This window comes from Phodopus roborovskii, unplaced genomic scaffold (genome assembly GCF_943737965.1).
Source record: "Phodopus roborovskii unplaced genomic scaffold, PHOROB, whole genome shotgun sequence".
Classification (NCBI taxonomy): domain Eukaryota; kingdom Metazoa; phylum Chordata; class Mammalia; order Rodentia; family Cricetidae; genus Phodopus; species Phodopus roborovskii.
In genome coordinates this window covers 11,546,544-11,780,311 of record NW_026126567.1, presented here as the reverse complement: position 1 = coordinate 11,780,311, position 233,768 = coordinate 11,546,544, and the positions used below count along the sequence as shown (strand labels likewise).

General features: G+C 45.9%; 1 protein-coding gene across 2 annotated transcripts; it reads left to right on the top strand.

The window, feature by feature from the left end:
* Positions 1-1,971: 1,971 nt before the first annotated feature.
* Nsmce2 (NSE2 (MMS21) homolog, SMC5-SMC6 complex SUMO ligase) lies at positions 1,972-198,628 on the top strand. Of its 2 annotated transcripts, none has more exons than XM_051202553.1 (7): positions 1,972-2,050; positions 6,057-6,227; positions 41,879-41,985; positions 68,532-68,685; positions 189,171-189,271; positions 189,621-189,727; positions 198,272-198,628. In XM_051202553.1, exons 2-7 carry the CDS (start codon positions 6,071-6,073, stop codon positions 198,384-198,386), a joined length of 741 nt encoding a protein of 246 aa, XP_051058510.1. In that variant the 5' UTR covers positions 1,972-2,050; positions 6,057-6,070; the 3' UTR covers positions 198,387-198,628. The 2 variants fall into 2 exon arrangements, with proteins under 2 accessions (XP_051058510.1, XP_051058511.1); XM_051202554.1 differs by lacking the exon at positions 198,272-198,628 and adding an exon at positions 190,598-190,686.
* The last annotated feature ends 35,140 nt before the right edge of the window (positions 198,629-233,768 follow it).

Below are 233,768 nucleotides of genomic sequence, written 5' to 3'. Positions count from 1 at the left end.
GCACCTTCATGTACTCATCCAGGGACGATCAGGCTTGAAATGATGATGTAAATCAAGACTTTGTGTGTCAGTCTCTTGGCCGGTAAGGTTATCATACTTTAAGGCCAGGAATAGTGGGTGGCATACTACTTGAATATCAGTGCTCCAAAGGCAGAAGCAGGTAGATTCCTATTAGTTTGGAGCCAGCCTGGTCTATATAGCAAGTTCCAGGTTAGCTAGAGTTTCATAGTGGGACCATATCTAGACAAACAGTCAAAACATACTGATAACTCTAAAAGGACATAAAATAATCAAGCATATTTAGCAATGGTTCAACAAATGTTTGTGGGCCTTTATTAACTAAGGTGGCTGCCTTATCTACACCTGCATTTAGAATAAGTGTTTTAATAGAATTTAATGTAAAAGGAAAATACCTATTACAATTAATCCATCTTTAGTAAAATATCATAAAGAACACCGAGTTGTTCTTTTAAATGTCTTATTATGAAAGTGTCTTGCTACATTCTTCAGGACTAATGTCGACACAGTATCAAATGAGAGAATAAATCACTAGGTTACATTATCACATCTAGATGAATTAAGACATACTAGAGACATACAAGTAACTTATCTGGTAGGAATACTTTTCTGAACAGCTCAGAGTAGGCCCAGAATAAGAGAATCAAATGGCCATCATTATAGGCGCATAACCATGTAATCATTTACTCTGCAAGCAGTGAGCTTTACAATATGTTGTGTTTTAGTTGGGCCTATCTCGAATGAGGTTGGAGATTGCCTTCATACAAAGGCAGAAGGAAACTCATGTACTCTTACCCAAGGTTGAACTGTACTGTTAACAGCATGGGGTGCAGCCACAGATCCTAATTCTCTTACTAATATTATTTAATGAGTTATAAAGTATGGCAGTTTTCTTTTTAGGTACTTGGCACTGGCCCTTGGTTTTTCTGTATAGTTAGAATCCCTTGTCAAAGGAACATTGCTTTCAAGAACCACATCATTGGCCCGATCCAGAGGGCAAATAATGGATGTATTTTTAATTTTTTTCACAAAACGTCAGTTCCATAAGGAAGAAAGCAATGATCTTAAATGCATAATGGATGCTCTCCCAGAAAAGTTCTCATAGGAGCTGGATCACTCCAGCTTGATTCATGAATGCTAAAGAACACCTAAGGAGAGCATCCCTAGTTGCGGAGGGAGGCAATAAAACTCCTGCACTGCCCCTCATCCATATAGAAATCAGGAGGCCAAATGTTTATTTCTCTTAGAAGAATCAGGACCCAGTGACACCTCTCCCCCATACAAAGGACTTCAGCACCTTATCTTAGGTGAGTGCCATCAGGGTGCGTGAGAAGCGACTTGCCCAAACTCAATGTGCGTGACAGACTGCTTCTTCTTCTTCTTTTTTTAATTCAACCCTCTCGCTCGTGTAGCAGCCTCCAGTTCAGTGACTTCTCGGTTTTCTCGAGAGTCAATGAAAGCTCAACCAACCACATCACCAGGGCACCGCACCGGGAAACTTGCATGGGCCAAGCAGCTGAGCATCCACCCCTACCTAACGCTTCAAAGTCGCGTGCAAGAGGGACATCCACTAAGGCGTAGGCGAATGACAGGGATGCAGCCCCAACCCTGCAGGACCTACGTCTCCCGGCCCTGGTGGCTCCGGGGCGCAGCACCCTGCGCGGCCCACGGGAGGGGAGGGCGTCGGAGCCTCAGGCTCGCCCCCGACTCACCTGTCACGCGCCCGCCCGACGCCGGCCGCGCGCGAGCCCTGGGCACCCGGGTCCCCGTCTCCGGCCCCGGCGACCCCTCCGAGTCTCCACTGCAGCCCGCGGCAGCCTGCTCTCTGCCCTGGCTGCCCCAGCCCGTCACGTGACCCAGGGGCGGAGCCCGGGGCCGGGCGTCACGTGATCCCGCGCGGGCGCCGACTGATGACGCAGGGCGCGCGCGGGGCGTTTCAGTCCCTGGAGAAGCGGGCTGAGAGAAGGGATTGGGGGTGTCCGTGCGTGCCTCGTTCCCGGGGATACACATCCGAGCTAGGCGCGGTGGCCAGGTGAGCCCGGAGCGGAGCCGCGGTCGGGGAGGAGGGCTGGCGGGTGTTGTCGCCGCCCTGTGCGCTCGGGGGACTCGGGCTGTGGCCGTGGGCCCGGCTCTCTTCACCCGCAGGCAGCGAGCGGCCAGACGGAGGCGGGGTAGCTGTCGGCACTGCAGCCTCCCATCCTTCACCCCTGACAGCCTGCATCCTTCATCCCCGTGAGAAAAAAGAAAATCTGGTTTGAACTGACTTTAAAAGCACGAAGAGGTAGTTCCGATGTACTCGGGGCCACAGGTACCATTTCTCTTCTGCAGGCGGAGGTAACGTAGTAGGGAAGATACTGCCTTGATGTGTGTGTGTGTGTGTGTGTGTGTGTGTGTGTGTGTGTGTTCACCCTGCTGGGCACGGGCATCCTGGCGGTGACCTGGTGTGTGTGTGTGTGTGTGTGTGTGTGTGTGTGTGTGTGTGTTCACCCTGCTGGGCACGGGCATCCGGGCGGTGACCTGGAAATGGCAGTAGTTTTTACTGTTACCTTGGTAACTCGGCGAGTCCCGCCTCATCACTTGGCTTTCGTGAGACGCTTTGCATCTAATGCATGCTCCAGTGTAAGGTGGTCCTCGCGTGAGGGAATGGCAGATGTAAGCACGTAGCTGGCTTAGGTTTAGTAGTAGGGAATGTTTGCTAGGATGACATGTGGACGGGACGGAGCCACAGGCAAGGGGAGGCTTGAAGGGTGTGTCCGTGCTGGCATGCTGAAAGAGGAGACGCAACTCTGTTGAGCTTGCCACCTTGGGTTTAAAGGAAGTTAGGGGTCTAACTTCCTGTTTGCTCCGTGTCTACTACAGTGCTGTACAGAAACTTGTAGGAGCAGCGTTTCCCTGTTTACATTAACAACTGGCTTAACTGACAGCAGCTCTTCCAGGAATATGAGGGGAGCAAGGTGGTGTGCTGAGCCTCATGGCCTGGGAGACCCCAGGAAACTCACAACTTTGATGTAGACTGTCTTGGAGGCTATAGGTCCTGGGGACAAGATCGATGCCATTGGAAAGAGGTTCCAAGAAGAAGTCGACTTAAACCAGTGTTTCTTAACCAATGTGGTGGTGACATTGTATTTTCAGATGATTCTTTGTAGTAAGAGACCACCCTACTTGTGAGAATTTTGTCAGTACTCCTGTCCTCAGCTCCTTTGGATGCTAGTCCGTGTCTCCCAACCTAACTAAAAATGTCTCCATATGATGCTAAATGTTCCATGGGGGAGACCCTCCCAAGCCCTAACTTAAACCAAGACTCGAGGAATAGGTTAGAATGTTCAGATGTCTATAATGCAGATACTGTATCCTAGTAGTTTAAAAGCATCAGAAACTACCATCTTTCCACTTTAGAGGCTGAGGATTCCAGGGCCAACTTGCCGTCAGATTTAGTGTCTGGTAAAGACATGTTTTCTGGTTTGTAAATGGCATGTACTTGCTGTTTCCTCGTGTGGCAGAAAGGCAAGGGAACCCACTGGAGCATCCTTTTAAAGGGGGCCGATTGCATTCTGGAGGGTGGCTCTAGTCGCCTCCCCACCACACCTTGTCTCCTAACATCACCACTTTGGACATTGGGGTTTCAACGTATGAACTGGGGATGAGGACCCAGACATTCAGACCTTAGCAGATAGGTGTGTGTGTGTGTGTGTGTGTGTGTGTGTGTGTGTGTGTACCTGAAGAATATGTACGAACCGGGGATGTGGAGAGGATCAGCAGTTGTGGACAGATCGTAGGAACTGTGGACAGGTCGTAGGAACTGTGGACAGATCGTAGGAACTGTGGACAGATCGTAGGAACTGTGGACAGATCGTAGGAACTGTGGACAGAGCGTGGGAACTGTGGACAGAGCGTAGGAACTGTGGACAGAGCGTAGGAACTGTGGACAGAGCGTAGGAACTGTGGACAGAGCGTGGGAACTGTGGACAGAGCGTAGGAACTGTGGACAGGTCGTAGGAACTGTGGACAGAGCGTAGGAACTGTGGACAGGTCGTAGGAACTGTGGACAGAGCGTAGGAACTGTGGGCAGAGCGTAGGAACTGTAGACAGAGCGTAGGAACTGTGGGCAGAGCGTAGGAACTGTGGACAGAGCGTAGGAACTGTGGACAGAGCGTAGGAACTGTAGACAGAGCGTAGGAACTGTGGGCAGAGCGTAGGAACTGTGGACAGAGCGTAGGAACTGTGGGCAGAGCGTAGGAACTGTGGACAGAGCGTAGGAACTGTGGACAGAGCGTAGGAACTGTGGACAGAGCGTAGGAACTGTGGACAGAGCGTAGGAACTGTGGACAGGTCGTAGGAACTGTGGACAGAGCGTAGGAACTGTGGACAGAGCGTGGGAACTGTGGACAGAGCGTAAGAACTGTGGACAGAGCGTGGGAACTGTGGACAGAGCGTAGGAACTGTGGACAGGTTGTAGGAACTGTGGACAGAGCGTAGGAACTGTGGACAGAGCGTGGGAACTGTGGACAGAGCGTAGGAACTGTGGACAGGTTGTAGGAACTGTGGACAGAGCGTGGGAACTGTGGACAGAGCGTAGGAACTGTGGACAGGTTGTAGGAACTGTGGACAGAGCGTAGGAACTGTGGACAGGTTGTAGGAACTGTGGACAGAGCGTAGGAACTGTGGACAGGTTGTAGGAACTGTGGACAGAGCGTAGGAACTGTGGACAGGTTGTAGGAACTGTGGACAGAGCGTAGGAACTGTGGGCAGAGCATGGGAACTGTGGGCAGAGCGTGGGAACTGTGGACAGAGCGTAGGAACTGTGGACAGGTTGTAGGAACTGTGGACAGAGCGTAGGAACTGTGGACAGGTCGTAGGAACTGTGGACAGAGCGTAAGAACTGTGGACAGGTCGTAGGAACTGTGGACAGAGCGTAGGAACTGTGGACAGGTCGTAGGAACTGTGGACAGAGCGTAGGAACTGTGGACAGGTCGTAGGAACTGTGGACAGAGCGTAGGAACTGTGGACAGGTCGTAGGAACTGTGGACAGAGCGTAGGAACTGTGGACAGAGCGTAGGAACTGTGGACAGACCGTAGGAACGAGATGGGCAGGGATGGGAGTCTGAAGGAGCGCAGCAGGAAGTGCTGTTCCCCCAAGGAGGGGATAAGGACTGCAGTGGTGGCCTTGAGAGCAGGGCCATGAAATGGAAGGGGCGAGGAGCTTGGCAGACACCAGACACCGGGTAAGGACAGGAAGAGAGAATTTTGAGACAAACGGAGACCGGCCTATAGGAGATTTTGCTGCCAGGATGAACACAGAAGCGTGGGGAGTAATCAGGGGAAGGTGGGAGGGTGCTTTTCTTTAAAGAGAGAAGGTACCTTTGGTTGGCAGTAGACAGTGGTGTCGTCTGAGAGGAGAAACTCTGTGATGTAGGACAGCAGGAAGGATCGCTGAGGGAAGGAAAGAAGGTCTGAGGCTGGTAGGCGGGGAGGGAAGCAATCAAGATCTTTAACTATGGTCTTTAGTGCAAATGGGTGAGGCAATGTCAGGAGTTTGTAGTGTCAGGTGTCATGGAGTATTCCAAGCCAGGTCTGCGGGTGAGTCATGCCTACTGTGTCAGCATTTGAGTGGCAGGAGGATTGCTGTGAGTTAGAAAATGGTTGGACTACATAGTGAGACCCTGTCAGAAAACCAAAGGCAGAAAAGGGTTCAACAACTCTCTCACAGGGGTTGTCTAAGACCATCAGAAAACAGATACTTACATAACATTCATAATGGTAGCAAAATTACAGTTACGAAGTAGCAACAAAAAGTCCTTTATGGCTGGGGTCAGCACAGCGTGAGGAACTGTATTAAAAGAGCCACAGCATGAGGAAGGGTGAGAACCATTGTTGTAGAGGCTGGGAAGGAGAGGAACAGGAACGGACTCTGCGCCGCCTCCTCCTCCCATGTCTCTGCAGGTAACAGCGTAGCACATGGATGTTGAATACAGTCGCCATTGAATGTTATAGCTGTGTTCTTTTCCCGTACAGTTATTGTTCTGTGTTTGAAATTTTAGGTAACAATTCCAAGATGCCAGGGCGTTCCAGTACAAATTCAGGCTCCACTCGCTACATATCCTTCAGCGGTGTGGAGTCTGCTCTCTCCTCCTTAAAAAACTTCCAAGCCTGCATCAGCTCTGGAATGGACACAGTTTCTAGCGTTGCCTTGGACCTTGTGGAGACTCAGAGTAAGTAATGCTTAAAATTCTGGGTGTGTGTGTGTGTCTGTGTGTGTCTGTCTACTTTGAGGTAACAGTGTGGTTGCTTTCCTTTGGGGATGCCCTTTGATTGTTCTTGAGATAGGTGTTTGATTGATCTTGAGATGGGTGTTTGATCCTTCTGGAGACATTTCTCACCTTTTCCTGTAACATGGCATAGCTACGTAGTACAGTTATCCTCCACTCAGAACTGCCCTAGACATCTACGCACAAGCCTACTAAGGTTTTTGGCTGAGCTCCTGCAGTCTATGTGTGAATGAAGGGATATGTGTGAATGAAGATATGTACTGTGCTGTGACGACAGCGTTTTTCATGCTTGATTACTCTGCTAGGAATAGCAGCAAAGGAAGGCCTCCACCAAAGTAAGGGTTCTGCTTTGGTGGGTTCTTTTCAAGTAGAAGGTTTAGAACAATGTTCTTTGCTTTTTTTGGGGGGGGGGTCTAGAGTTATCATGACTTTTTGATACATTCAGAGCCAGGAGAGTGGCATAGTATCTTTTTTCTTTTTCCTTAAATGGTACTATTTTCCTATTTTTGAACAGTTTTGTGATGTTGCTTTCCTGTTTTTTTTTTTTTTTTCCTTTGCTTATCCTGATTGAATTTTAAGGATCTAAGGACTTAAACTTTATGTCAAGTTGGAAGAACTTCTGTCTCTGTTTCTTCACGTCTCTCTCTCCAGTCTTCTTTCTTTGCACGATTCCTGTTATTAAATGTAGATGACATTGCTTGACATTGTCCCATAAATCACGGGGCTTGGTGTTTTTGCTCCCCCTTCGCTTTAATTTGAGTAGTTTCTGTGCTTCGTTTTTAAGTTAATTTGTCTTATTTTCTGTAGTTTGCTGTCAATCCTATCCAGTGAATTTTAAATTTCTGATGCGTACGCTGTTTCAACAGCACAACAGGATTGAATGGAACTGTTTGATCTGTTTGATTCACGTTTCCATTTCTCTTTTTGTCATGTTCATGTCTTCCTCTTTCCTCCTTTATTTTTATATTTTCCTATTCATTCTTTTTGTTGTTGTTGTTGCTTTGTTTTTCGAGGCAGGGCTTCTCTGTATTGTTTTGAAACCTTTCCTGGAACTTGCTCTGTAGACCTGGCTGGCCTCGAACTCACAGAGATCAGCCTGCCTCTGCCTCCTGAGTGCAGGGACTAAAGGTGTGCACCACTAACCTATTCATTCTTTAAAAGAGTTATATATCATATATATAATATATATTATCAGGCTTGTGTTGTTGCTGAGACATATTGCTGGCCCCTTTTTCATCCTATGATGAAACATGTCTATGAAGCATGTTTCTAGTAGCTGTTTATAAATCATTGTTATTATTCTCCTTTTCCTCAATGTCATTCTAGTCTGATTTTCTTATGCATATTATGTTACCAGTTTAAATTTTGTTTTCTTTTGTCATAGTTGGCTTCCTTAGCTGTCAACTTGAAACAAACTTGGAGCCATCATGGAAGAGATAGCTTCAACTGAAGAATTGTCCAGATCAGATTGGTCTGTGGCCATGTCTGTGAGACATATTCTTAATTGCCAATGGCTGCAGAAGGGCCCAGCCCACTGTGGGCGGTGCCGTCCATAGGCAGGCATGCCTGGGCTATAAAAGAGAAAGCAGTGGAGCAAGCCAGCAAGCAGTGTCCCTGCATAGTTTCTGCTCTTTGCTTTGGCTTCCCTTGATAGACGGACTGCAACCCGAAAGCTGAATAAACCCCTTCCTCCTCTAAGTTGATTTTATCTGTGCTTTTATCACAGCAACAGAAGAAACAAAACAAACATACTTTTAAAGAGAGTTGAAGTTTGTTTTGGTGAGAAGCCAAATCATTTGTGGATTACGTGCTCTGTTTTTAGTATTGATAAGCTTTGTAAGGGTGGGTGTCGGGCAGCTGTGGTGGCTGCACCTGGAATTAACGAAAACTCAAGGGGCTGGCTGGGTATACCTGTGAGACCTTTTTCTTAATCTAATCATTTGAAGTGTGAAGACCTACTTCCGCTCTGGGTCTTTTGAGGTGGGAGGACCCACTCTTCATCTGGCCCCCAAATTCTGCTGGCAGCCTGTATAAAGGACACAGGAGAAGGAAACTTTCGCTCTTTGTCTGCTTACTCTTCCTTTCACTGGCAAATCCCTTCCTTCACTGGCTTCAGAGCCTATTCCTTTGGGATTTCCATGTACACTGAAGGCCAGCTGAGACATCTAGCCTCATAGACTGGACAACTACTTGATTCTTAGACCTTTTGTGAGTAGACTGCTATTGTTGGACTAGCTGGACCACTGCCTGTAAGTCATTCTAATAAAATCCCTTCTCTCTCGCTCTCTCCCTGTCTGTCTGTCTGTCTGTCTGTCTGTCTGTCTGTCTGTCTGTCTCTCTCTCTCTCTCTTCTCTCTATATATAGAGCTATAAATTCTGTTCCTCTAGAGACTCCAGACTAATACAGTAGCCTTTGGTAGGGCTAACATCTTGTTACAAAGTATGGCCCTTCTGGAGCCTCTGCTTGTACTCTGAAGGTTCAGCGACTTGACTTGGCCCTGGATGGATAGAGTTCAAGTGTCTCTTAGTCTTCTAGGAATCATTTGATTTGTAGCTCCCAGTGTCTCAGGAGTGAGCACCAGACTCCAGGGAGTCCCTGGGCTGATTCATAGCTCATTCTCAGCACTCTGTCTTCAAGCTTCTGCTGCCTCAGCCTCCTGGTACTCCAGATCCTTCTCATCCCTTAGGCTGCTGTGCTCTGTGTGGATCCTTCCTCCTTAGTGCTTGCAGAAAAGGAGGGGATTGCAGGACTAATCTCAGGGGTTTCCCTGGCTGCAATCGGAGCCAGCCGAGATGCCCCAAGGCTTGCTATAGATAATAAAGAAAGACAGAGAAACAGAATAAAGGTCAGGAGGGCAGATCAGTCAATACTGAAATGCCACAAGTTTATTTTTCACCATTCTTATATACCATAACGAAAAAGGGGAACACAGTATCATATATATGGAACAGACAGACTTTTCTTCCTCACTTATTCTAAGGGTTCAGTAACCATATCTTAGCTAGATCTACCTTCTTGTTCCCTAGCCTTAAGGTCAGGAGTAGCCACACCTCAGATTCAGGTCTGTTATTTAGACTAAGATGGCTGAAACATCCTTCTGTAGCCACACCTTTGACCTTTAGGTCTTCTGACTTGCTGACAGCTTTGAACTCTCTGCCCTTGTGCCAAGGTGGAGTGCAGCCATCTTTATGGGCACCCACAGCAGTCATATTGTTCTGCTCTGGCTGTTGTCCTGTTGTCTGAAAGCAATCACAGTGTGTATTTCTGACCAGCTTTTGTAATTGTTCTTGATAAGAGCACCATGTCCATCCCAGTTGCTCACTCATGTCTAGCGATTAGTCACCTGTGACCTTTTTAGTGTTGGTCTGTATGTGTCTTGACCCTGCTCCGTCTGCTTTGTATCCTGTTCTCGGAGGTGATGGATAGTTGGCTCTGACTAAAGTCACAATAGAACCTTAAGTCATAGAGAAGAGCTGGAACATAAGCCTGGAGGCTGGGGGAGGGTATCAGATCAATAGTTTCTAGAATTAGGTTAAACATTTCTGAGTGTTTGGCTACAGAATTCTTTATTAATGTCTCTAGTAAGAAGTATGTATTGGTATAAAAAAACACTTTGTGCAGTTTTTGTTTTGTTTTATTTGAGAAAGAGTCTCAGTATTGCCAGGTCTGGCTTCACACGCCATATGTAGAGGAGGCTGGCCATGGACTCTTTCCCTGTCACCCAGCTCCTTCCACATGGCGGGTTAGGTATGCACCACCATGCCCAGCTACTTTGTTGTAATTTGAAAAGAAATGCTAACAGTGTTTCTCAAAAAAGTTCATAATATAATTTGGGGGTTGGTAAATTTTTTTCTATGATGGCCAGATAGCAAATATTTTCAAGTATTTGTGAGCCATGAGCTCTCCTAAACTGGTGAGTCTACTATTGCTGAGTAAAAGCCACCTTAGACAGTAAAGGATGGTGTGGTGGTTTGAGTGAGACTGGCCCCCAGAGACTCATGTTTGAATACTTGCTCCCCAGTTGGAAAAACTGTTTGGAAATCTACCTCCATTCTGTCATCATGGACTATTTATTATCCCTCTAGAACAGTAAGCGCCAAATAAATCCTTCTGTAAGTTGTGTTTTGACACAGTAGAAAATTAACGAGTACAAATGGAAATGGTTTTGTTGTAAAAAACAGGAGATGGACCAGTTTGGCTTATAGCTTGCCAGTCCTTGCTTTAGAGCTATCCTCAGTAAATATTTATTAAACATTATTTGGGCACTAGAGCAATGGCTTAGGGGAGAAGAACGTTTGTTCTTGCATGGGACCCGGATTTGGTTCCCAACACCCACATGGTGGCTCACAACCATCCATACGACCATCCATAAGTCTAGTTCCAGGAGATCTGACCCCCTCCTCTGACCTTCATGGGCACTGGAATTGTTCGTCCTGATTATTTGGGTTAATTTTGCAGCAAATAAAAAGCTAACTTAAGACAAATTTTGACCAAGCTGTATGGAAAAGAAAACATGAGCTGAAGAGTTTCGATAGATGCAGATGCCGAGTGCGGAATAGCCTGGAGGACCAGTTTTGAGTGTGTACATGTGGAAGCACACTTTCGTACTTCAGTTAATAGCAAGGTAGTTGATGAACATATACAGAATAACTATCCTGTGCCTAATTCAGTGCTAGTACTTCACAAGGACACAGATGAGTATTAAATACTTCTATCCTTCACAGGATTTACCATCTTAATTTGAAAACAGATATGTATTAAATGCCAACTCTGTGGGAAATGGATACGATGTTACAAGGATAAAAGTAATTTACTATCACCACTGAACTTATGAGGAAAGTCTCAAGCTTTCATAAGGGTATTCTGTGGAGCTCTGTCATGGTCTCGATCTGTGGACCTGTGGTCTCTATCCAGCCTGTGGAGTTCTGTCGTGGTCTAGTTCTGTGAACCTGTGGTCTCATTTCAGCCAGTGGAACTCTGTTGTCGTCTCAATCTGTGGACCTGTGGTCTCTATCCAGCCTGTGGAGCTCTGTCGTGGTCTTGATCTGTGGACCTGTGGTCTCATTTCAGCCAGTGGAACTCTGTCGTCATCTCAATCTGTGGACCTGTGGTCTCTATCCAGCCTGTGGAGCTCTGTCGTGGTCTTGATCTGTGGACCTGTAGTCTCTATCCAGTCTGTGGAGTGCTGTTGTGGTCTTGATCTGTGGACCTGTGGTCTCTATCCAGCCTGTGGAGCTCTGTCGTGGTCTTGATCTGTGGACCTGTGGTCTCTATCCAGTCTGTGGAGCTCTGTCGTGGTCTTGATCTGTGGACCAGTGGTCTCATTTCAGCCTGTGGAGCTCTGTCTTACGAAACTGAATTTGAATGCTGATGAGCAAGAGGCAGATGCCATGAGAAAGTCTTTTCAGAGACCAAGCCAGGGCAACCCTTCCCCACAAGAACTTGTTAGGAGAGTTCTTTTTTAACCATTGAACATTTTTGCTTAATGTAATTAAATATAAAACATATGTTGTCAATGCTTGTCAATGTCAAGAAATCTTGTTTATATTTATAAATTGTTAATTTACCTTTCCCTTTTCACAGGAATTTCCAAGTATATATAATAGCCCCAAACTCTAATCACAGTCTATTAAATTAGTTCCTCACAGCCTAAATTATATAAAAATAAAATTACAGATTTTTATAGAAGAAAGTAGTCTTTAATTTGAGACTTTTTCTCAGTACCTTTTAAAAACTGGCAGATAAAAGTGCATATTTTGTGGGTACTGTTTGTTTTGATACATACCTACTCTGTACAGTATTCAAACCAGGTTAAGCATACCTTCTTAGACATTGTGATGATTACTTTAACTTGTCAGGTACACACAACGTGGTATCATTGATATATATTGCATTATGTATACATATAAAATATGCATATCATATATTGCAACACATCTATTATACATAATTATAGTAGTATATGTACATATGCTATAGTAATATATGTATGTGTGTGTATATAATATATAATGCAATAATGTATATGTTATATTATGCAGTTCTATTCAGATATTAGAAAGGATAGAATCTTCTTGTCTATGAGAACATGAACATAACTGGAATATACATTATTGAATGAAGTAACCAGGTTGATGAGCACTTGTGGTCTGTTTCCATAGGATTCTGGAGCTCTATGGCAGAAGACCATAGTTACTATAGTCAGACAGTGTGTTTTTTTGGTCTATCTCCAAATATGGTATTGGTGATAATGACCATGATGATAAAAGTAATAAGTGAGTTTATTTCAGGCTTTCATTGTGTTGACTGTGTGATTTTGCTTGGATTCTCACTTACTCCTTTCAGCAATCCTGTGAAGTAGCATAAAGTTATCTTCACTTTCTTCATGACGGAGGGAGATCAGGCTTACAAAAGTTAGACCCCTTTCCCAAGACCCCAGACTTAGCAGTCAGTCCCTGCAGATCTGGAGGCAGAGCTCTCAGTTGCATGTCTGCCTTTGTGCTGCCATGCTCCTCACCATGAAAATAATGGGCCAGCCCCAGTTAAACGCTTCCTTTACAAGCGTCGCCATGGCCATGCAGTCTCTTCACAGCAGTAGAACACTGACTACGGCAACCTGATCGGAAGTTAACACACAGCGACCATTTGTTTAAAACCTAAAAGGACAGGTACTTGATTGTCTAATTCCTGTCCGTGTATGTGCTGTATTTACACATACGCACACACAGAGTAGAGGGCCATTTTTCCTCTAGGAGTTGGCCACAGACACTTTAAAAATTTAGGTGGTTATAATTTGGATTAGGTGCGCTACTGCCCTCTGCTGGCTTCCAGTTGTCTTTTCTGACTAAGGCAGCCAATAGGAAAATACATTACATACCACTTAATGTTCTAGTTCTAAAACTTTCCCGAATGCAGCTGCCAAGAAAAGGACAAAATTATAAGTATTTATGTGAACAAATCTTTTTAAAGTGATTGTAAAATTTAAATCAGGATTATGACATAGATATGCTTGGATGCATACATGCACGCCTACATGCATGTGTACACATATTAATGAACTTGGGGCACGGGCAGTATTAGGGCTTCTCTGGGAAGTAATAATTTGACTTTAATTGTTGTGTCTGTCAGCAGTTAGCACTTTTCTCATATTCAGAAGGTCTCCTTGAGCCTTTCTTTGTGTCTCAGTTATGTAGCTGGCCTGGATTGACGATGCCTTGGGTGTAGGAGTCATGTGTCAGCATGCTTCTTCTGGCTCTGGGGCCTGACCCTGGGCTTGTATGTTTTAGGTCTCTGTAAGAGCTTACTGAGTGAATCATTCAGCCAGGCATGTAAGGCATGTGGGTGTTGTGGTCTAAAGGCCTCGGTTGGAGTACTGACTTCACCTGTGAACACTGGCAGGTGTTGCTGACCAGCCTCTCCCTAGTAAGCTGAGAGCTGGTCGTTGAGCAGCCATCAGCACTGCTGGGTGTATCTGCGCAGCTTTTAACCAGCTTTGACAAAATGCCCCCAAACCAGTGTCTGGAACAGCGTGAGAACTGCCTGCTTCCTTTGCTGGTGAAACTTCCCTGCACCTTGATGTGCCTTTTAGAACTGTGTGAGGCGTGAGCTTAACTGTGTCACTGCCGTTAGTGTCTTTGTTAACCCTACCTGGGATGGGCTTCCTGGTGCAGCCAGCCGTTTTCAGAACTGCCAAGGGGAGAAAAGCAAAGGGAGTTGCCATAGATACGACAGGCCCATCCTGCCAAATGAGGTGCAGGTTGTGAACATCGCTGAGTGAGACAAATATCCTCATCCTCGGTCTGTCAGTAGGAAAATGAGGCTCACTGGTGAAATAACTTAAGCCAGGACACAGATAGGGAATTGGAACTTAAACCCATTACTGGTCCCTGGCTTAGACCCCTTTTTTCTTCCTCCCTGTTGCTGGTGGTGGATGGTGGTAACCCCCAGCTCCTGTGCCAGGCAGCTTTGTGTCTCATTACAGAAAACCTGACTTCAAAAAGAGGTTTTTGCCTCCTTGTTTTGGAGGATCCAGTCCGTGATCTCTCTCTCAGGACCTCTGGAAAGGCAGCATATTATGGAAGGAACTCACGATCCCTGCCAGCAAGCAAGAGAGGAGGAAGAAGGAATCAGTGCCCTTCTAGACCATGCACTAGTGACCTAAGTGAACACTTACCTCAGACTCCTTCCTCTCGAAGGCTCCGTACCCCAGTAACACCTCCCCAGTGTGCCAACTCTGTAGCACAACAGGCCTTTGGGGGACACTCATTATTCAGACTGTAGCAATTGTTGTTAGTGATATGCCCAGCAGAATTTGGTATATTTTCTATAGTTTTTAATGCAGTGTATGGAGCCTGTATTACTATTTTAGATTAAAAATGGGAAAACCTAAGTGGAAGTGCCAGTTGTTTTGACGGGTATAATGGCTAATGAATAGCCAGAGTGTTTGAACTAGCAAAGATGAGGTATGGTGAAGGCCCCTGCACTGAAGGCAGAGTCTGTGCTCAGTGTGAGGGTAGGGACAGTGGGGATGCTGTTAAAGATGCTGTGACAAGGGATGAAAAGGGAAGAGAAAAGCAGTTAGAAATGTCAGTGTGGGGACGGCGGTGCACTGGGGAGGCAGAGGCAGGTGCATCTCTGTGGGTTTGAGGCCAGCCTGGACAGCCAGGGCGACACAGAGACCTGTCTCAAAACAAAAACAGGAAGGAAGGCAGGCAGGGAGGGAGGGGCGGGCTGTCAGCCTGTGCAGTTGTTCCAGGGTTAGATTTACTAGTTGTCCCTGTGTGTCTAGTCTGTGCACTGATAGGACAGGGTGGAAGCAGAGCAGTAAAGCCAGGCTTAGATGCTCCCTTGGGTTTGAGGCACGGGCCATATGTCTTCACACTTCCCTCCTCCCCACTTTTAATTTGAACTCCAGAGCAAGGGATTGCACTGACTTGTGACAGTGGCTACATAAGGGATCTATCTGATTCAGTTTTACAGTTTTAAATGTCGGACTTTTAAAATTCAAAGCCCTGTCGCCCCTCAGGAAGCACATAGTACCAAGCAGAATTAGAAACACTGAGGTACATACACCCTGAGCCTTGTTTTACTGAACTGTGATGTTTTCCAAGTTGATATTTAAGGAGGTGGGCATCTCCTCTAAGAGATGCTAGAAAAGACAGTTAGCCAGACTTCCCAGACTGCCTCAGATCTGCTTGTGTTACAGTGGGCTCAGCTCGGCATCTGCTATCAGGGTAGATGACCCACTTGTCCCCCGGCCTTTCTTTACCTGTTTCTTTAGTCACAGTAATATGTCGTAATCCTTTCATACTGATAGCAATTAGTGTTTGTCTTCGTCCCATATAGTTGCTTGAACTTAAATGGTATTTTGTATGTTGTTTGTTTGAATGGTGGGATCCCCCTTGATATGGGTTGTGTGGGGACACAGCCCTCTGATGCTTATTGGATATCCTGAGAGTTTGGAACCCATGTAATGAATATCAGGTGTTGAATTATAATCTGAGGTAGTAGATGACCTCTGTCTCCCTTTCTGTCTCTGTCTCTCTCTGCTCTCCCTGAATGTGTGTGTGTGTGTGTGTGTGTGTGTGTGTGTGTGTGTGTGTGTGTGGTGTGTGTGTCCTAGAACTCAGTATGTTAAACCAGGCTGGCCTTTCACTCTGCTAGGATTAAAGGTGTGTGCTACCACACCGGGTTTGTAGATGGCTTTTAGGGCTATTCCTAAATTAGATGTGTTGAATCCGAATGAAGCATGAATTTCTGTCTAGAATTTGTTAGTTTATTAAAAACAGTTTAGAGGCTTGCTCATAAGGACCGTCTGTACCAGCGCTCCTGAATTTGAGGGTGAGTCAGAGCCACTAGAGATCTCCTTATAACAGGTCACTGGTCAATGCCCGCATAGTTTTAATAATTATGAGTAGTACCGCGGTTTGCATTTCTAACATTCCCAGGTGCTGCTAATCCTAGCAGAGTAAAAGGCCAGCCTGGTTTAACATACTGAGTTCTAGGACACACACACACACACCACACACACACACACACACACACACACACACACACTCAGGGAGAGCAGAGAGAGACAGAGACAGAAAGAGACAGAGGTCACTTTGAGAACACAGTCCAGTCGTTATGTCCCATGCAGTAGGAGATCTGCCACTAGATGGCATCAGAGCACTTCTTAGAAGGTCGTCATGGACTGAATGGTCCCAGGTTTCTTGATTGGAGTTTAGGTTGTGTAAAAGATTCATCATATTATTAGAGTGTAGCCTTCTGGAGCCGGCTGTGGTTCATATACATAAAAGTAAAGATGTTTTGATCTGTCAAACCTAGGAAACTGTAGGAATATTACCGCTACAGTCTTTCACGGTCCTCTCACTGCTTCTCATTCCAGGACTCCCTTTCAGTTATTCGTGGTTCTCCATTTTGTTTACTGGGGTTGCTGTAGGACTTGTTACGAAATGGAGCTATAGGAGTGGGAGAGATGGCTAAGCAGTTAGGAGCACTGGACGCCCTACAGCCGTCTGCCAGTTCTAGGGACCCTGCCATCTCTGGCCCCCAAGAGCACCAGCCACATGGGTTTTGCATATACATAGATGCAACGAACATTTTATGTCACACAATAAAATAGTCTTTAAAAATAGAGAAACAATTCCTTTGAATATGTAAAAGCAGGGCAAGAGAGATGGCTCCACAGTCAAAGTACATAAACAAATACTTCTCACGAATCCTAAGACAAGTGGGGTTTTGCTTCTTGACTACTGGATTTTGACTTGTGAACTTTTAGAGTCACTTTAAACTGTCTGTTCACATAAAAATATTTATAATTTTGTCCCCGTTACAGTTGCATTTCGAACAGTGGTAGAGGGCTAAAAAAGGTGTGAACCGTTCCCTATTGACGTCTCAAGGCAAAAAGTTTCTACTGCTCTCTGCCCTCTGCCCTCTGCCCTCTGCCCTCTGCCCTCTGCCCTCTGCCCTCCCACCCTGGAATCCCACTCCACACATTTCCACTGTCCCCATACCTCAGATGTTCTTCCTTCAACCACTAGCAACCTAGGAGCTGGCATCACTTTTCCACATGGAGGTATGTGTAGAGCTGATGGCTTGTTCTGTTTGCTAAGCTGTCCTGTGCACATTAGCATGCCTCACTTTTAAACATGTTATGTATAGTGCCTAAATACTGCTTGGGATTTCTGGACCCTTGACAATACTTTTCTATTTGTTCTGTTTTCTTGGATTTTTTTTTTCCCCCTTGGCCTTTGGAGCTGAAGCTTTGGTTAGAGTTCAGTGACTGCACAGGGTAGAGAAAGGACTAATAAAAAACACTAAATAGGAGCCACTCAGTCAGATTCCAAAGCCAGGCCAGCACTGCGGCGTGTCTCTGGCAGGAGCTGAGGATGGGCCCAATGCTGAGCAGCGATGACAGCAGAGGCAGAAGTGTGACAGGCATCAGGAACACTTTTTGAAACACTGTAGTCCTCTTTCAATGACATAAAATTTGAATGTCCTGTGGTCAGCGGAAAGCAGCTTTTATGAGGATGGCACGTCGCCTAGCCGAAACCATCTTGATGCTTCTAGAGGTTATTAGCCAGACTACTCTTTTTCCTGTTTCTCTAGCTACAAATGAAATTAAGTATTTGTGCTGTACATTTCTGTATCACATTACTTACGGGTCAAAGTGTAGTTTGACAAATCTGAATTGTCAGTCATATGCGTCATTGGAAATTTTCTACGGTCCTTGTTTTCAAAAAGTAAGGAGAAAGGAGAGGTTTTATTTCACCTACTGTTTAGGGACCAGAGAGATGGCTCAGTAGTTAAGAGGATTGGCTGCTCTTCCAGAAGACCCAGGCAGTCATACACCTGCTCTAGGCTCTGTGGTTACTAGAAATGTATGTGGTGCCCAGACATACATACTGTCAAAATCTAAAAAGTAAATAAAAATGCTATTTTTACATGTGTTAAATATAACAGGTCCTAAGGAATTATTTTGACATAGAGGGGAGTGAAATCAGAATCCTCCAGTACACTAGACTCCAACTAGCCACAGCCCTTATGCTTATTAGCCACTTTCCGAGATGACGAGTCACATAGGCCGTTTTACTTCTCCGTGACAGAGAAAGGTAACAAATAACAAAGGGTGACCAAATCAACTAGACCTGCATCTTCTTAACAGTTCTGGTGGGTATTGAACTCAGACCATCTGGAAGAGTGAAGCTATCTCATTTTCTCCTGTACTCGTCATGCCTGCTGCTGGCGTGGGCAGCTTCAGATGAAAAGCATGGTGTTTCATTTTCTGGGGATCCTGTTCCATTTGCTTCTGTATGAAATGTGTGTCCATTCAAATCCACATCCACAGTGCTCCGTGTTTTGTAGCTGGTGCGGTAAATCCATTTCATATGGTGTTGTACACGTTGGGAGGCTGAGCCTCTTCACTTCTGCAGCCAGCATATTCTAGTTGCTGTAAACAGTTAAGCCTGTCAGCAGTTGACCTTGGCAGTGCTAATTTGCTGGTCCCTGGGTGCTGCCTCAGGCCCTGGCTTTTGCTCTGTGGGTGGGAGTTAGGAACCTGGTTTGGAGAAGAGCTAGAGGCATTTGAGGCCAGCTCCAAACAGATGTGCCTCTTGCTTCATTTTGCATGTGACCGCAGTTGCAAGAGGCATATTCTTGCATGGTATTTTTTTTAAGGCCTGTGGAATCAGAGACCAAAGTTGAAAGCAGCTTCCTTTACCTTAAGATTCTTCTTGTCCTTCAGTAGAGTCTCGGTCCGTCATGGTGAAGTGAAGGTTGATTTAAAACTGACAGCTTCCCATTGTGAGTTCATCATGTTTCTTAAAATTATTAGAAGAGTTGGAGATCACCTTTTATGGCACACACATTCCCTGCCCAGTGCTTTTTACCGGCAGGGTCTTACCTTGTAGCACAGGCTGACCTCAAACTCTCAATCCTTCTGCCTCTCCTCCAGATTACAGGTCCATACAAGCACATCTGGTCCAGTTTTGTGTCCATTGCAGCTGTTGAGTGCCTGGTTCAGAATAAGCTGAGTAATAGAGAAGAAAGGGGTGCTAGCTGGGGAAGTTGCACTCAGTGAGAAGTCGTGCATGGCCAGTGCTCTCTGTGTGCGCATGCCTGAGAGGGTATCATGTGGATTACTGCCATTGTACACTAGTGACGGCTGCAGTGGTAACTTTTACCCGAAGACGAAGTTTTCACTTTTCTTCTGGACTGTGTGTTAGGCTTCTGGTAGTGAGAAGGGAATGATGTGTTCACAAAAGAGAAGTACTGAGCTCACTTGTCTTTAGGGCAGGGAATGTATTAGCACCACAGCCGGCCCTGTGGTCCAGGCTGATGCCGGAGGCTTTAGTCCTGCCACACAAAGGAAGGTGTCTCCTCATGAAGGTCTCAGAGGGAGGGGGAAGTCTTATACTGTGTAGAAAGAGGCCTGGTTAATATGTGACTTGAGCTTGGTGACCCTGACCACAGTCAGGTTGCTTTAGCTTTTCATTAGCAAGGGGGAGAGGCAGATTTGGCTCTTTGAGAGGGCTGTGTAAGGGAAACAGGTTATAAGGGCGGGGCATGGCCCTTCAGCTCTTAGCAATAGCATCTGCTATTGGCACATATTATACATGCAATAGGAGAGCTATATGGTAGTAGGTGACATTTTTAATTAGTAGGTTTTCGCTCTGTCTGCCCGAAACAAGTCAGGAAGTCCTTTACTTCTTTGTTTACCACAGAAAACCTGATTGTGTGTCAGTTTGCACACATCTTTTGTCCATTCTGTGTAGTAGGTGACTTATGAAAAACAATTATATGTACATGTATGTGGGTGCGTGCATGTGTGAGTGCATGTGCCAAGTCAGAAAAGGAACACTGGATCCTCTGGAGCTCTGTGAGGTGATTGAGTGTTGAGTGCTGGGAACCAAAGTTAGTTCTTCTGCAAGAGCAATGTGTGCTCTTAACCGCCGAGCAGCCCTCTGTGTAGACTGTGTGTATGCATCTTAATGTCAGTAACTGTCTCCATAGATTGTGCACACTTGATCATTTCTCTACCTATGACCACAGCACTGCTAGCTATTAATTTGTCCACCCATGTTAAACTATTGAGCATAGTTTATGGAATGTGTTGACTGGTACATCCCTCCGTATACACTCCAGCCTTAGAGACGTCCTCCAAGTACCGCTGTGTGTGCTCTGTGTACGTGTTGTTTACATCACTTCCTCTCCGTAAGTGCTGGTGGGCACCAGCTCCTCACGCACAGTTGAGGGTCGGTGCCATCTCTTCTCGTTGGCTCCTGGGTGTGTGGTACATTCAGTCATCAGAACAATGGGGCACTTCTTTTCCTCGAGCTGTTTTCACACCACCAGACAGACAGGTGTGAAAAGGTCACTTAGTTACATCCTGTTTGCATGCTGTGGAGCTGTGTTCCCAAGTGTCTTTTGCACTAGAAGCACCTGAGGGGCATCTACAGACCCGTGATGGCATTGGTCAGCACTGGCTCTTTGGTTCCTGTTCTAGGTAAAAGTTATTCTGCGGCAGTCTCTTCCCATATCTGTAATGATTGAAATTTTGTAAACTGAAAATATAAAATAGTATTGTGGAAGGAGAAGACTGCTTCCAACAAGTTGTCCTCTGACCTCCACATTTATGATGTGTGCACACACCCACACAACTTTTTTTTTAAGGAAATGATTCTTGTGTGTGCTATGTGTATGATTTACTAGGCTAATAATTTCTAATAGAAAATCATTTTTAAATTATGTATGAGCCTTAGCAGCTTCCATGCCATAAATTTCTGACAAATCTTTCTTGTGAAGTTGATCTAGAGCCGGGTTTGTCTACGCTGAAGCTTACGTATTTTAATGATGTATTTTGCAGAGTTCCTCTGCATTTTCTCAAGCTGGTTTCACTCTGTTTGTCCATTCCTCTCCATCTGGCAAGCACTTCTGCTAGGAATATAAAGCTGATAAGGTGTCTTCTATCACTTGTAGACCTTATTCCAGACATTTTCTCTCTTACCAGTCTTAGGGAAATGAACTTGACGTTTGACAAATGTGACAGCTAAAGCCAGAGGGGAAGTGACTTGCCTGAGGTCAGAGTGGTTTCATGTCCCGTTAGCTTCTGTTGTGCTGAATGAATGTATGTATTTTAACCACATACACACATGTATGGATATGTCAGCTTGTTCGCTGTTAATCCCAATTGCCTCTGCATGAACAGTTATTCAGTTATTAGGTTAGTGAATAATGAATTTGTAGTTATGGGATACAGGATTTTTTAAAAATAAATTTATTTTATGGGTATAATGTTTATTATCTAAAATTTGTTCCAATGAATTTTTATGTTCTAATCTAGTTTTCTTTTTTAGTCCTTCCTTAAATGCCCTGAAACTCCACTAGCCTTTTAATTGTTTACATTTTGTAATATCTACCCATCTGGCCAGGTATGGCAATACACACTGGTCATTCCAGCCCAAGAGGCTGAGATAGGAGTCTTGTGAGTTCAAGCACTGTGTTGTTAATATTACTGAATTATTGCTGGGATGCTTGTGGTGGTTTGAATGAGAAACGCCCTTCTTCGGCTCCGGCGTTTGAACACTTGGTCCCCAGCAGGTGGCGCTGTTTGGTGGTGCGGCCTTGCTGGGGAAGACTCACTCACTGGGAGCCAGCCCTCAGGTTGTATAGCCTTTCCCTGCTTCCAATCTGCTGTCTCTACTTTGCTCTTGCATTTGAAAATGTGACTCCCAGCTCCCTGCCACCGTGCTTGTTGATCGCTGCCTGGCTGTCATGCCTGGCAGCCTTGATGGGTTCTGGAACCCTAAACAATAAACTGCAAGTTGCTTTTGTTCACATGGTATTTCATCACAACAGCAGAAAAGTGGCTGATATTAATGATGTTGCTAAGCATCTGTCTTCGTGTGAGTTTCTCAGTGTGGTTTTGATTGGCATTTTTATGATTAGCAATGTCATATGTTTTGGGGCCATTTAGAGAAATCGCTGGAGAAGTGCCAATTCCTACCCAGTGCACATTTTTAGTCCAGTCTTTTAAGTTCTTTATATATTCTAGTTTCATGTCACACATATGATCTGCAGGCCCGTTCTACGTTCTTGATAGTGTTTGTAGGACACAAGGTTGTGATCTTGACAGAGCCCAGCTGTCTGGATGTTCTGCTGCTGCTGCTGGTGCAACTTCTCTTGATGGAGCTTAGCATCAACCCTAACCCTGTCCCTTTCCTGTGTACTAGTGTGAGATCTGAGCTGGGCTCCATTGGTGGGTGGCATGGTATACAGATAAGCAAGTGGAGTAGGTCTCCAAAGGTGCTGCCGTGCAGAGGCTCCCCGGAAACAGTGTGGTATCACAGAATCGATGGGACACAAATGAGGGCCTTACATGGGCCTCTTTGCCATTAAAGCTGAGTGAGTAGCTGTTCCCTGCCAAGTGAGAGAAAATATATTTTGAAAATTTTTTGTTTTAATTGTGTGTACGTGTGGGTCTGTGCACATAAATGCAGGTACCTACAGAGGTTAAAGACGTGAGATCCCCTGGAGCTGGGATTACACACAGTTGTGGGCTACCTGATGTGGGTGTTGGGAATTGAACTCAGGTCCTCAGGAAGAACAGTGTGTGCTCTTAACCACTGAGCCATCTCTCCAGACCCGGGAGAAAACATTTCTGAGGAAAATACAGACTAGAAAGACTTGATGAGCTGGGTAGTGGTGGTACACGCCTTTAATGCCAACTTGGGAGGCAGAGGCGGGTAGATTTCCGAGTTCAAGGCCAGCCTGGTCTACAGAGTGAAATTCAGGACAGCCAGGATTACTCAGAGAAACCCTATCAAACCCTATCTCAATAAAATTTAACAAAAGAAAAGAAAAAGAAAAACTCTATGAGAACTTTCTTCATGTTAAAGCTGACAAGTTTGCCTGTGAGTTTCATGGGTGCTAAAGAGGTGAGAGACGTCTGGGTCCAAGAAAAAGTCTTTTATTGTCATACATCAGGTGGTATGAGTTTCCGGGGTCACCTTCCTGTCACCATGCCTCATGGTCTATGGGGGTGACGGGAGGGCCCAGGAGGGTTTCTGTCAACAGCTGAGGGGGCCTCAGGCTCGGGGACCCAGGCTTTGTAGTGGACAGTGAGCATGCTTGACCGTGAAAGCAGACATTAGCTGTGTTATTTTGGGAGCAGATACCATATCAGTCTTGTAAGGCTCTGCTCTTACATCAGCCTCCTTGAAAAGATGATTTGGAACAGAAGGGCAGTTGGTACTTTTGCCCACACGGTGTGCAGAAATGAGTGAGAACCACGGAGCCTTCCCCGTACCTGGCAGGTCCAGGGCACTGCAGCGAGTGGTTCCGATGGAAGACTAGCATCAGCGTGGTTCCAGGCTGATGCCACAGCAGTAGTGAAAGCTTGGGTATTTCTCTTTGGAAGTGAACTTTGTCCAAGATGTAGGAGAGCCACGCCGAGATGAAGATGGTCCTTTGTTTGCCTGGGTGAACGACGTTGGACTTTTCATGACTGCAGACTCATGCACTTGCTTCAGACTAATTTTAGTAGCATTGTGACTTTTAACTTTTCTCTTTTTCATTTATAAAATAGAGGTAATGTGAAATAGCATTCAGTGTCTGCCTGGTCCTCAACCATGTGCTTATGTGCATCTCAAAATGCTGTCTCCTGAGTAAATGCACAGTATTCTCATTTCATTGGTTAGTTATTTTGTTTTTGCTATAATTGTGTGAGCCCTTTGCATTTGAAAAGATGGATCCTTTGGGGCCTCAGGCTCAGAATTGGTTTTGTACAAAATACAGAGTCATGAATTAAAATGCAGTCTTTGTCTACTGACTTGAGATAATTGCTTCATTCCTTTGAGCTTGCCTTTTTTTTTTTTTTTTTTTTTTTCTGCACGTGAAGACAGAGAAGACCAACTTCTTTTTGTGGTTATTCTTGGTTTGAAACAGTTACTCCTTTTGTTGTGCAGGCAGGATTTACTTTGAACTATGGTCTTGCTATGCTACTCAGGTTAGCTTCCAAAGCTCTGTGGGCTCAAGTGACCCTTGTTTCTCATCTCTCAAAGCAGCTGTGGGTGCAGACACATGCTGCTCTGCTGGCCTGGCCTCTTCTCTTACTGGTGGTGCCGGGCAGAGACTTCGGCTATGTTCCTTATGTGTTTCATTAGCATTCTCAACACTAAGGGGAAGTTGCTGGAATATTTTCTCACCGGTGTCTTATTTACATGCAAGTGAAATTCTCTATATTAAAGAACAGTTAAGAATTATAATTACTTTGTAGTCTCTTTTGTCCCATTTTGCTCTCTCTTTAAAAGAGCCTTTTCATTTTGGAATAATGTTGCAGTTATAAAAACTTGAAACAAATATGAGAATTCCCAAATGTCCTTACCTGGTTCTCTTCCTTGTTCAGACCATAGTGCATCATTGATCAAAGCTACACAAAATGAATAAATTCCTGTTACATTAACATGTTATCAGTGTCCCTTTTCAAGGCATTGTGTAGGACCCAGTCTTGGCTGCCACGTTGTGCTTAGTCATTTTTTTGAGTTGTGTGATCTTTTTCTTTTTCTTGTTTGTTTGCTTATTTTGCTTTTTGTTATTGTTGTTTTGGTTCTTTTAATGTTTGAGTGATTTAAGGAACCTTACATAGAATGTCTCAGTTGGAGTTTGATGCTTTTCTTATGAGTTGACTGGGTTATATGCTTTTGGAAGAAGACAAAACCCAAACACCTAATCACATCCTGTGAGGGACCCTACACGTTACCCTCCGCCACTTGGCCCTGGCAGTGTTTGCCAGGGCTCTTTATACACATGTAGTGTGTCGTGTGTCCCCCACACCAGTCTTCTTCATACTGCCTTTTGGAAGCCAGTCAGCCAAGCCTGCCCACACTCAGTTAAGGATAGCCCCACCTCCTGAAAGGGTGAATATCTACAGAATTAGTTGCAATTTTAAAAGTTGTTTTCTTAGGAACTTAGGAACACACAACTGTTTTTTTTTTTTTCTTTCATAGATGAACTATTTATTGACTGTCTCTTCATTCACTGTTCTCCACCGTAGAGTAGAAGTCTGAGAAAACACAGTATGACTCCAACTTACACAGATGTGTAACTGCACATATGTGCTTATGGACATATATAACTTTGTTTTCCTTGCAGAACCAATGGTTTCTGTTTCAGCACCTGTATCATGATACATTAAAAGATAATTTGATAATGCAAATTAGAATGGAAAGTGAATTGGGTACAACCTTTTGGACTCACCAAGATAGGATATATAATGGAGTATTTTCTCAGAATTTGTCAAATGCAAATTGACTAGACATTGTTGATGTACTTATTGTCTGTACATGTTATATATTGTTATTTGTACTTATTGTATATATTTTTTCTTATAACCTTTTTTGTATTATTTAAAAAAACGGGAAATGTGGTGATATTTTTGTTTATGATCTAACAAATAAAGCTTGCCTGGAGATGGGAGTGCAAAACTAGCCACACTAGTCAGCCATACAGGCCAGGCAGTGGTGGTGCACACCTTTAATCCCTGCGTTAGAGAGGACTAGAAGGCGGGTGGAGATGGGAGTGCAGGGTATTCAGTCTGCAGTCACGCCGAGGACAGGATCCCCCTTTAGTCTTAGCCTTGGTAGAGGTGAGGACTAAAAGGGCTTGGCTGCTTTGCTTTTCTGATCTTCAGCTTGAACCCCAGTGTCTGTTTCTGGGTTTTTATTATTCATGCTATACTGTCACCGTGTTGTGTTGGTTCCCGGGGATGCCATTAGGAAGCACTACAATTTATTGTCGCACAGTTTTGAAATCTAAAACCTTGAAGTCAAGGCACAGCAGGTTTTGTCCTCTCTGGAGCCAGAGGGGGCAGTGTTGCAGAATATTTATTTGAGGATGTAAGGATGTTTTGCATTTGTTTAACTATGTAACCTTTACATAAAAATGTTACATTTGTTTATGTTGGGAACACACAGTTCTAAACAAGATGTCTATATCAAATCCCTCCCCTCAGAGCTCAGGGAGCTCCACAGAAGAGGAGGCAGAAGGAATGGGGGGGACAGGAGATGGAGGCCACCAGGAGAACAGGTGCCTCTACAACAACTGAGCAAAGCTCGTGTGCACTCGGGCCTGCACGGGCCTGCACCAGGTCCTCTGCGTGCATACCATAGCTTTCAGCTAGTACTCAATGGGACTCTGAGTGTGTAAACAAGTGGGTCTCTGATTCTTGTGCCTCCTCTTGGGACTCTTATTTTTCTGTTGGCTTGCTTTGTCCAACTACAATATGATTGCTTTTGTTTTAATCTCATTGTATTTTATTTTGCTATATTTTGTTATCTGTTAGAAGCCTGTTTTCTTTTCCATTGAGAGACAGAGAGGGAGTGGATCTGTATGGAAGAGGAGGTGGGGAGGAACTTGAAGGAGTAGAGAGAGGATGAACTATAATCAGATTATATTGTATGGCATAAGAATCCATGTTTAATAAAAGGGGGAAAGAATGGTCTTCTCTCTACCCTGACATTATCAGCGGCATTTCCAAGGATTCTTGGTTCTTCTTACTGGAAATTGGTATTTAGAAACTAAGATCTGGGCCCTGGGTTTGCTTCCCCCCCCCCCCCAGAATACCACTTTCAGCAAAGTTGGTAAGTGCAAGCTAGTAGGCTAATACCCGTGTCTTCATCCACCTTGTCATGCTGTATGCATCTACCTGGATCTGATGTCTTCAACTGTGGTTGGTTAATTTCTAGGTGTTTTCCTCCCCTGGTGGTCTATCACATCACTCTCTCAACATTAAGAAACATGGCTCCCACCACCCACCACCCCTTATTTGTTTAGATCCATTATAAATTAAATCATTTTTCAGAGTCATTAACATCCTTCAGTGACAGATAAATTGAACTTGTTCACAGGGTTGTGTATGGTTCCATTTGCCTTTAGTCTCACAGTTCTCAAACACTGTTGTCCATGCTTATGTAGGTCAGTTCCTTCCTCCCAACTTTTCAGGCCAGTTTGTATAGTGATATATTATTTATGATATGTTAAAGCTTGCCTGAGGATTCAGAAAGCAAAGTCAGCCACAAGTCATTGAAGCCAGGCACACACCTTTAATCCCCGAAGCTGGGAGGTGGTGGTGGTACACACCTTTAATCCTCGGACTCAGGATTAAGAGATAGACGGATCTCTATGAGTCCAAGGCCACCTAGATCTACACAAGAGTGAATCAGTCTAAAAGAGAAATATAGCTCACACCTTTAATCCCAACATTAGGGAAATATATAAGACAGGAACAAGGTCTCAGAGAGGCTTTCATTCTCCAGCCATGCTGAGGCTTGGTAAGAGCTCATGGAGACAGGATCAGCCCATTCAGCTTGAGGTAGTGGTAAGAGGCTAAAGGCCAGCTGCTTTGCTTTTCTGATATTCAGCTTGGCGTTTGACCCCCATATTAGTCTCTGGGTCTTTTGTTTTCCATGGTACAGGTTTGTCGTGTTGTGGTGATTTTTGTTTGTTTACTTCCTTTTGGTTTTTGCAGTTCTGGTGACTAAACCCAGGGTCTCCCCCATTAGTTAGGCAGGGGCTGAGCTATACCCTTGGCCTCGTGTGTTTGTGAAATGGTTAAAAGCTTTTGCCATAGTCTAGTCTCTCCAGGGATACTCTCATGGCTGACTGTTGGCATCCTGTTGTTGTTCATACTTTATATGCCCTGTGATGGTTGTTGCTGACTGCCAACTTGACTATATCTGGAACTAACTAAAACCCAAATAGCTGGGCACACCTTGGAGGGATTTTTCCTTAATGAAACCATTTGAAGTGGGGAGACACACTTCTCATCTAGGTCTTTTGGAATGGGAGGACCCACCTTTAATCTGGGCCACACGTTCTGCTGGCAGCCTATATAAAGGACATAGAAAGATGCTGGCTGGCTCTTGCTCTCCCTAGCAAGTCCATTACTTCACTGATGTTAGAGCCTACCTCTTTGGGATTCCCACATGTGCTGAAGACCAGCTGAGACATCCGGCCTTGTGTACTAAACAACTATTGATAATTGGACCTTCATTGGCAGACAGCTATTGTTGGACTAGCTGGACCACAGCCTGTAAGCCATTGTAATAACTCCACATGTATTTTCATTCTCTAAGTTGTGTTCCTCTAGAGAACCCTGAGTCATACATGAACTAAAGTTCTTCATGGGGGAAATCTCTATGCCTTTGGACAGATTGCAGATTTTGATGGTGCATCTGCTAATGATATGCTGTTTGCCCGTAGCAGGGGCAGTAGGTGTAAAGCTGAGACTAGGCCTGTCACTAAGGCTATGGCCAGCTTTCCTGGTCAGCGCTCAGTGGAAAGGGCTCAATTAGTCCTTATGCTAAGTGCCTTCAGTAATCAAGAGATCAGAGGTGCTCAGGGCTCTGAAATGTAACAAAGAGCCATGGCATGGCATTGGGATGCCCTCCGAGCCCAGTCCTGGCAAACAGGAACCTAGTGCTGGCAAATGGAGTCAGACGTAAGGACTGTGTAACATATGCATGGTGTTCAGCCAGTGTGGTCAACACTGACAGCTACAGTGAGCTCTGACATGAAAAGAACAAGCAAAAACTTAGAGATTTCTGTTTAAGTACCCCAGGGGAGAGAGTCTCTTTGAAATAGCTATAGAAAAGTGCCTCCAACTGTGTTAGCAGCTTGTGCTGAAAGCACTTGGGATACTTACTGTAAGTAGAGCTCCGAAGTACGAATTTGAAACCAGTGTCCCAAGTAATTCTGATCCATCCTGAAGTTTAAGAACCTTAGCCCCTTTAATCCTAGCACACAGAAGGGTGGGAGTGGGGGGTGGGGGAAGAGGCAGGCAATCTCTGAGTTCAAAGCCAGCCTGGTCTACAGAGCAAGTTCCAGGAGAGCTAGGGCTATACAGAGAAACCCTGCCAACAAACAAACAGATCATCCAAAGACCCCTATCCCCTGACTTTGGGTGTGTAGCCTACCAAAATTAGTTTACTAAATCAAATTGCAGATCACTTCTGATGACATTCTGGTCAAAGGACCAGTACTGTATGTAGTTAATATTAGTAAGCTATCTAATGCTTACTCTTTATTCTATTCTGGGTTCTGTGTGCTAAATGCTTTTCTTTGATAGTTTAACTTATAAGAACTTCCTGAAAAGGAAATAGATAAGATTTAAAGTTTACATTACAACTTGAGCTTGCAGAAATGTCTTTGGTGATGGAGTTCAAATGCAGGCAGTCTTTATCTGAAGTATGGGTTGTTAGCAACAGTGGGAAAGCATAGCTTCTGGGGACAGACTCATGACCGTATCCCCATAGTTTCACAGATAACTTGATCCAAGAAAAAAATAAGAAGCTTAAAATTTCTAATGCCACTTTGGTACTATATTAACCAAGAATAAGTATGTTCATTTTCTTCAGTGTCCTACACTCTACGAAATAGTGAGACGAGGTTCTTGGACTCCCAGAAGATGCATGTATCTTAAAATAAGTTTAAAACTTTAAATATAGAGACTTAAGGAACACAAGTTAGTGATACCACACCAATGTAAAGTGTAATATTCACAGAACATTAGCATAAGACTACAGATGTATCAGTCTTTAAGCCTTTGATGGACTTTTTAAATGCACGTATTTCAAACTCCCTTTTAAAAAATGAGGGTGCTGAGCCCCAGAGCAAATCACTGATAGTCCCAGTTGTCCTGATTTAGCCTCTTATTTTTCTCCCTTTTCATTGTTTCTATCCTGTCTTTATGAAAAGCTTCAGAAATTAGATTTTTAAAATGTATCCATTCGGGTGAGCCTAATTAAAAGCCTCACAGATAGATGTTCACTAGAAAGTGACAATTTGTAGCTAAAACTAGAAGCAAATCTAGAGACTTGTAGAAGGAATGCTGGATGTGGCTTCAAAAATAGCTGTTCGTGAATAGCAGCGAGGATATTTAGAAGCAAAGCTTATTTTAAAGCAAACACTTTTGTAGAAAGCTGTATTTATGGGATTTCACACCCAGTTTTAGTTTTCTAGTTCGATAAAGGCCTGAAATAATTTGGGAAGATAAAAATAGAGAAACAGCTGGTTAAGTTCTAGATTTGTTGAAAACAATGATTTGGTCTTTTTTTTTTTTTTTTTTTTTTTTTTTTTTTTGTCTTAAAATTCTGTGAATTAAGAAAAGATTTTAAGACAAAGGCGGCCCCTGACCCTGACTTTAAGTGACACATTAGAACAGTGACCTCACACCACCCCACTCATTAGGGCAGGTCACCTACAGGACTCTTAAAGATGCGGGTTGCTTTTTGTCATGGGACTGTACCCTAGGATTCCTTCCAGTCTGTGTTCTCAACAGACTATTTAGAGAGCAGAGTGTTGATTTTGATGGCAGCAGTATATGAATTTGTCCGCGTATGGATTGTGCTTTGAGTAACATATGGAAGTCTTTTGCTGAACTCAAGTTTCCAAAGGTTTTCTTTTCTTCTGTACGTTTTTTTTTTTTTCACCAAAAACTTTTGTTTTGCCCTTCATATGCGGCATAAGGCATGCGGTATGCTTCTGTATCGCCCTTTCCATCCTCCGTTTGCCCTCTCTTTTCCTACTCTTTCTTTTCTGTCCTTTCTCCCTCCCCCTCTTTGTGCTTCTCTTTTCCTGAGGTTCCAGCGCCACTCGCAGACAGGGTTCCTCTAGTGAACTGAGCGCGTACCTTCGTTAGGTCAGTTGTGCACGTATGTGAATGTCTGCTTCTACACTCTCTTCTGTTAATCTCTGATGGTGTTTATGGCAGCACCACATTACCTTGGCAATGGATCCTAGTAATGTGTCTTCAGATCAGGTAGTATGGGCCCCAAGGTTTACTCTTTCAAGATTGTTTTGTTCATTCTGGGTTCTCTGCATAGCCTATGTATTTTATAATGGACTTAACACTTTATGTAAAAGTCAGCCGAGATTTTGGGTTGTCTTGTGTTACTGCAGCCTGGAAGTTTCCCCGAGAGGCTGAGGACTATTAGCCTAGCTTGCTTCTAGCCACTCCCCTCCCTTTCTCTTTGTACATGGCTAGTGTCTCATGTGCCCTTAAAACTTTTTCTTGCACCTTTACTTTACATTTGGTTGCTTCAGATTTTAGAACAAACTGTTCACCCATCTTGGTCAGAGTAGAAGTATTATAGCACACTTTTGTTAAACAAGCATGTAACATCAAAGAAAGAGAATTGGTTACTTGGGAAAAGGATTAGAAAGAAAAGATATTGGCAGTTACACAGGAAGTACACAGTACTGTAGGAGAAACAGTCAAGATCGAAACAAGGCAACTCTTGGTGGAGAGTCGGAGAGGAGATGCTCACTGAGTGGTGGGCAGGGTTGAAGGAACTGCTCAACTAGGGAGATGTGGAGGATGCAGAGAAGGAACAGCCCACAGTGACATCGGGGTGTAGTCTCGAATTTTCTCTCCTTCTGTTAGGCTGCTGTATGAGGGTTGTGATCTACCAGATCTCTCCCATCTTATAAATACTACTACAGTTTAGTTTTGTTTGTTTGTTTTTTGTTTGTTTTCATTGCAAGGCTAAAGCACCATTGACATAGTGATGTAAGTGTGATCGATAATGGTACCACAGCCATGTTTGACCCTCGCTTATAATTCTTATTTTCCATCCTGGAATCCATCTTTAAAATGACAAACGAAGGCAAGCCAGCTTTTTGGTGGTTGTTATTTGTGAAAGATTGCAGGAAGCGAAGCTTAACTGTCCTCTTCCAATCGTTAAGGGACTGGGATGACTAAGAAAATGGAGACTTGGTTTGACCCAGGAGGAAGTTCGCCTGAGCTCTGGAGCTGAGGTGTGAGGTTCCGGTCTTGCTTCTGATACTGAGGTAGAGTGAAATTATTCTGTCGTACTTTCACAAACCACATAAAGCAAGAAGTAAATCACTGTCCAAGGGCTGTGAGGTGTGCACAAGTTAACGTGTAGAGAGAGCAGTGGAGGGTTATTGTTACCTCTGCCTGGTGCTGAACCCACCATTTCTGTGTGGAGGACTCTACAAATTGGAACAGTTCAGCTGTGGACAAACTCTCATCACACCAGGTCAAGCAGAGTCCAAGTGGGCTACCCGTGTTTCTGAGGACATTCTGGATGGGGAAGAACTTGTCTCCGCTGTTGTAAGCAAACACGCTGCTGCCACATTGCTCGCTCTGCAGGAGTGGGCAGGTGCTGGGCGCAGAGACTGCTCTCAGTGGTGATCCCTGCTGGGTGACCGGCGGGGGCCTTCGCCTGCACTCCAGTTCTGCTCTGTGCTTTTCATGTGGAACTTGTTTTTGTTTGCTTTTTGCTGTTACTTTGGAGCAGATACCCTGGAGTTAAAGAGGCCATGTTCTCATTCTTTCTGTTCCTGTACTGATTTCACTGGGAGACCTGGGAGTCGTTTCTCGAATGTGTCATGTTTTGAGTACTTATTTCCATTCTGTCTGTCACTGTCGTGATGCCTGCATTCATTTTCCGAAGGTGCCATGTCATGCATGGAACAGCTTCCATGAGAAGAAGTACACTGTCAGGAAGCTCGTAGCAGTGTTGACTGGGCAGAGAGCTCGAGGGCTGGGGACACCACACTCACGTGCCATGTCAGGTCTCAACCGTACTTTATTAACCTTAAAACAGTGTCTTTAAATACGCGGAGAATCACCACAATTCTTTGTTTACTAGCGTAAGCGAGAATATTAGAGAGTATGATTAATACAGGAAAATATTTTGCTTTTCACGGGTCTTCTGCGTGTAGGTGTGGTGTTGGATGATTTATCAATGTCCTCTTTAAGTTTCTCAGTCCACATTGTAGGCTTACTCAGAAGAGACTCCTCTTGTCGTTACTGCCTGAAAGTCATGTAGGAGCTTTGGTGTTGGACCAGAGTCAAAGCCCAAGTCTATTCGCTAAGCCTCTTTCCTGGGACTCCAAGTCTTGGCACTGTAGATAAACCGTGGCCCAGACGGAATGATGCTAGCTGGGAAATGCTCCTGTGAATATTGCTTCCTGCGTTGAACTCACTGCCTTTTCCAGGCTAGTAGGGAGAAATGGGTGGTTTGGGATGTAGGGGAAGGAAAGGGTTATGGTCAGGTGAAAAACCTGACCCTGAAGAATTTGGGGACCAAAGAGAGCCTGGGGTGAGTTGTAAGATGAGAGGAGCCCGTGGCAGACTCTTTTCTGTGGTTTTGTGACCCCTTTGCCAGCAGATGTTTCATTTGCGTGTGTGATGTCTGCCGGATGAAGGGAGATGGAGCGGCGCTCTTTCCGCTCTCCCTTGCTCTCAGAGGAAGGGACTGAACAGGAAGCCTTTAGATGAGGAGCAGCACAGTCACCTCTCCATGGCTCTGTGTGTCCCTCTGCCACTGCAGACACTGTGTCTTGTGCCTCCGGTGCTAACTTCGAGTCATAGCTCTACTATTTATAACTCCATGACCTGGCCAGATGATTTCACCTCTCTGAGAGTTAGTTCCCTTATCTCCATTGTGTGCTTGATAATACCAATTTATGCTGGATCAGGAGGCAGTGTGTTCACACCGCCTACTACACAGTGCCTGTGTTCACCCCCTACTACACAGTGCCTGCGTTCACACCCTACTACACAGTGCCTGTGTTCACACCCCCTACTACACAGTACCTGTGTTCACACCCTACTACACAGTGCCTGTGTTCACACCCTACTACACAGTGCCTGTGTTCACACCCTACTACACGGTGCCTGTGTTCACACCCTACTACACGGTGCCTGTGTTCACACAGCCTACTACACAGTGCCTGTGTTCACACCCTACTACACGGTGCCTGTGTTCACACCCTACTACACAGTGCCTGTGTTCACACCCTACTACACGGTGCCTGTGTTCACACCCCCTACTACACAGTACCTGTGTTCACACCCTACTACACAGTGCCTGTGTTCACACCCTACTACACAGTGCCTGTGTTCACACCCTACTACACGGTGCCTGTGTTCACACCCTACTACACGGTGCCTGTGTTCACACCCCCTACTACACAGTACCTGTGTTCACACCCTACTACACAGTGCCTGTGTTCACACCCTACTACACGGTGCCTGTGTTCACACCCTACTACACAGTGCCTGTGTTCACACAGCCTACTACACGGTGCCTGTGTTCACACCCTACTACACAGTGCCTGTGTTCACACCCTTCTACACGGTGCCTGTGTTCACACCGCCTACTACACAGTGCCTGTGTTCACACCCTACTACACAGTGCCTGTGTTCACACCCTACTACACGGTGCCTGTGTTCACACCCTACTACACAGTGCCTGTGTTCACACCCTACTACACGGTGCCTGTGTTCACACAGCCTACTACACGGTGCCTGTGTTCACACCACCTACTACACAGTGCCTGTGTTCACACCCTACTACACAGTGCCTGTGTTCACACAGCCTACTACACGGTGCCTGTGTTCACACAGCCTACTACACAGTACCTGTGTTCACACCCTACTACACGGTACCTGTGTTCACACCCTACTACACAGTGCCTGTGTTCACACCACCTACTACACAGTGCCTGTGTTCACACAGCCTACTACACAGTGCCTGTGTTCACACCCTACTACACGGTGCCTGCGTTCACACCCCCTACTACACAGTGCCTGTGTTCACACCCCCTACTACACGGTGCCTGTGTTCACACAGCCTACTACACAGTGCCTGCGTTCACACACCCTACTACACAGTGCCTGTGTTCACACCGCCTACTACACAGTGCCTGTGTTCACACCCTACTACACGGTGCCTGTGTTCACACAGCCTACTACACGGTGCCTGTGTTCACACCCCCTACTACACGGTGCCTGTGTTCACACCCTACTACACGGTGCCTGTGTTCACACAGCCTACTACACAGTACCTGTGTTCACACCCTACTACACAGTGCCTGTGTTCACACCCCCTACTACACAGTGCCTGTGTTCACACAGCCTACTACACAGTGCCTGTGTTCACACCCCCTACTACACGGTGCCTGTGTTCACACCCTACTACACAGTGCCTGTGTTCACACCCCCTACTACACAGTGCCTGTGTTCACACAGCCTACTACACAGTGCCTGTGTTCACACACCCTACTACACGGTGCCTGTGTTCACACAGCCTACTACACGGTGCCTGTGTTCACACCCTACTACACGGTGCCTGTGTTCACACCCTACTACACAGTGCCTGTGTTCACACCCTACTACACGGTGCCTGTGTTCACACACCCTACTACACAGTGCCTATTGAAGTCTGCTCAGTTTTTCAGCTCATGGCTTTCTTTGTTCATCATCAGCGTTTTCAATTCTGAATCAGTCTCCATGGGGAGCAGTGAAATCGTTTGTTTAGCCTCTACCCCAGTCTGGTGAGCAGCCATGGCCTTTTACTAAACCATCTCTGCCTCCTGTGGCAGTGGTAGCTGCTTTCTCCCTTTAAGGCATTTCCCTGCCTGATGGGTGCTAAGTGCTCAGTAAGCATTTGTGAGGCAGAGGGTTCGCAGCACCTCTCACTGAACATTGAACATTGAAGTCTGTGAGTTCATCTTTGTCCTTTGCAAGTTAGTACAGACTTGATACGTTTTAGTTCTGAGGGAAGATGCTCCAGGATTTGGATGAATTACATTTGCAGATAGATCAGCCACCTTCTCTGCAGTGGCTTTGGTGACGGGTGTGTTTGGTTAGTGCTCACTCTGAGCTAGGCTCTGCGCTGAGGACGGGACCTACGTGTGTTATGAATTTAGTGATATGCTTTATCTTTTTATTGTTTTACAAGATTTTAAAAAAAGTTTTATGTGTATGAGTGTCTTCCTACATGTATGAGTGTTCACCATGTGCATACCTGGTACTGTCAGAGGCCAGAGAAGATATTAACTCTAATGGATTTGTAGTTACAGGTTCTTGTGAGCTGTCATACTCGTGTTGGGAATTGAACCCTGGTTCTCTGCAAGAGAAACAAGTGCTCTTAACCATCCCCATCTCCCCAGCCCCCAGTACTGTTGTGGCACCCATTATAGAGCTGTGGAAAGCATCTTTCCACAGACTATACAGCCTGTAGCACGGTAATTGAGCTTGGCTTACACATGGATTCCAGAGCTGCCTCTTCAGTTATGTAGTAGGCAGCCACCCGCTTTTGTGTTTATCACATGATGGGAGAGCTGTAGGTGGGCAGATGGCAGACAGGGTGAAGAACCCTCCAGAATGTCTCCTAGAGTTTGGGAAGAAACCAGCTGCTGTCTAGCTTATGTCATACACCTGATACTCCACTCTTACCTCCAGTGGGAGGCAGTTGTAACATGGGGATTCAGTTTTAATTTTACCACACTAATATCTGTGTGGAGGAATAATTACAACTTTGAAGTGCAGTGTTGTGAGAAGTAACCAAGTTTCTATTAAAGATTGCTCAAGCAGTGAGTAAGTCATTAAATCCAACTCCTGATGAATGTTGATTGCTTAATATCTGTCTGCCAGGAGACACACACAGATATATGTCACCAGAGATAGATGATTGGAGCTGAGTTTTAACAGAGAAGTCGAGTTTTGATTTGTATTTTGACAGGGAGAGTTCAGGGCATGGTTTATATTGTCATCTGTTTGCATTTCTCAAAAAAAAAAAAAAAAAAGAGTTAATGCCTTTTGACTAAAATATTGAAGAGTCAAGTTCTCATTTGAAGAGATCCAGAAGGACTTATTCCCAATTTTTAGAAAAATAAAGTCTTCTGACTACATGTGCCATTTATTCTAAGAAATTTTAAATGAAGTCAGGCGACCCCTTGCTGCCTTCCTTCTTTCTTTCCATAATGGTATATGTGCTTTATGACATTTAATGTTTATCAGATTCTTCTGAGAGTATGAGTCATGTTGACTCATGGTAGCAATCCTTAGCAACACTAAATGTCTGCTTTGTTTTAGCTTGGTAATTCACTAATAAAATGCATGGTGTTGAATTTAAACTACGACATGTAATTGGTTGTGTTTCTGTTCAGACATGCTTATGTGTAGCTTTGTAGAATAGGAAGATGAACCTGATCCCACAGTTTTCATTTTATTTGTTTAGGACAAAATTTCAGAGAATAGCGTGGCCATGGACAAAGCTGTTGGAGCGAATCAGATATGCAGGTGGAAAGGATAAGTAGGTGACATTTGTTTTGAGGGCGTGCCTCCCTAGTGTGTGTGCACATATGTCCTACTTGTAAAGGTAAAGAGGTTTTATTGATTGATAAGGGATGGCGTGTTTGAACCTGTGCTGGACAGTGGAAAAGACCTTCTAGCTGAATGCGCTGGGCACATCAAAAAGGCACAAGAGGCTAGTGAGGTGCAGTGATCCCTGTGTGTGGTTTGCTCAGAGAGACAGGCGGGCAAGCCTAGACTTTGATGTTTGCTTCACCGAAGGCAATTCTAGCGAAGACTTAGATATCATGAATGACTGTGGACTCTACTTCCCAAACCTCAGAGCTAGGCCTCAGGCAAGTATATTCCTCTCCAGTGCATGCCTTGGGCTGCAGCCACAGCACACCCATGGTTAGGGCAGGCCCTGTTTAGAATAGTTGGTCCAGAACTGTGTCACTTGTCATCTACCGTCACTGACTTGCTTGCTGGCCTGGAACGGCAGTTGGGTGGGTCTGTTGAGACCCCGGAGGACCCAGACACGTCACGGTAAAGGAGTGCTCCCCCCTCTGCTGCTGCCTTTACTACACTGAGCAAACAGCTGTGAATCAACCCTAGACAGTGTTGGAACTGAGTGGGAAAAGACTCTCATGCTCCCACGCCGTGCCACATAAGGGCACCGTGGTGCCAGGCTCACCACCTACAGGTGATAGGCACGGCCTGCAGTTGTCCCCTACTTGAGAGAAAGGAGAGTCGTCTCCTCTCTCCTTTCTCCATCTGTCTCCCTTTGCCCCGTCTCTCACATTCAGGATGGCAGGCATGGGTGGCTTCTGTCTAGCCATTGCACTTTGATATTTGGTCCTGCCTCAGCCGTCATCTTGCTCTCACTGAAGCCTGCTGAGTTTCATTCTAGCACCAAGTCGCTCGCCCCTTTCTGCTTCAGTGCCTTCCCAGCGCCTCAGCAGAGAACAGTAAGAGTTACTGCTGTTGATGCATTTTAGCATTGAGTAACAGATGACGTGTCTAATGAACAGCGTGGCTGCTGAGATTGCATAATTATAGGTTTGACTGACTTCAGAAAAACCATGAGCAGGCCAGCTTCATCCAGTTAGAGACTTCTCCAATTAAGTAAGTTTCAGAGTATTTCAATCTAAAATGGAGCCCTCTTCCAGTGATTATACTATACTGCCCTTTGTTTTCCTGGCGTTTGCCCCTGAGTAGGGGGAAAAAGAGAGAGACGAAATGAAACAGCCACACTTGTACGTTAGGAAGTACAGGTTCTGCATAGTGTTAGAAAGAGCACCGCTCAGCATTGTGGGGTAAATTCAAAGAACAGCCTGATGCTGGCATGCTTACAGACAGCTAGAATTTTTAATGCAAAGCAGGAATTATCTGTGCCCTCTGGACTTGGCGTGCTGGGGTAGAGGTGGGGGACGTATTTCAGCTAGTTATTGTACTAACTTCTTGGAACAGTTTCTTAATCAGTGTGCCAGGTGACAGGTCTCCCAGAGGCCTTGAGGTCTCCCCACCGGGCTTTTCAATGTGCATATTGGCTTGGAAGTCAATGTTCATGTATTTGATGTAGGTTCCTGAAAGAAAGGGCTGAGTGTAATAAGTAATTGTTGATAGGATGGCATATTGAAGAAATTTCAATATTTCCAGCCTTCCTAGGCCACATTTGGTCAGGAAAGAGCAATTAGATATATGGGTAATGAAAACAATTTCTAACTGTGAATGCTGCTAAGAAGGAAGTGTCTCTGCACTTGGATTCTTTGCAGAACTCTGGTTTGTAACATGAGTTCTAATAGGTCCTAATAATAAATGCCTGGAGTCTGATAATAGGGGGTGAAAGCTGAAGACCAGAGAAGCAGAGCACTAGAGCTCTTACCTCAACTGAATCCTCAGACTGAAAAGAGTGAGCGCCTGTCTCCCCCTGCCTATTTTCCTCTCTCCTCCTAGCCTGATCACTGCCTCTCTGTCGGTACAGACCTCCAGACCTCTATGGTTAACTAGTGGCTAGCTCTGCCCTCTGATCTTCAGGCAAGCTTTATTTGTCAGAATATAAATGAGATATCACTCACTACCCTGGTTCCCTCCAACCATTTCTCTGTATTCTCTTTGTTGCCTACAGGCGGTTTTAGCAGCTGCTATCTGTGTGCTTGGCTGCAATTACTCTTGGAGTGTGCATCCTTGACTTTGGAGTGGCTGGACTTGGGCTGTTGTTCTCTTTGTAGTGGGTGACTTGTTCATTGTCATAGCACTCCAAACGACCTGTGAGGATGGGAAAAGATACTTTCCCCATGTAAAACTTAGTGTGCTTCTAACCCCGGGGGAAGGTTTTCTTTTTCTTACCCATTTCTTCTGTTTGAGGAATTTAGAAAGAGTCTTCCAGGATCAGGGCCACTAAGCCTCTGACCTACTTGCTGTTCTCAGGGACTGGCTGGGTGCTGAATTGAAGCTCTCAGGCTGTCTGAAATCCTTGCAAAGTAGTTGGAGCCTCTCATTTTAAAATTGCTTTATTCAAGAAAGTGGCATCTGTGTTTTGCCATTAGAGAGCCAGAGTTAGAAGTTTGGTTCTTCTTCTGCTTGGTACCATTGTTACTTTGAACAAGTTACTTTAGCTTTCTTCTGTGTGAAGGCAAGAAAAACTGGTAGTGTGGGTTTGTAATATCAGCTGTGCTGGAGGCCAAGGCAGGAAGATCCCTAATTCAAGGCCTTTTGGTTTAATTCCTGGTAATGAAAGAAAACGAAACAACCAACCACCTGTCTCAACGTTGCTGAGCAGTGAAACACAAATACAGTGTGCTGGCAGGCGCGTACCCACGGGTTGGTTAATAGTTACAACTGTTTCTCTCACTGTACACGTGTGTTCTGTCTCTTCATGGCCATTGCTGTTACACTTTGCATCTGTACCAGCCTCATAGTGGCAGTCTTGCCGAGATGGGTATGCCTTCTAAGAATTTTGTCGTCTTTGTGTGACTCTGCCTTTCATTTTTTCTGATGGGAAAAAAAAAAATCACAGTGAAAATAGAGCAGACAAATGAGTATATATCCCATATGTTTTCTTTATTTTAATCACTGGAATTTCAGGTAGGACATTTCCAAATTTAGGAAATAATGGTCCCAGGAGAATATAGGAGAAAGATTAATTCTGCAACATTTTGTTAGGTCTCAGGAACACTACATACCATTCTTGTCCATGGAGAGACGATAAAATGGGGATAAGAAAGGCTTGATTGTGTATGTTGCCAGAGTACAAAGTGTAGGTGTTAAAATAAATTAAACAAGTAGTTTCTTCTAGGTTGGTATAATTTCAGAACAGACAGGATTTGAGCTCAACTCTTGAAGGATGTGCAGATTAAATCTGATGGAGAGTCTTAGGAAGGGCTTTGAGAAAGTGTGTGGATGTGTGTGTGTGTGTGTTGAGATGAGGTATATGCACACTAGGCTGACCTTGAACTCCTACCTCTCCTCAGCCTCATGAGTGCCACCACACCTGGAACTGGGACATTTTTAAAAGATTGTATTTTTGTATTTTGTGTTTAATTATGTATGTGTGGGGTTAGGTGTGGTGGGGAGAGGGAGAGCTTATTTGCATGTGACTGCAAGTACCCCGGAAGCTGGAAGAGGTTATTAGATGAAGCTGGAGTTACAGACAGTGTGAGAGCTGGGCACTGAACTCAGGTCCACTGTAAGAGCTGTGTGTACTTTGAATGTCTGAGCCATCTCTCTAGCCCCTAGGTGGGGTAATTTTGATGGTGGAAATACATGTTGTTGAATCCAGTGACTATCCAGATCCTCTAGGTAATGGGTCTTCTCCTTCTCTGGTCTACTCCCAGCCAAGTTGTAGTAGCAAACATCAAAGCCAAGGAAGGAAGTGTGACCTACAGGTGGCTTCATCTAAGGCTCCAGAGCCCAGAGAATGTCTGGAGGAGCTGGTAACCACAGGAGAAGAGCAGTGTAGCCTGAGGGCCAGGGGTTAGGGGGTCTTGGTCTGAGACCAAGAATGGTGGAGATGCAGTAGAGTGGTCTTTTCTCCTGTGTTGTAGAAGGGGGGCGGGGAGGTCAGAGACCAGAGCTTGGTGTTCCTGAGGTTCACTTTGTTTTTTTAATCCTTTGTCCTCTTTTGTAGTAGTAGCACAACTCCCTCCCTCCCTCCCTCCCTCCCTCCCTCCCTCCCTCCCTCCCTCTCTCTCTCTCTCTCTCTCAGCTAGCTAGGGAAGGCATAGAGATTTGTCCTCTTCTACAAGAGGACAAAGGTGAGGAATGATGGACAAGATGTTACATGAAAAAGGCAAATGCCCTCACATCCAACTCTCTCCTAGGAAAGGACATACAAATAGACAAGTTTGATTGTTGAAGGGATTTTGGTGAAAAATGTAGTACTTTTACAAATTAGCCCTTTGGATGATTGTGTTGTCTGAATTTTTTTCCAGATGCGGCATTTGAAGTGGAAAATAGTAATCACAACTTCTTTTTCTCTTTCAGCTGAAGTGAGTAGTGAATACAGCATGGACAGGGCCATGGTTGAATTTGCTAAAATGGATCGAGAACTAAGCCATTACGTTAAGGCTGTCCAGTCTACCATAAACCATGTAAGTCTATTCCACTTCCCTGAGTGTTTGCCTACAACTCTCTGATCTAGAAATGGAAACAAAATTAAAATCTTTTCTGTCCTTAATGTCTCCTTGTCCTTACTATTGATCAGTACTGTCATGGAGCAGGAATCTGAGATATTTTCCAGCTAGTTACATAGGCTAATTAATTAGCACAGGAAATGCATTTTAGATTTTAGATTGTCTTGCATTTTTGTCTGAAAAGTTTTAGCATAAGCCCTTTCAAATGTGAACAGATTTTCATTAAAATGTGGGAAGTGTGTGTGTGGCTTGTTTCTGTTGTCAGATTTGCTTAAGCATATAACTTAGACCAGGCTTAGTTACTTATTCTCTACCTTTAACTAGTGTTCATCTCTTGCAAAATTGTTAGGATCAGATAGCATGGAAGCATTTCGAGAAAGTTTAAAAATAAAAAGAGTTGGCATTTCGGTTATTCCAGAGGCCAAGCTTATCTCTGTTGACTCCAGCTGTCACAGGAACAACACACACAGCAGTTGAGGTGGGAAGGTAGCAACATCCTCTTTGGTAGTGCTGTGTTGAGTAAGAAGTGAGCAATAAGATTGCATTAATGCTTCTGAGAAACCCTTTGTCTCTGAGCCATGGAAACTCCCTGTCCAAGTGATTTCTGATACCTGTGTAATAGGGTGGCTTGTTCTGGTTTCTCTATTTGCCTTTTCTTCTTATGGCTATGGGAAAATTCCAAAGAGCAAGTATTTAACAAGACCAGCTGCTGTTCAGGTGAAGATAAAGTTTTATATGTTGTCCAATACTTAAGCCACTGAAATGAGCATTAAACACAGATTTTCCTGTTTTTGTATGGCTAGTCTCTGGTTTAAGAGATTAAGACTAGTTACTTATGGCTAAATAACTCATTCAAATTGTAAAAGTTCAGTGCTTTTGGCTATTGTGACTTAGGTCTAATCCTCTGGATAAGTTTTTTGTCTCTGCTTTACTTACTTACTTACTTACTTACTTACTTATTTATTTTGTTTGTTTTTTTGAAGCAGGATTTCTCTGTGTAGCCCTGATTGTCCTGGAACTCGGGCTATAAACCAGACTGGCCTCAAACTCACGGAGATCTGCTTGCTTCTGCCTCCTGAGTGTTGGCCACCACCACTGGCCAAAGATTGATTGATTGATTGATTGATTGATTTAACATGTTTACCTGCTTGCCAGAAGAGGGCATTGGATCCCATTTTAGATGTCCGTGAGCTACCATGTGGCTGTTAGGAAAGTGAACTCAAGACCCCTGCAAGAGCAAGCAGAACTCTTAACCACTGAGCCATCTCTAGCTTTCTGAATATTTTTTTTGTTATGAAAATGCACTTTGGTGACATATTTGAAAATAGGTAATAAAGCAGTAGGCCAGAGAGCACTAGACCAGGGCATGCATGCATGCATTCATTCATTCATTCATTCTGCTTCTTCTTCCTCCTGCCCCTCCTTCCCTTCCTCCTCTTGCTCCCTCCTCTCCTCCTTTCTTCTCCTTTACTTTCTTTCCCCTTGAGATAGGGTTTCCCTACATCAGTCTCACTGCTCAGTCCTCAGCTGGGATGATAGGCATTTGCTAACACACTCAGCTAGACCAAAAGTTTTTAAATTCTGGTTGACTTCTAGAATCAGCCAGTTAGTTCCTCCTCTTCCCCCTTCCCCCATATCTGGAGCTGCCCTGGAACACTAGGGATGTTTTTTTGTTTTGTTTTGTATGATTCTGTTACCAATATGTATCCACAGTTGAAAACTACTGATGTGAGCTCAATTGACTTTAAAGAATGTGGCATGTTTGGTACTAAAGATCAGAGTCAGGCCTCTCTCTCTCTCTCTCTCTCTCTCTCTCTCTCTCTCTCCTCTCTCTCTCTCTCTCTCTCTCTCTCTCTCTCTCTGTGTGTGTGTGTGTGTGTGTGTTGTTTTGTTGAGACAGGATTTGTCTGTGTAGCAGCCCTGGTTGTCCTAGAACTTGCTGGCCTCAAACTCACAAAGATTTGCCTGACTCTGCCTCCCTAGTACTTGGATTAAAGACATAAGCCACCACTGCCCAGCGACCTGTATTTTTTATGGTGTTATTTGATAACTACCTTTAGCTTTTGTATATGCAAGCAATATGTATATGTCCTATACTACTGACCACAAAAACAAAACAAAAAAAACCAAGATTTTGGAGTCAAATAATTTACACCCCCCCAACTTTAGGATTCACAGGTACTTGATATACTGTTAAAAGAAAAATATACCTCTTCAAGTTCTCTCGGCCCTTTCAAGTTCCCCTTTGTTGTTGTTATTTTAAGGCAGAGTCTCACTAAATATCACTGCCCGGCATGGAACTCAGTGCCTCTGCCTCTTGAGTGCTGGGAATAAAGGCATTGCCACCACCCCTGGCCTCAAGTGCTCTTAAAGAAGAAGCTAAACGGTCTTTCTGTTTATGGACTTTTACATAGTCACAGAAAGAGTTTAGAAAGACATTACTTCACTCATTAAAGTACTTATCATCTGAACAGACAACTTTCTCTTCTACTCTGCCCTTGAATTTAGAACTTATACATCTTCTTAAATGTTTGGGAAGTTCACTGTGGAACCTTAGCTGTCTGTGTTAATTTTCCAATAATTCCCTGGGAAGTCCTGTTAGCAGTTAGTAGGCGCTCTCAAATTGTCTCCTTCTGTCCTTGAAGAAAACGGGGCTACTGTACCCCTAAGTCTGAGGGTTAATTGGGAATCAGTATTCATTTCAGTGCTCTAAAACCTAAAGGGAAAAAGGACCTTGTCTTAGCAAGTTTGTTTGTAGAGGGAATAGTATGTAGTGAGGACTGTAAAAATTACCACTTTCTAAAAAAACATTTACAGAAACTTTCAGGATGAGTGGGTTTTACAACTGTGATTTATTTGGATGGAGACTTTTCAGTCATGAGAGCACTCGTGTTATACAGGTGTTGTGGAAAGTATGAAGTGGTACAGATAGAGACACCTAAATGGTATAGGTACTTCCTTTATTACAGTTTACTGCCCTGGGAAACCTACCTATCTCCCATCTTGTGTGGCGACAGAGTGATGTCCTTAGCCCTGCCATCCCTCCCTAGCTTTCTGAGGTAGTGCACTGAGTGAACTCTGTTGCCTGCCTCTTCCCCCAAATGTGTAATGAATAAACACACACCTGTATGCCAAGCACTTGTTGTTGGTGCAGGACATCCAGAAGTCAACAAACAAGAACCATGTGATCTGTGGCTGTTGTGGAGTATCCCTTTACACTGCGAACATATATCACTGTGACTAAATGGCCAATAGCTAGGCAGGATTTTCAGGGCAGAGAGGATGCTGGGAAGAAGGAGGAGATGCCAGAAATTGCAAAGCAAGCAGGATGGGCAGGAAGTAATTTAATAGAAATGGGTTAATTTAAGCTGTAAGAGCTGGTTAGAAACAAGCCTAAGATACTTTACCTCTATGTCCGAAGTCTGGGGCAGAATACAAACATTTAATGAAGAACAATAGTTGTTTAAATGCTATCACTGTGTGTGCTACAAAGGGGGAAATAAGGCATTGTGGGTAATTTAGTGACTCCACACATCTTTGATGGTTAGAAGCCTCCTTCCTGAAAAAGGGATGTTTCTGGTAAGAGTCAAATGACTCAGTGTGGAGAGTGAGTTAACTTCTGAATGTGCCTTTTGTCACAGGTGGGGGCACCTTAGTTGTGATGGTCTTTAATTTTTCACTTCCTTATTCAATTGGGACAGTATCATGTAACCCCAGACATTTGACCTCTCAGCTTGTGGGATTACCAGTGTGTACCTCTGTACCCAGATTTATGGGATTGTGGGGATCGAACTCATCAGGACTCGATCATGAGTGCTAGGCTAGCTCTCTGCTGATCAAGCTACATACCCCAGCCCACATTTCTGATAGTCTTTATTTATGTATTCACCTTTTTAAGATATATGTACCTTTTATTTGTGTGTTTATGTGTGAGCCTGTATGAGTTTATGTGTCGGTGTTCATGTAAGCTAAATGAAGGCATCACATCCCTTGGAACAGGCCAGTGTGGGTTCTGGGACCAGAACCCGGTTTCTCTGCAAGAACATTCAGTACTCTTGGCCATCACTGGGCCATCTCTTCAGTTCCTTCTGTGGGCTTCATGTCAAAGATTAGAGTGCCTTGATCATTCCATATTCTTAATTTCAGAAAAGCAGATGAAAATACCTGTCTGCGTAGGTTAGAACCTCAGGTACAGTGGCGGCCTAACCTGCAGGGGTCAGTCAATGACTGAGTTGCTGGCGGAGTTTTGAGTGTGAGCTCACGGAGGTGTGCCCGGTGAGTGTGAGCCATGGAGGTGTACCTGATGAGTGAGTGTGAGCCATGGAGGCGTGCCCGGTGAGTGGGAGGTGAGTGGGAGCCATGGAGGCTTGTGCTGGCTGGTGCGCAGCAGGGCAGTAGCAGAGGTAAGAGCAGCTTCACTGCTGGCGATTCTGGTTTTCAGGCAGAGGCTACTCCTGAAATTAGACTACTTGAATAAAACAGTGGTAGTCCTGCTTCACATTGTGTTGCCAGCGTCTGCACCTCCACCTGGAGTTTGGCCCTTAGGTTAGTGACGGTGGATGGGAACCATTCAAGGGATCCCCCACTGTCTTTCAAGTAAGAGAGGCTGCTGTGTCTGGGTGAGGTCAGAGGACAGCCTGCAGTTGCCTCTTCTTCCACCATGTGGGTCCCGGGGACTGAGCTCAAGCACCTTCACCCTCAGCCATCTTGATGGCCCTTACAACTTTGTAATGATCTTAATTGTGATGTTGAAGATGAACGGGAACCTTCAGGCTAAATGACAGATGATGCAGCTGGTTCTATTGGTCCCATAATGCGTCAGTCATCAATGATAAAGTGTCTTATGTCAGACATCCATAGAGCTAATGGAAAGTGATGGGGTTTAGGGTTGGCTTGGACGTACACTTTTAGAGCAAGCTCCAGCTCTTGGAGGAGGCGCCAGACTCACTTGTGGGGTTTGTTTTGCTGTGCTAAGTGATTGGAAGCCTGTGCATTGTCTCCACAAAACTCTGTTTTGTCCTCCGTACATTGTTGAGATTATGTAAGACTTAAGCATCTAAATCGGATTGCGGGCACATAGCTGTTTTTGTTTTTAAGGCAGTGTTACAGCGTTTTTTACTGAAAGCCAGAGGAGAGCCACTGCTTTACTTCTCCGCTGGACCAGTAGGTGCTGCACTGGCTCTTCCCTGTCACTCTTGCTGTGGTTTTCATCTGATATGCTAACCCGAAATGCTATCTGCCTGTTAGAGTTAAGAGTAGAATTTACTTCACGGACGGTGTTGAAAACCAGCTATGATAAAAGTACAAGCTGGGTCAAAGTATAGTTTACCTCAGTCCTGTCGTTATGCAATGAGTTTTGGCCATTTCTGACGTGTCACTTCCCTGTGCCCTCTCACCCTTCACCCTTCACCCTTCATCAGCTGGCAAGCTTAGGGTCTTTTGTTTGCTCATTTTGTTTTTTTGTTGTTGCTTCTTGTTTTCTTTTTCTTTCTTTCTTTTTGTCCTGGAACTCGCTCTGCAGACCAAGCTGGCCTTGAGCCCAAAGATCTGCTTGCCTCTGCCTCCCTGGTGCTGATATTAGAGGCATGGGCCATAATGCCCAGCCTCTTTTTTTTTTTTTCCTAAAGTCAGCTTAATATCTACTACCTTGACATGCAGCCCTATATATAGGCCATCCTCTGGCCTCACTGTATAAACTTGGCTGGCCTGGAACTCACTATGTACACCAGACTGGCCTTGAACTCACAGTTGTACCTGATTCTGCCTCCCAACTGCTAGGATTAAAGGCATTCACCACGGTGCCCAGCCCCTGTAGGTGATCTTACCATTTTGGTGAAAGCAAATTTGAACAAAATTGCTAATTTAGAATGCTAGTACCTTATTTTCCAGTATCTGAAGGAAGTTCTAGGACAGAGGGTGTGACTGCTGGATATGGTTATCCACTGAGTGCATTCCAAACACACCTCACTCTTGCAGATATCCTGAGCCATCCACCAAAGGAAGGGAAAGCATCTTGGTGTCATAAAACCTAGGGACAAAAGATTCCTAAGCGTGGGAGAGACTGGGTGGTGAACTATTGAGGCTAGATGACAGGAGGGAGAGAGAGCAGGTAAGAAGCCTTGGACCCCCATGGCCAAGCCCCGGGGTCATCGTCCCTCCTCCATCTCCTTCCTGTGACCCACACGGAGCACCCCAGAACCATCAGCCTCTTAATAGTTGACAGACACGCATGGGTGAGTCAGAGTGTGAGGACTCCCCCTGTGGAACACTGCTGTGAAGAGGGGGTTCCCCGGCGGGGGGATGGGGGAGAAGGCACCAGCTTTGCGAGTTTACTTGTCAGCCACTCGGCCTTGGGATGTGTCTGTTTCTGTGCTCACTGGTTTTCATTTTTGTCCCTTGGCGCTCTCTCTACAGTATCTCACAGCTGCGCCTGTGTTTGTACTTTTTTCCTATGTGTGGAGTCAGGGTTGGATCTACAGTTCACCAATGAGAGGCTCTGGGTAATCTCTTAGCAAGTAGTGTGGCTGCTAGAGGCGGACATTCTTACACTGAGGTTCATTTTCACACTTTACGAAAATCCGCCTTAGTGTTTGTTAGGTATTAAGTGTTGAATTTTAATCGGAATTATAAAAGGCCTTGTTTCTCCAGTGCAGTGTTTTCAAAAGTTTGCAGCACAATACACATTAATCAGGTGTGGATAAGTATAATAGGAGAATAGGATTTTGTGGTCAAGTGAGCTTGGGGAATGCTTGATAAATGAATTCCCTTAAATTCTCCCAAGCCTCTAATGTACTTTTATGCAGTGTGATTCTCCAGAGGAAAGAGTATTCAGAAATTTCCTAAACTGAGCTAACTAGAAAACATCTCCGGGAAGGGCTGGCCCCTGCCACAGAATCTTCTGTATTAAATGCTGCTGTGGTCACCGCCTCCTAATGTTTTATAAGATTTGAAGGAAGCGCAGGAGTGTTTTGCTGAGTTTATGTGTGTGACCACAAGCATACATGTGCAGTGTCCGCAGAGTCAGAAGAGGGCATTGGGTCCTCTGGAACTGGAGTTGCAGATGCTTGTGGACTCTCCCCACCATGTGGATGCTGGGAACTGAACCCATATCCTCTGGAAAGCATCTCTCCACCCCCAGTAGCCTCTTATTCTCATGAAAGAAGTTAGGGCTGGATCCAGCGTGATTACTGAAAACCTAGAGGAAAACCTAGAGGTTCTGTTCTGTATTGTGTAGGGAACTGAGAGGTGGCCCTTAGTGAGTGTTCTGTGAAGTGAGAAAAGAAGGCCGGGCTTTGGGGGGAAATGGCACATCGTTCCACCAATGGAGAGGGAGGAACGTTCCTTGGGTGTCCTAGAGCTGCCTGTGTAGACCAGGCTGGCCTTGAACTCAAAGAGGACCTTTCTAAGGCCATCCAGTTTGTGGCCTCTGGGTTGATGCTGGGGACAATGAGGAGAGGGAAGGATGACAGAGGAAAGGAAGACTGAGGATGGGGATGAGGACTGTGACTCAGGCTCATGGATTCTTGGCCCTCACATGCTAGTGCAGTTCTGGGAGAACCTTAAGAGGTGCGGCCTGGGTGGTGAGTGTGGGTCATAGGGAGGAGGCCAGGATGTAACAGCAGCCTCATGCTCCCCCTGCAGAGCTGGACCACTTCCACTCCGCCTTGCCTTCCCCACCATGATGGACTGTATCTCCGGAACTAAAGACTGGAATATATCATTTCTCCCCTCACTTCACTGTGACAAGAAAGGGTCTAATTAGGGATTATCAAATAGGCAGACAGGACAGTGGAAGCAGACAGACCTTTGGACAGTGACAACCTTAGCCTCAGTAGCAGTGGGTAACCCTACCGATAATAACACGACCTACGTAAAAAGCAGGAGTCTTCTTTAAGTTAGCAATCTCTTTGTTGCTTTGACATTGGATGCAGTCTGTCTGGCATATCTAACTTTTGACAGTGTAGCATAAAATTCACATTTGAGGCCTACATGATTAAGTTACAAGAAAAAAAAAATGTCCACAGAAGAATCTCTTGTTTTAAGTAAGTTTACAAGTGTAGTGTTGGGTTGCGTTCATAGCTGTCCTGGGATGCATGCAGCCTGTGGACCACAGGTTGGATACACCTGGATCTCCATGTAGCACAGACAGCCTCTAAATCTCTTTCCAGTGTCATCGTTTCTCTGTAGTTGACAAGATTCAGGTTTCCCCCCACCATCTGGCAGTGGTCGTGAGCGGGTAGCAGGGGAGAGGCAGGCAAAGAGATGGACCTGGGAGTCGCCAAGTGTTCAGGTTCACTGTGAAATTAACTCACACTGACCTGGGGGGCTGAAAGCAATTGTTTATTGGTCTCATAATTAAATTGTTCAGTTAGTGATCATAGCATACTTCAACTAGTAAAGACACGAAAGCCTATTTATTTGTCCCCAAGGTAGCTACAGGGTTGTTTTACCAGTGATGTAGTGTGAGAAGTGACAAAAAAATACACCTAGGGAGTTTGGCCTCAGCTTCCACTGAGTGTGGGGATGGCAGTGTAGGTCCCAGTTCTGGGAAGGGTGAGAGGTGACCCCTGAAAGCACCTGAAATACTCCGTCCATCACACCGCTGTCAGGTTGTGCAGGAAGTTCCATGGGGAGGAGTCATCATCTCTCTTGGCCATCCTGACAGCAGCCTGAGGGGAATTTCAGCTCCCATGTGGAGACTGGAGTGGGCGGCGGGAAACGATTCTTTCCCCTCTCTGTGGAAGGGATTTCTCCAGAAACTGGAGTGGAGAGCTGCCTGGGGTAGAACATAGTGCCCATGTCAGTGTTGTGACCTGGAAGGATTCAGTAGGAACCAGGGTCAGTGAGCAGAAGGGCAGTGAACAGCGTGGCGTCTGGCCAGGAGAAGCCGAGGTTACCTGCTGGTAACTGCACTTACTTTTGTTCATAACAGTCAGGCTCAGCCAGTGTATGGCGATGGGATTCTAATAAAATAAGCCCCAGGTAATTAAGTAAACAAGATTTCTAGTTCAAGAATAATGTGCAGCATTTTCTTCGGTATTTTATGTAAGTATCAGAAATGTGAAACCCTACATATGTTTCTGTGTATATAATAGATTATTGAATTTCCTCTTTATTGATCTGTTTGTCACATCCTTAAATCTTATTTGCTTCATTCATCATCATCAATAGGACCTATTGAAAAGCTGTGGGAATCTTTGTAGTGGTATTGTCTTGGCCAGGACAATGTGTAGGATTGATTATGTGCTTATTTATTATTTGTGTCAAGTGTACTTGTGTATCATGTGTCAGTTGTATTTCAGACAGAATAACCACCACCCATTAACCAGCAAGAAAGCATAGTAGGGAGAGTATGATGTCACATTCCCAGGCCCTGGTGAGTTTGCAGTTACCATGGTGCAGCAAAGCTTGCTGAGCAAACTCATCGCAATCCAGAGAGGGCTTCTCTCTGCTGCTCACTCAACATGGAGCTTCTGGCAAAGATGGCCCTTCCTTCTTTTGTTTCATGGCCAACCTGGTAATTTAAAGCACTAGGTGTTTTTGCATTTCATTCCTAATGGTTTTAAAAATTATTTCTGTCTTCCTTTCTTTTCATCTTAAAATAATCATTTAATTATGTTTGACAAGAAAGGTCTAGTTAGTTAGAAAGTCCTGACCAGTGTTTTTGCGATCGGAAACAGTAACCAGAAACAGTTGAATGTGGCCGCACACACACATGATTCCAGAGTCTGGACACTTGCCTTTTACCTTGCCCTCAGCTGGCCTCAGGCCTGCCCTCCAGTCGTCTCCATCACTTGTAGTTCTAGGAATGCTGTTGATAGCGAGAAGAAGCCCTACTGACCTTATGGGTCACCCCCGTCACCCTAAGGTGGGTTTAGCCCCCGATGGGAAACAGAAGTCTAAAGTGTCCCATGAAATACTAAATGGGGCCTCGGCGTGGACTGAACCCTCAGAGGAGCCTCTTCTTACAAAGTCAGAAGTGAGTGGGACGCTGAAGTGCCCCAAACATCATCTGTTATTTCTTTCTTGGCAGAGACTCTTGGTTCACTGCTTGTAACACCTATAAATATTATGACAGGATATGACATGCTGAAATAATACAATATAACATGTGGAATTAGAATATGTTATGCAGTACTTTCTTTAACAACAGTGAAATTACTCAATCAGAACATGAAATTGAAGTGGTTACCTCTCTAGAGATTGGCTCTTACACGATGCTGTTACAGTAGTAATCTTTGTCTCCATGGTCAGTGTAATTGTAGTGATCCCCCTGCACATGCCCACTAGATAGCTGTGTGACCTGAAGCAAGTTTCTCAGACTTCATGCTGACTTGCAAACTCAGCCTAGCAGTACCTTCCTCCCCTATCTAATGGTAGTATCTTGATGTCAGTGATGAGATACGCTTGTGAAAGTCCTTGGAGGTGAAAGTGTGTCTGACTTCCCTGGCCTGTCAACTCGCACCCCACCCCCTCCTTTCTTTAATTTCTATTGTGTGAGCCAAGCGCATCCTGCACACTGGGCAGGCACTGAACTTCGTGCTTAAGTCCCTTCTCTTGCTGGGAAAGTGTCTGCCGAGCGATTTCAGGTGGTGCTTGCTCTTCCTCTCCCAAGCCATCTGAGCCGGAATTAGTGGCGGCAGACAGTTCTCTCGTGCCTGGTTCCTACCTCACAGCTTCGGCTGAAAGAAAGACGTGTGTGAGATCCACATTCGCTTTTGCCTTCGGTGCCGTGGTCTTTTGAAGGCTTGTTTCTGTGCACCTGCCTCCCGTGAGGAGTTTGGAGAGAAGCTCTAGCAGTTAACACGTGACTATGAAGACCAGCTTGCTCAGACACTGAGTCACTGTATTGTGAGACTCTTGAAGTGAACATCTATGCATGACAAGAAGTAGTGATTAAGTTAAAACAATTTATACTCCGGCAGATGGTTTTAGTGGCTAGCTCACTGTGAAACAGCCAGAACCGGAGTCAGTGAAATTCATAAGCCACATATGATTAGTCTAAAAACGAGGTCTGAATAAACCGGTCAGTCAGTCAGTCACCTTTCTGCCCCTTGCCCCCTTTTGCTGACTAGTTGCTATCTGACTGATAAGGGAGATTGGGCTGGGGAATAAAAACCTGGTTTCATACCCTGGCCCTGCCAGGCTGTGACTTTGGGCGCATCTTGCAACTTCTGCACTTTGGTCTTCTTATTGCTAAGATGGGGCAGCAATAGTATTTGTCCTGTGTACCTCGTGAGGTACTGTACATAAAGCAAAATGTAGACAGGCATATTTTGACACCACCCCATCCCCACACCCTTACCCCTGCCAAAAAGAAGTGAAAGGTGATTGAATATGTTTTAGCTGTTGGAGACTAACGGAGCATCTGTGTAACAGTGCATATATAAGTAAACGGGCACATTGCTAAAGAGTAAAAGGCTCTGCTTCTTCTTCAGAGGAGAGGAAGGGAATTTCTGAGCTCTCGGAGCTGGGAAGAGAAGACACATTTTTAAATGATTCATGGAACACTAGATCTCACAGAAATAAATTCAGTAGCTGAGTTTCCAGTCTAGTCACTTAAGAAACAGTGACACATAAGTAGTTTATTTCCATCCAGTTTCTATTATGCAGTGAAAAAGCCCATTGGTTGCATGGACGTTTGTCTGTGCAAAGAGATTTGGAGGACTTAGCTGAAATCCAGGCGAGAGGTACTGAAGTCACTTTCTCTTTCCTGTGTGCCCAAGGCTAGCTTAAGCCAGGGCTGTAAATACCAGCTCAAACTTCAGTCCCCCGCCCCACGAGTAAGAGTTGAAATTGGGGTTCTTTTCCAGGAGTGAGAAGCCGTTTTGGCTAAAGGAAGGACTTACCCAGGTCACCTTGCTGCTCAGGGAGTGCCAGTCGAGCTTCACCTTCCCTGCTACCTATGACTCAAGGCTTTTCGTCATAACGTTGCTGCATTCAAGATGGAAGCAGTTTGTCACATTCACTTAGGATGTATCTGTCAGCTGAGAGAGAATAATTTTTATTTCATCTTAGTTATAAAGTGTATTTAGAATCTTGCTTATATCTTATGAAACTCTCAAAAGTGGAGGCTTGAGGAGTTTAATCTAGACAAAACATGTCTCTCCACACTGCTCTGTCATGTGTAATGGAGGAATCCCATTAGTGTTATCTGTTTGGGGGAAAGAATATTGTTATATATGCGCAAATTTTATACTACAATAAACTAGAGCATCTATAATGGGCTCCTCTAAAACCACTAGTGCTTTATTTTGAAGGGGGCAGTGTTGTGGGTGCGAAGGGATTTTAGGGACTTAGAGTGAAATTGAACTGACACCGACCTTCTTTACTCTGAGATGGGTTATGTCTGAGTTTATTAAAGCAGCCTGTCCTTTCCTTTCCATATAACAGGCAGCCCACGTCACTCTCTGACATCTCTTACCCCACGTCACTCTCTGACATCTCTTACCCCACCTCACTCTCTGACATCTTACCCCACCTCACTCTCTGACATCTTACCCCACGTCATACTCTGACATCTTACCCCACCTCACTCTCTGACATCTTACCCCACCTCACTCTCTGACATCTCTTACCCCACGTCACTCTCTGACATCTTACCCCACCTCACTCTCTGACATCTTACCCCACCTCACTCTCTGACATCTTACCCCACGTCACTCTCTGTCATCTCTTACCCCACCTCACTCTCTGACATCTTACCCCACGTCACTCTCTGTCATCTTACCCCACGTCACTCTCTGTCATCTCTTACCCCACCTCACTCTCTGACATCTTACCCCACGTCACTCTCTGACATCTTACCCCACCTCACTCTCTGACATCTTACCCCACGTCACTCTCTGTCATCTCTTACCCCACCTCACTCTCTGACATCTTACCCCACCTCACTCTCTGACATCTTACCCCACCTCACTCTCTGACATCTCTTACCCCACGTCACTCTCTGACATCTCTTACCCCATGTCATACTCTGACATCTTACCCCACGTCATACTCTGACATATCTTACCCCACGTCACTGTCTGACATCTTACCCCACGTCATACTCTGGCATCTTACCCCGTGTGCACACTCTGATATCCCTTACCCCGTGTCCTCCATGTGCACACTGACATATTTTACTCCATGGCCTCCATACTTTCCATGCACACTCAGCTGTTTCTCATTCCACACCCACCCCATACACTATTACATCATTCACCTCATGCCCCTTTGTGCACAAAGACTGGAGCAAGACATGTTTGTTTGTTTGGTTTTCTTTTCCTTTTCTTTATTTCTTCCATTTATTTATTTATTTATTTGTTTATTTTCTTTTTGCGAGACAAGGATTCTCTGTGGCTTTGGAGCCTGGCCTGGAACTCACTCTGTAGACCAGGCTGGCCTGGAACTCACAGAGATCCGCCTGCCTCTGCCTCCCGAGTGCTGGGCTGACAGGCGTGAGCCTAAGAACACGCCCTCCCTTCATCGTGCTTCCAGTACTTTATTCTTAGATTTGAATAGGAGGTGATTGTTCACCACCAGGTCAGCGTCAGCATCACAGCCTCTGCTGAGTTATGGAGACAAGAAAAGCTTATCTAAATATGTATGCATTTGAGGTGCCCTAAGCTAGAACTCTGTTTGCTCAGGACTCTAAATTTGATGTAATATAGTGTAATATACTTATGATCTATGTGTATGGAGAGTATAATGGCGAAGAGTTAGGAAGTTGATCTTAAAACAGTGCTCTAAAAGAAATTATTCTAAAGGGATAGGAAAATACCAGATATGGTAAAACCAACAAACAAACAAAACCCTTTTTTTGGGAAATACATTATTATTTTTCTCTTTATTGTATCTGTATGTCTCTGTGGTAGTTTGAAGGAACATGTCCCCTAAGGGAAGGGCACTATTAGGAGCTGTGGTCTCACTGGAGGAATCATGTCACTGTGGGGGCGGGTGGACTTTGAAGTCTTTTTTCTCAAGTTTCCCTCAGTGTGACAGACAGGTGACCTCTGTAGACTGCAGAATGGAGCACTCTGAGCTCCAGCACAGAGCAGCCTGCAACAGCCCTGCTCCCCATCATGACCACAGTGGACTGAACCTCTGAAAATGTAAGCCGCCACCCCGATTAAATGTTTTCTTTGTAAGAGTTGTCCTGGTCCTGGTCTCTTCACAGCAATAGAAACTGCAACTAAGACAGCCTGACAGGAAGCAGCTTCACGGGGGAGGGCTTCATTTTGGCTCACAGCTTAAGGGATAGAGGTGCCATGGCAAGGAAGGCATGGGAACAAGAGCCTGAGGCAGGGGGCTGGGCACCAGTGTCAGCAGTCAGGAGGCAGAACAGGCAGGAAGTGAGGTCAGGCTGTTAAGCCTCAAGGCCTGCCCTCAGTGCCCCCCCATCTCCTACCCCCCCCCCCCCGCCAAACAGCCCCAGTATCTGGGAACCGCTTGCTCACACACAAGCCTCTGGAGAATGTATTCTCTAACTTCATCTCTGCAGTAGAAACGGAAGCACTGGAGGAAGTATCTGGCCCGATTCCACATCATTACATCATGGAGGAGCCGAGAGCAGGGACTTCAGTCCTTGATAGAAGTGTGCATGCACCGAGTGCTGCCCAGGCAAGGTCTGTCGAAACTAAGCCGAAAGTCAGTGTGGTTGTTCAGAGGTCTGCTTAGTCATATAGTTAGAATATCTCATTTGATAACCAGTACCCGGCTTACATTTTAAGACTTAGAAGTATAGCATGTTTGACTGCCCACCTTGTGGGTTTAAAGCTGCCTTTAAGAATGCCACAATATCTATCTACACCAGAAGCTCATGACACCAGTGGAGTGTGGTGGTGAAGTACCTGTGTAAATGCTGGAGTATCCTAAGTAAATCCCCTTGAACAGGCTCTCAGGAATGTCTGCAGTTTAGGCTGCACTAAGAGCAGTGGTTCTCAGCCCACGGGTTCAACAACTCTTTCACAGGGGTTGTCTAAGACCATCAGAAAACAGATACTTACATAACATTCATAATGGTAGCAAAATTACAGTTACGAAGTAGCAACAAAAAGTCCTTTATGGCTGGGGTCAGCACAGCGTGAGGAACTGTATTAAAAGAGCCACAGCATGAGGAAGGGTGAGAACCATTGTTGTAGAGGCTGGGAAGGAGAGGAACAGGAACGGACTCCGCGCCGCCTCCTCCTCCCATGTCTCTGTCCATTTGAGATGCTCTAACAAGTGCCATGAGTCGCTTGTGGACAGCAGATGTGTGCATTGTAGGAGGCTGGGAGGACGAAGCTCAGACACCAGCAGTTCAGGGTCTGCTGAGAGGTCCCTTTGTCCAGTGAGGTTAAATGGGACAATCGCTGGGAAATGCCTGTGTATCTCAATACAGTGAAGATAAAAAGTGATTATTTGAAAGCAGCTGCAATTACTGTTACAGATTTTTATCCTGTTGAATTATAACTGCTTTGTCCTTGTCTACCTACCTTCTCTACCGTGGTTGAAGTTGGCTCTGTCTTAAACTAGCTATTATAATAATGGCAGCAATGTGATCCTGAGAATATTGTAATAGTCAGTAATGGAGCAGGGTACCATTTAAGTACCAAGGAAGCACGAGGGAGTATCTCTCAGCCACTGTTTTCCAAAAGAACTTTGGGCAGTAATGCAGCCATTTTGCACTGTGAAGAATGTCCACTGCTATCTGTGTGGCAATGCACTGAAAAAGTCCAAATGTAAACGGCTTCATGAGCCCAGCGACTGCACTACTGGACTTCGAAATCTCTGCATGTCCTCTGTGCCCTGACTCCTGAATTGAGTAGAGTTCTGTGTGAGGAAATGGTCTTCCGAGAGATTCATTTGCCCACCAGCTTGTGTGAGACCTAAGGAATTTGAAGGCTAAAAGTCTAGGGAACCTAGTTCCAGGGCCTATACTAGCACCTTCTATGTGCACTGTCCTTGTGTTCTTTCTCAAGAATTGGAGCGTCACCAGCAAAGGCCAAGGTGACATCTGTATTCTTGCCGCAAAGAATGGTTGTCCTCAAGCAAAGTGTCACTACCAATATAAGAAGTTTCCCTAACCTAAATGCGTTACTGACTTAGACAGGTAAGTTCAGCTGTCCGCCTCTTCCGCCCTCTTTATGGCTACACCTTCCTTTGAGGCTTAAGTTTGCAACAGCAGCAGCAACATGCTACCTCTCAACACACACCTGCCTTCTTTTGTGAAAAGGTCTGCTCTGCTATTTCCCCAATAAGGGAAGAGAGGAGAAGAAAATGGGAACTACCCCACACCCCTACCTTAGCCTAAGATCTAGGTCACTCTGCCTGTATGTAGTGGTTTCTGCCATCCGTTGTCTTTTACCACTAGTTATGGCAAAGCTAAGAGATATTCCAGAGTCAGCCACATTTGTCTTTCCCTGCTCTATAGTAGCAGTCCCGATTACCCTTGACAGTCGCAGCCCATTGCCTCAACCTGTTTTTAGCCTGCCCTTCTCTGATAGTGGCAGAAGGGGCTTACATTTACCAGGCTCCTGTTTGAACTTCCAAATCAATAGAGACGTTGTTGAGCCCTTGGACAGTCGTTCTTTGCTTGGGTTCTGAGACTGTCCAACCAGTAAAACCAGAGTTGCCATAAAGTAGGGTGGGGTGGGGTGTAAGCCTCATCAGTTGTGACTGGTTCCTTTGCCCCCAGCCTGTCCACTCTGGCTCTAGGAGAAACAATGTCTGATGGTTTCTGGGTCTCAGTATTAATAGAATGCCACCTTAGCTAACCCAATGAGGTGCTAGAACCGAGCCTTTCAGCAATGACTTTAGCATCTTTCTGGATAATAAGATACAGGGTAAGAGCCATACATCTTATTAGTTAGTGTCAGCCTGCATGGATGCACTGCTTCATTGTAAGCTCTCAGGTGAGACCCACGGCAGCTAACAAGGTATTGGCTCATTCCATGGATGGTGGGAGCATGGTGGATGGCAAAGGCAGAGCTCGCACATGACCGGGATTGGTTGGGAAGGTTGCCTGGAGTCCTCCATGTCTTCACGGTGTTGATGGTGTGAAAGAGATACTTGAATGACTTGTTCCTCTCTGTCCCTGCCCCACTTTGACCTTGTGTAAAATATTTAATACTGTGAGCTGTCTACTCCTTGTGCCAGTGAAACTGAGATAAAGATGCTTTTGAACTTGGGGCTTGGAGCCTCTTGGAGTTAAAGTGTACTGTTAGCAACAGCCACAACCCTCATCCCACCCGCCTTAGGTTTGGACTTCCTTAGACCGAGCACTTCAGAGCATCTGGAATGGTGAGTCAGTGTTATCTCAGGAGCTGCTTCCCTAGTGCCTGATAAGCTTTCTTGTGAGTGCTCACCGTAGTGTCACAATCTCTTTAACTAGTTAAAGAGTGTTTGTTTCCCCCTCTAGGTCTCAAACCAAAGACAGTACCAGGGACTAATTACTTTGATATTCCGTATATCTTCTGATGCCTAGCACAGTGCCATGTATAAATTATTGAGTGGATAAACAGAGCATACATTTTCTTTAAATGCCGTCAAAAGACTATTCCTCGAAAATGATCAAGCAAACGCTGAGAGGCAAGATCAGTATTCTGGTTTATTCTCTCAGGGAAACCAGAAGCCTCAAGCTGTAATTGGAGTACACCAGTTGTTCCTGTTGGCCCCAGGCTTAGGGTGGGCATATGAGGTGCAATGAGCAACCTCCTGGGTGATTTTCAGCAGTGTAAGTCCTTAGTAACAGATACCCGAAGATGACAAGCTGCTTTATTCGACCGCCGTCCTTTGATTGCATTCTAACAGGCCTGGTCATTAGAACCAGGTCAATAGCATCCATAAATGTTTGACCTTGCTCCTTTCCGATCTTTATCTGAGCAGCTTGAAGGAAGAAAGGTGTTCCATGTCTGATTGGGACTGCTCAGTGGTTGTGTTACAACACCTTGGCAAATTGTAAAGTCCACTCGATGTGTCATAATGAACCACAAGGAAGTATTTTCTCTCAAGTGTCTAGTTAGCAATCAGAATCTTGCTAAATAATGCTGCTAGGAAACATAGCGAACTACAAATAATTTGGCCCAGTAGAGGTTAGTGTACCTTGTACAGTCACAAAAGAAGCTGGCATAAGATGAAGGGACAGTCCCATGCCAGTTTTCATTAAAGATAGATCCATGAATATTTCTTAAGTATGGAAAGAATAAAATATGCAGAGTGTAGTGTGTCTCTGTGCGTACGTGCAATAAGGGCATCTGTCTACAGTGAAAGCGCGGTGATCCTCCTTTGAGACACACCTTTTAATAAAACTTTCACCGACCCTTCTTGCTACGTATAGGTGGAGACAGTGTTGCCTACGCTAATGTACTCTGTGTGTGACCAGTTGGATTGCTGGTGTGTCATAAGTGTGGGCCAGCATCCATAAATGCTTCAGTGCTTAGCATAATGCCTAACACTCCATTGGGACTCAGTAAATATTTGTTGAATGAGAATTCTGAGAACAATTGAGCCAATTCTCTGTGCATTTCTAGATGAACCAGGCCCCATAGCTTTAGATCCAGCTAACAAGAAATTAGAATACTGAATGTTCTCACTAAGCAGAATAAAAGCAAATTTTGTCCCACTGATGCATGCTGTAGTGAACCCTGTGAGTGAGACTGGGAAGAAAGTGTTGGAAGCCAGGCCTCTAAGTGGCCGTTTGAAAGTTAGTCAGTCCATCTGAGACTGTCAGTCCAGTTAACAGGAATGACTAATTTATACTAGATTCTCACATGACTCAAGAAGTGACCGAATGACTCAGACCATTAATATCTCACACTCCTGTGAGCTCCCCTCCCAGTGAAATGATGCCTGCAAGGCAATAATGGTAATTGCAGCAGGAGGAGGAGATCTGGATTTTGCCCCATGGCAATAAAACGACACACTTTTGAGTAATCGCACATGCATACAGTATTGTACAGAAGAAATGGGGTATATTATCATTTTATACTGCTGTTAATGCTTCTACTTGAGCAGAGTCGAAGTAGCATGCAGTTTCAGTATGGGTTACAATTGAGTTCCACCTTTTGTTTCTACCGGTACCTCTCCCCAAACCAGCCGGCAAAAGCCTGCTTTCTGTGTAGAGGAGGGACTAGCCACCAGAATCATGAAGTCAGCTTCGTACCTGCTCCTGGCTGACATGGAGGAAATGGGCTGTCACTGTCAGCCAGGAGTGCATTTTAGTTACGGTATAGCTAAGGGGCCAGAGAGCTGGCTCAGCAGGTAAGGGTCCTTGCTACCATGGTAACCTGAGTTCAGTCCCCCAGACCCACATGGTGGAAGGACAGAAACAATGCTGAGAAGTTGTCCTCTGGCCTCTCTCATGTGCAATGTAGCATGCGCATACATATAAATAAACGATTAAACATTTCAGCTGAATATTCACAAATGTTCTTTGAGCTAAAACTAAGCAGTTCATTGAAGAGTGATTGGTGATTTGCATTTTTTTTTTTCCTTCATTACTGCCTATCTTTTTGAAATGATTCATTGAACAAGGTCTGGGTGTTTGGCATGAGCTTTTGTGCCTTGCTCGACTCTTGCCAGAGTCCCAGATGACTCAGATGAGTCGCATGGTACTTCTCAATCTTTGCTTTACTCAGCCTCTCTGAGACATTTGACACATCTTAAAATTCCTCCCCAAACTTCGGGGTACTTTCTTTGCTTGTCTTGTTAACTCTTACCAGGTTTCTTGTTTTAAACTCTTCTAGCTGCCTGTTAAATGTGGTATTCTCCAAAGTTCTATCTTGGTCCTTGTATTCCCATGTATTCAGTTTCCTTGGTGATCTCTTTCATTTCCATGGTTCCCATGAAAATTTGTTCTGGAGGCCTCCATGTGGATGTCTCCAGGCATAACTGAGTGCAGATCTGCAGATCCAGCCACTCACAGATCTGTCTCCATAACGTTAATCCCAATAGCAATCATAGTATACAGGCAGTAATAACAGCCCCTCATTATAGCATACTCTGTCAGTGCCTGAAGGCTTTATCACTTTGTTCTGTGATGTGAATACTGTTATTTCTGCTGGGTATGAGAGGAAATCAGAGTTGGATGCATACAGTGGCTTTTCTAAGGTCCTTCAATGAGTAGCAGAGTCTCATTTCTAACTCTAGAGCCCAAATATTTTTTTTTTTAAAGTGTGTGTGTGTGCGCGTGCGTGTGTGTGTTTTGAGACACGGTTTCTCTGTGGCCCTGGCTGTCCTGGAACTTGCTCTGTAGACCAGGCTGGCCTCAAACTCACAGAGATTCACCTGCCTCTGCTAGGATCAAAGGCATATGCCACCACTGCCTGGCTGAGCCCAAATTTTTAACCTTAACACCTTAGATTAGTATGTCTAGGTGGATTCCATTGTTGCCCTCTCCTACACACACCTTCATTTGCTTCTGCCCACATGAGGGGACATTTGAGGATCTGGAAATGGAGCTTGGTGGTACAGCTCTTACCTAGCGTGAGACCAGCCCTGGATTTTATCCCAAGCACTAGATGGCCACATACTGTAGGTACAGAAGGACTTATGTATTTATTGTTGCTTGGCTGTTTTTTCCTTTTTGAGATAGGATCTTGAGTAGCTTACGTTGGCCTTAAACTATGTGGTCAAGGATGCCCTTGGACTCCTTGATCTTCCTGCTTCTACTTCTTCATGCTGGGATTTACAATAGCATACCATCATGCCCTGTTTCAAAACTACTTTCATATATACGAAGGAATCAGACTTGTAGTCTTGAAGCTGATCTATCATTTGACTCCTATGTTGATTTAAACCTGAACTTCCAATTTAAAGTCCAGATCCTGCAGCAGCAGCCATGTGGGTTGGAATAGCTGTTCTCTGCTAATCCAGCCTTCACAGTCCTTGATTTCCCCTAAGTGAGATACATCACTTGCTTGCCCTTGGTGTTTTTCATTTATGCTTCCCCATTGCTTCCATTTCAGTCTTCGAACATGTGGAAGTATCTGTGCTGATGTTGGAAGGAAAGGGATGCAACTTTTGACCATCCACCATATGCCAGAGTTTAAACATTAGTAGAATTTTGTTGTCTCAGCATTATCAAAGTGTATACTCCTGGTTCCTAATAAAGAAATGACAAAAATCAAAGGGTTTCCAGAGGATTGTTTGACACCACACCCGGAAGTGGAATTGGGCTGTCCCGGGGTCCATGCTGACCTCACCCATCTCACTTGAAGCTGCTGTCACCCTCTGCACAAGGGATGCATGCGCCCCTTCTTCCCATGACTTGGTTCCTGCTGCTTTGCCCTTCCTTGCCACTAAAATATCAGAACTCTCTCAGTTCTCTCTGGCTTGGAAAAGGAAGAAAGGGAGAAAGAGAGAATCAGGAGGGAGGAATGCCACAGAAGAAGGGAACATTTTTTCTTAAGACACAGCTTGTTTTGGCCAAAGGGAAACAATAAAGCTCAAGTTAGAAATCCCTAAAGCCAAGTTAGACTCTTACACACCACAGAGCAGCTACTGACTACCTAACCTGCTGGCGAGGGTCATTTCCCTGCAGGCCCACAGGTGCTCAACCAGTGCTGGAGATGAATGGATTGTAAGAAGGCCAAGGAGAGATACAAAAAGGAAGTAATCTTTGCCAAGCCAGCCATAACTATTTATCAAGACCTTGTTTCAGAAAGTGGGGGGTGGAGGGAGATGTTATGATGCAGGCATGTAACCTCTGCTGCTGGGGAAGCGGAAGCAAGAGGATTCCAAGTTCAAGGTCTGCCTGGACCATTTAGTGAGGGTCTGCTTTAAAATAAAAACAAGGAAGAAGGCTTACAGCTCCGTTGTGGTGTGTTTGTCCAGCATGTGTGAGACCCTGTGTTCACCTGGTATCCCAAATGAAAAAAAGTAAGAGAAAGGAAACGTAAATAAATAGATTGTTCTACTGCCTTATATATATATATATTTTTTTTTATTGTAATTTATATATCTTATGTAATGTTTTAGAATAGATGGATATGGATGAGTAGATGAAAATGTGTGTGCTTGTGCTTTGAATATTTGACAGGTTTCACAAATACCAATAAAATGAATATTATCTGCTTACTCCTGAAAGGGTGGAACAGTTCATTATACAAAATAGTCATTCATTCATTCATTCATTCATTCATTCATTCATTCATTGTTTTTAAATCAGTCTTCCTTTCACCCAAGCTGGCCTTCGGCTTACTGTGGACCCTAAAGCCATCTTCAAACTCAAGGGTTCTCCTTCTGCCTTAGTCTCCTAAGGGCTGGGGTTTCACATGTGTGCTACCCAGTGAAGAAGAAACATGACTTTGCTTTTGTGTAGTGTTGTGGATTTGCACTTAGGACCTTACACAGTCTAGTCTACTTACAGCTCGGGTCCATACCTCAGGGTTTTAAAAGGCATCCTGCCAGGTGGTGGTGGGAAGAGGCAGGTGGATCTCTATGATTCTGAGGCCAGCCTGGTCTACAGAATGAGTTTCAGGACAGCCAGGGCTGTTAACACTAAGAAACCCTGTCCTTCACTAAACACATTATTCTACCACCAAATATTTAATTTTGTCTGATTTCAGTTACAGTTTAACTTTAACCTGAGTATTTGTTACTGTGGAAGGGCCAATTGATATGTCATATTATAGAATCCGATCATGAGGCTGAAGACATGGTCCGCAGTTAAGAGTACTTGCTGCCCTTTCAGAGGACCCGAGTTCTATTCCCAGCACCCACAGCAGGCAGTTTAAAAACCATGTTATTGGACCTCCAAGGCAGATCCAGCACCCTCTTCTGGCTCTCTGAGATCATTAAGTAGCCCTTAATCCAACATGACTAATAACAGAAGAAGAAATGAAGACATGGGCATATCCAGTGAGAGGGCCATGTGTTGGTGTGGGAAAAGACAGCCTTATAATTGAGAGACCATGTTGTAACACAGAAAAAATAGCCTTCTACAGCAGGAAGAAAATGTGGGCATGGGAGGTGACCCCCTCATGTAGTGGGAGGACCAAATGATAGCACCACAGAAGATGGCCATATGTGGAGACAAGTCCACATAATGGCATGGACAAAGATGGACTACAAGCCCAGAACAGAAACGAACGCCTTTGACCCCCTGATCTTGTATTTCTGGACTTCAGAACTGTAAAAGTGAATTCTTGTTGCTTAAACCACCTAGTAAATCTTGGTGCTTTATCTTAGCCGCTTGTTGAATTGACACTCCCAGTGGGGCTTACACATTCTGTCTGGACATGTTTTCTTTGGTAAGTCAGTGGATGGGATAACCTCTCATGTCAGGTCCCTTTCAAGTATTCCAGCTTTGTCCTAAAGAACAAAGACCATCTTTATCTTCTTACCCTAGAGTAACACACGTGATCATTTACTAAAAAAATAAAAAAGGAAAAATAGAAAAAATAAAGAAAAGAAAAGCTGTTTTCCCTTATTTCTCTTTAAAATACAGGTAAAACAAGAAACATAAGAAAGGGGGGGGGGGAAACACCAACAAACATGGTACCCGATTGATGCAGTGATTGACACATGATAAGCTGTTATCGTTTTGATTCCTTGGGTAGACATCCTGTTTGCACTGGAAATGTGCCCCAGATACTACAGTGAACTTCCGTAAAAGATGTTTGCTATGGTAAAATATTGTGCTTTACAACTTCCTGGAAGTTCTGGCCACGACAAAAACACGTTTACATCAGTAAATTGAGTTTATTCTGGTGTTTCTAATCATGTTTCATATTGCAGTCCTGTTGACTTCAAATGGTGACTCCTGTCTTCTATCACCGCTTTCCACACAGCCCAGCTCCCACCCCGTCCTCTGTTTAGTGCTGCGGTAGCTCTTGTCATCCAATCATAGCAATTACAGGAGTTACATTTGCTGAATGAATTCATTATGTTTTTTTGTCTTTTTGTTTATTCTTCTCTCATACGACACATCCCAATGCAGTTTCCTCGCCCTCACTCTCCCCAGCCCAGCCCACCTCCCCTCTCCCCAGATGCACTGCTCCTCTGTTCCCCTTCACAAAAGAGCAGGCCTCCCAGGGACGTCACCCCAACACGGCATAGCAAGAAGCTGACGTTAAGACTGGGCACAGACGCTCCCGCCAAGGCTGGACAAGTGTTCTGTATCATCTGCTCATGCTAGATATTTGCTCATCATCCCAGTTTATGTCCTAGTTTCAGTTTGGTCAGACACCTTAAGAGAGCTCATCTGATTGGCTCCCTGCAGCACCGCCACCAACGCCTTAGACTAATGGGAGCCTGCTTTCTTTTGTAAACCTAGAAAGAGCCTGTATTAAGGCTGGGCAAGGCACCCCAGTATGAGGAATAGGTTTCCATAAAGCCAACCCACGCATTAGGGACAGCTCCTGCTCCACTGTTAGGAGTCCCACAAGTAGACCAAGCTACACAACACTCGCATGTATGTAGAGGGCCTAGGTCAGTCCAGAGATTGTGGGAGTGGCCAACCAGTGACTGGTCCAGCTGCAGACCCCTACTGTGAAAGTGAGTCCACCCTGACACCGCCTGGAGGGCCGGGACCAGAGGGCAGATGGCCCAGAGACCTAGGATAGAATCAAACGTGACTAGAGGGGGAAATACCAATGAAATGATGCCTAACGTATTTCTTAACTTTTTTAACTGATTAAAAAAGACCAACTTTAGATGCTCTGTAAATTGTCTTCTAGCCCAGAAATGATATATTCCAGTAATACTAATAACAAGTTGATAATTTTGGCTGTTACTAGATTAAGCCCTATTATGGTCAGTTTGAAATACTTAGAGTACTACCTCCTGCTATGTGCCTACCAGGGACTGGCAGTGTAGCGATAAGCCAGATGTCTGTCACAGAGTCTCTGTTTTATTAGGAGTAAAAGACGAGAGGGACATGTTCAATGGTGGTCAACACAATGGTGAGCGAAGAGGAGGAGTAGAGATGTGCTGAGGAAGTAGCTAGAACCCAAGAGCCAGGAAGGAGACACAGGCTCTTCTCCACCAGGCAGGATAGAAATAGAGGTGGCCGCTCTTCCAGATGACCTGAGTTTGATTCCCAGCACCCATGTTAGGTGGCTCACAGTTAGGTGCAGCAGGGTGGGCTGTCCGAAACTTCTAGCCTCTTTGTAGGCACTTGCACTCACATGCCCCTACCCACACAGAGACACGTGCACATACACATAATTTAAAATAATAAGTAAAAATCTGAAAAAGGAATTAGAAAGTAACCGATTCTCTGGGTGTCACCGATAGGCCACAAGACAAATCTCAGAGGCAATTAAGATTTTCTAGCAGAGGCTGGGTATAGCTAGTGATAGAGCATGTGCTTATCTTGCAACAGGTACAGTCCCCACACAACACAAAACCAGAGCTAATGCCGCAGTACAAGACCTGCTATGTCTTATTCTCATTTCCTGGTCTGTAATACGAGGTTACGTCATCTCTGATGGGTTCCGAGAAGATGAAGGGCTAGCTCGCTCCTGGCAACAGCTCCTTGAGTTTGCCATCAGTGAGCCTACAAGTCTACTCAAGACCCAGATAGTTGCAGTGGCAGCCACCCTCCCTGTCTTTTGTCCTATAATTGTCCCCAGGGGCCTGGGTACTAAAGGCTAAGTTGATTATTATTTTTCCTCACTGCAGAACTTGCCGTTTGGATGGGAGTGCTTGGCCTTGCAAGGCCGTGCAGTCAGAAATTGTTGAGGGATGAAGGGTAGTGGGGTGTGAGTAGTGAAAACACCCAAGACACCAGCATTCATATTACTTCATAGAAAAGGAGGTGGCTTTCCCAAGCCAAACCCTGGAAGACAGGTTTCTGTCTCTACTGCTGATGTGGGACAGCCAAGGCCCTGTCAGCCATTCCGTGAAAACAAACAAACCATGGTGGTATGGGCAGCACTGGGAAAGAAAGAAGGACTGGGGGCTCCGATAAAGTGGTGCGGCGGCTGCTGCTGAGGGTTTGTTCTAAAGGAGATGAAGATCTAGTTAATTACGAAGAACGAGATAGATGGGTAGAGATGTGATGATGTGATGTGCACACAGGCAAATGTAATTGGGGCAGTGAGTAAGAATATAATGTTCACAGTCGGGTACGTGTGATAGTTCTGCATGGCTGAAAGTTTTATAATATTTAGGGAGAAGAACACATCCTGAGAGTTTGGCTTTGAACACAACAAGCGGGACCCTTGCTCCTTGTTAGGCCAGGAAGCTGTGGAAGGTCAAGGTGGTGGTTAGTGTGCGGAGTCACTGGGCAGCTGGTCAGGGCCTCGAAGAGCACTGAGACAGACAGTAGAGTGACCGCTGATGCACACAGGGCTAGCCGAGCAGACAGATGTGAAGGACCAGCAGTGATGCCCGGGGCTGGACGGAAGTCAGGGAAAGTGTAGCCGGCAGGTGGGGGAATGGGTCCCAGCACCTTTTCTGAGTAGTTCTCTGAGTAGTCTTGTCTCTTGGGAGAATCCTTTTGTCTCTCATACCAACTTTTGAACTAAATGAGATCTGTAATCCTTGCTGCTAACTCTGGTCTCTAACTGACATGGATTTGTTGTCTCCCTCAGGTAAAAGAAGAACGCCCAGAAAAGGTGCCAGACTTGAAGCTCCTGGTGGAGAAGAAGTTTGTGGCTTTACAGGATAAGAACTCTGACGCTGACTTTAAAGACAGCGAGAAGTTTGTGCAATACAAGCAGCAGCTGAGGGAGCTGAAGAAGCAATGTAAGTGGCTGCTTGGCTTTGGCGCCTTGAAGTGCGGGGCTGGCCTGTGAGCCGCCCCGGACGCCGGCTCTGTAGCTCGCTGCCCTGCTTGCCCATCCTCTTCCCCACCCAGTGCCTTGTCTTGTTGCAGTTTTGTGTTTGTCTGATTTTGGTTGCAGTCGCCTCTCTCTCCATTTCTGAACGCCCACAGTTCCCCCGAATTGTCTCACTGCTGGGGAGGGGATTGGGAAAACAAAACGGGGGACCATTTTATTCGGATAACCTGGTAATTCTTCCCAGATACATTGAGCTGCTGTGCCGGGCTCTAACGTGTTTGTTCCTATTTGCTGCCGCGGAGCAGCACTGGTGAAGCCTCCTCAGAGGGTTCTCCTCAGTACTGTCAATCCCTCGGACACCGAACCCGGGCGCGGTTAATTCCGTGCCGTTTCCCAGTTGGCTTCTACTTTAGACGACTATCATAGGGTTTTAACAGATATAACTTTGACTTGAAAATGGAAGTGAGGAAAAGAATTCACCGCACGCATGCACATGCGCTCGCGCACGCGCACACACACACACAGAGTACCATAAGTAAAATGTCTTCTCCGTACAGTGGAGAACCAGTGTTCCATGCTTTCCTGGTTTTCCACGTGATCCTCAAAACAAAGTCGAGTGAATTGCATCTGTTTTGGTCTTGGCATCTATTTTGTGGTATAGGGTTTTGTGTAGAATTTGTTTGTTTTTTTCATTTTTGTTTTAAGATTAAGCCTCATTTATTTCTTAAAGAATTTTAGAGAAGAGCAAATAACTTTTTTCCTCTTTAGTTAGCCTTCTTTCACACTCCTTTGTACACGGACAGAGAAGGAATGTTGTATATGACATGAATTCATTTTGTGCCCTTATAGGTCCTCAGTGTATCGATTTGTTTTAAAGTAGGCCTTCTTCTAAATATGAGTGTTTTCTTTAAATTGGTGCTGAGATCTCAAAAATAACTGAGGAAGCTGCTTCAGTTTTGTCTATTTTACAAATAACTCAAGTTTCACAATTTAGAGTGTTTTGCAACTCTGATGAGATTATTGCTGTTCTGTAAATTTAAACAGTAAGCATTTTCCCTCTATTTGGTTCTTCATTGAATATTGCCACTACCAAAATCTTTCTAAAGTAATTTGTACTGTTCCCCAAAATAGAGAATAACCCCCAGGAGAGAGGTGATGGGACTTTGAGTTTTCATGTTTGTCATAACAGACAAATATTTTTAAGTTTAGTGTACATGGATCTACAGATTATGACAGATATAACATTGAATCAGAATCTCTTACTTTAATAGTATTTCATAATACAAACTGAGGAGTGAATATAAAAGTATCTTTCTTGTTACTCACAAAGTTATTGTTCTATAAATGAAATTATAATGACTTTTAGATTAATAGGTCTCTAACAGCATGAGATGCAACAAAATAAGTACTGAAGTTGTGATTGTTTTTTCTTTACTATGGGGAGAGAGGAAAAGAGAGGAGAGAGAGAGAAGATAGATGTATTTCCCCAGATGCAGCCATACACATCATTTGGATAGTTAAATCTAATGACAAAGTGAATTTATATTGAAAGGAACGCTTCCTTATATAAGAGTTCCCCATGCATTGCAACACTGGGATTAACAGAACTTTCCCTTTAATTTCCCCTAAAATGTTACTTTTAAAGGTCTAGATCTTGAATACAGAGCAAACAGAGTATCAGTATTCTTTTGAAGTGCTGTATAAGATGGATGGATGGTGCTTAGGAAACAAAATGCGAAATTCCTTGCTAGTGTTTTGAGCATTGCTAGTTAAATTTGCACCATATCTGAAAGAGTTAGCTTTTTGATTCCATTCTGCTGTGAGTCTTGATTAGGACCAGGCTCCCACACTGCCTGGGAGTCCAGATTGGAGGTTCGCTGTGACATTAAATGGGCTCATGGATCTGTTTTTGAGATATGTTCTGGAGTTTTTAAAGACTGGGAAATAGAAGCGAGAGACAGACCCTTGCTGAAGTGAGATCCAGGCATAGTGGTGTGGTCCTGTAATCCCTGCACTGAGGAGGTAGAGATGACAGAGTCACAAGTGTGAGGCCAGCCTGGGCTACCTCATGAGTACCAGGCCAGCCAAGGCTATCCGGCGAGACTCCATCTTAAAAGATAAAACAACTGATGTATGGAAAAGTTGTTTGAAAGTAGAAACATTCATATTTTCTCCATCTTCATTATGGGAGGTGTAGTTTGCAGGGGATTTAATTTATCAAATCATAATTTAATCAAAGACATGTCAAGTAGGGTTACATCAGGGTGGGGGACGAAGGTGGTTGGGTCTGGTGGGCAGGACTAGGCACACTCTACTGCAGTCACAGTTCCCCTGCTAGAGCTAAGCAGCTGCTTCTCAGACATGGTGATCCCACGTCTCTTTAACACACTGAAAGTACAATTTTGGGGTCCCAGGGCTTCAGTTCACACCTGTTTGTGTGTGTGTGTGTGTGTGTGTGTGTGTGTGAGAGAGAGAGAGAGAGAGAGAGAGAATATATCTTAGTATTTATCCTATTGGAAATCAGAACCGAGGATTAAAAAAAATTAATCTATTTTAAGAAATATGCCCATTACATGTTAAGTATAAATAACATTTGACATGAAAAGTTAACTATTCCCCAAATATCAGGAATTTTTACTGAGGCAGGTGGTATTGTTTCTCATTTTTGCAAACTCAGCTTGTGGCCCACAAAGCAGCTGGGCCCTTTTTCTTGCTTTTGCTTTGCTGGGTATACCTTGTTCTGGTTGAAAGCAAGTAAGATCTCACACATTGGTATAGTAGTTGCATTTCCGACCATCAGAAATTCCCATTTTGAAAATACCCGGTCTGGGCTGTCTGTGGTATAAATTCAGCCGGAAAACTGGGAATAGTTTTTATAATTGGGGGGGGGGGGTCCACTTGTTGCAGGGATCAAAACAGGAATAATACTCAGTGATGTGAAAATCTGCTTTCCGTCTTTATAACTATGTTGATTAGAACCCAGACATGCTTTCTTGTTTATGTATAGTCTGTGGCAGCTTTCACAATGTCATTTCAGATTCCATGTTGCATCACAAACCACTGGCCACAAAGCTTATAACACGAACTATCTGGTTCTTTACAGAAAAAAATTACTGATTCCTGATCTAGACTACATCCAGAAATAAGAGTTTCTTGTTATACCATACATTTATCTTAGTATGTTCAGGACACTTGAATGTAGAACACATGCTCCATATTAATCTATATAGTTGATAGTCTCAAGTGAATACAAGTTGGGAACTCAGTTCTTAGAAAAAGACAATGTATACAAACAACATGAGAACCATTAACATAGTAAATCTAAAGCAAAGGAAATGTCAGAAACAAGTATTTTGTGAGGGAAGTCAGAACATTGTATCTGGCCTGCTCATACTGCCTGTCATGGTAGGGCTCTGTAGAACAATATATTCAGAAACTTTCTGAGGTTGGACTTAGGCTCAGTAGGGAAAAAGATACTGATGGATTACAGCGGGAGAGAGCAGGCAATGCAAATGTAAACCTAGTGGACCAGCCACACTTGTTTAAGGATAGGATTACTCCAAAGATAGCACGTTTTATTTGCATATAATAATGCCATAGTGATTATGTCTTGTACATAAACTAAGTATCAAATCCAGCTTCTTTGAACACATCATTTTATCCCTTGGATACCTGGTGGCCTATTGTGGTTACTTCCCTCATTGTTGTGGTAATAGCGTCTGGCAGAAGCAACCTCAGGGAGGAAGACTATGGTTGACAGTTTCTGGGATTTCAGTCCCAGTTCTTGTGATTGGAAATCACAACAGCAGTAGCATGCGGATAAGGCCCTTCACTTCTTGGCTGATAGGAAAGGGCCAGGAACAAGGTAACCCCCAGATCTGTGACTGGTGACCTCCTTCGTCAAGGTCCTACCTCCTAAGGTTTCCAGAACCTCACAAAAAAGATGGGGATATTAGTATTCAACACATGAGCATCTTGGAGAGATTTCATACTTTGTCCATAGTGCCTGTATGTTACATAGAGAAAATAATGTACACTCCAGTTTATTTCTCAAGGCTGTCACCTAGACTGTGTGAGGTACTGCTTCCTTGCAAACCCTCAAACTTGCTTATGTTCATTATTGAAAGAGCCTATTTTATAGCATAGTAGAAAGGATATATTCTTAGTAGCTAGAAAAGCTGCATCCCAGCCTAACAAATTAACTTTTATATGAGTCCTTTTTGTTGGCCTATGCATTCTGTACTCATCTGAGCTTTGTCATGGTCAGGTTCTGTATTGTACCCAGTATATGAGATTCTTAGCCCTTGTGAATTAATGAATGTCAGCTACCATTGTTTGAATGCCTGCTTATATAGGAATACTGTGTATATGCATTGCTATTTACTTCTCATCACTCTTCAAGATGATTGGAGAGAGGTAATACAGCATGCTTTTGACCCTTAGTGCTGAAGTCCAGGTACCATTTGGGGGAAATCAAAGCCTGTGAGAGTGTTTTGGTTTATATTTCTTTTTGTTTACCTCAATGATCCTGACTCTTGGAAAAGACTCTCCTTTTAACTTTTGTGCTCATTCCTGAGAGATGGACTGTCCAGTACTAATTCATGTGGGTCACCAGGCCATGGGACAGAAAGAACTATGTGTGCTAGTGCCCCTGGGTAGAGTGTTTGTCTAGCTGGTCAGAAACTGTTCCTGGCAGTGGTGTTTAGAAAGCAGGGAGTTGAGATGCAACAAACATTGTTCTTCTCTAGCTCATGACCCTGACAGTACATTTAATACACAGTACCTAAGATTGACATTTCCCTTGTAAGCACTTGCTGTGTTCTAGCAGATGAATGGTGTAGTCATTACATCACATGTTTACAGCAAGTTCTGTGCGATTTATTTCAAGCCTAACCAACAGTAAACTGGCCCGTGCACCATCATTTCGGTCTTGGCAGTACCCACACAGGGAAAGGGATGGACAAACACCGCAGGTTCTGTTTTCAGCAGACCTAATACTATATAATGGGAATCATGGAGGTGACACGAAGCTGGCAGATACATTCACAAGAGAAGTTTTAGAATGAGAGGTGGCTATAATTAAAGTTGGTAAAGGAAGGCGCCCTTGTCACGGTACAAATGAGTCAGAGCAAGTAGGAACAACGGAACTGTGGGTGTCTCTCTCATTGTGACTTATGTGAGGGTGCTGTTCTTCGTTCTAGGAGACCAGAGCCTCAGAGCTAGGGAGCTGACAGATGCTATACTGAAGAAAATAATTATATTGTCAAGTTGTATTTCCAGAAATTAGAAAGATTTCAGTTTTGCAATTTATATATAATCGGAATGTCAGACATATTATTAAGTATTTCTGGTACATCAGGTTTTGTTTTGTTTTGTTTTAAGACATATATTTGTGTTTCAGAAAGTTTTTTTTTTTTAAATAGAAGCTGGCAGCTCAGCGTTACCGTGTTTACATATCACAAGTGGACAAGACTCAGTTAATGTTCCCGAGACTTTAAAACACAATGTGTCAAGTTAATAATTTGTCTCTGACAAGCCCCTCTACTTGAGTGTTATCCATGCACATGGAAGCAGTTACACGAGTCAGGGCAGAGGAAGACGTGAGAGCAGCAGACCCATGTGCTATGCAGAGCTCTGCACCCAGTGCAGTGCTAAAAGACAGTGTTGGAATGAAGCCAGCTGGTGTAATCCTGCACATGGAGAACAATAGTGACTTTCTGTATGTATTTTCAATTTGAAAGTTTTAGAAGCATCCATTCATGTGATACAGTGAAGTCATGGTATCGGGAGTAGAAAGCTGCAGGGTCATCTCTGGCCTCCGTTTCTATGTCTGGATGTCATGCACTCCCTTCCTGAGGGCTTCCTTCTTCAAGGTGATGGAGTGTGGCGTCCTCACTTGTCAACATACACACTGCCTCTGTGCTACCATCTGAATAAATTTCCTTAGAAATTCCGTGTCTGAGAATCTTCCTCAGACAGGTGTTCACAAAGGGTGGAGCAAAATTGATTTCGTGCAGTAGTGTCCCTTACAATACCGTTTATAATTAATACATAAGTAATAACATGAATGGCTGTCAGTGGAAGGTTAGTTAAATAAAATGCACTGCACTGATAATGCAAAATATTTACTTTAGGAATTAAATGTTTATGCTACTAAGACTTTTTAGAAGTAGCATACAAAGTTTAATACTGGCTCCGAGCCTGGTAGCTCGTGCCTGTATGTCTATTTTCAGAAGACAGAGGCAGGACATTTTAACCAGCTTGGGCTGCAGAGTGAGTTCCAGGCTAGCAAGCACTGCATGTAGCGTGAGACCTACCTCAGGAAAAAAAAGTAAATAATAAATGAGAGTTAAAGTGTTTAGTGTGAGTATATGTAAAGTGGACTTTATCTGGATGTAGTGGCGTATGCCTGTAATCCCAGCACTCTGGAAACCTAGAAAAGAGAATTGATACAGGATTGAAACCAGTTTGAGCTAGATGATGACACCCTGTCTCAAAAAATAAAAACCCAAGTAGACTTCGTCAAATTTGAAAACATTCAACTCATGAAAAGACAAACTGTTCAGAAAATAAGTTAGCAAATTATAAATGGGAACAGAACTCTGACAAACCATGTGTCTTGCAAAGGCTGGAGGGTATCCAGGCTGTATGGGGGGCAATAGCATAATAGAAAGAAAGCCTTCACTGCAGAGTTCAGAAGAGACCTGGAGACGTCAAAAAGGAATGCACAGAAACAAGCAGGTAGCGTGTGCTAAAGATACCGCCCTCACAGAGAGCGCTGCTGGGTGGTGTCATGATCTACCCCATCTCTATCCTCAGTCCAGAAAGCGTGCTTACACCTGTACTGCACCTTCTAAACGAGTCTGTATAACGCCAATAAAAAACAAACCCTTCCATCACTAAACACTGCTACAAGCTGGGAACGACCGGAATGCTTGGGAGGTTGTTTCCTTAGAAAAGATGAATCAAGTCTGGGGCTGTAGCTTAGGACTAGGCATGTACAGGCCCTGAGCACCACACTCTGCCTGCAGAGGGTGCAGGGATACAAGCATAATGTGAGACAAGGTTTCAAAGGCGTTAAAAGAAGCAAGGTCCCCTCTTACTTCAGCCTGGCCCGGAAACTCATGTGAGCATGCTTCTACGGTGCAGTCCTGTCTCACCAGGCCAGTCTTCATCCTTTGCTGCTGTCTTTCTCAGTGCCTTGTAATGTCACTCTGGAAGTAGCAGAAGAGCAAATGGCTTCTAAGCCAGCATTAACACTTGGTGTATGTTGGAAGCAGGGCTGTAAGGCATGTTTTATCTTAAAAACACATGTATTACTTAACAGCAGTGTAAACGATCAATTTAACCTCTAGTCCCATTTAACAGATGAGATTCTGCAAAGCCCAGTTTCTTGCTCAGTTTTGTCACCTCCCAGAGTTCTTTTTGACCATTATAATTGACACCTCCCAACATCTCCAGCCACTGGCCACTACTGTTGATTTTAACTCTTTCACAATGATGTATGAACAGTAGTCTGCAGCCCTTTGAGTGAGGTATTTCATTTATCAGAATGCAAGGAAGTCTGCTGTTGGTGCTGTTGGCATCAGCAGCTTGTTGGTTATTTCTCCATAGTCTTCTGCCATGTGGGTAGCGCATTTGTCCACTAGAGAGCATTTCTGTGGCTATCACTTGTGGCTTTCGTGAGCACAGTTGCTGTAAGCATCCACCTAGAGGCTCTGATGTGGGTGTGGATGTTTCCCTTGGGTAGGTACCTCTACATGGCGTTGGTGACTTGTATGTTAGGTATATGGTGATTTGCTTACATGACACTGACCAAATATTTTCCAGCATGCAGTACAGAGGATTCTGGTTGCTATGCACCCCCACCAGCACAAGAATTAAATTTAGTCATTCTAATTAGTATGTATGTGATGGTATTTTGTAGTTTTAACTTACCTTTTTGATTTTTTTTTTTTTTTGTATTTCAGTTTTCATGTAATGTTCATATTTCTCTAGTCATCTTTTATATTTACCCTTTTGTTTGTTTTTTTGGGACAGGGTTTCTCTGTGTAACAGTCCTGGCTGTCCTGGAACTTGCTTTGTAGACCAGGCTGGCCTCAAACCCACAGAGAATAGCTGTCTCTGCCTCATGGGTGCTGGGATTAAAGGTGTGCGCCACCATTGCCCTGCTATTACATTTACTCTTAATTTATTCCACAAACATCAACAAAAGTCGGGTGTAGTGGTCTCTACCTCAGCAATGGGAAGTGCAGGCCAAAAGATTGGCAATTCAGGATCATTACCATCTACATAGCACATTTGAGGCCAGCCGGGGCTACTGTGTGATCCTATCTCAACACACACACACACACACACACACACACACACACACACACACACACACGAGAGAGAGAGAGAGAGAGAGAGAGAGAGAGAGAGAGAGAGCTAGCTAGCTACCTGGAAATGTTAAGTCTGAACTGCCATGTTCTACTGCAGACCAGCTGACTCTGAACTTGGGAGAGAGAATGAATTCAAGTATAATTTCCTATATTCTGAGTTTGAGAATCACTGTCTGTAGTAGAGGTACTCGCTGCTTACTAGACATCAGGAGCATCTGTGAACATTAAGCAAAAGCAACATCAAAAATCTGGGCCTCATTTCCCAGCAGGGTTAGATGGTATTAAGTAAGCCTGTAGGCATTAGTTAAAGTTCCCCAGGTGATGTTAATGTACACTCAGGCTGAAAATAACCAGTCCACTCCATCTTGGTATTGTTAGAAGCACATACTGGTTACGCAGCTATCACCTCATGAACAACAGTGTGCTTGGTGTCTTGAATTAGATTATAAACTCTCTTGTCTTAGCCTGTAGCCCTGGCTGCCTTGAACTTGACCGTCTTCCTTCCTGCCTCCTGGGCGCACCTGGCTATTGTCGTATCGGGGAGCCTTGTTTTTATGCTGCATAGTGCACTTAGCTTTCATTCATTTAGCAACTAGTAAGTGTGCTGGGGAACATGAATAAATCAAGTCTCTGTGGTCACAGAACTATGCTTTGGTCTTTAGCATTTAGTAACCTGACTCATCTGATGGTACTTTTCTTTGTAATTCGTGTGTGTTTATTTGTTTATATTGAGGTGTGTGTGCACACTCCTGTTTGGATGACTCGTGGAGGCCAGGGTGGGGCTTGCGGTCCTCATTTGTTACACTCTGCCTTGTTCTTTTGAGGCAGGGTTTCTCACTGAATGTGGAACTGATGACTTTCCAGCTAGACTGGTATCTAGAAGCTTCCTGTCACTCCCTGTCAGGTTTAAGTTTACAGATGTGCATGGTCCACACCTGGCTGCTAGATGGGTGCTGGGATCCAAGGTCCGTTCTTCCTGCATGTACAGTAAGCACTCTTACGCTGAGCCATTTCCTCTAGCTCCTTTTATAGTCTTACGGAATGTATTTCTGTGTTTGTTATGCTCAAGTACTGCTTTTCAGAATTACCTGTTTTTATATTTGTTGAAGTTCATATTACTCATTTCTGGATAATTATTTAACTCATTTCATAGTTTCCATGTTAGTAACATGGTCAAGGTTAGCAACTACCAGAAAGTTTGAAATGAGGATATGTAAGTTGACATTGTGTTCAACTAAGCAATAGTTTGTATTTTTTTTTTATTAACTCAGTGGAATTTTACTCTTTGAAAGTATGAGTTTATGATGATAACACTAATAAGAATGATACTAACTAGCCCACAGAGTTGTAGAAGGATTGAATAAGATACTGTGTATGAAGGGGCTTTATCAATTGTAACAGACTCCCTAAATATTAACTTTCTGCTCCATTTACTTTGATATTTTTTATTTATAGCTAAATGTAGGATAAACATTTTAAGTGGTCTATCATTGACTTGAGTTTGTAAGTACAAAGAAACTCAGATTGGGTTAGTAATTTTGCTAGATTGCTAAGAGATGTTAATTAAGGGTAAAATGTTGCTAGACTGTAAAGCAATGAGGAGTGCTCTGTAACTGGTGTGAACAAAATCACCGATAAGGGGTGAGGTTGTATTTCCAGTTAATGTTGGCTTCGGCAGTATTTTCTTGATAGGGAAGCAGAGGCTGGGTGCTTAATAGTATTATTTAATGGGCATGGTGAACTGTACCTATAATCACAGTATGTGGGAGGCTGAGGCAGGAGGATCTCCACGAGCTCAAGATCAACTGAATATATATAGTGTAGTGAGTTCCAGATCAGCCTGGGCTACAGAATGAGGTCCTGCCCTGTAAAAGACAAGAACAAAAGCAGAGTAATCTTATTCATGTACTGAGGCAGCCTGTGCTCGGGATGAAAACATACTCACTATAAACACATGCTGTAGAGCTGTATTACTGTCGTGTGCCAAATGGGCCTTCAGCATATTCGGGATTGTTTGGTGGGCACCCATCAGATTAACCCGGAGATTTGAACTTCATTTAAGTGTGTGTGTGTGTGTGTGTGTGTGCATTGTCTGTCTGTCTGTTCGTCCCCACACATCAGGCTTTGTTTTGTGCTGGGGATCAGGCCAAGGTCCTAGTTTTTGCTAGACAAGTGCTGTACCCCACTGAGCTGTCTGCAGCCCATATCCTGTTAATCTACTTCCCAGCCTTCATCTCCCCCAAGGATCCTGCATAGTATGATCTTGAGTAGAGAGGGGAAGGAGGCAAAATGGCTTCCTGGAAGAGTGGCTCTTGTTGAGAGCCCACTTACGTGTCCTCCAGTCAGCCTAGCACAGCTTGTAACACATGCATACAGCCCACCCTGCTTCTTCCTTCGGGGAAGATTGAGAGCTGATAACAGGTTTGTAGAAGAATTAACCTGCGCTGTACAGGTGCCCGTATTTCCCTTGGCTCTCACACTCCAGGTGCAGGGCTTCCTTGTTAACTTTTTTTTCAGTGGATAGACAGGGAGCATTGGGCCAGGCTTGAGAAATAGAAGCAAGTAGTTGAGTCCTCTCGTGGGAGAGCAAGGAGCTTGTTGAGATGAGAGGTGGGAGACCTAGAGCATGACCAGTAAGATCTGCTTCCAGTGCTAGCCCCCGGGAGGCCATGGCAGGAGGGTCAGGACTTTGAGGCTAGCCTCAGCTACATAGCCAGTTTGAGGTCAGCCTGAGCTAAAAATCCAGAGAAGATATTTACAATCTGAGGAATTGGATAGATGGAAGATTTTTAATAGAGCTTTCCCAGATTAAATATCACTAGGTTATTTTAAATAAACAATAACATTTCCAGGTTCAGATAAATGTGTCAGTCTTCCCTTGTGTGAGATTCCTTCTTTCATCTTTAATGCGCAATTTCCATTTGGTTGAGATATAGGGTAAGTGCGAGCAGACTGTCCCCCTTGATATTCTGCGCCCCAAGGAACTGCCATGGAGCCGGGAAGGAAGGCATGGGGAGGGTCGTGTGTGCTCATGAGTTCAGGGTGTTCTCCCTCTCCTCTCCCTTCCCTGGCAAATGTTTGGACACACACTAGTCCTGAGCATGAGAAGATAAGACAGTGCCTCGTGTCCCTTTTCACCAAGGTCACCTTGGCAGAGCTGGGCAGCCACCATCTTTTTGTACAGTGTGTGACTGCCAATTGGCTGGAGATGCCAGACTTTCTGGCAACCTTCCTCACCCGATTTGACCACTGAGTCCTTTTTGATGAAAGGTTCTTCCTGCTTTTCTTAGCTAACATTAAACTTTGACTTAATTTCAGTTGCATAAAGCAGGAAACTTATAACGTAGGCTCAAGAACTTTCCATTCCTTCCTTCAGCGTCAGCCTTGACTGAGTGTCTGCTTTTTCTGTTATGTTGTGGCATTGATCCTGTCTCCTCCTCAAAACATCAAATTGACCGTGATTCTTACATTTGGTAGCTTTGCAGTCAAGAATCTATAGTAGCTAATTTACCTATATTTCCTTTGCTTTTAAACACAGTGGTTTTATTTTATATGCACCAAAAGCAAAAAGAAAGAGATGGCTCAGCAGTTAAGAGTGCTGGTGGACTTGAGTTTAGTTTCCAGGGCAGTTCACAACTGGCTATAACTCCAGCTTCATGGGATCTAACACATTCTTCTGAGGGCCTCCATTGACACTGATACACACACACACACACACACACACACACACACACACACACACGGGATCTAACACATTCTTCTGAGGGCCTCCATTGACACTGATACACACACACACACACACACACACACACACACACACACACACACACACACACACACACACACACCCTAAAATACAAAACGCATCTTTAAAGAGGTTGTCAGCCTCTTAACAGACTGTGCTATCTAGTTCCATTCCTAGAAACTTCTCCCAAGGCTCTCTCCTGTTTTTCCTGTTCCTTCTGCTACTAGCCATCTCTACTCTCAGCTCCAGCTTGCTGTCTTGCAGTCTACAAGGATGATTGATGGTTACACAGTGTAGATCTGGTGGTGCTTGCACTTGTGAAACCGTCTGAAATCGAGTGATGTTCTTTTGGTGGCTCCCATCAGCCCTCTGGAGTAGTAAAGGCTCACTCTTTCCTACCTTGCCCTCTGTAGTCTTCTTTCCAGACACCCGTCATCCCCAGAAACTGCACAGTTCTCTTTCACCTCTAGACTTACTGGTCTCTTCATGGTACATTGCACCCCTCTCCTTCCTCCTTTGCTTGAAGGAAGCCCATCCTTCTGTCTTTCCGCAGACATCACAGGCTTCATTAGTCTATCCAGAAGCAGAGGAAATGCGAGTTTGTAGTGTGTGACCCTTAAGGAAGAGAGTCTCAATCTGGAGAGAATTTTCTGACAACAAAGATTGGGAAAACCTGTGCTGGATTGTTTGGGAAGAAGAGGAATGAAAGTAAACTTAGGTAGCTTCAAAATATGCTAATTGCTTTGTTTTAGGCCATGGAGAATGGAGCCTAATATTAAAATATGCAACTTTTAATATCTGAATGACCAGAATTCTGTCCTCTGGCTATATCAGCAAGCCACTCTGTGTCCTCTGCTTTTGGTTGCAGTGTATCCCAGTAGACACAGGAACTGAAATATACCATTTTCTCATCTCGCCTGACTCATTTGATGCAAATAGCAAGTTCCCCCATGACCCAGTCTGTAAAAATAGAAAATGCATTATTACATTTTGAGAAGAAGCTTTGAGAGGTAGTGAGCTGTTCTTTGTCCGCTGACCTGGTTACAGCACGGTCTGGGGGCTGGGCATCATATCGGGAGGAGAGAGGATGTCTTACAGGAACAGAGGGTGGAGAGTTGTGTATTCCAGTTACAGATTATGAATGCCATTCCTGTAGTTAATAAGCTTAATAAAAAGCTGCATCTGGAGGTTAAGCTTAACATAATCCCATGATAATGTAGGATCAACTATTTAGATCCAGACCATATATTTCTAGTGAATGTACTTTTGGGAATCAATGCTAATATGATAGATAGTTCTAAAACAAATACTTTATAGACTGATATTTCTCTGTAGTACTCAATAAGATAATTCAGGAGCAGTCATGACTTTGAGAAAATTATTCTCCTACAAAATGCTTTATCATGTAATGATAATATTTAAATCAGTGTGTCTCTGTGGCCGTGTGTGTGTGTGTGTGTGTGTGTGTGAGATCTGTGAACAGAAATACAAGAAAAAGCATGAGGAACAAGTAATCCACTTAACTGACATTTTGAGTGTAGAATAGAAATGATTACATGGGTAAGTTGGACTGACTAACAGTCAGTTTCTTCCTTAAGTAAGCCAATTTGATTAAATAAGGGAGAATGTCCAGTTTTCCATTAGCTGAGTCACCTAGTTGAATTTGAACTTGCAGAAGGTGAACCTGGTGTAGCACGGAGGACGGACCGGGCTGCTTACAGTGGTCCAGTGAAATGCAGGTGAGGCCCTGACCTGCTGGGGACTAACTGGAAAGGAGGGAATGGATACAAGTGCTGTACTGGTGAAACACCGGCCGAGGAGAATACTAAACTTGAGAAAATAAGGAGTTAAAGGTGGCTCTAAGATCCCCAGCTTGGTCAATTGGGAAAATGATACTAAAAACTATATGGGAGGTTGGAGGGAGGAAAGGGATGAGTAAATGATATGATTATATTATAATTTCAAAAAATAACCCCCTCCCCAGTAAATAAATAAATTTAGAGAAGAACAAAATATAAGTAATGGGATGGCTAGCTGTGGTGACATGTGCCTGTAATCCCAGCCCTTGGGTGGCTGAGGCAGGGAGATCTCAAGTTCGAGGCGGGCTGTGGTTGCATTACAAACTGTAGGTCTTCAGTGTGCCACAACAGCTCCTGTTTACTGGTTCTTTAAAATCTACACAAAATAGCATGTGGCCATGTGTTTGTTTCTTCATCCTGTCCTTGGTATGCTACCCATGCAGAGCCAGGGTATTTGAAGGAATCTTTCTTCAGAATCATCTGTGTAGGCTGGGAAATGGGTACTTATTGAGATATCAAAGCAACTTGAAGAAAGAATATGACACAAGTAGAATTCGGCTACATTAGCTTCGCTTATGCAGTATAGCACAGCACGAATTCTCACTGTTCCTAATAATAAAAACACAGAGACAGATACTGGGGTTCAAGCTGAAGATCAGAGAAGCAAGCAGCCAAGTCACCAGAGTTCTCACCTCTACCAATGCTCAGACCGAAGGGGCGATCCTGTGCTCAGACTGCACTGCTCCTCAGACTGCATCTCTCCGTCTCCTCCTGCCTTTTATTCCTCTCTGCACCCAGCATCCCCCTCCTGTCTCCACCTCCCTAGTGCTGGGATCAAAGGCGTGCCATCCCAAATGCTGGGATCAAAGGTGTGAGCTCTGTTTCTCTTTTAGACTGATTCACTCTCATGTAGCACTATTTGGCCTTGAACTCACAGAGAGCCAAATGCCTCTGTCCCCCTAGTGCTGGGATTAAAGGTGTGTGCCACCACTGCCTGACCTCTATAGCTGACTAGTGTGGCTAGCTTTGCACTTTGATCTTCAGGCAAAGCTTTATTTGTTAGATCATAAACAAAACATCACCACAATACAGCACTTGTTGACCATTCTCTCTCATGCCTGACCACAGACCAGGTATTTAGTAAAATTAAAAGAAACATTAGCAGCTGGGTGTTGGTGGCACACACCTTTAATCCCAGCACTCGGGAGGCAGAGGCAGGCAGCGTTCTGTGAGTTTGAGGTCTACAGAGTGCGTTCCAGGACAGGCTCTAAAGCAACACAGAGAAAAACCCTGTCGTGAAAAACCAAAAGAAAAAAGAAGAAAGAAACATTACCATATTTCCTATTTTCAAGAGGTTTGTATCCTGTCCAGATAGACAAAGTTTAGATCCAGCAAGTGCCTCCTAACGCTTTAATGGAAGACGTTAGGGCATGATGAATCTGCTGTAGTCCTTTAAACAGAACAATGAAGATACTTAATGTAACGCTAAGTGAACACAATCAGTCAGTGCCGAGTGAGAAAGGAGAGTGCAGTGTTACTGAGCTGGAACAGGAGGAGGCAAATGCTGCACCCTGGTGTGTGTGCCCCGTGTAACTACCAAGAGGGGCCAGCTCTGAAAGCAGAGCAATGGCTTCATAGAGAAAATGAGGCTTGAAGGAGAACTAGGGTTTGAGTGGAGAGCTGAGAATCCCACTCAGTTTCCTCAAGAAGGCAATTATTTAATTAGAAAAGGTCTTTTGATTGTCATCTATTCCAGAGCAGCAAGCCTGCAGCAGCAGCAGCAGCACAGTGCTGGGAGCATGCAAGCCTGCAGCAGCAGCACAGTTCTGGAAGCATGCAAGCCTGCAGCAGCAGCACAGTGCTGGGAGCACGCCTACAAGATGCAGCAGGGTTTGAGGGAGATGGGGGAGGGGCTTGGGTGGAACCTCCACCATAACATCCCAGACTCTTTGGGTATAAATAAGGGTGCCAGGGGCTGGGGCAAAGCTTTTACCAGAACTGCCTACATGCCATCTCTCTCCTTTGATATGTGTGCCTATTGGAGACTGTAGGAAAGAGTGCTCGTTTACAAGGGAAGGACCCATCCCACTGTCATGAGCAGTGCTCATTTTACCCATATATTGATGGGGGAAAATAGAAACAAATGTATTTCCCTACTGACTTGGAAATCCAAAATGAACAAAAGTCAGGAAACCCCCATTGAGTAATGGCAGCTGGTACTTTCTAAAAGTATTATCTGGATCTAGGTGAGGTCTAAACTGGTAGGAATAATTGGGGAGTTTCCTCTTCTGAATTTGAAAGACACTTTTGCTTTATAAACTTTCTTTTCAAACTGGTTCTTACTGAGTAAATGTTTTGAAGAAGACTTCCTAAGGATGCATTTTATTTACTGCCAGTCCTTAGGTTATCCACGTAGCTCAGTACAGTCAAAACCACGCGTGGGAGCTCAAGGGCTAGCCATTCTTACTGTGACATCACTGCCCACACCTCTCTGTGCCTAAGCTTCTCTTTAGGTGTTCAGGTAAATGCCCATTTTTAGAGGACGATGCACTTGATACTGTTGTACAGTGGTGCTCACAGAAGGCACTCAGTCTTCTTGCCTATCTCTCTTCCAGCTCTGCATTGTACGGTGACATGTAACACGGAGCTCACACGGCTCAGTGTTTGGCTCACACAGTGATAGTGTTGGTAGTTTCTGAACACACATGAATAGGCGCCGCCTCTCCATTAGCCTCCATTTGAAACATTCCCTTTTGTATCTGTTTCTTTTCATCTTTCCCTATAAACATCCATTTTTACTATTCTCCATATTTAGTATACTTGGCGAACATCAGATTAAGTAAAATAAAGGTCTGCTTCAAGACCTTTACAAAGAAAAAAAAAAAAAAGACCTTTACAAAGAACTAGTTTACATTGAACAAAAACTCTTATTTATGGTAATAAGAAATGTCTGGAATATTATAATTTTGAGCCAATATCATCTGTCTGTTCCTTCTACTTAATTACTGCCAGGATGTGTTGTCCTTACAGCAAGGTAAACATGAGGTTAGAAGACGGATTTAGGGACCTGTGTCTAGGGTTAGAGTACCAAAGGCCAATAAATACTAGGCCAAATAAACATGAGATGGGGTTGAGAGAAGTTGTAGGTCAGACCAAGGTAAACAACCCCAGGGATAGAAGGAGCTTCAAGGGCCCAGGGACACAGGGAAGTCTAGAACCCCAGCCTCCAGGACAAGGGGGTACATGGACATTAGAGATGAAGTCACATTGCAAGAAAGGCAGCTGAAACTAAGCAAGGAGACTGCATTGTGTAAGCTCCATATCCCCAGGATGAATTGGATTAGTGGGAGGCAATGCAAGTCACTGCATAGCAGACGGGAGCTTGACACAAACTAACCCCCTTTGCTTTTCGTTTAACTAGTAGGCTCTAGTTTTTTTCCTCTTTCTTTCTCTTTCTTTCTTTCTTTCTTTCTTTCTTTCTTTCTTCCTGCCTTCCTTCCTTCCTTCCTTCTTTTTTTTTTTTTGAGCAGGCTTAGAATTATAGAATCAAATGGATAGTACGTAGTTCAAGTATCCTACCCCCACGTACTACTAGTTCCCCTGTTCTTAATGGAGAGCATTGACAAGGCCTGCGGTTACAGTAGCTAACCAGTTGTTAGTATATTATTGTTACTAACGTCTGTTTCCACCAGGGCTTTACATTTTGATATGTATATTAAATTTTAGCTATCAAAAAATTCACCATGACACTGTTAAGTATGCAGTTTGCTTGCATTAAGCACATTTTCATTGTGCAGTTGTCACTGCCGCCCACTGCCGGGACTTTTCAGAATCTCAGACAGACATTTTATCCTCGTTAAATAGTAATTCTTCATCTCCTCCTCATTGGTGTCCACTGTGCTACTTCCTGTCTGGTGTGTTTGACTGCTGTGGGTGTGCATACAAGCATGCCTTACCAAGGTTAGGTAACGTTCCCGTCTGTACCACTCTTTGTTCAAGCAGTGACCTATTGGTGGACACTTGGATCTCTCTTTCTCAGTTATCATATTGCTGTGAATATTGGGCTACATCTTTCTGTCTGAATTCCTGCCTCCAGTTGTTCTGTGTGTGTGTGTGTCCAGACCTAAAATTGCTGAGTAGAATGATGTGTAGTATCTTAAAGTATGTTTCCACTTTCTTAAAAAACTCTTCAACTGTTAGCTTTCTCTCACGTATGCCTCTGCTTAGCTTTGATTATGTTCTTTTTGTAGAGATTTAGCTATTTTATATTCCTCTAACTGAAAACTTGGTGTTAGAGTCGAGTTAGTGAGTCAGAAGGTCATTACTTTATAATCACTTCTGTTCCCCAGGAGATCCACTGGTTTCAAGTAAAGGCTTGCGGTTTGGTGCATGCCTTCTGGTCCATATGATGTGTATGACTGTAGCTGTGTCCAGTCTTATCATCATGGCTATGCAGACCCGCTGACTGTTCTCCAGACTTGCCCTACTTGCTTAGTTTCTCTATCTTCTTTGGTGGTGTTCTGACCCAACCTTCTTCACTTTGTTTCCTTTGCAGTAGAGGGCATCTAAGTGTACAAAAGCATTGCACTAGGAAGGAAAAGAAAAGAAACACTCCTCTTGCTTCTTGGGAATTGTGGCCTTGAGCAGGGGTAGGAGAATCCATGCTTATTCTAGTGTTCTCTGCCATAGTCTGTTTACATGCTGCATACAATGTCAGTGTTGACATTGGTATTGAAACATAACCTTTTTTCTCTTTCCTAGATCAAAGTTAATTTTTATAAAAAGAGGCTCTGTGATTTTGTGTATATCCTGAGGTATGTACAGCCTACATAGCGTAGACACCTCTGCCAGGGAAGCTGATTATTTTTGCTGAGTGAAATCCTAGCACCGTGTATGAGATGGTGCTAGGAATTCCAGTAATGTAGATTTAGTTAGGGAAGCGCTCTAGCATCTGTTCCTCCATCTTCTCCATTCACTCTGCTACCCAAGCACAGAAGCCTTGTGTGTGTTTAGATAGAAATAGTATATTCTGAAAATAGGGTTTTTGTTTTTTTTTTAAAGAATCACAAGATGACAAGATGACAGTTACTGAAGATCTGTTTTATAATAATTTGAAGGTAGCTAATACTAACTGTATGAGCTTTCTGTCACTATAACACAATACCTGAGGCAGTAGACTTTTCAGAAGCAAAGCTTATTTTGGTTCATGGGTTCAGAGGCCTCAGTCATGGTCATTTGATGCTATTGCTTTGGTCTGTGCAGCACAGTCTACTGTGACTTGAACGCCCCGAGTGGGAGGCCTGTCTACCTCATGGAAACCAGGAGGCCAGATGTCCTTCAAGGGAACTGTCCTCTGGACTCTACTCTTAGAGGTTACATACACCTCACTGAGACACTGCAAGCTGGGACCAGGCGCTTGTGTTTGCCCTTTGAGGGACACTCAGATTGGAACTACAGCACTGATGAATTGTGTGCTCAACAATGGGTAGGATGGCTCGCTGGTGGCTCTCCTTTGTTGCTACCCAGCCTGCTGCCCCTGTAGTATATATAGTGAGTAAACTGCTTCTGTTGCAAAAAAACATTAACAGGTTTGTGATGATAAATTTTATGTTATGTGGGGTTTTTTCTCCAGCATAAAGACAATGAGATCTTCCTACTCTTTGCCTATTACTAATTTATTTTACACTACCTTTGAGTGTCAGCCACATAAACTGCCACTATTTGTGATCCTGTGTGAAGATTCCATGTAGTATCTGTTCACCAAACTTTCTACTGTTCTTGCTAAGTCGTTTAAGCACACTAGTTTGGTAAACATCTACTGCTAGAGAAGTGTAGTTTGGACTCATAGTGAAAACCAAGTAAAACCCCTGAGCAGCAGCCTGTTTGCTCTGTCTGCTCCTTCAGTGAGCAAGCAGACTTGAGCAGGGGTCTCACCGGTGTGCTCACTGCACGTTTGTCCTTTGGGAGCAGAGGAGGCAGGCAGACGTGTCCCCCACGTATCAGAGCCGGGATGTCGACGGAATATGAGCATTCCCACTGTGTGAATCTGGCTGGGCTCCTGGGCCTAATGGCTGTGCATATACCATACCATAAACACTATGAGGAGGCAACCATGGAAACACTTGTTTTCTTGTTGAGCTAAATTTACTCGGGGTTGAATATTAACACAGCTCCTGGCAGGACTTTAAAAGCAAAAATAGCTTACGCGTGATTCAGTCTGAGTCACTGCTGGTGCTGCTACACCGCCTTGAGCTCGACACCGAGCAAGTTGGCAGCCTGGATTGCTACATTTTTTCTAGGAACTCGGACCACATTTCATTCTTGTGAATTTGCTTGTGCAATGATATTAAATAGAGTAATATGTTTGTTTTGTTTCTAAGTCAAATGAATTCGAGAATGGTGAAACTTCATGAAGTATTTTCCTTGGGCTTTCTGGAAAAGCAAGGTTCTCAGAATTCTGTGGTCACTCTAAGATATGATCTTATAAGGGATTATATGGAAATCTTAGTTTAGATACTGGGGCTTCTGGGAGTTTTGTTAAAAAGAGCCCAGAGGTACTATTAAGCGGGCTTCATTCATCTTCTGACTTTAGCAGACGGGACAATTGGGAGGCAGGCACACACGCTTTGCTGCAGCCACTGTGCTGCCCAGCTGGCTGTTTAACTTGGGAAACGCTTTCCTTCTTGGCAATTATATAATGGGAAGTTTGTGGGTTTTGAAAGGCAGACCAGACCCACCCATGGGATCCCTGTTGGCTTTTCAAAGGCCTCACATGCCTTTCCCAAACCCAAGTGGCTGCAAAGTCATGAATAGCCTGTTGGCTGACTGTGGGAAACCTAGGCAGGATCGGTTAGTTCATCTCATCTGCACTCAGCTGCTGCTGAGTCTAGAACTCTACATGAGGATGATTTTCCCTTGATGTTGCAATTTCTGTTTTAACATGTTTTTGTTTAGCTTTTGGAATTGCCTAACAGTATAATTTCAATTGAGGTTTAGTCTCAGCTCTTCAGTTTATTATTTTTTTCTAATTTAAAGACACTGTCATTTTGTCTTAGAATTTCAGTGACTTATATAGAAAAGAGTTTTAAAACCAAAATGAGCCTAACATAACTTTGATAGTATTTTGAAATTATTTTACCATAAAATCTTACATTAGAAGATGCAACTCTGGTAGAGAATTTCAACAGAGTTGCATAAATTGTGTTTCACATTACAGCTTGACTTCACCGAAATTAGTAAAAGAACCCTTTCAGAAGGGCATGGTGAGTTAGCTGTGGTTGGGGTTTGGGGTTTCTTTCTTTTTTCTTTCTTTTATTTTTTTTCCTTTCTTTTAAGAACTTACTCATAGTGTATCCTGTGTTGCTAAGCTTTCAGAGTCAGCCATCTCAACCACACCCAAAACCCTTTCAGAGGCATGAGATCTATTTATCCCAGTTTCTTCCCAGTGAGGACCAGAGATCCTGTGCATTTCCAGGAGCTGTGTGATGATTGCATAGAAGCTAACCTTTGGAGACTGAGCTGTGCCAAGTCTTGGGTATAATACATAGTTCCTTACAACCGGCTTCCTGACTTCGCCCTAGTGGCTACCAGGAATATCCCTGAGGTATTTTTTCCCAAAAGGATACCATCCCTTGGAGCTAGAGAAGGGAACATGGTCTGGCCTTGGCATTCCCCTGACCCATGGGCATGCACATTCCATGCTGATGGCTGTGTTTTGGAGGCATGTGAATTTTGGTATGTCTTGAGAGTGAGCTCAGCACGGTAATTAAATCTGTAAGGGTTAGCTTAGTTAAGTCTTAGCAAACCCAGAGCACTCTATTAATGCAGATCACGTAGGTGTTTCTCTTCTTCACCTGTGCGTGCGTGCGTGCGTGCGTGTGTGTGTGTGTGTGTGTGTGTGTGTGTGTGTGTGTGTGTGTGTGTGTGTGTTCGTTCGCTCATCCATTGAAAGATGTAGCTTCATATGCTGGCTGTTGCAGACGGGTTGCGTTGGACCTGGGAGAGCACTTGACCCTTTGGCCATTCACACACAGAGACGAGATTGCTGGATCACATGTAGTGTCTGCTTTGGGGCCTGTTTGGTTCTTTTCTGGAGGCTCTGTACTGCTTTCCGCAATGACTGAGCTAACTCTTACTCCTCTTACATCCTCTTGAATGCTGATTACTTTTTCTCTTTGGTAATGCCTCTCTAAGTGAGCGAGGTGCTGTCCTCTTATGGTTTACATTTGTATTTCTCTGGGTTTTTTTCATATATTCCCTGTGAGGAATAGTGGTTTGGATCCTCCATCATAAATGCTTCAGTTGCTGAAGTATATTTGCACAATTTTATTTTAGTTTTATATGTTGTGCGTGTTTTGCCTACATGTATGTCTTTGTAACCCTTGATATCCACAGAGTTCACAGAGGGTGTTGGATTTCATGGCACTAGAGTTTCAGACAGTTGTGAGCTGCCATGTAGTGCAGAGAATCAGATGTCGGTCCCCTGGAAGAGCAGCAAGTGTCTTAGCCACTGGGCCATCTCTTCGGGCCCATTCCTACATAGTTTAGTACTAAAATGATGTAACTAGGGACACACAGACAGGACTCACACCTGCTCTGGCCCCTAGTGACTACCACCTCAACCCTATTCCAACAGATAAACCATTTTAATTTTTTTTCAAAATAATTTTTAACACACAGTGGTTGTTCAGCTTAATGAATTTCCCTGCTGTATATCCAGGCAAAGGTCGTGTCCATTTACCTTCCCTGTACCCTCAGTTCCTTCCACAGTCTGCCCCTCTCTCCATTGGCCTTCCCAGGCCCTCCCTGGAGGTCCTTCTTAATTCTTGTCTTTTTTCTTTCTGTAACTCTAGTGATCACTGAACCATCTGCTACCCTTGTACAAGACTGACTTCCTGGTTTTCATAAGTGAGTCATGAAGTGGTATTTGCCTTTCTGTGCCCTTGTTTCATCCTCCCTAAAGATCTACCCACATTGTGCAAATGGCAGGATTTTATTCGTATGTGGTTAAGAGCGATTCCACTGAAACAACATAGCACTGCTGTTTCATGATGCTAGGAATTGAACAGGGCTTCACCCGTGCCCTGTAAATGCTCTCTGCTAAGCTATACCCTCAGCCCTCCTGCCTTAAAATTTGTGTTCTATTTATTTAGAGACAGGTTCTTTCTACCCAGCACTGGTTATCCTCAAACTCACTATGTAGATCAGGCTGGCCTCGAGCTCTGAGTTCTGCCTAAAGGCAAGCTAAACAAAGTAGCTTCATCTGGAAGGGAAATCACTGTGATTTGCCCCTCCGGCAGCATGACTTTTGTAGACTGTATCTGGTGATCCAGTGATGAGTCTGGGCATTCGATGTTCTCAGAGCCTGAAGTCAGCTGTCACTACACATTGGTTTTTGTCACTTGGAGAGGCTTAGGAGCCAATTTCAGGAAGCAAATTAGCCGAAGTAAGGCTTTCCCTCTGTGGATAGCAGTGGTCCTCTGTTCCTGTTGGGTAAGTTCTCCTCAAGCTTCTACACCCTGTCCCTCATCTCAGCAGTCATCATTCTAATGGCCAGCACTGCTGACTAGCTGAGGAGAGGTGTAGCTTCTGTTTCACTCTAGGCTCTGTCAGAAGTCCCCAGAGCTGCAAAGAGCTGAAGAGGGTGAACATCAGCAGCTCACACATTTTCTTAGCCAACCATTGTGTAGCATTCAGAAGGTCCTGAGAGTACTAAGGACCAAGCATCCCTAGGGCAACCCCCAGCAACTTGTGCTGGGTTTATTTAGCAGGGGATTCCCTTTTGATTTCTCAGTTTGTTTTCCAAGAAAATTTTTACATGGGAGCAAAGTAAATGTATTTGCTAAACAAAGCTGTCAGCAAGGACATTTTATTTTCTACATCAGCGAATGTAGCTTTTGGCAATTGATGGGGTGTAAAATAAAAAACCCTTTTCCAGATAGATCACTAGTGGTATTTGATTTTTCAAGGAATAATATCCAAAAAATGAGTTTGGATAGCCTTTGAATTAACTAGTGTATCCTTTGTTTTTGGTGTTGTCTTGGACATGTTGCACAGCATGCCCAAGTGTATTTGGGTCCCATTCAATTTTATGTCTACTAAAAAAAAAAATGGAATTTTCTTTATAAGTATAAATAATTCAGAATGCAGAATTTTGACTTTTTGGGTTTTTTGTTTTGTTTTGTTTTTGGCATGTTAAGTTGACCTGCTGGAATCTGAGACAGTGTGCTATGGAAACATTCCTGCCCAAAGGCCTCGTATGAGGAGAGCACTTTTGTGGCTTAGTTGTGTTGATTTACTTTCACACAAACCCAGTCCTGGAGCTTTAAAAGAACATCTTAGAAACCCAGCAGGAAAGGAGGATGCCTGTGAGTTCACCCTCATGCGGTGACTTGTTACTAAAGAGAGCGTCCTTTGTAAGGACCACGGTGCAGATACGGACACTGATGGCCAAGTACAGAAAGAAGCAGGAGCAGGTATGCAGCTGCTTCCCTGCCCTGTGACCCCCCGCCCCATGCTGAGATAGATCTCTGTGTGGGTGCTGGGAAGCCAGGCTGGGCATTGTTGACTGCCCTGGATAGGTAACTCCCTTGGCTCTTACCGAGGCCTCAAGCGAGGCATGCACTTTTCCAGAGACTTGGGGTGCATTGTCTTAATGAAGAAGTCAGGGACAAGACTGAGAGAGAGCCATAGAAGCAGAGATAGTGGAGTGAGTTTGAGAGACTGGGCAAGGAGAGATAGAGAGAGAGAGAGAGAGAGAGAGAGAGAGAGAGAGGGAGGGAGGGAGGGAGGGAGGGAGGGAGGGAGGGAGGGAGAGCAATACCTTCTGGTTTGACAGTCTGCTCGTCATTTGTTCTCTCTCAGCTTCCTCTCTTCTCTTGGATGGCACTGTCTCCCAGGCCCGCTCCCCTCCTCCTCCTCCTTCTCCGTGTCCTCCCTAGCCCGGTCCTCATCAGCCCTGAAAGCTTCCTTTGGTGGTCCCACACCATTTACAGAGGCCTCCACCAGCGTGCCTACCACACACAGCCGTGGTCTGTAGAGGCTGGGATACCTGAGGTTACTTGGATGTGTTAGAATCGGCCTTTACTTCCAACAAACAGCTTAACCCGACTCTTAAGTTTTCTTCAAGTTAGAGTGGACCCTTTCCTTTGCTGAGGGAGGGGCGTAGCCTGTACACAGGGAGCGGTCTCCAGATCCATGAGAAGAGGGCCTGACACACCCTTGCCAGCGTGGTAGAGGCTCTCGTTCCGCTTTCTTTGCTGTGCTTTGCTTTGTTATATTGGTGTTGTGAGAGTCTTGCTGTCCATTCTAGACTGCCCTTAAACTAATGACAATTCTCCTGCCTCCACATAGTGCATAGTACCATATACCATGCCTGGCCTGTGGTAGAGATTTGACCAAAGGGTGTTTGCGTTGGTCTCTTGGACAGTAGTGAGAGTGTGGACAGGCTCCCTAATGAATGGGCACAGTATCTGCTGCTCAGAGAGGTCGTCCCAGAGCAAGTAGCAGAGGTGCTGAGCTGGAATCCCAGCAGGCCGGCCGGTGCAGACCTGCCCGTTTGCCCGCCAGTCAGATGCCTGTCTGCACCTCTTTCTGCTCAGAGCGGGGACCATTTGTATCAGTGCTCTTGTCCGTGCGGCAGCTTCAGTTCTGCACTTTTCTATGTCAGCACAGGTGTACGAAAAATAATGGCACGAATCTGGAAGCCTCTGCTTTGCTACCAAACCCAGGTTCAATTAAGCTTTCATCAGATTTTTAGAATGACTTTTATGACTATAAAATGTCTATTATAAAAATCTCAGTAAAATAAAGAAGGGAAAAAAATTGCCTGTGATCTCATTACTTAAAAATAGCAATGTTGCCTACTTGTGTATTTCCATAGTGTTTATTTCTAGGAAGTATTTGGAAGGTCAGAATCAGCGTAGTGTCTGACTATTAATTTGATGGCCGTTTGTGATAGCAATTGATGTCATCGGCTTCTTTAAGTCATTTTGAAAATTTGAAAACAGTATCTTGTCTTATGCATTGAGTCTTAAGCATCAACACTGCACAATTTTAGATCATTCCTTTGTTGTTTTGTGTATTGTTAAAATTAAAATCAGTAGTACTTTCAGATTTTTGTATAAACATTATTTCAAAGCTTTATATAATAACTGGTAGTTTTGTTTTGGTGAAATTCTACTCCTTTTGGAAAATTTTTAAGGATTTGTATATCCAATCAGTGGCCATTAATGATTCCCTTCCAGTGCAGTTACTGAGAATAAAAACAAGGAAAGCATGGCTTGTGCCTTGGCGGTGCCTACAGTTCAGTGCAGGTAATGTGTAAATAAGTACTAACGTAAGGCTGCACGAGACGCACTGGGAAGACAGAAAGGGTACATGGTGGATTTTTGATCAGAGAATGAAGGGAAGGCTTCCTGGAAGCATTGACATTTGAGCTGGGCCTCAAAGCCCAGGTAGAATTTCACTGGAGAAAGCTAGAAAGGGCATCCAAGGCTAAGGAGCAAGGCCTGAGAGCATATGTTATCTTTGTCAGTCATGGGACAGATTGGAGGGGAGCAGGAGGGGTCAGTTGTAGCAGGTGGCCTATAACAGCGTTGCTAATCAGTTCCTACCTGGTTCTATGCTGTGCTTCCTCTTTTGTATAATCTTGGAGGTCACCTAACAGTCTTAGAAACGGTTCACATATCTACTCACCGGTGGAAACAAAAGCTCAGAGATCACAAAGCCTGTAAGAGGCAGCACCAAAAGCCAAGCCTAGATCTGAAGTCTGTGCTTGCTTTGTACTACAAAGGTTGTGGTGAGGTCTGGAAAACACTAGAAACTATGTTAATGTGTTTGGAATGTGTTATCGTATTTTGGTTCCTTGATGAATGCTATTATTTGACTAGTTAGATCCCTATTTTTTACCCTTCGCCAAAGTCAACTGCAAATGGATCAAAGGTCTAAATATAAGACCTGAGATGCTGAAACTTTAGAGGGGGAAGTGGGGGGACACTTTAAGGTTGGAATGAGCAAGGACTTTCTGAATGTGGCCTGAGCCACTCAGGGAGTAAAGCCAGCAGTGGACATTAAAAAGCTTTTGCACAGAAAAAACAAAACAAACAAACAAACAACAAAAAAAAAACAGTTACTCAAGAGACATCCTGCTGAATGGGAGAACAACCTTTGTTAGCTATCCACCTTATAAAGAATTATTGTATTTAGAATATTTTTATAAGTTCAGAAAAAGCCAAACAACAAAAAAATCAAACAGCCCAGTCAACAAACAGGCTAATGAAATTAACAGTTCTCAAAAAAGGAAATACTAATGTCTGCTAAACACAAAGAAAACCCACAACTTCTACTTCAGTAGTGACAAAGTTTAAATCAAACTGCATTGAGATTCTGTCTTACCCCAGTCAGAATGGCTGTCATTAAGAAAAAACAAAAGACAAACAAACAACAGAAAGCAAATGCTGCCAGCAATGATGTAGACAAAGGGGCCCCTAGTCAGGCTGGCGGGGTATGAGCCTGTGCAGCCACTGTAGAAGCCAGTGCTGGCAGGGCATCTCTTCCTCTCCCTTCCCCCTTCTGTCTCTTATAACATATTCAGAGACATCCAGCCCTGGCCTCCAGAGTACAGCGACACCTGTGACCACCATTTCAGCCCAAAGAGTACCATTTTTTAAATTGCAGGCAGTTGAATCTTTTGTCAGTGATGGTGAAGTCCTGTTTGTTCTTGGGGAAGTTGGGTAGGAAGAACTGTAGCTCTTCTGTATCTCATAAAATCCAGTCAGCTGTCTTGCTTTGCACTGTCTTCTGTCCTTATGTGAATATTGGGTGTCTGATGAATAGTGTGACTAGATATTCTAAATTGTCCACTGATGCCTTTTTCCCTTTCTCTTTTATTACATAATGGAGAAAAGACAAAGAAATTGGCAATCTAGGCCAAATTCATAAAATGAATCCTAGTGCAGTAGGGCAAAATGATATGAAAACAAGTACTTAAAACTGGAGACATCCCTCGTGGGAGTAGAGGCAAAGCAGAGTGAAGGCCTTGTGCCTGGTGGGTCTTAATCTGCTGTCTTGGAGAGCAAGTAGGGGTGGGTAGTAGTTCTCCTAGGGGAACCAGCATTTAGTAACTTGTTACTGAACTCATACACAGTAGGACAGCTGACCTGGATGAGTGGCAAAATAGAAGGTTAGGTACTGGGTACTGAGCAGAATCATGTTATAAATTGGTGTTTGGTTACAAATGCAACATTTTAGAGTCTCCAATGTAGCTCATCAGAGGTCCTGGACTCACTTCATAGCACTGAAAAAAAAAAATCTGATTTGCATTTACTACGCCCTGTCCTGGCCCTTGTATTTTAAGGTGTTTTACAGACTCTTTGAGAGGGCAGATTGATGTATAACTGTTTCCATGGCATAAACCTGTTGTAGGGGAAGAGGCTGCATTACAGGATATGTTAGGAAAAGATGCTTGCTGTTTTGTAGGCAGTCCCGAGCAGTCTGATCCTTGGTAAACATCTGGCTGGGGGATGATAGCCAGCATCATCTGTATTGCTGCCATGGGTTTGACCATCATAGCACAAAGCAGAACATTTCAGGCCGTGGTGATTAATATGTAGCCCTTTGTTGTAACTCTGCCCCTTCCATGTGGGGACACTGTCAGAGACCAGCTGTTTACTCAAAACCTGTCCTCCATGGCTAGCCCAGACCCTGTTTCCTTCCTGCTGTTGCAGGGCTCCCGTCAAGCTCCTTGTGTGTCTGCGCACCGAAAGTCAAAGCCCACTCGTAGATAATCAGTGTAAGAAGTTGTGGCCAGTGATTTGTTAAAGGAGAAAAGACGCAGGCTGCATCCTAGCCACAAACCATACCAACCATAGTGTGTGTTATGCATGAGTGTGACTCCATAAAACTCTGCCTCTTTGTTGGAGAGTAAATGTAATTATCAACTGTGACCTCTTTTTCCTCTGTGCTTCTAATACCTAGGACTGATGTTCCTAAGACAGAGTAGGCGTTGAGTAAATGCCAGAGGAATGAATGAATGCCCTGACTCCTTATCCATATGTTTCTGTTTTACAAATCAGTGTTACCCACTGTATCTCTCTGCTTTATCATGAAGATCAATCGAGGCAGTAAGCACGAAAGTGCTTTGTGTAAACACGGCACATATAAAGGGTTAGCGTCTGGTATAAATTTTGTTCTTGTTGTTGAGCAAGTAAGCATCTCAAACTTGACAACTCACTGTTTTGATGACACATTGTGGACAGTACTATTAACAGTACTTTATGTTCCTTTTTAGGTACAAAGCTAGGCATGTACCCATTTTTATTATGGAGGCTTTCAGACACACAGCCAAGGCACAGTAGCATGTGGCCTTTATCTCCAGTGTCAGCGGTTCACAACTCACAGACAGGTCTTACATCTGTGCCTCTCATCTTCCTGCTTTTGCTGCACAGCAGAGATGTGTCCTGCTGCTCTGCCCCTACCTTCTTCTTTAAGCATCATGTGTAGAAAACTCTTCACGTTCTTTAAAGGAGATCGTGGGCTGGGGAAGCGGCTTAGCAGGGAAAAGCATTTGCTGCTAAGCCCGACAAACCGGGTTTGGTCTCCATGACCCATCTGATGGAAGGAAAGAACTGACTCCCACAAGTTGTCCTCTGACCTCCTCACATTCACTGTGATACCCATGCACGATGGCATCCACATCCCCCCAAGCTCCGCAAATAAACACAATACAATTTTTACAAAGTCATTGATAGTTTAGACTAAAGGACTATTTGAGAACAAGTTATTCTCTTACAGAAACTAGCAGGTAAATGAGATTTTGTTTCTCAAGATTCTCACGTGATGGTGACCAGCGACGTTGGAAAGGATGGTAACATTCCAGAGTTGTAACTAATTCTGGAGTCTGAGTGATGCACTTGCCAGCCCTGTCATCTTCTAGAAGAATTTGACCTTACAGAGCCTGCAGTGTGGCTGGTCACTTCTGGGTCATAGTTCTCAAGCTTTTTGACCTAGAATTCTTTGCTACTTTATTGACCTCTGCTTTAAGACTATATCCTGAGCTTGTAGCATATAATTTAAAAGAAAATGGAAAGGCAGTTTGGGTGGACAGCATAGTTCGAAACAACTCTTGCTTGACGTGGGGAGGGGAAGGCCCGGTTTGATCCTGGCACTGTAAACATAAAAGGTGAAAGTAAAAATAAGAGTACGTAACTCAGTGGGAGAGAGCTTGTCCATAGCCAGTCAATAAAGATGAGGCCAGCACATTAGAACCACTAAGTACTCAGTTTTCATTGTGTCTTGTTTGCTTTTTAGTTTTTACCATCATGGCTCTATTATGATATAAATATAAAATAATTGTAAATCCTAAAGCAGTCTCATTCTGTCAAGTGTCTTTTTACTCTTTTTTAAACCATAAAAAGATTTTTGCTTGTTTATGTTTTTTTTACTTTATTGAATCTTTGGGGTTTCTCATCATGTACTCCATTCTGTTCACCTTCTGGTTCCCCGTATTTTCCCCACATCCCTGTTACACCCACCCCATGAAAGAAAACAAAACAAAATAAGAAAGAAAGCAAACAAAAGCAAGAACACAAATGAGAAAAGACCCATTAAACCAAAACAGAACAAAAAGCCACGCACAAAACAGCAAAATCTCTGCTTCTGAGTGCAGGGGCCAGCTCTTTTGTTGCAGTGGCCAATGAGAGTTTCCCAGGGCTGTAAAGGGCCAGACTGGTTCAGTATGATCCTCTGACTTCATCTTAAATAATTCCCAAGGCCTCCTGAGGTGATGCTAGTCACAGACATCAACACAGACCCCAGCTGCAGCTGGACCATGGACCCAGGCATAGCCCTTACCACAGCTTAGGCCTAGATAACACCCTGGCTCTGGGGTGGAGCTAATGACCACTCAGGTGGGAATGGTTCCTCCAGCCTTGTGGTCGCCTCAGGTTGTGACCTCAACCCTGGGCCTCTTTGTGACCATTGGTGGCAGTACAGGACCCAGACTTCAGATCAAACCTCCAGTCATGGTAGGACCCTGGACCCCAGCATGTCTCCATTGACCCAGCGGCAGTGTGGCCCTGAGACACTGACTTGGTTCTTGGTCTTGGGTGTTTGCACAGCCTTCAGTGGTAATCAGAGCACTGGACATCAGCAGAAAGGCCACGGACCCTGCCACAGCCCTCAGTTGCAGCTTGGGCCCAGATGTCACCATATCATTGAACATCAGCGCAGGCCATTCAGACACAGATGCATCCTGGCCCTAGGTCACCCACCCAGACTCAGGTAACTAGTTTGACCCCGGGCTTCTTCATGGCAGTTGGTGGCAGCAATCCAGACCCTGGCTGCTACAGACCCCGATGTGGCCCCTGGTGGCAGCCTGGGCCCGAGGAGTAGCACAGGTCACCCATATCTGTATGGCCCCTGATGTGGCAACCACCTTCCTCCCCTCAACCCAAGCCATAGGCTCCATCCCACAGCCCAGGCCTTTGTATGGGTCCCGGTGGTAACCTGTGCCATAGAGTTCAGCGTAGACCCCAGTTGCAGCTGGGCCATGGACCCAGACATCGCCTTAGGCAGCAGCTCAGCCTGGTGGACATCTTTGTTCCGAGTGGTAGCTACTGGCACTCACACCAGGGTGGCTCTGATGGCAGTGTGGCCCTGGACACCAACAACGCCACAGGATGTGGCCCTGACCCCAGGCTTCATGTGGCCTTTGATGGCACCATAGGGACATGGGTAGCAATGGGACATAGATCTCAGCTGTGGTAGGACCTCAGGCACAGACATGGTCCTCTGCAGCAGCCTAGGCCTGGTTGTTTGTTACCATGGCACTAGATGACAGCAAAAGCCACCCAAATCAATGTAGCCCCAGTGGCCGCTTGGCTCGTGAACCTGATCTCTGCCCAGGAGGCAGCCCAGCCCACTAGAGTAAGCATGTCACCCAGCAGCAACGGGAACCGTGGATATAAACCTAAACCCTGACTACCTAAGGACTAGAGACCCATATATGGCCCTTAGTAGCCACCTGATGCAGACATCGCCATGGTCTAGGTGGCAAGTAGACCTCCCTTCTCAATCTACTCCTCACTACCATCACCATGGACCCAGGTGGCAAGCTGGCCTCCAACATCTGCCTAATCCTCTATATCTACATTTCTTCCTTTATGTGTCTTTCCATGGCATATGAACCATTTCTCTTTAACTCTCCTAATTCCATGCCCTTTTTTTTTTTACTTAAAATGAGGGGGCCCCTGGCTGTCTTCCCAACTAGTCCCCGTCCGCCATGAATTTTTTTCTGTTAATATTTTCCATCTTACATTCCTCTTACAGCAATTATTGCAAACTTTTGCCCAGTACAATAATTGAATTCACTTGATTATGAGTGTCTGTGTGATTTAAAGATTCTTGTTCCGTTCTAACTTTTTAAATGAACTGAGTGTAAGCAACACTTTGATCTCTTAAAATTCCAAGCCATCTTTGTACTGTGCTCCACTCCTGTGTGGAATTGTAGGTAACAGATTGGAGGGATAAAACTCACATGGTAGGATTAGGATGACTATATGCTGTGGTCACAAGTCAGTGTCCGTCTCCCTCCTCTCCTGCATCATCATCTGGGTCCCTTTGGATGATGTATTGGGAAACTCTTGGCTTTGTCTTTTCCATGACCAAGGCATGGATTCTGATCCTTAGGCTACACATTGCTCAGCAGTGGGTGAGAAGTGATCTAAAGCAAATGAATCCCTTTTGAAGTACATTTAATGCTTAACTGTGATCCTGTGAGGCTGTGCTGTTGCATTTTGTGACTGGGAGAGGCAGACAAGCCTTGTCTACTGGTTTATCCTACAACTTTGAGTCTTCTCCAGTGATAACAGTTCCTAGGGAATATCAGGGTGGAGTGGTCTCCCTGAAATGCAACTTTGTATAACCTTTGAATGGAACCTGTAGTTCCCAACATGGCATTCCTATTATATCTTGTTGCTCCCTTGTAATCATCTCTAATTTCTTTTAACTGGTTTTAAAACTCTTAAATTAGTGGGATCCACATTTTATGCTATGACTCTCTGTTAAGTACGCTTTAAGTTCTTTATGCAAATTGGAGTTACCTTGAACCAATGAGCTTCTTCTGTATTGATTGACTGCTTGTGATACTGGAGATGTTTTGATTGCCAAGCAACCACTTTATGTTGCTTTTCAAGTACCATTTCCATTTCTTGCCTAACGTCTGCTCCTTCCTTCTCTCTTCTCATTTCAGTTCTGCTAGTCACACCGTTGTACAGTCCTACTTTTCATCAAAAAGCCTTCCCCAATAATTTCCCTTTTCTGTATTTTTCTTTGAGTTATGTTGTTAATTTTTCTTTTTCCTAGCAGTGAGTGTAGTGCACTTTGGGGGAGTGATGTTTTGAGGCAGGGTCTTACTATGTAACTCAGGCAGTCCTGGAACTCACTATATAAACCAGACTGGCCTCAGACTCAGCGATCTGCCTGCCTCTGCCTCCCAAGAGCTGGGATTTAAGGTGTGCATTACTACACCTGAGAATATACATTTTTAAAATATAGAATATTTGAAAGTTGAATTTCCTAAATTCAGACCAGTAAAGTAGCCACTTCTGTGTGTTCTAAAAGTTATGTCTCTGTGTAAGAACAAGCATATGCATAGGCATGTCTCCATGCAAGCCTGTTTACATACATGCTAGAAAAATGGATGGGTATATAGACAGGCTGATATTTTATATATGTACACCATTCTACAACTTTCTCTTATCACTTGACAGTGTGTTGAAAATTTATGTCAGATAATGTAAGTGATTGCAATAAACTCTATCCTTTTATTACCTCAGACTCCTTCATGTTTTATACATATGGGCACAAAAGGAAATGGAAACTCTTCAAGAACAGGCCCTGATTACACACTCTCCTTGCTTTGTTTTGTGTGCCTTTATTGTGTATTCACTGCTTGTACTGTGGGCAATCAAACTGTGTGAACCTCATAATTCCTTAGGAGATATAATCCCATGGATAAGAACCTCTATTTATAGTGAGGCTCAATCCCTTGGGAGGCAGAGACAGGAGGATCTTTAGTTCAAGGCCAACCTGGTCTACAGAGTGAGTTCCAGAACATCAGGGTGGTTGGTTACACAGAAAAACCCTGTCTGAAACAACAACAGAATCTCCGCATTTGTCCTGAAGGAAGTTCAGAGAAGTGGTAGAGTTCCTTTCCTGGACACACTGCGTGTAGGTTATTTGCGCAACCCTCTTACTGAAATTATTGAATGTATATTTATGAAATTATCCGCAAAACAACAAATCACCTTCATCCTCTCCATCTTCCTGTTGTCTTCAACCTCAGTCCTTCCTGCTGAGGAATAGAGTAACCTTTGTGCAAAGATGACTTGTAGGTTCAAAAATCTCATCACATTCTTATTTTGGAAGAAACAAGATCTTTTCTAAAAGAAAGTGAGCATGAGCATGCAGGCAGGCTCTCAAGAAGGGAAGCTGTTTTCACCCAAGAACATGAAGGCAGATGCTGACTTCCTGTGCCTGGGGATTATAAAAATTCAAAGGAAGCCGGCAAAGCATTACCATAAAATTCAGGTCAATGATTCAGGGTGCTAGAAGCAGGGAATTTCTGCAAGTGCTAGAATTTTCTATGCATTGACCTGAGCATAGCTATATTCAATAATTCTCTTCTAAGCTAAATACTTCTGTGTGCCTTTCTATATATATTTATCACTGTAATTCACAATAAGTAATAAACTATAAAAGAAGTTACCAAAACATATAATGTCAGCTACTTCATGTATTTTATATAAATGGTGCATGTATAGTTCTATAAGTAGAGTGTGTAGTATGTGAATACTGTATATTTTATAAGCATATAAATTTATGTTTATATTTACATAAAAATATGTGTGTTACGTGTACATACATATACAGATATCTAGAAATAATGAACTACTGATGGAAGCCATTCTTGAAAATTATAAAGGATGAAGAAAGAACCTTACTTCTTGCATTATGTTTTAAGTAATCATGAATGTTTACTATCCCTAAATAGAAGGTATTCCCTCCCCACACCATGTGGCATAGAAATATTTTTTTATAACCTCATCTTTCTTCTTTTCTAGACTGTAGGCTCTTAAAAGGACTGAGATAGTGACACATTTAACTTTGTATTTCTTGTACCTAATAAATCCTGGTACATAGTAGAAGAACTGTAAATTCAGTGAAAAAATGAATGAATAAATGTACCTGAAAAGGAACATAGGCTATAGACACCCAAGACATAAAGCATTTTCTTAGAACACTTTGAGATGTTGTATTGCTTTGGCATGGCAGTGGTCATAAAATTGGCACAGTAAATACAATTTGCTTTGAATTTAACCAGCACTTTGAGGAATTGTAGGCAAATGCAGAGTCCACCATGTGGTAACAACATAACCCCAGAGAGCAGCAAAATAACGTACCCACTGGAAATGATTGAACTGAGATGTGAATACCTCATAGCTCGAAGAGAGAGTATGTGGTCTGGTATTGGTTGGTTGGTCTCTGCTGATGCTCATATATGTGGTACAGGCACTGCCAGGGAGCCATGTCACCAGCCATGCAAAGATGGGATCTTGAATGGCAAAATTTGGCTCCACCCTAACTGTAGAAGCTAGTATCTTAAGCACATACATCACACTCACTCACATGTATAAAGAGTGTTCATCAGAGGAGTCCTAGACAAGCAAGTTGTCCTGGCAGGTGGATGCCCGTTTCCCTGAGCCTGGTGCTGCTCATGCACTTAACCCTGTGTAATTCATTGTACTGGCTCTGCTTCCATACATGCCAAGTGAGCTCTTCCCAAGGAGAGAACTCACCACAGCTGATGCGGATGTGCCCAATTGTCCTATTATTCACTATAAACTAATAAAGCCACCGTCATCATTCTTCTAGTGCACCAGTGTCTTTGTGAGTTTTGTTGAAGTAACTCTACATTCCTAGGTCTGGTCAATAATACGGGGAACAGAATCTGCTAGGCTCTTTGAGGCAAGCACTTGCTTATAGGACCCTCTTGATACAGCCTGCTAGATGTTCACAATGATGGCCCTTCCCCACTGTCATGAGCAATGATTCTCTTCCAGAAGTCTATACTTTGTCAGAATAATTCTTCCCAAACACAGCATGTTAGGAACTTCTAAAATTTGGTGTGATGGCACCTAACTGTAATCCAGAAACTTAGGAGGTAGTGGCAAGAGATCAGCCTGGAAAAGTTAGTGAGACTCTTTCAAAATGACAACATAAAACTGTAATCTGTGCATCTGAGGTATCACTAGTCATTGTCTTGGTGACGGTAGCCCTTCTGAGTGAATATTTGTTTGGTTTTGCAAATTCCATGCTTATGCGGTTGATTGATCGATTGTAGGTGCCCCCTTTTGAAGAACTCCAGCAACTTATTCCAGTTCTGATTTCACCACTTCTCTGACTGTCATTACATTGTCAACACTGACCCTGGCGCTATGGTCAAGCTCCTGCAGTAGTGAAACCCAAAGACAATGGCAGACACAATGAAGTCGACCAGGTTAAGGATTCAAGTAGAGCAGGCAATGAATGCGGTTGTAGATTCTTTCTTTCCCTCTCACCTCTCTGTCTTTCCTTACAAGAGCCCCTACAGCTTTGAAAGGAATTCAAGTCCCGTGCACTCTTGTAGAAGAAAATAAATTCCAAGGTCTCTAAAACCTGCTCAGCATGTCTTTGAGTACAGTAGAACTTAAGCCATATTTTGACAGATCTTTAGCACCAATTTCTTGCCAAAATGGCATCAATGTAAACAAAAGAGCAAAGGCTATAGCAGCTCTCAGGTGAATCTTGTGGCTCTTAGAAATGGGTTGTTGTGTTCAGTGACTGCTTTATTACCTAAGATGGTGTCATCTTCCCTGTTGTCCATCTTCTCCCAATGCACAACTGAAATAACTCATCATTACATTTCATGATAAATTCATTGGGAGAACACCCAGAACAGATGTCAGTTTACAAATTTCCAGTATACCAGATGCGCATGAGTATGTGTTACCAGTAGAGTGAGACTTTGCAGCATTTCTGGTAGGGAAGGTAAATGCAGCCTTGCAAGGATTTATTTCTTGCAAATAGGCTCTTCAGAACATACTTGTTCCTGACAATCACAGCATTATTGATACAGTTGGAACCCTGACCCTGTGTGCCTATTAATGAATGTAAGGATCTGGTGGTTATTACAGAGCTATTCTGTAGCATCGAATTGCTGCCAGCTAATTAGGGACCATTCTTGATTACTTAGAAGATAATTAGCCACACTAGGCCCTTTGACCAAATTCCCCATTCTGTAGCTTCCTGTTTCCTTTGAATGAATGATGATGCTAAGGAGCAGGGTCTAGTTTGGGTCCTTTTTAGCTGTGTATTCTTTCAGCAAGACATCTGGACTGTTGAGGACACCAGGCTGGGTGGTGTCCACACACTCCAAGGTCAGCCTGTCAGCACTACATGGAGTATTTAGTGCATTACTTTACAATACAAACTTTAGCACTGTTAAAAAGCAAACCTGGCAGTGAATTGGGTTATGTGCTAATAGGAGGAATGTGACTAATGTCTAAGAAGGAAAATTTTAACCCTTTCAGTAAACGAGAGGGTGGACGCTGTCAGTATCTACACTTACACAGCACTCTCGAGACTACCCGTTCTGCAGACCCTCCATTCCCTCTTTTTATTAGCATGTGTGTGTGTGGTCCAGGTCCTGCAAATAGGAAAGTATGCAAGCTACGATATAAATAAAAACCCAAGGAATAGAACGAGCCAGAGAAATGTCAACTGAGAGGTCACAAGTTTTTGCCACTCTGGTCCCACGGGCCCAGGCAACTGTTTGCATTTTCCTGTTGAAGATTGGGGTCTAAGAAAGAGTAATTCACTAGGCTGAAGACAGCTCAACTGTGGAACAGGACTGCTCTGAAGCTGGGCAGTGTCCAAGCAAACTGAAGAACAATTTCAAAACGGTGCTGCTATCTTTAGTCTGGCATCCTCTGTCCTGAATCCAACCTTGCATGCACTGGCTACATCAGGACCTACACAGTGCCAGAGTAGGCAGCGGATGCCATTTCTCCTCTCAACTGACATCTGTTTTCCTGTAGTCTCCTACAGCTCTCTGTCTCCTCTGATTCCTGCCCCCTTTTGGTATGTTTTACTATAAAGGCTTGAAGATATTAAGAAAATCCCTATGTGCTTGCTTGTGTCGTTTGTATATATATATTATAGTTTAAGTTAGTTTATAACATGCTTTGAAATCTCCCGTTTTAACCAAATACCTCCCAGCAGTAACCTGTTAAGTTTTTAGGATTAGTGACACTTGGCCATCTAAAAATGGTTCTTTAAAAAAAAAAAAAAAAAAAAAAAACTGTATATACACAGAATGTTGAGTACAGTAGACCCCTGCATACCACTTGTGGATCCTAACTTCATTTAGATTCCTGGGCTACAGTGGCCAAAGTTGGGTATGTTCCCATGATCACCAGTGTTTGAAATCAGTCACTTACCAGATATTTATTGAATGTGAACGCTGCCAGGAGCTCCGCACAACACTGAGATACAACCTGGGAAAAGCCCACTAGTTCACCCGTGAAAAATGTCAGTGTAGCAGAGGGAGCACATAAGCATCCAGCTGTTCTGTAGGATAGATTCAGTAAGATGGGAATGCAGAGTGCTTTGAGGAGAATGTCGTGCAAGTCTTCTGTGTGTCTTTTAAGCACAAAGAAATTCTTACAGTGTCGTCTAAACTGTTCTTCCAGGTTAAAGGAGCACTGGATACAAAGTTCCTGTAGATACTGGATATGGTGGTGCATGCTTGTAACTCCAGCATTTAGGAAGTAAAGGCAGGAGGATCAGAAGTTAACCCTTGGCCTCATAGTTTAAAATAACCCTGAGCTATGAGCAACCTTGTCTTAAAATGCATACACATGCACACATGAGAAGATGACTTTACGCTGTGTACCAAAAACTCAGAGTGTGCAGAAATCAGGGGCAGCTTTTGAGAATGTGGTCTTCCTTGCTGCCGTGGAGAACTGAACCATCTCTCAGGCCTTGACTTTATTTCATCTTGAGGACAGCAAGTTGAGGCGTCTTAGGAGTTGATCTCTACCCGAAAATAAAATTCTGACTGCAGCATGGGAAATGGGCTGGAGGAGGTGAGCTTGCTAATAGGCTGGTTAGTCATGTAAACAGTTGTCGTTTAGCAACATATTGAGAAATGTGCATAAAAAAGTAGATGAGTGAAAAGATACAAATTGGAAAGCATAACATTTAGAGCCTAGATGAACTCATTGTTTCCAGACATATTTGTTGTACTGGGGTGGTAGACTCTGTTAAAACTTGTGCTGGTGAACAAGTGACACTCTATCCTTGACACTGATGACAATATATTTCTGAAGTAAATAAATAGCTTAATGGTCGAATAGTGTCAGTCACTTGAGAGATGGATTCAGAAAGTTTCCTGGGCACAGGAAAAACTCCACGAGCTCCAATTGTTCCTTTTGAGACGTGAGGGTATGCCTGTGGTTGAGAAGTGCTGTATCAGGTGAGGGACGTTACTGACAAAGGCGTGTTCTGTATAAACACTGTTGCAGACAAGAATTTTGCAACCCACTGATCCAGGTGACAGTTGTCAAGAGGTGGGTGAGAACGCCCAGGAAATGTGTGCGTATAGAATGAGAACAGGGCACAAGAACCAGGCCCGGCAAACTCAAATAGAAGAGGAACCCATTGGGGAAGCCAGGGGAGTGTGAAGAAGGTAAGTCATGTCCTGAGATGGAGACCACCGCTCACGCATGCGTGAGAGAGAGACAGAGGCAGAGGCAGAGGCAGAGAGAGTGCAGCGAGGCCATGACATTCGGCGGTGGGTAGACTCCTGGTTCAGGGTAGGATTCACGGTAACCTTGATCACCCAGCTCCATGCAATTGCCCTTCTTCTTTACAAACCTTGCTTCTGGCTACCACCTTACAAGTACAACTGGGGACCTCCAGTCTGAGTATACTGCTGCTCCCTTTCCTAACCGCAGGAGCAGACTCAAGGCACTGATGACTTACCGGGCAGTCTTGTGGGGAGGGGAGTGTGGGAGTCACTCAGCTGCTGGAGAAGAGATTTCCCCGTGTCTTATACCACACATGCCTGTGAAGTGGCAAGGTCAGGCCAGCTGGAGGAGGTCACTGCCGGCTCTGTTTGGGACACAGTAGTGCACACAGAGAAGAGATCTTTAAACCACATTCAGCTGTTTTTGTTTTCCCCATTTTCCTAACCCTCAAAGATCGGATGCAGAACCGGCATGTTTTAATGGGACACTCTGAACTCTTGACGTTGACTGCGTGTGGATATTAAGTGAGCAAGCATTCCCAATTTAGGTAGAAAGGGGGACGTAGCGCACACGTGTCTCCAGAGGATTATGGGTACCCTCCTACCCCATCTGTAGCACAAATTCTATTTTAATAAAGCTATTATTAGTAGATAAAAATATTGATGAAATGTCCACCCTTCAACATATTCGGGCAAAATTGTCCCATTTCAAACATAAAGAAACTATAAGCTGGGTGGTGGCTTCACATGCCTTTAATCTTAGCACTCGGGTGGCAGAAGCATGATCCACTGTGAGATCGAGGCCAGCCTGGTCTGCAAAGCGAGTTTCAGGACAGCCAGAGCTGAAGAGATAAGCATATAAGCACACAGGTGTGTGGGAGTGGAATAGGGCAAAGGGAGAGGGGAAATGAGTACTGCAGGGAGAGAGAACAGTGGAAGCTGGTTGCTCACTTTTTACAGCCAGCTGAGACAGCTTTCCTTGAAAGGAAAACAAAAGATTATCTATGACCTTGAGAGCCATACACAGTATCTCACTCGTAATGGAGCAGGCACTGAAAAATGGTACTGGGGTATGTGGGGAACTACCAACGGTGAAACCATTTTGTAGCCAACCAAATAATTAAAATAATGAACTTGATGCAAGTGTCAGAGGACTAACTCGGAATATCAATTGTCAACATAGCAATGAGTGGCAATGCTCGGGGCAAATTGTCTCAGATCTGTTGAAGGAAAGACGGGGTCTTGCCCTGGAACAACTCAGCCAACAGGATAAAGACAGAAGAATGTAACTGTGGTGTGGTACTGACAGGAAACACACTTAGGGTAGGAAGATGTGATGCTCATCTCTAGCGGGGCAGGAAGAGGAGAGACGTGTCCCTTTTGGCTAAAGGGAGAAAAGATGTTTGAATATGAGGATGGAGGAGAGATTCCTAAGAAGCCATTTATAAGCATGAAAAAATAGAATATAGTTTAAATTAAAACCAAACCGCCCCATTACCTTCCAGTGGATACCCTGCTCTGTTGAAGACAAGGGTCCAAAGCTCCTTTCTAGCCAACCATAATCTAATCCAAAGATTTTTTTGTTGTTTGCATCCTTTTAATCACAGACAATAACAGATGGAGAAAGTTGGGATACTATTGTTAGAGAATTTAAAGAGAGATGTATTGTGAGTATAATTCCTTTTTAACTGTTGAAAATGCAGTGAATGCTGGCAAAGTGATGTTCATGAAACTCACTTTTCATCAAAGTATGTTTCAGAAGTAGAAGAATTGGCAAAACCTTTGCGGAAGTCGCAACTTGGAACTCATTCCTCTCAAAGCAAATGGACATCTACAAACAGAAAGAGCATGGAGGTTGGAATAGTCACCAGGCTTAAGTCAATTAGCTATGCAGAATGCTTTGTGTCTACAGAAGTATATAATTTACCATGTCCACACTCTACAGGAGTTATACTGTGTCACGAAGAAAACGATCAGGACCTTTAAACATTGTAGTTATACTTACCAAATTCTCTGACCCTGATGCAAGAAAATCCATTCTTATGTCAAAGTTAGAGGCACTTGAAATTTAAAAAGCAAAAGAAAGTAATAATTTTAAGGAAACAACCAGAATTTACTCGAAATGTCTGTGAATGGCATTAATTAAAATGCAAAGTTGAGACACATTTATCCTTAAATTCTGTTGGAAGTTAGGGAACAGCTACTTCCTGTGCTGCCTATAGTCTGTCTCAAAGCATGGGGAAATAGGGAAAATTTTCTGGCTTATTTTATGTTAAATAGAATGTCTTGGTCCAATTATTCCCCTTCTTCTTTCTTTATTGAGGCAAAATTAATAAGTCATATATATTTAAGATCTACAACTGGAGAGAGGGAGAGAGCATGAAGTAATGACCCCAATCAAGGTCATTAATAATATCCAATACCTTATTTGCCATATTTTCCCATGAAAGAGAGAGAGAGTGTGTGTGTATTGACAGCACTTTTTAAATAAAACTTAGAGCCTGGTAGAGACTTTGATTTTTCTTGGGTGGGTGGGTATGGTTTGTTGTTTTGTTTTGACGTAGTCTCTCCATATAACACAGGCTGGCTGCCAGCCCGTCAGCCTCTGCCTCCCAAACGCTGAGACCAGCAGTGTGTAACACCAAATCTTTCTGAAGCTGTGGCTTCCTAAGCAGTGTGAAGTCGGTTGTTTAAGGAAGCTAAATTCCAGAGCAGGGTTACAACTTTGCCCTTTCCGTCTCAAAGTTAGTCTTCAGCCTCTCTGCACTCTGCTGCCACCAGAAGACATGGGGCCAAGGAAGAGCTTTTTAATGCTCTCCACTTAGAGATTGTCTCCTTGGAGCTGGGGTGGGCGTGACAGAAAGAAGTTCTTTAAGACATACCAAAGGAAGCTCTGGAGAAGATTAAAGCTGCAGCACTAAGAAGAAGGCCCACCCAGTGGTGCGAACACTAGCTTGCAAGAGGCTGGGAAGGAAGCTGAAGCCATCCCCGGAGAAGGAGATAGAAGGAGGAAAGGGAGCAGGCAGGTACCCCCACACACGGAGTCTCATCAGTTGAAAGGTGTATACTTTGGGGGCTGGAGGGGGCTCAGCAAGGAAGGGCACACATCACAGCCACCTGTAACTCCAGCTTCAGGGACACCTAGTGCCTCTGACTTCTGAGAACATTGTACTACAGATAAACACGTAATTAAAACCACGTACACTTTAGCATTTGAGTGTCTCTAAACATGGTGCATGTCTAGGTCGAATAAGTGGCAGCATTGGTCGTGTTAGTTGTACATAAAATGATAGGCTTTTAATTTGGCAGTTGATGATTTAAAGTCATCATGCTTATTACCTTATTAATAGAAGCTTATATTTATAGTCCATGAGAGCAGTGCATAGAGTTAAATGGTGGGCAGGCCAGGAGTTGAGAAATGTATGGAGTACCCAAGAGCCACTGCAAGTGTCCTCACCGCAGTGGTGTTGCTGCGATGAATCTTCTGATTTGGGATAAACCTTAAGCGCAGGTTGACTTCCTGCAGAACATGATAGATGGTACACTGTGTTTTGAGATTGTGTTAAGGGGGACTGGAGACATGGCTCCACAGGTTAAGAGGTGCAAACATGGGAGCCAGAGTTCAAGTCCCAGCATCCAGCCAGATGTAAGCAGATACACACCTAAAACCCCTTAGAGCTGGAGTGGGGGCAGGGACAGAGACAAGAGGATCACTAGAGCTTGCTGTTTGCTGTCCCTGGCCTAACACAGGTTCAGTAAAAGACCCTGTCTCGAGGGACTAGGCAGAGTGATAGCGCTGGATGGCCAGTGTCCTCTGGCCTCTGCATGCATGCACACATACACAAAGACTTGTAAAGAGCAAGTGAGATAATGTATATACATATAAAGTCCTTGCCTCTGTGATTTGCAGATAAGTTATCCCCTCCCCACGGTACTGCCGTGTGTGTGTGTGTGTGTGTGTGTGTGTGTGTGTGTGTGTGTGTGTGTGTTGTGTGACAGACAAGGTCTTGCTGTGTAGTCCCTACCTGCCCTGATACTTGCTGCGTAGCCTAGATTGGCCCCAGTGCCTGACCTGAATTTCTCTTTAAGTAAACCTAGCTTACACACGTGACTACAGTAAGTAAATATGATGGGAGCTCACTTATATCTGTATGGGCTGCATGTTTCCTGATCTTGCCAGATATCAAGCTGCTGTTGTGTGCTAGAGAAATTACATGAGTAGCAGGTAATAGCAGACTCTGAACTTCACATCCTCAAGCACACAGCCTTCCATCCACACCACACACCATATCGTAACAAAAGACAGCTCTATAAGGGACATACGTGTTCTTTCTGTATGGATGGGGACTTGGGAATTCCCTGCGTCTTTGAAGTAGACTGAGAGGCCTCATTTCTGCCCCTTTACTTTACTTTGACTCTGATCTGTGCAGGGATTTTATAAGTTGCTCAGTTGGGCGATGGGCAACAGGAAGCACAAGGCAGGGACTGAAGATAAAAGTCCTCCTTGGTGTGCAAGCTCCTGTGACTTAGCTTTATTATGGACTCGCTAAATTAGCAGTGCATCTTTCCTCTAGAAAGTGCAAAGTGAAGTCGTAGAGGCTGTCTGGTGTGCGGGACAACTGTTATTCCATTTCCTGACTCTGTGCAATGCGAAAGGAGGCCTTTATTTGGGGGAAACTGAGTTTACTTTGTCATGGAAAAATGCTCCTTGAATTCAGTTAGCTGACCATTACTGTCCATCGTTTTCTTCTTGTAGTCAGAGTTGTCACCGCCCCTGTGACTGTCTAGTGTCTGAAAAGCTCCTCAGAAGCCTAGAAGGCAGTAAACGCTTTCCACCTTATGTCCCTCAAGGCAACAGCTAGGCATCATAGCCAGTGCAGTAAGCTGACATGAAGTCTGTGTTCCCTGAGATCTCTCCTTCATCCAGGCATGCTGGTCCTTGCCTTGAGAGGCAGAAGCAGGGGTATCTGGAACTTAAGGCCAGCCTGGCTACATGTTGAAGTTTTATCTCCACAAACAGGGACCCCTTTTACAGATTGGTCTTGTATTTTGCTCTTCTCGGATAGCCTGTTACTGTCTCTTTGACTTTAATATTTACATGGACTGACTAACTGATGTCCGTGCTGCTGCATCTCTGTCCTCAATCTGTCGCACTTGAGGAGGTTTAAAGACAACCGTATGTATCCTAGCGGATTGCGTGTAATGGCTGTGTGATGTCAGTGTGCTGCAGAACATGTCCCCAAGATGTGACTCCCGTCATGTAACTGAAACACAGTGATGGCTATGAATGGGACCCGGTCAATCATACCCCTCCTCCCCCACTAACAGGAAAGAAAAGAAAAACACCCATTTACACTTTGAGGTCTAATTGGTTGTGACTTACTGAAGGAAAGTCAGCAGAAAATGGTGTGTATTCTCCTCTGTATGGCACATCTGGAATCGCTGCCAGCCTTGGATGATGACAGCCACCATTGCCGGTTCCTCTGCTGAATTCTTTTATTGATGCAACTCAGCTGCTCTTGGTAGATTGGGAGATTATCATTTAATTAGCTCGTGAAGTTTTTCCCATCTGTGAAGTGTTATATATTATTTTAAAGCCTGACTTCCTTTGAGACTTTGAGCCTAATTGATGTGGCTACAGTGAGCTACATTGATGCTGACTGGTGTTGGGAAGCCTCTTGGAGGCAAATCATTTTGGTGATGAATCCGTTCATTCAGCAGAGCCGTGTCGTGTCAGCTGAGTCCTAGAAGAGCTCACAGCCTCACAGAAGAAGATGTGGGACATTGAAAATGATGGCAAGTTGCCACCTCCCCTTGAACCTGGGCTCTGTGGCTGAACCAGTAGAATATGGAGTAAGTGGCAGGTGTGGTTCACATGTTGTATCCGTTCCTGGGCCCAGGCCTTAAGAAAGTGTCGCTTGTATCTCCTGTTTGCTGGGATGCCGGTTAGGTCTTTCAACAGGACAGCTCAGACAACACCGTAGCATGGTCAAGAGAGACTTGAGCTGCAAATAGATTTCGTGGCCAAATTCACAGAGGTGGTGATTGGTGTCATTAGCACAAGAGCTCACAGTCAGTGAAAAGAATTGCTGCGGGATGGAATCCTGCAAGCATCCCGGCTGTAAGAAGATGGTTTGAGGCAATGGGCCCACCAAAGAGATGGGGCAGAATGGAGTTCCAGGAGAATGGGGTTGGAGCTTGTCTCCTGCACCAGTGAGGACAGGTGGAGGGCCAGTCTGGTGCTGTTCCTCTGGCAGGACAAAGGAGGAGAAGCGAGACCGATGATAAAACCAAGGGTTGAAGAGTAACTAGGGGACACATGCCCTGAGACGGGTAAGTGGGGAGGTAGGAGGTGAGAAACAGTGAATACTTAGATGACCCAAGGAGCTTGTGCCATTTAAGAAGAAATGATTGAAAGAAAGAAAGAAAAAAAACCCGAAATGAAGAAATGAAGGAACCTCCATCTGAAAACAGAGGAGCAGAGAGTCAAGGGAAATCCTTGGAAGTTAGAGGGCTAGATCAAGGATAGGTAATGCTATAAACCATTTTAGAATGTGGCAGGAAAATGTTGGGCTTAGTTGTTTTCTATGAAAGAGGACCCAAGTTGTCCACCTGGAGGAAAGATCAAAGCAGGACTTTGCGGCTGTGTTGAAGGAAAAGGTGCACTCTACAGTAACCCTTTAAGGAGACAGAAATGACTGCTGACTCTGTAGGCAGAAAGGGCTGTGGCTGACCCAGAAGGCCGGACTGACACTGGAGGTCTCCTTTTGTACAGGCAACACAGTCCAGTTCTCCCACCCCCTGGCCTGACTGGCCTAAGTCCTGGGGAAAATGGGTCATCTTCAGAATTAATGAAGCACAGCTCGTGTAACAACATCTTGTTTAAGGCGGTGTGTGCATAACGTAACTGCAAGATAACCAACTTCATTCATTTTTAAAGTAACTATATATAGGGCTGGAGAGATGGCTCAGTGGTTAAGAGCACTGACTGTTCTTCCAGTGGACCCAGGTTCAGTTCCAAGCACACACACATGGTGGCTCTAACCCGTCTGTGACTCCATTCCGGGAGACCCAGTGTCTTCTTCTGGCCTCCACAGCCACCAGGCTCACCAGCCGTGCACTGACACGTGTGCTTGCAAAATGCCCATACATATAAAATATTTTTATTATTTTAAGAAAGAAGTAATGACATAGAGATTCCAACAGACAAAACAGAACAATTCTAGAAGGCAGTCAAGAATGGAAAAGCCCACAGAAAGCAGATGAGAGGAGTAAGGGGGTGAGGGCGGTAGAGGGAGGCAGGGAGGGGCAGGAAGGGATGAAAGGCTTCCTGAAGAACAGATTTGACCGGAGATGAGTTGATGTTTCTTTGGTGTAACACATTGTGGTATACTGAGCATTGGCCCCCAATTTATCTCTGACTTGTTGGTGGAGCTTTTCAAAGAACAGTCCATGTCAGTCAGGGATCGGCTCCTGGACAAGGCTTGCCCGGGTATACAGAAATACTTGGTTGAGTCTCCCCAACAACTCTGGCACTGCTGCACCCTACCTTGCTGACTTCCTGTACTGTAGCACCCACACATGTGACAGTAATAACCCTGAAAGCACTGGCTCGTGTTTTTACGTGCTTTCTGCCTTGTAGTCCCTGCTCTTAGTCCCTCTGAGAGGAAAGCTCAGGACAGGCGATGGTAACCCATTTATACAACAGGAAATGCAGTGTGGGTCTCGGGATCTCAGGTCACACAGCGTGTAAATGGATGAGATACAAATAGAAGAGAGACCTTCTGCTTCCACCTGTCTTCGGATGTGCCAGACTACAGCTTCGAGCTCAGTGTCCACCACAGTGGACGTCGTGGTTAGCTAGCTACGGGTTTTAGCTCAGGCCAGCATGCTGCCACGTCCCAGCAGCTCAGAAAGTAGTGACGCCAGGTGCCTCTGAGATCCTATGACAGCTAACTGTGGCTTTGCTTTGGTATTTGTAGAACAGGAAGAATAACTATCCTGTCCTTAAGGGTAGAAGATCCTACATGATCATGACGTTACTACAGCGCCTGCCAGTTCCTTAAGAACTCGACATCCCTGTATTGTGTGTAAAGTGTCTTCATTCAGTGCTAGATACTATCGTCCATAAACATTGCTCAACACGTGTTTCTTTAAGATATTTAAATGTTCCAAACACGTTCATTGATATCCTAGAGGCCAGAGTCAGTGTGAGAGCTGGAGCTGCAGTAGCTCTACTGCTGTCCTCAGACTGGGTCTCAGGTCAAGACATCTGGGAGATGTCTCAGTGGTGAATCAGTGCAGCAGAAGGGAGTGGCCCTTAGTGTGACTGCCTGGGAGAGTCTGATACCTTAGGCTAAATCACTGGTGTCAGCCCTTCCTTTGTGACTGTGTTTTTCAGAATGGACCCAGGAGATAAAGATGAAGTCATCGCACTCTACCAAGATAGCACTTAGCTCAAGGGTGACTGCAGTGTAGGCAGGCTTTGGTTCCCAGGCTAAACATGACTGCGCTTCTCCAGTTCTGTGGCTTTCCTTGCTCGCTGAATGCTGAGCCTGACTGACCATTTTCTCATATGAGAGCTTGAGGCTAGCCAGTGATGTTGCTGTTCTGTCCGAGTTAGTTCCGAGAGTTCCCTGCAGCACATGTATTTTCAGGCAGAACATGACCAGTGTGTTGAATGAAGAATACAGAGAAGAGTGCCCAGTAGCTTTCAAAGTATTCCATTACATCTCAACGAGGAAGGGGACACGTTAGCCAAGCACTCCACAGTCACTGACTTGTTACCAGTTTGTGTGTGCAGTGTCCAGAGTTCGTCAGCAGGCAAGGACAGTCACTCTTGTGTGGCTACAGTGTACAGCAAGCTCATGCCAGCTAAACCCAGCTTCGTCCATCTGAGGCAAGAGGTAGGAGGGTGGTGAGTTCAGGTTGGAGATGTTGTCGCGGGTGTTCAGATCTGGTCCAGGTTCACTATGGTAACCACAGAGCTCTCTGTAGAGGCTTCTGGGTGGGTTTCCCTACTGTTGAGTTTTGTTTCTGGGTGCTGCCATTAGCACACAGGTCCCTTTGGGTGGTGCTAGGTGCTAACCGAGGCTGAGGTACAGCCTCCACTGACTAGCCTTTGAATATTGATAACTAACCGCTCTCCCTCAGGATCAGCATACTTCTCAACTCTCTCATTAGTAGCTTGAATCCTGAAATTTAATTAGTTAATGTAGTCACACTTAGGGATTGTTTTTGTTTTTTCCTTGTCTGAGCTATTATATACTTTCAACAGAACCAATATTTAATTCATTAGATTTCATAACCATGAGTTTTAAAGGTTAACTTTGAAAGTAGGGTCAGGAGAAAACATCTGCTTTAGCTTTGAAGCTAGCCAGATAAGGAAGCAGAGAAATTGTAGAAGTGTTGACAGGCACAAAACCGATTTCTTACAGGTTTCTGGAAACTCATGTCCGTATAGCTGAAGTCCGTGAGTCACACCTTCCCTTTGTCCCGCCACTCTCATCCACCCATCCATTCTTACCCATCCGTTCACTGTTCGCTCAGCCAAGAGCTGCTCTAGATGCGAGGTAACAACGGTAAACAAGGCAGTCGGAACTTACTGTGGGCCACTTCTGTGCCGGGCGCTTTGGAACTCAAATGAGCTTTCCGCTCCTTGGTGTGATGTGGCATGGTGAGTATTACACTGGGAGTCAGTTTCCCCCAAAACTCAGTGTGTGGCTGTGTGGCGGTGGGGGGCGGGGTCCCTGTCAGTTCCCTCCTGTCTCACTGTTTACTTCATAGCACTGATGTAAGTGTCAAAGAAGTAGTCGTTTTGAAAGAGCGTTGGGAAGTATCGGGCCTTGCTAGTATGGAGACAGGGTAATCTTGTAACTGGCTGTGTTTGGGTCATTTCATTGCCTCTGTGAAAAGTGCAAAGGCTACGCGCCTGTTACCCGTATAAATGTACAAGTACGCCACTCCCTGCCCGGGGGTGGGGCCTTCAGAGTGAGGAGGTGGGGAATAATAACTGTAGCAAGTGAGGCCCCTGGGAAAGATGACCCAGGCTGCACTGATTCAGCAAATGATGATAGCTATAAAGTGCTCAGATGAAGGGGCAGAGAAAGCACAAAAAGTAAGTTGACCTCTGACCTCAAGAAACAGACTTACAGACTTGGATTTGAAAACCGAGAGTGACCAAATATAAACCCTGAACTTGATTACAGGGATGGAGCTGTTCATTTGCCCTGCAAATGCCTCTAAAGGTCCTTTGCTAGACTTCAGGGTACTGCTGGGATATGATAATAAGACATTGTCTCCAGTTTCATATTTAATTAGCTGTCATGTCTACCTCATTCTAATATTTTAGAATGAGGTAAGAAATGTGATCTGGACAGAGAGGTAACTCATTCAGGGGTTTCATTCCCAGGACCCACATAAAAGGGCCATCGGGCATGGTGGCATATACATGGAATCCCAGAACTGGGAAGGGAGAGCCAAGAAGATCCCAGGGCTCACTGGCCAGCCAGTCTTGCCTAATTGGTGAGCTGTACACCAGTGAGACCTTGCAGTTTTGCTTTGTTATTAAGTGATCTACCCTAAGGTAAACTCCCATCTTATACAAACTCAAGAGTCCCCTCATGGCTGAGAGATATGGCTCACAGCATAATCCCAGCCCTCGGGAGTCCAGGGCTGGCGTGGGCTGTGCATTAAGACCTTCCCTCAAAGAAAACCACCAACTGGCCAGCATGGTGACACACACCTTTAATCCCAGCATCCGGGAGGCAGAGACAGGGAGGGGTCTCTGAGTTCCAGGACAGCATGGGCTACACAGAAAGACCCGCTCTCAAAGAAGAGAAACAAAAACAAAACCACAAACTGATAAGGGTCACTTTCATAGGCCAGTTCTCTATAGTGCTGGGACCACTTAACCCTGGCTTGAATGAGTAGAAGCATTGTGCTCTCATTGAGTTTCTCATTGGTGCTCTGCTGCCAAGGGCTGCACACTGCTCTCCAGATCCTGCATCTAGTGCTTGCCTGGCTTTCAAGTGAATACACATCACTGTGATGCAGGCCAAGGTCAGAGCTCTGCAGGCCCTCCCAGAGCAAGCCCTAAAGCAGTACAAGAAAGAGCTTGCTCCCAAAAGTCTGAGGCGTAGCCCAGATTGGTCTATTGTAAGCAGGGGTGTTTCTGTCTGTCTGTCTGTCTGTCTGTCTGTCTGTCTGTCTGTCTCTCTCTCTCTCTCTCTCTCTCTCTCTCTCTCTCTCCCTCTGTGTGTGTGTGTGTGTGTGTGTGTGTGTGTGTGTGTGTGTGTGTGTGTGTGTGTGTAGTTTTTCGAGACAGGGTTTCTCTATGGCTTTGGGTCCTGTCCTAGAACTTGCTCTGTAGACAAGGCTGACCTCCAACTCACCGAGATCTGCCTGCCTCTGCCTCCCCAGTGCTGGGATTAAAGGAGGTCACCATCAACGCCCAGCTCATTGTTACTATTGTTACAAATGAAAAATCTCAGGCCCAGAGCGGAGTTGGAATTAGGGCGAGGCACTCCCTGCAGATGCAGAATTTAAGGGGGTGTGCCCAAACTCAGTGATCAAGGGAAACAATATTGTGTGCATTGGCAGTTTCAGTTCTGACAGGATCTGACAGTGTCTGGATTAAGGTGAGGTAAATGACTCAGGTATATAGTCAGAACCTGAAATTTACTTCAGATTTCGTATTATTCATCCTAGATACTTTACATTGATTTTTAGACTATTGCATACATTGTTAGTTCCCATGATTAGTTTGGTTATTTTACTTTGTTTTGAATACTCTTCAGTTTTTGCTTCTGAGGCCAGTGCTTCCCTCAGGCCACCCTGGTGCCATCCTGCTTGGAGCCCGTGAGTGACCAAGTCACGTGACCTGAAGTAGCAGAGCCTGCATTTGACTCTAGATCACATGGGCTTCTCATCACTCCACTTAAAATGCCCCATTGTCTTTAAATTCTCTTAGGCCTTTGAGCCCTCTTATTTTTAAAATGTCCTTAACTCCCTATGACCTCTATGCATTTTTGTTCTTCAAATTTAAATCATGTGCCCTCTATTCTCTTACATTGTTTGGTTTGTGATTTTTGTGAGTGTCTCTGCCAAGGGCACTTTTCAAGACAGCTGCTTTGAGTAGGACAAGAGTTTGTGGCCTGAGTTCAGAAGTCTGATGTGGTGTGTATCTGTGGTACCCACACTTGGGAGGGTGGGAGATTTTGAGTTTGAGGCTAGCCTAGCCTACATCAATCAAACAACCCAGACCAAACAGAAAAGAGCAGTTGAATGGGGCCAACTCTGGATGAGCTGGGGAAGGAGAGGCTTGTTCTCTTAATGACTAAGACATTGTAGAACAGGAGGGCAACTAAAGTCAGGGGCATGTTTTATAAAGCTTGGAATCTTTACTCCCTGGGAATAGAGGATCCCTGGTTCTAAAACAACAGACATATAAAGGTAAATAGTTCTAGAGACCGTTCTTTTAGTGAGGGTTTGGGGAAAGGGGCTCTCTGAGAGAGGATCTCACTCTGTAGACCAAGATGGCCCTGAGCTTGAAATAATCCCTCATTGAGATTACAGGTATGAGCTATGGCATCTGGTGGAAATTTCTTGAACAATAAAAATAGTCAAACCTAGTTAACATCGCCATTATTTCTATGGAGGAAATACATCGGAGTGTGTGGAGATGTTTATCTCTCATTGTGATCTTGTTTGCTATAGTGTGTATCAGTTAGTGCTGCAGGACATTGGAAAGAGCAGAAAACTCTCCAATGATCATATATATCCCTTATGTTTGCCTGGGAATTGTCTGTTAGGGAACACTGGAATTATGAGTTAAGAGGAAAGTTGCAGGCAAAGGGACTCTACTTTAGAAGACTGCAGTGTCCATTGCAAAGGAAGGAGGTGTGGAGAGTATCAGTATCCCTGAGAGTAGCACAGGATAGAACTGATCCATGGCTACAAGCTTTGATTTTGTGCGAGAATCAGACACAGAGGGAGAAGGGGGTCTCATTCCTGAGCATGCATTTCCCTATCTTGCTTTAGTGAGACTAGTTTGTATGGGGGCTTTTATTTTGATGGGGTTCTTATAGGAATGGGGAGAATCTCTGGGCCACACTGCTGAGGAGCTGAGACCAGGGCTAGAGGACTTGGTACTTATCTAACAGGTCTCAGCTGTAGAAGACCTCAGTGGGGATGGTGGATGGGGTGGGTGGATGGATGGGGTGGGTGGATGGATGGTGGATGGGTGGATGGATGGATGGATGGGTGGATGGATGGTGGATGGGGTGGATGGATGGGGTGGGTGGATGGATGGATGGTGGATGGATGGATGGATGGATGGATGGGTGGATGGATGGGTGGGTGGATGGATGGATGGATGGATGGGTGGGTGGATGGGTGGGTGGGTGGGTGGGTGGATGGATGGATGGATGGATGGGTGGGTGGGTGGATGGGTGGGTGGGTGGGTGGTTTGGCGGGTGGGTGGGTGGGTGGGTGGGTGGGTTGGCAGGTGGGTGGATGGATGGGGTGGATGGATGGATGGATGGGTGGATGGATGGATGGATGGATGGGTGGGTTGGCAGGTGGGTTGGCAGGTGGGTGGGTAGATGAGGTTGCAAAAAGTTTAACAGGAGAAGAACACGGAGGCGAGAAGAGCACGTGATTGTGTGAATAGTTTTTTTGTTGTTTTGTTGTTGTGCCAGCTAGCATTTGGTTAGTGAGAGTAGAAAGGGAAAGAATGTCCATCTTCTCTTGTTAAATAAATGGCAGAGAAGTTAGCCTTAGCCTCTGTTAGTCTGCTGCTTGTTCGGAAGGAAGAAGGGGGAAAAACAAACAAAAACCTCCTTTGTGCTCAGTCTGCACAGCCCTTAGAGAATGGTGGCTCAGTGACAAACAGCAGAGGAACTGGCAAGTAGAGGGGTAGGTGGTCTTTGCAAGTGTGCTCTTTGACGCAGTTGTGTGTACACTGGCATTGACTTGGAAGAGAAACATCATAAGGAGAGTCTCTGTTGTGTCAGGCGGCAGAGCACACCTTTAATCCCAGCAGTCGGGAGGCAGAGGCAGGCAGATCTCTGAGTTTGAGGCCAGTCTGGTCTACAGAGTGAGTTCTGGACAGCCAGGGCTACACAGAGAAACACTTTCTCAACAAACAAAACAAGACAAAAAAAAAAAAAAAAAAGCAAACAGTCTGTGGTGGAAATGGTGCCAGAGCCCTGGCTAGTGCTGGAGGAGTGAGAGGAAGGAGTTGCAGAAAGAAGGCAAGGTCAGCAGTGGCCCCAAGATCCTGCAGATCCAGTGCCTGAAGACCAGATCTCATGACCAACCCCATGAGTGGGCTTGAGCTCAGAAAATAACAACTGAGGTCTACCAGGAAGAAGGTGAAATAAAGGAGACACTTTACCTTTGTGAGGTGAAGGCTTCTTCCTGGACACCAAGAAGACAAGACCATTAATGATCTCTTGTTACATCAACTTGATTGAAAGGCTGACCATTTGGTTTTTTGTTTGTTGGGTTTTTGAAGACAGGGTTTCTCTGTGTAGCCCTGGCTGTCCTGGAACTCACTCTGTAGACCAGGCTGCCCTTGAACTCACAGAGATCCACCTCCCTCTGTTTCCTCTACCTCTGGGATTAATTGTGTGCACCTTTAATTCACCACCTGGTGAATTTTTATGTTTTATACTTGTCTTTTTTATATTTCCACAGAACATAGCTATCATTGTTGTTACCCAACATGGACTAGTATCTATTGGACTTGGAGGGGAAAGGAGCTGGGTGTGTATGGGTAATTGTTTGTATCTGCCCAGTAGCATCCCAGAGCAAGAAAGTGTAGTGTGCTGCATCTTTCCTTTTCACTTCATCTATGCTGCAATGATGTCCTTCCGCATTCCCTCCCTGCTTGATAGAGGGAGCCACGGAGAGGAGAGGGAGGCATTTGAAAGAATGGAGTGTCAGGGGAGAGGTGCAAGTCGAGGAGCTGACTCCCAAGTGTGAAGAGCTCTGTGTTCCGTGTGACGTCCTGTGCCATCATTGCTCAGTGGCAGAGATGTTGCTTCTGACAGTGTTCTCACAGACGGAACATGCAGCAACCATAGCTCCCTGCAAGACCATCCATCTCGTCTGCTTTCAGCTCTTGCTCCTTGACAAGACTGCATGACGTCTGATAGGCTTCAGAAGCTTAAAAGGTAAACAACAAGCAGCTCAGATCATGGGAGTCTGAGTAGACCTAAAGCCATCGTAATCATCTATAGTTAACACATCAGGAAACCCGAGAGCCCCTTCTGAGCTGACAATGTCACAGGGGGTGTTAGTGTAACTGTTGCCCTGTCCTCAGGAAGGGTCCAACCGTCCGTCTGTCCATCCATCTGTCCGTCCGTCCGTCCGTCCAACACTTACTGGGTGCAGACATATTATATCCCCAGCCGTCACTATCCTGCCTCATGGTTTCTCTAAGCCACACGTATCTCACTGTAGCGAGTAAGTTTTCCCACAGCCTGGTCCCACCGCCACGCCAGCCCCAATTAACACACAGAGACTCTGTATTTGATATAACCCAGTCACTTGTTTTTTTTTTTTTTTTTTTTTTTTATCGACTAGCTCTGTCTTAAGTATTAACCCATTTCTATTAATCTAAGTATTTCCACCTGGTCTCATCTTACGGGAGAGTGGGGCCAGCATCTGCTCTTTCCAGTCTCCATGCTGACGCCTCCTTACTACTTCCTGGAATCCTCCTTGTCTCCTAGTCCCACCTATCTTGCTTTCCTATTGGCCAACAGGGCTTTATTCATTAACCAGTACAAGAAACATATTTACAGAGTGACAGCTGCCATCAGTCTCACATGTAGTAGAGGTCAGCATGGTGTGGTAGTAGGGTGGCTGCAAGAGAAGGGAACAAAGGGGTGGCTACACTATACAGAGAGAGTTTAAACAATAACGGGAGTGTTGGAGCTGAAGAGAACTCCAAGTGTGAAGAACTGAAGAACTGAGTTCTGTCAGCACAAAAAAAAGCTATGTGTGGTGACTCTGTGGCTGGCCAGCCTCACCTAATCTGCCCAGTAGCATCCCAGAGCAAGAAAGTATAGTTCTTCCCAGTAGCATCCCAGAGCAAGAAAGTGTAGTTCCGCCCAGTAGCATCCCAGAGCAAACAAAAATACCTGTCTCCAGAAACAAGGTGGACAGATTGAGGACAGCCAACGCTACATGAAGAGCCCTATCTGGAAAGCAGAGAAAAGAAAGAAGGAAAGAAGGTAGACAGTATAGTATCTCAGAAATAATACCTGTACTGACCTATGGCATTCACCCCCCACACACACATAATATAAAGCTGGAGACAGTATACAATGTAGGCAGGTGAGTTAACAAAATTTTATAGGGCTCACTGAGGAATCTGAATTTTATCCTGAAGACAGTAGCCTATGTCAGACTGACCCCCCTTTTCTTCCCCTGCCCCTGCTGTCCTGTCTCTGGTGCTAGGGCCACAGTGGAACACCTAGCTTTTTCACATAGGTTCTGAGATCCGAACATTCCTACCCTCTGAGCCATCTCTCCAGCACAGTCGAATTGTCTTGAACAGAGACAAGTCATGGTTGGCATTGTGTCATGTTCTGGGAAGCATGAAGAAGAGATTTAAGGGTTAGGGAAAAGTAGAAGCAGGAAATGAGGAAGATCTGAATTGAGGTCTATCCATATGGGCATGGAGAAGAATTGAACCTGAGAGAAGGAACTCAATTGGAGAGCTGTTTAGGAGGCCTTACCTAGTGTAACGGAAGTAGTAAAAGGGAATAAGAAATGAGTAGGGTCGGACAAGTTTCTGGTCTAGACACTGGGGACACCTGTGACTGGTGCCAGCCTTGGGCTCTCTAGTGTGAAGGGTTATAACAGATGAGTGATTCATGGGGCTGATTCAGTACTGACAGAAACCCTCGCTGTTAGTCTCTGAAACTAACAATGAAATGGCTTTGGGCCTCTTCAAGCCAAGACCTCTGTGACAGCACTAAATAGGCTTGACTGAGGTTCCACTAGTGAAACCCTGAGGTCCTCGCCTCGGGGTCCGCAGTGTGCACGCTTGCTTTTGTTACCGTTGGATACCCTTTTGATACTGGCTTTCGAGCCTGCTTTTTAATAGCTCTGTAATCATGCGTATGTTTTGTGTTTCATCTTGATAATGATTGCTGTCCCTAGCGCTTTATATCTTCAAAGATCACAAAGTAATTGATCTGTACAACGTCCCTGGGAGTAAGTAGGTGGGGATTCTTGCCTTTTTTTTTTTTTTTCAAATGGGAAAAACCCAAAGATACTCAGTGACTTGCCCCCAGGCAATACAGCCTTTGAATCAACAGGCTACTTTCGAATGTGTAGTTTCTTTATCTTATCAAACTCAAACTAGAAAGTTACCACTGTCTTCACTTATTATGCCATCTTTTCCATGTCGCTGTTTATAAATCTCAGCATTAAGTTCTGAAACAGGGTGAGCAAGATGTCAGAAGAGTGAAGGTGACCAGAAAACTAAGTCCTGCTGCATGGGACAGAGAGGGGACAGAATGCAACCAGGTCTTAAGTACTCGTGTAGATCAAGGAAAGAGTGTTCATCTCCCAGTGAAGCTGGGACGTCGTGTCAACTCACATGTCATCCAGTCATTTATCACAGTCTCCTTTGATGCTCTAATGTGACTAACCTTAGACAGCCATGGCAACTGTCATATGTGTGCGTGTAGTGTATAGGCTGTTGAGTAGAACAGTCGGAGAACTGACTTCAGAGTGAGACCTTGGCTGAAGTCCCTCCAAGAAGGAACGGGGTGACACTGGGCAGGAGCTCAAGCTTCCAGCATTGTGAGAAGGATTAGACTTTGATAAATGTCAGCTGCCTTGCATTGAGTTTGACAGCACCTGCTTCATAACTTCAGAGACACAGTGTAATCATACTGAAATGGCCATTGATTTTTCTGTTGTGTGATAGGCCCAGGTAAATTCAACTGTTGAAGTGTCACAGCCTATAGAAGAAGCCAGTGAGACATTTCTGTCTTGAGCCAGGTACTGGTCCCCCCCCCCCCCCCCCCCCCCCCCGTCCATGGACAAATATGGGAAGGTGATTTTGGTAGGTCAGCTGTCAGTGTGTGCCTTCCAAAACATTATAGTCATGTTACAGTAAACTTTTTATATTTGTTGCGTCACAAAGATTTATTGAAGTGATAAAAGTTATTATGGAAAACAGTGTGCAGTAACTATGGCAATGGTTATTTGATCTCACAGTAATTAGCTGAGCATGTGGTTGCACAATACTTTTCACAATGCTTTCCTGGTTAGTTCATTAAACAAAATTAGCTTTTGTTTGAACTGTCTTCCTTACAGTATCCTGCATCTGATTTTAGTTCAAAAGAATTAGAAAGTGTATTTTAAACTTACCTTCCAACTTTGGTTTATGGCTAGTATTTGAAGTCACAACCTTTTTAAATTTAGTTCTCTACTTATATACTACAGTGTGATATGATTCATTGGCTTGTCCTCCAAATCGCAGTGTAGCAGAGTGGCCTGGAAGATGACAACAAAGTTGAAGACTAGTGAATTTGGGTGGCCCATGGCCAGATGAAATTGCAGATTGAGATGAGCTAGGGTCCTCCTATGTCTTCATTTCTGTCCTGTGATATTGGGCTACTGTACTGTGGCGTACTGTACTGTGGTGTTGCAGCCCCCAGATCACATGTGTTTCTTTCTTAATGTTCTGTGTCTCCCCATGTTACATGGAGCTGGTCACTGCCTAGCATTGCCAAGACTCCCTGACCTCAACACTTTTGTCTGCCCCTGGCATGTGCAGGTGATACTTGCAGATGGTGATGTCATCCTCAGAGGACTTCCTCTTGAGACGGGGCCCTCAAACTGTTTGCCCTTCCTGTCTCCCTTTACTCCCCTTGCAGAGTTGAAGAGGGACACCAAAAACAAAGTGTCACGCATTCAAGATTTCAAATAAAAAATAATGAAAATGAAATAGGATGAAAAGTTACAGAGTATATTATTCTAACAGTTTTTTTCTTTCTCTGATTCAGCAAATGGGGCTAGGAAGACGGCTCCCTTGTGTAAGGGCGCGGTGGCTCCCCAGCACACATGGGTTGGGTTCGCAGCACACAGGTTGGACTGGGCACAATGCCTGCCACTCCAGCTCCAGGGGACCCAGCATCCCTGGCCTCACATCTGCACATTCAAATTACAAAAGTACGACATTAAATTCAGCAGATGTTCTTTGTATCTCATTTCAATCCCTATCAACTTGGTGCTTTTTAATGTAAGACTATACTAGGTTTTGAAAACTTTCCAAGTGTCCATGCAGGTCCTTTCTCCTTTAACCCCCAGTTGTCTGCAAGCTTTCAGTTGGGGACTTTGTTCTTGCTTAAAGACATAGCTTTCCTAGTTCTGGGAATACTTGTTTGCAGATTCTTGGCGTCTATTAAGGGCAGGCGCATTATCCCTGTCACCCAGCACCAGCAGGTGCTACAGGACTTACTCCTTCCTGCTCTTGCTTGCTCTTTCAGATTTGCAGGGTAATCTGGACATAGTACAAACCGTCTCATTGTCTATCCCCGTTGGATTCGGCACCTGGCTCATGGCTTGCAGCCGTCTTCTCCTTCACTGTTTATATTCTGAGCGCTTTCAGCATCATAACCAGGGTCCAGGGTCCTCAGATCCTCACACGCTCTCACATAACCGGGGTCCTCAGGTCGTCACACACACTCATTTCCTCCCTAGGGAAACATCATTTACAAACTTTGATATAGCCTCCACTGATACAGCCCCACACCCTAGTCAAGCTGCAGCTGTCCTATACCTGATTCTTGGCCACAATTATCACCACACATTACAGTTAAAGGTTAAAACACTCCTGCCTGGTGGGCTGTGAACCCCAGGCAAAGAATACTGCCCTGTTTGTCCTGAGCCATCTCTTGGCATCTACAAGACTGCCCAGGTTACAGCTAAGCAAATCAAGTAAGGGCTAGACTCACCGCACTATCTCCTGAATTCTAATTCCTATTGTCCGTCCTGCAGGAGCCTTTCCTTCTCCTGTGTCCCTCTGCACCTTCCCGTTAGATCCTGCAGAAGGCCTCCCCTTCTCTAGGGGCCTTTCTGTCTCCCCGGTCAAGCACTGATACGGTGACTGAATGATTGTTTAGCCACTTTGCAAAGACCTCAAAACCTAGAACAGGCATAAATGTGTGTTTGCATATAAACATATAAACAAAGATTAGTTATCTTCTTAAATGCTTAACTCAACTGTGATCATGAAGACATCACTGCAGACTATAAATTCAGTGAATAGCAAAATTTCTTTGAAAAATGTTTGACTAGAAAAATATTTTGATTGAATTTTTAGTATAACTTCAATGTTTGATACAGTGTCGGTAGAGGAGTAAAAAAATAAGCATGACTGGGGTTTTAAAGATAAATTGTAGATGGGCACACACCCTTAATCCCAGCATTCGGGAGGCAGAGGAAGGCGGATCTCTGAGTTTGAAGCCAGCCCAGTCTACAGAGCGAGTTCCAAGACAGCCTCCTAAGCCACACAGAGAAGCCCTGTCTCAATAATAAATAAGTTGTCAGGGTCCGCATAGCTCAAGAAGTATCTCCCAGGTTTTAAGTGGTTGTAGTGAAATGATGATTGTTGTGGAGGGGAGAAACCGTGTTTGCATAAGTACCGATAAGGGCATTCTCAAAGCTGTTCTGGAGATCCTACACCATCTTGGGGTTCTCCAGTGGCACCTGAGGGCCGTTCCGGAGCAGTCTCCTGGCCCTCCTCTTGCGTCTGTTCCCACCCTTCTCTAGTTCCTTTGGAGGAGAGGAAGCTGGGGGAGGCCAGGGAAGCCTGAGGGCAGAGCACAAGGGTAGATGGAGCCAAGAGTGGTGTTTGCGTGCCCTGGCAGAAACAGAGCCAAGGCCTGTACGGTGCTGGCTCAAGCTCCCCATCCGTGTTTGCTTTTGTGAAGCATGCCGGAACTGACCTTTCCACTTGCCCTTCATGCTCTGGGTGACTCAAATGCTGAGCCATTGTTTTAGGAACTGATTATGCGTTGACAGTATGGTAGAGGTATTTCCTCAGCGGTGCTGAGGCTGAAAGGTGGGGAGACCTGGGGAGGCTTTTGCTTCGGTCAGAAAGACCTCTTTTTCTTCCTGTGAGTGGGGTTTTGGTATCTCCTTCTCCTTCACAGTCCCAGATGCTGAAACTAACCTGAACCTGTCCCAGCACGGCCAGAGAGCCTGTGGCTTTCACTGGCAGCTCGTGGCATTAGTGTGTCCCTGCTGTTCAAGCCTCACACCATCCTTCTTACACCACATGGGGGCCAGATGGAACTGAGTTTAAACAGTCAGTTGTGGACACGTGAGTGTGTAATGCTACTGGACTTGTAAATCCCCAGGCAGAGCAAGGTAGCCAGCGTAGAGGGAGGTTTTTACTAAGTAGATTCATGGGATCTGCCCTCTCAGAAAGTTTGGAGTTGCCAGTTAAATACATATGTATTTTTCAAAGGAAATCATCAAAAAGGACATTCCACTCTCATTACAAAGCTATTTTAGGGGTAAAGATTTTGATAGATGTGGTTCCTTGCACCTGGGAGCTGAGCCGCAGCTTGAGGCAGTTAGAACAGATGGAGCTCTGAGATAGCTCAAGGCTTGGGTTTTCCCCGTGCGAGGCGAGGCACAAGCGTGGTGGGGCCAGCAGGAGCCTTAACATTCTCTTTGCTGACGTTAGACTAGCAGCTTCCTCTCGAGAAGATCTCATTACTGAAGAGCTCTAGGACCATTGTAGGGCTTCTCTCAAGTCAATGTACAGTGAGGTCTGTTGTGGTAGAAGCATTTTGTTAGGAGAGAGAATGAAGTCTGTAACAGGACTAAATCATATCAAGGCCTCTTAAATTTGCATCCGATGCAAGGTGGAGATGCAGGGTGAGGGCACTTAGAGACTGACGAATAGCAGACATTTAACAAGGTAGAAAAACCGCTGTGAGCTTCCTCCTTTTCCGAAGCTGAGTTGAATTAGTCAGATTGAAATCCTAACATAATTTTTTTAAATAGTCTAGTGTGTCATCCAACCTTGTCAGGAAATACGTGTACATGTGTACAGCGCTGGCTGTTTTCCATGATCACCTGCTACCCCCAATAAATCGCTTGCTTGTTGAGTGACATTTTACAGTTCTGACACTTTTCCTGCTTTGACTAAAATCCTTCCTTTCATCAGCCATAAAAGTATTTATCGTTAGGAAAGCAGCATAGTAGGAGAGAGATGGCTCGGTAAACTCAGTACCGTCGTCTGCCCCATCCCTAAGCCAATGAGCAGGGAAGAGTGAGCATGATTGTTGTTGTTGTGTATCTTTGTCAGGGTTTTGTTTGTCAGGGTGTTGTTTGTGTAGCTGGGCTGGTCTGTAACTCAGCCCAGTCCTGTCCGGTCCCCCAAGGGCTGAGTTTTACAGGTATGGGCTGCCACACCCACTGATTGTCGCTTCTTGTTTCCTGTCCCACGATACGTTAGTTTCCCAAGGGCTGAAACCATCTGTGTCCTCACCTAGTGACTGCTGCCGAGTGTAGCTGCTGTGGGTTAACACATGCCGTGATAGTTTTTAGCAGTTCCCTACTAGTAGCACAAGCAGGAACATGGATACTGCGAGCTAGGCAAGATTAACCCTTCCCACCCTGGGCAAGAGCTCTTGATGAACTTTCTCATTGGCTACTGAGGAGAGAGAACCAGGCTCCCCAGAGACCCAGGTTACAGACTGGGGGACTGGCTTTGATCGCAGGGACTGTTTCTAGGTCAGTGGAGGTGGCCTGTGCTTGCAGCGTCTGCTAAGCCTGTTGTGTACTTTCATTTAGCGTTGTATTCGCCTTTGTGCAGATTATTTGAAACAGTGCAGTTGGGTGACTGCATTCATTCTAACAATCAGGGCTTTCTTTCTAACCGTATGAACCTCACACCCCACAGCACTTTGTGCCTCTCACTGCACACAGTAGTAAGACAACAAAAACCATTTAGGAATGATTGTGCTAACCTCACTTTGAAGTACAAATGAAAGATTCTGTTTAAAGTTCCGCTGATTATAGTTAAACCATTCTGGCCATCCATACTTTTACCCCCTCGTGTGCTTTTGGTTCTTGTTTGGGACCCAGATAGGAGAAAGCCCTTCAATTATGTAGATTGTTTACTTGGGCGCTTGGTTTAGTAGCAACTTGTTGACTAATTGAGTAAACACTTTTTAGTTAGAAATAATTAGAAACAAAATCCAGTTTGGTGAATGACATCTCATTATAGTTATAGTTAATTTGTGACTATTTTTGCATTAAGTAAATGTGTAAATTTAACAATTTCTTGAGAGCATGCTTGCCTCTTGCCTTGCAAACCTGTAGCCTTCCTAACAGTAGTCGAGGTGCAGGGGACCCCAGACATTTTCCGGGAAGAACCCTCCTGGTCAGGGGATAAAGCCTCAGCTTTCTCCCTTGCCTGCAATCTTTGTGGCAATCATAAGCAAATTTAAATGGCTTTAAAGGACTCAGAGCTTTTGGCCAGAGTCAGGTTTTCTTCCTTCAAGCCTGGGGTGTGACCTAGTTAGCTGCTTTTGCTCACTGCCCACGGTGGGTCATTCTCCCAGAAGCCACGAGCAGGGTGGCGCTTCAGTGCTGAAGATAAGATGTTTGAGGCTGAGCTGCCTGCCAGTTTACCAGCTGAAGCAAGGACACAAACACAGCCTAAGGATGGAAGGGTCTATTGTGGCTCATAACTCATAATGGAGAAGCTATGGCAGCTGGTCACATTGTAGCCACAGTCAGGAAGCAGAGAGATCTGACTGCTGGTAGGGCCCATATTCAGGAGCTAGTCTTTCCACCCAAGGACAGTCTTTCTGGAGCTCTCAGAGGTGTGTTTCCATGGTGAATCTAAATCCAGTGAAGACTAAACACCACAGTCACCACAGCAAGGCTGGTGGAGTGTACTGAGAGGATGCTCACACCCTCAGCACCCCGGGGCCAGAAAGCAGAGTGCATGAGGAATCTGGTGCCTCTGCACACACTGTGCTGCAGAACAAAGGCCTTGCCCTGTCTAGTGCTCTCAATGCTAGTTTTTCTAAAGAAAATGAAAATTGGAATGTTGCTTTTAAAATATTCACTACTGATGAAAAATCCTATTTCTAAATTACATGTTATATATGATTGGTAGGTATTATGTGGTGTGTTAATTCCCTTGATTAAAGGGTCAATATTTATCTTTTCAAATTGTTGATTTTGTATTTTAATTTTAAGAGAGCTATGATCTGGAAAAGGTTAAGCCTCCATTCTCCCTGATAAAGACTTGGTCATTTCCAGAGTCCGCTTCAGCATACAGTTCTCCTGCACCATCTGTGTGAGAGCCAGGGTTCAGGCAGCAAGAGTAATACTAACCAGCCCTCGTCTTCAGAGCATCAGCCACTGTGCAAGAGCAGGAGGCCACAGCCTCAGGGACCTGTGTCACACACACGAGTGGAACCTCTTGGGCAGTCCCCAGACCCAGGCTTCTTACAAGTAATTTTGCCTGAGTCGTGGATGGCAGGGAGAGATTTTGATGAGCACAGCTGTGCTATCGTGGAGGTCAGTCTAGCAGAACTGTTTAAAGAACAAGCATAAAGCCAGTGGCTGGATTAGGGCTTGGCATGCCTTGTGATAGCAGTGTTACTGTGGGCATATTACCTTACCTCTCTGTGATCTAGCTTCAGCGTCTCTAAGTGGCAACAGTGCAGGTTAAGGATCCCTCATCCAACAGACTCAAGACCACAGTGTTGGGGGATTTTCAGGTATTATCATTTTTGCATGTATATAATGTGATAAATTAGGGACAGGACCCAGGTTTCAAAATTAAACTCATTAACATTGTGTTAAGCGTATACCCTATACAAGTGGGCTGAAGATAACTGTAATATTTTTAATAATTTGTACATGAAATAGTTTTCATGGTATGTGATATTCCACCCATGGTAATGCATCATAGAGTTACCATGGTTACATCAACTATCCAGTACCTCACATGCGGCAAGTGCATTGCAGTTACTAACTACTGTTGCCGCTACTGGTTTTCATTACAAAAACATTCAACTTAGAAGGCCTGGGTTCAACCACTACTGTGCCTCTTAGTACTTGTGGCCACCTCGCTACTGCTTAGTTGATCTCTGTGAAGACCAATGTGGTTGGGAAAAGCAAAGATAAAATATAATTACGTATGACAGAGCTTAAAGGAAGGACATGGGCTAGCATTCGTTGTTCCGTCTCCATGGTACTGCTCGGTCCCTGAGATAAGTCAGTCAGCTGTCACATCCAGGGCATGCTGTGCAAACAGGCTTCAGTGTCTCTAGTCCTTCCGAAAGAAGACGCTATACTGCACAGTGCCTAGTAAGTATGTATCGCTGGGACTTCATTCCCCAGAAAGGGCCTGATTGGACCATTTCATTCTGTGATAATATTACACCAATAAGCAAGATTGCGGTATCCTACTCGAGGGAGAAGTTGATTTTTATTTTGTGGGGGAGAGAAGGGAATACAACCAAATGAAAATAGATTGACCAAAACAATGAAAAATGCCATTTCCCTCACATCATCTTTACAGCTAGAGTGGTAATTGACTCATAGATAACACCTGTGTCGTTTATTTTTAAAACCTTACTGAAATCTGTATCTTAGTAAGATTCTAGGGAAAAATCACAACAGCCATCCAGGCATCCGTTTAAATGATGAAGTGTGAAGAGAGTTCTAAATATAGTTAGGTCTTAAGACAAATGAACTTCCATGCAGCACTGCAAGTATGAATTGAACTAGATCAGAAGGAATGTGTTGTTAGAAATACCCGGAATCTGGAGTGGATATGGTGTGCTCTGGAAAGCAGCGGGGTTTGCCTGCAGACTCCGACTGTAACTAGCCTACTGCCACTTTCCAGGTGCAGAGAACCAGTAGACCAGAATGTGGGGGAAAAGCAAATGGCAGCAGGTGGACAGTGTGGCTCAGCAGATGCATGGTCCTGGGTTCGGTCCCCGGCACCACGTAACACAGGCATGGTTGTGCACCACTTGAAAGGTGGAGGCAGGAGGATGAAGGCTATCCTAGGCTACAGAAGGAATTCGAGGCCACCCTTGACTGTAGGAGACCCTGTCTCAATAGAAATGTTAAATGGCATCAGCACAGGGGGCTTTTGTGGAAGTTTCATTACCTCAGTACTTTCAGGGTACCCTGTGTCTGTTTTGACTTTCCCAGCACCCTAGCTGGTAACTCTCAGCGCCTGCACAACTGGATAATTGATAAAGGAATTTATTTCTCACAGTTCTGGCTGCTGGGAAATCTGAGACTGAGTAACCCAACGTGCATTTTATTTCAGGTAGCGTGCTGCCTGTGGATATCAGTTAATGACTTCAGTGTGTGAGAACACACATGTATAATTGGTAATAGCTGCCATTTATGGAGCACTTATAATACTCTAGGAAATCTTCATATGCATGCATGCATTCATACATATACAAAGTTGTTTTAATCTTTACAGCATTCTAAGGATATATGTTATTGTTCCAACTAGTCCCAGTTCATAGATGAGCTGAATGAAGTTGAGTGAACTGGAGTTTTCCAAGATTGCATGCATGGCAGGCGTATCTTACTACGTACAACTTGAGTCCCTAACCGTTGGGATGTTCCTCGAAGTCTCATTCCGTAATCCCCATTGCCCATTGCTACACAACTTCCTCCAAGGTCAGTGGTACTTGCAGCATTGTGTCCTGCCATCCAATGCCTGGGAGAACTAATTTTGCTGACTCCACTGTCAACAGGTAACCTCCTAGCCCTTTCCCAGGGTCACAAAATTATCTGAAACCAAAAGAAGCTGTCAGTCAAGCTAAAAGTTGTCATGGTAATCGAGGGTTAATGATAATACAAATGATTAGTAATAACAGGGGGAAGTAAGGGAAGGGGTAGTGTGTGAATCTGTGATAACTGCCCAGTGCGTTTTCAGAGTGTTCAGACACTTATACATCTGAATGGCCCAGGCCTCACTAAGCCTTGCGTAGCGTCAGTAACTCCGGTTGGTAGATGGAGAAACCAAGACCTAAAACAGTTGCCAGATGACATTGCCCAAAGCCAAGAGTCAGTTTGCAGCAAAGCCAGGATTCAGATGCAATTCTGATACAATTCCTTTGTATCCTAAGAAAATCTTGTCTGTGCAGTGATTGTTTATCCCAGAACATCGGGTGTTGGGTGAATTCCCTCTAACCCCACCACGCATGTCCTTCGTCTGTCGGATTTTTCCAGTTGTGTAAGAAACCTTGGGATCTATACAACACACAATTTGCATCCCTGATTTTGCTGGGAGCCCCGTGTCACATTGCCAGTTACCTTTTGCTGCTTACTTCCACAGACTCCTGTCTTGGAATATTCATCTTTCCACATTTCCCACAGCAAGAGCCAGCAGAAGGTAAACTTCGTTCAGATAGATGCCCTAACTCAGAAAACCTTCTCCACGCCCTTACTTCTCACTGAGTCATCGTCTTGCCGCCTTTTCTCTCAGCTTGCACATCTACTCAAGTCTCTCCTGCAGAAAGCAAAGGCAGCAGGGGTTATTCCGTGTGTAGCTGAGCCTGCCCCTCTTTACCCAGAGATAACCCCTACTTTCTTTTTCTCTTGACCTACGGTATTCTGAGCACCTCCATCATCCAGGGAAATATCACACAGAACATGCTCCATGGCTGCAACTGGCCCAAGTTCCTACTCTTTGTTAACTAAGATTCTCTCCATCACCTAGATGTCTTCAGTCATTACTTCTGAGTTTGTTGGTGGTGTTGTTTAGATGGATGTCTAACTCTTGGGCTCAAAATATATTACTTCTTCAGCTTTCTGACTGTTCAAGACTGAAGGTACGCACCACTGCGATGGCTTTTTTGATGGCTTGTCACAAGCCCTTTGTGGTCTCTTAGATTCCTTCTCCAGTCCTGCCCCCATACTTTAAATATGGTTGTTCAGGATTCTCTTTCTTGACATTCATCTTCCTTAGGACTGTCTCTGCCTCTTCATCTCAGTGGCTACCATGGTTAGCTCCCATTCCATCTCCATGCAGCTGAATGAGGTCTCCCCTGTGATCTTTCTGCCCCTTTCTCTCCATTGGGATATCCCAGTGGCATTTCAGGGTCAACATGGCCATTTCCTTCCTGCAGTCCCGTATCAGTTAGTGGCTCATCTTTCACTCCACAGAGCACTGTGGTCATGACTAGTTTAGCCTTTGTCCTCCACTTCCAGTAACTGCAGCTCAATCCTTTTGCTCCGTGGGTATTTCTCAAATCTCCTCTCACACCACGCCATAGCCCTCCCTCGGGGCAGTTTTCTTTTGTGTCTGCAGTGCTTTTCTTTTTTTTTTTTTTTTTTTTTTTTTTTTTTTTTTGTTGCTAAAGTTCTTTACCCGTCAAGACTTGTGAGCTCATTTGCTGGGTATTTCCAGTGCCTAAAATTTACTGTGCCCTCAGTAAATATTTATTGAAAAGGCTAGAACTTTCTAGAATAATCAGAATGCATGAAATGTATTGGCAGTTTGGTGGAGGTACTTGGGGAAAACCTACTTTTCCAACGTCACTTGTTTGGGAGCACTGGGTTTTAACATGTACCCCTCCATCTCTGGGTCCCTTCTCCACCTTTATTCTCACTCTCATCTGCTGCTTATTCTCTCACACTTAGCCCTCTGGCCTGCCAGGTGGGCTTAGATGCCTCCAATCCAAGTAGGTTCCTCAGTATGGCTTCCAGGGTTAACTGCAAGCTCATACAAGACAACAACAACAAAAAAATCCACCCCTATGTTCTTAGTGCCTGACCTACCTCGTACTTCCTGCTTACCATAATGAAGGAATAAATATGGAAAGAACTGCTGAGCTCTCTGTGGACTAGATCTCTTCCCACTCACCTGAATACACAGTTAAAGTTTCTTGAGTCCAAGCTGAGAGCCGTTCTTGTATTTCAGGTGAGTTCAGTTCTGGCTTCTGCAGTTAACAGTTGTTAATCAGACTAACTGCCCAATTACTGTGTCTCAATCAAAGCCTTCTCGTTTATGAGTTCAAATACGCCATTGATGTTTATAATAGAAATTATTTTCTGCCCTGCATGCAAACTAGCCACAGAAACTGAAGTTACAATGTTGGGTTTTGACGTTCTGCCCTTGTGTGAAATGAGACTGTACTATAAAATAAATAGTAAAGAGAGCTGGAAAGTTCTAGGTAAGTAGCTGAGAAGCATAACCAGAAGCCCTGAAAATTAAAACCGACAGATGCAGCATTGTCATGACATTGAGGAAAGTTACACTGTCTGGTGATAGAACTTTTGTCTAAAAATGAGTGAAAAGAGAACTTCAATAGTCAGAACAATTAGGCATGCCTCAAAGTTGTTATTAAAAACAAAAGGATATTAACACAGGTTGGCTTTAGTGAAACAAAATTACAAATTTAAAGAAGCATTGGGGAAAAACAGTGTTTTCTCATTTGAAAGGGACCAAAGCAAGCATTGGCTATAGAGATCACCTCTGTTTAGAACAGGCATATTTTGTCCAGGTGTTGCCTCTCTCTCTCTCTCTCTCTCTCTAAACCAGCCTGCCTTGCCATCTGGCAAGGGATGGCTTCCTCTTAGCACTCAAGGTTCTGTGTGCACTTTCAGTTCAGCTAAAGAATCCATACTGAATTAGAATATCTCAGTTGCAATTTCAGCCTCTCAGAAGGGAAGTTGGTTAGGGTGGCATAGGTCAGGAATCCACTGTGGTCTTGGCAACTATGGCCAAGGAGACATGGCCATGTGATGGAAATGAGATACCCTAGCATCCACCCAGACACAAAACAGGCAATTCTCAGACAGGGTGAGCTTTTATGTGCTAGATCAACCAGCCTCCCACCACAAAACTCCAAGGAAGCATGAAGGGAAAGTATATTGTTGCAGCACTCAGCAAGCATAAGGTTGGTATAGGCTAATTGCCTGCATCTTCCAACCAATGGCTCACCTTAAGGCCAGGTAATATCTAGATGTCTATGCTTCACTCTGTAGTACCTAGAGAAGTGCCCAACCACAGGCAATCGTAGTGCTTTTATTCAATAAGCAGATGGAAATATTAGTTCTGCATTCGTGGGAATTATAGTCTGGTGATACAAATCGGCAGTAAGTGTTTGAATAAATGCAAAGCAGAATTGTGGTGTACAAAGAAAGTTGAAACAGGGAGGGAGGGAAGGAGAGGGAGGAAGACAAAACTAGAACAAAACCTTTCTACAGGTGTGAAAGCTCAAGATAGTTGTATGAACATTACTTGCTCATCCCAAGGGGCTGGCAATGGTAATCATAACTTTCTATTTACATAGTATCTATTCATAACATTCACTGGTTCATTTAAAGTATTAGCTATTAAACAATTATTATAAAAGCAAAATATAAATACATGTCACAAATGTTTGTTGGTAACTTTTAATATTTTTTTATTTTATTCTTACTTTCCAGTTTTAAATAATATACTTCCAGCCCAGAGTTTGTTTAAATATCAAGTGGTTAAGTATACAATAGGTTAAGCTACAATAATTCAGTCAACTCTATAAGGAGATTTGAATTAAAAGTTTACAAATAACAGAATATTTGTAAATAACGGATGTATGATGGGTTGTCTCCAGGGGTAAAAGAATCTAAGAATGGAGAGGGTGGGGTCGGAGCTATACTTATGTATTTGTTGTCAATACCAACCAAGAAAACTACTGTGGAAGTAAACCAGATCTAATTAATTCACAAAGCGTTCACCCAACTTTATTCATAGAGCAACTCCTGTTGGTGCTTGCTTGAAGCTTCTCTATAAGCAACTCTATACCTCAGTGGCTCATTACTATAGATTTCCCCTCCCTAAAGTTTGGTGTAGTTGAGGGGCCATGTCTATTCCATGGGGTTTTTCAAAGGTGTCAAAGGCACCTTCCATCCATAACTCTGTCTGTCATCCTGAATCTCCTCCATTCTAACTGGTCCAAGGGGCAAGAGTGACCAGATCTGTACCAGAAAGCATCCATCAGAGACTGAGTCACACATATCACACCTGCCTCTAAGGAGGCTGGACAATTATATAGTCCAAGCCCCAGAAGGACAATAGCCTTAGCATGGAGATTTGAGAAGCTATGGAAAACATAAAGAAAGGAAAATACTGTATATATTTTTAAAAACTCCTTTTTGTCTTCAAAAAATTTATTGATAAAATTTAAGCTTGTGTCAAAGTTTCTTCGTTAGGAGTAGGCTTTCCTGCAAGCCTGGACCCACCGTGGCGCCAGCCCCAAATAATACACCAAGACTCTGTATTTAATATAATGCTGTTGGCCAGGTACTAGTTTCTTATCGGCTAGCTCTGTCTTAATTATTAACCCATTTCTATTAATCTAAGTATTTCCACGTGGTCTCATCTTACCGGAGAGTAGGCCCGGACCTCTGTTCTCTCTGGTCTCTACATGCTGACTCCTCCCTACTACTTCCTCTTTCCTCCTCGTCTCTTAGTCCCTCCTGTTGTCCTTTCCTATTGGCCAACAGTGCTTTATTCATTAACCAGAAAGAGAAACATATTTACAGAATGACATCTCCCATCATTACTTGTCAAAAAAATAACGATAGTTGAAATTTAGTAGAGGTCACCTTATCTTTCCACTACAACAGGAAGTGTTAATGGCTTCCACAGGCCACCTGTGACTCTAGTTCTATCCACGCAGAGAAAATGAGATTCTACCGAGGCTGAAACATGGTCCGCTATAGTCAGAAGAATGATGGGCAAGCCCCCTCTGCCAAAGCACAGCCCGTTACAAGTCATTCACAGGCGCGTTCTCTGCCACAACACAGTTTAGAAAACTGAAAATCGACACTTGCTGGACACCCCACTTCTGGTACACTGATTACTGTAACAAGTACCCGTTAGGAAAGATACTCATTGGGGACCTTGGCGGATTCCATGGCAGGCGAGGGTGACTGAGGCAGGGGACAAACATGCCAGGCAGACAGAGCTTAGTGAGAAGTTTTTAGAAAGGGGAGGGGGCGAGAGAGAGGAAAGAAGTAAAGAGACCCAGCGTGAGAAGAGGAACAGGAAAAATCCTGTCTGCCCCAGGGGAATGGCAGGAAAGAGAGAGAGAGAGAGCGAGAGAGAGAGAGAGAGAGAGAGAGCGAGAGAGAGAGAGAGAGAGAGAGAGAGAGAGAGAGAGGAGTGTAAGTGGTCAGGAGTCTGTCTTTTAAAGGGGTCCTTTGTATCTGAGTGCAGACAACACAACCATGGAACCCTGGGCTGACCAGGGTGCTGCCTGAGTGCATTCTTCCAGGTGACAGGGGCAGGCCAGCATAATGCCTGAATCCTTACAGTATCTGACCCAGTCACTCACAGAAGAGTCTGAGCTCTGGAGGCCCCAGTCCCTGATGACTCCTGAGCCCTGCTGCTTAGCAACTGTGGCAAGGCAGCATGTTGTAGTGGCAGAACAAACTCCAGCCTATGTCCAGGAGTGAAAGATAAGAACAGAAAAGAACTGATCCCTGCACTGCCCTTTGTGAACATGCCTTCAGTGACCCAGGGGCTTTGAGTCGGGCCCGGCCTCCTCACAGCTCCACCATCCCGGGAAGCAAACCACACATCATCCAAGGTTTTTCTGTGTGTGTAACCTTCAGGGAACACTTGAGATCCAAACAAGAATTTGGGAAGTAGTATAATCCCCTAAATTTGTTTTTGCCCTTTTAGGGGGCCTGGTGTGTTTTCTGGTGTGTTTTCTTCTCTGTGGCAAAAGCTATACTCAGTTCCATTTGGAATGCTGCAAATTTTAATTCTACTTCTATACTAGATTATACCACAGAGCACTTAATTATATTCCATGTGCCATCCCAAGTTTGGTTGCAACTCATACAAACCCCAGGGCATTGCTCTCATTTTATAAATGAAGAAACTGGCGTGTAGAGCAATCACACAACTAGCCCAAAATTGAGCAGCTACTGGACTTTACAGTCCGACTCGGTCCCAGGCAGACAAGCATCATGTACCAAAGAGACAAACATCATAAAGGGTCACAGGGTTTCCTGACCTTAAATACTAGGGAAACAGAATGCTACTTCACCTTGAGCTATCTGGGATCTAGTCCATTAAGCCATCATAACCCCCACCCAGGATGTTTACATGGGGAGATTCTGACTGGGCAATTTAAGAGCATGAATCCTTTGTAAGCAAAATTACCTACATTTGAAGGCCACCATGGAGTTTTCAAGGCCTCAGGCTGGTTCTGACTAGCTCATTCCCACCCCACCACACTCCACCCCATAAAGAGTGCGGCATTACTGACTTGAGTCAGTTAAATGTGGAGTTTTGTTGCATTTAAGCTGGGCATGTAACAAATCACCAAAGACCACCAGGCATCTGCCCTACAGAAAGCTCCAAACAGATTCTTTTAATTAACATAGCCAGGAGAGCATACTTCTCCAGTTTATGCCAGTGAGCAAGAGAAGCAGAATTATCTATTTTCAATATCATAGGTCACCATGATAAGGCCATCCCTCAGGTCCATAGCTGGTGGGCCAGACAGGAGACAATGATGCTGGGACCTTGCAGTACATGTCATCTTTTATCTGTGTCGATGAGTCTATTGTGTCAACTTTATTGATAGAGCCACATAGCATAAAATTCCCCCATTCAGTGTCCTCTGAATTTTAATGTTCACACAGCACAGCTATTTTGACAACAATTGTAGCATGAAACCCTCTATTAGTATTCACTTCCCATTTTCTTCCAAGTTCCCCCAGCTCCAGCAACTGCAAATGGACTTTGGTCTGTGTAGATGCTGTTGGGATGTTGCATACATTATGTTCATGTGGTCTGATTTGTCTGGCTTCTTTTATTCGGCATGACGCTTTCCAGTTTCATCCATGTTGAAGCATGTATCCACACTTACTCCTTTTCCTGCTTTTTTAATCCACTGTATGGACACGTCACATTTACCCACTCATGCCTTGGTGGTCATCTTGCTTGTTTTTCTCTTTGCCTGTGGTGAATAATGCTGCTTGAACATTTGTGTACAAGTGGACGTGAGTTTTCGTTTTCATTTCTTGTGGTGTTTATCTCGGTGTGTAACTCCTGGGTCATATGGTAACTCTATGTTTATCCTTTTTAGGAACCGCCAGGCTGTTTCCCACAGCGACGGCGCCATTTTACAATTCCACCAGCAGTGTATGAGATGAGGGTTCCGCTTGTTCTGCGTCCTCTGCCAGCTCTCGCTACTGCCTGTCCTCTCTCTGTAGCCATTGTAGTGGGTGTGAAATGGTGTCTTGTTGTTTTGGCTTACATATCCCTAATGGATTGAGATTGTGGTGTTTATATTACTAACCTAGGGCAGAAGTTTCAATCTTATTCTCTAATACAGAAACCACCTCATATTACTGGATTGACTCTCTGAAACAAAACCATAGTTCTAGACCAGATACATGTTGTTCATATGTTATACTTGGAGGGGAAAAGCCAAGTAAACTGACTTGAAGATCGCACACTCACCTGTGGACGTCCGTTTTGCAGTTGAATTCATTCACAGCTTTCTTTATATAAGTTCCTCAAGTGCTATTATGTGACATTTACTGGATAATCCAGGCAGCACTTTGGTTAGAGCCACAGTGTGGTGTCACTAGGTAAACACTTGAAAATGGAGATTGGTGTTTCTGGCTTTATAAAGGTGGTTTGTAGCAGAGTGAACCCTTTCCCCCCCTCCACCCTGTGTCTGTCTCAGTGTGGGCCAGTAACCTGTAGGAACTCCTTAAGACAGGGCTTCTCTCGACTGTTGTGGTGGCGCTGTGGTGACAGCAGGTTCCAGCTGCAGAGGGGAGGGAAGAGCCTTTTTGCCACTGGTTTGCCTCCCTGTCCTTTGTTTTCAGTCCAAGCTCTGCCGTCTTCTGTGGTCTTCAGGCCTTGCCTCTGTCTGCTTCTCTGATGTCTTCTACGGCTGTGGTGTCTTCTCTGTCATCAGCCTTTGGAGCTCCTCCTCTGGCCATCCTCTTCTGTCGAGGAAAGAACGCCGTGTGAAACTTGGAAGAGTGTGGCCTCACGGGCTCTAGATGTGTGCAGAGTGAGAAAAGGAGGGAGGACTCTTGAGCCAGCTTCAGAAGAGTGGTCCTCCTTCCCGCACAGACAGCCACACCCAGACTAAGTCTCCTGTATGCTGTGCACCCCCGACTTCATCTGGCAAAGGGGGGAGAGAAAGAGGAGTGGGAAGCCGCCCCTTTCTTAGTGTCACCTCTGCCTTATCTGCTCCTCAACCTGATGTGGGCTTGCGGCCCAGCTGGGGAGTGGTCGGACTGATCGGCGAAACTTGAATTTTGCCACTCCGAAACAAAGGGAGGCGACAACTTTAGACACTTTAGGGACCGGAGTAAGCCTTGGAGAGTCTCCTCTGACACCCTTGTTACTGCTGGAGGTGAATCAGCTGTGACCCGGCTATGGTGTTGCTTTTGCTAAGGTCCTGGACCACCAGATAACCCTGACCTGTAAGCCTCCAGAACCGCCACAGAGGAACCAAGTAATAGTCACAGCTGTGTTAGTAGGAAGTGTGGCTTAGTTCTGATTGTTAATGTGACTAGCCCTGAAGTAATAGAAAAATAAATGATAGCAAGTACCTACTAACCCTTCCTGCGTGCTAAGCACTATGTGAATAGCCGTGCATGGGCCTCCGTTTCTTCTCTGTAACCCTCTGAGGTGACACAGGTCCTTCAAGTGAGGTGTAAAGAAAGTTAGTGCTTGTCGTGTCCAGTTTGCCCCATAGCTCAACCGCCATCTAGCTTTCTGTGGACCAGATCATTAGTGACTGGGATGGCTCCCACTCTCCTATACCCTGTGAGGAATGGGGGACGGGTGGGTGGGTGTATGACGTGCAGAAAGGCTACAAACGCTGAAGGAGAGCTCACCCAAATTAGGAAGCTAACCAACGGGTTTGGCTGTGGTGGAGCTTATTTCTGTTTGGCTGTGGTGAGTTCTGCAGAATGCTCAGGCTCCTTTCCCTCACATGTTTGCCGAGGAGAAGCCAACTCATTTGTTCTGTAAGAAAATGATCAGATGTGTTTCTGTGGAAAGAACATGGATCTGAAACTTTGTTCTTTTCTATTATGAAATGGAAATAAAAAAAAAAGAATGTTACTTGTACCGATTTCCTTCTTTCACATAGAAAGTGTGTTTAGGACCTGAGAGAGTATTTTCTTCCTCAGTGCAAACATTGTTATCCAGTCACTTGCTCAACAAAATTGTCATCACTTCCCTGTACTGTGAGGGCTCTAAAAGTCAGTGAGCGCTTTCTCTCTGTCTCTCTGTCTCTCTCTCTCTTTCTCTCTCTCTCTCACACACACACTTTCAGCCTCCCCTTGCTTCGTTTCCATTTGCGTGTTTTCCAGTTAGGATGAGTGAGTATGCTGTAACTAATGCTGCATTCCTATAAACGAACCCTATCCAGAAGGGAGCTCTTAGACTCAGCCCGAGTCTCTGGAGCTTCCCTCACCCTCTCCTCCCCTACCACACACAAGCAGAAACAATTCCTTGATCTGCTCTCCAAGTGGCCCCCTTTGGGAGTAACTCTGCGAGACAGGTGGCGTATTCCATTTTCTGGTGGAAATTATTTCTCTGAGTCTAAGGAAATTTTATGTTCATTGAGTCTTATTCTTAAAACTATTTGTTCTAGAGTGACACGCAGTGAAAACTAGGGTGGGTTACCTTAATGAGGAAACAGTTGTTGATTGCTTCCAATAAGTAAAGCAATTATGCAATGTATCAGAATATGAATATGTGTGCTTTGTAATGTTAACCCTTGATGTGGAAGCAGCCTGGGCTTTGAAGTGAGGTAATTGCAAAAATAATGCTGACTGGGTGCCAGGCACTGTTGCAAGCATCTTTATAAGTTAGTTAACTTGTCCTTACCTCAGCCCTCTGAGGGAGCACTGTTAATATGCCCATTTCACAGATGAGAAGAAACTCGAGGTGGGATTAAGAAGGCCGCTCCAAGTTTGGGCCCTTTGAGCCAGCAGTTAAAATCAAGTGTCCTGGCTGATTCCCCACTTCTGAGGGAGCACAGTCAAGGCTTCCAATTCTGGTGCTATACTTCAATAGCCAGGTAGTGCTAGGAGCTAAACTGTCCTCACAGTACTTTGCTCACCCATAAAAATGGGCAAGGCTCTTTGAAGAGTTAAAGGGAGGGCCTGGAGAGATGGCTCGGTGGTTAAGAGCAAACACTGCTCTTGAAGAGGGTATGGGTTTGGTTCTCATTGTCACCCAGCTCACAACTGCCTGTAACCCCAGCTTAGGGGGTCCAGTGCAGCCTTCTCAGTCCCATGGCCACCTGCCCTCACGGGCGCCTGCCCACACGCAGGCCGACATTGAAACGAAGATATTCTTTCTTTCAAATGGATTAAATGGAATACTATTGAGCATGAATGACCACGGCTCTTAGTGGTGACTATACCGATTTCATTTGTGGGCTTCTTTTGGTTTTTGTTTTAGTTTAGGCCCCACCCAGAGGCCTTGTGATTCATTACAGTACCCTGTGGTATGTGGTCTCTTATGACCCATTTGAGATCCCTGACAGCATCTCTTCCAAATAAGCAGACTGGCTTTTTAAGTGGCTCTTCTTGATAACCGTATAGCTCGGGCCAGTGTTAGTCAGCCTGGATGGCAGCAGAGAACCCAGCTCAGAGCCCGTAACAGGTGTCCCTGAGATACGGAAGATGGCACCCTCACCCCAGCCCACTGCTGAGGACAGCATATTTTATGAGCAGCAGATGCAACTGAAAAGGGACGTGTTGTTTTCCATCTGTGTGGTAGCTGCTTTGCTGTGGCCCAGTGAACTATCCCTTTAAAACATTTAGCTACAGACATTTTACATTTCTAGGTCTGCACAGTGGAGTCAAGAGGGTTTAAATATTGTGGTGGACACAGGCAAGCCTCTTACCCAAAGGGGAGGAGGTACTTGTCAGCACCCCAAGAAACCAGTTACCCCTGTGGTGCTTCTAATAATGAGAGTTTGGGGTACTGACTAGATTGAGAGTGCAGAGCTTGTGACATACAGCAAGCATTCATTTAAGGAAATGGCGCAGAACTTGAAAACTGTACCCTGGCCATATGATTTTAGCTGTCTTTTGCTGGAACTGACCTGCTTCAAGGCCATTCCATCTAGATCTCGGGGTTAAACCAAATCAAAGGTGACAGAGCAGACTAGGGACCTGAGAGATCGTTCCCAGAGAGGCTGTGCCATCTCAATAGGGTGCCACTGTTCTGCTCAGCAGTCCTTTACTGAGCATTTCTTACGGGACCCTGGAACGCACACGAACAAAGGACAAAGGACGTTGTCTCCACACTTGAACTACATAGGAGAGGGAGGCGGTAAAGTCCAGCAAGGGTTAACAGTGGAGGAAACTGAGTAGACATGGCCGCCCCTGGGTCTAGCAGGGAGAAGAGCAGGGGAGGGAATAGGACTGAGCCTCGCAGCTTCCTGCAGGAGGGCCAGCGATGGAGATTCCTAGAGAATGGGTTACTGAGGGAGTGTGGACGGAAGGACTTTGCAGCTGGTCACTCTTGGACTGTCTATAAACATCCCGCCTTACCAGTGTCGCCTCACCTCCAAGTAATGTCCCATATGACCTACCGCATTCAGGTCTTAACATTGTTTGATCAGTTTTAAGCTTCATTTTTATCTCAGAATGATTAGATGGGCTTGCATGATTTCAATGACATAAGACGTTTGGGGCTTGCCTTCTTGCCTCTGCCCTGTCCCACTTGGGGCTTGCCTTCTTGCCTCTGCCCTGTCCCACTTGGCAGGATTGGGTAGGGAGCATGCTAGACTATCAGCATTTAGGGCCATGGGAAGAGGTACCCGTGGTGCATCACCTTCAAGAGAAGCCCTGCCACCAGCTGCAGTAAGCCATATCTCCAGTGGCATCAGAGTTGATGCCATGCTAGCTGGTGTCATTTCAGTGCCCTTTAGCAGACTCACCTCTCTCCGCTTGGCTTTCTTCACTAGATAAGGAATAATAAATAATAGCGCCTTACTATGCCACACTACCCTGTGGACATGGGGTGGAGGCTGACACTGAGCAAACTCTCTCCTGGTAGCAAAAGCAATGAGTTGTTAGCTGTTAACTATGTGCCAGACCCTGTTCCCAGCGCCTGGGATAAAGTCAGCAGATGCCAGTCCACACAGAGTCTGAGCTGTGCTGTGGGAGTAAGCCTGGCACATTTCACGAGTGGGGGTGAAGTCCCCCTGGGAAGGGAGAGATGAGAACAGAGGACGGGGCCCAGATGGCACAAGCCTACCAAGCCATTGTAAGCAGGGAAGAGTGGAAACGACTACTGGTGATTATTGAGCTCATAGGCTGTACCAGACACCGTGTTAAGTTTCCGACCTGGGTTTTCTGCTTTAATCCAGATAAGCAAAATAAAGCCTTGCTGTGAAGCAGGTGTCTCTAGGGAGGCAACTGAGAGGCCGCTTGCAGAGGCTGCGGGTGAAACCAGGACTCTATGACTGTGTAACGCAGCTTGGCAGGGGGATGCATGTGCTCCAGTATTGGGTGTAGCGGGATCAGTTTTGAACTGCACGTGACTTCTTTGTGAGCCCCTTGCTCAGCGACCAGGGAGCAGTTGTGATACCTTTGCTTCCAGAAGAATCGGAACCAAAGAATATGAGCTCACGGTGCTCACTACTCGGGCTTTTGTTCTGGCACACCAAGCTAGTGCACAGTCCACGCTGAGCTCCCTACCCCACACCTGGTCCCCGGTAGAAGCACTGGATGTCCTTGCTGTGCCCTTCCCCCTTTAAAGACCCAGCACTGCCACGTGCTGGTTGAGGGCAGGTGCAGAGGCCAAAAGACTAAAGATTCCGTTTCCTGTTCCTGGCTATGCTAGACCAGAAACTGGGGCAGCTTTCAGAGCGGCTGTGGCGACCCATGACCCTGCACTTGAGCTGTGACTCCTGGCAGTCTGTGAGAACTGGCAGGCTCCTTGTTCTGCAGGAGGTTACCCTGAGCCTAGTAGACACCCCCAAAGTCAAGTTGCTTGTTCAAGACCAAACCTCAAGGTAGAATGTGAAGGACAGGCAGGCTTATTGAAATAAGTCAGTGTATTTTGCAGGACAAGTAAAGACCTGCCAGATAATCTTCATTCATAATCTATTGACTTGAAATTCATGAGGCCATTGAAGACCACTGAGCTGTTACATAAACAAAAAGGAAGGGAGTATATCAGTCTTACTATTTAGCTGCCAGGGTCATTTATCTGTAGAGCATGCTGGCCACCAATGGTGCAAACACAGGTGGCCACTGACTTCCACCACCACCACTCCCCCCGGCTGTGCAGAAGAGGCAGGTAACTTACAAACTCACGGTTTAGTACTGAGCTCTGTCCTGATTCCATTTGCTGTACATACATACAATCAGTTTGCACCTACCCATAGGAAGGAGAGGCCAGCCTGCTGTTCGCCTGGGTTGACCTCAGCTTCGCATCGCTTTCTCCTGTCCCCCAGTATAAGATCTCATTGCACCTAGTGTCTAGATATACCATGTTTGTATAGCATAGCCCCAGAAGGCTACATCTACTGTGAGCAAAGTAGCGACATTCTTTCCATTGCTGAAAGGAAGTCCGACTGTGTTGGGCCTTTGACTTCTGTGAGCTTTTCACTGTGTTCCTTGATGTCAGAGTTCATACGAATTCATTATACTAGTAGATGCACAAGGCAGCCGACCCTGTTCGTATCTGAGTGATTGAGACTGTGATATTCAAATGAATAATAAAGACCCTAGCATTTAGCACATAAGGAGTGATACTGTCCATGGCTGTCTATCTCCTCTCGTAAGTATGATGTGAACTTTACTTATAGAAGCCAAGGACCATTTTTACATAGAGGGGTGGCATGATCTATGTGGTTTTAAGAAAGATGACTTTGGGGGGGCTAGAGAGGTATCTCAGTTAATAAAATGTAGTGATTACAGTACTTATGATTTATTAAAGCTTGCCTGAGGAGTCAGAAAGCAAAGTCAGCCACAAGCCATAGAAGCCAGGCACATACCTTTAATCCTAGGATTTGGGATTAAGAGGTAGACAGATCTCTTTGAGTTCAAGGCCACCCAGGGCTACACAAGATTGAATTGGTCTAAAAGAGTAACAAAGCTCACACCTTTAGTTCCAGCATTAGGAAAGTATATAAGACAGGAGCAAGGTCTCACTCAGTAGTAGGCATTCATGGCCCAGCCCTGTTAGAGATGAGAGCTCTCTGGTGGCTTGGCTGCTTTGCTTCCCTGATGTTCAGGGTGAACCCCAGTATCTGTCTCTGAATCTTTTATTTCATGTTACAATAAAGTGCTTGCTATGCACTTTGTGTTCAGATCCTTTGCACCCATGTTTTTAAAACATTCAGGCATGGTGGCATGTGTATGTAATCCCAGGGCTGAGGGGGTGCAGGCGGAGCATCTCTCTGCTTGCTGGCCGGCCAGTCTAGCCCAGTTGATTCATGCCTGATTTGATGAGCATTTGATGTAACAGTGGAGAAGGATTGAGGAAGACACCCAGTGCCTATCTCTACCCACCACCCCCCACACACACACGCACACACTCACACGCATGCAAACACACCACACACCACAGACACCCACGAGCACTCAGATACACACAGAGTGCGCGCATGGGCACACACTCAAACACATGCAGGCACCCATATGCACGCACGCACAAAACAGTAAAGATTACGGTGGTGTCCCTTTGGTGTCTGGCCTGAAGTATAGCAACCCTAGATAAGGACATCCTGGCAAAGCTGAGGCCCTGAGTGGGAGAGATTGGCAGTGGTAAGCGTGGACGTCAGAGGACAGCTTTCGAGATTTGCTTCCCCCTCCACCATGCGGACTCCATACATCAAACTCAGGCCATCAGGTTGGAGGGCAAGCACTGTTACCTGCCAAACCATTTGTGCTGGCCAAGGCTTGGTAGTTTTAAAAGCACAGTGGACACCACACGGGGACTACTTGGTTAAGGAGGTGTGGGGAGAGTTGTAAAGCCAGGGAGACTTGGAGTTCTGCAGCTCAGGGGGTGGAATAATAGAAGAGATGAGTTGGCCGGGGCAGAGGATAATAATAGGTACTGCTGTAACACAGGCAGAGACTCTAAGCCTGGCACTGGGCTAAGGGACGTAATATACTACTGATTCAGTCATCATGACTGGTCAGCAGGGTTAAGCAGCGTTACTGCCATTTTAGCATTATAGAAATGTAAACTCCTGGGGGGGTGGGGAGAGACCCAAAGCCACGTGGGAAAACAGCGTCTCCCTAGGACTGGAGCTGGACATTTGTGATAGCAATGCCTGCCTTTAACCCGCTTTAAGTGAGCTCACTCTGTAGTTCAGGCTGTCCTCAAACTCACAGTCAACACAGCTGGGATTGCAAGTGGGAGCCACCACCCTGAGCAGAAGGGAAATCTTCCTTCTGCAAAACCTCAGCTAGAAATGCCTGTCTTGGGCTGAGGTACCCTGAAGACAGCTGGGAAGCCAGACCCGTAGCTCGGGAGAGGGCGGAAGTGGAGTCGGGAGTGATGGGAAGGTGGGGGCCGTGCCTGGGGGATACATGAGGTTACTGAGAAGGGCCTAGGGGTTGGTCGATTAAAAAGAAACAGTTCTTAAGTTGAGTGAAGGGCAGTGCTCACCTAGTTTTGGACTTCAGGAGCATGTGTACTACTTACGGAGCAATGTAATGTCTTTTCTGACCAAGTTTTAGCATTGTGTCTCGGTGTGTAGACTTTTTGTCAGCACAGTATTAAGTGTCCATTGTTCAGTTGTTGTTAGAGCTTAGTTCACCAAACGCTCTCTCCCTCTTCCACACATATCTGAGTCAAATGTGTGCACAGAAATTTCTTCGATCTTCCTGAGTGTATCATCCATGAGACCCGTGTAAACTGGAAAGAGCTCATCTCTTTCCCCGCAAGCGCCGAGACAGAAAAGTCCAGGCCCTCCGTTTAGAGTAGCTAATCTCGGGTCCTACCCTTCACCCTGATAGTACCCTTGTTAACACAGGGACCCGGGGCCTGAAAGATGGCGCACTTAAGGGTGTTGTCATGTGTTTAAAGAGCCATGAAGAGAAGTCACACTATACAAGGACTCACATAGGAGGATTACTGGGAGAGGGAAGGCGCAGGGAGGGGCAGAGAGGAGGGCAGAGACCAGTCCCTGGGGACAAAAGTGGCGGAAGAGAAGGAGGGAGAGAGAAAAACAGAAAAGATGGGAGGCGGGCGGGCCCTTTAAAAGGGAACATGGTGAATGTGCACGGGTGGTGCTCTTAATGGCTGCTGCTGAGGGCATATCCTATCAGGACCCCAAGGACAGGCCAGTACAAATGCCTGAATACTAACACAGAGAGTTTACTGTTCTTGTGAAGGACCTCGGTTCAGTTCCTAGCACCAATGTGAAGGTTCCCATCTGTTAACTCCAGTTTCAGGAGATGTGGAGCTCTCTGCTAGCTACCACGGGCTCCTGCATGCACATGCAAACATACAGAGGCACTGGGACCAGAGTATCCAGGTTTGGGTTCTGGTACTAATCCCTGAATGACCTGGGAACATACTTAACCTCTGTGCATCAGACTCCTTTTCTGTAGGGTCTAGCCAGGACTGATACCATCCTTGGCATACACAGGATCAGGGTCTTAACAAAGCTGCCACTGTGGTGAAGCCCCATTTTCCAGCACAGATCCCTCAGGTCAGCTCTCAGTTCATATACCTACTCTATCCTTCCAAGCCAGAGACAAGGAACTCTGCTTTTTGAAATGGAGGTCTCCAAGCCCAGTGTGGTGACACACACCTGTAATTCCAGCACCCTAGCAGCCAGATCAGGACGGTGGATTATACGCCAGCATGAGCTGTGTGGCAATACCTACACACACACACACACACACACACACACACACACACACACACACACACACACGCCCATGTGAAACGGCTCAGAAACCCCTTTCCTCCCAGGCCCACGCTATGTGTCTGTTTTGAAGCTTGCCAGTCTAGGGGACTGAAGAGCAGTTCAGAGCCTCTACTGCTGTTCTTGCAGAAACCTGAGCTCAGTTTCTAGCACTGACATCAGATGGCTTGCAACTGCCTGCCTGTAACTCCAGCTTCAGGACATGTGACACCGTTTCTGGCCTCTGCAGGCACCTGAATGTACTCTCACAGACACAGACACATAAATAAAAATCATTTCTCCCTAAAAAGGAGAGAAGGCTTTGAAAGCATGGCTGTAGCAAAAAGCCTGGCTCATCACAAGCATGATGGGCAAGCGAGAAGCCAGCCTTGGCCTGGTCTCTGTGTCAGATCATGGGGGAATGCAGTCTTGTCTTGGTAGCTGAATGAGATTTTCCAGCAGATCTGTTGAGCTGCCAGTTGACAGCCCCATGTGACATGTTTTTGGGTTCATTTGGCAGCAAGGAACATAGCCTGCAGTTTGAAATAAGTAGTTGCAGAGCTCTGAGCAGGTGGTCCAACCTCAGTATGAAGCCACCAGACACCTCCCTAAATTCTCCCAAAGATCTCAGAATCTCTTCCTCTCTCAGCAGTTACAGGCTTGACATTGTCAGTGAAAGCCCCGTCACCTTCTCGGAGCGTTACAAAGAGTCTTTTGACTGAACAGTAGTGACTGCAAGGAAGACAAGCCAGCATTTGTTTCCTCTCAGTGCCATAAGGGTTAAGAGCCGTCACTGTGGTCACTGAGGTCAGACACCAGCTCTCAGGATTCTGTCCAGCCACAGATGTGTTTGAGTTGGCCAGGGGAGTTATATACACATGGGTCAGTTGGTTGCAGATACACTAGTTAGAAGATTTCACGTCAGAATCAGCATTTCCAACTTTTCTCGGTGCCATCTGTGACAACACAGGCTAGCCATGTAGAAGCTAGCGGAGAGGCGGAGGCCCCTCATTGGCCTTCACCCTGAGGTAGTTTCAGTCTGGCCCACTTCCTGAACACAGCTTTATCAGGGTTCCTATGGGGCCCTGTGCCATTTCTCTATAATAGAATCTCGAGTGACAAGCAAAAATTGTTCTCGTCACTCCCGTGACCAAGTCCTGAGTCTCAGGCCTTCAGTTCAGTTGATGGTGAAAAATCCTAAGAGAAACACCCTGGACGTTACTTTTATAAAGGCACACAGTTGAAAATGATCCCTACCTGATGGCATTTCTGTGTCCACAGTTGCTTTCCCTTTGACCTTTTCATGGTAGCATTTTATGCTCCTCTGGTTCCTACCAGCTGTACAAGCTAAACAGCAACCCAACTTTGACCCTCTGTCCTTAGTCATCTACTTTTGGCTGCTGATAGATTTGAGGTAATAGGCTAGATGTGGGGAAGGGAGCTGCAGAGGGGAAATGAGATACCTGTTTCGCTTCCACGGGCTTGAGAACTGAGTCATGAGGCCGCCCGGTACAAAGGTAATGTGAACAAGTCTTTGCAAATCACTGGGCCAGTCAGCCGTTTGCGCCCACCCCTTACACCTCTTTCTTACCAGTTGCACAGCCCGTCCCCCTTCTCCTGGTTCCATTCAGGCTACCTAGCCGAAGTGGGCAAAACCTGCCCTTTCCCTAGACTTCTTTATCTGGCCACCTGCCAGCCACTTGAAGGCAATTTGAACACTATTGACAGGAGACCAGCACATGGAGTCCTTGGAGGACAATGCGGTCAGACAGCCATGGCCGTGAGGGAACACCACCAGCCCTAGAAGCTCCTCATGCACTTCTGGGGCTTGGGATCAAGACACTGTTGTCGTATCTCACTTTACCATAGCAAGGGTTTTGTTCCCTCCTCCCAATTCCCATGACTCCAGTTTCACATGAGGTCGTGGACTTCTCAATCACAAAGTTGTTCAGAGCTTTGGTAGGTCTGAATTTCAGAGTATTGAGCAAGGCTCACATTGTGCTAGAACATGATCTAATAAGATTGGACTGTCAAAACAAGAAGCGGCAGTCTGTGGCTCAGGGATTCCTCAGAAGGAGACCTCTCCTGTGAGAACCGCAGAAAGATCATAACCGTGCAGGCCAGGGGCCGATTCCATTTTCATTTCTGCCATGGATTTAAGTAGACTAAAGTGAACGGTCTGTGATTAAACACAAACGGGAGATGGTATCTTTCTGTTGGGAAACTAATCGCTTGTGTAATTGGTAGTGTGAAACATCAGAAAAACAGGCGAACCATTTGGTAGGACCCTGCAGAACGCTTGTGACAGAGCCCCGAAATGTCAAGTAGAGACGATGCGTCACTCAGCTTGCAGTTGGAGAGCAGGGAGTTCCTTTTCCAGCCCACCAACTGTGAGAGACGGCCAGTTATGTAACCTCTTCCGCTCCTCAGTCTTTTTATCCCTGAAATGAGATTCTCATGGGGGCTAACAGAAATAATACGTGGCTAATGTTTGGAGCAGTGCCTGACATATGAGGAGTCCCCAGCAAGTGAGAGCAATGGCTGTTGGGGACAGTGCAAGTGTCCCTGTGTGTTTTGGATACTCAGTACAGTTTTCAAAATAAAGCTGTCACAGTTTTCTGTTCTCTGTGGCTCCACGCTAACGTAACCCTGTAAAAGTTTTGTCTCCTTGTCCTTGCCAGGCTTCTTCTCAAGCGTACATCTCGGTGAAGGTCTCAGGCCGGCTCTGGGAATGGCTCACTTCGGCCTCCTGCAGCCCGCTTCTTAAAATTTCCTGTTTGTTAAGGCACTGGATATCTGCATCATAGCTCCTGGTGGATTGCAATATAACCATTAACCTGGCATGCTTATGCAATGCCTTATTGCAATCACACTTGTAATAAAACACAATAAAGGGTATGGCTTCCCAATGGCTTCATACTGACTACAGGGGAAACCCAGTGCCATCTCTCGCCTTGTTAGATTAACCCTGCAGTAGAAACTGGGCTGATTCTGATGGAGAAGCTGCAGGTCCAGTCCACTGTCCTGCTCACAGTCTCCTTGCTATCTCTGTGTCATGGGGAAAGGTGGGTTCCAGGGACCACAGAGGCGTTTCTTTCTGCCCCCTGGCACAGGACTTTGGTCTGATTCCCAGCCACAGCAGCAGCAGCAGAAGCCAGTTCCTCTCCTCCACTGAGTCATTGCCAGCTAAGGAAATTCCTGTCGTCAGTGCCGGGTGGCATCAGACACCAGAGAACAATTCCTTTAGCTCATGTCATTGGTTTTACTTACAACCCAGGCTGGGGTAGGGGGGAGCTCGGTAAAGGGCTTCCGTTGCAAATGCAGGGGCCAGTGCCTGCTCCCCAGCTCCCTATGAAAGAAGTCAGATGTGCTAGCACAAGCTCGGGGTCCCGGTACTGGAGAGGTGGGGACCTGAGCCTCCAAGGTCGATAGCCTTCACACACATGTACACGTTTTTTTCTCTTTTCTCTTTTTTCTTTTTGTGGGGCAGGGGGATTGGTTTTTAGAGATAGACTTTCTCTGTGCAGCCCTGGCTGTCTTGGAACTTGCTGTGTAGACCAGGCTGGTCTCAAGCTCACAGAGGTCCACCTGCCTCTGCCTCTGCCTCTGCTGGGACTAAAGGTTGTAAGACACCACTGCCTGGCTACCAGTTCACACCTTTAATCCCAACACTGGGAAGGCAGAGGCAGGTAGTCCTCTGTGAGTCTGAGGACAGCCTGATCTACATAGGTAATTCTAGGACAGCCAGAGCTACATGGTGTGAGACCCTGTATATAGAAAGGGAAGGAGGGAGGGAGGAAGGGAGGGAAAAAAGGAAAAAGAAATTAAAATGAAACCCAGAATCTTTACTAAGTATGGAAATAAAAGCCTGAACTGTTTGATGTTTCATTTCTCCTTTAAAAATCTTCAAAGAAAGGGGTCTTACTGTCACACTAGTCTTTGAAAAACCCTTAAAAACATTGGTTTGGGACTAAGGCGATTCAAGTTAAGAGCACATACTGCGCTCACAGAGGACCCGAGTTCAGTTCCCAGCACCCATGTGAGGCAGCTCTCAACCCTGTAACTCCAGTTCCAGGGCATCTGGCACCCTCTTCTGGCCTCCCCTGGCATCAGCACTCAGGCGTGCACATACTCGCACATGTACACATAATTAAAGTTAACTTTTAAAACAGAAGGCGCTCCGCAGAGTTTGTGATGTCACCAGGGATTCTGGATGAAGCTGTCAGCCTGTGTGAGCCATTCCTTTACTGAGCCCTGCCGTAGCCAGGGCAGTTGTGCAACATGCCAGCGCTTCCCCTTTCTTTCCTGTAAACTGCAGCTTTCCTGGTGACTGGCATTCTTCATCTTTTCCTGGTTTAAGGGGTTGTCAGCTACAGTCTTGAGGGAGTTCCCCGCCTGCTTTGGAAACAGTCCGAAGAGCTGAACGGAGCTGAACGTGTTACTTGGAAATTATGAAATTTGGAATCATTCGTGGGAACCCAAGTGGTAAAACAGAATAAAGGAATGGTTATGATCGTGAAAATAAGATGATGGGATCACAGAAGGAATAAAACCCCAGGAATAATCAGCTTTCTAAAATATTCAATAAACACTTGCATCTCTGCCCCATGCTGCTCAAAAGGTGTACTTGTTCCCCTAAAGAGCTGGGCTGAAGTAGAAGCATTGTAAGGTTGATGGCTTCAGTTGTGTTCTCTAGGGAACTCTGACTAATTAACAAGGTCGTTGCAGATGCTCAGGCAGTGGCTTTGAACTGTATGTCTTGCATTACCTGGGGCTAATGGAAAGCCCTTCTAAATCCCTTCTGCAGCCACCAACAGCACCAGAGTGACAGCCTGGGGTGGGAGAGGGTGCACTGGGCAGGGCAAAGGCAAGGAGGTGGTGTTTGGTGTTCAGTGCAAGGCGGGTGTGATAGCGTCCCCCCAGGAGCCACATGGGGTGAGGCAGTGGAGACTGTTGTGTGATGAGGAACGAGGGGCCTGGTAAAGGGTGTGAGAGGCCTGCCCTTGCAGCCGAACCAGAGGAGGGCAGCACAAGGAGAGCGCGGCGAGCTCAGCCAGTGCGGAAGAGAGGGCAAAGCATGTGCAAAGGCCCTGGGGCTGGACTGGCCGTGAGGCTTACGTGGCAGTAAGAAGGCAGTGTGGCCAGGACATGGACAGAAGTGAACCTAAGCCCTGGACGGTTGGGAAAGTGAGCTCTCTGATAAGGAAAAAAGGCAGTACAGAGAATCACAGTCATTGGTTCATTTATGGTAGTTCCTATTTTTCCTCTTTCTTTTTTAGGGAGGGGAAAGGGGTACTGGTGATGGGACCCAGGCCAAGCCAGGCCAGGCTCTATCTACTACTGACCTGTATCTTCAGTTCCAATTGCTTTTCCTTTTTAGGGCATAACAGGGTTTCACTGTGTAGCCCAGAGTGCTGCTTCAAACTCATGATCCCCATGCCTCAGCCTCCTAAATTCTGGGAGTGTAGTCCTCTGTCACCCTAGTAGCTGCATTTGTAAAACCCTGGAGAGAAGTGTGTGTGCCTGATCTGAGCCCTCAGTGACAGCCTAGCCTCACCAGCAACTCCTCTTGTCCAGTCCCCAGTACCACACAAATGAAAGCGTCATCTCTTCATATGCACTCACGTGTGCATGCACATGCGCGCGCGCACGCGCACACACTCGCATGCACACTCAGCTCCTTGTGTCACAGTAGCCTCAAGAGTTCCCCTGTGCTCCACCTTCCTCTGTGGACAAAGCATGGTGACACAGGAGACTGTAAAAGTAAAGCTTTCCTGTGGTCGGTGGGTAGGAGAGTGGCTTTGCAGAGTAAACTGAAGAGTGTGAGGAAGTCACATAGTAGAGGTGAGATGCAGGCCACCATCAAATGGCAGTGGAGAGCTCCTGGTGTATTTGTCCTCTTAGCTTCCAACCCCCCAAGTCCTCCTGGGCCTCCAGAGTAAGCAACCACAGACCATCCAGGGATGGTGACTTGAGATAATGGAGAGTGAAAATATCTTGTGGTCTTCAAAGACTGGTAATCAAATACGTTGGAAACATGCAGAGATGGGAGTTGGGTGGATGAAGGTGATAATTTGTTGAAAATCATTTAGCAACCAGAGACAAAGTCTTTAATGCCTAAGTGGATGTGGGAGCAGCAGGCCAGGTCCTCGCCACCATTAGAAGCTTATGCAAAGCCCTGAAGTCAGGAGTGTGCCCGTTAGGCTTGCAGTCCCCTTCCTAGACTCAGGGCCACCCCTGGAGATAACCAAGGGCAGGTGGTGGCGGTTGCCAGGTCTCTTCTTTCCCCGCCTCTAGAAGCGGGTTGGTGACCCCGGAGTAAGAGTCTGTTTCCATGGCAAATGCTGTGTCTGCCTTGCTCCATAACCGGCCTGCATCTGTTGGGTGCCATTGCTGAGCAACCCTGCCAGCTGCTGCTGGTGACACAACAGGCAACTGCGGCTCTGGGGGTCAGCATGGGGTGGTGGCAAAGGACTAGAGGCCTGTTGTAGCTGAGGTGTGAACAAAGCAGAGTGAATGAAGGACAGGGGAGTGGCTCATTCCAGGGAGGGTAAGGAGGGCCTACAGAAGTAGCTTGCCTCTGATTGGGGGTTCAGGAAGGAGTCATGGGAGGCACAGGCAGCTGCATGAGCTGTGACATCCAGAAGACCTCACCTCAGGCTTTTCTCGTGTGACTAGAGTCTTTCTTCATTCTCTCATTTCCTGTGTTTGTGGGCTGCAGAGGGAAGGAATGTCACATGTCCCATTCAAGGGCTAAGGGATGGATGGCACTGGGGAGGATTAAGGAATGTGAGTTTCCTGGTGGCAGAACTCTAGAATCAGAAGGAGCGTGGTGGCCTCAGGCATTTCCTCTTCCTCTAAGTCCAGTGTCTTGTCACGATGAGACAACGTCCTCTCCACTGCTCAAAGATGAAATGAGCTGGGGTAGCGTAGTCAGGGGCTGGGTTTGAGTCACAGACCAGGGCTGCCTGAGCATTTTCCACTCAAGACTCTTCTCTTGGGAAACTTTACCTCAAAACCAGGTATTCTATCCGTATGTAAAATAGGCATACAAATCACTTACAGGTCGTAAATCAAAACTAGGGTTTTTTTTTTTTTTTTACTCCTTCAGTGCATATATAATTTTACCACTTATTAAAGATCAAGGTGTATTTGCATACTAGCCAGGGGGATGAGCTTGTTTACTGTTACATAAAGAATGAGATCTTGGCTGAGCGTGGAGTACCTTCAGCAGTTTTCAGAGCTGAATCAAACATTCCAGTAAAATATAATCTGAAGAACGCTAACTCGATACTCACATGCAGAGGAATGACAGTGGGAAAATAGGAAAGGCCTTTGTTTTCAGTAACCAAACAGTCATGTTTCTTCCTGTACGAGCAGAAAAACACTGCAAATAGACATCGAGTGCTGCAGGCAGCAACCATTGGCGCAGCACACAGACAGACAGCCTTCACAGCACACAGACAGACAGCCCGCACAGCACAGACATGCTGTGGGTTTAGAACCCAGCCTGCTGTGAAGTCACAGGAAACCCTTTAAACAAACTGGTGGTCACTGGGTGTTCAGATGCTTGTCACTGTTTGCCAGTTGGTTCAGCAGACCCCACACTCAATCGTGTGACCCCGTGTGGGATCTTGACTAGACCTATTTTCATCTTGCTCCCATGCATGAGGTAAGTCATCTCACAGGCCAAAAGACTCAGTGTTCCCATCTGTAAGATGAAGGAATGAAACTTCTTTGTGGACCTGCCAAAACTCAGCTAACTCTTGAGAGGTGCTTGCTAACACAGTGCTAGGCCACACAGTCATAACAAATGATGACTCTCCACCTCCCTTCTCTGTGTGTATTGCAGACCCGGTCTGAATATTCCATAAGCAGCAGCTCTCAATCTGTGGGTCTCAAATGACCCTTTCACAAGGGTCACATAATTGCATATGAGATATTTATAGTTCAGAACAGTAGCAACATTAGAGTTATAAACTAGCAATAGAAATAATCTTATGGTTGGAAGGTCACCACAGCATGAGGAATTGTATTAAAGGTCACAGCATTAGGAAGGCTGAGAACCACTGGCCTAAAGAGGTGTTGAGGTGCACAGGGTGAGGGTCCATGGTAGTTTAGTTATTGTAACTGTGCGAAGGCGCATTTTCTCTGCATCATTCACTCCCCTTTGTTCACCTCCAGGGTTGATGACAAATCCCGTCATCATCTCCAGACAAGCAAGCGAATGGCACGCTTTCCCCTGGGAGTCTAATCTCCTCATTGAGGTTGTTTCTGTACAGGTTTCCTGCCTTCAGTAACACACACTTAGGCTCAGTATAACTTACTTAATAGTGTGGAAAGCAAACAATAAATGTCCCCTCTCACTGCCTTGGGAAAACAGAACTAATCAAAAACAACCAAGCAACAATATGAGGAAAGTATCACTGAGCAGAAGTCTGTTCTTAGGTGTCATCCAAAACACCCAAGTGTTCAGAAACTGTTAGGGACGGCCATCAGGTCTTAATATCAGACTGCAAATCCAAGCCCACCTGAGAAGAAAGGCTGAAGCCAGCGGTCCCCTAGAAGTGCTGGTGTAATGCCCAACCCAATCACACGACGCTGAGATTAAGAGTCTCATGCTCTACCAACTGAGCTAGCCAGGCAGACCAGCTGGTTCCAGTTGCTGCCCCACAAACCCCAGTCTGAGACACCCTATTGGTTCATACACACTGTGGGATGCCCAGAAACCATACAGAAAAGGAAAGGCACTGTGACAGTTATTCAACCCAAAAACCAACACCCTAAAGTCAGAAGACCAGTTGTCGGCTGGAGAGAGTCGGGGGATTAGGATTCATGTGGCAGTGTTAACTTCCTTTGTAACCCTTAAAAACCAGTCCACACATGACAAGCCAATTTTATACAAAGGCAAAGGACATAAATGGATAGTTCCAGAACAGGCAACACCAATCATCAGTAAGCATATGGATGTTAAAACGTTCATAATTAAAATGCGCCATCCTTTAACATGACAATAGCAAGTTAAAGAATCCGTCCAGGTGTGGTAATGTAGGCCTGTAATCCCAGAATTTGGGAAATGAGTGCAAGAAGATCAGGAATTCAAGACCAACCTCAGCTATATCACGAGTCCAAGTCTAATCTGGGTTGTCTCAAAAGTAAACAAACAAAAAAACAAGTGACTGAGTCAACGGATACACACGTATATGTGTATGGAACCCGAGGTGTGTATCCAGTGGTGTTAATTTCAGTGTCCCTTACATCAGCCAGCTAGCTCTGGGATGAAGTGACAGGAACCACAGGCACCAGCTGAAACAGTGGCAAAGATAAGCAGGACAAAATACGTAAACCCAAGTCAGGATGCAATGCAGCGAGTTCAGCAAAATCCCTAGTGAATCACCCAGCAAGTCTGCAGTTGCTGTGAAGACTGGAGGGAGATTTAAGCAGCTCTGATGTTGTCCCTGTGTAGAAAAGGTGTGGAAATAAAGATGGCTAAACTAGGATTAGAGAGATGCCCAAGACAGAAATCTGGATATCCAGAGGGCTCTCCCCCGAGCATTAAGTAAAGGACCGAGAAACACACTCATGTGAGGAAACCTCCCAAAGCCAAGTCAAGCACCGTGTCAAGGACTGGAGAGACCTAGGACAGAGCTCAAGCAGTAGGTCACAGGTTTAGCGTGTTGGGAGCACAGCACTGGGGGGGAGCAGATAGCAAGCAAAGACTTGCTGAGTTAGAGCAGTACCCAGAACTCACAGTGATGGGAATAGTGTGTCCATAACAGCCAGATGGGGGAAGAAATTCATTCTTTAAGTCTTGCCAGAGCTGGTGATGCAGACCTGCAATCCCAGCTGTGCAGGACACTGAAATGGAAAGATTGTAACGGCCACATCAACCTGAGCAATTTAGCAAGATCCTACCTCAAAATTAAAAGTAAGTAAGAATACTGTAGCAGAGGCTGTTCATAGTAATGTGCTCACCGAGCTGCAGGTGCAGTTCAGTGGTGATGAGCTCACCGAGCCAGGCAGTGTAGCAGACAGTGGTCCCAGTGCTCCTGTGGGGAGATGGAGGAAGAGTCCCCAGACAGTCAGCAGCCAGCTTGCCTGCTCTGTGCAGCTGGGAACAACAGAAGAGAAACCATATCCCAAGCAAGGTCAAAGGTCAGGCCCAGCAGCCCAGGACTGTTTTCTGACCTCCACATGTGCCCCCCAAATAAGCATATGTGCACACAAACACTCACACACAAGGCATTCCTATTTTCAATCAGAAAAAAAAGATGGGCTGTATCACATAGAAAAAAACAGGAGCTTGAAAGGTAGACAACCAACCCAATTAACCTAAAAATAAAACCTACAGGACTGTAGTTTAATTATATAATTAAAAATAAAACAGGGGTTGGAGAGAAGCCATGGTGGTTAAAAGCACATACTGTCTCCCAGAGTGCCTGAGTTTGGTTCCCAGCGCCCATATCCACCTGTAACTAAAGCTTCCTCCTCATCTTCTGACCTCAAGTGGTGTGTGCGAGTACACATACATGCACACACCCGTGTGCACACACAGAGAGCTGCACGTACGTGCACAAAGTGAATAAGGCAAACCACTGGGTAAAATTAATGACAGCTTAGACATTAAAGTTTTTTGATCAAAAATGATGTGTGTATAAAAGTAAAATGTTTGCCAGTGCAGGCCTGGGAGATCAAAAGTGAGCTATTGTAAGGGTGCTGCTCTAGACATGCAGTACTATAATAGAACTTGAAAGTAGGGGCTGGAGAGATGGCTAAGAGATTAAAACACTGCTGCTCAATAGAATAATAATAATTTATCATAAATGCTAGCGGACATTTAAAGTATATCATGAATATATTTATTCCAGTAAAGCCAACATTATAGATGAAATGGACAAATATCTTTAAAAGTCAAACTGGCTGGGTGTGGTGGCACACACTTTTAATCCCAGCTCTTGGGAGGCAGAGGCAGGTGGATTTCTGTGAGTTTGAAGCCAGCCTGGTCTACAGAGTTCCAGGACAGCCAGGGATGTTAACACAGAAAAACCTTGTCTTGAACCCCCCCACACACACACACAAACACAAAGTTAATTCTGAAATTGATATGAAAATACAGAAGACCTGAAATGCAAACATAACTGACAGAGAACACAGAGTATTAGCTGACTTGAGACTAATAGAACAGTAATAACCATGACAGTGTAGTAAGAAAAGCAACATTAAGAAGGTCTGTGGATAACTGGTGGAAGCAGACGCAGAGATCCACAGCCACGCACTGGACCGAGCTCTGGCAATCCTGTTGAAGAAAGGGAGGAGGGATTGTACAAACCAGGAGGGCCAAGGTCATCGCAAGGGAAACCAAAGAGACAACTAACCTGGGCTCTTGGGCGCTCACAGACATTTGACTGACAGCAAAGGAGCCTACATGGGACTGACCTATGCCCTCTACATATGTGTGGCAGTTGTATAGCTTGGTCTGCTTGTGGGATTCCTAGCAGTGGGAGCTGGGCCTGCCCCTAAAGCTTTGGCTGGCTTTTGGGAGCCTATTCCTCATACTGGGTTGCCTTACCCAGCCTTAATAGGAGAGGAAGAGCTTAGTTCTACCTCAACTTTATATGCCATGCTTTGTTGACACCCATGGGAGACCTGCCTCTAAACAGGAAGATCAGGGTGTAAAATAAATTAATAAATTTGGTTAATTAAAAACAAAATCAAAAAAGTCTGCAAAACATGATCAAATCCAAAACAGACATTCAGAGGCAGTCAGTTTTCCACAAATGTGTAAGGAGAAATCAAGGATTTTCTACAAGCATGTAGAGATGATAGCTCATTGAGAAAGGAATAGCTCTTTTCAACAAATGATGGTGTGTGTGCCAACTGCATATACATACACAGGAGATAAATTCTGAGAGCTGACAAGATAGCTCAGTGCAAGAAGGCACTTGCTACCAACACTGTCAGCCTGAGTTCAATTCCTGGAACTGACATGATAGAATGACAGAAATGACTCCTGCAAGTTCTCTCTGACCTCCCAGGGTGTGGTGTGCATGCAGGAACACGAACACACACACACACACACACACACACACACACACACACACACTCATATTTCATTTCTTGTACACAGTATCTCATTTACAATGGGTTTTATACCTTAATAATATATAGCCTGCAACTATAGAAGCCCTAGAAGAAAAACTGCCCTTGGTTTAACAGGTGTGAAAGAACCAGTGTCAAACTTGGAAATATCACTTAGTTATTCATTTATTCGTTTGTTCATTTTGGTTTTTCAAAATAGGGTTTCTCTGTGTAGCTTTTGGAGTCTGTCCTAGAACTTATTCTATAGACCAGGCTGGTCTCAAACTCACAGAGATCCACCTGCCTCTGCCTCCTGAGTGCTGGGATTAAAGGCATGTGCCACCACTTCCCGGCTTGGAAATGTTATTTTCAAAACAGAAATATAAGGTTTTTGTACCCACAGTACAGAAGGAACTCTAGAAACTGAATTTTAAAAAAAAATCTAAAATTTTTTTCAGAAGAGTTTCAAAAAGTCTTAAAATACAAAAATATTCAACAGCAACTTCAAAAGCAGATTCAGAGGTGACAAGCCCCTAACTCTCTCGTCCACAGAGAAATACAGATTAAATCCACTTCACACCCAGTAGAGTGGCTGAAGTTTAGAAAACAAAACAATTTAAGCTTTTGACCACGCCAGGTGTTAGCAAAGCTCTGGGGCGGCCTTATTCCCTTTCATACAGAGGAAAATGTTGGGTGATACGAATGCTTTAGGAAACAATTCACCAGTCTCTCAAAATCAGGCCCACTGTAGACCAGCTGAGCAAGGCAGCCCTCTCCTGAATGTTTGGTCAAGAGCGCTTGAAGCATAACACCATGTGAAGACTTCTGCACTAGGGTCCACATCAGCTTTAGTTCAGTTGTTCAGGGTTGGAAACAACCCAGATGTCCCATAACTGATGGCAGTGTACATCTTCTGCGGTATGTCCGTAGATAGAAATGCAGTACTACCCAGAAAAGAAAAATGACCAGACTTGACAGGAGCAGCAAGGGGCCAGACCAGACCAAAGGAGAGCACATGCTGTGTCATTCCACTTTGGTAAAATCCTTTGCCATGCAAGTCGGCCCAGAGTGACTGAAGTCAGTTGCTGCCTGGGGAGGAGATGGGGAGCAGGGGGAAGAGACGAGGTTAATGACAAAGGGCACAAGGAAGCTCTGAGAGGGTGCATGTGTTCCCTGTTTGGGTTGCAGTGATGGTTGGTTGCATGGCTGTGTGCACCTGTCATCCTTACCACGCCAGTCCTTTATGTCCCAGCTATCTATGCCTCATTAAAGCGAGGATGGGGATGCTTAGATGCTCCCCTGGGATTAGCTCAGTGAATTCCAGGTGGCTGTGAAACAGTGTGATGCAACTGAATTTTAAAAGGAAGGTAATCTTTGTGTCCATTATGTAAGGCTCCCACAAATGAATGATGCATTGTGAAATGCAAAGTGCAAAACAATATGTGTTGAGCCAGATGGGATGACCCACGGTTTGAGCGGCTAAAGCAAGAGGATCACAAGTTCCAAGCCATCCTGTGCTCCATAGACTATCTCAAAACAAAACATTATGTTCACCTTTGAGTAAAAAATGAGTATTATGAATGTGTTTGTGTATATACATAACTGTGTGAGCAAGGGATGTATCTTCGACTACCTAAGGGTAAGTTTTTCCTGAAGGTTGAGATTGCTCCGTGCACCTTGTTTTTTGGTTTTTTTTTTTTTTTTTTTTTTTTTTTTTCTTCTTCTATGTTAAGGATCAAGCCCAAGGGCTCACCTGCCAGGCAGGAGCTCTGCCACTAACCTCTGTCCTCAGCACTAGGTACTTGTGCACGCGCACACAGTCGTGTGCACCTGGTGGGGGGTGCATCATCCAATTCTGTACAATTCCCTCTTCCTACTGACTGGTCACAGAGAGAAGTAGGAAGTGTGTCCATCAGTAGCAGGATTCTACCCCTGGTTCATGAGGCTTTGTGTTGTCTCTGTGTTCAGAAGAGATTAACCAGTTTTTCACAAGACCTTGTTGTCAGTGAAAGGTGGGTGGGACTAAGTCTTTGTTTCAGGAGTGATTCCCTGGCCTCATCAGCTTCTGCTGATGCAAACGTGTTGAAGAATGCCAGTGCTCCAAATGTGCAAAGACTGGAGCATCCTGGGAGCCTGGGTGGGGGTTTGCGGCAGCACAGCAAGAATCTCAGGCACACACGTTGTTGAGCTCGAATGCTCAGCTCCGCTGCTTTGGGAACTAGCTACCAGGCCAGAGGTAGGCGGCAAGTAGCAGCCTTCCTGTGAGAACCTGACCCAGGGCTTCCCAAAGATGGTCACAGGCCGGTGCACAGAGTAGCATCTGAACCAGTGACACAGTGTTCATCAGAAGCACCGTCAGCCTGTGCTCTAATCGAGGTCAGCTGGGTTTTCACTCTCGAACTCTTTTATTTCACTGCCACAGAGTGATAGGCTTAAAATGCTACAGCTGGAAATAATCTCCGAGGTCATGTAGTCCCAGTGCACCGGAGGAGACGTCAAGTTACTGCTTCCCTGAGTCTCCGGTTCCCACGTTGTCTCTGGCTTCTCTGCCTATCTGTAGGCTTTCGAACAGGAATGGCTATGTCCAGAACCACTCAGGACCAAGGTGTCACCAAGGTAGCCACTCTTGAATCACTAGCACTAGCAAGGGGAGGCCTGGCAGTGTGGTAAAATCCTGGTCTGAGCCTGGGCAAGGCCCGCTGGCAAATATCCTTTCCTTACAAGTTGTAAGGGGCGTGTTCTGAGAGGCATTAAAGGCCCTGGTGCTGCCTTGCCGGTTCACCTGGAGCTGTTGAGCTTGGTACGGCAGGAGCCTCAGCTGAGACCAATTCAGCTGGGTCTTCCATGAGAGCTGCAGGATTGGAAGTCTGCCATTGGTGTTCATCCCATTTGCATTTTAATTCCCCAGATTTCCTTTTGAATGAATGCCATGGCTTGTTCATATTAAGAGTTAGGTGGCGTTGCTATCCAGTAGAAATCCGCATCTGCCTTGGTGACAGACAGCCTGACCTGACTGTGTTCCTAGCAACGCACCTGTTCAGTGTACTCCAGCAGACAACCAATTTTGAGGATCTGCTAGGCCTGTGTTATAGAGAGTGGTAACAAATGTGGGTGAAACTTACTAGCTGTGTGGCATCAGGCAAGTTCACTTCTCTGTGCCCTTGTCTGTAATGGGAATAGTGTGGTAGCCTATAACATCTCACTGAGGTATGTACACAGCGTTGATTCAACTCAGGGCCTGGCACACAGTCAGCACTCAGTAAAGTAGACGGATGCTGGGCACAACAGTACACATCTGTAATCCCAGGACTAGGGATGCAGAGGCAAAGGACCAGCCTGGTCTACATATGAGCTCCATAGCTCAAGGAGAAACAAACAGCAAAAGTAGATGGTGGTGTTGATGGTGGCAGCATCAGTGGCTATTTCCTCCTTCAGGGTTGATATTAATCCATGGGCCCTCACTCATAGGATACTGTGTGGTGATATATTATTTATGATTTATTAAAGCTTGCCTGAGGAGTCAGAAAGCAAAGTCAGCCTCAAGCTGTATAGATCGGGCAGTGATCTCTAATGCCAGCAGCCAGAAGCTAGTGGGTGGTGGTACACACCTTTAATCCTAGCACTCAGGATTAAGAGGTGAGTTCAAGGCTACATGAGATTGATCCAGTCCTAAAGAGAAACAGCTCACAAAAAGATGGTCGCAGCACCTGAGATCACACACCTTCAATCCCAGCATTAGGGAGGTATGTAAGACAGGAACAGGGTTCCAGAACTAGCTTCTATTCTCCAGCCACGTTGAGGATAGGAAGGCATTGCATTCTCAGGATTCTCTCCAGCCACACGTTTGGTGGAGCCAAGAGTAGTAGTGACCAGCTACTCTGCTTTTCTGATCTTCAGCTTGAGGCTTGAACCCCAATATCAGTCTCTGGTTCTTTTATTTTTCATGCAACAGTACTAGAAAGAGTAGGTAAGAAGAAGATTGTAGAACTCTGTACATGTCAAATGCTGTGCCATAGGACAGCCACACCAGGCAGGAAAGCAGTATGGGAAAGACAGAAAGTGGGCATCCTTACCCACAGTGGTTTAAAAACTATGCTCTAAATTTTAACAGAATCGAATCATCTTGATCTGTGTTTTCCTGTTATTCGGAACTGCTCAACACAGTTTGGGGCAATGCCTTCAATACAAGAGCGTGTTAGTGGAAGTTATTCCACTGTTTTATAACCTAAATCCTTTTTCAAAGAACTTGCGAGGAGCTCATTTCGTTTCCAGTTCTAATCACCGGTCACGTGATTACAGTGAGCAGCATGGAGGAGCCAAGTTTAGAGGGTCATGGAGGAAGTCTGGACTCTGGGCTGCTCTTGGAAACGTTAGTGAGCTACAGCTTTTGCAGGAACAAACCATAGTTGCAGGTTTTATTGGACACTCTCCTATGAGGAAATCAAAGCTACTTTGAGGGTTTAATCTGCTTAATTTTCACAGCAACCCTGCCTTGTCAGTAGCTGCTGCCATCCCCAGCGATATGGAACCACAAACATGAAAACTAACTTCAAGGTCACACACAGGAGCAAATCACCAAGAGCGGGAGCTAGAGTCCACGCTCTCCTAAGGCAAGTGACTGGAAAACTCTGCAAAGAGGATGTTTCTGTGTCCAGCTGCTCTGTGCTTAGAAAATTTCAGATTTGCTAAACCTTCATAGTCACAGATATTCTAGAAATATCAATCATAAATTCACTGGGTATTAAGGTCACAGTAACAGCATTGTATGGTTTGTAGAATGAAATAAGCAGGGAAACTTGCTTCATCCTTGCCTCCATTGAGTGAGCTAATTTGCATAATTTGCATAGCAGAGGGCTGGCCATAGCCCTCAGTGCTTCCTAGCTCTGTTACAAAGCAGGTTCTTGGAGTAGTGACTTTGGTAAGACTCACACTGAGTGTTTAAGTTCTTGGTAAGTGAATCCAGATGTTGCTGTTGTTTGTGTTGGAATTTATTTATTGGGGGAGGCTTGTGCATGTTCTGCTACACCCTGAAGTCAGAAGTGAACATGCAGGGGTTAGTTCTCCCCTTCCTTCTTGTGAGTCCTGGGGTTCAAACGCAGGTAGCCAAGCTTGGTGGCAAGTGCCTTTATCTGCTGAGCCAACCCACTGGCCTCGCACTTACAGCAATCCCCTTGCCTCGGCATGCTTTGAGTGCTGGGGTTACAGGCCCGAGCTGCCATGTGCAGCCGAAGGGGTCATGAGCAGTGGAACAGGCCAGCACCTTGCTTCGTCCCTCCCGTGTTCGTTTGGTAAAGATGCCTGCTCCGTAGGGAGCTGCTGCACTTGAGCCTGTGTGTCCGTCAAAGTGAGATTACTCAGCGTCTTCAGTGGACCCTGGAGCAGCTACTGAGTCCTATGAACCCACTGTCGATTTGGAAAGTCTTTGGGTTCTCATGCATGTGGTGAGCTACACCTCTCTCTCTCTTATGCATGTGGTGAGCTACACGCAGTGTACATAGAAGCTGTCCAGTTTGGTACTAAAGAGGGGGAGGGGTGAAGGGGCAGTGCTTACATGATCTAAGTGGTCTGGGAACTTGGAGGAGACAGGATTTTTTCAGGGGAACACCAAACTGAGAATCCAGTGTCCTACACATTGCTACCAGCAGCACCAGTTCCCAAGTGGGGACCATAGAGAGAGCAGTGCCCTGTGCTCATGCCAGACCAGCAGGGCCAGACCCCTAGGAGTGAGGAACCTGTACTTTGCAGGTTTGGGAGCCATTGCCACAGCCATTTGCCAGATGAGAAGTGATTCCCGACTTCCCCCATGCAGTGGCAGGGCTAGTTGGTGACCAAGGCCAGCCTTAGGTCTAGATCACACACTCAGCTAGTACAGGGTCTTCCCAGGCTGCCTCTGTTCCCTAGTCCCCTACCACCTCAGGAGCAAGGACAAATGAGTCCCTCTGCTACCCAGAGCCTTCTGACCTCAAAGGCCCCTGTGGTGGTAAGCGGGTTAAAAGATGTTCCGTTCACTGTGTCCTTTACTGACAGTCTGTTCTGCAGACAGCTGAAAGGGTGCTAAATTAAGCCGTTTTTCAGAGAGGTCTGAGTCATCTAGTGGCAGCTGTCGGTGCCTCACTGAAGGCACTTTGGGCATTGTCATCTAAATGCACACTATTCCTGTGCAGCAGTGTGTCGGGCTGTGCTCAGGGACTTACCCAGGACATCAAGGAAGGGCAAAGGTTACTCTCGGGGCAGGAGAAGACATGGGAGCCACATATCAGGTACACCAACAGTCCGATCTCCCAGCCGGGAAGAGCTTGGATGTATCCTACCTGCCCAGTTGGAATAGAGAAGGGATGTACCTAGCTCAGGTTACATGGGAACTTGGGAGCAGATGGTGGGACACGGTGGAACAGAATTGCTTTCCTCAAGTGAGTTTCCTCTATGCAGTCAGGAAGGCTGTCATCAGGAGTTGGCATTTCAAGGACGCCTGGAGATGAGGAAACCAAACCATAGAACAGGTGACCATGGGCATATGTTTGAGAAGATCTGTGCCCAGTAAAGATCTCATAGTACCTTGCATTGCCCCAGTGTGAAGCGGTGGATGTAACTGTTTTATTCCATGGACAACAGAGTAGGAACCTGAAGAGGCCAAGAATCGCCAAACTATTACCAATGACAGAGTGTAATGAGTCTGATGGTATTAAGTGGGTGCTGGGAATTGGCTCCGAGGGTTAAAAATCAACCACTACCATGTCCCTGAACAGCTAGTTCATGGCATGCCCCATGTCTAGCATGTTGCATTAAATGTCTTTTCCCTCAAAACAGCTTTTCAGACAAGTGGCTCCTCCACGCCAGTAATGTGTGCCAGCCAGATGAGATGGCTTGCTCAGAAGCACAGTTCCTCCGGGAGGCAATAACCCCGCTCTTGCTGATCCCTTCCTTGAGGCTCCCTCAGAGTATTGAGGGGAATGTTAGAGATAGCCAGGTTAAGAGGTCACTGGAAGTTTCTGGGCCTGCAAACAATGAGAGGAACAAAATGGTGGTTGAGGGTGGAACAAATGGACAGTGACCCATCAAGAAAGAGAAGAGGAAGAAGACTCCTGAAAAAGAGGGAAGATGTCATTTATACTCAGCTTTACCGATGAACCGGGTGTTTTAACATTGAGAATATACAAGGCCCAACCAAAGGGAAAAGGTCAAAGCAAATTAGTAAGTTAATGTGTCATCTCAACAGATGATAGCACAGTATCCAGTGACCTAGAGCCTCACTTAATCTGCCATGAGCCTGTGTGCATCTGGTATTGGAATACATGAATGGATACAAACTAGGAAGGGGAAAATCGCAAACTCAGGGAGGCTGTGTGTTAACATGCCAGGCTTGCAATGGAGAGAGAATGAGGGTAAGGACCCAACCCCCTGTAGTAGTGGATCATGATACGCTTTTTTTTTAAAGATGGGAATGACAGCTTTTAGTCAGGGAGCAAAAATAAACTCATCCAGTGCCCTAGAATCCAAGGGAGGGGAAGGAAGGAAGACATCATCATTTCTGTGCTGACCACAGGCCAGTTATACATTAGGTTAGAAACTAGTTTAAGGCCAGGTGGTGGTGCTCAGGAGGCAGAGGCAGGTGGATCTCTGTGAGTTCAAGGCCAGCCTGGTCTACAGAGAAACCCTGTCTCAAAAAAACAAAAACAAAAAGGGAGATCCAGAAAGAAACTTGTTTAAATCTTTTCAATAGACCTACAATTAAGTGTCCCGTTTACACAGGAAGAGGCACTAAGTAGGCAGGTGGGAGGCAGAGAAGCAGGGGTGAGGTAGGGAGAGGCAGGCTTCCCCGGGCCTGACTCTGAACCGTGGCCTCTGTGTCCCTGATGCCTCAGATGGACATGAAAAGAGCAAGGAAAGACTTAGATGCGTACAGAGCCAGACGTGAAAAGATCAGGGATGGAGTAGAGTTCCGGGAACCCGTGGGAGCCTGGAGGCCTTAGTACTGCAGGGTGAAATGGCTGAAGCTGGCCACAAGGAAATTCTACGCATTGGGTTCACATTTCTATGCCATGTGTGGCATTTTGCTGCCCGGTAGGTGGAGGGTTAAATATTCCCATGTCATCAGGGAATGATGGGACTCGTCCCTCCAAACTAGTACTGGCCACTGTGTCTGGAAATATCTCGCATGTCGCCCTGTGTCCTGTCTGTTTCCCCTTTCAAGTGACGTGGGCTCCCAGCTCTTGATGAACTGTGACTTACTGTGAATCACAAGTAACTGGTGGTCTTTGCAAAAACAATTAAATCTGAGAAAGCTGGCTTACCTGTGTGAGGGCTTCATACATACCCTTTCGGTGATAAGAAACAGATGGGCAAAGGTCTGGCTCCAAGAGTAGGAGAACGTGTGCTTCATCCCCCTGGGAACACACATTCCAGCCCCTGAATTCAACTGTACTCTTGTGGCTGACTTGCAAGCCTGCTCCCCTCCAAGTATGTGACAGGTCTAAACATAATTCCTCTCTATAGTCCACTGACTGTTGTAACACAGCTTCCAGAAGGGTAGTAATAACCACACTGCACCTACATGCTAGACTTGGGTAACCACCTCTGTTGCTCAATTTACTTCATATTGGTCACAGTGAAACGTGTTTTCATCACTTGAAATCCAAATTTTATTTGCCAGGTTACTAATGGCCATTTATTTCTGTAACATAAATTAGGATGTTGTGCAAGTTTGGCTTGCAAACAGGTTGACTCTTGAAGTCCCAGGCGTACCGTGGGTTCAGTGTTGGGAGTTGTTTGGGCTGACTGAGCCACATAGCCATGAAAATTTTTGTCTGCTTGCTTTTTAAAAGATGGTCTGACGGTGATTATAAAGAGGTTTAAAACCAGAGTGGGTTTTGAAGACCCTGGTGTCTGCCCTCCCGTCTGTTCTCATGGTCTAATTTCCTAATCAGAGAAGGAACTGAGGTCTAGGGTACACATGGGCTGCCCTCCCCAGGTCACAGAGCCATTAAGGATGGGGCTTTCGGGCCATTGTGCTTGCCCCTCCAGTGCACTGCTTCTTCTGGTTAGTAAACACCTGACCCAGAGGCTAGCTCTCAATGTTGTTTGGACAGAGAGAGCAGCAGAATCCACCTGTGAAATGAAAACTTTTCTCACATACTGGGCTCACCTGAACACAGGCTTCTTCCTGCAAGATCTCCCAAAGTCTCTCCAACTTGAATTTCTTACTTTTCTTTAGAAAAGCCATGTTCCCTTTCCCCGTAGGAAGAAAGCCTGGCTTGTTCTGACTGCAGCATGCAAACACTCATTGCATGAAAATTCTCAAGTAGAGCAAAAGCCAGGCGATGACCCACTTCCAACTTCATTAGCAGTGGCAGTGAGCATTTCACCGAAACCTTAGAGGTGGTAAGGGAGGAGAAAGCAAGTTAGCAATTACATAGTTACATAGCTAACGTGGTACAAGATGAAAGCCTGCATTATAATATCCTGAGTGCTGCAGACTTCTGAGTCTGTGTTCTTTCTAAATACCGTACCTGTTGTCAGTAGTGGGGTCTTAGATGAACTTTACTCCAGCATTAGTATGTGATGAGAAGTGAGGTATATGGAAATGTTTATGATAAGCCCTGACTCACATGGCTTCAGACACCTTGGTGTCTGCATTCAGAAAAGGGGTTTACAAAGATTCCTACAAAAAGCTAATTATGGCTCTAGACGGAGATTCACGACATGAAGGTCAAGGATGAGCAGGCAGGCTGGGAGAACACAAAGGACCTCATCACAAGATCAGACTGACCCTAGGGAGTTCTGTGTGACTCCCAAGCAGAGGGACATCTTAGACGGCCCCTGATGCCTGGCTTCCCGGGAAAGGCCTTCAGCAGTGTGTGGTCCCTTCTGGTGTGCCTGCCGTCCTATCTGCCCCCTGGCTTGTCTCCCCCAGCCTCACATGTCCCCTTCCAGGAGTCCTGCTAGAGCTCACAGAACACATGCCACATGCTGTCCTGGCACTGCCTGTCCCAGCACAAGGCACTCGTCTGTCTTACCCAAGGATACTCGGGGCTTCCCGAACATGGCAGGAAATTAGCTGTTGCAGGTCAAGCATGTTCCTATGTGCTGACACTCCTCGAGCATTTAAACAGTCAGTTTTGAACGTGTCAAGTGATGCTGAGGGACCCTCCTCCCAGCGCTCGGTTGCTGGTGTAATGACATGAGGGCTTTGTGCGTGCCATGGCCATCCCTGCACCCCCCATGGAAAATGGAAGGGTGGCGGCGCCTGCCTCACAGGTTTTCCTTGGGCGTCACTGTCCCTTCTATAATCATTACACAAGGCCTCCCTGAGTGCTCCCTCATCTCTGTGTGCTCCCCACACTGGGCTGCACCACAGGATGACTTGCCTGCCTCTTCTCAACCCTGCCCTCCATGCCTAGACAGCTGCCCAATGGAAGGTGCATGAATCATGTATGTCAGGCTCTTAAATAAGGAAGAGGAAATCAATTTTCTTTTACTCCTGATCTTACAAATCTAAACCTCTAGCATCTTTTAAAATTATTATGATTGATTGATTGATTGATTGATTGATGGTTTGATTGATTTGGAGACAGGATTTCTCTGTGAAATAGTCCTGGTTGTCCTGGAACTCTGTAGACCAGGCTGACCTTGAACTCACAGAGATCTGCCTGCCTCTATCTCCCGAGTGCTGGGATTAAAGGCCTCTACCACCACTGTCCAACTCCTCCAGTGTCTTTAACGCATGAAACTTGTCTATACATTGGGTTTGAGTCTCAGTTATCCATCCATGGAGATAATACTCCAAGGCTCATCATGAAACTAGACTTAAACTTGAACCAGGCATGATGCCACATGCCTATATTTCCAGTACTGGGGAGACAGAGACAGGAGAATCTCTGTGAGTTCAAGGTCAGCTTCAAATACATGCAGAGTTCACAACCAGCCTCAACAAAACCCTGTCTCAAAGAAAAACAGAAAGAAAGAAAACATATTCTGTACAGCCTCTGACCATAGTTGACTGCGTTTAGTTCTAGCAGGGTATTAATTTTGGAAAATAAAAGCTGTATTTTTAGGATTCCTCTCTCATCTGTCCGTCACTCCCATCCTTGGGAGCACGTTTGACTGTTTCATTCCTTCTGTTTGCACTGGCTTTACTGCTTTGATCGCCTTAGAAGCTGAATCATACTTTTGGAATGAAATAGTCACAGACTTCTTTATCATTAGCTTTTTTTTTTTCTATTTAATTTAGAATAAGAACAAGATGATAAAATTAGATACAAGAGGCCTCTGTGTGTCATCAAGTAACCTAGCCTACTTTGGGTAACAAAAATAAATTCGCTTTAAATACTTGCCAGCTTTTCTGAACCAACTTTGTTGAGATGAATGGCCTTCAGTCTTGTGAGTGTGAGAAGCCCTCTCTCCCTCAGAGTTCTTCCTGACAATTATAATTTCCCTCTTCTTAATTTCATTCCAGTGCTCCTAATTATGACCCTGTAATTAGTGTGCTGATTACATCCCCTGCGCAATTTCTCTGCCCCCTTGATGTTCAGCCTTCATTATTTTTAGTGTCCTCTTCTCTTTGCTCTTGGAGCTCCTGCCTACCTGTCCCCCACAGGGCTCGTAGCTCAGAGTCAGGGAAGCTTCCCACTCCTTCCAGCTGCCTCTCCAGATTTATTTGCTTTTTGCCATGAACAAACACCACACGTTATATAGCAAAGGAAGAGGTCTGTAGCCTGAGGAACTTGAGGGCTATGTCATAGCCTTGTCCTCTGCCCTGTTGAGGGATGTCTCCGTCCACTCACACCAATGCTGTCTTCTGTGGTATAGGACCACAGGAACAGGCACCCAGATCTAAGACTCAGACAGACCACCACAGGTTTGAAAACACAAAGGTGGGCCAGCCACTCAACCTCCTTTGGTTTTCGGAAACCATTCCCAGAGTCCTCATGTTGTTTCTGGCTTTGCTACTACCTTTATCCGTGTGCTGGGGTTCTCCTCCCCCTCTCCCTAATGAGGGTAAGATGTTTTAGTTCGTCTTCACAGTAGCCTAATGACATGGAGAAGAAAGTGCATGCCGGAAATGCCCGTCTGACACTGGTGGCAGAGCCAGCCAGTGATTCTGAGGCCTGGACTCTGCCCAGCCGCTTGTGTGCATGCCTACAGGAAATATAACTCCCTTCTCTGCACAAGAGCTAGAGAGTGAGCAAAGAGCAGCTGGAAGCCAACAAGGCCCCTGGAAGAGTACAGTCCACATCCCTACCCGTGTGCCATTCATGGGAGATGAGGGGGAGCAGTGGCCTATAACGTAATTCTGGTGGTTGTGCTTACTTCCCCACAGTGGACGATGGCCGTCTCCTGGGAACTCCTGAATGAGTTCTCCAGAGAGGGCAGAGCCTTAACAGGATGCCTGCCTGGACCCCTCCTGGTTCCTTCCTTCTGTGTGGCTCGGGCAAGGCTTGTAGACATCACAGCCACAGTCGCTGCTGCTGCCATGTCCGGCGCTGGCCCTGCCATCGTCACCTGCCTGGAATATGTAAGCTTTCAGTGAACAAGAAATCTGCCCTCCCTGATGATTCTGGGAGCGAGTACGGCAAAGACCAAATGTTCCATGCTGAGCAAATTGGGAAGCCCCGTGATGTCATGAAGTCTTAAGTGTGACTTCTTCATGTTTACAAAATGAGCAAATGACTCACATCTGTTGTATACATTGACCAGCGCTGTGTCCTTAGCTGATCCTTACTGTGAAGGCCTGTGTCTTCCTGCACGGGTGAGGAAGGTTTGAAAGAGGCCCGGAAGTGGGGGTGGGACATGGGAAAGTCTTGGGGACAAGGACTTGGTCAGGAAGCATCATCACTGGTCCCTTTGGCCTCGAGTCCATCACCCTCGTGTGCTGTCCTTCCCCTCTACTCTGGCCCCTTCTTCCTCTCTTGCTTTTCTCTCAGTCAGCAGAATTTTCCCTCCGGGAGGGATGTTCTCTGTCGGCCTAACTTCAGACAGAGCTGTACAAACTGAAGGCAGACTCTGTGGATGTTACCTTAGCCCAGGAGGCCCTGCCTGCCCCGATGCCCTGATGACCTGGCAGCTTGGCCATGAGGAGCCAACCTACTCCGTGGGTAGCTTTGCTGACATTTCTGTGACAGGGTTAGAAGAGGCAGGATATGGTGATTTGAATGAGAATGGCCCCTGTAGGCTCCTATAGTTGATTGCTCATTCATCAGGGGCTCTGACTGTCTGATAGGATTAGGAGGATTATGGGGTGTGACTTTGTCACTGGGTCACTGGGGGGTGGGCTTTGGGATTCAAACGCCCATGCCAGAGCCCCATGCTCTCTCTGCCTGTGGGTCAGGATATAGCTCTCAGCTGCTACTCCAGAATCAGGCTTCTGGCATGCTCTCCATCATGAGGATGGGATAAGCTTCTCAACCTGTAAGCAAGTCCCCAGTTAAATGCTTTCTCATGGTGTGTGTCTCCTGACAATGATAGAGCAGTAACTAAGACACACGGGCGAATTGATTGATTCAGTTAATTGGTTAATTTAATGATATGAATAAAATTCCAGTGTTCTAGCTTCTATCTTACAGGATAGACCGTCTAGAAAGTGTCTGGTATTCAAAGAGTGTCATAATCCCATTCGTAAAGTTGAGAGCTTATGAATCTTAGTTCCTTTTTTAAATAGCTTGATCTTTGGACTTTATTTCATCATCTGTTTCAGTTTGACAAATGGAACAAACATGACCGCCAATACAACCTACCAGCCTTATAAATATTACCTGATTTCATGAAGGACGTGAAAAAAAAAACTCAGGAATTGTTTTTGATCCCTCTACTGATGTTCACACTTACAGTAATCATGATGGACCACACATTTGATCATATTTTCTTTATATTTTCTACATATATGCCATTTAATTTTTTTGTATCAGTTTTAGTATTCTTGTGTGTGCTTTGGGAGTGGGAGGGTCACGTGTATCCCACAGCACATACCATGATGTCAGGGGACATCTTGTGGGCTGTAGTTCTCCCCTTCCACCGTGTGGGCTTCTGGGAATTAGCTCAGATCATCAGGCTGGACCACAGGAGACCTGCCTCCAGAAGGGGAAAGAATTTACAAGTAACAATGCTGTGGTTTACTTGCCATCAGTCTGGGGCTGGGTAGGGTTCAGAGTTACAGCTTTTGCCTGGCATCCCAAAGAACAAAAATCTGAAGACTGAAGGGATGCCTTAGTGATTAAGAGTATGAACTTCTCTTACAGGGGGCCCAAGTTTATTTCTCGGTGTCTATGTTGGACAAGTCAGAACCAGCTGAAACTGCAATTCCAGGAGGTCTGATGCCCCCTTCTGGACTCTGCAGGCTCTGCACTCACATGCACAAACCCACATATACACACAATTTAAAATTATATATTGTCTTAATTCTCAGTCTATCAAATATCTGTTTCCTGGTTCTTCTGTAAAAGCTGCTATGATTAAGTGTCTATGACTGCAACTTTCCCTACCTTGGTAGATTCAACAAGGTTAAAGCAGTGGATGTATTTTTTATAACTGCTTGTTGTATGTTCCTCTGGATGTAAGTGCTTTGGGGCAAAGGAAGAGAATCCGGGTTTATATAAAGCCATACCTTGACAGTGTTTACTCCTTGAACTGTGACATCTGGTAGAGTGGCATGGCATGGAGAATGTACAATGATATGTCCCGGATGGTTCCTAGGACTCTGGAGAACTGGGAACACATGAAGACCGAGTTGTTGCCCTTAAAGTAATTGCCTTCAGAACGGTCTTTTTAGCCATTCTCGGTAGCTCACACTTGCGATCCTACCGTTCAAGGATCACACAGAGGGAAGACTTGAACTGAGTCTTGAAGAATGGTCAAGGATTGATGGGGAAAGGCGGCAGAGATAACGGAGAACATGGCAGATTTGGACAAACTCTCGGTAGTTTGGTATGGATGCTGTGCTTGGGCTTGAGGTGAGAAGCCACAGGAGGCCAGGGTTCTCTAGGTACCAGTGAAGTACTTGGCCTGTTGTAGACTACAAGTGTAGAGCTATCTAGCTGGGGTAGAAAGGATAAACTGGGGAAATAGGTGAGTAAAGAACTGGGTATAATAGGGGAAACTGGAAACGCTAGGTAGGGTCTTGGCTTGAAAGAGCAGCACAGAGAATGCAGAGGAGGAGCCAGAGGCGGCGGCGTAAAGACAGAATGGATGGGCCAGGAGTGTGTGTGTCCCCAGTACCTGGCCCTTGGTACTCACTATGCTACTGTTAGAAAAGAAAGGAAGATGAAATGGATGGGGGATGCCTGCAGTCCCAGCCCTCAGGGTCATAGTGGGCCTAAGGCCAGCCTGGGCTACACAGGAGACCCTGGCTCCACTGCACCGAAGGCAAACTTAAAGGGGATTTCTTCCCTTCTTTCATTGCAGTAGACTGCTCTGTAAAGCTATATAATTGAGTTATACCTTCTTGTTGATAGCTGGTCAGTTTTCTTGTTAGGTGGGGTTTGTGTGTTTGTTGATGGCTCAAAACAAGGAATGTGAATGTGTTCATATAATTTCCTACTTTTGCTTTATGACCTGGGGAAGACCACCACACCTCTCTTTAAATTCAAATGACTGGGTGTTGGTAGTGTACACCTTTAATCCCAGTACTTGGGAGGCAAAGACAGATGGTTCTCTGTGAGTTCAAGGCCAGCCTGTTCTACAGAGTGAGTTCCAGGACAGCCAGAGCTACACAGAGAAACCCTGTCTCCAAAAAAGAAGAAGTACAGGTAGAAACACCGTGTTTGGTGATATTTTTCAGTACTTAATGCCAAGTGATAATGTAGCTCAGTCTCACCTAGATGACCCACCAGTTAAGTGCACTGGGTTTTGATGGTTTAAAAGCTGTATTTAATAGGTGGAAGCAGCTTAATATGTGACATCCGCTGAAGACAAAAGACATGTCTAAACCAATAGTGGATAAATTAGTAAATGGAAAACGTGTGTTATTAAAGTGTCGACCCGTTCCTAGGAATGATCTGAAACTCCTTACCCTGCCCCTGTAAGATAATCAGCCATATGTCGAAAGAGCCAGGGAAGAGTAAGCAGGCAACCGACCGAAGACTTGGACGGTGCTATGTCAGCAAATTGCAAGCACGTCAGGCTAATTTAGGCCTGCCTGCTGCCAGGGCACGGAAGGGTTTGTCCCATGCAGAACCCCAGGGCCCATCTCACAGCTTCTTTGGGATGACTTCACAGAGCACGTATGTGATACAGGTGCACACTGGATGCCCACTTCATGAGAATATAAGCAGTAATGTTAACAAGCATTGTAACTCTCTTAACAGCTCCCTTGTTTTTGCCAGGCATCACTCTGAGAACCTCTCCTAGTCGGGCATGATATCCCAGGCCTGTAATCCCCGTGTGTGGGAGATAGAGGCAGGAGGACCGAGAGTTCGAGGAAGGGCCAGGGAGATGGCTCAGCATGTAGGGCTATAGCCACCAAGCCTGATGAGTTCGGTGGCCAGAGCCCACACGATGGAAGAAAGACGAATTCCTACAAGTTGTGCTTTCACCGACACATGCACATTTCACCACACGCGCGCATTTGTGACACACAAACACACACACTCCAAAAACAAAATGTAAGCATTCAAAGCCAGCCAGCCCAGCCCACGCTACCTGAGACTGCCCTGCCTAAAAAACTGCATACCAGCAACACCACCATCCCCCGCGTCCACTCAGTTTAGCCCTCAGATAGCTCCATGAAGTAAACACCACTGTCAGTCCATCTTACTGCTGAGAGGATTGAGGCAAAGAGAGCCGAGATAACCTGCCAAGGAACACCTAGTAGCTGCACAAGGCAGGCCCACGCATGCCGTGTCAGGGCCCCGTGTTCTTAAATACTGTAATCCTTGTGGCCTGGCACCCTTCCCTCTTACCACACCTCCCTGGGGAGTGTGGCTTGGTCACCACCTTCGGCAGGAGGGTCTCCTGTCTGCCTCTCCTCCCCTCATCTCCAGGGACGCTTCAGTACTTTGTAGGAGGCACCGTCTCCCACTCCTCACACTGGAGAGACGAGAGGATCTCGTGTGATTGCATCACACCTGCTTATCCTCACGGAACCTTCAAGGTCCCTGAGGAGCAGTTGCATTCCTATAAAGCCATGTAAAGGAAAGAGGTAAAGCTAAGAGTGAGGCATAGGAGGAAAGAGAGAACCCTGACTACTGAGGGCTGGGTGGGTGGAGTAGGATGGAGTGCACGGGTTGGAGATGGCGTCTCCAAGTACATGGACCAGAGGTGACTGTAGATTATGGCTATGCCAAGAACAGGAGAATGTCAGGCTGCGGCTGTGATGGAGGAAATGGTCACATCCAAGGAGGCAGCAGAGTTGTATTAAAGCCAGGTATAACAGGCATGGTGGTGGGATGTCTGTAATCCTAGCATTTGGAAAGCGGAGTCAGGAGAGTTGTGAATCCATGAATTGGATATATGGAAATGTGCATATGTATATTCTGGTTGGAAGGTCTTCATCATTGATGCTTCTAGGAAAACAGTTTTCCCAATAGACTGGCCCCACTTTCTCCTGGGACCTGCTTTCCAGAGGTCTGTGTGCAGGTGTCGTGAAGTGGCTTGGATTTGTGTGTGTGTCCCCTATGTGTCTGGGCTCCCCCAGGACAGGGATTTTTCAGTATAAGGACAGTACTGGTACATAGTGGTGGTAAAATAGTGATAATGACCAGCTAAGTGTGATGGCTCTGGTTCATGATCCCAGCACTTAGGAAGCTGAGGTAGGAGGATGAAAAGTTTGAGAGAAGTCTGGACTGTTTAGCAAACCCTGCCTTAACAATAGTCATCTTCATTATCATAAAGCAGCAATGGTTCAACATCTCAGTGTTCTAATTCTGTAACAGTTTCATACATACGTACAGCTATCTGTTGTTGGGTCCCTCTTACATTGTAGCTGTTGTTCTGATTACATTGTGTTACCCTCTGTTCACCCAATATCTTTGTTTGGTGACTTTTGCCTTCCTGTGAGAGTTATAACATGTAGCAGATCCTCTGTTCCATAGGCCCTATCTGAATGTGATACTTAACTGTGAAAAACTCTTTACACAGCAAGCACTGTGTTGGCACAGGAAGTGCTGGGAGCCAGGGCTGAGTTCCCTCCTGAAGGGACATGGCAGGTTAGCCAAGAAGCCAGTATTCAGAGCAGACCACCAATCCCAGGAAGAAATACAGAATTAGATGCCCAAAGTCATAGGAAGACCCTCAACACACACACACACACACACACACACACACACACACACACACACACACACACGACCGAGAGGGGGGGGCGGTGAGAGAGAGTGAAAGAGAGCCTGATCTTGCTGCTGTCAAGGCTCTTTCTCATTAGGATCTGAGGCTGAGTGTCCAGGTAGGACCCCTCTAGCCAAGTCATAGCTAGGACAAAAACTTGCTACAACTACAGAGTCTCCGACTTGGAACCAGTGAACTTTAGGAGTCCCTCCATCTTCTGTGCACCAGCTCTTCCTGTCTAAGTGTGCTGTCCCAGGATAGTTCAAATGAAAATCCCAGCAGGCACAAATATTTGTACAGCATTTCCTCCATACACTAGCATTTTTGCGAGAAAAGTGCTTTCAGAAAACGTTCAGGCCTAATTGAAAAAGTACATAGCAATCAACATTTATTCCCCAGTAGCTTGAAACTGTCTAACTAGTAGCCAAATTTGGGATGCCTGAAGACAGACAAGTGACTAATGCTAGGGCTGTGTGTGGCCAGAACCAAATGTATTTTGTGACCACAAGACCATGTCTGGATTCTCCTTTGTAATTACCACACAGCCTACTGTAATTGTAAAACTTATATTTACTTCCTGCCTTTGACATGTAATCCAGGGTCCATGGCTGCACCCAGACCTACAGTGAAGTTCTCTCTTACTTGACTACAGAGTGTAAAATTACTGAGTGGGGGGGGGTGTGTTCACATCTCTTAAATATGCAAGTTTAATCTTGTGAAAAAATAAGCATCTGCCTTATTGGATGAAGCACTTTGCCAATCTAATGTTTATTGAAGAACTACTTCCACCAAGGACTATTTTAGACTCTAGGAACCATAATAAGACCACAAAACCCTCGTCTCCCTGGAAGAGATGAAGGAAGGCGGGAGAGCACAGCGCGTATGGACGTGTGCCCACTGAGCACCACCACACTGCTAGGTGTCAGTGGCTTTTTCAGCTTGGTACCTCAGAAAAGGCCTCTCCACGATGACATTTAAATTGACATTTCAAATGATGAGAAAGAGTAGAACAAGCAAAGGCAAGAAGAATCAATGGAAAGACCCAAAGACAGAAGGAATTTGCCATGCTCCTAAAACATAGAAAAGGCCAGGGTGGCTTGAGTGTGGTGGGTGATGGGTGACAGTGAGGTTGGAGGGCTATGGCCGTGTGTGACTGTGTGCAGTATGTTGTGCGGCATCAGCCTGGAGGAACTGCCGCTGTCTAGGCAGGAGCTGGCCATGGTTTGAACTGAGGGGTAGGAGAGAAACAGGCTGAAGGCCCACACTGGGAACATGGGTCAGACTCAGAGTTATAGCACTTGCCAGTGGACTGGATGCGAGGAGTAAAAGAAACAGCGTTCAGAACTAATCCTACAGGTCAGCTTTGAGCCACTAGATGGTAGTGAAGGGGATGAGAAAGACCAGTGGCCTCAGCATTAGCAGTCAAAGCTAACTGTTCTCAAACCCACATCTTGGTCTACCCCGTGCCCACCCTGACACACTCCAACTGCGTGTGTCACAGGACGTATTAAACTTCGGAAATACTCCTTCAAACACTTGCATAGTTTCTCCTTCCTTTGGTATTTCATTTTATGGCATCAGGAAAGGAAGGAAGGGTACATATTTACTCAGGCATTAACGGTAGTTTATTGATTAAGAGCACTTCTTGTTCTTCCGTACCACCTGAGTTCGGGACCCTATACACGTATCCGGGGACTCACAACTGCCTGTAACTCCGGCCCCAGAGAACCTAATCTCTTCTGACCTCTGAAGGCATATACACGTGGCATACCCTCACACATAACAATAAATAATAAATATATAAATAAAGTTTAGGGCTTAAGGATCTAGCTTGCTGACCTTGCACAAAACCCAGTAGCACAGAAACTAGGCATGGTGGTATACAAGGGTAGTTCCATCACTCAGGAGATAGAAGCAAGAAATCAGAAGCTCACAGTCATCCTTGGCCACATAAGAAATGTGAGCGCATCCTCCAATACACCAGATCCTGTCTTAGAGGTGGGGATGGGGTAAAACACCAATAACCAATCCTATTTGGTTATCCAACTTACCTTGCTGCATCCCTCCGCTATAAACTGAGTTTCTGTCCAGGTTTTCCTCCCCAGCATGTGTTTGGTCACTGAGCCCAGACATCTAGATGCAGGGTGTGGGTTCTGAGACCTGCCCACTGGTTAGAAGTTAACAGCTGGTGTATTTACCTAACAACACAGCTTATACATGCCTGTCCAGCCATCCTCAGTATCGGTGGGGGAAGGGCTCATCTCTACGACCCCTGAATATGTCAAATTTCATGCATGCTCAGGTCCCTTAGAGACAATGTGTTGCATAGAACATACACCCTCTTGTAGTCTTTAAGACATACCCAGTTTAGTGTAAATGCTATGTAAAAAGGAGATATACTATTTAGGGACTCATAACAAGAAGAAAGGGTCTGTGCATGTTCAGTACAGACACAGTTGCCTTTCAAACAGTTTTCACTGATGCCTGGTTTAATGCATGTTGTCTAGAACCCAGGAGTGTGGAAAGCTCAGTATAAAAAAATAAAATAAAATAAAACATCTCATTTGCATATGCATAATCTCATTACCTATGCATAATCGGGAACACTTTGTGATTCCTTAATAAAGATTCATTGACTTAATTCAATTGCTTCTTTATTGTATGTCTGGTCCTTTATTGCATCCCTTAGTAATACCATGGGACTTAAAACTCATTCTTGTCTATACATTAGAAATAACAATACAGTCCTTCATGGGTATTACATGAGTATTAAGTGAAATAATATCAAGTTACTGGAGCCCTGAGCAAGTGAGCTATTATTAGTATTAATGAGACACCTTGGTGATGGAACACTGTAGAACCAGCATGCTGTTTGCAGTGCTCAAAAGGCCCAGCTCGCCTCGTTTTTCAGCAGAATCTGCACTTTGTTTGGCTCTTGGTGTTCTCGGCCGAGTGAGACTTCAGACAGCAGCCAATCCCGCTTTTAAAATGCCTGTGGTTCCAGCAGACCTCTGTCTCTCCCCCCCCCCCCCCCCCCCCCCCGCCTGCCTGCGTTTTACCACACACACCGTACAGTCTTGTCCTGTGGATCAGCTAAGCCACCGTAGAGATACTTATTGTCAGATGCGACCTTCTGTAAGCAGCTTGCAGAACCCCAGCTTTTCTGCCGCCCTCTGTAAGTACAGGTGTAGGGTGAGGAAAAGCTCTGTGGAGAAATGTGCTACTGTGGTCTCTCCCCTTTCAGACTCGCCGTCTGTGGGCTATTGCTCGCTGTTGGGTTGGCCCTCTCTCTTGCCACCTCCCTTTGCGTGACCTCCCTCGCTTACTTCCCCACCCAGCCCTCCCTAGCGGTTGGCATTGCATCTGAGTTGTGCTTTCTTGCTTCCTCTACCTTTTGAAATTTAAAAATAGAAAAGAACCAGCAAGCCCACCCACCGCCTTTCACATGGGCTGAACTCTGTTATACAGCTAACAGATTTCCCGGTGAATTCCACGCTGTGGTATTTATAGTCAGAAATCTGCCATCCGTCCAGAATAAACTGTAAGAAATTCACAAGGAGCCCCTTTTGTTTTGACTGTCAGCAGCAGCCCACAGGAAGCCCCTTTGGAAAGTGGATTCCAGAGGCAGGCGTCTCCAGCTGCCTTCTGCCTCTTTACACTACCTGCCCCTTCTCCTGAGCCGCTAGCTGATAGAGGACCCTTTAAGGTGTCTGACTCTTGTACTCTGAATGCCAAGCCTAGGGCTCACAGGAATCAAAAGTCCCACCTCATGTGACAGCAAACGTACCAAAATGTGGCACCTTCCATATTTAATGCCATTTTATTGCTGACAGTTTTTTTTTTTTTAACTGTTTTTGTGATTTTGCTTTGGGAATAGATTAGCTGCAGATAATTGATTTGTCGCAGGCCATTAGTTTCTCTGAAATCTTCTTTGCATGCTTGGGAATCTTTATTAAGTTACATAATAGATCTAGCCTCATATTGATTCCAAATGAAAAATTGTTAAGTTTTAAATAAGCAATTAATGAGGATGAGCAAATATTATGTCTGTAGACATTTCATGTGACTTGGTTTTAACCTGACAGTTACCTTTGTAGAATAAAGGAGTAAAGATTGCTAGCTGTAACACCTGAGACCAGACTGCTTCCGATTTGGGAGTTGGGGACACTTGGATAGATGAGATCGGTTGAGCATTCTTAATCCAGAGAGCTGAAATCATAAATGTTCCAAACTCTGAACCTTTGGAGGAGAGGCCTTGTCACACAAGCGACTTCAGATTTTAAGGCAGAGATGTCCAGCAGTAAGTGGTTCCCAAGGTCTCATCCTTGAAAAGGTGTGTAAGACCCCTCAATGCTCTGCTTGAGAGATCAGCATCTTCACCCCACCCTCTGTGAGGGCTACCTTAGGGACATGCAGCCGCCCACACAGATAGGGAAAGGGAGCCCCTCTAAAGAGTGCTTTGGGCAGAGTCTTCTAACCATTCTTTCACTAGATAGCCTTGAACAAAAACTCCATACCCTTGTCCTGCAGTGGTAGCATCTTTCCAGACAGACAGGCACTCCACCCGGCCTGAGGGGAGGCCCAAAGTAATTCCATAACAGAAAGATTTATAAAGCCTTGTGGCCCAGAGTCAAGGGTTGCTCTCCCATACCTTGACAGTAAAGTAGTCTTACATCTATATTATTCTACCAAATGGAAGAAGGAAGAGGAGAGAGAGAGAGAGAGAGAAAGGAGGAAGGAATAGATCATTGGCAGACAGCTGATAGGTATAGGTTAAACAGCCCTTCCTTACCCAAAATGCTGGGGACTAGATTGTGTCAGGTTTGGGATTTTAAAAGATTTGCACATACATACTGAGATGTCTTGAGAATAGGATTCAATACAAGTAGGAAATTTACTTATATTCCCTACACAGTTTCTACACATAGCTTGAAGCCAATTTTATATAATATATTAGATAGAAGTCCTCACAGGGGGTGGGGGGCACTTGAGCTAAAACAGACTCTGATTTCCTACAGTATTTTAAATAACTTTATCCATGAAGCAGAGTTTCATAGTGGCATAATCCACGTCAGTATGCAAAAATGTTGTAAGTTTGGGGATATTGTGAATTTCAGACTCAGAGTCAAAGAGTGCCAGCCTGTAGCCCTTCTTCAGAAAGAAATTCACCCGTGGTGCCATTCACAAGTTGCCTGTCACCTGTGTTTTCCTCGGCGAAGGACAAGTGTGACACAGTAAAAAGAAGGGAATGTTGGAAGCAGATGGCTCCATGTGCATAGCCTCACAGCCACTGCTCAGAGGTTCCCAGTGCAGGCCAGGAGCTTCGGGGTGACCTCCAGGTCAGCTGTCTTCATAATAGCAATATGACGCCAGGTCCTCGTCACATTCTTTCGCGAGTGCCCCTTGAGCCTACCCAACGTATAGGGAGGAGGACCAGATGCCAGAAAGACACTGAAGTCTGCCTTCTAGAAGTCGTCTCCTGTGAGGCCAAGCATTGAAGATATTTGCAAAACCAGAAAACAATGCCATTCTCCTCACTCTGGTTTGTTCTGGGAAATACATTTACTTTTAACTTTTAAAATGTTATTTATATGAGCCGGGTGTGGTAGCATACACCTTTAATCCCAGCACTCAGGAGCAGAGGCCAGCCTGGTCTACAGAGTGAGTTCCAGGATAGCCAGGACTGTAACACAGAGAAAAACCCTGTCTTGAAAAAAGAAAAGTTTTTAAAAAGAATTTTTAAAATGTTATTTTTATTGACATGTAATGGGATGGATTGTTGCTATGTCTTTAAATGAAGTAATAAATATGTTTTCTTTTAATTCTTTAGTCTTAATATCTACTATGGTAAATATTAATAAATACAACCATATTTTTAAAAAGTTCCTTGGAGTCCTTAATAATGTCTAAGACCTCGTAGGAGTTCAAATCATTACCCCCCTCCCCAAAGTTTGACTGTTTCTGACAGTCTGTTCTTACTATGTCTTCCGTTTCAGACACAAGTAGGTGCTGTCTACTGATTGTTTCCCTGAGCCGGGAGCCATGTTGTTTATTGTTTTCCCCGTTTGTCTTGGCACCAAAGCTATGAAACAGACTTTCAAACACACCTTGCTGGCCCAAAGCCTGTAACTGGACATGGGAGAGACCAGGTCCTCCAGCTCATGCATCCACACCCTTCGTTACCAAGCAGGGCTCCCTTATAGATTAATTCTCTGAACTATGTAAAGTCTTGTTGTACCGCTCTGGGCCTTGGGTTCCTATCAAAACTGTGCAGAATTGGGGACCCGCAAGGATTCTGTTAAAAGCTGCAGAGTTGGCATGCATCTTCCAAGTGCCTGGTTCAGGGCCTGAGGAACTTCCTGCCCTTCCCGCCTCTCCCTGGCAGGCTGCTGGGCCAAGGAAGCTCACTAACCTCCGTTTCTTCCTGTAGATGGAATGCCTGCGGACAGAGAGAATGACTGGATAGAAGGAGTTGACGAAGATATGATTGTGACCCAGAGCCAGACCAATTTCATCTGCCCCATAACACAGGTATGGCTTCCTCCTTCCCCTCCAAGAGGATGCGGTTAGGTTAGTTTCACAAGGGCAGAAGGGTCCCTGTTTGCCTTGTGATACCCCACTGGGATGGAGGAAGCCAAGAAAGGAGGGATGAGATGGAATTGTGTACGTGGGAGGTTTGTGGCTAACCGCACCTTCGTTCAATCCTGTGCTTGAGGGCCTAGGAGTAAAGCCATGGTGCAAAGTGAAATCAGGGCCAGCGGACCCCTGCGTTTCCTGACCTTACAGCCACGGGGATGGGGAGTCAGCCACTGGGGGACACTGGGAGACTAGGAGGCTGATGGTGAGTATTCCTGAAAGCCTGATGTCTCCTTAATCATAGCTGGAAATGAAGAAGCCAGTGAAAAATAAAGTGTGTGGCCACACCTATGAAGAGGATGCCATTGTCCGCATGATAGACTCCAAGCACAAGAGGAAGAAGAAGGCCTGGTAAGCGGGTGCGGCAGGGAGCAGGCCAGCCTGGCGGTCCTCGCTGCGTGCCAGCGGAAGCTGCCCAGGGGCTCCCTAGGTATGGCTCAGCCGGGGCTGTGCGCAAGGAAGGGGCTTTCTGGGAAGAGCTGTGTTCAGAAGACACTGAAGGCCCCCGCTGCACCATCTACGGGGGGGGGGGGGGGGGCAGCCATCATTAGATAACAGGGCTCTAGTGGGTCTGTGTTGTTTAAAAGGACAGGCTCAGCGAATAGAGCACTCACCTAGCATACAGGAAGCCTTGCTTTCAATCCAAGGCAGCACACAAATCAGGCATGGACGCGCATGCCTGTAACCCCAGCAGTGGGGGGAAGACAGGATGGGACATTAGAGGCCATCCTCAGCCACACAGTCTGAGGCCAGCCTGGGCTACACGGGACTGATACTCTCGTCTCTCTCCCTCCCTCTCTCTCTCTCTCTCTGTTTCTATGTGTATGTGTTTCTCTCCCTTCCCCCACCTCTCTCTCTTGCACACACGTGCGCACAAACACACACACCCAGAGCAACAAACCAGAGTAGTTGAGGAACCATGACACTGTGATCTAATAGAGACCCTCCTTTCCCAGTGTCCACTTAACCAAGAGGAAATCACCTTATTCTTTGCTTTTTGCAATAGCCCTTTGGTTTAAAACACAATAACACAAACATTGTAAGACACGAATGATATCCGGCAGTCTTGCTGAGGAAGGTTGCATTATGAGAGAAATGCTTTCATTTAATCACACAAAGAACTGCACAGATGCTTTCAAGAAACCCATGGCTGAGTCACCAGTGAGAATTTTTTTTAACTCCGAATCTTCCGTCCCTTCTCTCCCTACCTCCCAACCCCAGGACCATGGCCCTGTGCCTGTGACGAGAGTCCTCAGTGGGCCACACTGGAGCTGACTGGGTTTGGCATCTCCTGAGCTCTTATCGCAGGAATGGAATGGCAGGTGTGAGCGTTCCCAGGCCCGATAGCAGCGCCTGTCATGTGTGCTTTGCTTCTGCATCATCCACACCAAGACTGGGAACTCCCTTCCCCTCCCCTCCCCTCCCCTCCCCATGCGGGTGTGGGCTGAGCGATAGCCGCTAGTGACTGGAGACAGCTCCCTGGCCTTGCGGTCAAGTCCTTTACAGTATTTATTCTAGAAGAAAGATAGTTTTGCAGCCTAATGGCTGCCAAATATAAACCATTAGTTCATTTCTATCTGCTTTGCATTTCCTCTTCATACTCCAAATGTCGTATTTCCCTAATGACCTTGACATTTTCCTGTTGCTGGACTTCTGAGCCTTCCCTTCCCTTTCTAGCCATCTGCTCCCTGTGTCCCTTCTCTCCCAAGCCAGAAGGGGCCAGCCTGTCTGCTAAGAGTGCTTCAGCGATGGTGGCGGAGTGTTCCCACTCTTAGATGGCCCTCCTCAAGTACACACTCTGACTTCCCGATGCTCTTTGCCGCTTTGAATTGTACATGGTACCTGCAGGCACTTAACACTTGTCATCTAGGGATGCCTTCTTTACCCACCATGCTTCCATATCTTGGGTGGCAGACAGCCTGCAAATGTTTGTAGTCTAATAGTAACTGTTAAGTCAGTGGAAGAAGGCTAGAGGTTGACAGCAATGGCATTGTCACCTTACAGTCCGAGGAAGGTGGCGGGGACTGATGAGGAGTGCTTGTAGGCCAGTCCTCTTAAGTTTTTCCATTGGTAACCCTCTTTCCTAGGTCAGATTCCCCCTTCTTCCCCTTTCCGTGTGTACATGTGTGTGGTGTGTTTGCATGTGTCGGTGTGTTTTCACACGTATGGGTGTACATGTGGAGGGGGTATGCATGTACATTATGTACACACACATGTAGAAGCCGAATGCTACTGTCAGGGATCTTCCTTGATTTCTCTTCCACCCCAAGCTTAAAGACACGGCTGCTCTTTCTGGCCTCTGTGCCCCTGAGGATCCCTGTCTCTCCCTTCCGAGTCTGGAATTACAGGGAGGGCACCATGGGCTCCAGGGATCTGACCTCGAGTCCTCTTATTTGCACATCAAGCACTCTGACCACTGAGCCATTCCCCCAGCCCACTCACCAGACATTTTTGTGCAGCCCTGAGTCTACAGGTATATAAAACAGGTGCACAAATGAAATATTCACCTATAATAAATGATAAACAAACTTACCCTAAAACAGTTCTTCAGCATATATATTTTACCACTTGTGAAAGATGAAAACAAATTTATATACTACTGAGGTGGATGTGCTTAATTTTACATAAAGAATTAAATTACATAAAGAATTAAATATTGGCTGAACGTTTGATGCTGCAGGATAGAGTATGTTTTTCAGAGTTGATTGAAACTTGATTTTCTAACTGTCAGTGCTGAGAACATCATAAATACATAGTACAGAAGTTGACAGAACTATGTTTACAGCCATTTTAGAAACCGCTGTGAATGTTGTCCTAATCCCAAGCCAAAATTCATTTTACAATTTTTGATGAAGCCTAAGTCAATAGCTCACTAGTTTCTAAAATCAAACATTCTACTGTATTATAATGCAAGGATACAGTGATTTGCTCTAATCAGTGGAATAGTTGTAGAAAAATACTGTCTTTTCTGCCTTTAAATCATTGTCTCTATAAGAGCAGAAAATGTGTACAGAAGAAAACACAGAAATGTATAGCATACAGTTGCCTCAAATCTAAGCCGAGGTGTTTCCATGGCACAGAGTGCTGTGATACGCTCGGTCTCATGTCCATGTGCTCATGGTAAGTGTTCGTAGCCAAAGCTACTACAGTGAAGTTTTATGGTACAACGTGGATGAGCATGGGCAGCAAAGAGACAGATCAGCCATTAAAAACGCTTGCCGGCTCTTCCAGAGGACTCGAGTTCAGTTCTCAGCACCCACCTGAATCTAGCTCTCTGGGATCCAACATTGTCTCCTGGCTTTCATATCAGCACGACATACATGCAGGCTAATCTCATATACATAGAAAATAGTAAAGTATTTTTATTTGATTGTTTGGGGTTTTTTGTTTGTTTGTTTGTTTGTTCTTTTTGGGTTTTTTTGGGTTTTTTTGTTTTGTTTTGTTTTGTTTTGTTTTTGTTTTGTTTTTGTTTTGTTTTTGAGATAGTTTCCCTATGTGGTCCTGGCTGTCCTTGAACTTGCAGAGATCCACCTGCCCCTTCCTACTGAGTGCTTGGATTAAAGGCACCTTTACACCCATCAAAGACGGGGCTCTTGACAAGAGCCCCACCCCACCAGGCCAGCTTTCACTAGGTGGCAGTACCTATGACGGTGGCTACTGCTGGTGGCAGGGAAACAGAAGGACACTGCAGATGACGGAACAGTGAAGAGGCTAGAGACCTGTCATAGAGGCCGTGAATATCAGTTCATTGCTTGCTATCAGTAAACTGATGGGAATCATTGTAGTTTTCCCATCCATCGGTGCATTTGAAATTTGAATAAGGTATTTGTAAAGTAGCTAAAGTACCAAACACAGATACAGTAAGACTTGAACCATGAGCCCTTCATCATTGTCTTCAATCTTCAGCCGGTGTCTACCATCTCAACCGCATAGGCCTGGGAGACCTTGGAGAGAAAGGGAATTGAGAGGAGCCCAACCTGGAGTTGAGAAAGATACTCGGTGCAGGAGGGAGGTGCCAGAGGCTGGTTCTGCTGCTTGTACAGTGGGTTCTCTTGCAGAGAATGAGTGCATACCTGGGCGTGAGGGTGTGTGCAAGTGCCCCAGACAGAATGTGGCAACGGATTGTAAGGGAGAGAAGAGGAGCAGGGACCATGACTGCCATTTCTGTTGAGTGTCCAGAAGCAGTTGCTTGATTTCAAGGTCTAGAGAGAGGGAGAGGGCAAAGTGTCTAGAGGAGGCTCAGTTCAGGTCATCCGGGTCTGAGGTCACAAAGGTACAGCCGCTTGAAGTTAGCGGGTACAGTCATGTGGGCTTTGCACTTAGAAGGTGACGGAGCTGCCCATGAGAATTGTGTGACTCTGAGTAAACAGGTGCGCAACTGCCACTACCTGAGACGCAGCTCTGCAGAGGCAAGCAAGACAGAGCCTTGGCCTGGCAGGAGCCCTCCTCAGCACCGGACTCAGAGCCTGCAGTCAGTTCTGAACAGTTCCTCGTTCATCAGTTACAGTGTCAGAGGTAGAAGACCCTGTGGGAAGCGGCCCAAACCACACCCAAGACAGGTGCTACAGTCACCAGACCAGGACACACATGGCAGCAGATTAGAACTCACGACAGTCTGCGCACGCGGGCTGCACAGGCTTCTGATTCAGCATGAAGTGGTGTCCGTTCCCATGGAGTGGCATTTAAAAAATGTCTGTGACACATCCTGTCGGAGAACTCTCCTTCTCCTGTTCTAGTTATGTTACTGGAGCCCCAGGCACGCTGTGTTACTGGGTACCATCTGAACTTTCCCAGCATGCTTCCGTCCCTGGAGGCCTTTCCACTGGCTTGAGGCGGAATATTCTGGAGGAGCTTTTCACCCTAAGTATACTGTCAGAGTCATTTCCTAAAATAGATCTGTTAATCATAAAGCTATTGTCTCACAATAGAGCTGCCTGCTGATTTTCATGCTAATGGCTACGGCCGATTTTGACCCCAGCCATTTGCTTTGGTTTTCTGGGGTTGAGCGGGATCCCCAACAGTCATTCAGAACATGTCAGATGATGTGAAGTGAATAGAAATGCGTGATTCACCTAAGCAACAAGAATTCACCTAGCAACAAGCCGCTCAACCAGACTCGTTATCTCTAGAGTGGAAATAACCTCTTCAGCTCAAAATTCCAGGGACCCTGGAGCTAACAGGGAATTCCTTCCAGGTCTGTCCTGGCACGTTTCTGAGGTACAGAGAAGACAGGAGCTAGCTCGGTCAGACTCAACTCCAACACCAGAATTCACATGAAAGCGTCAAGTATGATCACGCGTGTGCTGTCCCAGCACACTGGGGCACACTGGCTGGCCAGCCTATTGTGTACTTAGCAAGCTCTAGGCCAGTGAAAGACCCTGTTTCAAAAGTACCTGAGGAGGACTGCTCAGGGTGTCCTCTGACCTCCATGGCATACACATGTACACATGTATACACAGCTGCACATACACACAGGGAGAAGGGCCTTCCTGACAGGAAGCTTGCTGGTGTACCTCGTGATCACACAGCTGTGGGCCCTATGGCTGCCAGTCTTCACTAGACTTGGAGGGCATGGGAAACACGGAATTGCTCCTGCGTGTAGGTATGACAGGAATCCACCCAACTCTTGCTGCCAGAGGCGACTATACACCCACTTCTTCGAGCCTATGGATTGGACGTGAGCATTCTTAGGACCCAAAACTGAGCCTCTCAGGACTCACCATCACGAACTGGGGCCGAGGCCCAGATTCCTACAGCCCCTGGGGAGCCTCTTGGGACCCTCTGCACCCTGAGGCCTTTCCTTAGCAGACTAAGTGTGCCCCATGCTGTTAAGGAATGCTCTGCCCTATGGCTGACCCAGGCTTGTGATCAGCCTCTCCTTCCAGGCCTGTGGGTCTGAGCTCTTCCAGGGGATGATGCCATGATGTGAGAGCTGAAGGTGTTGCCACACCTGACTTGCTCACCAGGATGTCCTGGGGATTATGGCCTAATGCTTGGGCAGTGTTGTTTCTCAGAGCAGGAGTGCCCTGATTCAGGCCCATGGCATCATGGCCTTTTCTTAGCCTTTTTAGTTTAAAAACTTGTTAGTTTCTGTGGGGTGGGGTGGGGTGGGGTGGGGTGGGGTGGGAGACATGGCTGTACCCGGTTCCTGTGCTGGCCTCACCCTCCAGGAAGTCTTCCCAGAGATTCATTCGTGCTGTTCAGAGTTGTTTGCGCCTGTCACTCGTCCAGCCATCTTGTTTGAGGAGACAGGACTGGTAGCTACGGTCTAGAACAGCAACTAGTGTGTGGTGAGGCCTTCGCCCTTGACATTCAGTGGCCACTCGATTCTCACTGTGCCCGAATGCCTTCAGACAGACGAGGAACTCTGCCTCCCTCCGTTTGCAGGAAAAACCTTGTACAGTCGTTTGTACAGTGTCATCACCCGGGGAGCTGACTGCCTGGAGACGGCTCACTGGGTAGCCCAGGCTAGCCTAGAACTTTCAGTCGACCCCCCTCGTCTCAGCCACCCAGGTGCTGGGGTTCTCTCCGCTCTTCCCCCTTGGAAAGACTACTTGATTTATGCCACTGCCCCCATGCATGTCACAGATCTCACTGAGCCCCAGCCACCAGCAGGAGTGTGGACGCCTCCGCGGCAGCCCAGTGGTGTGGTTAATTCCATTAGCCATTCTCAGAATGCCCTCACTTACTGACTAAAGCCGCTGATGTCACCAGGAAGTCCTCCCCCACCCCACACTCCACCGCCTATTCACTGTCTGGCAGCCCGAGGTAGACTTCGTTCTCAGGAGGCTGTGCACCCAAGGCCTGGAAGCCAGAAGCAGGGCTCAGGGCTTGCCCGGCAGGGAAGTGTACCCCAGGAGCCTCCTCTCGAACATTTCCACATCAGGGAAGCCTAGGGGGTGACAGGACGTGTACATGTCTTCATCATCTCATACTCGGAGATTTCACAGTACAGGAGACAAGCTGAGGTGGGCAGCTACAGCTACACAGCAAGACTCCACCAAAACACAGGCCACAAATGAGCAAAAGCCCATGTGCCTGAATGCCCAGGCCACACTCATCATCTCCCGATTCATCCCATCCCCAAGCTGGCCACCAGTGCTCTGGAGACTCCTTGGTGTCAAGGCCAAGAAAACCCCCCCCCCCCCCCCCCCCGCTTCCTACTTTATCCTCGCATTTCCTATGACTTGGTGGACTGTACCCCGGGTCACCTTCCCGTCCCTCTGCCTTTTACCTTTTCTCCTGTGTTTGCTGTGCCTTTAGAAGAGCTGTCTCGGGTCATGGGGCCTAGCCTTGTGGGCCAGAGCCATGCTTGTACTTCAGATATGTAGTTAGAATCTAGCCCAGAGCGGATCACACCAAAGCATGAATGGTACCCATGTGAACCGGATCTCTGCGAGTACAGACAGATCAGATAACCTAAAACTTCCCAAGAGAATAGCCAGCCTAGGGGACAGTAAAGCAGGAGGACTTTGTGGAGTGCTATGGGGCTGTTGCCATGTGGAGTGGGGACCCTGCCCATATTTAAAGCAGGGGGACCCAGGCCCAGAAAGTTTATCTTGGCCACCAGCCACCGGGTGGTTGAGAGAATTCAGGACCTACATGCACTTGACTCCAAACCCTGGGCACTCCACCCTGCCCAGATCTTGTTCATAGCAAAAAGGAACCAGGTGACTCAGTCCAAACTCTGGCTCAAAGGAAATGGCTAGCTGAGCACGGCCTTGCTCTCCACCCTTTTCCAGTGACTCAGGATCTTAATTCTTCCACTTCAGGCTTCAGGCCAGTCCCCAATGCCACTGAGAGGTTTAGTGGCATTCAGAGGGGACATAGTCCAGGCGGGACTGCTGGTCCCGTGCCTATCCTGTATCCATTCCTTCCCAGGGCCCGTCTGTCTTCCCTTTCCTTATGTCCCACTTGCCTTCCACCCATATCTGCAGAGCCCACGTCCCTGTGTGTGCTGGATCCTGTCTCAGCCAGAACACTCAGCCAGACTGCCTCACCCTTGCTGCGCCTCTGTGGAGCACTCTTTTTCTCTGCTCCATTCTTTGCCCTTTAGCCTCTGTCCTCTCTTAGCCAGAGTGACTTTTCTACAAGGAAAGCAAATCTATCCCAAAAAACTCCAGGGGGCTCTTTACATATTTAAAATGAGGTCCAGAGCAAAGGATGTAGTTGAGTTGATGGAGCATTTGTAGTTGAATTGATGGAGCATTTCTGGTTGAGTTGATGGAGCATTTGCCTGTCGTGCGTGCATGAAGCCCTGGGTTTGGCCCCCAACACAGCATATAGCCAAGTCTTGGTGGTACACGCCTATAATCCTAGCACTGGGGAGATGGAGGCAATAGGAAGTTCATTCCCCTCTACAAAGCAGGTTCAAGGACAACCTCGGCTATGGGAGACTATGACTCAAAACAAAACAAAAACTAATAACAAAATAAGATAATAACCCAGCGTGTCACCTTGCCCTTGACCTCAGCTCCCCATTCCTTAGCTTTCACTGCAGAGCACCTGGCCATGCCTCCTGGGCAGCCCAGGCCACACACAAGCCTGTCTCCACCCTTCCTTCCTAACTCCCATCCATGTTCCCTCTGCTCCTCACTGCTTTATTGCTATTGTGGCATGGTTTGTGGCTCCTTGGTGACTGCCTGCCTCCTGCGACAAAGCAAGCTCCTAGATGTAGATGCTGCTCACACATTGCTTGCATCCCCAGCTGCAGACGCGCTGCCGGCCCTTGGAGAAAGAATGGGGACATGTGCATGACTCTTAGGTTTGGAGCGGCTTTGTTTTTTGTCCCTGTTCTTTTGTAAGCTGTCCTCATTTCAGTGCCTGACGATGACATTGATTGATGCGTAAGACAGGGACCTGAGATGGACTGACGGTTTTCTCTCCCCTTCACAGTTGCCCCAAAATCGGCTGTAGTCACACAGACATGAGAATGTCGGACCTCATTCCAGATGAAGCCCTGAGGAGAGCAATAGAGAACCACAAGAAGAAAAAGCGCCACCCGGAGTAGGAGCCAGCCCCCTCTGCCTGCCCCCAGGGGTCACAGCCTACCTCTACCCCCCACCCCCCACCCCGGGAGTGAGGGTACAAACCAGTTAAGGGCTGGCTGAACAGCACACTCTGCTTGGGGTAACGCGTGATGGCTACTTGTAATTGAAGGCCTTTTTCAAGTTATAAAATGAAAACACGAGAACATTATATTCTTCATTTTCAAGTGCTCTGAAATTTTAAATACAACTTTGATAATCCTCAGTGAGTCCTGTGTGTATCTCCCCCGGTGGATAAGGGGTTCCCAAGGTGCAGACTTTCTCTGGCTCCTGCTTCCAAACAGTTTTTATAGTTGTTTCAACTGAAAAGTGGCTTTGGGGAGACAATTAAAATGAAAAGGCAGAGGCTGACAGGAGTTTGTGTCAACAAAGCCAACAGCAGCATCTGGTTATAAATCGAAGCCTCCTGTTTATTTGGTGTGATAGACAGCACTGGATATGGAAATGCTTTCTTTTGTTGTGAGTTTCTGAATAGCATGAAATGTTCCAGGGACATACTCCCCAGGGCAACTGTAAGTACTGCCCATAATGTAAACTTGGCTGCATTCCTAGGAGGGCCTCGGGTGTCACCTGGAAGCCACCACCTCGTCCTTAGCACTCCACTCAACTAACTGCCGGATGCGCCTTGCAGGTGACATCATCCTCTAGGCCCAGTGTCCACAGCACAGGGTACCTTCAGCAACAGGGACTTCCCTTCAGTTTCTGGGGGCAGCCAAGGGCAGTAGCCTGTGTGTTTTGGGAGTCCCTTGGATAATCCTGACTGACAATTCAAAGAGACTTCTGATGCCTGGTGCTGGGATTTCTGTTAGCTAGCTGATGACTCTTGTGAGGGGCATTGTCAGCCCAGATGGAAATCTTTCACTTACACCGTGTGCGTGCGTGCGTGTGTGCGTGCGTGTAGACCTTTACGCATTTTCAGGTAGATAGATAATGATTCCTATGACTTTTTCAGACATGCTTTCTGCCATTTGCCTCTCTCTTTCCTCTGTATTTATCTCCTCCCGTTCCCTATTCCAACTCCCCGCTTCTCTCTCTCCCCTTTTCATCCCTCAAGTCACCCTGTACCCTTTATTCCCCCCCCCCGTTGTTCCCCTCCCCCACTGTGGTCCCTTTTACTCTTTTGGTTTCTGCAATTTCTTCAGGTTGCATACTGACATCTGAAGATTGGGAGCTAGGAGCCTCAACTGAGAGAACATTCTACGTTTGTCTTTCTTGACTAATATCATCCAGTGACCTTCAACTTTCATTTTTTTTCTTGCAACTAAATAATATTGAATAGTGTGTATGTATCACATTTTCATGGTCTACTCCTCAGTTGACAGATAGCTATCATGCTCCATTCCCTAGCTATAGGGGATGGACCGGCAAAGAGAGTGTCTGTGGAGTCAGATGTCAAGACCCCGGGCATATGCTGAGGAGTTGTGTATGGCAGATTTATTTTTAGCTTTTTTAGGGTTCTCCACTCTGACTTCCAGAGTGGCTCTACCAGTTTCAGTCCCAGAAAGTGAGGCTTCCGTCCCCCACATCCTCTCCTGCATTTGCTGTCTGTTGCTTTATGATCGTCCCCATTCTGACTGGATGGAGATGAAAGCCAAAACCTGTTTTGATTTGATATTTCTTTAATTGCGAAGGACAACACCTTCTGAAATATTTCTTAGCCATTGTTTTTCTTCTTTTGAGAACTCTCTGTTCAGATCCAAAGCCCATGTTTTCCAATGATTTCTTCTTATTTTTGTTATTTTAAGATTTATTTTAGCTGTTTAACTTGTGTCTGTCTGTCTGTGTTCAGGTATACCACATGTATAGATGGCCATGGAGGCCAGAAGGGGGTGTCAGAGCCCCTGAAGCTAGAATCATAGATCCTGGTGAGCACCCTAATGTGGTTACTAGGAACCGAACTCAGGTCCTCTGCAAGAGCAGCAAGTACTCTTAACCACTGAGCCATCTCTCCAGCCCTCATTTGTCTTCATTCTTCTCTACATTTATATTTCAGTTTAGGTTGGGTGTTTTTTGGTTTTGTTTTTGACGCTTGCTTTCTTAAAATTCTTTATATATTCTGGATGTTAATGCTCTGTCAGATGCATGGCTGGCAAAGATGCCTCCCATTCCATAAGCTTCCTCTTCACTAGACTGGTTGTGTTTAACTGTGCAGGTGGTACCAGAAGACGCCACGTAAGCTTCCGAAGAAGGGAAGCCAGCAGCTGTCCTACCCACAACTCCAGCATGCCACAATATCCCTAAGGCTGCTAGTGGCACATACACGTTGGCACTGGTAACCAGCCAACTGCCCAGGGTTAGTAAGGTCATGGATCTTGGAGAGAATGTAAACCCGCCACTTTACTGAACCAGGGTACTTGTCCTTATACCCACAGATAGGTAAAAGTCTCACCCCTCATCAAAGAAACTTCTCCTTGCAGCAGATGGAGACCACAACCAATCAAAATGCAGAGAATAAGTATACCCAGCACCAACTGATACCTACAACACAATTCCTGCTAAAGCTCAGGGATCGGAGCAGAAGAGGGGGCAGAGGGAGTTTAAAAGCCAGAGGAATAAGATGCTTGCTGTGATGGCATCGCCTAGAAATGTCAGAGAAGCTACACCCAGGAAGACTCACCAAGATGGCAGCCTAAGGAAGACCTGAACCAGCAATGACACCAGTAGACATGTTAACGAGGAAGGGGAACCCAAGAGGCCTCAACCCTAGACAAAAACTAGTCAACTCGGGCAGTGGTGGCGCACACCTTTAATCCCAACACTCCGGAGGCAGCAGCAGGACGATCTCTGTAAGGTCAAAGCCAGCCTAGTCTACAGAGTGAGTTCCAGAACAGCCAGTGCTATAAAGAGAAACCCTGTCTCAAAAAACAAACAAAACAGTCAACTAAGGAATGAAAGAGTAAGAGAAATAGTCTTCCCCAGGAAAAAGTTTTCCAATTGGTATCATATGCATGGACTGAGCAGGTTGTATTTATATACTTAGGACACACACACACAGAAATATAAATGTAACAAATAGAAGTCATGAATTTGAGAGAGGACAAGGTAGGGGAACATGGAAAGGATTAGAGGGTGGAAAGGAAGGGGGGGAATGATGTAACTATATTTTAATTTTTTTAAAAAAGGAGATTGTCCCACAGAATCAGCTGCCCCGAGCTAGTGAGAGATCACTGACTCAGGTCTGACAGATGGGGAACCTGCATAAGAGTGAACTAGACTCCCTTAAAATAGGTGACAATGGCATGACTGGGACAATGTATGAGGCCACTGGCAGTGGGTCCAAGATCTAACACTAATGCACAGACTGACTTAGTGGATCTCATTCTATATGGAGAGATAACCTTGCCCAGCCTAGACACAGGGGTGTGGGGGTGGAGAGATGCCTTGGTCCGACCTCAACAAGATGATGAACAAACTTAGTAGACTTCCTAGGGGAGGCCTTACTCCCTCTGAGGAGCAGATGGGAAGAGGCAGGGGGGGGGGAGGGAGAGGCGGGGGAGCAGGAGGAAAGGAGGGAGGGGGAACTGGGATTGGATGTAAAAAAGAGATTGACCCAGCCCTGCAGTCTCAGGAGTGACAGGACTAATTTTAGCAGGGACATGCATTTGACAGAGAGCTGGGCCTGGTGATGCATACACACCAGTGATCCCAGTACTCAGAATGCAGGGCTGGAGACCAGCCCAGGCTGCCTAGCAAGCCTCTGCCTTACATGAATAGACGAATGACAGTGGACTCTCCCATTTCATCCTGGTTGTGTCAGGAGTGCCAGTCTGCTGACGCCCACAGCACCTTTTTTTAATCAACTAGATTGCTTAATTAAGGCCTGGGAAACACCCGCTGCACCAGGGAAGCAAGAATGGCTAACAACGGCTGGGCTGACGTTTATTGAGTACTGAGTGCTGTGCATCAACTCCCATAATCCTCCAGCCTACTGAGTGGCCACTTTCCAGCACTGAGATGCAAAGGTTTTGTCAAGAGTGACAGCTCAGGAGGGACTGATTTAAAGTCTGGACTCTTAATCTCATGCTCCCTTCCTCCTTAAATATCTCCTTAGTGTCTGAAAACGTGTTCTGAGGGAGGAGGACTAGGGGAAGACAGTGGGGAGATAAATGGAGAAGTACAGTGACATCATGACGCCGCGGCTTTGCGCTCTGACAAGAAGTTAATAAATAGAAACATCCAAAGCCGCATTTAGAATGAAAACCTTTGTAAATAAGTACTGCACACGTGTGTGAAAACCAGCCTGCTTAAAACACACCCAATAAAGGTCTGGCATCCTCAAGGTCAAGGCCAGGAACTGTAAACACGCTTTGTGCATGTAAAAGCATGCTCTAACTGTTGGGGGGGGGGGCAGAATGTCTAATGCATTTTCTTAGGATTCAAAATAAATAAAGACATTCCATTTCCTGCAAACTGGGAGATTGTGAGTTTCCTAATAGGCTTTATCTGAATCAGGCTTTCCTGAGGAAATGGTGATGTTTAAGCCAGAACAAACACACTTCTCTTGGAATGTGACTCCTTTGTGCAATACTTGGTTTTACAGATAGGACCCGTCACACAAGGCTTGCCCAAGACTCGATTTCCATCTTCCCGGCTCTTTCCGAAAAGAATTCTGTATATTGCTACAGATACTTTATCAGCTGGAAAAATTCCAAAATACCACCGTTCCTCCATGGACAGGCGTGGTAGGCTGTATCCTAGCAAGAGCTCTGCTTGTCAGCTCTCGGATGTGGAGTTTGCACTGGTTGCTCTCTCTCTCTCTCTCTCTCCCTTCCTTTCTCTCTTTTTTTTCTTCCTTTTCCTTTTTTCTTTCTTCCCTTTCTCTCTCCCTCCCCTTTCTCCCTCGTTCCCTCCTTCCTTCCTTTCTATATTTTCTCACTATGTGTGTATCTTTGGTTGGACTTGAACATATAAAGATCCTCCTGCCTCTGCCTTCCAAGCGCTGGGATGAAAGACAAGCCCACCACAACCTTCATTCTCTGAAGGTTTATAACCTGGCTGTCAGTTTCAGTTTGGCACGTTTATTACATTTCTGGTTACAAGAGTTTTCAAAATCACTGGAGCCTTTTCTTCATAATTATTTCATATTTTTCCTGTTGTGGTGGCACCTATTTGTGATATCATTTGAGAAACTGCAGTAGGAGGGTTACTATATGGGAGTTCGAAACCAGCCCGGGCAATGTCCTCTTGAGACCCTGCCAAAAAAAAGAAAGAGGAGGAGAAAGAATCTTGTTTGGAATGGAATGCTTGTCAGTAACCCCATCATTTTGGAGGCTGAGTCCAGAGGATCACAAGTTCAAAGCCATCCTGGCGGTTTATCTAGCCCTTGTTTCACAAGTAAAAAATTGAACTGGATGTGTATCTCTGCAGTAGAGCACGTACTACCCACTGCTTCAGCTCACACCAGGGGTTCAGACTTGGTGTAGCAGCGACACAGTGAAACCCAATACATAAATCCCCCTTAGTGGGAGCTGTTCTTAAAGATGAGATAGGAAAATTTCATCTCTCTCTGAGGACAGCCCCGAGTCCCAGTGATGGAGGAGGCCTGTGATTGGCCCCTCTAGCTGTATCTTCTGAGTATTTCTAAGATGTGGATAAGTGTGTGGATGCGACTTTTTTTTTTTTTTTTTTTTTTTTTTTTTTTTTGCTAGCTCTTTGAAGAACCTTCCAGCTTGGTGAGCCTTAAACATTACCAGAAAACCAACAACCTAGACAATTTCCCATTCACCATAGAAAACTTAAACAGAGGGTCCAGCTAGACACTGCTAGTAAGCAAGTGCTGTCCCAGCTGGGATGCCTGACTGCAGAAAACTGCAGGGCTCGTCCAGTAGCCTCAGAGACAGCCGCTACTAACGCACTTCACATGTAATTAAAGGAGGCTCCGTCTCACCCTTTACCCAAGGTCACAGCCTAGTGTTTGCTTAACCCCACCCTGGAACAGAGCAGCAACAGCTCAAACAATGCTCTGTGCCTCTAGGGCCCCTCGCCTCAGCTGGCCTCCTCCAGACCTGAGCCCTCTACTTAGGCTCCAATTTAATGAAGTTGGGAGTTCTCTATTTCCCATCTCTTTCTGCAAACACCCTCTGCCCTTGCCTCTCACGTGACCTCACCCACCAGCCACCCCAGGTCTCCTGATCCATGGAGTATCTATTATTTATTCTTTTAAATTTCATTTACATTCTAGCCACAGTTCTCCCAACCCCCCTCCTGCTCCTCTTCACCCATCTCCAGTCCCCTCCTCCTCACGGGTTAGGGCTCCCATAAGGAGTCAACATAGTCTGGCACAATAGATTGGGGCAGGGCCAGGCCCCTCTCCCATACCTTAAGACTGAGCATGGCATCCCACCATAGGAAATGGGTACCAGGTTTGTACTGTAATCCCTTCAGATAGTGCAAGCTTCACAACTGTCTCCCAATGGAAGGCCTACTTCAGTCCCCTGGAGTCTCCACAGTTGTAGTCTAGAGTTCATGAGTGTCCATGAGCTTGGTTCAGCTGTCTCTGTAGATTTCTCCATCATGGTCTTGACCTCCCTGTTCCCTCCTCCCTCTCTTTGACTGGATTCCTGGAGCTCAGCCTGATTCTATCCCATCAAATCTTCCTACAGATCTGCTACTGCAGCTTCAGTAGGGAGTTAATCCTCAGTACTGTCTACCCAGTGACATGCACGGGGGACCTAGAGCACGTCACTTCCGCTTGCAAACTTCCGATTATCCATAAACATCGCAGATTTAGACTGTTCCCTAAGTTCTTTTTGACAGCTCTAAGATCTGTGCCATATGCACAATGAATTGGTCTCAGGGGAGCTCCTCGGGCCTTTTGAGAGAAAGCAGGCCAGCAGGGACTTTAGAATAGTACATTTGGAGCAAATGTGTACATTGGATACTTGACTGTTATTCAGTAAACATTTGCAAGGCCTACTTTATGCCGTGTTTTGTGCTAGTCTGGAATGGCACTTAAATTCCCCTTCTGAAGGGCTTTTCTTACTTGGAGCAGACAGACACTAAACAACTCAATCCCAGTGGTGCAGCACTTGCCTGGCATGCTAAGAATCCACATTAGGTCCCCAGCTTTAACAAAGTAATGTAACAAGAAAGGCTGACTGCAGCTTGGCTGAAGGAGCACTTGCCTACTGTCCCAGAGGATCTGGGTTCTGTCTCCAGCCCGCAGGGCATAAACTGGCAGTAATGGTGCCCACTTGTTTTGTTAGGCGTTTTAAAATGCATTCTCTCATATGCTACATCCCATCCGAAGCCTCCTCTCCCTCCTCCACCCACCCCCTCTGTTTCCCCTCAGAAAAGAGCAGGCCTCCCTGGGATGTCAACCCAACAAGAGGCAATAAGGTCGCGTAAACCCTCATATCAAGTCTGGACAGGGCAGCCCAGTACGAGGGAAAAGGTCCCATGAGCAAGCAAAGGAGTCAGAGACACCCCCACTCCCACAGGAGTCCCACAGGACCTCCAAAGCCACAGCTTGTATGCAGAGGACTTAGCACAAACCCGTGCAGGCTCTTGATTGCTGCTTCGGTCTGGGTGAGCCTAAGAGCCCGGCTTAGTAGATTCTGTGGGCCATGTTCTCCTGGTGACCCTCTGGCTCCTATAACCAACCCTTCCTCCTCCTCTTCCGCAGGGTCCCCAAGCTCTGCCTCATGTTTGGCCGTGGGTCCCTGTGTCTGCTGATGGTGTACACTTGTAGTGCACAGCAGCACTCAGCAGAGGGGGGGGTCAAGGTCCTGGTTTTATATCGAGTTTGAGGCCACCTGGTCTACATGAAACCCTGCCTTGAAAAGAAATAGTTATCTTACCTACTGTTTCTTTTATTCTAATTATACCTACTTTTGGGGGGGGTGTTGTTGGTGTGTGTGTGTGTAAACTGTGATAGAGTAACAACCTGACAGCTCTTCTGTGTTCCTAACGTCATTTAGGAAGCTTGAACTCAGACCCAGGGGACAGCGTCATCATTCAGAAGAACTTCAGAAAGGAATGAAAGGAACTACTAGTGGGAACTAATTTTTGGAAGTAAATACAGAATTGGGAGGGAGTCTCACTAGTTGTTTTGTAATGGTGTCTCTAGTAGTTCAGACTGGCCTCAAACTCCTGGAAATGACCTTGAACTTTGCCCTGGAGCCTAGGGATAACCACCGAGCTACATTCTCAGCCCTTGAATTGGCTTTAAAAATCAAAACCAACCAGAGCTGTGGTGGCACACACCTTTAATCCCAGCGCTCGGGAAGCAAAAGCAGGTGAATCTCTGTGAGTTCGAGGCCAGCCTGCTGCTCTACAGAGCGAGTTCCTGGACAGCTAGGGCTGTTACACAGAGACCATGTCAAAAACAAAACTAGTGTACCAGTTACCCAAGAAAGCAAACTCGGGAGTCATCTTATTGTCATAAATAGCACAAGCCTGAAGAGCAGCTCCGTTAGGAAAGAGCCCTGCATGTCTGCATGCCTGTGGCTACCTGAGAATGGCCTTCCTCCAGGCCTCAGAGACTCTGCCATTGGGTCCTTCATGAGGCCCAAGCTGGGCAGCTGGCTGGTTATGGTCCCCAGCTCACACAGAATACAGAGGAACTGATTAGGGGATGATGAAGCATGGATCGTTGTAATCTAGGCACAGCTGCCCCTGCCCGCTGGGTACCTGTCTAAGTGCCCACCCTGCACGCACACTGACTCTGTACACGGGTGCAAATGGCCCTTTAAGAGGCAAGCCCCACCCTGCCTCTCTCTCCCCAGTTTCTCTGAGGAGACAGATCTCTCTCTCTCCGACTCCTCTCTCTCTCTCTTCCCTTTCCTTCTCCCTTCCCCCACTCCCTTCCCTTCCCCAATAAAACTTCCTTCCCATGAAGATCAGCCTGATGCCCTGTTTGTCCCCCACCGTGGGACCCACCACAGTCCCACCTCATGCTGTGTCTTTACACGAACACTAGGGGAAAAGCATGGATACTATTCATTTTTGTTTGTTTTTGCCTGAGGGAGGGGGCATATTTTGTGTGAAATAATAGAGTCCTGAAAGGACCAGGTAAGAGGGCCATTAATGTTCGTAGAGGGAAATGTTGGAGGTTCTCAGGCAGGGGACTTTAGGAACAGTAATAAGATTTAGGGAGTTGCACTGGTGTGGGGAAAAAGTTCTACTTTACTAACCAGGAACTGGTGTGATTTTAGCAATACCTACCATTTTATTAACCACCAAAATTATAAGCATTTTCATATTCCATTCAGTCGCTGTGAAGGCACATTTATGAGGACTTGTTCTTTAAAATGATCAATTGGGGACTCAGTGCTGCCCCTGTGGTAAAGCGCTTGCCTAGCATGCTCGAGGTCGTGGGTTCAGTCCTGGTCGGCGTGAATACACTCACTAATTACAACGCTCGGTTTGCTCTGGCAATCACAGACAAACAATGGGAGCTCCCTCTCCCATCTTTTATTTGTTTGCTTTGCTTTTGCTTTTCCAAACAGGGTTTTTCTGTGTAGCTGTGTCTGTCCTGGAGCTTGCTTAATAGACCAGGCTGCCCTTGAACTCAGAAATCTGCCTGCCTCTGCCTCCCGAGTGCTGGGACTACAGGGGTGTGCCACCACCACACCCATCTCCCTCTCTGGTCTTTTGTGCAAACAACAGAGAACACAAATCTGTGGGCTTGCATGACCACTTATCCTATCATGTGACTATGGTTGCCCAGTTGAGGAGTCACAGGCCGGAACTCCCAGGTTGGGTAACAAGAAGAGAGAGCTCCTTGCAGGAGGGCCAGCCCTGGAGATGCACAGTGAGTGGGTCGATGGCGTTCTGGTGAGTCACACGGCCTGTGAGGAAAGCACCTGAGGCTGGGGGAGAGAGCCACAGGAAGAGGCGGGGACAAAAGCTGGGCTTCGCTCCACGGGACAGTCCCTTTCCCTACTTGTCGGTCATTCGTGGGCCACCTGGAAGAGAGGGCAGAGTGGGCCCTGGAATAAAGGATGCTGCCCGCTCTCGTGTTTATTAACAGCGTTTACAGGTGACGGCAAAGGCAGGAGTATGCACACTGGAGGGCCAGCCTGTTACCAGTCACAGGCGTAGCATAGAGACTCTGCTGCAGCGGCCCCACTGTGCTAGAGTGGGCACACAAACACCCACACACAGTATCTGAACGGATGAGTGTGCCTAGGCCCTAACGCCGGTAATCCCAGAATTCAGAAGCCTGGGGCTGGAGGCGCAGGTCAAGGCTGCCTTCTGCTGCACACCAAGTTCAAGGCTAATCTTGGAGGCATAGTACCATATCTAAAAAGAAAAGAAAAAAGGCAAGGTCTGATATCAAAGCAGAAATTCCAGGTATGCAAAGAAACAGAAAAATACAGTCCATGATGAAGAAAAAAAAATACAATAGAAATAGATCAGGAAGTAACAAACCATGGAATTGGTCAACAAGGAAGGTCATCAAGAAGCAGCTATCGAATGCAGACACCGTATGTCTGTGAATATAAAGAAAAACATGGGAATGTGATAAAATACAATGGAGGAAAAAACCTCAATTCCAAGTTTTAGAAATAAAAAGGATATTGAAAGTGAAAACCCCTCGGATGGATGTATTGGTTAGTTTTAATTGTCAACTTGCCATACTACAGGGAGAGTGTTCGTGAGGGGTTGTCTCGATCCGGTCAGACACATGGAAGAACAGTACCTTGACTTCCCCCTGCCATTGGCGCCATCCCAAGGCAGGAGGTCCTAGATTCTGTGGGACTGCAACAATGTATCCTCTGCTCTCAACTGTGGATGTGACATGACTAGCTGCTTCAAGCTCCTGCCTGCCGCCTTGAATTCCTGGCCACGATGGACTGTGTGCTGGCACTGCGAGCCAATGAACCCTCCTGCCTTGGGTTGCTTTCTGGGGGTGTTTATCACAGCAACAGGAAAGGACACTGGGCAGACAGCAATCAGCTCCCAAGGTAGCAGGGAGACACTGCACACAGTCAGACACTGCACACTGAGATGCAGTGGAGAAGGGGGGGAAGAGTAGGAGCGTGAGGGCAGCATGTCACTGACTCCTGCTGAACCGGGCAGCCTACTGTACCTACATCTGGACTTCCTAGAGGAGGCAGGGAAATGGGAAAAAAAATACATGAAGATATGAAATACAGTATTTATTAAATACAGTATTTATTAAAGTTTCTCGTGAAGCCCAAATAGCTGCTCCCTCATGCTCCTGCTGCCAAAAGACAATGCAAACAAAAAACCGGAAACCTTCCTCCTTTAAATTGCATTTGTGATGGGGGATGTCCTTCTGTATGCTGTGAATACACGTTTCTCCTTTCGGTTGGTGAATAAAGCTGTTTCGGCCGATGGACAGGCAGGATTTAGCCGGGTGGGAAATCCAAACAGGGATAGAGAAAGGTGGTAGGCGGAGTCAAGGAGATGCCGTGTAGCTGCTGAGGAAATGCCAGGACATCAGCGGCAAGCCAAGACCACGTGGGGATACACAGATTAATAGAAAGGGGTTAATAATTAAAAGAGAGCTAGCCAATAAGAGACCCGAGCCATTGGCCAAACAGTGTATAATTAATATAGACCTCTGTGTGTGTATTTGGGACTAAATGGATACAGGACTGGGCGGGACAGAAGCTTCCATCTGCACATTTGTTGGAGTACTTTGTCACAGATGGGGTAGGGGAGATAAATGTTATGTGTATATGTTCTGTAACAGTTTCCTCTGAGATTAAAACATTTCATCCTTCAGGAAAACCCTTATTCAGGAAGGTAAACAACTCAAAATAGCTTCAGGAAGTCCCTGAAACTGACCAGATTCACTAGGCTCCTTCCAGCCAGAGTAAGCAATAAAAGACAGGGTTCCCTCTCCGATGAAAGGAGGCTGAGCTACTAAATTCTTGGGCAAGCAGAGCTGCACAGTTTATGAGAGGAGAAAGCTGCAAAGACAACTCTGAGACCAGGCCTGCTGCCTGGAAGACACTGAGCTGCCTGGTTTAGACCAGAATCACTTGGAAAGGCTGACCTCCAACCTGTTGACCTGTCTGTCTACAAGCTGTGCAGTGTGCTCTAGTCTCCTAACTTTTGTGAGCTGTCGCCCATGCTGGGGTGGGCTTTGGTGATACAGCTGCCTTTGAGTCATTTCTGCTCCTGTAAGTGACCCCCTCACTCATATTCCTGTAAGTGTCCCCAGTAAAACTGGATTGGATTTGGTGATTGGTATGTATACCTGGGTCTGTGTGGGTTCTTTATCTGGGGTGAGCAGAGATGTGTATTGCATCTCCCCAGGAAAATTTTTGTCACACAACAGTATATCCTTGAAACACTATAGCTGGGCAGTGGTGGCACACACCTTTAACACAGCACTGGGGAGACAGAGGCAGTCAGATCTCTATCAGTTTGAGGCCAGCCTGGTCTACAGAGCTAGTTCCAGGACAGCAAACCCTGCCTCAAACCCCCACCAGAATAAATAATAAATAAATAAATAGTAAATAAATAAATAATAAATAAAAATATTATACAGAAGACTATATAACTGACACTGGTAAGATTTCTCCCAGACCTGAAGTATTAAGGCATCAGTGAGAACCCGTCTGTCACATTCTGCATTCATTAGTTCATTCATCCAACTGCCCTGGGTGCTGATGAGGACCCGATGCCAAGACAGTCATCTTAGTCCAGCATTGAGCTAGACACACACACACTCACACAAACACACTAATACATACATTCCCACAGACACACAAACACACACACACACACTCTCATACATACATACTCACACAAATGCACACATTCACACTCACTAACACATATAGTCACTCTCTCTTGTGCACACACACACACAAATACACACACACACACACACACACCTCTAAAGAAGGAACCAGCATATTAAGGATGTAGCAGAAGAAAACCACGCGGGCGGGACACAGAACAAATATGGAAAACCCTTAAGGGAACTCTGTGCCGGGCAGCTCTAGGCTTTTCATAGAGGGGGTCCCCAGCCTCTCTGGACTACTTCCTTTTTTTTTTTTTTTTAAGTGGACTCCGTCCGTGGTGCCTTAGGAAGAGTCATAGGTGATGAGGAATGGAAGACAGGAGAACACATGCCAGTCCACTGCCCTGCATTTGCCAATAACTGCCCCTCAGATCCTTCTGGAATCTTGTTTGTTTACGAATTTTTGGGGTTCTTGCTATGTAATGCAGGCTGGCCTTGGAAGCTCAATGCCCCTGCCTCAGCTCACATATAAAAGTAAAATATATTAATATATATATATATTTCTTATATACCTTATTCTAAATGAAAAGCTTTAAAAAAGCTGTGCATGGTGACATACTCCTTTAATCCTAGTAGAAAGGTGGATCTCTGTGAGTTTCAAGCTAGTCAAGTCTACATAGTGAGACCTTGTTAAAAGAAAGATAGTAGGCATGTGGAAAGATTGCCCAGTGGTTAGCGACACTTACTGCTCTTACAAAGGACCTGGGTTTGCTTGGGAACACCCACATCGTGGCTTACAAACATCTATAATTCCATTTTCAAAGGATCCAACACCCTTTTCTGACCTCTTGGGGTACTGGGAATGCACACAACGCCCTTACAAAACACATACACAAAATAAAAGCTTTTCTTGTTGTTTTGAGACAAGGTCTGGCTGAGTAGTCATGGCCGGTCTGGAACTCACATAGACCTGCCCCTCTCCCCAGCGCTGGAATTAAAAGTGTGTGCCACCATTCCCAGCCAATAATCTCTCTCTTTTTTTTTAAAGTGCCTAAATATGAAGCATGTGATACCCAGTCTTTTTCCTTGGCTATGTGAGCTTTCACTGTAGCCAGGCATAGCACACGCCTTTAATGTCAGTACTCAGGAGGTGGAGGCCGGTGGGATAGTCTGTGAGTTCAACAGTCTGGTCTACAAAGTGAGTTCCGGGACAGCCAGGACCATTACAAAGAGAAACCCTGTCCTTAAAAAAATAAATAAATAAAAATAAAAGGTTTCACTGTCTGCTCTGGCTTGGCAGTTCCCTTGAGTGAAGTCATGCCTGCCGCAGTGTGAACATTGTTCCCGTTTGAATGTGAAACGTCTTCCACCCGTGTTTGAACACGTGGTTCCCACTCAGTGATGCTGAGGTAGAACGCTGGACCTGGCTGGAGGAAGCAGGTCCCTGCCATGGGCCTGGAAGGTCACATCTTCTGGTTCCCTCCTGTGTTTCCTGCTTCCTGACCCAGCGTGATGTCAGGAGTCATGGTCACATGTGCCTTCCCGGCCACGAGGGACAGATAACGCCTGATTTAACTCTTAACCCAAACGACGAAGCCTTCTTCCCTCGTGTCAATGATGAAAAAAGAAACTAATACTCAGGGCATGATGGAACCCCCCCCAGTCACCCACCCGCTGGGAGTGAGGGTCATCTACTGTTTCAGTGTGCGTGTCGAAATCCAGACCGTGCTTCCGAAACACCAGCTGCTTAAGTGTTGCCATCAGGGTTCTGTCAACGCGTGTACCTAGTTCGCTTAATAGTTTTGAATGGCATTAACTAGTTCACTTTCTTAAAGCCTTCTCCCAAATAATATTAATTATTTCCTTTTTGCTTCCTTTTTTTCTTTTTTTGGGGGGATGAGGGGTCAGGGTCTTAGTGTATCCAGCTTTGTCTCAAATTCCTTTTGTAAAGGAAACTAACCTTGAACTTTTTGTTTGTTTTTTCAAAACAGGGTTTCTCTGTATAATGGCCCTGGCTGTCCTGGGACTCACTTTGTAGACCAAGCTAGCCTCGAACTCACAGAGTTCACCTGCCTCCCAAATGCTGGGATTAAAGGTATGTGCCACTACCACCAGGCCAACCTTGAAACCTCCCCACCAAGTACTAGGCTTATGAGTATGCCACAGTTGGTTTGCAGAGTGCTGGAAGGAACCCAGAATGCTAGGCAAGCACTCTACCAAGCTGCAGTCTGGCATCTCTGAGGCACCTAACCTCCTCTCTGCTCTAGGGCTCTGGCAGGAGTAGGGGCCCAAGCCTTCCCCACTCACCAGGGCTCTCTCACAACGCTCCATCCATACTCTACCCAACACTGAAACTAAGAAGTCCCTTGCCGATGCCAGTGGGGAGGAAGCATTGGCTAGCCATCAAGGCATGCTAGCCCGCCCACTGTGGCCAGAACTTCAGTACCGACTTCCACAAAGAGTGGTTTGTGCTGGCCAACTCATCTGAGTTTCATATGAGAAGTGTAAGCTGGACACATGCCTTGTTGGGGAGCCAAGTATTGCCCCCCCACCACGGGTCACACCACCAGAGCCCAGTTGTGAGTTTCAGACCCCTTCTGATCAGTAAACATGAGCTCACCACTATGTTCCTGTCTGCCTTGTTGAAGTAGGTGACATCCCATGCCAGCCTTTGGCACTTCACAAAGAAAAGACAGCTTGAGTCCTAGGAGCCCTTGCGGTCCACAGATCTGTCCCCCTCCCCCGTGGCTGTTTGCCTTTGAAGTAACGTATGACTTGTAGGGAGCCACATGTTGAGGGAGGATGTTTAATGCCAGCCAAAGAAAACAAGCAGTGACAGCTGGCCGCTGGGTTACGATTCACCTGAGGACAAACTGGAACCCGGCCAATTTGGAGGGGCTACCATTGAGGGTGCATTCAATCCACCGGTGGGCTGCTCCCTGCAGGGCCCCATGGGCACTCAGAAGTCAGGGTCGGGGAAGTGGGGTGTTCCTGGGACAGCTGGATATCCAGAGGACAACAAGTGCCAGTGTGGCGGTGGCCTGAGGTGGCTTCTCACCTCCGAGCTCTACTTTGCTTGCCTCTGGGAGCTGCGTCCAGGATGAGTGAAGCACTCGGCAGAGCGTGTCTCATGGAGTGAAGTGGGTGGAGCCCTACCTTGCTTTCAAACAGCAGGTGTCCCACACTTGAGTTCACCCAGCCTGCTTCAGCACGGGATAGCTTGGGGTGGGCAGGGAGGAATCGGGACTGGAGTAAAGTGTTGTTGCAATTTAAAAAGCAGCAAGAGAGAGAAAGACAGACACCATGTGACAGAGCTCACCAGGAGGTTTTGAACTAGGGGAAAGGTAACGGGGTGGGGAGGGAAGGGGTCAGGGAGAGCGGCCTCTGGGGACAGGTGCAGCAGAAGAGAAAAGGTGGGGGGAGACAGACAGCAAGATGGGAGGTGGGCGGGCCCTTTAAGCAGGAGCACAGTGGATGTGCACTGGTGGTGCTCAGTGGCTGCGGAGTCACAGGGACAGGCCAGTACAGATGTCTGGATACTAGCAGTCGGAGGTGGATATTGATCCAGCGTCCCCCAAAGACAGTCTAGGTCCCCAGAGTGGCTTACTTGGAAAGAGCAGTGTTTAAGAGGTGGGGCCTGGAGGGAGGTCCTGAGACGGAACTGTGAGAACCCCATCTGTTCCAGCTTCCTGCACCAGGGTGTCATTTCTTCTGCTCTTACCCACACTGACACTGAGGTGGCACAGCCCAGCAGAGAAGGGAGGGCCCATTGGGTTTACACTTTTAGTGTTGAGAACTGAACTGAATAAACTTCGCCTTATAAAATAGCTTGTCTGGGGTATGTTGTTATAGTAAAGACAAGGAAATGCATGGGTTAATTTTATATATAAATGTGCACGCTCTTGGACGAAACTTGATCTCTTTCAAGACAATCGTAAAAGGTCAAATTGTGTTTCCGGGTCAGTGAAATCCTTCAGGATACAGTACTCAGGAAATATTTTATGGCTTGACTTGACAATGCAAAGAGGCTATTGTGAGAGGTAGGAGCGTCCAATGTAAGCCCAGGGGCTGCTTGTAAGAAAAATAAAAAAAGGATCCGAATGGCAGAGTTCAAATAAATGAGAACATGGGTTCCTCTTGGGGATTCCAGCAGCAAGTCCCAGGAATGACACTGAACATACATTTGCTCTCTGAGTCTTCGGGGTCAGTAGAAATAGTAGACGTTTGCTTGTCTCATTTAGGAACAACACGCATCAGAAATCTCAGCACTCGGGGGGCAGAGGCAGGGGGATCTCTGTGTTTGAGGCCAGCCTGGTCTACAGAGTGAGTTCAAAGACAGCTAAGGCTGTTACACAGAGAAACCCTGTCTCAGAGGGAGAGGAGAGAAGAGATAAGGGTAAGTAAAAGGACCCAAGGACAGATATGCCACAGAAAATCTAGAAGGAAGTTGAGCAGAGAGATGCAATAAAATTTTCAAATCTGAAAAGGGCACTGTGGGGTCCGGATGGAGTCATCTGTACCATTTGTCTCAGTTACTTTCCTGTTCTGACTAAATAACCTGAGCAGAGCTGGGGAAGGAGTGGCTGTGGGAGTGGACCTAGTCAGGAAGCCAGAGGACTCGAGGTGCTCAGTTCCTGCTCCCCTTTTTAATCATTCCAGAGCCCCAGTCACGGCGTGGGGCTGCCCATATCCCAGGTAGGTTTCCACACCTCAGCTCATCTACTCTAGAAAACCCCTCACATAGGCCAAGACGTCTGTTTCTACAGATTCTAAGTGCCACCAACCTAACAAGATTTGATACCATAGTGTCCTTTTCTCTGCCAAGGAAGACAACAGAAAGCACTCTGAGCCAACTCTGTGGCAGATGGGAGGACGACATGGCACCTGTAGCAGGAGGACAATCAGATCCCCCCTCCCACACACACACACCCAGAGGAAGAAGCAGGAAGTACCAAGGGACCAAGGCAGGCGCAATCTTCGGAAGATGTGCATGATGGGCTAACAGTTTCTTGTCATCTCTGCATAATTGTCCTTCCCAAATCACAGAGGACAAATCAGAGCCTGGGACTATAGAGTTCTGGGGTAGCATCTCCTGGCATTATAAGATCAGCCATCAGGGTGGGAGGGAGCCTCTGCCTGTGAGATGAAAGTCCAACGGCCTCTTGAACACCTGAGGGTAGCCATGGGGCCAGAGGATGCAAGACCATGTACCATCTGTCCAGTATGCTTTGTTCTAGCACAGGTAGGAACTTAAGCACGGGCGTAGGTATGAGAGTGGGCTCCATTAGCAGCCCCTCATCCTGCTTTGCCAGACTCTTGGCATAGTGTTCCGTTCAAACGGAGGGATCAGGAAGGGCTAGAACCATCCCACAACAGGCCAGGAAGGGTTTCCAAAGGACGCACCCAGAGATCCCCCTGTAAACAGGGGTCACACCTTTGAGCAGATGTTTGCTTCAGTGACCGTGGCCAGCACCACCACCACTCTGGCAACTTTGACCTCTCAACTTGAATGTGCATGGGTTTGCGTCAGCTCTTGAAGCAATATGCAAGCAGGGACTTTCCTCCTCTGCCAGAGATAAACTATACGGGAGGCCCTGAACAGGTTCGCAACCAGGACTTCTGGCGGGAGTTGGGGGAGGAATCAAGCTGCAAGGAGCGTGGGGAGATGTGGATCGCCCAGCCTGAGAACACACAACTTCCCCTTCAGAGCCGGAACACTAAGGAAGCAGGCTGAAAGGTGGGCCAGGCAGGACCAAGAATGAAAACAAGAGAAGAGAGAATCTCCATGGAAATCACTGAGTGGAAAACCCCCTCCCTCCTTGATCTCACTGGCCCATCCCAGCCTCAGGCCAACTTCAAGGTTAAAACGATGATGATGGTTTTGAGAACTGTGTGAAGGTGTAAGGTCAGAAGAAAGACAAGAGTTGCATACCGTGTGTGTGTGTGCGTGTGTGTGTGTGTGTGTGTGTGTGTGTGTGTGTGTGTGAGACCTGGATGATTGAGAAGCTTCAGCCATTCAGACTCTGGAAGGCGAGGTCACCCGCTGCTGCCAAGACTGAGCCAGGCTGGGGCTGCTCTTGGGTTCATCCTGCCTGGTTCTTCCTCAGAAGATGCTGCTGTTATTGGTGATGGCCTGGCCCCAGCTGTTCCCTTCCCCAACCCCACTTCTGAGACGGAAGTCTCAGAAACTAAGGTCCCAAGTTCCTGTGGCCTCTGCAGGCCTGAGCTCTTCCATGCTCTCTACACACAGACATGGACTCACACACACACACACACACACACACACACACACACACACACACACAGAGACAGACATGGACACACACTCAGACACGGACACACACAGACACGGACACACACACAGAGACAGACATGGACACACACTCAGACACGGACACACATACACACACAGACATGGACACACACACACAGACACGGACACACACACACACAGAGACAGACATGGACACACACTCAGACTCGGACACACATACACACACAGACATGGACACACACTCAGACATGGACACACATACACACAGACACGGACACACACACACACAGAGACAGACATGGACACACACTCAGACACGGACACACATACACACACAGACATGGACACACACACACACACACACAGAGACAGACATGGACACACACTCAGACACAGACACACATACACACACAGACATGGACACACACACAGACACAGAGACAGACATGGACACACACTCAGACACGGACACACACACACACACACAGAGACAGACATGGACACACACAGACACGGACACACACACACACACAGACACGGACACACACACACACACAGACATGGACACACACTCAGACACGGACACACACACACACACACACAGAGACAGACATGGACACACACACAGACACGGACACACACACACACACAGACACGGACACACACACACACACAGACACGGACACACACACACACACAGAGACAGACATGGACACACACACAGACACGGACACACACACACACACAGACATGGACACACACACACACACAGACATGGACACACACACACACACAGTGACCCCAGCACTGGTGTATAGGTGTGCAACCATGGTTCTCTCTCTTTTTTTTTTCTTTGTGTGATGGGGAGTCAGATCTCCATGGTTACCTCACAAGAACTTTACTGAGTCATCTCCTCCATCTTCCACTTATTTTTTATTTGATCTTATTTTTGCTCTTCCTAACCCGGGACTTCCTATATACACAGTCTTCTCAAATCTGTAGTGGTCAGCATCCTCAATCTTAGTCTCCCACCATCCCAGGCCTCCCCTTGTGACCACGGGGCTGATGGGGCTGATGAGGAACTGCCCATTACCACAAGGGAGGGTCATATTGCATATTGGTAGCCTGGGGGGGGGGAACAAAAATCAAAGCATGGCATATCGCTTCGGGATCCCGGGAAAGTAAACTAGTGGGCTAGGCCCAGCTATCCTGCCTAAGAGACCAGCCCCACGCCAGGGCCCTGCTTCTGCTGAACACTGGCCAAAGGGCTTGGCATGGAAAGCGATCCATCCATACAAGGCTCACATAGCACGGGTCTTAAGCAGAATCACACCTGGGTGCCAGGGTCACACCTGGGTGCAGGTGGGCCTGGTGAAGGGCCCAGAAGAACAAGTTTCTATTAACATAGTGCTACCCTCTTCATCTGCTCTCCCAGGTAAGCCGGTAAGGATTGAGAGCCAATTCTGCCTTCCGTGAGGAAGCGTTAGTGGCTGGAGCACAGACCCTCGGCCCGTGGAGGGCATTGCAGGCCCCCGCAGGATGCCCGTATGTGGCACCAGCACCTGGGCGCCCCTTCCCTGAGCAGCCAGGAACACTGCTGAGGGCTTGCAGTAGATCTTTTCCCAGTACTGAAGAAGCCTGACTGGGGACCCGCAAAGGGACCAAGCCCTCTGCTGAGGTCTCTGTGAAAGTCACATTACCCAGTCTGCTCCCTTCACCACAGGGATGTTGCTCCCAAGAGTTCCTCGCTCCTCCCACACAAGCACCCCCATCTCAAGAACTGTTTCCAGGGAAACCAGTACAAGACAAACCAGTCTTTCGCAACTGCTATGTCCGCTTACGTCACCACCACTGGGGTCCTACGGGAAGGGTAGGCTAGCCTGGGAGCCCCTACGCCTGCCTGTCTTTTGCACCTGGAAGGATACACCCAAGAGGGTCAAAGGGCTGGTTTCTAATGGCCTCTGTGAACAGGAAGCACAGCCTCAGGGAGGCAGGGGTCCCAAGATTTCCAGACTTGAAAAGCGGCCTGCTTTCGGCATTTCCAGACAGCACGAGGCAGCCGTCCAGAATGAAGTTCTTCCTCACTTCAAAGGCAGACTCCCTCCTTCCTTAACAGGTGCCACTTCCTCTCCCCTTTTCCTCATGTGGCTGTGTTCTTGCCAGCGAGGAAAGTTGAAAGGGAACAAAGGCATATGGTTTTCCTATTAAGACTGTCGCCCACATGTGAGGGAAGCCAGAGGGAATCGTTCAAATAAGGGCAACGGAACTATGCTTATGTGGCACTCGATTTTGAGGCTGATGTTTTTTTAAGCTTACCGGAAACAAGGAAAACTCAGTTTTGTTCAGCTTATCAAGTTTTTTTTTTTTTTTTTTTGGAATATTGAGAATATGCTGGAGACCCTTTACAGAAAGACAGGGAAGTATAGCAGTCTCCACACAAGGGAAGACTTATTTCTGAGCTTTGTATGGCGGTACGGTGGGGGGGGGGGGTCATCTGGACCTGGCCAGGCCACAGTGAGAGACCCCATCCCATCCTCTCCCTCCAAAGCCTTATTTCTGCCATGCACTAGCTGTGGGACTACAACGCTGGTGGCAGAAGGACTCTGAGTCCCAGACCAGCCTCAAAAAGCCAAGGGGCTGAGCGAAAGCCATCGCACAGTGAGTGGTTCAAGAGCTCGCTGTGCAAACCCAAACGTAAGAACTAGAGTTCACACCCCAGAACCCACATAAATGCTGGGTGACCACGGTGGCCCACGGCAGCCTTTCTGATTCTCAGTTTCCCCTATTGTACAAAGGGGACTGCTGGCCTTGCCACATATGACACAGGACACTTGCAAAGCACAAGTAAGGGCTTGGGCTCCATCCTTAGAGTAGAAAAGAAAGGGGGGGGGGGGTAGGGAAAGCTGGAGGAGGGAGGGGGAAGCTTACATACAGAGACAGCACTCCTGGAGGATGGAGTTCCAGGCTGGAGCTCACTTGGTAATGCGCTCATCTAGCAGCAAGAGGGGCTGGGCCCCGTCTCTAGTGCCCAATAAACCAACAAGTGGGCAGACACCTGTGTAATCCGAGCACTAAAGAGGAAAAGACAGGCGGGTCAGAGCTCAAGGTCATCCTCAACTACATAGTACATGTGAGCCTGGCCTGAGAGACAGGAGAGAGAGAGAGAGGGAGGGGGGGAGGGAGGGAGAAGGGAGAGAGGGGGAGGGAGGGAGGGGGAGGGAGGGAGGGAGAGAGGGGGAGGGAGGGAGGGAGGGAGGGGGAGGGAGGGAGAGAGGGAGGGAGAGAGAGGGAGGGAGGGAGAGGGAGGGAGGGAGAGGGAGGGAGAGGGAGGGAGGGAGGGAGAGGGAGGGAGGGAGAGGGAGGGAGGGAGGGAGGGAGAGGGAGGGAGGGAGGGAGAAGGGAAGGAGAAAAAAGGAGTTTTCCATAGCAACTACCAGATGTGAAGTTGTTCATTTTTTGATAAATTAATAAACTGCTAGTAAAATTCATATGTAAAAGCTAAGGCCTGAGGCAGGCAGAGGACCCTGAAGAACCCTGCCAACTTCAAGCCCTTGCAGAATAATGCAGTGATCAGAAAAGGACCAATGGGACACTAGAGTCCACCTGTGCACAGGTGGGTAGCTTACTATTCCGTTTTTATTTTTTACATTTTATTTTTTAAAAAGCAAGAGATCAGGGGTGGAGAAACCCACAGAAACAGCTGACCTGAACAAGGGGGAGCTCATGGCCCCCAGACTGATAGCTGGGAAACCAGCATAAGACTGACCCAGACTCCCTGAATGTGGTGTCAGTTAGGAGGACTGGGCAGTGTATGGGGCCTCTGGTAGTGGATCAGTATTTATCTCTATTATACGAATGGACTTTGGGAGCCCATTCCACACAGAGGGATGCTCTCTCAGCCTAGACACACGGGCCCTGCGCCAAATGATATGCCAGACTTTGAAGACTCCCCGTGGAAGGCCTCACCCTCCCTGGGGAGCAGAAAAGGGATAGGATGGGGGGGTCAGGGGAGGAGGGGAGGGTGAGGGAACTGGGATTGACACATAAAATAAGCCTTTTTAAAATTTAAGTAAAAAAAAATATTATCATTAAAAAAAAGCAAGGGATCAAACCTGAATCTTTATAATCTGCCAGCAAGCACTCTCCACTTGAGCCACATACTAGCCTTTGGATTTTTTCAAAAACTTCTGCTCTCAGCAAAATCTGTTAAGAAATCAGCCACAGCCAGCTGGTGGTGGGGCACGCCTTTCATCTCGGCACTCAAGAGGCAGAGGCAGGCGGATCTCTGTGAGTTCCGGCCTGGTCTATTGAGTTCCAGGACAGCCAAGGCTACGCAGAGAAACCCTATCTTAAAAAAAAAAAACAAAAATAAACAAATAAATACCACATTCCACACTGATTGACCAGGAACCTCCCTACACCAGCAAACTATGAAACAGTTCTACCCGCCAGGTATGTTATCGTGTGTCTATAGTTGTAGCTACTCAGGAGGAAGAGAATAGGAGAATTTCTTGAGGTCAAGTCTTCAAGACCAGCGCGGGCAACCCAGTGAGATTCTAAAAAACCAAAACCCAAACAACAGAAACAGGTACTTTGGCAAACAGTTTGCTAGCTTCTCACAAAATTCAATGTGTCCTTGTCCTGATGCAGCCATTCTCCCGGAAAGTTACTCCAGAGAAATGATCATAATCCACCCATGCAGACACTTGGTCCATGGAGGCTTTATCAGTAAAAGCCATGAGCTAGAAATAGCTCAATATCGTTCATCAGGTGGGTGGAAACTGGCAGCCGTACCCAAGATTGACCTCTCTGAAGAGATGTAGGCTGCCCAGCCCCCAGCAGGGAGGTCTGGGACATTCTGAGCAGTGATGTCACCATGAGCAGGCTCTCCGGTCTTAAGTTGGCCCAGTCCCACTCCTCTGAATGTTCTGAAACACCCCACCCCAGAGCAGAGGGGCAGGAGGTAGCATCTGGAGCCTCGATGTGAGAGCTGACCATGCCTTTGTCTACCATAGACTTGACATTCTCCCTGAGCCCCTCTAGCTCAATACAAACATGAGTCCGCCTTCAATATACCTTCCCTTCAGCTTCTTCTGGCAACTCTGCCACTTTCGCACCAGTGCTAATTAGTCTTAATAATAAAAACCTGAGTCAAATGTTAGGGGGCAAAACCTGAAAGACCAGAGAAGCAGAGCAGCAGCCACTAGAGCTGTCACCTCTAGCAAATCCTCAGACTGAAAGGAAATAGAGTGCCTGTCTCCTCCTGCCTTATACTCCTCTCTCGGCCCAGCCACCTCACTTCCTGTCTGTCTGTACAGACCTCCAGACCTCTATGGTTAGCTAGTGGCGAGCCCCGCCCTCTGATCTCCAGATGAGCTTTATTTGTTGGAATATAAACAAGGTACCACCGCAGCCCCTGCCTTCAGAGAACTAGCCATCCTAGGTTGTGTCACTTTCTCATCCAGCGGCTCCATTTGGATGGCTCCCTCCTTGTTCACCACTGTTCAAAGCACTCGGCACACGGCAAGTGTTTAGTGTATTTGCCAAGGTTGAATGCTTAGTGTGTGGGAGCTTATTTACTTCTTTGTGTGGGATTGCACTACTATGGCTGAGCCCAAGGCCTTGTACCTGATAGGCAAGTGCTCATTCCGCCACTGAGCTATATAGACAGCCCCATTTCTTGCTCTATTTATTTATTAAAGATTTGTTTTATTTTTAATTACGTATATGTATCTGTGTATAGAATTGTGCATATGAGTTGAGGTGCCCAAGGAAGCCAGATTTTCCTGGAGCTGGGCTTATATGTGGGCTGCCCATGGAGGGTGCTGGATCTGAACTCAGGTCCTCTGGAAGAGCCGCACATGTCCTTAACTACTGAGCCATCTCTCCAGGCCTCCTTTTTTTTTTTTTTTTTTTTTTTTTTTTTAAGTTTTTAGAATTGTATTATACAGAGTTACATGAAGCCATTTTCATGCGATATAAACTGTGCTTTGAGCATACCCACCCATACCTGCTACTCTCCCCATTTAGTTTCCTACACTAGCATCCATTGTTTCCTATATAGTTTTGGTTTTACTGTGATCAGTGCATGCATGGTTTCACGTATCTATAACCCCTAGGACCAAAGAGTGAAATAAAACGCACAATACTTGACTTTTCGAGAGTGACTTAATTCATTTAATTATCTCCAGTTGCATGACGTAACTTCATCCATTGAATTGATTTATGTGTGTATGTACTTATGTCTCCTCTGTGTGTGGCTGGGGGGGGGACGGCTGAGGGTGTATACATCCCAGATGTGGAGGTCAGAGGACACCTTTCGGGACGGCTCTCTCCTTCCACCTTAGGGTCTTTCTTGTTTCCACCATGCTGCGTGCCCTGGCCTACCAGGCCTGCTTCCCCTCACACCTCAGCTGAAGACTTCTGGCACTGCAGATTCGTATCACCACGTCTGCTTTTTCCTAGACGGTCCAGGGAAATAGAACTCAGTTACATTCAGGCTTTTGTGGCAAGCGAGAACTTCACCACCCCCTTGCCATCTTCACAGCTCCCACTTATGCCTGAAAAGTCTAATGTGCACATTCCCATATGTGCAAAGGTCTCTGTGATTGGCTGACGGAGAAATGTTTGGGTAAATACCAAGAACAGAGACGGCTGGTCACACGGACTATCTTTTTTTGTCGTTATTGTTTGTTTGTTTTTCATGACAGGGTTTCCTAGAAGCCATGGAGCCAGTCCTGGAACTCGCTCTGTAAACCAGTTCTGCCTTGAACTCATAGAGATTTGCCAGCCTCTATCTCCCAAATTCTGACCACCTGGCCTGGACTATCTATTTGTTTTGTTTTATTTTGTTTTTATGTCTAACTCTGTGACTGGGGGCTAGGTAGGAGAATCCCCATGTGGATTTTTTTGTTTGTTTGTTTGTTTGTTTTGAGACGGGCTTTCTCTGTATTGCTTTGGAGCCTGTCTGGGCACTCCCTCTATAGACCAGGCTTGCCTTGAACTCACAGAGCTCTGCCTGCCTCTGCCTCGAGGTTGCTGGGATTAAAAGCGTGTGCCACCACACCGCCCGGCCCCATGTGGATTTTATTTGCATTGCTCAGAAGGCTGGTTGACCTCTTGTGCATCAGTGTGTGAGAACTGCCTCTTCCACTATCCCATGTTTAGTTGTAAATATTAATTCTCTGTCAGATGTACAGCTGGCAAAGATTTTTCTCTCATTCTATAGGCTGCTTCCTCACTTGGTTGTTTCCATCCCCAGCCTCATTTTTAAACACTCTGAGAGGCGAGTTGGCTCCTGGGGTGGGGGTGGGGGGAGTGCTGGTTGAACCTAACCCAAGCCACAGCCCCTGAACCCGCGACGTCATCAGCTCCTCCTGAACTCACACTCTCGCCTGTCCTTCCCAGGGACCCACGGGTGGAAAACGCTCGTTTTGCTCGGAGTAGCACACTGATCTTGGGCCCCAGAGGTCAGCGCCCAGTCACAGCTGTGAGTGAGTGGCGTGTGCTCCAGGAGGAGCCTGGTGCAAGGCTGTGCTGGCCAGTCGCCTCCTATTTGCCTAACTGGTTGCGTTAGGGGTGTGCCACCTTCGTGAGAGCCTGGCTGGGTTTCCTGCGGGTTCCCACGGAGATCGGCCCTTCTGGCAAGTATCCAGTGCCACCTTCTCCTCTCACTGACCTGGTGACAACTCCACTCACCCCTCTGGTGGCCTCAGTCATCAGTCTGACCGGATTACTCAGAAGCCAGAGCTCATAATTATTTCCCTAATCCTCATGCGGTGACACACTGTAGGTTGTTTTCTTAGCACGAGGCAGGGCCTGGGAGAGCCTTTGCTGACTGTGTCGTCTATGACTGGGAATGGGTTCCTCCTCCTTCCTGGAACAGGGAGACACAGGGGCACTGGGGTGAAGATCCAGGTCTCTGACTTCTGGACACTAGTGACAAACCCTCTCTGCTTCCTATGAGTTCTGAGACTCCCCACAGCTCTGGGGCTGCAGCCCCTCCACCCCTGTGTTAGCAGGGCTGAATTCTCTCTACCCAGCCTTTGATTGAGGGAGATTGTACTTGGCAATTCCAGCTTCTGGGGGCCTGCGATATGGTCAGAATGACCTGAGATCCTGGAGCTTTGGGCAAACCAAACACCAGCAGCAGAGTCCCCTGTCCTGTGGACTTGTGAGCCCAGAGCACACCTTTGACAGATGGCCAAAGGCTTGCTATCTTCCTCAGTGATCCCCACTAGCTCAGGGATCCTTAACTTACTCTGGATTGCTGGAAATCAGATCACAGAGAAGCTCTTCCCCACCTGGCCGGCCACCCTCCCAGAAGGCACAGAAGAGCTGGGCTTCGTAGCTTTAAGGCTGTAACACAATGAGGCTTCTAAACAGACACAGAGTAGAGGGGACAGAATACAACACAGCACAGTGACCAGGCGCCTTCTCCTGCGTGGAAAGAAGCCAAGAGTGCTGTGATTCTGAGACACCCGGCATCAACAACTTCGGGGGTCTGAAGGGCCAGGGTCTTTGACTGATATGTCCAAGGAGCCGGGGTATCACGAGTGTCACACAGGAAGCCTGGTTAGGAATGTTGCTGGAACTCTGGATGTCCTTATCCAGCACCAGCTCCTCTGCCAGCACGTGTGTGGCACCAAGAACCAGGTTGGCGGGCTCTCTCAGAGCACCTGGGCACCTCGGAGCCTCAGCTGCTGCATCTGTGCAGAGGAAGACAGAGTGTCCATCCAGCCCATCCACTTCAGGAAGGTGGGGAGCCAGAAGAGCTCTCAGATTCTAACAGTCAGCAGAGGCAGGAGCAAGTATTGATGCTGCAAGCACCTTACAGACTAACGGAGCTTGCCTGTTAGCAGTGACTTCCAAGAGGTCCCTGGGAGCAGAGCACTGGCTCACCGCTTAACCCAGGAAAAGCCCTGGATATTTTTGCAAGATAATCAAAATGTGGGTAATTGAGGAAACGGGCAATCCACTCAATGGGTGGCTGCCCTGACCTCTGTTACCTGAAAAAGCGAGGGGGGGGGGCGGAGAAACACGACGATGCTAAGCAATTGCTCTAGGCCCCTGTGTCTGCTCTGCTCAGCCACAGGCAGCAGCCCTGACTCCTCCAGTAAGGGAGGGAGGCATGGTGTTTTCCACGAAGGGCTTCGTTTTTTGTTTTTATGAGAGAGACTCTTCTCCGTGTAGCTTTGGAGCCTGTCCTAGAACTCACTCTGTAGACCAGACTGGCTTCGAACTCACAAGAGATCCACTCGACTCTGGCTCCCAAGAGCTGGGATTAAAGGTGTGCGCCATCACTAAGGGGTAATGTTTCACTTTTTATTTCCTTGAAAACTGAGAAGAAATAAAAGCACGAAACAAAATGAATGTACAGTGATGAGCCCAGGCTGGGTTGCATTTCTTGTTACAATACTATTGCAAAATATTTGATTTGATTTGATTTTTAAGGACAGGGTTTCTCTGTATAGCCTTGGCTGAGCTGGAACTTGCTTTGTAGATTAGACTGACCTCAAACGCAGGGATTCACCTGCCTCTTCCTCCTGGCATTAAAGGTGTGCACCACCACATTTGGCTTGTTAAATAATTTTTTAGTATTTTATTTTATGAAGGGAAAGGCCGGTGTTAGTCTATTTTCCCTGCTAGATCAAAATATATTGCACAAGGTAATTCATAAAGAACAGAAAATCATTTTTCTCTGTCCTGGAAGCTGAGAGGTCAAAGATGAAGGTGTGGCATCTCATGGGAGACTTTCCTCTACTTCCAAGATGGTACCTGGTTTCTACATCATTTGAACACTGTTTCCTGTAATAGTGGGCAATGGAAGGGTGGGTGGGCATAAGGGGTTCCCCGGGGCCCTTCTGTGCTCATTCCAGGTAAGAGAGAGGACCCTCGGTGGCTTTACACTCACCTCTTAATGCTTTCACACAGAGTCCCAGGTCAGGAGCTGTGACTTTGGGGAGGATCATACATTCAAATCATAAAGACACCCCAACAAAGAGCAAAGCCCAGAGGACAAGGAAGGCGCCGCCTTTGAAGGGAATGTTTGTGGCCACTCAGTTGGTGTCAGGAGAGTGTAATAATGGCTGCGGTTCTTTGTAGCACTTCTCACCACAGAGACAGTTGGCCCAGATCTTGAGTTTAAATGACTCTGACCTGAACTGGACAGCTACAATGGAGGAAATGATGGTGTATACATCTTCAATAGACTTGCAGCATCTATGCTCATCTCTGTCCTGTGACTGGTCCTGGCTAACCTTGTGGATGGTAAGGAAGGGCATTGGCCTTGGAGTCATTGCGGTCACCCTAGCTACTGTCAGCCAGTTTCCTGAAGCAGAACCAGATAACTGAGCAGACACTGAATAGGACAGGTTAAGCTCTGCAGGACTGCCCAGGTGAGCCCAGCCCACACTACTGACTCACGGGACGGTTAGCAAAATACATGCCTGCAGTGTAATCATCCAATATGTTTGGGTGTACCAGGATTTTTCTTTTAGGTCACTAACCAGCTCCCAAATCACGATATGGAGACTTATTATTAATCATGAATGCTTGGCCTTATCTTAGCTCTTATTTTAATCTGTTTCTCTTTATCTTTGTTTTGCCTTGGGGCTTTTTATCTTTCCTTATTTCTTTATGTCTTATTTACTTTCCTGGTGTTTCTATATGTGGCTGGCAACTGCCTGGCTTCTGGCCCCAGGCATGTCCCTCTCTTTCTGTTCTTTCTTCTTCTCTCTCTTTCCTGGAAGCTAGATCTCTCCTCCTACTTTTTCTCTCTGTCCCACAGCCCTGCCTATTCCTCTTCCTACCTAGCTATTGGCCGTTCAGCTTTTTATCAGACCAGTCAGGTGTCTTAGCCAGGCAAGGTGAAACAGCAACACATCTTTTCATAATTAAACAAAGGCAGGAAAAAACAAATGAAACACATCATTAACAAAGGCAGCAGCAGAAACACACCTTTACACAGTTAAAGTAATATTCTACAACATACAAACAAATGTAACACATCTTTACATATTTAAAATAATATTCTTCAACATTTTGGGATGGTTTTCTATGCACCAGAAGCCTGATTGATGTAGCTGCCATCTACCCTGAGGAAGGATTGGCAAATGAGAAGGGCCAACAGAAATGTAATATGTCCCACATAGGTGTGTAATTTCTAATCGCCTAGTACCACATTTTTTAAAGATAAAAAGAAAATGGGCAAAATTAATTTTAGTGACATATTTCCTTCAATCCAATATATCTGAAACATTAACGTTCCAATGTGTAATCAATACAGAAAGAGCTGTGAGGTATTTTACATTCTTTTAGTCACATTAAAGCTTTGAAATACAATGTAAAAACATACACTTAAAACCATTGGACTATGTACATTTCGAATGCTGCCTGGCCTCTTATTGAACAACACACATCCAGGCTTCTAATCATCTTCATTTTACTAATTAATGACATTTCCTTTCATATCTGTGGGCCAGTATTATCAAACTTTTATTTGGATGGAACGGACATTGTTAATCAGTTTGCCATCATTGTCACAAAATGCTTGAGACAATGAACTCATAAAGAAAAAAGGGTTATCTTGGCTTATAGCTTTAGAGGGCCTAGTCCAGTCATTCTGCCTCGTTGTTTTGGACCCATGGTAAGACACAGCATCAGGCAGAAGGGTGCAATGTCCTGAATACTTCCCATGAGGCCCTACGCCTCAATAGTTCCATCATGTCCCAGTACCATAGACAGAGGATTAAATTGGGCCTTGAGGGAATGAATACACACACACACACACACACACACACAGAGAGAGAGAGAGAGAGAGAGACAGAGACAGAGAGAGAGAGAGAGAGAGAAATCATTTTTGTGAAGGGAGGTCTTTAGCAACCCCCCTCCAAAAAAAGATGCAATCCTTTGTTAGTGAAGATACATCATTCTAGGAAAATACTCCATTATTTTTTTCTCACTTGCTGTAAATGAGAGGAACAATTCCACTCTATTCCCACAGGTTCTGCCCAGCAGCTCTTAGAACCTTCTCGAAGTAGCTGCAAACGTTTCTATGCCAGCTGATTTTATAGTTCACCTGGCCTGGGCCATGGAGTGCCCAGATTATTTGGTTAAACATTGTGGTGGGAATTTCTACAGAGGGATGTTTGAAAAGTTCAGCATTTAAAGCCACAGACTACAAGGTAGACCAGGCTCCCTTATGTGAGTGGCCTCATCCAATCAGATGAGGGCTGAGCAGAACATTCTGCCCTAGGTCAGAGGGAACTTATTCTTGGAGCTGAGATTTTGAGAGGTTTTTCTCTTGTAGCTAGACTCAAAGGGACCGTCAAGCCTTTCTGGGCTTGAACCTGATGGCCTCCATACTGGAATGGTTCGACAGTCCATTGTGGGTCTCAGGCCTTCAGATCTGAGCTGAAACTGGAGCCATCCATGTCCTGTCAACTGCCTATCTCAGGCCTCATCGGGCTCCTCAGCTATTCCTGTGTGACCATTACAAGCCATAACGCTCTGGATCTACAGATGAACAAACTGAGCCCCAGAGGCGGGAAGTAAGTCAGTGCTGCAGCCCAGCAGAGGCCTGGGACCTCAGACCTCCCCAGCCAAGGCCCTGCTCCCACTCGTTCAGGCAGGAGGCAGTGAGGGGCCTTGAGCTTCCCAGACTTTGCAGAGCAGTGAATGAAATAGCTCTGCAGTCAAGGCCAGGCTGAGTGACCGGAATGAGAGGAAGCATCCGGTCTTGCTAGGAAAAAAGCAACCCTGACAACACTTGAACAAACTCTGACACTCAAGGTAACTCTTGCCCAGGTGGCTATGGCTCAGAGAGGACACAGCCTTCATTCGCATCCCTAGCATGGCTCTGTTCTAGCAGTGATCAAAGTTTCCTTGACTCCAACCCCAGGAGCCCCTGTGGGTACTTTGCCCCTGGCCTGCAGACAGACTTTGAGTATGGTGTCCCTTCTGGGTGAGTTCCTTGTTGATGTCCCACCCAGTCCTGTAGCCATTTAGTCCTAAATAAACATACAGAGGTTTAGATTAATTATAAACTGACTGATGGCTAAAGCTTCTTATTGGCTAGCTCTCTCTTAATTCTGAGCCCATTTCTACCAATCTGTGTGTCTTCACATGGTCTCGGCTTCCCAGTGATACCTGGGTCTCTTTCTTCCTCCGCAGCTACATGGCGTCTCTCTGGAGACCTACTCGCTGAGATCCTCTTCCCAGAATTCTCCTGGTCTGCTAGCCCCGCCTGTACTCCCTGCCTGGCTGCATCCTGCCTGCCCATTGGACAAAGCAGCTTTATTTGTCGACCAATGAGAGAAGCATATATTCTCAGCACACAGAAGGATCAGTTCCTGAGCCCCGAGGTTCTAGGAATGTGTCACTAATACACGAAAATGCTAATCCACAGCGAGGCAGGAGCAATTTCAGTAGGTGAACACTGTTATTAGCATGTTAATTGCTGTAGCAATATGACATACTGTGCCAGGCACCCTGCTGTCCTTTGAAAGATCAGCTTATTTGGTTCTCACTATAGCCCTACAGGACAAACCCGTTAACCTCCCCTCCCCCCCCTTCTTCCTTTCTGTCTTTGTTTTAGCATCCTTTCCTCCCTTCTCAGTCAGCAAACATGGACCGAGGCTGGGTTTGATGGGACACACTGTGACATCATCCTTCGGGAGACAGGGGACGCAGGGGGACATGAGTTTCAGGCTAGCCTGGGCTACAGAGTGAGCGCAAAGACTGGGACCGTATAGCGTAGCTCAGTAACAGAGTGCTAGCCTAGTGTAGCCCAGTGTTCAGGGCCCCATCTACAGCAAAAGAATAGACAAGGCCACAGCAGAAAACGGAGTAGCTGTGGCTGCTGGTCCTGATGACTCCGGGAATTGGTGCAATGTGATTCTGTGCTGTAGCCAGTGGTACGGAAAGGCAATCTCTGCCCTTGAGAGCTAGGCTAACCAGCTGGTCAAGCTGGCTCAGCTTGGGGAAATATCTTTTCAGTTCAAAGCTGAGATATCCCAGAAGAAGAGGGAGGGGCACGGGATGCAGAAGACACCTGAGGCGGGGGCGGGGGTGGAGTAAGCAGGTGGAGGCTTGGCCCTCTCATACTGGAGGAGGCTCTTATGCTTTGGCCAGTACTCTGGGGAGTAGCATGTGGCTGTGCCCCTGAGCTGTCTGCCCCCTTCTGTTGTCTGTGTCTCTTGGCTGGGCATGGCACCCTGGGCTTTCTGTGTGTGAGTGCACTCAAATGCCCACAGCCCTGACAAGGACATACTTTTGGGTTCCCGGTATCCTGCACACAGAAGGCATTTAGAATATTAAATATCCCGAATGCTGGAAAGAGGACCTGTGACATCTCCTACCCCTTAGAGACACCCTGGCTGTGCACTTCCAAGCTTCCCAAGTCCCATCCGGTCTCCCTGCTCTCTGTTCTCAGTTCCTCGGGCTGGCTCCTGCTTTGAGAACCACAATCAGGCCAGTGTTTCCTGGGAGAGGCTGGCAAAGAGCTAGAGTCCCGGTCAGTGCAGGGCAGGTCCACCGAGGGCTCGGGCTCCAGCCCTGCAGCCCTTCCGGAAATGTGACTGCTCAGACCCGGTCCTGGCTGGGATCAGGAGGCCATAGCACACAGGAACTAAAATTCTCAAAGCTTAGGCTTTGCTGTCACACATGACTATGGTTTAAAACCCTGAATTTTGTAGTAAAAGCCTATGGGACAATAACTAACAGGTTAGGGAGCAGACACCAACAAAATTACTATTCTCTTTGTGAGTGAGGTAGCTGGAGTGACAGCCACCATTTTGCAATAATGAAAGAAAGACCGATGGAATCATGATATTTGTCTTCACTGTGCCGCCAACCCCCAAATCCCCAAATCCCAACAGAGGCAGGCTAGGAAACCCAAGCAAGCACCCTTGTTCAGGCTTAAAATGATTTTCCTTCCTCCTCTCTACTTATCTATTTCTGAGTCAGGGCCTCACTATCTCATTCTTCGCTTTAGAACGTGTTTCTTATTTCTGGGGACACATGCATTATCATAGCACATGTGTGGAGGTCACAGGGCAACCTGTGGAAGCCGGCTCTCTCCACCGTGTGGGTCCTGGGGATTGAACTCAGGTGGTGGTGCCTGAGTGGATTGCCTTTGTTGGATGAGCCATCTTGCCAGCCCCTTGAATTTGTTTTTTAAATGTGAGAACATAAACCCCAATTAATTGCAACCTGATGATTGTAGTTGCTTGCAAACTAAACTTTGCAGTGGCAAGCTGCCAGCTTCTGGGGCAATTGGGGAAGGATCTGGCATGGGGAGGAGCTAAGGAGGCAAAGTATCTCAATGGGGGAATCTGTGACCCAAGTCCCGTTGGATTGCGTTGCCTCTTCTGGACCTTGACACTGGGCAGCATACACCACCAGAGAACACCCTCTGGTGGAGACTGTCTGGGCAGACTTTACCGGGGATGCCTGTGCTGGCTCCAGGATCTAACCTCCTGGACCAGATCTTCCATGAAGGAGGCATGACTCCTGCTAGTTAGGAAACCCTGAGACCAAAGGGGTTGCATTGTTCTCTAACAGCCCTGGCAGGAATATTTCCAAGTGGAGGTGACTGTCCCCTCCCAGTGTCCTGGCCCAGGGCTGGAAATGGCTGGAGGCAGTGAGACTAACTCAGGAAACATTAGCAGGGCAGCCAGAGGGGAAGGCCAATGCCCGTTTCAGAAGGGAGCAGCCTACGGTCAGGCAGGCTTCTCATCTACTGCGTCTTCCTCCTCTCTGGAAGGTTCTAATTCATTGTGGGGAGGGAGAACGGCTGTGGGATAATCCCTTTGCACATTGTGAAAATGTGTAGTGAGTTATTTACTCTGTACCAACCTGTTGCACTGACCACGCCTACTGGAGGTAGGGGCAGGGGCAGATGTGACATGGGGGAACTAGGTCTGGGGAAGCCTCCCTCCCCCATTTCCCCTCACCCCCAGAGAGCTCTCTTGCTTGCTGGATGACAGATCATCCAGAGGCATTCTTGGGACCAGGCACCTGCTGGTGTTCATCTGTCTCCGTTGTAAGTTATTTCTCCCTGAATAAACATCTGTTCAATAGCCTATTTGTTTTCCCCAATCCTTATTAATCCACGATAAAGATGTGTTGCTCTCATTGGCTTAATAAAGAGCTGACTGGCCAATAGCCAGGCAGGGAGAGGTTAGGCAGATGCAGACTGATGCAGGAGATGAACATGCCATGCCGTGTTGAAAACAGGTACTGCCACGTGGTAGATCATAGATAAGAAATATGGATTAACTTAAGATGTAAGAGCTAGTTAGCAGCAAGCCTAAGCTATTGGCCTAGCATTTATGATTCATAATAAATCTCTGTGTGGTTATTTGGCTGACTGGGCAGAGCTGACCGGTGGAACAGAAAAGT

What these genes read in the sequence shown, in the direction of transcription:
- Nsmce2 (XM_051202553.1), top strand. Translation starts at nt 6,071, where the DNA reads ATGCCAGGGCGTTCCAGTACAAATTCAGGCTCCACTCGCTACATATCC. An exon ending in GAGGGAGCTGAAGAAGCAAT is followed by an intron (nt 68,686 to 189,170) that starts GTAAGTGGCTGC and finishes TTCTTCCTGTAG; the next exon opens with ATGGAATGCCTGCGGACAGA. An exon ending in TCATCTGCCCCATAACACAG is followed by an intron (nt 189,272 to 189,620) that starts GTATGGCTTCCT and finishes CCTTAATCATAG; the next exon opens with CTGGAAATGAAGAAGCCAGT.